This window comes from Oreochromis niloticus, linkage group LG23 (genome assembly GCF_001858045.2).
Source record: "Oreochromis niloticus isolate F11D_XX linkage group LG23, O_niloticus_UMD_NMBU, whole genome shotgun sequence".
NCBI lineage: Eukaryota > Metazoa > Chordata > Actinopteri > Cichliformes > Cichlidae > Oreochromis > Oreochromis niloticus.
Window position 1 is genome coordinate 19,375,919 of NC_031986.2, and position 288,358 is coordinate 19,664,276.

General features: G+C 40.4%; 9 protein-coding genes, 5 long non-coding RNA genes and 5 other non-coding genes across 29 annotated transcripts; 8 read left to right on the forward strand and 11 right to left on the reverse strand.

Annotated features, from left to right (window-relative positions):
- Positions 1-11,140: 11,140 nt before the first annotated feature.
- LOC102079276 (uncharacterized) lies at positions 11,141-12,225 on the reverse strand. Its single transcript, XR_266225.2, has 2 exons — positions 12,092-12,225; positions 11,141-11,633 (listed from the first exon to the last, which is right to left on the reverse strand). It is a non-coding gene; the product is annotated as an uncharacterized LOC102079276 (long non-coding RNA).
- A 125-nt stretch (positions 12,226-12,350) lies between these two features.
- LOC102079337 (uncharacterized) lies at positions 12,351-27,751 on the forward strand. Its single transcript, XR_266226.4, has 3 exons — positions 12,351-12,487; positions 14,568-14,662; positions 27,418-27,751. It is a non-coding gene; the product is annotated as an uncharacterized LOC102079337 (long non-coding RNA).
- kynu (kynureninase) lies at positions 18,790-36,534 on the reverse strand. The gene is made up of 14 exons (XM_019352118.2): positions 36,369-36,534; positions 34,435-34,629; positions 34,231-34,351; positions 34,073-34,155; positions 27,111-27,172; positions 26,924-26,995; positions 24,849-24,923; positions 24,394-24,540; positions 22,773-22,871; positions 21,524-21,597; positions 21,146-21,198; positions 20,809-20,894; positions 19,722-19,952; positions 18,790-19,218 (listed from the first exon to the last, which is right to left on the reverse strand). Exons 2-14 carry the CDS (start codon positions 34,601-34,603, stop codon positions 19,096-19,098), a joined length of 1,395 nt encoding a protein of 464 aa, XP_019207663.1. The 5' UTR covers positions 34,604-34,629; positions 36,369-36,534; the 3' UTR covers positions 18,790-19,095.
- Positions 28,502-33,581, forward strand: LOC109197057 (sterile alpha motif domain-containing protein 3). Of its 3 annotated transcripts, XM_025903157.1 has the most exons (9): positions 28,502-28,937; positions 29,869-30,064; positions 30,234-30,392; positions 30,549-30,636; positions 30,832-30,987; positions 31,449-31,655; positions 31,919-32,080; positions 32,198-32,277; positions 32,382-33,581. In XM_025903157.1, the coding sequence occupies exons 1-7, from the start codon at positions 28,658-28,660 to the stop codon at positions 31,997-31,999; spliced, it is 1,167 nt and encodes a 388-aa protein (XP_025758942.1). In that variant the 5' UTR covers positions 28,502-28,657; the 3' UTR covers positions 32,000-32,080; positions 32,198-32,277; positions 32,382-33,581. The 3 variants fall into 3 exon arrangements, with proteins under 3 accessions (XP_025758942.1, XP_019207666.2, XP_025758944.1); XM_019352121.2 differs by lacking the exon at positions 30,832-30,987 and having other exon boundaries at positions 28,506-28,937; XM_025903159.1 differs by lacking the exon at positions 28,502-28,937 and having other exon boundaries at positions 29,773-30,064.
- Positions 36,535-42,059: 5,525 nt separating the features above from the next.
- LOC109197056 (uncharacterized) lies at positions 42,060-48,009 on the reverse strand. The gene is made up of 3 exons (XR_002058363.2): positions 47,949-48,009; positions 43,370-43,490; positions 42,060-42,257 (listed from the first exon to the last, which is right to left on the reverse strand). It is a non-coding gene; the product is annotated as an uncharacterized LOC109197056 (long non-coding RNA).
- A 103-nt stretch (positions 48,010-48,112) lies between these two features.
- Positions 48,113-93,278, forward strand: si:ch211-246m6.5 (von Willebrand factor D and EGF domain-containing protein). Its single transcript, XM_013272192.3, has 33 exons — positions 48,113-48,576; positions 52,900-53,084; positions 53,302-53,530; positions 53,793-53,858; positions 53,986-54,218; positions 57,618-57,707; positions 57,797-57,938; positions 58,380-58,597; positions 59,610-59,683; positions 59,787-60,063; positions 60,231-60,433; positions 60,555-61,459; positions 61,610-61,746; positions 61,828-61,989; positions 62,097-62,201; positions 63,755-63,869; positions 65,491-65,762; positions 65,887-66,106; positions 66,293-66,430; positions 70,253-70,723; positions 72,163-72,333; positions 77,639-77,964; positions 78,052-78,553; positions 84,451-84,546; positions 84,622-84,717; positions 85,555-85,650; positions 85,991-86,086; positions 86,170-86,265; positions 86,702-86,797; positions 87,327-87,422; positions 88,338-88,433; positions 89,148-89,245; positions 91,302-93,278. Exons 1-33 carry the CDS (start codon positions 48,474-48,476, stop codon positions 91,320-91,322), a joined length of 6,231 nt encoding a protein of 2,076 aa, XP_013127646.1. The 5' UTR covers positions 48,113-48,473; the 3' UTR covers positions 91,323-93,278.
- Positions 93,279-93,453: 175 nt separating this feature from the next.
- si:ch211-246m6.4 (basic helix-loop-helix transcription factor scleraxis) lies at positions 93,454-98,988 on the forward strand. The gene is made up of 2 exons (XM_005452320.4): positions 93,454-95,171; positions 96,927-98,988. The coding sequence occupies exons 1-2, from the start codon at positions 94,662-94,664 to the stop codon at positions 96,960-96,962; spliced, it is 546 nt and encodes a 181-aa protein (XP_005452377.1). The 5' UTR covers positions 93,454-94,661; the 3' UTR covers positions 96,963-98,988.
- Positions 98,989-102,049: 3,061 nt separating this feature from the next.
- bzw1a (basic leucine zipper and W2 domains 1a) lies at positions 102,050-112,652 on the reverse strand. 2 transcript variants are annotated; one of them, XM_005452319.4, is made up of 12 exons: positions 112,506-112,652; positions 109,979-110,052; positions 109,704-109,880; positions 109,523-109,617; positions 109,363-109,428; positions 108,006-108,141; positions 107,612-107,721; positions 107,352-107,522; positions 107,013-107,159; positions 104,507-104,645; positions 104,015-104,137; positions 102,050-102,705 (listed from the first exon to the last, which is right to left on the reverse strand). In XM_005452319.4, exons 2-12 carry the CDS (start codon positions 110,040-110,042, stop codon positions 102,674-102,676), a joined length of 1,260 nt encoding a protein of 419 aa, XP_005452376.1. In that variant the 5' UTR covers positions 110,043-110,052; positions 112,506-112,652; the 3' UTR covers positions 102,050-102,673. The 2 variants fall into 2 exon arrangements, with proteins under 2 accessions (XP_005452376.1, XP_019207601.1); XM_019352056.1 differs by lacking the exons at positions 109,523-109,617; positions 109,979-110,052; positions 112,506-112,652 and having other exon boundaries at positions 109,704-109,781.
- Positions 112,653-116,257: 3,605 nt separating this feature from the next.
- On the reverse strand, positions 116,258-141,150 carry aox6 (aldehyde oxidase 6). 2 transcript variants are annotated; one of them, XM_003446581.5, is made up of 34 exons: positions 141,001-141,150; positions 137,397-137,454; positions 136,868-136,964; positions 135,168-135,276; positions 134,685-134,811; positions 130,207-130,268; positions 130,031-130,108; positions 129,191-129,271; positions 128,924-129,065; positions 128,650-128,742; positions 128,368-128,519; positions 126,253-126,346; positions 126,055-126,164; positions 125,720-125,904; positions 125,470-125,632; positions 125,313-125,390; positions 125,059-125,228; positions 123,101-123,227; positions 122,897-123,019; positions 122,608-122,704; positions 122,410-122,534; positions 122,147-122,280; positions 121,730-121,817; positions 121,071-121,157; positions 120,794-120,985; positions 120,482-120,709; positions 119,862-119,957; positions 118,727-118,930; positions 118,605-118,657; positions 118,405-118,519; positions 118,223-118,288; positions 116,999-117,187; positions 116,734-116,901; positions 116,258-116,471 (listed from the first exon to the last, which is right to left on the reverse strand). In XM_003446581.5, exons 1-34 carry the CDS (start codon positions 141,052-141,054, stop codon positions 116,421-116,423), a joined length of 3,996 nt encoding a protein of 1,331 aa, XP_003446629.1. In that variant the 5' UTR covers positions 141,055-141,150; the 3' UTR covers positions 116,258-116,420. The 2 variants fall into 2 exon arrangements, with proteins under 2 accessions (XP_003446629.1, NP_001269821.1); NM_001282892.1 differs by having other exon boundaries at positions 116,421-116,471; positions 120,482-120,703; positions 120,755-120,985; positions 141,001-141,054.
- On the forward strand, positions 139,218-143,823 carry LOC102079026 (uncharacterized). 3 transcript variants are annotated; one of them, XR_003216372.1, is made up of 4 exons: positions 139,218-139,615; positions 139,702-140,557; positions 141,927-142,051; positions 142,216-143,823. It is a non-coding gene; the product is annotated as an uncharacterized LOC102079026 (long non-coding RNA). The 3 variants fall into 3 exon arrangements; XR_002058340.2 differs by having other exon boundaries at positions 139,347-140,570; XR_266224.4 differs by having other exon boundaries at positions 139,352-140,557.
- Positions 143,824-158,255: 14,432 nt separating this feature from the next.
- arl4ca (ADP-ribosylation factor-like 4Ca) lies at positions 158,256-161,459 on the reverse strand. Its single transcript, XM_005452318.4, has one exon. It carries the CDS (start codon positions 160,762-160,764, stop codon positions 160,180-160,182), a length of 585 nt encoding a protein of 194 aa, XP_005452375.1. The 5' UTR covers positions 160,765-161,459; the 3' UTR covers positions 158,256-160,179.
- Positions 161,460-172,603: 11,144 nt separating this feature from the next.
- Positions 172,604-209,134, reverse strand: sh3bp4a (SH3-domain binding protein 4a). Of its 5 annotated transcripts, XM_005452316.3 has the most exons (5): positions 208,841-209,134; positions 199,214-199,383; positions 196,201-198,554; positions 176,429-176,617; positions 172,604-175,573 (listed from the first exon to the last, which is right to left on the reverse strand). In XM_005452316.3, the coding sequence occupies exons 2-5, from the start codon at positions 199,335-199,337 to the stop codon at positions 175,349-175,351; spliced, it is 2,892 nt and encodes a 963-aa protein (XP_005452373.1). In that variant the 5' UTR covers positions 199,338-199,383; positions 208,841-209,134; the 3' UTR covers positions 172,604-175,348. The 5 variants fall into 5 exon arrangements, with proteins under 5 accessions (XP_005452373.1, XP_019207737.1, XP_013127648.1 ...); XM_019352192.2 differs by lacking the exons at positions 172,604-175,573; positions 176,429-176,617 and adding an exon at positions 188,793-188,988; XM_013272194.3 differs by lacking the exons at positions 172,604-175,573; positions 176,429-176,617 and adding an exon at positions 192,035-192,059.
- Positions 209,135-224,642: 15,508 nt separating this feature from the next.
- Positions 224,643-224,715, reverse strand: trnar-ucu (transfer RNA arginine (anticodon UCU)). The gene has a single exon. It is a non-coding gene; the product is annotated as a tRNA-Arg (tRNA).
- A 3,256-nt stretch (positions 224,716-227,971) lies between these two features.
- On the reverse strand, positions 227,972-228,044 carry trnar-ucu (transfer RNA arginine (anticodon UCU)). Its single transcript has one exon. It is a non-coding gene; the product is annotated as a tRNA-Arg (tRNA).
- Positions 228,045-238,052: 10,008 nt separating this feature from the next.
- LOC112843727 (uncharacterized) lies at positions 238,053-241,340 on the forward strand. Its single transcript, XR_003216198.1, has 2 exons — positions 238,053-239,435; positions 239,550-241,340. It is a non-coding gene; the product is annotated as an uncharacterized LOC112843727 (long non-coding RNA).
- On the reverse strand, positions 238,563-238,635 carry trnar-ucg (transfer RNA arginine (anticodon UCG)). Its single transcript has one exon. It is a non-coding gene; the product is annotated as a tRNA-Arg (tRNA).
- An 11,441-nt stretch (positions 241,341-252,781) lies between the features above and the next one.
- On the reverse strand, positions 252,782-252,854 carry trnar-ucg (transfer RNA arginine (anticodon UCG)). Its single transcript has one exon. It is a non-coding gene; the product is annotated as a tRNA-Arg (tRNA).
- Positions 252,855-257,378: 4,524 nt separating this feature from the next.
- On the forward strand, positions 257,379-261,850 carry s100b (S100 calcium binding protein, beta (neural)). Its single transcript, XM_003446579.5, has 3 exons — positions 257,379-257,533; positions 258,381-258,537; positions 258,664-261,850. Exons 1-3 carry the CDS (start codon positions 257,409-257,411, stop codon positions 258,808-258,810), a joined length of 429 nt encoding a protein of 142 aa, XP_003446627.3. The 5' UTR covers positions 257,379-257,408; the 3' UTR covers positions 258,811-261,850.
- A 2,602-nt stretch (positions 261,851-264,452) lies between these two features.
- Positions 264,453-274,386, forward strand: LOC100696888 (uncharacterized). The gene is made up of 4 exons (XR_003216424.1): positions 264,453-264,600; positions 267,091-267,186; positions 270,185-270,223; positions 271,140-274,386. It is a non-coding gene; the product is annotated as an uncharacterized LOC100696888 (transcript).
- The last annotated feature ends 13,972 nt before the right edge of the window (positions 274,387-288,358 follow it).

The following is a 288,358-nucleotide window of genomic DNA, read 5'->3' on the forward strand; positions in this document are numbered from 1 at the left end:
GCCAAACCAAAAAAGACAAAAAAAAAAGAGTGAGACAGAGAAGAAGGGAGGGGGCGATATCTACAGCATGCCCGAGCGGTGGAGAATGCTATAAAGCTGTAATTATGCCAGAGAATGAGAAATGGAACAAAGTTGTTGAAGCCAGAAAAAGGCGACGCAGAAACTGAAACTAAGAGCTGGAAATTTAGAGCTCAGGGGGTGAAAAGAAAAGTAGTTTTATTACATATGCAAAGAGCCAAAGCAGCAGGATCGACACACAATTAAAACCCGGCACGAACAACAGCATTTGCATCCGTCAGACTTTTCGATGAAGAATGTAAAGTGTAGAAAGAGGTCAAAATATACAGAATCTCCCATAACTGCAAACAGTCCGTGTCCACTTTTTAGTGACGCAGAAGGAGTTTGAAAGCGCTCCCGAGACTGAAGCGTCGGATGATCAAAGCAAAAGAAGCAAAACACCATTTTGGTGACTTAAATACAGCAACTAGCAAAGTGTGTAGAACGGGATGAGTAAAACTGACGACTTTAACACACAAAAAAAGAGTCAAACTCAAAAATTGTGATTCTAATAATTAGAAATTTAAGAGAAAAGTTGAGTGAAGCAGTAAGTTTGACCTGATAAATAATAAATTGTGATAGAAAAGTGAATACAAAAATAAATAAAATAAATGTATCAATTGTATTTATTTTATTTTGCAGATATGAAAATGACATTTAACATTTGAATTCTCTGATTTTCTATAAGGAAAAAAATACAGTTTTAAGAAAGCAGTGTAAATACCATACATTTTTTTGTGCAGCTCTTTTCCGTATATATCCTCACAAACATAAATTGGTTTTCAGTTTTATTGGTGTGTATGGCTTTAAACATGATTTAAAGCAACACTGGAAAAAAAACAAGATAAATTAAATAAAGCTACTATTCAAACTCTCTTATCTCCATCAGAAGGTCTGTGTTTTTTCTTTTACCTATCACGCCACATCTCCTGTCATGAGCTATCATTTTATAGCATAAAATATTCATAAAAATAGCACAAGTGAGGTGCTTGTTCCCTCCTTTAGCCTGTAAAAATAAAAAATGCTAAAGGGTGTTATGGATTTTTGCTTCTTCACACTCTGGAGCAGCTACTGCGTTGTTGTATTTGTATTTCCAGTCTAAAAGTGTAAACTAGCTAGCTAGCTGTAAACTAGCTACACTAGCTAGCCTGTGTTGCTAATAGCCCTTAATTATGCTAATTGACTTTAATGTTTTCTAGAGTTAGCACACTCTCTTTAATCATAATTAAACTCTGGTTAAGAATCACCAAAATCATCAAACTTCTATATATGACATAAGTTAAGTTTTAAAATGTGAAGATATCCAACAGCGCTAACGTTACTGTTAAAAAGCTCTGCACCATCAAAGGAATGCAAAACACCTAGAAAACCACAAATATCTTATAACTGGTTTCTTTATTGAAAATCCGCAGGATTTGTCCCATAACATTTAACTTTGGAAATCCAAAACTTTCAACTTCTTATTTTCAGAACTACCAGCCTGCCATGCTAATACTAGTACAGATTAATGCTAAGTTGTTGTTTAGCACTAAGTGATGTTAACCATCTCTTTCTGAATTGAGTCTTTGAAGATGGGTTCTTGAGAAATCTCCAAAGGTTGATTCTGTTCATCTGGACGTAGCGTTTTCAGTGGGAGAAACGTTTCGTGACTCATCCAAGTGACTTCTTCGGTCTCAGCTGACTGCAGGTTTCCCCAGTCTTATAAACAGTACATTTGCATAATGACTGAAACCAGCCCACTGAAGGAACAATGGGCTGGGAGGTCAGTTTCTTCATCATGAATATGCAAATTTTCATTCATTGTCCAGATGAATAGAATCAACCTTTGGAGATTTACTTACCTGGATGATTGAGAATGCATCAAGACGTTCTGGAGAAATCTTTCACACATTAATTTTTTATACTTTTATACCTAACGTCATATTTTACAGCAGGCGTACTAATTTTGAATCACACTTTGTTGCTACTTCATAAGGTACACCTGTTCAGCCGAATGCGGCATTGTTTTTGCTGCCAGACAAGCTAATCGAAGTTATTGAGAAACTGCTGGTCTACTGAGAATTTCCAGTACAGCCATCTTTTGGTTTACAGACAATGGTCTGTAAAAGAGTAAAACTACAGTGAGTGTCAATTCTCTAGGGTAAAAAAATGCCTTATTCAGAGGTCAGAGAACAGTAGCCAGACTGCTTTAAACTTATATGAAAGCGTCAGTAACTCAAATAAGCACTTGTCGAAACCGAGGTGCAGAAGAACATCTCTGTAGCAACAGAAGACCACAGCAGGTGGCACTCCTGTCAACGAAGAACACGAAAGAGAGGCTACAGTTCATACAGGCTAACCAAAACTGGACAATAGAAGACAGAAAGAATATTCCCTGATTCTCAATTTTTGATGCAACATTAAGATGGTAGATGGGTCAGAATTTGGTGTAAACAATATGAAAGCATGGATCCATCCTGCCTTGTATCAGTGGTTCAGGTTGATGCTGAGGGTATAATAGTGTGGGGGTTATTGCTACACTTTGGGCCCTTTAGTACCAACTAAGCAAAGTTTAAACCACAGCAATGTTGCTGACCAAGTAACATGGTGTCACAAGGCTTTCCACATTTAACATAATGTCACATTTCAAACATGAAAATGAGTTCACTGTACTCAAATGGCCTCCACAGTCACCAGATGTCAATGGTGGAACGGGAGATTCACATTATCGATGTGCAGCCGACAAATCTGCAGCAACTGTGTGCTGTCGTGTCAACATGGGCCAAAATCTCCAAGGAGTTTTTCCACCACCTTGTTGAATCTATGCCAAAGAATTAAGACAGATATAACTCTTAATTCTGTCTTAATTAATGAAGAAGCAAGTCAGGTCTGCAGGCAAAAACGGGTTCAAACCGGTACTAGTCTCTTTCTTTTAAAATACAGAAGCATTACAAAATAAACACAGTCTCTATGAGAATAACACAGTCTTATTTTTGAGCTTTAAAATGTTCAGATTTGCAGGCAATTAGCATTAGTTTGGGCCTTTTAAAAGTCGTGTTGTGCAGCATGAAAGCTGAACTCTCCTTGCATTGTGTTTGCATGAGCGCATCTCCACACACAAACAGACACGCTTGCTGTTTGGTCGTCTTTTGGCACATGTTTGAGAAAGTGCCAGCCAGAGTTACGTCTGCACAAACACACACACACACACATCTACACACAGGGTTCGACCGAGGGCCTGGCATGGATCCCCCACTCACAGGAGGCAGCGGCGTCCCTCAGGGATCCATAACCAACCAAATAGCTCTCAGAGAGAGAGAAAGAGCAGGAGCAGCTCGCTCACCCAGCTGGGCCTCAGCACTTTCTCACTCTGTCTGGGTGAGAGAGGAGGAGGAGGAGGATGGTGGACCAGATGACGCAGGCGACTCTTAGAATACAGTGGATGAAATGAGGTCGATCAGCTGATCTGTGGACAGAACATGGAGTCTCTACTGTATGGCGTTTGCACTATATGACGACTGTAACATCCATCCTTTGTTCTATTTGGTATTTGTTAATTGTATTAATAACAATGCTTCCAGGTACAGTCTTAAAGCCTCTTTATTGTCCCACTTTATTTGTATTGCTAGTCTCCCTGTTCCATAAATTGAGACTAGTTAACAAGCTTTAGTTCCTTCTTAAACCACAAGCACTAAAGTATGTTAAAAGGTTATCAAAGAGTTTTTTTCCTCTTTCTTTTTGTGGTCCTTCAATAGAATTCAACATTGTCTAGCAACCCCTGTGCTGATACACCTGTGTTTTCAGTCTAAAGGTGGAATCTAGTTTGCCTACTTTGCTAATAACAGCTCTGATTTATATTTTAGCACTACCTACCATTAACCATCTTCTTCTAATTTGAGTGTAACTTTATCAGGATAGGTTCTTGTGCTTTAAAAATGTGTTTCAAGTATAAAATCTCATACACGTAATATCAGCGCACCCTTAAAATCTAAAAGCATTTATTCCTTCATAATTTTAAAAAGTTTCAGGAAACTGCTGCACCATTAGGTTTGAATCTTCAGTCTAGAAATGGAAACTGTCTCATAAATTTTGCTATTATTAGATATATTTATGCTACAAGGCTTTTAGAGCAACCTAGCGTTACCTATCACTTTCTAGTATTAGGTTTACTGTCAGGAAGAGTATTTATTTTGAAGCGTCACCTCCTTTATACAGTTAAAGAGGTGCTATTACTTTTAAAATTGCTGTCCAGTAGAGTAATCTAGCTAGCCTGCTTTGTTAATAGTAGTGCTGATTTATACTTTAGCGCGACCTTAAGTATTTTTAAAACTTGTTTCAAGTATAAAATCTTTTACACTTAAAATCATCCAACCTTTAAAATGATACATTTTACTACAGAACTAGCATGCACATCAAAAAATCTAAACAAAGCTACATAGCACAGTAAGAAAACTTGGTGTTTGATTAATACTTAAATATATTTATTTAAAAAGAGTGGCTGGTGGCTTGTTCCTTTGAAACATTCAAAGGTCTGTAGAAATCATTGCGTTGTTTTTAGTCTAAAAGTAGTCACTGGCTAGTATACCTTACTAATATTAGCACAAATTTATGCTAGAAGATATTTAGCGCTACCTAGCATTAACTCTCTCATTCTGATTTTAGTTTAACTCTGTCAAGTGAAGTTATTGTATTTTAAAAATGTATTTGAAGTATCAGGTCTTATACACTTAATCAAAGAGGTGCAATTAAGTTTAAATTTTCAGTCTAACAGTGGAAGGTTGCGCGCAAACCTTAGCGCACATCTATGCTAGGTGATGCTTAGCACTACCGTGATATAACCAAATTGTTCTAATTTTTGTTTGACCTTTTTAAGAGACTTTATTGTTGATATTCAGCATCACTTTAAATGGCAGCTAGACCTTAAAAACTTTGAATTTGAAGGATTTTTTATTTTATCCCTTGCAGAATATAAATAACATTTTAAAAGGGCTTGGGTTGAGTTATTTTCAGACTGTTTAATGTTTTTTTAGCTAACCTAATTTCTTAAATTTTGCCATTGTTAATAAGAACATGTTTTTTATGACTTGCCTGGTTAAAGGTCACATTGATTCATTGTACTGTCATTTGGTACAAAGTGCTATAACATGAAAGTATAACCAAGCTCTGCTTCAACTTTAATTGATACCTCTTCAACACACTAAACATGTTTTAGTAAATAAAGCCATAACAGTTTTTTTTAACACTAGATTTTCAGATTAAGGGCCTTTAAATAAATTAAACAGGTAAAATAACCGAATGTAGGAAGCAGTGTTTAAAGACTGTAAGCCAATAAAAAGAAATGAAGCTTTCAGTTTGCTTTGAAAAAAAGTAAAATCCTCCTGAGTGAAGATGCCGAACCTGACTAATTTGTGTGTGTTTTTGGAGTCTGGCATATCAAAATCTCAGAATACCTCTGAGCTTTAGTAACACTTTGTGCCCCAGATGCAAATCCAGCCCAGTGACAGTCAACCTCACAGACATAAACATGTTTGGTATGTGAACATACCAAAGTCCCTGATGTATTAGGGTTTGTGCAGTTGTCTACCTCCTTTATTTACCCAGTCACAGGATTTAATGTTCCTGGGGGTTTCAGCTAGTCATCACTATTCTCCAAACTAAATATCTTTGGAAGGGTGTCTGCAAACTTTTTTGTCATATAACGTAAGTAAGTTAATTAATAAATGCCTTTGGAAGGTTGCTGTATATAGATTGCTGAGTTGAGGTATGTTGAGATTAAGATAAACAGTGCATAAATAGCAGTATAAACATAAAAGAATAAAGAAAACTGGCACTCGTTTTTCAAATCAAAATGATTTTAATGGCAGATTTAATTTTAATGCCGAGCCACTTGCTTCTTTCTGTCTTTTTTTTTTTAAAATCAAACAAGGACACCAGGGTTTAAAAGAAAGGACTGACCTCCACAGTCAGGCTTTCATTTCCTTTTAAGAGAAAGTGACTTTTAACAGTTCAAACTGAGCTGTTTCTGCAGCTTTTTTAATGGAGGCTACAGAGATCTGGACTCATGTGAAGTGTCTTTGTGAATCAAAATGTGATATTTGATCATTGTAATGTTATCTCCAGGAGTCTGAGGCTTCTGATATTGTTTTTATTACAGCTTGGTGTTTTTAACGTGAGAAAAATCAGAAAGTTAAAAAATCAGCAGCTCAAAGTTCAAAGCTTAAAAAGAAAAAGTGTTTTGTTATTTTGTTTTTTTAGGAAGGATAGAGCATCTTTAATAACCGAGTAAAGGTAACGGTTCTGAGACCAACAAGTTCCCTGTCATAAGCTCCAGCTGATCAGGGTCAAAGGTCACAATGAGCTGCTGTGAGACTCCACTTTGAAAAAGGTGGCTGCTGCTGCTGGTTAGAGTTGTGTGTTTCCTGGTGCTGTCCTGCCCTCTACTGGCTGCTTGGTGGAAGTGTTGCACATGAACTTCATAAGAAACTGCTGATTTAAAGCTGCATGTTTTTGCTTTCCTTCAGCACTTTATCGCAGCATTTTGCGTGTTTTTAATTCCGTTTTGTGTATTTTTGAATCATTCTTTCCTTTTCATACTGCTTGCTGTCCTCTTCAGAAACGTTTAGAAAAAAACAGCCGTTAAGAGGGTTAAAAGGGTCACTGCAAAACATGTAAACCTCCTTCACGCCCAGGATATGTGTCAGGATGTAAAAACTGTGGGAAAAGTTTTCAATCCATTTAGTTGATTTAAAGTAGCATTAACATATTACGAAATACTCCACATCTTAAACTATGTAAAATATATATTTGTGTAAAACTATGGTGAGAACAGGTAAAAGTGCTCATTTCTTGCACATATGTATAATTTATATATGTTTATATGCAAAATAAGCACCGTGCAGCTTTAGGTAATCGTAAAATGTTTAGTGTAATTTCCCAGTCAGATGTTACAGCAGCTGTTCCCCATTTCTGTGAGTGTAGCGGAGTAATATTCAAGTAAAAGCATCAGCACTGAAACGTTACTTTGGATCTTGATATTTGTAACACTTCAAAGATTTTTAAAAATTAAGAGGAAGAAAAACTTGATCTTGGTGAAACAACACTGTATGTGCTTCAGGAAGCTGTGGTCTTACCTTACAGCCAGCTAGCTGTACAGACTCCAGCTGTTAGTCTCCTTAATGAAAAGGCTCTTGCTATATGCCTTAATAGTGTCTGGTTGGACTTTAGAGATATTGTTCAAAAAGTTACTTTCAGCTGCCTGTGTAAACCACTAGATGTGCTCATATACATGCATTTCTTTTTCACTTTAACCTCAACTTTATAAAATGTGCTACAGGTATAAAAGCAAAGGTTCTTTTAGCTGCTGGACCTGACATCTGGATTTTTTATAATAAGCTTGAACCAAATATTTTTTATCTATCTGGGTACTCCAGCTTCCTCCCACAGTCCAAAGACATGCATGTTACGTTCACTGATGACTGTTGTTGTCTAGGGTGTACCTTGTGGGCTCCAGCCACGCAAGGTACAGCCAAGCTTAGCTGTGTAGTACAAAGCAATTCAGGGTGATTTACAGAGGCACAGAAAAAAACTAAGCAGCTGAGCTTTTTCTTTACAGCAGTTTAAATGATGATGACTTTAATAAGGACACTAATGCGAATAATATACAGCACATAGTTAACTCAGTATGTTGGTGTCTGCGGCTCCAGTGTTACTCTTTGCTCAACCCAAGTGGATTTAAAGGATCTCAGCGTCTGCTCATCTGTGTTGATCGTCCAGCTCAACCTGTTGTTCATGTGGATACTTGTACTTGTACTCCTCCACGGTTCCTGTAGCGGTCTTCTTTCTCCTGAGGTCGATCACCGTTTCTCAGAAGCAGATGATTCCTCCCAGACCACTCCATAAAAAATCATCCATTAATGCTCCTGCTCATCACCAGCTAATACAGTCTATCTCATATGCTTGTGTTGGTGTTTTTTGGTGTCCAAAAACAAGGGGGCGGTTAGGGTTGAGGGTTAGGATGCTAGTAAAGGTTACAGACCGTGTTACCTAATCTGTTATCTTATCTTTTAAGAGTATATCCCAGTCTTCTTTATTGCTTTACCTCTATGATGTGGCTACTGTATATTGCTAACTTAGAGAACACGAACAAATAGCTTTTCATGAAAGTTTCACGTTTTGCTCTGAGACAAGTTTGACAATTCACTCAAATCCTTACGTGAAAGCACCGTGCTATCACTGTTTTTATATTAATTCAAACTGCATGATCTTTTCTTATAAAACAAAAAAATCTACTGGAGTAAACAGAGAAAATCTTACAACAAAATACAGGCTTCAGACAGTAATAAAAACAGTTGTGTTCACTGTCACAAAACACGTGACTTTTTTTCGTGACTTTTTTTCGTGACTTTTTTTCGTGACTTTTTCATGTGTTCAAGACTGGTTTAAGTTTTTACTCTCAAATAAACCCCTTAATTAAAAGTACTGTGGTATCACTACTTTAACCAAACAGACATTGCTGAGTCTTCCATATTGATTTAAAGCTGGACTTTAAGTAAGTTTAATAATGTAGCACATTTAAGCACAACCGACACTGGCCTAAGCGCTGCAGCGCAAGTAAAACAATCAATGATAATACAATAACAGATGAAGATAATACAACTTTTTATCATAAAAATGATGATAAAAGGTAAAATAACAGTAGTAAAAAGAGATGAACTGGGGAAATTGATACAACAAACTGAAACTAACTAATGTTAAGGGATAATCCCAAACAGAAGTCTGCCAAGGTAAACAGAAAGACAGTGAGACAAAGTACTTAATCACATGTACATGGGTGAACGTCTCAAGTGAGAGTCACACAGTGTACCTTTTTATTCGTGCATTTATAGTCACTGGTGCCCACACAACAGGGCGGCGTATTTTCGCTCTTCTCAGAAAAATGACTATACAACAGTATGTGGCTATCTTACTGGAACATTCCGTTCCTCTCTTTATCAAGACATGTTACACAGGCGTGCTCTCCCGCCCAGCAGGCCGTCCAAGGACGAGCTTCCGGCAAGCAATATGAATCACAAACAACAATGCATTTAATAAAAATCTTTTTACAGTATTTGACTTTGACCTTCACTTTTAGCACCCAAGGTCAAAGCTGGCCTCGAAAATACTTTTTAAAAAACACAGTAATAGATCATATGAAAGGGCACGGAGGCGTCATCACGGTATAATAAAAACATCATAAATAAATCAAAGTTTTAGTACAGCCCTTGCCCCGTGTGCTCACTTTTAGTTGGAAACTGTTGCTTGAAATCTGAACTGAACCTCTGCCCTGCCACTCACATCTCCTCCTCCTTCCACTGCTTCCTCCAAGAGTTCAAGGTCGCCGTGTGGCTATTTCCAGCTCGTCTTGGCTTTGATCCGTGTCGCAAAATGACAAGGTAACGCAACTCGGGGGGTCAGCTGCGTTACAGGAACGTGTCCACGGATCGAGAGAGAGGAAATCAATCCTGCCTGACAGTGTCTTCAGGATACACTGACCTGACTGAACCATGGCGCACACACTCATGCTCGGATAAACGCGCGAGCTCACGCAGATGTACACAAACAAACACTCGCAGTTTAAATATAGCGCTGGCGCTCTCTCCAGCTGTCTGTCAGCGTGACACAGACGACCTCTGTCAGCTCCGGTTTGTCTGTCGTCTTGTAAAGGTGCATCGGAGAGACAAGGTGTCTGCACAACAAGTTGATCTCAGACTAACCGTGTCTGAAAAGATGTTTTCAGGGATGAAGTGTGTGTGTGTGTGTGTGTGTGTGGGGGGGGGACAAAACAGAACGGCTGGGATTTAATATAATTTCAGGCTCAGATTTAGAGACACTAAGCTTATTTCTTATACCAGGTTGATGATACCAGATGAACTGGTAACAGGGGACTATATGGTATTATTGTTGTTTATTTTTACCGCCTGATGTGACAAAACAACCATAGATTTATTCTGTCTTTCTACGTTCTTTATCTGTCTGTTGTCTTTTCATTTATCCTGTCACCTTGTCTTTGTTTCTTTTTCTTGCTTCTATCTTTCTCTCCTTTGTGTTTCTCTTTCACTTTCTCTTTTACATTCCTACACTTTCTTTTCTCTTTAGTTTTTATTTTACTTTGTGTCTTTATCGCTTTCATTTTGTCTTTGTTGCACTCGTGCTTTCTTTTTCTACTTTTCCATTGTTCTTTCTTCCTTTCTCTTTCCCCATATCTCTTTTTATCTCTTTTATTCTTTTTATCTTTTTCTCTCGTCTTTTTTCTACTTATTTTGTACATTTTTCACCTTTTATTTCTATTTTTTCTCCATTACTCTTTGTTCTTTTCTGATTCTTTTAACCTCCTTTTTTTTTCCTTTTTCATCTTTTTCACTTACTGCTTGTCCCTGCTTTTCTCATTTCTGTCCTTTCTTCATCTTTCTTGTATTCTTACTTTTTTTACTCTTTATGTTTGTCACGGCGGGGCGAATTACACACAGTAATTCGGCGTGCCCGTGTGGCGTGCTGGCTAGACCCAAAGTTTCGGAGCTCCTGACATGAAGGGAACGATGTCTGAGCGGCGAACAGGTGAGTGGCATCTCTCTTTTAAGCCCGGCCCCGTAATCAGCTGATCAGCCGCTGACAGGGCTGACAATGTTCTTGAACTTTCTTCCTTTCTTGTTCTTTTCACCTCTTTTCTCTTCCATCTATCCTTTTCCTTCTTTGTTTCTCTCTCTTTCTTTATTGTTTTTTCCTCCTGGCTGTTCTTACCTTCTTCTTCAATCAGTCTGCAACATGAGACCCTCCAACTCTCACATGTTCAATACATGGTAGTAAAAAATCTGCAGTAAACAGTCAGAGAGCAGCCTCGGGTCACCTGGTTGACAAACATTAAAGCCACCGACAGGTGAGGCAGACAGCTTCTTCTTATAATCCAATGTTCTGCTGGGAAACCTTGTGAAGGTCTTACTTTGACAGCTATACAAACTCCCCAACAGAGCATAAGAATCCTCAACCAAAATCTCCACCCTCCTGGTGCTACCCACTGCTGGCGACCCCCAGAGGTCCCATGTGGGGGTCTACACAATAAAAGGCTATATTTTGTTTTAGTTCTTTTTAACAGTCACACTTTAAAACAAAACCACACACAAGCGATCTTTCGTGATTAAAACAAATGCAGTGACTCTAATCTAGAAAGGTCTGTACAGACGTTACAATCAAAACATTGCTGAAGTCTGACAAGGTTGCACAACCACATCACGGAAAAGTGGTGCGAAAAGCCTTTCATTGTACCTTTGTACTTGCATTCCCACTCTCTACCTTTCCATTTTATTGCACACACACACACCCCATCAGCAGAGCTTCTGTTGTGTCTGGAGCCAAAACAATACCCGTGAGCAGCGGCCGCCATTCGACTCCCCTCACAGGTCGCCGAGCACTCCCTGCTAGCTAATTACAACAGGGTGCGTTTGTCTGTCTGCACCCCTCCCTCCTGCCTGAAAACACAGGGCATCTGCAGAGGACGGCGGGAGGGTTGCGCCAGGGTTGCGAGGGGGACGCATTTCTGACAAATGTGCCATCTCCATAATTAGCTGGAAAGCAACATATGAAACATTAAACACGCCGGGCGCTGACGACAATCAAAACATTTCATTTGTTGTCAATTATTCATTACTTTGAAGGTTCTGAAGGGGTCGTTAATATGGAAATAAGCTTGCGATGCTAACAAGGTTGTAGTATCTGATTCCAAATCATCTGAGCACAGAGCACCCCTTCCCTTGCTTCCTTTCTTTTTTCCTTTTTTTCTTTTCGGCTAATATTTTGCCTTTTTTTTTTTCTTGTCTCTATTGTGATTTCGTCTCTTATTCATGAAGCCTGCTCTTCAAACAAAACCCTTGAATAACAAGCTGCTTTTATCCACTTTAAACTCCATTTGATGGAATTCTTTGATAGCTCCGAGTTCAGCTCTGCCTCAAATGAAGTTAAACCACCCAAAACTAATCCAGTCCCATTTTTAAAATGTTTTTATTTCACCATTTTCATTCTTTACCTGACTCTATTAGTGGGTGCTTCCCCTCGGCGGCTGTCACAGCAGACCTGCCAAGAGAGCGGTCAGTAAAGTTCCCGTCTGTAGCTTTTCACGGTTTAGTTGCTCTACAATTAATTAATGGGATGAAAAAGTCCCACACAGCACCTCACCGCCTCTGGAGCAGCAGCAGCTACCTTTGCCAGCTGTCAAATTGGAGAGACGTGGACTGGAAAAATAAGCCCGGGGCTGTGGCTATTTAAGGTAATTAGTTCTGATTCATGCAGCTCTCAATCCCTATTACCTGTTAACTGCTGCCACCATCGACCAGCGTTCAGCCTGGGGAGTTCAGCTTTGCGTGTGTGTTCACGTGAAGACTGAAGGCAGTGAAAGCAGAAGGATGCCAGAATCCAATCAAAGGTTTGGGTTTGGATTATTAAAATATGACCAGTGATGTTTTCTGGGTGAGGCAGAAGTACAGTCAACCTGAAATAAAGGTCGATTGTGTTTGAGTGAACATTTAGGAAGGTCTTTTTTTGAGTGCTCTTAATCAAATTGGATTCTGAAGCTTCCTGTTCCTAAAAACGTGACATTTATGGGATAAAACAGTCGACCATTAAGTTTATTTTCTGCTTAACCAACTGATCAGGAGACATTATAAAGTGCTATTTTTTCTTCATTTCATTCATGGCATGTAGTATTGTGCAAAACTCTTGAGCTAGCCCACATTTCTTTATATTTTGCTGTGGGAAGCCTTTTCTTCTCATTTATCTAGTTCTCCAAGCTTTTGTTGTCTTTAACAAATAGGCCAATCCAGAGAGAGTTGACAGGAAAGCAGGATATTAGTGAGGGTGGAATGACACACAGGACATGGGTGAACTTCAAACTGGGTCCTTGTAGTAGTTTTTGGCATACGGCTCACCTGCTCAATTGGGGAGCAATAGTGGCAACCTGTTTTCCAGACTTCTTCAAAGACATTCACAGCTCTTCTTTGGATGTTTCTGCCTTTTTTCTGTTCTCTGCTGCTTCAACAGTGGCCCATGTAAGCTGCTGGATTTTTTCCTGTGTCTTAAGGACTTGGCTTTCAGATGCTGTTCATCTGCTGTAGATACATTTTTAGATTTGACACCCAAATTTTTTTAAGAACGCACAGCACATCACGCTGAGATTTGCCAAGTTTTCAGCTAATAGCTCTTTGAGAATCACCTTGTTGGTGCAAAAATACTATTTTATGTCTGAAGAAATGGGAACAAATGATGTGTTTTTGTGACTGGCTACAACACGTAAATATATAATTACATATAGACACAACATTGGTTCTTTCTTTGAGTTAGGTTCCAGTTTAAGTTAAAAGAGATTAACAGCTACGTTCACACTGCAGGCGAAAGCGCATCAAATCCGATTTTTTTGACCCTATGCGGCCCATATCCGATCACGGTATGACAGTGTGAACGGCACAAATCCGATATTTTCAAATCCGATCTGGGTCACTTTCGTATGTGGTCCTGAATCCAATACATATCCGATGTTTTAGAAAGCGACTGCTGTGTGAATGGTCAAGTCGCATTAAATCCGTCTTTTACGTCACTGACACAAGACAGACGCCAATTATCAGCGCCGGAGAAGCGCCCGATAGGACATCGCGAACGATTTCTTGCCATCCGGTGAAACTGTTGGGAAGACCACGTTGGAGAAATGTGAACATTTTATTTTTACTGTATTTTCTGCAGATTCTGACAGAAATCTGCAACTATCCTTTGAAGCACCGCTCCTCTAAAACAGCAAAAAGGATCATTATTAGGTTATTTGCATTATTATGTAAATAACAAAGTAACTTAAAGCAAACTTTTGGAAACATAAAGTCCGAAGTCTTTATATTAAGGGCAATCAGTCAAACAATATTGTTTGCTCTGGGTCTAAACAGAGCGAGTTGTGTGTGACATCTTTTGCGCATGCGGGCCGCTTTGAGCGTTCACACTAGAGCGCGTTTGATGTCGCATTTTATGTGTAGTGTGAACAAGCAGACAAAAAAATCGGATTTGATCAAAAAATCGGAATTGAGCATTAAGACCTGCAGTGTGAACGTCTGCTTTGACTGGGATCCATAAAATATCTTTGTATGTGATAAACAATATTAGTTTGTGCTGCAATTTTAATCATTTGGCAAGGTTTTTTTATGCATCGCTACTTTGAATTTTCTTAGTATTGGAAGTACTATTCAAACTCACTATACTGTATCTTGATATAATCGAACAGAATTGTAAACTTTAATAAACACAAGTTAAAGAAAAAAAGTCTGGCTTCTGGGGAGCAAAAGGAAATTGGGAGATGGGGCTCAAGAAATTTGCATAGTACTGTATAATCAATGTGTTTGCAAAGATTTAGAAAATATGTATATTTACCCATTTACTCATACTGGGTGTGGGGTAGGACATCTCTTCCACTCTGGAAACTTTAAAACAGCCAATCCATCCTCTGTACTTTATCACACTTGGTACAGTCCTGGGCCCTGAATACATCTTCCACTTCCTTTTTGCCATCCTGGATTTTACCTGGATTTGTTTGGGGGAAGCACAAGGAAACAAAACAATTTGGGTAAGTATGAATGTGAATCTGAAGTCAGTTTCACTGAATGTGCAGCTCTTTCATTAACTTATGAAATTTATTAGAAACTTAAATGTTTAAAAGGTTTGCTAGAATAAATGCGACCCTACAAGTTCTGTTGTTCAACTGAAGATAGCAAATGAAGTATTTGTTTCACATCTGAACCTGAATTAAAGTAATGATTTAATTGTATGTAGCTTTAGGCAAAGAAAACTATGTTAAAAGAAGGTACACAGAAATTATTTTGTCACATCACAGTCGTGTTATACTCACACTCAGATCATTTAAACGTTTCATTTGTTTATAGAATCCAAATTATTAGCATTTATTGATAATAAAGTGTAGTTATATATACATTTTATCTTTTCTTCTCTTCTATTTCTAATCGTGTCCATACTGGTCACGCTCAGTAAATCTTAACATCTTCAGCTCTGTCACCTGTGTTTTTGTCAGTGCCACCGTCTCCACCCTTTACATCCCAGCAGGTCTCACTACCACCTGGTAAACCTTCCCTTCAACTCTAGCTGCCATCTTTCTGCCTCTAACACTCATCTACATCCGCTCCACCCTGCCTGCACTCTCTTCTTCGCCTCTCTTGCACTGCAATGTCTGTTGCTTTAAGTGGTTGACCCCAGGTATGTAAACTCATCCACCTTCACCCTTCCACCTGTCTGCCTCTCATTAACACACATCTATTCTATCTTGATTCTACCGACTTTCATTTCTCTTCTCTCCAGAGGATACCTCCACCTCTCTTTCTTCCACCTGCTCCCTACTCTCACTGCAGATCACAGTGTCATCATAGTCCATGGAGACTACTGTCAGACCTGATCTGTCAACCTGTCCATCACCGTTCATGGGCAATGTATTAATATGTCATCGGCTACATTACCATGGGATAATGTAATGGGTTTTTTTAAGTACTGCATTTGCAAACAATGGTAATAGTTAATCTATGGCATTAATACTTGGCAAAGTAATTTTATTAAAAGTCGTCCACAAGTAAAAGTAACAGTAATAGTTGTGTTTGCAGAAAACCATGTTACCTCACCTATCAGCTCAGAAGTTTGATCTGATTTCTGGGCAGCTTGCAGTCTTTCATTTGGACGTTAAACTCCAAAGGTCATTTTTGTCTCTAAAAGCCAAAACTATCTTTTTGTGCTCTGACCTACTTAGCCACATGCAAGCAGCTTTTTGAGCTTTTTTTTGGGGGGGGGGATATTGGACTTAAAAAGTTATGTTTTAACTGTCAGTTGATCCCACAACCTTGAACTCCTGCCAGACCACGCCATGCCCAAGCTTTTCTTGGAGCCGTGTAATTTTCTCAGAGTTGAGCAGTACACAGAATATACTGGCTCATGGTGACATATTCACTGAGAAACTGAGACTTCATAGTGCGAGTCTTTCTATCACAATATCTCTTTTTAGTGCTGGACATTACAGTGAGAAACCAATTTTTAACAACAAGTTTCAAACTGACTCGGGAGATATTTCTGTCTTGGTGCTACCCAAGCTGAGCTGTTTTTCCCCCCCTACAGCTTTCAGTCTTTTTCTGAAGCTCATCTAAGAAAACATGTTAAAAACAAAGAGTACTGAAGTATCTTGACTAAAACTGACCTGAATTGGAGTATTTACAGGTGTAAATATCTCACTGTAATGGCAAAAAAAGCTCTGTAACCATTGGAGCAGTTTCACAAATGTATTTTAGAACTTGCAACATTGCATCTCTTTATTTTTATATTTTATGTTCATTCTCCTGAAAATACTTCCTTATCCTAACTTAAATACTTAGATTTGAAACTTTCATGTGTAAGTCACTGTAAGTTAGATATTTATACGCTGCCCCTCCTCTAGAGCAATTTATCTTAGCAACAAATGATAATCTACTGCAATAATTTGACATTTGTGCTTTATTAAGATGGGACAGACTTTTTTTAATTTTAGGAAAGCTCAATAACATGTTGGAAATACTTTTTCTATTACACCCATGTTTACATGTTTAAAAATGTTTTAATCTACCCGTAAGTGCTTAGATTTGGGGTATATTTCTAATCCTCCACTACTGATCATGAAAAACCTTTCAAAAGTGCCACAGTTTGTTTTGCCTAACTAAACCTTACTTTGCCCTTTCTTTGATCAAAACTGTCCACTTCCCTCAGCAAAGACGGAGCTACTTTGTATTTTTTTTTCCCTGCATGTGTGTGTGAACCCAGCAAGCCGACGGTCATCATTAAGACAGTAAATCTGCATATTCCTTCTCTGGCTCTCTCTTTTTCTTTCTCCATTTTACAGTACAGTCACTGTAAGGTTAAGTAGCCCCAGGAAAGACAATACCAGCCACTCTTCAATTATTTATTCTCACATCATCCCAAAAAGATGACAAATGCTAATTTTGGTCCATTCCCCAGCTGGGCATCCAAGTGCTCATTAGTTTTAAAGAAGGTTAATCCATTTAGGTTTTGCATATTGATATGCCAATTATGTCTAATCGTGGAATAGGCATCCGTCAAGGTAATAGTGCATAAACACATGCAAGAACATTAGGGAGAAGTCAACGTTATAATAAAGTAGGTGTTAATTGGTAAGGGGGAGGACTGTCGGCTAACTCATGTGTGTAATGTACAGACGGGTGAGGAGGAGAGAGGGGGGAGAAAAAAAGGGTTTCATTAGATTCCTCCCTCACAGCCCAAATGAAAAAAAAAATGCCGTAATTTGCAAACCTCATGCTGTGAGCTCGCTGGGTGTCGTGCCCAAACGCTCCACCGAAGAGGAGGGTCACAAGGGTGAAGGGAGTGTGGGCTACAGCAGCATTTTGATACGGGCTGTTCAAAGAAAATGTTTTTGCAATCATAATGTGGGATATAACTTTTGTTCAACACAACTGCATCATCGGGTTTCCCCATGTGCTGTTGCTGTTGCGTAAAGCCAGGACAATTTGCCTTTTGACATAGAAATCACTCATCAATCATTAAATCATTAAATTATTAATAAATTATATATGTGTACAATAAATAACCATGGAACTGTTTCTTAATTTTTTCCTACTTATACAAATAGTTCATTATTTGAATAGCATCGAACTTTTGAGAATTGTCACTTTTTTAATGAGATGTTTATGATCATTTATATCGAAGAAATATACGGAAATATAATTGGTGTGACACCGGTGTTAACACCTTAACACTAATAGTCTGTTTAGATGTGATAAATACTATCTTTAATTATGATACAATAACTACAAGAAAAGATTTGTATAACCAGCAGATAAAAATAGCAATAATAATAATAATAACTAAGAAAAAGGCCTTTCAGAATGAGGATCAATGAAACAAAAATCATTAATGTACTTTTTCACATAGGGTCAGGCACTTGAATTATCCTTGTCTAATATTAAATTTTGTTTGATCAAATAGCAACAAGCTAATGAATCAAGAATGGTGCAAATACTTTTTCATACTTTTTCACAGCACCATACGTATGAGAAAATATATACGAATATCTATTAAAATCAAAGGATTTATATCCAATTCACTATTTTAAGTGCAAGATGATACATTTTAAATCACTGTGGTGTCATAAAATTGTGCAAATACAGTTTTCTTGCCATTACTTAAAGCCACAGCTTTTAAAATGAAGGTTAGTTGTCTCGTAGCATTTGGTCACATACTGATTTCATGGTGTAGTCTTTGGTTGACAACATGGTACCTGTGCCAACCTGCAAGTTGAAAAAGTATGTGAAGCACTGATGTACTACAACTCTCCTTATTCGAGTAGTAGTCACAGCTAGAGTATCTCCTGTCAGAATCAGCTTTATTGGCCACCCACTACTTAGTAGTGGGTGGTGCTTTGGTGAGTACATCCATCTTTTATTTTACTGCAGCTAGTCATGGATTCAGGCAGTTATTGTTCATGCAAAAGCCTTGTGTCATGTCATGTTACATTACTATACTTTATTAAATAATAAAAAATAATTTTTAAAAAAACAATAAGATTGCAAAAATTTGCAAAAAGGCTTTAAGTACTGCTGTGTTAGGTAGGTATGCAAAACACGCCATATTTTATGTGCAATTTCAAAGAGAGACAGAGAGAACGCAACAAAGACCAAGGGGACGTCAGGGTTGTCTCTCAATCTGAAGGATGTTTTTAGCTTTATTTTAAACTGTCAACTAAAACTCTTTTACTTCTGAGAATTTATGACAAATATCTCTGCAACAGATAAAAATAATTTTTTTTAAAAAGTTTAACAATACAGTGAAGATAATGAGGCTCAAGTGGTTCCAAAAGGTACAAAATGAGAGACCTGAGGCGTTTAAAGAAAGCATAATGCTTTACAACTATCCTAATAATCATGAAAAAAATAAATCTGAGTCAATTAGGTAACGGTCCCTTTTATACACAGGAGTTTGCAGCAGTCAGTTCCTCTCCTAATTTTGCTTGCTGGCGGCCAGAGCCTCTCCCAGCACTCTGATGAAGCGATGGACATCACTGAAGGAGTTGTACATTGGCACCGGAGCAACTCGCAGCACGCTGGGCTCCCTCATGTCACACTATGAAACAGGAAATGACAAAAGAGTTCAAAATGGTTCAGGTGGTCATTTTCTGAAGCTCAAGGAATTAAAATGCCAAAAACTGGAGTTCCTCCAAAAGCCACTGGAGGCAAGTTACAAAAGCGAGCATGTCCCTATAGTTGTCTTTATGAAGTTAATTGCTAAGATCATCCACCAGTCTGTGCTCTGGTTTTAGTGAGTTAAATGCTAATGTTTTATTTGTATGTACTTGGCACTAATTATCAGGTATTTTTATGTTTATAAAAAAGCTGAATTCACAAACTTTGGACACTTCTGGCTCCAAAAAAAGAAAACAAATACAAAATTGAACTGGCTAAGATGCCAAATATGTGACCAACCCCTTTTCTACATTTTCTATGATCACAACACAGAACTTAAAATAAAAAGACAAAATTTACAATTTGATGTTAAAATTAATTGCATTCTTGTATTTTTGCCCGATTAGCCTCGTACTAGAAACAGATATCGGGATTTATACTCACAGCGACGCCCCTCTTCTCCAGCTCCTCAAAGACTCGTTTGATGGGAACAGAGAAGGAGAGCGAAAGCTGACAGCCTCTCTGCTGAGGGTCCGACGGTGTGATGATGTGGATGTGAGGTTTGTGAGGCTGAGCCGGGTCCTTAGTGTAGTAGTGCTTAATCAGATACTCCAGGTAGCCCGTCAGTAGGAGGGACTTCTTGCGCAGCGCCTGCATGGTGGTCATGTTAAACACCTGGCAAGATTTAAATCGAGTATGAGGAAAGAAACTGAAAAATAGATGTTAATTCAGGCAGATGGGTTTTTTTCTTGTACAAGACTATGCTGATATATTAAGGAAGCCTAAAAACAGCAATTATACCCTTCCATAAACATGAAATTAAATTACTCTCTCAAATTTTAAAAAACGAATTTTCTCAATTTTTCAGTTATTTACATAAGTTTGAGCAATTAAGGTGAGATAATAACCCAAATGTTTAACTTATGTATGGCAAAAAAAGCTTTTTTTTCAGTGGCAGAAACAAGCTTCCATAATAAATAATAAACTGATGAAATAAGCAAACACTAAATAACCATTAAATAGACATGTACAATAATTAATCAATAAAAGAGATGAATAATAAACACATATACTTTTTTCAAGCTGTATATTCCACTTGTAATCAGCTACAGGCACTATTAGCATCACTGTTTGATAAACACTTACTTACAGATATGCATGACAACAATTCCAGTTACCCTAAAGTGCCAGTGCACTACATACATACATTACATACATGTAATGTCAAAAACATACACATAACACTTGTAATGTTAATAACGGACATGTAACTTCAATAACCTGCACATAACACACATGTAATGTCAATAGTTTGCATATAATGTCAACAACATACGTGTAATTTCAATGTCGCGCATATATCGTACACGTAATATAGCTGTTGTTTTGAGATCATTTACTACATAAACTACATATAATTTGTAAGGATTCACAATTCCCAAAAGCTAAATTGATGCTGATAATCCTGGAACCCTAGGAAGCTTATAAAACAAGTTTCATTCAGATCGATTAACATGTCTAGCAGGAGTACCTCCAGACTGGCCTGCAGTGGGCAGACCAGCAGGAATGGTTGGTTCGACAGCCTGAAGCCGCTCACTCCGGGCTGCAGCTCCATCACTAAAAACAGAAGGAAAAAGTCAAGAACCCTTTCAAAGCTTCAGGATCCATTCAAAATCAGTTCATTTAGAGCCTGAGAGGTGTGCTCTTTACACTCTAAGCATAAAGGTCTCCAAACAGACATAACTGCAGATGTAATGTTCACATGAGACTGCAAGATGGTAGCAAATAGCAACTCTAAAAGCACACAGCAGGCTTGAGAGAGGTACTGAGGACGCAGAGGTCAGTGAGGAATCTGTGGTGAGTTTTACCGTTAGTCATCTGAAACCGAGACTTCAGGTCATGTCCCCACCATCCCATCAGCCTGAGGACACAGGAACAGAGAGCTGTGTTACTTTATTTAATCTAATCTTTAATCCTGTGTCTATTAACATATTTTGACTAATTTATGAGAAAGATACTTGAGTTTAAAAGTTTGATATATTTTATCATTTGATATTAGTTTCACTATCCTAGATGGCAACGACTGTTTATCTCATATATGTCCCACATCTGGCCGTGACTGACTCAAGGTGTCACTTGCCAGTGCTGTGACTGAACCAAGAGTGTCAAAATTAGGCCAAGGATATCTGGGATACCCTACCAACAAAAATCCCCACCAGCTAAAATGTCTGAGGAGTGTTTCTTACGTTGGTTTGATGGTGTGTTTGTGTTTCTCATGGATAAATGCCCCAGCGAGACCACCAGCACCTGAGTTTATATACTGCAAACAAAAAAGCCACAGTCATCACAAAGCGTTCCTCATTTATACTTTTATCTGACAATTGTACTGAAATCACCTGCAGTTCATTAACAGGGCAGTTAGTGAGCAAGGTAGTCCTCAGTAAGGTGGAGTGAATGGTGATAAGGAGATAAGTATTTACCGCTACTTTTATGATACATGAATAAAAAAGTCTGTGAAATTTGTCTGAAATTAAGATCATCTTCTCGGACATTTTCACTCCCCTGTTCTGTCCATTTAGGCTGTTCGCTCTGCTCTTGCATCAATTTCTCTTTCAAACTGTCCTGGATTACATGTGAAGGATTATGGCAGTTAACAAGCAGTTTTCAGTTTAAATGATCCACAGTTTTCAGCGATGGAGCCAGGCTCTAAGGTAGATGTAACATCACTGCTGCAGAGAGATAAAACAGTAGCAGTACAGAAGTTATTGAATGGGAGATCAGCCAAGGCTATTGATCTTTAAAGGCCCCTTCCATTGGTTTTTGATAAAGACATCCCGCATGGTCATTCATACACCAAAGTAAATAAGTAATAAACTGTTAAATGACAGGTAGTTCCAGTTTTTTCAGTATCTGTTATAGAATTGCATGTTTTCTTACTCTTGAGTTCAGAAAAATCTAACCCTGATAGGTGATGGTGTGCTTAATTTCTCTCATGAGCTGCTTTGTGCATCCTGACAAAACAAAGAAATATTCTGTCAATTAATAACAAATTTTGATTGTATAATTACAGGACAGTGTGGACAATGAGATACCAGAACTTGTTCTGTAATTCATTTCTTAAAGCCCAAAGAGTCATGCTGACAGACTTCTTTCTTCACCACAGCACCATTTCTTTATCAAATAGAAAAACAGATCTATTGTTGAAGTTCTTTTTCTTATATTAAAATATCGCAGAGATTAAATGTGAGTTTTGCTGGTCACTTGAGATCAAAGTGAACTGTATGTGACCCACGATGTAAAATGAGTTTGACAGCCTGGTATAAGAGTCTAAAATCGGAACTGTGTGTATTGTCTCAACCCTTGCTAGAAAGAACATTAATATTCCTCAGAAAGGACGGATTTGTCCTACAGCTCTGCAGAGTCTCATTCACTCTGGACTGTGTCTCTATGAAACAGTGAGCAGGACTTGTCTTTAGAAGTCTCCTGTCGGCTGACCTTGTAGGAGCACCAGCAGGCGAAGTCGACACCCCAGTCGTGCAGTTTCAACTCGACGTTTCCTGCCGCGTGGGCACAGTCGAAGCCGACATAACACCCCTGACAGACAAACAGAGGACACCGTAACAACTTAATATACAGCACAGAGCAATAGTCTTGAGAAGGCCCTGATTAATTTTTCTTTTGCTTCCAAGGTAACAGACTTTCTTCAAATTTTTGTAAGTGGTCTTGAGCGATACCTTTCCAGGACTTCTAGAGGTCTTTCAAAGTTTTCTTTGGACGTTGACTCTTTCCGCAACTCAAGGAAATATTTGATCAAGCCGGAAAGTTTCACAACTGAAGAGTTGCATCAAAAATATGGGATTTATTGCAAAGAACACCAATATTTTATAAAATGATGGAGAGATGAGGTGAAAATTTGAGATGAAAATGGGGAAAAGATTTGGGTGCAAACACACAATTGGAAAAAAGGAATAGCATTGTCGTTAACGTTGGTCAATCAGAGTCACAGTGGGCAAAACTCAGTTAAAAATTGTGCATCAGTATTATTGTTGGCCCATCAAACTTCGCACAGTGGGTGTGATACCCACCAACTCTAGCTGGAAATGCAGATCTGGGATTGGTACTTTTCTCCATCTATTCTGGAACTGTTCTTTTGACCTTTTTTGGAAATAAATAATGAAAGCACTGGTCTGTAATCATATACATGCTTTTTTATGTAAGTGTCAACTCTCATTTAAGCAATACAAACAAATGGGGAAGGTTCTGGTGGCTGCAAGGCCTCATGGGAACATCATTAACCTCCTAGGACCTGCCGTCCACATATGTGGACATCACATTTTGGGTTATTTAGACCAAAATACTCAATTTTGCTCTACAAGGGCCTGATATCCACTTACGAGGACATTATACTGCTACTGTTCTATCGAAATTTTAAATGAATATCCTCATATGTGGCTCTCATTTTTCTTAGAAACAAAAATCAGGTAAAAAAAAAAATCTGGTAATTCTTTGTTTTTATATTCATCGGGTCCCAATCAGCCCAAACATCAAAGAGAAATTAAAAATGCATGCCGTGGAAGAGTTCGGGTCTTAGGAGGTTAAAGACTTTTATCTGAGTATTTTAGGTTACAGCAGTGGTTTCCAAACGTTTTTTGCTAGCCCCCCCTTTGTTTTACAAGAAAATCTGTAACTTTACTGTATAAAGAGCTAACATCTCCAAATTCCAGTAGTAGTTCATCATTATAAGAAGTGTTTGTGAACTAAAAATCAAGAATGTGGGATACTGTTTGTCCATGATTTGGACAGCCCAGCGCGTGTTCCCAATGCAGGGGAAACAAATTCTGTCGGGGAGACCTACCTTGGCATCACCGTTGTGCAGGTGAAGCCAAAGGCAAGATATGCTTCATCATATTTTCTAGTCTTTGGTTTGGAAGGAAGTTGGTTTGGAAACAAACTTGGCGATGCTTCATCTTCTGCTTTGTGTCTGTGTGGAAGCCCCGTCAAAAACCTGTCCATTATGCTAGCAGTGTCCAAGCATTTATTTTTGTATTCATACTGCGCCCCCCTGTAATGCGCCCCCCACTTTGGGAACCACTGGGTTACAGTATCCTCTCCTCACCTTCCTCTGGCCAGCCTCGGTGATGCGGGCCATGTCGAACAGCTGGCCGGTGTAATACTGAACCCCGCTAAACATCACCACTGCGATAGAGTCGCCCTGCTTCTCGATCACCTCCAGGATGTCCTCTGTTTTCAGGGTGTCTTCTCCCTGAACACACAGAAAGGAGCATCAGTGATCAGCTCTGTCGTTTAAACGGTGTTTAGTTTCTAACTGACACAGAGCTACAGACATGTTTTGCTCAAATAACTGCATGAAATGCACTCAATAGGTCAGCAACTGCTCTTCATCTTTGAAAGTTAAAATGCTGTGAAAGTTTTTTTATATCATCGCGTAGTGATATGCTAACACGTGATGTTAAAGTAGATGACCCGAGGGTTTGCTTTGGGAAGGAAAACTACCCAGTAATTATTCAGTCATGGAGAAATTAGTTTAGATAAAAGTGTACAGTGTGTTACCGGCTTGGGTGACAGCAGCAGCATGCTGTCCTTAGGATCGAGTCCTCGCAGACGGATCTGAGACTCCACAGCGTACTGAGGAAAGAGATTCAAGAAGGACACTGAAGATTTAACCCTCCTGTTATGTTGCAGGTCAAATTGAACCATTTTAAATTTTAAAAATCTAAAATAAATAGTTTAAAGTATTTTTTCAGTATGAAACTTCTTGTGCTTGGCTTCATAAGGGTAATCAACATATAAAATAAAAATTGTGCATTTTCACATATGTACAACCCATGTGTTACCCACATGTCCCAGGACAAGTGTGTAGGACAGGAACCTTTTCTGGAACCTTTTATGGGCAGCATGTGATGCAAACACCAGCTATACACTGAACATGCAGGTTTACACTGGGAAGCCGGCTGGAGGAGCCCCAGAGAAGAATCAGGTCACAAGGGTTGTTCTTGATATGGCATAAGGTCTCAGGGGGCACAACATAACCTGTGACTACAACTTGGTTCAGGAGCTTCTAAAGACAAAGCTCACGATGGTTAGAACAGTCCGAAAGAACAGAACTGAACTCCCTGCTGAGCTGCTGAAAACCAAGAACTGGGCCCCTCAGTCTTCCATATTTGCCTTCACAGACACTACAGCCCTGGTACCTTATTGCCACCAAAAGGGGAAAAAAGTTGTGCTCATGAGCACTTTGCACAAAAATGCTGAAATCAGCACACGAGAGGACCAGAAACCAACGATGACCCTAGACTACAATGCCACCAAAGGGTGGTGGGTTGACAACTTGGACAAAGTCACAGGGTCCTACAGCACCAAGTGAATAACTGCACACTGGCCACTGGTCATCTTTTACAACATGATCGATGTATCAGCCTACAACACATTTGTCATTTGGGCGGAGATTTTTCCTGAGTGATGAAATGTCCCTCATGTGCTGTGTAGACACGTGCACCTTGTTCATTTCCACCTATTAATGTTTGTGTATTTCTGGTTCTACACATTGGATAGTGTTTACTATCGCAACATGTGACGACATGTCACTTGTGTGCTGTGGAGACTCTCAGACACACACACTGTGTTCATATTGCTATCCCTTATTTTGTTGTTTTGTTATTTTGTTTCTTTCTAGAGTTTACTTTCAATACAAATCCTCTTGAGTCATTAGTCTTGATTTTAAGTCAGCGGGTCAGTTTGACCCAGAACAGAAGAGATGTCACACGTTACTTTCTCTAAATCACTACATAAAAAGAAAAAAAGGTAAATTATAAAACAAAATTTTAAAATAATCAATGTCATGTAAAACTATTGTGTTTTATATGCAGGTCTTTCTAATGTGCATTAAAAATGTTTTAAAATGCATTTTTTATGAAAAACAAGTGAATTATCCTCATTGAACCATGATCTGTGAGAGGTAAAGAACACCATTACACCAAATATTGTTTGAAATGGTTAGTAATGGAGTTAATAATCAGATATAAACATAGTAAACATGCCCCGGGTCAAGTTGGCCCACAAGCACAGTGTTCCTGAGAAACGAACATAACAGGATGGTTAATGCATCCATTAGATTATGAATGTTAGATAGAAAACACCTAGGTGTAGAAAACATGTGCTTGTATGGATGAGCGAATGAGGCATATTGCATAAAGCACTTTGAGTAGAAAGTTGAGTGGAAAAATGCTGTATGAGAACCAGTCCATATGTTCTACTATAAATAAAATATGGGTTTTTGAGATTTGCAAATCCCTGCATTCTGTTTTTATTTATATTTTACACAGCTTTTTCAGAATTGGTATTGTACTTAAGAAACTTAGGGTCAAGGGCATCTCTAATGTACACTCTGGACAGATCTCAAAAACCTTCCTCCTTCAATTAATGTCAGTTCTTTGGGCTAGAAATGTTTCTCAAGTGTTAAAACTGGTGAGAAACACAAGATCAAACCCCAACTAATCATCCAGTAAAGTTTAATTTTTCTTTTGAGTTGGACAAAACTGGTAAAGCTGAATTCATGGATCAGAGAAAAAAAATTTCCCAAAGGGAGGATTTGAGAGAAAAATGTGATCATGAGTGGATGTGCTCACGTGATCAGATGGAAAGGCCTTGTTCTCTAGAAGGATTTTATGTCGAGTTTCAGTGGGTTTGTAGAAGGAAAGCTGCAGAATAATTGAAGGACATTACTGTTCAGTTTGAAAGTTGTTGAACTATGTCTGTTATGTTTGTATATTTCATCATTTAAATGGGGTGAAACAGTAAGTGATTGTATCATACCAACAGAAGATGTAAATTTACTGTCAGACCGTTCATCAGTGCCACTTCCTCAGTTTTAGCTCCTGTCAAAAACAAAAGAAGAAAAAACAATATGAGTCATGTTCTTAGTTAATATGTGAATGCTTGAGAAATTTCCCCAAGGCTTTCATTTCATTTCAGTAACAGCAGAAATGAGGAAATCCGGGTTATTTAAAGCATAGTAGCCTTTGTTGAAACCTTCAGTTCACAAAATGGTCAAACTATAGTCATCTTTATCTGAAGGACTCAAGTGATCACATGTATTATTGTCATTGTCTTCCTCATCCAGAACTTGCGAATGAAATCACAGATGGACTTTGCACTCTTCAAAACAGGCCTGGATGAAAAGGTGCAGTCACTACCAGCTAAGGTAAATTATACAGACTGTTTTAAAACCACAGCTGTGTGTGGGCATCACAAGAACACACAAATGTGAAACTCTAGATCGAACCATCCAACAGTTAGCTCAAGTTGACATGGAAGCTTTAGAAACCATTTTTATTAGGACCACTATGAGCGTTTTCACTCGAAAGGAGACTTATTTCCAACTAAAATCGTTGGAAATAACAGTCTTTCCTTTGGCAGGTTCTGCTCTTGGACCTCTCAAGTTTCAAAGACGCAGAAATGACTGTTGCACAAAACAGAGCAAATTGGCAAAAATAGAAAGCATGGAAGAAGGAGCTGGCAGACGTGGGTTGTAAAACTACTTGCAGAAGAGCTCCAACAGTGGGCAGGCTAAAGCAGCTTAGGTCCACACGGGCCTAGAGACTTGTCAGTGACCATCTTTGAAACCCCTGGTTGCTAGGAAAAAATGTCATTCCTCAACTGTTTGCTGGCTGTCGCATTTGCTAAAGCTGCAATCACACAGGCCTATAGACCAGTTTGTGAACCCTGGTAACCACCAGTTGCTAGGGAAATATGTGTACCCCATGACCGTGGTAGTTTGCATGGATGATGGCAAGTTGTCTGCAAATTATGATCTTCCATAATTTCCTTAGGGATTAATAAAGTACTCTGATTCTAAATTTACTCAACGGTATCAAAACTGTGAGAAGTGCAGTGCTACACAGTCAGAAATAGGGGTACGGAAGGGGTACATTACTTGCCCCAAGGTACAAAAATGACATTAATACAGTCTAAGGACAAATATTGGACCTCGGGGTAACTATCTGTACCTTTTTTAGCGTCTGAAAGGTACATACATGTTCCTTAATTGTGAAAAGTACTTATTTGTACCCATTCTTTCAAAAGATAAAGTACAGGTTGATTAAGCTCTTTTTGATTAGAGGTTTTTTTTTTTAATTCTTTTTGACAGTAATTTATTTGCAACTGTATTGATTTAAGCATATATTTTAGTGTTTTTATTTTATTTTTTATTATTTTCATTGCTGTTGTTGTTTTTTTATTCCCTGAACCCCCCTTATTTTTAAGCTGCTTTAAGAACAATGAATTTATTTGAAAGAAAAAAAGTAAAAATGCATTTAAACATTTTTTTAAGAGAGTGTTTTTTTTAAAGTATAACTATTTGGATGAATTGCAAAAAAGCACCCTTATTGAACTCGGAGTGCGAGTTGAGCCCATCCTCACAACATCAAACAAAAAGTAGAAGAAGAAACTCAACAAATAGCTGGTGGATTCTAGAACTTTCTGTAAATGCAGCAGGTGCCATTTTGTTTTATCAATGGACGGAGATGGATTACGAACTTGCAAGTCCTGGTGTGCTCTGTTCACTTTCAATCGAGGAACTCTTAACAAAAATACAAGAGTGGGGCTTAGATGTCACCGAAGCTGAAGCTCAGCGTTTCAGAGGTAAGTTTTATTTAAAGAAAAATGTAGCGTAATTACTAATTATTGGTTTAGCCTAGCTTAACGTATATTAGCAATTTAGCTAGTTTCGGCACTCTCTTAGCTCAAATTATGTCTTTTTACAAACGTTTCATGTGTAAAGTTGAGGTCACAGTTCTGAAAAATGAAAAATGTGTACACATAGTATTTGTATAAGTTTGAACTTATATATGTGGTTCGGCCACAGTCTATGGGTTCGGTAACCCCTGCGCAGCGGAACGGCGCGAAATTTGATTCCCTGGTAGCTGAATGCAGTTTACCATTAGTGTATTAATGGTTTAATAAAATCACGTTTTTACATCCATTCCAAGGCCATCAACACACATGGGCGGCTGAATATAACGTTTAAAGGAAATATCTTGACGCCGCACTTGTTTAAAATATAACAAGGGTGTCGCAGCTGGGGTTTGATAGTCGCGTTTTAAGCAATGTGGGAACTTTTTCAGCATGTAATCTGAGCTTGTAATACGGTCTTGCGGGTGTTATCGCTATAAGTAATCGGTCTGAAAGAACAGACGGCAGAAACTGTCGGAAATCTGGAGAAAGGAGTCACCTTAGTAGTGAATATTAACAAATTACAGCATTCTAGTCTTTTTTTTCTTCCAAACTTGAAAGGGCACAAAAGCATGCTCAGTCTCTGCTCTCCTGTGTCCAGTAGTCCCAAACAAACATCTAAATTTAAAAATGAAAACTTTGCATATCGAGAGGATTCACTCTAAAAATTTGGTTTATTTTATTTAATTTACTGATTTTTTTTAATGAATATTTCTTTGAACTGAAAGAAGTTGTACGAAAGGTTTTAATGTGTGTGATATACGGTTTTTACCCATGTAAAAATGTGGTGATAAATATCCTTACATGGAATTTAGAGTTTGTACTACCATTTATCTTGCAGACAATGAGGTTGATGGTGACACAGTTGACTGCGGTCTTACTGAGACTATGGTTGCATACCTTTTCCAAGCATCCTTCAAAAAGCAGGTTAAATTCAACCAATTTGTGTCAAGGATGAAGGAATCTTCAGTGACGCTGACTCTACAGACTCTCTCTCCAGAAGACTGGCAACCATCTACTTCGTCAACTTCAATAAGGTATTTTCTTATTTATAATGAAGTTAGTATGTCTGAAGCATACATGTTGGCCGTTATGCACTTTTAGGATTTAGTTAATATGATCATTGTTTCTACCATATGTATTGTTACTGTAGTGTTTTATACTTCAATTCATGCAATAAAAACAAACACTTAACTGTTTTCACAGCAATGAAAATACTTTGAGACTGCCAGCCTCTTTTGAAATTCCAAGATTTCCCAAAAATCTGCAACTAAAACTGGACAACAAAGAACCGTGCCATAAAAATCCAAGGGACAGACACACAATAATCAGAGTTCTATATGAAGCTGTGGCACAGTATACTATGTAAGTTAATCAGGGTAATGTTAGCTTGTTGCTTTAGAAAAAGCTGAATCTGTCATATTGAAAATAAACGCTACATTACTAAGAAACAATAACTGACACTTGATAAAGTTTGTTTGTCAGCAGTTGCTCTAACACTTGTTTCTTCTGATATTACAGGTATCCCACAAATTCTGAATATGTGCAAGCTGTGAAGACGCTGGTAATGAAGTATCCTTTCCTCAAGGATCGTGAGGGAAATGGTTATGTAAGTTAAATTTAAAATTTGCATAAGGTTCCTTCAAGATTACAAAGTAAAAGTGAAGCTTTTTTCGATCTTGTTTTGTTAGTAAGACAATCTGTAGCCTCTCAGTAGGTTTGTATGAAGTATGTTTACTGATTCTTTGTTGGTTGTATTTTGTATAGATTGTTTTTACAGTAACTTATGTTTCTGTTCAACAAGCACACATGGCATATGTCTTTGAGACGTAAATTCAAATCAGAGCGGGCACCACTAGTCGACAGTAAGGCAGTGAGGCGTTGTAAGGAGAAGTTTGGTTCTACGAGGAGAGGGCAGCCTAATAAATGTCAACGAACAAGTCAGAGAAATGTTTGTCAGGTTGGTGTGAGGGACATCTTGAGCTATAAAATGTTCTTGCATCTGTTATTACATCTAAAACTAAGGATTAGGGATGCAACTGTACCCCTTTTTTCAAACCGAAACAATACCAATACTTGGATTAGAGCACTTGCTAATACAAAGTACCAGTGCTAATACTTCTACCTCACAAAAAATTATTAATTGGAAGGCGCTAAAAGAGGGTGAACTAGATTAAAAAAAACAAAAAAACATTTTAAATATGACTCCAAAACTAAAATTTCAAGTTAACAATTAAGATTTTATGTGAAATTATTTCAGAGTTTCCATATTTTAAATATTGGTTCATGGTATCGGTTAAATTTAACCGATACGAGTTCTTTGTGATGCACAGATCGCGTCAGCTCTAATTGTATATTTAGTCTTATGTTGGGTTTCTAATCTGTTTTGACTTTCTCTTCTCACTCTTGCTTTCTTTCAAGGGACCATGCTTCCAAGGAGAGGATTTATTATCCATAGACGCCCACTTAAAGGTCTTACAGTGCCAATATCAGAAGATGCAACTAGATACCATGGTGGTTCATAACCGTATGCAGCAAACGTTTGCTTGGCGGCAAAAAGAAATTGCAGATGGTATGCCTGTGGAGGATGTGTTGAAGAAGTACCCCTTCTTAGGGATGCCTACTGGTGTAAGTCAGAAAGCTGAATTGAACTTGGAAATAGCTGTCACATTTAACATGTTTATAGTAGTAAATTTTATTTGCCCTTGACCTTGCTTTCTTCATCTGTCCCTCTTTCCTTTTTTTGTATGTTCATGTAACTTCTTACAGTATTGTTGTTAAATTCTATAAAAAAATAATTATGCAGCACCATCCATAATTAATATCAACTTTAGATTATTTCATTTTCATACACTGTTATTTTGTACTGAAAATGAATTTTTTACTTGTAGCTGTGCAACGAACTCGGGTGGATCCAACCAACAACAGCCAGCGATTTCGTGAAGGGCTCTCATGTGTTGCAGCAAAGGTGATTGACCTTACACGAGGGAAAACCCCACTCTACCAGCTCTACCTTGATGCAAGAGAGGAGGCTCTCACTGATGACCTACCAGGTATTTGCTTTTTTTTTTTAACTTCAAGGCTTCCATTTTATATAATTTTTATAGGTAACTGGAAATGCCAGATAAAATGCATGGGTGATCTTGTGTTTTTTTTTTTTTTTTTGGCAGATCTTGACACAAGGGCTGCACTTTTATTCCTGCCATACGTCTTCAAGGAGAAACTGGATCTCTCTGTCATACTTGGAGAGGTGTGTGTATTAAAATATTTAGTCTATATAAAAGGAAAACAAATGTATCTTTTGTTAAGAGACTAAGATATTGCTTTCCGCTACCTTCTCTTTTGACTTCAAAGGTTCATCCTAAAACCCCCTATCCAACTGTTCAGCTACTTCATGAAGACTGGAAACCAGTGTTCTCCAGAAGCGCTCCAAACATTGTGAAGTTGGATGGCAGTGAAGAGTGCAGAACCTCGTGTATTTTTGAAGGAATCATCTCTTCTTTCTGCTTGTATTTTGTCTTCAACCTTGCTTACCCAAAACATCTGAAGAACACCCTGATTTTTCTCCAAAAGTACATTGTGAAAATAGATGAGGGTGAGGACCGGCCTCTGCCAATCACAGTCACCAGTACAGTTATCAGAGAGACTTCAGAGTGTTGGTATTGTTGGATCAGCATCTCAAAAGTGGTGCCTGTTCAGATTGCTGCCATTTCTGATGGCAGACCGTGTGCCACCTAATTGTAAATATTGGCATGTTTTTCTTCTATGTCGTGAAATAACAGAGATTGTAATGGCTAAAAAAGTGCGAAAAGAGAATATTTTATTGTTGAAGTTGCTTGTCCATGAGTTTCTCACAAAACTGAAAAGTGTATTTGGGGATGTAATTACACCAAAGTGTCATTATTTAATCCACTATGCAAGACTGATTGAAATGTTCGGCCCTCTACGTTTGTTATGGTGTATGAGATTTGAAAGTAAGCACCAGTATTTCAAAACATTGTCCCGCAATTGTAGAAATTTTATGAACATTGCTACAACTTTGAGCAACAGACATCAGTTCAGACAGTGCTGGGAGTTTTCTAACAAAAGTTTACTTGGTGAATTTGAAAATGTTTTTGGAAAAAGTGTGACTACACCATTTTTGTCATTACCACTGGAACTGCAACAAGCACTGACAGTCTATTGTGGCTTTTCTGAAGTTGATAGTGCTAAGAAAGCTTTCCAGCGTGTGTCAGAAGTAATTGTGAACAGTGTCAAATACTGTGTAAGAGATGTGTTTGTCATTGATGTACTGCATTCAGAGAAGATTCCTCTGTTCTGGCAAATTAAGTACATATTTAATATTGACACAATGTGGGTCTTTTGTGGAAAAATTCTCATTCCTCTGTTATATGACAACCATTTTCATTCATACAGTGTTAGAGTTGATAGTGAATGGACGTTGCTAAAACCTGGACAGGAAATTGATGTTGCAGCTTATGACACATACTCTGCTTAACTGTTACATACAAACTGTTATCAACAATGTATTTAAGAAGGTAATAAATGTGACAAGTATTTTTGACTTTGTATCTTCAATTTTTCAAATCTTGAGAGGAAAAATATAGGAAATCTGTGTGTAGATACTGAACCTTTAGAAAGACATTTTTGTACTCCTTTTAAGGGTTCTTTTTTGTACTTTATACTAAGGGTACAACTTTGCCCTTTAAAGTACAGGTTTGACATGTAAAAGGTACAAATTACAAGGGTACAAATCAGTACCCACAGTTTAGGGTACAGAACGGTACCTTAGAGGGTACCACCCCAGTGACAAGACATTGTACCCCTATAGGTACATTTCTGTACTTTAATTTCTGAGTGTGTAGAAAGTTCCCAAACCCCTTCAAGAACGCCAATTGCCTTTCGGGTTTCCTTAATCAGTCAACTGTTACAGCCATTGTCATACTAGTTCAGGTGAGCCAAAATTTGCAGCTTTGGAAAGCATCGTGTTCTCCAAAAATCCTGACCTACTTTAGTAGGACCAGCCAAGCATCAGTGTTTCTTACCTACAACTTTGGCCATCAGTTCCTCAATGTTGTTTTCAGCCCATGCCCAAGGTCTCGCACCCATTGTGTGTCCATGGATAGCACTGTAAAAGAATGCATCAATACATGCCGCTGTGCCTCATCCTTTGGTCAGTTATCAAATGTAAGCATTAACGTACATCTTGGCCCACTTCTCCAGTTCCTCTTCCAGGTACTTCTTGACATTTTTAGGCTGCAGCCCCAACGAGTTGCCCGAAAAGTAGATGCACTCCTTGGCACCACTGACCAGCGAGAGATCAGCTAAAGAAACATCAACAGAATTAAACAACTGTTAATAACAAATAGTCTTCTCCATCGACCTTAATGAGACATTTTTCACTCACAAGGCGGCAGCTCTGTAATTTTCGGCACCAGAAATTCCTCCCTGAGATGTCGCAGTTTGTCCTGTTTGTCGAAGTAAGCGGCAACTTCTGCAGAGGTCGGACTGCAGCCCAGAGAGTCAGACACTCGTTTCACAGTTTCGCTGGGAGTTAAGCCGTCAAACTCATCCATTGTGGAGGGATCGGTGGGCTGCTGACCTGCAGGAATAGCATCATTTAGGAAAGACATTTTCTCTTTATTAGGAATAGGGTTGCAGTCTCTGGGTGCGTAGACTTCCAGATCTGTTTTTTAGGTGTTTACTGACATTGTCTGACCTTCCTCCCGTTAAAGCTAAAAGTCTGCCTTCAGGGTTTAATTTAAAATCCACTGTGGTGGTGTACAGATACATGTAAAAGAAGTTAAAAAAAACAATAACAAAAAAAACAAAAACCCAAGTCTGGTGTTTCGGGTAGTTAAGCTCACATGCAGACAGACACTGTGTTCTTAGCACAGCAGTTTGTTTTATTTTCTTAGAGCTCATGCCAAAGGTCCAAGTGCAAATTTTAGGATTCCTCCAACTTTATAGGGGTTTATTTTTAGCTACTCTTTAGAGTGAAAACTGTAGCGCATTGTTTCAAGGGTCTTTTTTTTTTTTTTTTTTTTTTTTTTTTTTAGATCTGATCGCTGTAGAATTGTGTAAAGATACAAATTAGTTTGGGTTCTCCTATAATCACAACACTGTTACTCTGGAAAGATTCATTATCCACATGGGATCTTTTGTGTTGTAAAGGACGTTTTCAGTCTTTCTTTTAAATCTCTTTCTCTGCATCATTTTAATGTCTTAGGAACCCCAAACCTGTTCTGTTGATATGTGAATGTTATGTTTTAGTCATTGGTCTGATTGGTTATTTACCTTTGTACACCTCTATATTTAATGCACATGCCACAAGTGTCTGACGCTGACCAAGGCCGGGCTGCTGCCATGCTGGATTCAATTCTGAGCTGTTCCTGCAGCCATTAGAGTACCGTCTCTGATCTGACTGCTCTTGGTGGAAATCTGACTGGACAGAGGCACTGAGATGAGGTACTCCAACCTAAACTTGTGGCATTCTTGCAGCAGCACTCCACCCTGTGTCTGTACCTGCCCCCACATATCCTCTGGATTCTGGGCATATCCAGACATTTCCCTGAAATTTAGTCCCAATATGTCTCCTGTGGAACACATCTGGGTTATGCTGGGTTAATGTGTGACCACTGGCCAGTGATGGAGAGACATACGTCAACAGCAGATCAGGACAGAAGGTCCATGCAAAGACTGGCGACTACTTGCACATCCACGAAGCAACCATATTAAATGTTGTATGTTCATATTTTAAAGTGTTGGTCTGTCAAATCAATTTAAAATACAAACTCGTATTTCCTTCTGTTTTTCTCTTCCGTTTCTTCTGTCTATGCTCTACATCCATCAGCTTTATCACTCAGATCTTTTCAGAGGGCTTGTCTGCAATATCCTCCTAAGAAAACTAACGTAGACAGAGACTTTTTATCAAAGTTGACATCATTAGGCTCCAAGAGTCCTCAAAAGAACAAAGTAGACAATATATAGAAAAAAATGTAATTTTTGATCTTCCAGAATTGGTTTTCTCATTTTAAAACCACAAATTTTTAAAAACCTTTATCAGGATTTTCCTATAACATGACATTCTGAGAGATTAGTACACCCAAACACCTTTAAAATGTTTTGTTTCACGCTGTCTAAGCACAAGGCAGCTTCCTTTTAATATGCATGATAAATCTCTGTGTTCCTTATCAATAACACTGCAGTTCTTTTACAATTAAACACTGAGTTTAAAGGCTTTTCTGCTGACAGTTGTTCTTGTTAAAGCATTGCATGCCTCATTATTTATCCATTCTGCTGTAAAGTGGAAGTTTTCGAGCTCTGAAAGCTGTAACTCACAGTTGGATCAGTTGGTCTGCAGATGAGCTTCCTCTCCGCATTCAGCAGTCAGACTGAGTGAATCGTGTCCTCTGCAAATGCTCTTTGAGCTCTTTGTTTGCACTATCAGGTTAATCATTGTTTTCATGAACTATGACACGTACTCAAACATGCTCTTTGATATCCTGTCATAAGTTCGCCTGTGCGCACACACACAAGGCAGAGCAGGAAAGACTTCCTCATTTTGTGGTTTCTGTTTCATGTATGAAAATCCAAACTTACAGAGCGAAGTTCCACATGAAAACAAAGCTGGCCATGTGATCAGAAGACGTTATTCTGTAGCTGCATCAGTGTCCGCTCTTCTGCTTTGAGACTTTCCACCGGATGCTAAGCCAGCCTGTGTGGGGATTTACTCCCATTCAGCGCCGGGATCAAACTGTAAAAACATTCCTTTATTGATTTTGTGTCCATGCACAAAAAAGATCTTTTTTATTTCTTCCATCAGCATGCTCTCAAACTGCTGATTTACACAAGTATAAACACCACCAAGTTTGACTTGAGTTGCACGGCGCTGAGCTGGAGTCTGTCATTTCTTTTCTTTCAAGCTTCTGCCATTTGTCCACTAGATGGCAGCAAATCATTATTAACAACATGTCCCATGTCGGGTCCATTCCCTTCAAACTCTGACGCAGTAGTGAAAGTTTACTCACAGGTCTCTTAGTTTGGCTAAAGCAGGAACGGCCACTGTATTCAAATATGGTGGAGCAACGTGGCTGCTTCCACAAACTGCAAACTTGCTCCTGTGTATTATTCATACATTGATTTTAAGTTTATGAGAACTCAGTTGTTAGGAGACATCATTAAACATTAATCTGTGTGTATATCTGAGTACAGAATTACTGACTGTACCTTTAAGATGCCATAAACCATTTAAAAAAGTGTTTGTGCGTGTTTGTGTGTTCAAAACTTCTGCTTTTCTTTATGCTGCCTCAGGCCAATGTTGTGCAGTGCTGGGACTTTTTCCAAACATGCTTGCTATCACTGTTTCTGAAAGTTATTGCATGCATCTAAAAATTATAGACTTTTTAAAGTTTTACTGGTTTTAACACATTTTGATAGAATAAAATGGACACAAGATTGTTTTCTGGGAGAAAAGACCAGACAAATCCCCTCTGAAAGTGCAGTGAACAGAAGTGAAAAAAAACAGGGTTTTAATTACTGATTCTCTGGCTTTTGCTAACTAAATCTGTTGACTGATTTTCTGTAACAGACATTCTGCCAGCATGTTCAGAAGTCTTTCAAATGATAGATTCATTGAGCAGAAGGAGATTTTTTAAACATCTCTTATAGACACTACACTAGTCAAAGTCACCTTGCACTGGCCCGTGTGTCACAGGAAGGGTGCTGGCTGGACAACACTAAGTCATGTTTTAAAGGTGTTAAGTTGTACACCTCTGCTTCACTGCACGACACAACTTTATTCTTGAATCAAATCCAACATGTAAAGATGTTTGAAGTGGGTTTTTCCTTTGTACCTAACAATCAGTTGGTACTTTTAGAATAGTTTATGATTTTGTACACCTTGCTAGTACTGGCTTGAATTTTCCCTCAGAACTGTTTTAATTCTTGGGGGACCCTCAAAATTTACGCCCTTTCGTGTCCCTTGGTACCCAAAATGGTCCCCATCCAAAAGGTGATATAGCATTATCATATACAGTTGCTTGCAAAAGTATTCGGCCCCCTTGAACTTTTCCACATTTTGTCACATTACAGCCACAAACATGAATCAATTTTATTGGAATTCCAGGTGAAAGACCAATACAAAGTGGTGTACACGTGAGAAGTGGAACGAAAATCATACATGATTCCAAACATTTTTTACAAATAAATAACTGAAAAGTGGGGTGTGCGTAATTATTCAGCCCCCTTTGGTCTGAGTGCAGTCAGTTGCCCATAGACATTGCCTGATGAGTGCTAATGACTAAATAGAGTGCACCTGTGTGTAATCTAATATCAGTACAAATACAGCTGCTCTGTGACGGCCTCAGAGGTTGTCTCAGAGAATATTGGGAGCAACAACACCATGAAGTCCAAAGAACACACCAGACAGGTCAGGGATAAAGTTATTGAGAAATTTAAAGCAGGCTTAGGCTACAAAAAGATTTCCCAAGCCTTGAACATCCCACGGAGCACTGTTCAAGCGATCATTCAGAAATGGAAGGAGTATGGCACAACTGTAAACCTACCAAGACAAGGCCGTCCACCTAAACTCACAGGCCGAACAAGGAGAGCGCTGATCAGAAATGCAGCCAAGAGGCCCATGGTGACTCTGGACGAGCTGCAGAGATCTACAGCTCAGGTGGGGGAATCTGTCCATAGGACAACTATTAGTCGTGCACTGCACAAAGTTGGCCTTTATGGAAGAGTGGCAAGAAGAAAGCCATTGTTAACAGAAAACCATAAGAAGTCCCATTTGCAGTTTGCCACAAGCCATGTGGGGGACACAGCAAACATGTGGAAGAAGGTGCTCTGGTCAGATGAGCCCAAAATGGAACTTTTTGGCCAAAATGCAAAACGCTATGTGTGGCGGAAAACTACCACTGCACATCACTCTGAACACACCATCCCCACTGTCAAATATGGTGGTGGCAGCATCATGCTCTGGGGGTGCTTCTCTTCAGCAGGGACAGGGAAGCTGGTCAGAGTTGATGGGAAGATGGATGGAGCCAAATACAGGGCAACCTTGGAAGAAAACCTCTTGGAGTCTGCAAAAGACTTGAGACTGGGGCGGAGGTTCACCTTCCAGCAGGACAACGACCCTAAACATAAAGCCAGGGCAACAATGAGATGGTTTAAAACAAAACATATCCATGTGTTAGAATGGCCCACTCAAAGTCCAGATCTAAATCCAATCCAGAATCTGTGGCAAGATCTGAAAACTGCTGTTCACAAACGCTGTCCATCTAATCTGACTGAGCTGGAGCTGTTTTGCAAAGAAGAATGGGCAAGAATTTCAGTCTGTAGATGTGCAAAGCTGGTAGAGACATACCCTAAAAGACTGGCAGCTGTAATTGCAGCAAAAGGTGGTTCTACAAAGTATTGACTCAGGGGGCTGAATAATTACGCACACCCCACTTTGCAGTTATTTATTTGTAAAAGATGTTTGGGATCATATATGATTTTCGTTCCACTTCTCACGTGTACACCACTTTGTATTGGTCTTTCACGTGGAATTCCAATAAAATTGATTCATGTTTGTGGCTGTAATGTGACAAAATGTGGAAAAGTTCAAGGGGGCCGAATACTTTTGCAAGCCACTGTATGAATTCATTTTTCATTTTTTTCGCATCAGATCTTTTAAACAACTTCAGACCTAACCACAGATATAAAGGTTTTCAACATTTTTAAAATATTTTTTAGGTTTTTATGGCTTTATTGTCATAAAAACCCCTGTTTTTTGGGGGGGGAAACCCATAATATGCAATATTTTCAAAAAATTAGTTGCAAATGGAAATATTTGGCATGAGGTTATTAGAGCCTTGAATAGGTAAATAATTCATAACAACATTGATCTGGATGCATTATTATTTTTGGAGCAATAAGACTTTTTACAATTTACACCCTTTCGTGTCCCTCGGGACCCAAAAGGGTCCCCATCCAAAAGGTGATATAGCAATATCATATATGAATTAATTTTTCATTTTTTTTCATATCAGATCTTTTAAACAACTTCAGACCTAACCACAGATATAAAGTTTTTCATTATTTTTTAAATATTTTTTTAGGTTTTTATGGCTTTGTCATAAAGACCCCTGTTTTTTGGGAAGGAAAAATCCATAATATGCAATATTTTCAAAAAATTAGTTGCAAAATAGATTATTTGACATGAAGTTATTACAGCCTTGAATAGGTCAATAATTGATAAGAACATTAATTTGGATGCATTATTATTTTTGGAACAATAACACTTTATTGCAAAAAAACAAACTGAACTGATCTGAACAAACTCAACACCAAACTATACAAAGATGCAATTTACATGATCATACATAGCATGAACCACAAGATGGGTAGATTTTGCAGGCAGGACATATCTTATATGTATCTAAAATTTGCAGCAGTTACGATAATAATGTGCTGTTTGCATGATGAGCACTGCCTCCGCTTTTTGGAACGCTGCTCTTTCTCAGCAAAAGCCTGCCCTAAATTGACCGTGCGCTTTGTGTTGTGCGTGCCCGCGTCTGTGCAGAAATGACTAGTAAGACCAGGCTGCAAACTATTCTCACATACTTCAAATGTGCACCTAAATTTAAAAAAAGATCATCCTCTATCTTATTGGATAGACTAGAGGATGATCTTTTTCTGTCTCTCCCTCCTGTTCTGTCCCTGTGCCACTGGGAAACTGAACTGACCTGAACAAACTCAACAACAAACTGAACAAAGATGTAATTTACATTTTATAGCACGAACCTCTAGATGGATGGATGTTGCAGACAGGACATATCCTACCTTTTGCAGCAGTTACGATAATAATGCGCTGTTTGCACCATGAGCAAAGCTTCCAAGCTTCCCCTAAATTGACCATGCGCTTCGTGTTGTGCGTGCGCGCGTCAGTGCATTTCGTGGCGTCTGTGCAGAAATGACTGGTAAGACCAGGCTGCAAACTATTCTCACAGACTTCAAATGTGCACTTGAATCCAAAAAGATAGAAAACGATCTCTCTCTCTCTCTCTCCCCCCCCGGCTCTGTTGACGTGCCACTGGGAGAGTAACGACTGCCCCTCCCCCCTCTGCTCACAAACACGTGGCTGCTTTTGCACCCCTCCCCGCTCTGCTCAACAAACACGTGGCTGCTTTTGCACCCCTCCCCCCTCTGCTCAACAAACACATGGCTGTTTTTGCACCCCTCCCCCTCTGCCAACAAACACGTGACTGCTTTTGCACCCCTCCCCTCGCTTGCTGAGAGCAAATGCAAGGCTCATGTGCAAAATGATGCAGAATAACAGTGACAGAGGTTCAGAGAAGGGAAAAAAAAACGGAGCAGGCTGCCGTTGTTTACTTCATGGAGGCGGCTCTACGGGCCGTTTTGTTTGCGACCGACACACACACACACACACACAGTATAAATATATTCTCAATCACATTCACACCACTCTCTTATATCAGTTCCACTACATCAAGACTATTTTATGGTGGTTAGCTGTTTTATTGCCATGTATTTTGCATAGAAAGATAACCATGTCCTGCATTCAAAACCACTGAAAATGTCTATGGTGGTGCTGTGCCTAATATTGTGCTCATTTGATCCAAAACCTATTTTTCCTTTATTGTGAAGGCAGAGGCTTAGATCCATTAGGTATTCACGAGAAAAGCATTATCACATGTCAGGAATACAGTATATTGAAAATATGTGGTTATAATGGGAGTCAATGGGGCCCAAAATGGTACAAGGGTAACAGGAGGTAGTACATATGTGAATCTCCTTTACTATACACCACACCATAGAGGGGATCATTGAATTTTAAAAATAATCCTAAAACACACATCCTGGCCAAGTTTCATGCAACTAGTCTTTAAAATGACTGATATAGTGAGAATCAAAAATCCAAAAGTACCCAAGCGGGTCCCTTTTTTCACGAGGGACCCCCATTACAGATTAAATAAGGCGCTGGAAAACACTTTAGAGATTTTTGTCTCTAATTATGTGATGACATTACAAAGTTGCTGCATATTTGCCAGCTGCACATCAATAATGTGAATCTCCTTTTCCACCACATCCCAAATGTGCTGTATTGGATTGAGATCTGGTGACTGTGGAGTACAGGAAGCAGCCATCAGAAGATGGGTACACTGTAGTCACAAAGGCATGGACATGCCCCTTCCTGAGCCTGGCCCTGCTGGAGGTTTCCTCCTGTTAAAAGGGAAAAAAGGGTCTGAACTGTTGATACAAGGCAGGATGGATCTATGCTTTCATTTTGTTTACATCAGCGGTCCCCAACCATTTTTGCGCCACGGACCGGTTTAATGTCAGACAATATTTTCACGGACCGGCCTTTAAGGTGACGCAGATAAATACATCAAAATAAAATAATACGACCAAGACAAAACCTGTAGTATTTTGTAAATATAACAATAAACGCAAATTCACTGTTTAATTGTGTAACTTTATTGCAGCGTCCTCCTGAAATGAACCAACAACACTGAGAGTAACATCCTTGTTAAGGGAAAATCCCAAATGGCAAACTGCAAATATAAACAGAACACAATGAGACAGCGTAATAAATCACATGTACATGGGTGAGCGTCTCAGAAGAGAGTCACACAGTGTACCTTTTTATTCGTGCATTTATAGTCACTGGTGCCCACACAACAGGGCGGCGTATTTTCGCTCTTCTCAGAAAAATGACTATACAACAGTATGTGGCTATCTTACTGGAACATTCCGTTCCTCTTTTTATCAAGACATGTTACACAGGCGTGCTCTCCCGTCCAGCAGGCTGTCCAAGGACGAGCTTCCGGCAAGCAATATGAATCACAAACAGCAATGCATTTAATAAAAATCTTTTCACAATCCTCCTCTCTGCCCCTTAATGCTCTCTGGTCGCTATGGTAACGCGTAAATATTTCTTGCAAAATAAGACACACAACTACAACACGGGAAAAGACCCAGGGAAACCGAGTTAACGATAAAAACCCTGAAAACCATAAATTTCACACCCGAGCCTCAACTCTCGCAGCCCGGTACCAAACGACTCACGGACCGGTACTGGTCCATGCCCCGGGGGTTGGGGACCGCTGGTTTACACCAAATTCTGACCCTACCACCCAAATATTACACCAGAAATCAAGACTCATTAGATGAGGCAACACTTTTCAATCTTCTATTGTCCAGTTTTGGTCAGCCTGTGTGAATTATAGCCTCAATTTCCTGTTTTTAACTGACAGGAGTGCCACCCAGCTTGCTCTTCTGCTGTTACTGAGATGCTCTTCTGCGCTGGTTTTAACAAGTGTTATTTAAGTTACCTGTTATGTAAGCAGTCTAGCCATTCTCCTCCAACATATCTAAGGCAATTTCTCCCATGGAACTGCTGTTCACTGGGTAGTTTCTGTTTTTCAGATCATTCGCTGTAAACTCTGGAGATAGCTGTGTGGGAAAATTACAGCAGATCAGTAGTTTCTAAAATACTCAGACCAACAACCATGACACGGTCAAAGTCACCTAAATCACCGTCCTTCCCCATTCACATGCTCACTTTGAATGGGGAAGGAAAGTGTTGCTGTTTAACATTGTATCCTTGAAAATCTGTTACAATCTCTTGGCGGCTTAAAAATCACATCAGTTCAACTCAGACATCACCTATCTCAAGCTGATTGACCTCTGACCTGAGATGCTGAACAATAATTCTCTAGTTGTGATCGCTTCCCCCAGCGCTACGATGAAACGCTTTAGAAAACAAGCTCCTCATTTGTGTTCCCCACAAGGGCTGGAGGCAATAATTGCCAATTAGCTTGTCGTAACTCCTCTAACAGATGTAAACAAAGCAATCAGTGATCACGTTTTCCTCCCGCTGCGCTCTTAAAAATGATGTAAAGCTTTTGATTCTTTCCCCAACAGAAGAGATGTAATCTGGTGTGAAAAACACGCCATGTTTAGAAGTAACCAAGCTTGAGTTTATAAAAGTCAGACTAGCAGACGTGTCGAGAATGACTCACGTTTTTTTTTAAGAGTGCAAAAGCGGTATGGTTGCAAGATGTTTGGGGGCACTGTAGCTCCAGTATGTTCTTCCCTTGTTTTTCTCACAGTAAAAGAGGATTTGTGACATCTGGAAGTGCTCAGGAGGCAGGAGCTCGAATCCCCCCCTCTTGTCCTTTCTCAGGGCACAAACATCAAAGGAGGCGGCAGATAATGTTTTCTAACCCGCCAGGAGTTAGCCACCACCGGTCTGCAGTCTAATTTGGATGAAATGTCTCCAGGACAGGTGTGAAAAAGATGACTTAGCAAACAAACACTGTGTACCGTATGTTTGACAACATACGGTACACAGCGATATTATTGGTACTTTAAATGTACTTATGTCCTATCTTCTTTAAAAAATACATAAAGACCTGTAAAAAATACCTATAACAGAAGTTGAAGAAAGCACTGAGACGTCTTCATATCTAAAACATCTACGTGCTGCAAATTAGTGCCGGGCTGCACTCTTATGCAATACCAATTTCTGCCACAAGATGGTGCAGCGACTTACTGTTGTATTTATTTAATCAGGCAAGTCGCTGGAAGACTAAAGAAAACATCAACTGGTCATACTCTGGAAAATTTTTTTCGGACACTGGAAAAAAAAGTCATCCATAGCTCAGAATTTCGAATTAATAAGTCAAAATTTCAACTTATTGTCACCAATCAGATGAATAAATGTATATTATTTCCTTGTTACCTGAAAGCAGAAGGCGGAAGGCATCGGCTGTTCAACAGTTTAACATTCAATACATCTCGACAAACATGCTGGCAAAATGCTGCCCCCTGGTGGATGTTAATGTCTTTTGCCATAAGCATTAAAATATTGAAAACACCTGTTTGGGCACATCATGACTTTAAATGTATTTTTAGAGTTTCTTTTTTGTTTTCTTCTTTTAAATTGACGTCACACAAATGAGGCAGGATAAACAGAAAATAACAGGCAGTAAGACCTCAACAAATTTCCTCTTAAAGCAGGTTTTGTGTTGAAGGAACGTTGTTGGGTTGAATCTCAGCAATCATTTTTAAAAGGTTACTAAGTTAAATGTAATACTTCACTGCACCATATATCAAATAATACGTTCTTTCTCCATCTACACAGAGACACAAATTATACAGTTTTCACAATGTTTCTGCTACAAACATCTAAGCCTGAGTCTGAAAGCTAAAGATCTGGGATTCTCTCACGGAGCTGAAGTCTCAATGAAAGAGGGACTGCAGAACACCTGCTGCTCCTCTCAGCTCTTTGATTTAGTGGAAAGGTATGTCGTTCTGTCTCCGCGGCCGCCAGCACCTGATATTTACTCTAAACTCAGGAGGGCGACCTTCTCTGTTTCTGCTCTCTGGGTTCATGCGTCCCCCCCGCGGCGAAATCATCTCAGTCACAAACTGTTTTTAGTCACATGAAGAGATAATGAACAGAGGCTTTCCAGTGGCTGCTGTTCAGAAGGGCTTTCCTATCATGTGGCACACCAGAAGAAGTTGAAGGCTTTTTCCACATAATTCAATCCCTTTCTGTCTGATATGTGGTCATAGGAAAGAGAATTAAGAAAATACTAAGTAAAAAGAGCATCTGAGAGAGTCTAGGGGTTTCAGAATAACGTAATTCAATGCATGAGCTCCACATCCACAGATGCAAAGGTAAAACTCAAAACAAAACAAAGTAAGAAAAGAAAAAGAATCCAGGAAAGTCGCCAACTTCTCTAAGATTTTCCCTACAGTCAAATAAAGAGCCTTCCAGCAAAGGAAAATCACCAGCAATGATTATGATTTTTTTTCTTAGATTTTATTTAAAACAATTATTTACACAATTTATTCAGGCATAAAGTACAAATTTTTGTATTTTGATTTTTTAAAATCAGCTGGTTTAGTTAGTTACATTGTGACTAATTTGCTTGCCATAAGATTGTCCGCGGTAAATTTAATGAAACTACTTTCTAAGATGTAGAGGAACTGTGACGTGTCTGACGCCTATGAAGTAAAAGTTCCACCTTTTGAAAGTTGTTGACTTCACACTTTTTCAAGATGCATTAGTTCAAAATCCGAATAAAGAGCGTTTTCTCGGTCAGCAACAATAGACCGGGCTTTCCTTACAGACAGCATGGTGATACAGCTTATCCAATGAAGTTCATTGGTGACCAAAAATTTTTCTGGCACTTCTGACAATCCTGTTCAGAACTGCCTGTTTGTTCCTAATCGCCACAGTCAGGTTACCATAGGAGACTGAGATTTTAAATGCTTTCAGTCAAGCTGAGTTAAACTCTTTCCAAAATGTTGTGGCTAACTCCAGAGCCTCTAAACGTCCTAATAAGAAATAATCTCTGATTCGTTTTCTTGTTGATGGAATCAGTGTTATCTATAATCTGTGGCACCTACCAGCGAACTCCAACGCTTAGGAAATACAAATTTTTCCCTAGCAACCGAACGTTGCTAAGAGGTTGCCAAACTGTCTCTAGACCTGCATGACTGAGGTCTAAGTTAACATTGAGTTGTTAGCTGTAAACTCTATGCAGACTAGGATTGCTTTGGCATGTAAGTCAACCCCAAAGACCCACTCTGAGCCAAGAAACCCCTTATTTAAGGTGGACTGAGCTGATTGCTGTGAAGTGGGAAACTAATAAGACGAGAGGGATGATCTGACTTGTCATCAGGTCACACTTCAAAGCCACCATGCATGTTGGTACGTGGCTGTGTCATTAGCGTGCATGCCAAGGGTAACTTGCACATCTGCGAAGGCACCATTAAAGCCGAATGACATTTATCCAGGTTTGAAGCAACATGCGCCGTCATCCTGATGTTTTTTTTAAAACAAGTCTTTCTCAGTCCAGCATATTTCCTGCCAAACTGGCCTTCTTGCAGTCCAGACTCAGGGAACAATGTAAACATTGCAAAACAAGAAACATGACAAAACAGGTCCTAAAATCTGATACCAATTAAGAATGAGAAAACATTTTGGGGCTCTCATGTGCCCTGTGTGCCAACAGTTCTGAAGCATTTGCTTGGATATATGCTTCTAAATCAGTGCATTCTTTGTTTATCTGCAGTGTCCCAACCGATGCTAACAACCTATGAGTTATGAGTAACTCTGTTCATTTCTCGTGCATCATTTTATAATCCTGTTCCTCTAAAGTAAAGCCTGACTGGACGCTCACTTCCTCCGCAGTTGCACGTGTGCTCTCACTGCATGCGCTGCGTACATACAGCTGCACAGGACTGCACATACGCACTGCAGTTACACAGTGTGTGCGGTCTGCTGCAGAGATGTTGTCGGTTCGAGCGAAAATTTGTAATGTTTTTGCTCAAAAATGCGTGTTTATTTCATCCATGTGCAGAAAGCGGTAAAACACATAAAATGGGAATTAAAGACTTAAAAGTAATTCCGCTGTGGTTGAGGGGGGGGGACGTTACAAAACATGCACATGTTCTCCCTGGTGGGCTTCCGTGACGCTTTTTAAACTGTTGTTTTAGTTTCACTTTGCTCACACTGACGCACAGCTTTGTGTAACCGGTTTCTGCAACAGTTCGGCCCAAACAGACTCCTCGACTCTGCGTTGTGTTGTGTTTTTAAGAAGACAAGGAGTCTCTGATCGATCGCTGCCACTTTATTTCCTAAATGGAAACAACGGTGTTGTATCAGTGCAAAGGGCTCACCACACACCACTCCGCACAGCACACGGCAGAATATCCCATTAGCATTCTGCTTTAGCATACAGTTTTAGACAATAATAAACAAATGAAGAGTACATAAAACTGGTGTTGGACTGTGTCCACTAAGCACTTATTACACTCGGTGCCCATCAGTTGATCGAACATGTTTTATGTGTCTGTACTACTTAGCTATCATGTGTGCGGAACAATACAACTTACCTCTTGTATGGCTACGGCAGACTGGCAGTGATTACTGCAGCCAGCCTCACCTAACCAGCCTCACCTGGGGGGGAGGCGCTGTTTCCCCGTTACACTGACATTTGTTGCAAGTGGAATAATATCACATAAACACTGTTACATTTGCGTCCCCAGGCTCTCCAGCCGTAGGTCTAAACAGCCCGGCGGAGCACGGCGTGTTTATGCAGCTCTGATCAAGACGAGTGGGATGGATGATTAATTGATTTGTGGCCACGTGATGTTTCGGGGGATGACAGAGAAGAGGACCCACCTACCATCTCTGTGATTTACTGACCCCCCCCCCTCCTCTTCTTATTCTCTCTCAGTGATCTGAAAGCCAGTCTCTCGCGAGCGGAGCGCAAGCTTTCCTCTAATCACCAAAAACCGAATGCGCGGAGGAGAGATAAAGTGCACTTTGCGCCACTTTCGCCACATTTCTCCAAACTTTCAATGGGACCCGTGGACTGGCCCGAGCCTGCTGCATCTGTTTAAACTGGAGCCGCAGTCATGGTCTGTTGCGCATTTGGTTCAGTGCGCCTGTCGTTCTTTGGATTTTTACGCATCGCTCTGCTGCTGGGGGTCGTGCAATTAGCGGCAATAGCGCAACATGGTAAGTGCATGCCTTGTTTAAACGCAACGGGTCTTTTTAAAGACTAGTTTGAAGACTTTGCCATGATCTGAGCTGAAACAGAAGCAGATGCAAAAAGTGAGACTGAGAGCGGACTTTGAAATGTGTTCTTAAATAGAATGCAGAGATAAGAAAGTGTTGCGTGTAAAAAAAAAAAAAAAAAAACTGCGTGACTTGGACTGCGAGTCTGCATCCCCATCACTCAGCTCCAAAGGGTTAAATGGACCCTTCAAAGGCACCAGAAGACAGCCAAGCCAATCACAAAGACACAGAGAGAAACAATAATTAGATGTTTAAATCTGGAGAAAAGATTTTTTTCTCTCCTTCTGATCTAAAGATGTTTTTAAAGGATTCTTAATTGGTGCAGAAATTATTATCAGATCACAAGTTTCTTTTCCCTTTCATGCAATGGGGTTATTTTCCCGTCATTTAGAGATAAAGTCGTGCATGTGTGGGCTTTAATTCACCAACATGGAGCTGATTATCATTTGGAAAAAATGTGGCAAGATGAACCCAAATGGAAATAAAAGTGTCAAACTTGTGAAGAGAGTCAGAAGTTAAGTGGTCATAATTGAAACAAGATCAGAAAACAGAGTTATGACTCATTAAAGAGTATAATACACTGTTATCTAATATAATCCAGTAATTTTAAGGGATTGTTGCTCTCCCTGGTCTTCTTCCCTTGCTGGGATTTAGCAGAAATTTCAAAGAGGACTATAAAAAGGTGCACATAAAGGTCAGATTTGGTGAGCTGCTGTTTTCCCAGCTGTCAGAATTTAGGATGGGAGTGAATGCAATGACCAAACCAAAGAAAATCTTGGAGTTACAATTGTGCTGATTACGAGGCCTGACTGTAACAAAAATGCGCTCAGTTTACTCCAACCTGTCACCCTGTCTTCCATCTCACATCTTTGTCTGCAGGGCGTCCAGCAGCAGATCAAAGCACACCGTTGTAAACTTTAAGTCATAAAATGAAACACTGTGGGGTCCTCGCAGAGGTTTCCAGACATTACTTTCCCAAAGCAAAGTCTACCACAATTTGAGCACATTTTGTCCTGTTGACAGCAGCCTTCTATTGATTTGTAGGTGACCTTCAGTAGTAAAGAAAAGAAAAAGCTTATCAAGTAAAATAGCACATTTAACCTGCTAACCTTGCAGATGTACCATGAAGAAAAAGTGTTAAAACCAGCTGAACCTCCAACAACCGCGCCAGATTTAAAGTCACTTAAATCGCCTTTCTTCCCCATTCTCATGCTCATATTGAACTTTACCGGTTCATCTTGACTTGGCTACATACCTAAGTGCATTAAGTTGCAGCCATGTGATTAGTTAAAAAGATGTACCTAATAAAGTTATCATTAGGTATATATGTGAATTATAAGTCTCAAGGTTTTTAGCATGGGTGTGTGTGTGTGAGAGAGAGAGAGAGAGAGAGAGAGAGAGAGAGAGAGAGGTCCCCTTTATGAACACAGCAGCATCACTGTCCAGTGATAAAAAATGTAAAAAAAAATGTAAAAATTTTTACAGGTGTGCTGCTGAGAACAAAATGAAGGTTGGGTTCAAAGACAGGTGAAGGCCGACCTGTGAGTACAGAGGACTCATGTTTTTATGTAATAATGTCCTAATGACTACCTGTTCTTTACACGACCACTTATCCTCATCCTCTTCCTGAAACATCATGTTGAAATTCCTGTCTTTCAAAGTTCTTCCTCCCGAAGACTAACTAGAGATTAACAATCCAACACAATGAGAGACTTCTTCACTTTCCCTGAAGTCTGAGGTTTTATTAAAGAGTTTCGGGGTCTGTCAGTAGTATAAATGCTGCTTTCCAACCTCTTTAAGGAACTTGTGGCAAAATATGTATTTTCTGAATATCTATCATTACTGCTTCAAAAAGGGTTTTTAAATAAAGACAATGAAGCATCATAAGTGTTACCCTTCACAAAAAATGCTTTCATCAGTGAGAGTAACTCACCATCATCATATCATTTTAGCATTTTCACATTTCATTCAGGCTCTTTGTCCTTTCTCTGGTGGTCTGACTGTGTAGTTTCTGACTGCGGGCCCTCTGGGAAAAAGGCCAACAACTTCAGTTGTGTTATCACCAAGGTCTCCCTTGGTGATAACACGACACTTTTGCTGAGAAACTGGAGTAACTGGAGTATTCTCGGTTAAGTCCCTGCACATCTGGGCTCCTGAGGGTCTTCCCTCCCAGTGGGATAACTCTAAAACCCCCAGGGGGGCTGCTCATTTACCTCCCCCACTTCTTCGTAAACTCATTAAGACGCCAGTTGGAACAGTTTAGCCAGCAGCACCTCCTTCCTGAAGCCCTGGTTGTTTGGACAACCTGTGACCTCGAATCTTGTCAGCGGAGCTTCCAGACGAGGTGGACGCTCAGACAGGCGACAGTGTAAACAAAAGCATTTGGTTTCAAGAGGCTGTCAGCACGCAGACCAGCCGGTAAGCCCTTGTTTAGGCTTGGGATCACTGGCGGCAACTTTACCCTGCCCAATCATGACTTTGAAGGCTCCTAAAACATCCTAAATACCCTAAACATTTGTTTTCCCTAATGTGACTTTACTCATCTGCCTCTAAGGTTTGTTAACAAAGACCTCCGCTGACAAGTTTGACCTATTTCACTCCACAGATGTAGAGCTTTTGGGAGTGTGGTGGTGTGGAAAAGTACGTGTTTGGTGGAAATAATTTCCCCGGTCTTCTCAGCTTCCAGCTGCAGGCGGTGTTCAGAGGGCTGTCATGCGCCGTTGGTTTTAGCGTCCTTTCCTGGGGCGAGTTAAGAGAAGCGAGAGGCTTACTGGAATTTCTGTTATTCTAGGCAATTTAGATAACCTGTGGGGGTGAGATGTTCAACACCCTAACACAAAACAGCAAATTGTTTCTGTTTGTCACCTTTTCCTTCACACAGCTTTGAGTTTTGGTCACTTACTGGTTCGTCACATAATTCTTCTGTTATAAACACACTATTTTCTCACTCCTGGGTTTAGAGATCAAATCAGATGGTCATACTGAAGTTAAAACTAAAGGCTGCTCAGTTAAATCCTTCATCCTCAACTTTAAACCGAGGCTTATGTCCGTTTAGGGTATAACTGATTGTTTTTTCACCTTTGTGTGGCTTTGCAAGACTGAGAATTAGGCTTAATTAACTTTGATATTAAGTGTACTTTAGTGTGCAAAAGTCTTCAGCCAGCTAGTTCTCCAGGCTTCTTGAAGGACATTCAAAGCTCTTCTTTGGATGTTTCTGCCTTTTGTTCTGTTCAACATGATCCCACACTGCTTCAATAACGTTGAGGTCCGGGCTCTGGGGAGGCCAATCCATGACTGATAGAGTTCCACTGTGTGTTTTTCTATCCAGGTGTGTTTTTATTGCATTGGCAGTGTGTTTGGGATCATTGTCATGCTGAAAAATGAAGCTGTTACCAATCAGATGATTTCCAGATGGTTATTACATGGTGGATCAAAATCTGATGGTACCTTTTCTGTGTTCATAATCCATCAATTTTGACAATATCTCCAACACCACAGACTGAAATGCAGCATCAAACAATGACATAGACTCCACCGTGTTTAACAGTTGCCTGTAAACACTCACTGTTGAACATTTACATTTTTCATAGATTCAACTAAAAACAATGGGAACAAATGATGTGTTTTTCTGATCGGGTGCTAGTAACATAGTGCCTAAAGATACATTTTAAATCAGTTTCTTTGCTAAATTGGCTATTATGTGTAGATAGAACACTGGTTCATCACTTGAGGTGGGGCCTTTTTTATCCTTGAATGATTCATAGGTCAGTGTGAAGTGGCGTAGGAAACAAAAAAGAGTAAAAGTTAAAAGTTTTGATTGATTGATTGATTGATAATACTTTATTCAACCCGAGGGAAATTTTCACCTAAAGTCTGCCGCAAGAGAGAAATCTTGCTTCCAAGGCGTATCAGTGAGACATTCGTGTGCAATGTCTGTCTTTTAGACAACTAAACAGCAGGACTCTGACACAGATAAAGACCTGATCTAATCATGGCCAGTTTTCATTTCCTTTAGCTCAAAGCAGATGGATTGAGAGGAAGGGGTTTAAGGTTTGAAAACACTGCTTTTTTCCTGCAGAGGCAAGCTTCCAAGAGAACATCATCAACTTAAGGTTCTCATAACATACGCTCTCTGTACCTTTTTGTTTAAGGCATATGAACAAATTGAAAACGCCAAAGCACAGTCTTCTTTTCCACATTATTTTGGCGTCTTTACCCCTTCCCTTTCACGAATTCTCAGTTTGACATCTTTGTCGTTCTTAGCTCCAGAGTGTTACCCGGGAGGTCATCAGAGTCTGAACAATCCTTATCGAAGTGTCAACTTTGACTCCACTGAAATCCAGAACACCGCCATCCAGGATCTGATCTGTGACCACTCGCTGTCACCAGGCTGGTACAGATTCTGGATCAACAACAAGCCAGCAGAGATGCCGACCACCTGTGTTGAGGTAAAATGGTCAAAATGACAGGCAGGTTCTGTCACAGAGGTATCTGTACTCACATTCCCTCAAGTCTCTACACTGACTGCTTCCTTCACTGCCAAAAAGTACCATTAAATATCTATCATTCAAACAAGTGACATAATAGACACCTCCAGTACAGGTGCAGGGTATAATAACCACCTCTATAAAGGTAATGACTGTTTCTGTTTGCGGCCTCCTGCAGATGAACCGCTGTGGTACCCAGGCTCCGGTGTGGCTGTCACTGAAAGACACCTCACTGCCACGTCCTGGCGAGATCCGCCAGCTATCCGCCTGTGCCACCTGGCAGTTCTTCCACGGAAGTTCCAAAGACTGCTGCCTTTTCCGTATCCCTGTCAAGGTGCGAAACTGTGGAGAGTTCATGGTTTACTACCTGCAGCCAACGCAGGGGTGCATGGGATACTGTGCAAAAGGTGAGCATTCATCTGCCTTATTTTTGCTGTAGAAGTTCAAAGTTTAATGAAAGTGTTGCAGCTGATGTAGATGGAAATATCAGCATGATGTTAACAAAGGAAAAGGTTGGATGGTTTGGCCAAGCCACTCTAAGGGATTAATTTGGATGAGAAAAGGAAAATCTCACTGAATTAACTTTATTCTTAGATTACAGAGATGAATTTTGGTATATATTTTTCTAGCATAATAGTAGAAAGATATTTGATGAATCTCATCTTTCAGTTGCTTCAGATTTGGGGCCCAGGCTATGCCCAGCAGGGGAGGTGGAAGTCAACGGTCGATGCAAAGGTACAAGACTCTTAAAATATGTGTTCATCTCTGTATAAAGAAGGTCCCTGCATCCACAATTTACTTTAAAAAATTAAAAAGAAACCCAATTAATGTTACTTTAGCAACTGCCCAAATCTGCTTTCAGAGGCCGTCCCGTCCCTGCCCTCCCGACCGGTGATCACTGCGGAGCTCATCGGCCACAGCGTCCACCTGAGGTGCTCCTTCGTCTTGCCACCATGGAGCCAGACGCTGGGCTTCCAGGTGGTTTGGGCCAGACACATCAGCCATAGCATGAAGGCCGAGATCAGACAGGAAGCCACGCTGAAGCCCTTCTCTGTGGTGGAGATGGATGGCGTTCACTTCAGGCTCGGAGAAACGGTAATTCCTGCCAGACCGTGTTGAAAGTTTTGGGGAGCACATGTGTTGGGTTTGACCTCCTCGAGTGGCCCACGATCATGCCGAACTGATTTTTTTTTTTTTTTTTTCATGAGTTCAGGCTCACAGAGAAAAAGCAGAGAAGCAACATGTGTCATATGCAGTCGAGAGAATGCAAGAAAAGGGTGGGGAAGTTAAATCAGTTGCAGGTTGGAAAAGCCTTGCTCCATATGTGCCCCATTTAAGCCGATCTCCATTCACATCTTCACAGTGAATTCTAGGAAGTTATTTTTACATGAACAGACGCACGTATTTAAAATAAAGCTGTTTCTTATGTTGATATCTTGGCAACTCTGCATTCACGCAGTAGTGTAGCTGTTCTTAACACAACGATACAGGAAGTGCTTGGGTTATATTAAATAAAGACATTAAATCTGGATGTTTCTTGTGAGATACCATCTTGTCAGCTGTTTGGATGATGCCTTCTTACAGACGAAGGAAAGTTTTGCATGCTATCACTTGCGTGTATTTTCTGGTTCCAGAGTTGTCCATGTGGCTTTCCTTTTTCAAAATTCTCGGGTACTTGGGTTTTGGGACTGTCCAAGTTTTCCTTTGTTTGTTTTTTTATCCAGCTTCAGCAGAAAGATTGCATTATTAGGAGGCCCACAAAATGTGTTTATGCAGATGTTCCAAAAAGCAACACTTAATTATCTTGAGAAGGGAAAAATGGCTTTGAAAAATATCACACAGAGGCAGACCTTACACTATCATTGCACACCAACGCAGGGAACCCAGTGGCTTGTTTGGCAGACATTGATGCATCTTGTAATCAGGTCATTTCTTGGGGTTTGCGACATAGCCACCAGATAGGTGGGTCAAGATGTCCTCCTGGTCATTGTTTACAAATGTAGATTTTTTAGCAGGCAACAAAAAGCCAAATAAAAGCTTACGGTTTCAAGACTGAATTAAGCAAATGCAAACCCTGTTCGCAGGCAGTGTTTGCTATTTTGCTACCAACACCTTCTCAACTGTGACTCCTCAGCAAAACTCTACAAAAACAAAAAGTGTCCAGCACTAAGAACCATCTGCATTCAGGGCTTAGGAGAGAGCAGATTCACAGTACCACGAAAATAGCTGATAAATTTTATGGTTTGTTGTAGTTCTGGGTTATTTTCAGAATGCTCCAAATTATCATTAATAATCAAATCAGAATGCCAGCAGCTTTATTTCTTTACCAGGTTGCCTTTAGGGCGATGGAAATTGTTTATTCAGTAAACCTTAGCATGTGGATGTTCTTAGACGTTATCTTTGTGTCCTAGGAGGATCGAATTTAGCTTTGTTTTGAAAGCTCAGTATGCAAGACAGACAAATAATCAGAAGAACTGAAGATTTACCAGGAAGAATAATTGCTAATAGCACTAAAACCAGACAGCAGCAAAAGAAATCCAAAGATTGGTTAAAATGACAACTAAATATGAGTAGCTGTCGACAAGATTGCCTTCTTGCAGCTGAAGCTGACGTTGAGTAGCTGCACTGCCGTCCTGCACTGGAGTAAAAACTGTTATGATTGACCTTTGTCTTTCCAGGATGTCAACACGCTGCTGCACAGCCTTATTTCCATACAGCCAGACTGTGCAGGTTGCTGATAGCTTTCATTTCCTTGAGAAGTGATATGTTGCTAAGAAACACAAAGTTATTAGATTTTTCAGCGTGATACTATTTGACACTGAGGTGACGTCACTCCCAGTTTTTGTCATCTTGCAGCTGTGGACCACGTTGCTCCCATGTCTGGACACCAGGGTTGTGTTAGTTTGGTCTAGCAGATGTTACGGAGGGCTGGGTTTGCTCATGGGGATCGTCTTTAGCGTGTGCTGATATAGCAGCTGGGCAGGGTCAGAGGTCATCTTCATTTCTTTTAAACCATGAAAGAGAGTTAAATATTAGTGCTTTTGGAGCCCTGGTTTGCTGTGTTTTGAGCTACATCTGGAAACATTTTGATAAATCACAAATACAGTGACAGTTGCACACTGCTGGTCTTTGTCATAACACAGTGTGAAAAGGTAATGCACTCTTCCACTCTCGTTTATCAACATCAGTTGACAGTTACATAGCTCAAGTTTGTTTGAGCAATCAAAATATGAAAGATGGTTTCAAACTCCAGTATACCTTCATCTTTTATTTCTCTTAGATCAGTGATTCACAGAAAGGGCTACAAGTACCCCAGTGTGTACTTCTGTAGTAGGGGTAGATTAGCTCAACTGATCTGAAAAAAAAACAACAACAAGAAAAAAGTATATGAAGGACAAATGTCATGATGGGACTTGAACAGCAGAAACTGTAACTGAAAGAAAATAAATGCATACATGAGTTAAATGAAAACAATTCTAAAGTGAAAATATGTTGGACTTGGTCACTAAAAGAATGCTAACAGCTGATATTGCTAGCTAAAAATATGAAACTAATAAGTGTGTAAAAAAAAAAAAAAAACTACAAGCAGTGGAAATCAGAACGGTGCAGTAAGATTTTGAGCCAAACATGCACGATACACAACTGAAAGAACTAGCTAAAATGTATAAAATGTTAAACATTATTAGGTAAACTGATTGCTGTAGCTAACAGTAAAGAATTGGATAAATGATTTATTTAAACATCCAGATTTAGTGTTTCTCAGTTTTCAGTGACTTTGTGCGGAACACTGGGGGGGTCAAGATCTCTGTCTAAGTACATAAATAAATCTGGGTAAATTCCCAGATGATTAAACATGCAACTATTTTGCTGGTAATAACTGAAATGAGTAAAGAAAATCAACATCCTATTTATGCAAGATAATTCATAATTTTATTGGGGGGTTATATTGGTTGGGTCTGATTATTGGGGGGGTCATAACCCCCCCCAACCACCCTGGAAATTACGCCCCTGTTAACAAGCGATGTTTGCTGATGCTAACACAAAGCTAGCCAAGAACCCAGAGTGATGTTAAAGTATGAGTGAATGCCGACCTCTGCGTAGACTCACTGTAGCCATCGCTTTAAAGTCTCTTTGAACTAGTTTTCGTTTTTGCTTTTTGTTGTCCATTATCAGTATCTAGCATGTTTAGGCTTTAGTGACATAGTTCAACCACTTTTGTTCATTTTTTGGTTGTTTATCTGTTTGATGCATGCATTTATTTGTAGCTACAGTTTCTCCTGTTCACGTCCCATCATCATGCTTGTTCTTCAGTAGCCACTAAAGGTAGTGGATAAATGGTTTAAATAAGAAAGCAATAGTTATGGATAAAGAGTTGAGATGGTTTCCTAACCATAAAAGGGTTTTGGGGTCTGGCTTTGTTGTTAAGTCGGATGAAAAAATGATTTAAAACCAGCTGATTCAGACTTCATGCTTCAGCTGATATTTCCCCTGTAGTTCTCCTGCAGTGTGTCGACTTTCAGAGCCAACTCCAGCCACACAAGATCGACTTCAAAAGAAAGCGAGAGTTTCTACGCTGGACTGAAGGTAAAGCCTCCTCTGACTCTGTTTTAAAACCCCAGTTTAGTTTCATTTCTCAGTGAGAACCTCATAGACTCTTATTCCTTTCTCCTCAGTTCTCTCCAGATGTGCTCCACATAGCAGAGAACAGTAAGGAGCACGAGGTGACCGTCCACAGTACTGTCCCCATCCCCTGCTTCACCTCCAACATTGGCCACCAGTGTGGAGTCCCTCTGGCTCTGACTGTCAACGATCCAGGTCAGACCTGTGGGAAAACAGGAGATAGAGTCTGTGTCATCACCTTTATCTGCAAGGACATAATAAAGCTACAGCTTGAGTATATTTCAGGTTAACCTGCAATTTAGTTAAGTACTGCCTGCAGCAACCACTACAGTTGGACAAATATTACCCCCATTTAAGTATTAATGTGCCCGTTATTGGGTAATTATCTACAACAATAATCACCAAACACAAATTTGAGCAGCTGAATTAACTACTGAGGCCACAGTCGCGCATTAATAAAACAGTCGAAACAATTTAAAGCATTTCTCATTTCCTCTGGGATCTTATTATTGTTATTCCCAGACTCACCTTGTACATCAGCGCATTGAAGCCGGCTAAGAAAGACATCATTACAGTTGTGGAGGCAGCTGTGTGCTGTCTGTTAACATTCATTTACTGCTGTGTTGACATCCACAGACAGCCTTGGCCATGAGGTCTCCAACGTGGTACTGTCTGCCTGCCAGGTGGAGCTCCAGCCAAACACCTGCAGTGAAGGTAGCTGCGGTTGGGCAAAGTTTTTTGTCACTGCTGTGACTGATTTCACACGTGATGGGAACCGCGCGAGCCTGATCGGTGCTTCGCCTGGACCCTCTGCACCACGCCTTTGGAGAAGCTACGTCCCGACGTCCCTCAAAGTGAGTGAGGTCATTTAGAATGACAGATTGTTCGTGTGGATAAAAACAGAATAAAATATGATTATATGAAGTTTTCAAATCATTGCATTCTGTTTTTATTTACATTTTATATAGTGTTACAAAGTTTTGGAAATGGGTTTGTTTGTGTGGTGAATACAGAGTCTGCTGGGATCTGAAGAGCTAGAAATTGCAGCTACAGTTGTCCTACACAATGTCCTTGAGGCAGATTGAGAGATGCTTGATGATTTTTCCACTTTTGAAATAAATTTCAAACCATTCATGAGGATCTTGGAAGGAAACCCTGAGGACGTTTGGGCGACAACTGGAATCTGAGGCATGCAAGTTAAATGTGGCATGTGGAGCAACCTTAAGAGGACTTTCTTTTTTGGAAAAACTGCCACATAAAGGCTCTCCTCTGGCCCTTGAGGAGCTTTTAATAAGATCTATAGGGTCACTAGTAGGTAAAAGCTGGGTTTGTGGCACCATGGACGCTTTGTGCTAGGGTCCTACAATAAACACAGTCCTTAAATGGGTTCCTGGACTTATTCAGGATAAATAGAGGGTCTTCAAGTGGCATTTCAATAGATTCCATTATGCCTAACAGGAAGAGAGGACCAGCTTCTAAAGCTAAATGTCGAATGAAAGTATTACTTTAATTAAAGAGAAGTACTACAATGGCTCCAAATAGCAGGTTTTTCCATCATACTGTTTACACATACACACAATTATACAGTTCTTTGTAACACTGAAGGGGAGGTTGTGGTTCAGGACCAAACGTGCACTTGTTTGATGGTTTGACATAATACTTAAAGAGCGCCTCTCTAAGTGGTCATTAGTTGTGTCCATACAAGCGGTGACATTATGTAAGATGTGATGTCAGCCCTCCAGACACTCTGTCTCTGAGGAGCTTTTTCATCTGTGTTCAGTGAAAACATCAAAGCCTAAGACCACAGGGTCAGAGGGTATAGCCCCCTTAATCTTTCTTCTGGTGACCTCTACCTCCCACCCCCAGGTCACGGTCCAGGATATTCCCACTTCCACGTGCTACTCTTTGACTGACCCGCATATCATTACACTAGATGGCAGGTAACTTACCTCCAGCTTTTGTCAAATGAATCCATTTATAGTGCAGTTAGTGCAACAGTTAAAGTCTACAATTCTTATTAAAAAATCTGCATTTCCTTTTCAGGCGTTACGAGAATCACCAGACTGGCACATTTGTCCTTTACCAGAGCCTCTCCAGGGAATTCGAAGTCCATTCTCGCCAGTGGGACTGCAGCAGTCGACACTACTCCGTTGCATGTAATTGCGGAGTTGCAGTGCGAGAGGGGAACGAGCTTGCCATCTTTGACATGTGCAATGGGCAACCGCAGGAAACGAGGCCACAGCTTGATCTTAAGAACCTCGGTGACAGTGAGGGGAGTCGGGTCAGGGTGCTGGAGTCCCACCAAGGGAAGAAGGTCACCGTAGGTATCTGGACATTTGGAAACTGGTGTCTAGTTATTTGGCAAAATTCATGGTAAAATCATGCAAGAATGATCTTTTCTTCATTCAGATCTGTCATATAAGTTGAATTTTTAATGCATTAGGAGACTATGTTAACTAGCTGTTGGATGTGACTCTCCTCTTGTAGTTGATCTTTCCTTCCGGGGCCTTTGTTAGGGCTGATGTTGGTGATTGGGGGATGAGCCTGTCTGTCCGGGCACCCAGCGTGGACTATGGAAACACGCAAGGCCTCTGTGGCACCTTCGACCGGAACGGCAACAATGACTTCCAGGCCTCCGACGGTGGGTTTTATAGCCCTGATGACTTGTACAGCTTCATAGAAACCTGGAGGTCAGTCTGGGACGCAGTGTAGATTTCTAATTTTCAGAATTATAATCTTTCCTTATTGCCACCATAATTCAGCTGAAGTCTCCACAAAGTTATTTGTTTTCCCTTACTTTCTGTGTGTTAGGATAGCTCCTGGTGAGAGTTTATTTGACAAAACACCTCCTGGGATGACACAGGACCTCAGGAGGCCTTTCTGTCGGTGCCAAACAGGATCCAGCACTTCTAAAGAAGCTGGAAGGGGGATGAGAAACTTGTACGATCCCTCTGCTCACTTAGACTGCATAGCATATGATAATGTGGATTACACATCTGTGTTCCCCTCAATGGACACAACAGTCGAATACATCAAGAGCCTGGAAAAAGAGGAAAGCATTCTGGATATATCTGCCCTCAGCAGTCACCCTGTCGAAAGGCGGCACCTCTGGTTTCACGGCAAGAACAATCAAAACAGTGACAGGGATCCTGAACTGGATGGTGAGTTCAGAAAGGATCTTCTGCTTTCTGTTGACAGGCCAAAGAGACAGGTGTCATTCCAACCTGTCTTAATGGCACAGAGCCTAAGCCAGGCTGATCTGGAGAGCTACGCCTACTTTTTCCCAGAGGATCACCAGGCGGAAGCTCGACCAGAGGTGCAACCGCAGTGGCCCACGCCAAGTGGTCTCACCTCAGCCAAAGCCCTTGAAGTATGCCAACTGGCTTTGGTCAACTCCACTGTTGGAGCAGTGTGCAGGGAGCTGCTGGGACGCCGCCTTGATGAGGCGGTGGATCTCTGCATGCTAGACCTACAGCTTAAAGATGACCTGGGATGGGAAGAGGCACTGTTGCCATACCTGGAGAATGAATGTGAGAGAAAGCTGCTGGAAAATTTGACCCACAGAACCTTGGAGGTGGCCAGTACACCGGGAACGCATGGGGAAGTGATTACTGCGCTGCGATGCCCCAATTTCTGCAATGGAAATGGAGAGTGTACAGAGTGGGGCTGCCAGTGTTTTCCCAGCTACAGCTTCCATGACTGCAGCCTGGCTATCAGTGAGTATCAGGAACAGTTATACATACACCAAACGTACAACTACAGAGTAAAGTAGATTAAAAATCACACTGATACTTATCTCTTTAAACTTGAAATTAGTTATAGCAACTCAAAAAAAACTTGCCTTTGACCAGTCTCTCTTCTAATAGGCCAACCGGTTGAGATAACCGATTTGGAGAACAGTGGCCTCTGTGATATTCGAGTTTTCGACTGTCGCAGCATTCGTGTCTTTGGCCTCGGCTTCATTGACTCTCCTGACCTGAGCTGCTATGCCACCAGACTGAAGGTGAGAGGAGGCTAAGGCTAAAATCAATTAAGAGAGTTCAAGTGCTGTTTTGTTCACCTTTCCTTTGAATTCTTTCTGCAGTACATAAACAAAGCATGGGTTCCAGGGGAAAAACAGCGAACAAAAGCCACCTTCCTCAGCTCCAAGGCTTTAGACTGTGCTGTACCATCTCTGAGCACTGCTGCCATCAATGCAGAAGACTTCGTGATGGATGACAAACCATACGCACGCTGGGAGATTAAGGCAAGACTCATTCTCATTTTAACTTGGAATTAAAATCTCTTTTGTTAAGTGTTGACTGCTTTGTCTAAAGGTCTTTGCGTTATCACCTTCCTCTTTTTCTGTACTAGGTCAGCAATGACGGCTCTCAGTACAGCCAGGCAAAGACGCTGACAATCTACGATGGTATTTGTCAGGTCTGCGAGGCCTCACGCTCTGGACTCTGTAAGTTAAAGGTAACTGGCATGCAAGACGGAGCAATGTTTTTGTTCTTGGGAAGCTGCTTATCCATTTTAATGAAAAGTATTATTTTTATTATTATTCATTATTAAAATTGACATCATGTGTTTGCCAGCTTTATTTTTTGTTTGTAAATCACTCATAAAAGGGAAGTGGAAAAAATGCCAAAATATGGATGTTTGTCCATCTGGAGCCCTTAATTTGAGAAATCCCAATTGCTACTTTTCACAATTTCAAAATTCTTTATTTGCCTTGATGTCGATCATAGGAAACAGTTGCTTTATTGTAAAGTTTCAGTCACTATATACATTTCAGAAGTTTTAATCTTGGTTTATATGCTTTTCATTGTAATTGAGTTACATTTAGAATTTAAAAACTTCTTGTTATTATTATCTTGTTATTGCAAATGGCCAATTGGCTTATATGTTACCCATTGACCAAGTGGTCCTATGACAATTCTAGGTGGACAGCACTGTGCAGGTCAGTAGGTTACCCTTTGAAAGCACCATATACCTCTTGGCAACCAGTTTTATGCTAGCAACTGCCAGTAACCACTCGTTAACCGGTCGAGGAATTTGCACTTTTCCTTAGCAACCAGTGGTTGCCAAATCATTGCCAATTAGTCCTTAGGCCTGTGTGATGGAAGCTAGTTAAGATCATAAACTCGTCATAAAATGTTTACTGTGGTCATGGGTGGATGGATGGGTCAAGTGAGACGTATGGTCATTTTTGTTTATGAAGCTTTCACAATGGTTTAACTTCTTTTTAAAAACCAAAATCTATACTCTTGTTTCATTTACAGTTTATAAATAAGACTAACCATAGTGTGTAAGTATCAATCACAAAATCATAATTGCTAAAATAAACCTTGTTCCGAACCATCAGCTGAAGAACAGCAACACACTCTTGTACTAGAAGGGCACAGGGACAGTTGTTAGGCACTGGAGGAGACAGTAGGCCCATAAATTAGGCTGTGAGACAGCCTGCTCTGTTTTTGCTGGTCTGTTTTTATTCACATGGTCTCAACAGGTGACATGTTATGAAAACCTGGACACTCCAACGTTTGTTCATGCGAGTAGGGGATGCTGATTGAGGATGCAGATGCGATTCAGTGGGTGTTTAGTGGAAAAGTGTGATGAAGCATTTTACATGCTGTTGGGGGGGCGAGACGGTCTGCTGCTTGAACGACTAAAGCAGCAGCAGCGCAGCAGTTGGCTATTTAAAATCTCTACATTCAGTGTAAAAGAGGTACATGAGGGGTCCTGTTGTTCCTGGAACTGTGTTTTATGGGAGACAGACAAACAGCCCGGAGCAAAAACACACACAAACAGCTGTAGACAGACACTAAGAGAAGTGCATGTGGCTGCCAAGACTGAACTAAACTGAATTAACTTCAGTAGAGATGTGTGTTTAGAGCTGATTTCCTGTTCATCACGAAACAAAACGGCTGAAAAAATGTGTTTTAAGATGTGAAAACATGCTAATGTTGAAAAAAAAAAAGTGAGTACACAAGCAGATCTGTTTTTGTTTGCTTCTGTTTGTTTGTCAGGAGCGGACGTGCAACATCGATGGGATGTGTTTTGCAGCAGGAGACTCCAATCCCAGCAGTCCTTGCCTCTTCTGTGACCCCGACACCTCCAAATTCACCTGGTCTGTGAACCAAGGTACACACAACTTGAAGTGGATCTCACCGTCCGAAAGGAGAACAACCTTTTTAACCTAAACAAACTCAGAACCATCATTAAATTCTCCCTGTGTACTTGGTTTTCTATCCACCTTGCAGTCCACTCGTGATGAACAACATCAGGGAAAAAGGCATTTATCTCACCGTGTCAGTGCAGTGGTAGCCATCCAACTGTGGTCCTGTTTGTCTCCATTAGCAGATCAAAGGAGCAGAGGTTTAGGTTTCCCAGCATGCCCTGACCTGCCACTTAACCACTCTCAGAGCGGGAGTAAATCACATGGGTGGTTTCCATAGCAGCACAGACAGGCAAGATTCATGCAAAAAGCAAAGGGACGCTGGAATAAATGACCAGCGTAACACATCAGTTAGTCTTACTTTAAGGATTAAAACGTATAAATGGATTTTATTTTCTCAGTTTTCACTTCTCACAACTCAACTACAAAGTAGAAAACTGAGGAATAAATGCACAAGAATAAAAAACAATATACAGATGAACTTGAATGCATCAATAAAAAATTAAGCTGTATATTCAGCTTATATAATAAATATACAATAATGATTCAGACTGATGCTGCTGTCCGCCAATATATGTTTACACTTTAATACAAAATAAAGTGAAAATCCTCTTTTAGGAAAGTAGGAAATGCGTAAACATGCATGTAAATACAATATATGAGGCAAAAACAGAGTTTGTACAATTCTAACCAGCTTGAAAGTCAATATTTGGTGTGACCACCTTTATTCTTCAGCACAGTCTGAACTCTCTTAGGCAGCTTTCTTCTCATGTTTTTAAGTAGTCTTCAGGAATAGTTCTCCAGGCTTCTTGAAGGACATTCAAATGTCTTCTTTGGATGTTTCTGCCTTTTGTTCTGTTCTCTGTCAGCATGATCACTGCTTCAATAATGTTGAGGTCCGGGCTCTGGGGACGCCAATCCATGACTGATAGTGTTACACTGTATGTTTTTCTGTCCAGGTATTTATTCCATTGGCAGTGTGTTTGGGATCATTGCCATGATGAAAAATGAAGCTACTGTCTATCAGATGCTTTTCAGATAATATTGCATAGTGGCTCAAAATATGATGGTACTTTTCTGTGTTCATAATTTATCAATTTTGAGAATTTCTCCAACACCACTGACTGAAATGGAGCCCAAACCATGACAGAGCCTCCACCGTGTTTTACAGATGGCTGTAGACACTCACTGTTGTAGCTCTCTGCTGACCTCCTCTGTACATACTGACAATGATTTGAACCAAGTCAAATCTGGATCTGTCACACTATCAGACCTGTTGCCACTGATTTTCAGTCTAGTTCTTGTTTAATGTGACATAGCTCAGCCTCAGCCAAAACACTACTGGGAAATAAAGCTGAAAAGAAAAGAAAAGCTCAAGTCCAGAGGTGGACATGAGGGCTTACAATGATTCTTCCAGAACGAGCCTGGAGGCGTGTTTTTGCCAAACCAGGCTTCCATGTAAAGAGCTTATTTCAGCACAGGAAGCTCCTGTCATCAAACGCTTGTAGTTGGAAGACAGTAAATAGTACGGTGGGAATAAGAGGTGGGATGAAGTGCATCTCAGTCTGTTTTTGTCTGCATTTTCAGTCAACAAGCCTCCAACCTTCCACCGGCCTCAAAGCGACTTGCAGACATTCTCCAGTGAGAACTTCGTCTTCCAGTTTACCGCATCGGACCCCGAGGGCTCGGCACTCCTCTTCCAGCTGGAAGAGGGACCAGAAGGTGCTGTCCTCTCCCCTGCCGGCCTCCTTATCTGGAGGGTCCCATCAGTTCCAGAGAAGGAAGGGCTCCAGACGAGCAGCTCTGTCCGCTTTACGCTGTCTGACGAGTGTAACGCCCAGAGCACCTTCACTGTGGAGGTAGAGAGGGGATAAGCTGCTAAGCAGTGGTCTGCTGATGTAAATGTGATACACTGATGTTGTTAGATATTAATAAAATCCAGACATTCCTCAGCAGTGTCTGTGTTTCCCATCTGCAACACAGATTGTCGTGGTGCCGTGTGGCTGCCAGAATGGAGGCTCATGCGTGACGGATATTAACTTTCCCGCCGGCAGTGGGAAGTACCTGTGTGTGTGTCCCGAGGGTACTCAGGGTGAACTCTGCGCCGACGACATAGACGAATGTCTGTCGGCTCCGTGCTTGGGCAGCAAGTGCATTAACGTGGTTGGTGGGTACAGGTGCGATTGTCCTGCAGGGCTGCGAGGTAAGAATGATTAAAAACCTACAAATTTAATCAAAAATGAACGAAATAAAAGCCCTTGATGTTTAAGGCTGTTCTGTTTAGACACACTGGGCTGTTCTGATATCACATGTTTGCAGTCACGGAGGATTAATCCCAGTGATGGTTTTTGATTGCAGAATCAACATCCTCTGTGTGTGTTTTCGGCAGGTTTAACGTGTCTGGAGGATATCAATGAATGTGAAAGGAAGCCCTGTTTTCCGGGAGTGCAGTGCTTCAACAGCTTTGGCTCCTATGGGTGCGGCCCCTGCCCCAAAGGAATGGTGGGAAATGGGACTTCGTGCACTGGTAAGTATGGGCTTACTGCGTTACTACCCATAGGCAGTTTATAAAAGATGGAGCTCCACTAAGAGCCACTCATTCGTAAGCCTCTGCTCCTCCACATTTAAAGGAGCCATTGAGGTGGATGCCTCCTGCATGCCTGCTAATTGAGGTTTTCCCAGCATGTCCAAATGGGAGTGGACCCCTAGGCAGACCTGGTGAGATTATGTCTTTCAGCCGGTTTGGGAATATATCTGCTTCTGCCCCCATAAGAGAGAGGAGGTGGCCGTTGAGAGGGAGGTCTGGGCATGCCTGCTTAAACTGCTGCCCCTGTCACCAGGATAAGTGACAGAAAATGTAGCTTCTAGGTCTGGAAATATTAAGGCAGTGTGGAAGTTCTTTAAATCTGCATTATTTATAATACCCAGCAGGGGGTGACCCCTCTGGTTTCAAGAAGAAGCCAGATTGTATAGAAGTCTATGGCTAACTGACCCTAATGCAAACCAACTCTTCCATGATGAGTGGTCAGATAACCAGACTGAACCAGAAGCTTGGTTAAGGCTACCAAAAGCATCTGGTCGAGGTGCAACTTGCTAAATGACATAAGGGACCAGACAAAATATTAGTGGGAGTGTTTGTCTGTATTTTAGCCATGTACACTTTTGGCACCCAGCTCTTGTTTTTTTGAAGTCATTAACTGTACAGTGCTGTATAGCATTGTCCCATTGCATGCCGTGCAATCATTCCACCCCGGAAAAAGAACAGTTCAAAGAAATCATTAAAAGCCCAAAATTGCCGTGACATTCGTGCCCATGATGAGTGGATGTAAACTTCTGACCACAATAGTATATGTCTTGAGCAGAGACTGACAGGAAGCTAGGCGTGATTAAGTAACTTCAGGTTAAACACACGGCGCCCAAACGAGACCACTTATTTTCCTATAGTTAATCCTGCTTTCCAAAACAGCCCTGAGTTTATCAGATACTGCTGTTGTCTGAGAGGGTGTAGCCCCTCTGTATAGTTTACAGCCTCACCTAATAAAAAGAATAGTCCATTTATCTATTCATTTCCCAACAGCATTTATCATATGTTCATCTGTCTGTTGCTGTGATTTTGCTTCCAGCATTCCAGCAAACTTGTAGCTAATTTTGTTGTTGTTCCAACTACATTTAAATTAAAGCATCAGCTATCCAAAAAAAGGGTGAATTTGTTCACTGGAGCCGTGTGTCCCTGAGGAGCACTCAGCAGTGAATGGAAACCAGATGGCTGATATGTGCTGCCTTGTACTGTGACCGCTCACGTTGTTTTGGAAAGACTTTTGGCTTCCACCAAAACTCAGTAATTATATAAAAATACATGCATAATCTGGTCACTTCTGCTGTTGCAAACCTGCAGCTTGATTTGTTTCCTTTATATTGTTGCAATCTTTGCTAGTCGGTGGGAAATGCCTCGCTGTTGAAGCACACTTTGTTTTAGGTCAAAGAGGGTGTTCCTAAAATTTTCAAGGCTAATGGCTAATCAGTTATTATTTTTCAGGCATGCAGAGATTGTCTTTTTTCTCCAACATTCATACTTGTCAAGATACTTGTCACAATACAAATGCTGCCATAAACCTGCATTCTATTTAATGACCAGTAGGGGGCAATTCTTTCGGTTGCAATGAGACTTCTGGGTGGAAAGAAGCCTAATGTAAAATGGCCCTCTGCTTTGACCTCAGATCCTGATGATTTTATGGTGCCGACCTCTGGTTGTGACTTCATCTTTTATTTTGAAGTCATAAGGCGTTAGCCAATGAGTGTGAAGTTTCACAGTCAGTGTTAATTAACAGACCACTAAAATACTAGAATTTCCCTCAGCAAAGCTGAACCACGCAGACTGGTTTCTACTTCACAGACGGATATTTATTACATAATTCCATTAAAATGCAACAATAAACTCGGCAGACGAGTCTAATCTAGTGACATCAGTTAGTGCACAGGTGTCGAACTTCAGGCCTCAAGATGTGTCCATGATCCAACACAGCTGATTTAAATGGCTAAATTACCTCCTCAACATGTCTTGAAGTTCTCCAGACGCCTGGTAATAAACTAATCATTTGATTCAGGTGTGTTGACCCAGGGTAATATCTAAAACCTGCAAGACACCGGCCCTCGAGGCCTGGAGTTCAACATCCCTGAGTTAGTGGAATCGACTGCCTGTGGCAGGAAACCTATCGGGCAGAGCAGCCATGTTCCTGACTCCAGGATTTATGGGTGTCTACGGGAACTGTTTCACTTTTGGTCCCTGGATTTTAACTACAAAGATATTGTTAACTGAAGAAGAGAAGTTAACAGCATGCTACGGGCACAACACCGGTGTGCGTACCCATACTTGTCAAGATGAATATTAATGCAGGGTTAAATTAGTTGCTTTCACAATCTAAAGAGATAAAAAAGCCCCAAAGTTCTCACCTAAAAGACATCATGTTGATCCATATTCAATTCAATTCAGTTTTATTTACATAGTGCCAAATTAATCATATTGCCTCAAGGCGCTTTAGATTATTTGCTTAAGCACTGGGGCTGATGTTGCATTCCTGCAGTCATTATCCTTCCAGTAACAGAAGAACTCTGTGGTGTGTGTTTACAGGAGTTTCTGCCCCTAAAAGGAAAAAAAATCCGGGTCTACAGTAAAGCACAGAACATAAATTAAACTCAGCAGCATATTATTTGCCATTTTTATGGGACCTTGTGGCAGAAGATTCACAGGGACAGATAGTTGGATTTCCTAATCCCCTTTGTTATTTAATCCTCCACATGTCCACTGAGGGCCTTCAACTTGGCTTGGTTGACCTCTACGCTCAGTTCATTTTAAGATACATAACTTTGTGTGTCAGTGGAGTTGGACAAGGTCCTTAAATTTTAAATCACAAGCAGGTGGTGATGGATGCTCCTACGTGTTTTTTTAGATACAGTTGTGGTCACAAGTTTAGATCCACTCAACATCGGCATGAATGTCATAGTATATTTGGTTCTTCTAAGGATTTCTTTGAAATGTTCTATTTCCACGGTGGAATAATTGGACAGCATATTTCGTTAAAACAAGAATTGTGTGCAGAAGTTTGAATTTATTTTGGATTTTTTATAATCCAAAAAGGATCATAGGTATACATACAGGCTCAAATACATTCATAAACTCACTTCAGTCTTTTAGTATTTGATGCTGAAGGTTCCAGATCATCAGTTACACAACAATTGCACATTAAGTACAGGTTATTCAGAAAGAAAAGAAACTTAGCAATACACACCTAAAGCTAAAAAGCAGTTACCTTGAGAATAATGAAACAAACCCTTTAAACCCTTTAACCTCTCCGACTAATCAGTTGTGTTTTGACGAGTCAACCGGGCAGAAGGAAATTCAGTTCTAATGAAAAAGTTGAGAAAAGTCAAGTGTCAAAGGCAAAGGTTTTGGAGAGGCATTCAAAACTAGACTCCAAAGTCTTATTGAATCTGCCTTAATTCTAGTAAGAAGTCTTTGCTGTACTAAAGCAGGATGATTTGACCTGCTGCCATGTCTGAAGCCTGTTGAGGTTTTCTGCTACTACTGTGGCAAGAGATATCTTTACACAAACTTGACCCAAGGTCTCGTCTCTTGCTGGGAGTCACAGTTCATTAAACGTAACCTTTTGAGCCCTTCCAGGTTTTCTGATTTACAGCAACCTCCTCATCCTTCACTTTACCATCTCTCTTTTTTGGTCCTTTATTATTGATTTAATGCAATCTGTTCTGAAGTGGGTGATCTTGATGCTTAATTGGATGTAAAAATGGAGGATAGCAATCCAGAATATAATTAGTGGCTTTCTTATTACAGTATTTCTCAGTCCAGCTGCCGTCCCTTCAACATCTGTTCCTCATATGACTGGCTACGAGACACCAGATGTTCTGCTCCAACCACCCAAAATAAAGACAGGCGCTTTCCTGAAGACCTCAAGCAGTAGCTCCCCGCAGATGACGGCTGAGGCCAGGAAAACAGCTCCAAGAATTGACCCACAAATGAAGTCAACCACATGGAGAAGGACAGCAGGAATTAGCTCCAGCCTTGAGGTCACAATAGCAGAAACCAGCAGACGCAAAACACCAACCGTCCCCCAAACAAATATTGATTCTTCATGGGAAACTCCAGCAGCTAACCTAAACCTATCCAGGACTAACACAGACATGTTCAAGAACCTCTCAGAGATTGTGCCGCAGCAAGTCAAGCAGGAGCAATCTAAAGTCAGCAACACTAAAAGCAATCCTCCGACTGTAGCTTCACCATCAGATCATGATAGACCAGCTGCAGGTAAGCCCCAAATTTCCAATAAATTCCATTTAAGTTTTCCTTTATGTGCGAGGTATCACACTGTGCTGAGCCTCAAGCAAATATGAAGACAAGGAGACTTTAAAAGGGAACATTCAGTCACTCTGGCCGTAATGTTTTATCACAGTCATTAAAATAAGTACCAGGAAAAGAATTCACATACTGTAGTATACATATTTTTTTTAGTTTAGCAATAAAAGCTGCTCTGAGGTGATTCGGGATTTCAATTTTGAGAACACTTAAACAGGTCGTTTTCAGATGTTAGGAACAACCGACCAATGTGACCTTTTTTTGGAGATCTTACCACTGTGTGTGGTAATTCAGAAACAGGGAAATTCACATAAAACAAAAACAATTTTGACAAACAAAATATTATTTTTTTACTCTGTATTCAGGAAAACTGTAGTTCAATGATATGTTACCTTACAGAGCTAATGCTGCAGTCACACTAGGAAAATCAGTGGCGACCATGGCACACCCAAGATCATTGCCATCGTTTGTGAGCAACTTTCAATTTTGCTGCTTCTTGAAATGGTTGTTTCAAAGACGAGGACCAGGTCTGTGATCACTTCTTCAATGAGTCGTCAGTGCATCAAGATAGTTATAGAACAAGCAATAAGATCAAATCAGGCTTGTTTGCAATTGAATGGAGTCAAGTTGACAATTACATGTGTCAGTTGCATACTGTTTATGATAATACGGGGATTAACTGTGATAAACTGACCAAAAAAATGCAAATCTGTTTACTTCTACATACACAGAAATTCACATTAACTATTTACATTTAGCATCAAATGAGAACCTCATAGCTGTGAAACAGAAATTCAGAAAATCCTTCACAATTAGTGACTCTATTTACCTGTAAGATGACACAGGTAACGACTTAGCGACCTGTTGATATTAGTGCTCTATTGGAAAGAAAGTTGCAGATTAATTGCAGTCATCGGTGTAGACTGACTCATTGGCAGTCTGTCTGCATTTATAAATGAGTTGGCAACTATTTGTAAACCTTCACCAGTCTGTCGGAGAGAGGTCAGTCCGAGTCAGACGGCGACTGTATGGAGACACGTTGCCTCCCACCCGGAGGCCTGTGTGTTGTGATCGAAAGTGAACGCCCAGAGGTTGAAGGTGGAACACTGTCAGTGTAATCATTGATTTTTTCCTCATTGCCTATTACTACTCTAGTCTGATTTAACCATTACACACAAGGAGCACACAAGGATATTTGTAAGTATATTAATATTTGATACTTGTAAGACTATAACTAGTGAAAGAAAGCAAAAATGAACTTTGCAACAGTTTTATTTGTATGTTTCCAGAGATGTCAGATGTCAGAGATGCAGATTGTGTTTGCTTGGGAAAGCTACAATCTGAGCCTTGTTATAGGACAATGATTCATCTCATACAACTTTATCTCCCAGGATCAGTGAGGTCTTTGGCTGTCAGTTTATCAGCTACATGCGCCAGCAGGCCCTGCTTTCCTGGGGTTCAATGCATCAACCGCAGACCGCCACATGTGGGCTACGTCTGTGGCCGCTGCCCACCTGGACTTTATGGTAATGGTCGCATCTGCATGAAGAACTCCAAGGAAGGTGAGGGAGCTTTTCCATTCAATATTTTAATGTGTTGGAGGATAAGCTTCCATGATATTTGTCTTGTCAGGGACTTTGCAGGAACCAAAGTGATTACAGAGTTTTTCACAGGCCTTTAGGACATTTAAAAAAAATATCAGTTGAATGCAGTTGAAGTTTCCTTTAACCTTAAACTAACTAATGCTGTTGACTCAATTCAGCCATAGATCTACTTACACTGGCTGGATATCAGGTGTTTCATAACCCTTGGGTCACATCTAGCCCCACACAAGGTCAATGCTGTAATCGAGTCATAAAAGAAGCCCAAATTGGGGTGTCTGCTATCTGCTCTATATAGGATATTCTTCCTATTCTTTGTACAAAAACACATTGTTTTGTTTTTCAAAGGAAAAAATAAGCATTAATCTGATGAAAACATCTGTCAGTAATGTGCATCCTTCCATACACTGTGGTCTGCTTTTAAGAGCTTATTTTGCACTCGTTATATTCTGTTTTCCCTGATGTTGCTTTATGTGTTTTTCTTGATTGGAAAGAATGTCGTTTATTGCAGGAGATAAATCAGCGTAAGTGGTTGGAGACTGCCTGAATGAAATAACCACCTCTGGTGCATTGCTTTTTGAGTCGGTTCCTAGCCACAAAGTTTCTACAGCAGATTCCTTAATGTGACTTCACACAAGGGGAGATGGTGGGGGGGCTCACAACTCTAAAGAGACAGTCTGATTCCAACTTAAATCCCTTTATTGTGGACTGTGTTTGTCTGGAAAGTCACATCACCACAAACACGACATTAATCGCTTAAATTGCTTTGCTGTTCTTCTCTTTACTTTTATTTGTCCAAGGACAGAAATCAAACATGCGCTTTTCCTTCAGCATGTCATCGTTTGACCAGATGTTCTGCTTTTCAATTTTTGTTTTATTTTGCTGTATTTTATGATTTAATGGACTGTTTTGCAGATTCCTGTCAAACCTCATTGTATCTGTTAAGCCTGTCAAGCTGTGTTTAGTACACAGTGACACATACGCGATACACAGCAGAATGACATCAATGGCAGCTTTATAATGACATGAGCTGTAGCACCCAAAGCTGCTGCTTTAGCATATTTTAGTAATCTAATGCTTCTCAGTAAAGATTCCAAAGCTATGACTAGCATTTACGTTTTGGGGTACAAATATGAATTTCTTAGGGCTCAGTACCTCAGATCTAGTTGCTGGTTGACCTGGTAACCATTGGTCACTAGGGAAAGATTTATATTCCCTGACTGGTTGCAAGAGACCAATCAATAAACCCCTGCTAACCACCAATTAATAGACCGCTTGGCATGTCATTGCTGAAGGTTGCTTGCTGTTGCTAGGTGAAATTGGTCACACAGAACTTTATAATGTTGCACTGAAAACCTCCTTACAATTATTTTGGTCACTGGGACGCTGCCACTGTCACCAGTTGTTTGTATGGAAGATGCTGTCTACAAATACATCCAACATGAATAGGAAGTGGCAGTCATTTGCCTTCAAAGTAAAAGTTGCACCTTCTGAAATGTCTAGGTTGGAGCTTTTACTTTGAAGTTTTCTGTTTACATCTTGAGTCAAACTTTTTTCAAATTTCACTAATTATGTGAGCAATTGCATACTGTTTGCAGACAAGTCAGTGTCATAAGACTACATGTGACTGCAGCAATCTGCTAGTGGCAAGGTTTTTCATACTGCACTCTCTTTGTGACCAGTTTCACTTACAGACAGCTAGCCACCATTCACCATCAGTTGGGAAAATACACATTTTTCCCTAGTAACTGGTAGTTGCCAGGAGCTTTGTGACAGGCCTCTAGGGTGCATGACTGGCAATCTATTTCACAGCAACTGCCAATAACCACTCACACCAGTCTGAGGCCTGTGTAACTGAGGCCACTCTGCTGTTCTACTCAACTCTAATTATGGCCAAATCAGATTTCTTTCTATAACATATTTTTAAACAACTGGAGATGACCAAGGTGCTGTCCATACCACTGTGGAGAAAATAAATAGATCGAAAAAATAGAAAGAAAGACAGAATACAGGACCCAGTTGTATAAAATCAAAATATAAATAAAATTAACAAAGGTATTCTAAAAACAAGACAGAACAGGAAAGAAATGTAACACTAAAATATAAAAAACACTAAGAATATGTTAAGGCCATCAAAAACATGCATGTCTTTGGAAAAACTAGAAAAACTACAAGCAGTTGGTCTTACAAGTAATACCTTTTGGCTTGATCCAGATTCTATCAGCAAAGAAGTGGATGAACTATTAGATTTCTGAAAGAGCATATGCAAGGTAAATAAAATAGGCCCTAAACTGGAACCTTGAGGCACACCATAAATAATTGGGGCTGTACATGAAGAGAAGAACCCATTTTTCAGGACAGTGCCTTAGATGCTAGCCTAATCCTCAAGAGGGTTTGCAAGAAAGTAGATCTAAATCTTACTGGAAACAAAATGGCACAATTACTGGAGTTTAAAGGCAGCACGTCATCATTAAAAAGTTTGTGTAGATGGGTGGGTACAGTTTCCTCTGCAGTGGGGTCGGGTGGGCTGCCCCGGGTCCTGTGGGGCTGGGCAGTCCTGCTGCCGTAGGCCCCGATCTGGATGGGCCTGGGCTCCCTTGCCTTGGTGGGTGCCGAGGGACGGGGGTGCCTACTGGGGTCAGCGGGGGAGCTGGCCCCAGGGAGGGGCGTCTTGCTCCTCCCTTCTTTTCCTTCCCATCCCCGGCTGCCTCCCTCTTCCCGCTCCAACACACCCACCCACACAAGTAGGGCCTTGGGGTGTGGGTGTGTCACCAGGGTGCAGGGGAGGCATCCCCCCCCGTCCCCTTCTGGCCACCTGTTCCTCAATTTTATTCCACAACTTAGACATCCACATTACTCACACTCTCATAACACATACATATAGGGCCTTGAGGGTGGGCACGTTAACGGCGTCCAGTGGACGGTCTGTGTACTCAACCCTACCTCTGGTGCCGGTGCCCACCTCTCAATTTTAAATCCATGTAGACATTGAGGATTCTCGGGAGGGGCCGTGCTGACACCTGCTGCTCTCTGGCAGCAGCACCATGCTCTCCCGTGTTTTAAATGCACCTTAGAACAACACGCAGCAATACTACACATGAGCGAGAGGAGGGAGGTTTGGGGTCTTCACACACCCCTGTTCTCTGCTGGCCATCGGGGCGGGGGGGCTGGGAGGAGGTGTTGGCCGTCCGATCGGGATCTGGGATGCGGGGCCTCCCTGCTGCTGCGGAGCCTGGGGCGGTCTGCTTGCCTCCACCCCGGGGGAAAGGGTAACATCTCCTGGGTCTAGGTGCCGTTTCCCCCTCTGGGGGCGAGGGTACCTGGACCTGGGGTATAGAGTTTGTTTGGCGAGTGTGATTGTGTGTACAGTGTCCATGTATGTCTATCCCTACGTTGGGTGAGTGCTGAGTATTTGTATATGTGTGCATGAGGGTGGGAATGCATGTTTGTGTCTGTGTGTGCCTGTTTGTCCGTGTTTTTATGTCAGGTCGGGTCTTACACTCCACCTCTCTGGGAACTCCCAGGCCCTCAAAGGCCTATCTCCCCTCACCACACTCCCTGCCGGTAACTGATGCCCTCAGGGGTCAGTGCGTTGGTGGTTCTTGGTGTCCGGGGCTGGGCACTCAGGTATGTACCAGCTCACTCCCGGTGACTACTTGGCGGGGCCTGGTGCCTGTTGCTCGGTCAGGCCTCTTCCGGGGCAAAGGGGGCCCTCGGGCCTCCAGCCTCTGGGCCTACGGCTCGGTTCACTCTGGCACAGGTGGCTGCCGGCAGAGCCGGCGGGCACGCCACTGCAGCCCCCCCTGCCTTCTGCTCCGTGGCTACTGGGTGACCCCTCATCTGGGGCTCTCCTCAGCTCTTCCCAGGAGGGTGGCACGGATGCCCCTCCGGTGGTACTCCTTGGGCTCTCGCACTCTGGGTCCTCTGGATGTCTGGAGCCTGGGTCTCCTCCATGCCTGCTTCATGCCCTGGGAGACGGGGCTATGGGCCTCCACACCCTCTAGCAGACCGTTACATGAGGAAACCTTTTGAATACAAGCGCGCTGATCCACACAGGTGTGCACACGGGTGTTCACTGTTCGTAGACATAAACTACACCTTTATTGGCTGCTATTTCCAAGCACATTGTGCGCTGTCGGTCCTGCTTGCTACACAACAACATTCAATATTTAGTATTTACTGCTGTTTACACTTAGCTAGATTAACGTGATGGTGTTGTGTTTAGTATGTTGCTCTGTTTTGGGTTTTTTTTGCTTGTTTTCTCTTCTTTTTCTCTCAACAGGTGATCCAGGAGATTTTTTTTCTCTCTTCTTTCTCTTTTTAAGTGCCCTTTCTCACTGTCCCTCTTCTCTTCTGTTTTTCTTTTCCTTCATCTTTCTTTCTCCCTTTCCTATCCCTCAGTCATGTCTGTCCCGTCTGTAACAACTGAAAATAAAATAAAATAAATAATAACAACAAAGGTCAATCAAATGGACCAATCCATTTGGCAAAGTAAATCCATTTGGTATCCTTGTTGGTCTTCAGACAGCAATTCTGACGACTAAAGAACCAAATGGGACAGGCCAAAAAAAAAAGTTTGTGTAGAGCATATTTTGAGCTTTCATGAGTCCTGAGGTGTAGTTGGAAATTTTCAGCGTCTTATGCCGGGCTCACACTGTGCGATTTTTTCAGTCGCGCGATTCAGCTCCTGCTCAAACTGTACGATTGACTCGCAGGGGTTAGAAGTTCATAGGTCACGATGCAGGGTCTCACACTATACGGCCCGATGCTCTGATGCGACCTGAGTGCTCAAACTGTGCGACCAAGCGATTGATGATCGGGAGCTGGTCGTGAGGTGTTAATCGCTTCTCGTTACCCCACGTACACTACACGATGCACGACGCACGATGAAGGACAAACTCGGGCCGATCACCAAAACGGTCGCACGACTCAAAAATCGGCTCAAAATGGGCCAAAAATCGCACAGTGTGAGCCCGGCATTAGTCTAAAAAGGAAAGAGGCTGAGCATACGGCATTTTCTCCATGAATTCCATCATAGAAATAGAACTTCAGAAATAAAAATTACTTAACCGTTTTTCAGGCAAGGTTATTTAATAAGGACATGGACTGCTTTGTTAGCAAAATTTGTAATCAGGAAAATTGAAGGGTCTGGAGTGTCCAAAAACTGTGTAGGAACAATATCCCAAGGGCAGTTGTATAAATTATATGTATGATTGTATCATCAATGTGATATACAAGCTAATATGACCCTTATCCCTTTCCTCAGCATCCAATCACCTCCCTCAGCAGCAGGCGCTAGGCAAGTCCAGCCGATCCTCGTATGGAAGTAGCAGCAGCAAAGTCGTCCATGTCCACCTACCCAACTTGCCCAACAGGTATGGTGTCAAGCACCTGTCCTCATCCTTCATTAGGTCACACCAAGTTACAGGATCAGGTAGAGAAGGTGGCACAGGAAGAAGAGAGGCCATCACTTCTGCTTCGAGGGATGTCGCTGCAAATACTCACATCACACATGCCAACCCTAGATCAGACGCTGGGACATACGCCAGTGCCTCCAAGGAGATTATCATGCCCCATGTAACAGTCTCCAAGGTGAGTTGGTAACTGTTCAAAGCATTAAAAGAAAATTGTACAGATGGACATTAGAGTCCATTTACTCACTTTATGATCATTTTCCAGAAGTCTGAAGGAGCTCTTACTGGTGCCATGCCTGTTAAAGTAACTGCCACTGCACCGCGGCTCTCCATTCATCCTGGAGGAGTAACGGCAGCTAAACAAACAACCCAGCCCCAGCTCAACCACTTGACATCCACCCAGACCAAACCCTGGACTCCACCAAGACCTGCCCTCCCACTTACAGCAGCCCTCACTGCTCTGTCCTACTCACTTTCTGAGTCTGAGTTCTCTGCAGACGGGGATGAAACTGAGCCAGGATCAGAGATGCCGAAGATTGTGCCAGTGCTGACCCTCACAACACCCAACAAGGTCTATAGCTCCCTCGCACAAAGATCTACATCCAGCCAGTCATCAACTGGAAGTGGTACACTAGCTGACGAACATTTGATGGCTTGTGCCGAACGGCCATGTTTTCCTGGTGTCCAATGTGAACCAGCCAAGGATGGGGGCTTCCGCTGTGGAAGGTGTCCAGTAGGATACACTGGAAATGGGCATACCTGTAAAGGTAAACCTCTTCTCTCTTTGATATCCAAATATCTGAAATCTGCAGAACCAATTTCTAATGGTGTTATTATTCATATAAGATACAGCTATGAAAAAGAGTTTTCAAAAGGACTCTTGTGCAGCAATCTTGTGTTAAGTAAGTACACCCCATGAAATAGCTTAGCGGCAATAACATGAAGTAATCGTATATGACTTCATTTGTCACTGTCACGTCACTGCGGATCACTGTGTTTCTGTTCATTGAGGTTTGAAGGTTTGTTAATGCACGACTATTCTAGGGTCTGGCAAAAAAAATTGGCAGGTTCAGGTAGGGATGGGAATTGATAAGATTTTCACGATTCCGATTCCATTTTCGATTCTGTTTAAGATTCAATTCTTTATCGATTCTCTTATCGATTCTTTTTAAAAAAGGAGAACACTAAGGTTGATTAGCTTAGAACTTTGTTTTATATCTTCTCTTTGAACAAGATAGAAATTTAGGAGTAACATGGCCTTACAAACCCAACAGTGAGATCTTAAGAGATCCACAGCCTACGGCTCTTCAATGGGGTGTCACAGGGTCCCCAGGAAAAAAAAATTGTAAATGTAAAATAATAAAATAAATATTCTTCTGTAGCAATAACAAAGTATGACATAAATTATTCTGTAGCAATTACACAAGAATATCCAGTAATGTCCCTGCCTACAATTAAACACATTCACTTACCGAAAATCGGGGGCATCTGCTGTGGCAAATGGGTGCAAGCCTTTGACCACAAACTTAGTCGCTGCTCGGTGACGTTCGTCTATCCTGGCCTGAAAAGAGACGCTACCGGTAGACTGCAGCGAGAACTGCCAGCATCTGAGCCAGCCAGACTCTGTCTCTCTCATCATGGTCACCTAAATGCAGCGCACAGTAATGGCAGGTTTTGTAAGAAGGCAGATCGCGCTAACATAATATGCACTGTTAGTTGATTATTTACCTGCCGCATTAACGGGAAAGGACGTGCAAACGTTACTGCTGCTGCTGGGTTGAGATTCACGAGTCCGGAGCGGAATTAAAAACACGACATTCATTTAAGGTTATTGCGTGTTTTGTGAGCAAATGCTTTTGCATATTCGTAGTATTTCCTCCTTTAAATGAAATATCTACTTTGCAAGTATTGCAAGTTGCCCTGTTGTCATCCGTTCTCGTAAAGTATAACCAAACTTTTGAGCGTTTGAGCCACTTAGGCGCCCTGCCAGGTAAATGACGCTCCGCAACGTGGTGACGTCTTTCGGGGCGACTGGAATCGATAAGGGAATCGTTTGCAAAAATGGCAAACAATTCCAAGGAATTGAAACAGTGGGAACCGGTTCTCAACAAGAACCGGGTTTCGATACCCATCCCTAGGTTCAGGTTGGGGTCTGGACTTGTTTGATTCTATTTGTTTTTCAGCCATTCTGATGCTGCTGTGCTTGGGATCATTGTCCTGTTAAATGACCCAGTTTTAGCCAAGCATCAGGTTTGACTCCAGAATACTTTTGTGTACAGAGGAGTTCATGGTGAACTCACTGATTGCAAGGTACCCAGGTCCGGGGCCTGAGAACAAGCCCAAATCATCACCCCTCTTGACAGTTCAGATGCAAATTTGCAAACCTAAAATTTGCAGCATGTTCAGTTGTATTATTGTAGGGTCTTTACCTTACAATATAAAGTGCCTTGAAGCATCTGCCATTGTGATTTGGTGCTACATAAATAAAACTGAGTTGAATTGAACTGAATAGAGAGAAGAGGCTTTCCTTCGTCAAACCATCCAAACAGGACATACTTGTTCCGTCCATCCATCCATCCATCTTCATCCGCTTTATCCGAGGCCGGGTCGCGGGGGCAGCAGCCTAAGCAGAGAAGCCCAGACCTCCCTCTCCCCAGCCACCTCCTCCAGCTTATCCGGGGGAACACCAAGGCGTTCCCAGGCCAGCCGAGAGATATAATCTCTCCAGCATGTCCTGGGTCTGCCCCGGGGCCTCCTCCCGGTGGGACATGCCTGGAACACCTCACCCAGGAGGCGCCCAGGAGGCATCCTTGTCAGATGCCCGAACCACCTCAACTGGCTCCTTTCGATGTGGAGGAGCAGCGGCTCTACTCTGAGCCCCTCCCGGATGGCCGAACTTCTCACCCTATCTCTAAGGGAGAGGCCAGCCACCTATGGCTGGCCTCTCCCTTAGCCACCTATGGCCACAGCTCGTGGCCATAGGTGAGGGTAGGGACGTAGATCGACCGGTAAATTGAGAGCTTCGCTTTTACACTCAGCTCCCTCTTCACCACGACGGACCGGTGCAGCGTCCGCATCACTGCAGCCGCAGCACCAATCCGTCTGTCGATCTCCGGCTCCCTTCTCCCATCACTCGCGAACAAGACCCCGAGATACTTGAACTCCTCCACTTGGGGCAGGAACTCATCCCCGACCCGGAGTGGGCACTCCACCCTTTTCCGGCTGAGAACCATGGCCTCAGATTTGGAGGTGCTGATCCTCATTCCCGCTGCTTCACACTCGGCTGCGAACCGTTCCAGTGTGAGCTGGAGGCCTTCACCTGATGAAGCCAACAGAACCACATCATCCGCAAAAAGCAGAGATGAGATTCTGAGGCCACCGAAGCGAAAGCCCTCCGCCACTTGGCTGCGCCTAGAAATCCTGTCCATAAAAATTATGAACAGAACCGGTGACAAAGGGCAGCCCTGGCGGAGCCCATCACCCACCGGGAACGAGTCCGACTTATTGCCGGCAATGCGAACCAAACTCTTGCAATGGTTGTATAGGGATCGAATGGCCCGTAGCAATGGGCCAGACACCCCATACTCCCGCAACACCTCCCACAGGACACCCCGAGGGACACGGTCGAATGCCTTCTCCAAGTCCACAAAACACATGTAGACTGGTTGGGCAAACTCCCATGCACCCTCGAGTATCCTTGAGAGGATAAAGAGCTGGTCCAGTGTTCCGCGACCAGGACGAAAACCGCATTGTTCCTCCTGTATCCGAGGTTCGACTAGCGGACGAACTCTCCTTTCCAGCACCCTGGCATAGACTTTCCCAGGGAGGCTGAGGAGTGTGATCCCCCTGTAGTTGGAACACACCCTCCGGTCTCCCTTCTTAAAGATGGGGACCACCACCCCGGTCTGCCAGTCCAGGGGTACTGCCCCTGATCTCCACGCAACATTGTAGAGGCGTGTCAACCAGGACAGCCCTACAATGTCCAGAGCCTTCAGGAACTCGGGGCGGACCTCATCAACACCAGGGGCTCTGCCACCAAGGAGTTGTTTAACTGCCTCAGTGACCTCGCCCCCGGAAATTGGCGGGTCATTCCCCTCATCCCCAGACTCTGCTTCCTCCTCGGAAGACGTGTCAGTGGGATTAAGGAGGTCCTCGAAGTATTCCTTCCACCGCCTGACAATTTTCTCAGTCGACGTCAGCAGCGCTCCGCCAGCACTATACACAGTGCAGGTAGAGCACCGCTTTCCCCTCCTGAGACGCCTGACGGTTTGCCAGAATCTCTTCGAGGCAGTCCGAAAGTCTTTTTCCATGGCCTCTCCGAACTCCTCCCACACCCGAGTTTTTGCTTCAGCCACTGACCGAGCCGCATTCCGCTTGGCCTGTCGATACCTGTCGGCTGCTTCCGGAGTCCCACAGGCTAACCAAGCCCGATAGGACTCCTTCTTCAGCCTGGTGGCTCCCTTCACCTCTGGTGTCCACCATTTGGTTCGGGGGTTACCACCACGGCAGGCACCAACCACCTTGCGGCCGCAGCTCACTGCAGCAGCTTCGGCAATGGAGACGCTGAACATGGTCCATTCGGACTCAATGTCCCCAGTCTCCCTCGGAATGCTGTTGAAGCTCTGCCGGAGGTGTGCGTTGAAGATCTCGCGGACTGGGGCCTCTGCTAGACGTTCCCAGCACACCCTTACTACACGTTTAGGTGCACCGGGTCTGTCCAGCGTCCTCCCCCACCACCTGATCCAACTCACCACCAGGTGGTGATCAGTTGACAGCTCAGCCCCTCTCTTTACCCGAGTGTCCAGAACATATGGTCGCAGGTCTGGTGATACGGTTACAAAATAGATCATCGACCTGCGGCCTAGAGCATCCTGGTGCCACGTGCACTTATGGACACTCTTATGTTCGAACAAGGTGTTCGTTATGGCCAAACTGTGATTTGCACAGAAGTCTAATAACAAAACACCACTCGGATTCAGATCAGGGAGGCCGTTCCTCCCAATCACGCCCCTCCAGGTCTCGCTGTTGTTACCCACGTGAGCATTGAAGTCTCCCAGCAGGACAACAGAGTCTCCAGATGGGGCACCTTCCAGCACCCCCCCCAGGGACTCTAAGAAGGCTGGGTACTCTGAACTGCCACTCGGCGCATAAGCGCAGATGACAGTCAGGACCCGTTCCCCGACCCTAAGGCGCAGGGAACAAACCCTCTCATCCACCGGGAAAAACCCCAACGTACCGGCAGCAAGCCGAGGGGATATTAGAATACCCACCCCAGCCCACCGCCTCTCACCAGGGGCAACTCCAGACTGAGACAGAGTCCAGCCCCTCTCCAGGAGACTGGTTCCAGAGGCCAAGCCATGCGTAGAGGTGAGCCCGACTATATCTAGCTGGTACCTCTCAACCTCACGCACTAACTCAGGCTCCTTCCCCACCAGAGAGGTGACATTCCATGTCCCTATTGCCAGTCTTGGCAGCTGGGGATCAGTCCGCCAGGGCCTCCGCTCCTGGCCGCCGCCCAGCACACAATGCACCCGACCCCTATGGCGCCTCCTGCGGGTGGTGGGCCTGCGGGAGGATGGGCCCATGTCTCCTCTTCGGGCTGTGCCCGGCCGGGCCCCATGGACTAAGGCCCGGCCACCAGACGCTCGCCCTCGGGCACCCTCCCCGGGCCTGGCTCCAGGGCGGGGCCCCGGTAACCCTATCCCGGGCAGGGTAAACTGTTCCCTCGATATTCTCTTCATAAGGGTCTTCTGAATCGCTCTTTGTCTGGACCCTCACCCAGGACCAATTTGCCATGGGAGACCCTACCAGGGGGCAAAAGCCCCCAGACAACATAGCCCCTGGGATCCCTTGTTCCGTCTTTTTCTAATTTTACTGTCACGAACTTTAACATTTAATAAGCTAACAGTATGGCTTGTAGAGTCCGAGGTGTAGATTTGGGATCTTGTGCAGTTTCTCTGAGCACTGCACAGTCTGACCTTGGAGTGAATTTGCTGGTACATGCGGTCCTGGGAAGATTGGCAGCTGTCTTTAATCTTTCTCACTTTCTAATGTAAAACAATAGATTTCAACACTTGGATGCTACAGATAAACTGCCGAAACTTCTGCTTTTATAGAGGTGCTCACACTGAGAAGTTAATCAGGTGTATTTGATTAGCAGCATCTGGCTGTTACTTACCCTCTGAGCTCCTATAGAAGTAGTAAGAGTGTACTTTGGTTTCAAAGGACTCTATAGAGTTCTGTAATAAACTTTCTTCATTACATGACTGTAGATCCAGTCATGACTTCATACAATTATACAAAAGAAAAACCAAAATATGGCATAAATTGGCACTGCCATCTTGTGTCATCAACATTATTTACAATTAGAGGATGCGTAGTTGTGACTGAATTGGCCTGCCTAGCCAAAATGTGACAATATAGTAAAGTAAAGAAGTAAATGTAGCCCAGTGGCCACAGTCTTAACTTGCCTGTATAGTGCTGGTGAAAACTCCCAGCTTGCTGTTTAGCTAGCAAAACTACCAGATACATGCAAAGTATAACCCCAAACAAATCTAATGTTTTCTGTCTTGGTATGTAGTCCACAAAAAAGAGATAAACCAGTCTAATAGAAAAATATATGTAGGTTTAACAGCTTAATGTGCCTCCCCATCTGTGTTTCAAGCTGTTTGCAGGCATGCATGCGGTAGGAACATGGAGTGTGCTGCGCCCAACACATGCCGCTGCAAACCAGGCTACACTGGATCTAGCTGCCAAAAAGGTAAAGAGGAATAGCATTAGAATTTATTTTTTAATAATTTAAGTCTAAAATAATTGTTTTCCCATATTTTATTAGCCATCTGTAATCCGGAGTGCAAGAATGGTGGGGTTTGCATTGCACCAAATGTTTGCCAGTGTCTCAGAGGATACCATGGAGAGACTTGTCAGGAAGGTAACGTTTGCTTCTGTTTGCCAGTTAATCCAGTCGAGGATCTATTTAATGCGCATTTTTAGTATAACATACTGAGACAACTAATTAATTAAAGGCTTAAAGGAATTCTTCAGCTTCCTCTGGTAGCTGCTATGAAACTCAGTTAACCATTAAGTAATACTGTAAATAACACCACCTCATGTATATAAGTAACAACCTGAGGTGTTGAAAAATGAAGTGACAAACGCTGCACTTCCTCTAATGTCCACTTGAGGCTGCCTCCAAAAAGTATGTCAATCCTATTGAGCCCCATGTTTAAAAAATCTAAATTTACAGCAGAAATAAAAATATTTACAGCCTAAAACGAAAACCATTTCATTATAAGTAACCCAGTTAAACTGTATTAAGGCTTAAAATTACACAGGGTCTAGTAAATACAGGCGCTAGCCATCACTTTAGTTAATCAGAGTCTTTTAACTGGACCTCTGGACTTTGTTTACAGTGTTGGTGCCTTTTGGGGCATTTTTAGTAGGCAGATAATATGGTTTGCTGTGCAGTCCCACATGTTCTGTGAATTGTCATTATTTTATCCTTGTTACTTAATGCTAATTAGCGGGTATGTATTTTGATAGATGTAATTGCATACCATGCAAGCTAGCTAGGTAGATCAGATTAGTTCCAACTCCACCAATACAAAGTAAGTGTGGGTGTAAAGCTAATATTGAGGCTTCAAAATAGGTCTTCACAAACCAATGACTGATGTCACAGTGGTTATGTCCACTTTTATTTACAGTCTATAAGAGCATCCACTGAAAATATGTCAGTATTAATTCTCATTTCTAAACTCCATGTGTGCAGCCTTGTGCAGGTCACCATGCAAAAATGGAGGCACCTGCGTGGGACTGCAGACTTGCTCCTGTCCTTACGGGTTTGTTGGTCCTCGATGTGAAACAAGTGAGTTTACTTCTTTTATATCAATATCAGTGAAGATCTTTTAAAACAGCAGTACATTTGTATACATTGTTCTTGTGTTTTTGGTATTTCTTTCTAATTTTACTGTCTTAATTTACAATATTTTTTTAAAAACCTTTTCTTTAATAACTGTTATTGTGGTCTCTTCCTGTTAAAAGGGAGTTCTTCCTCCCCACTTTCACTGTGTGCTGTTCAAAGGGGGTTGTCTGATTATTGGAGTTTTGTCTCTAATGTTGTAGGGTCTTGACACGTCAAGGCCACAAAATCAACATAAAAATCCACTGAATTTAATTAAATAAATGGGTTTTTTTGTTGGTTGCAGTGGTGTGTAGCCGTCACTGTCAAAACGGAGGCCAGTGTGCATCTCCAGATGAGTGCATGTGTACACCAGGCTGGACTGGACCGTCCTGTGAGACCGGTGAGTTGTGTTACTCCTGCTGTAGGGGGCAAATATCTGATTTAAGTTTAGGGTAAAGTTTAACTGCAAATTTTGTTTTCCAGCTCTCTGCTCCCCTGTCTGTCTGAACGGAGGTTCATGTGCTCGACCGAATACCTGCGAGTGTCCTCATGGTTTCTACGGTGCACACTGTCAGAACGGTAAATCGACAGCAGGCTAGATTCAAAGCTAAAAGTATCTTTTAACAAAGCATCTAAATTTGGACCTATTCTGCTTTTACCTTTTTTAAAATCACAAAAATACTGTTTTAGTGGTTGATTCTCATATTAAACATGACCAGTTTTTCAAATAATCAGGTTAGTGTATGTCTTGTAATACTCTGAATAAATTAATAGAGACTGTTTATCCTAATACTGACATTACAGATGTCCGTTGGTGAGGACTAGCCAATCAGAAGAAAGCTAGCTTAAATGGGGAGGGGCTAAGAGGCCTTGTTTCAGACAGAAGATGAGCTGAGGGGCCCAGTAGAAGATAAATAGGGATTATTTTGAGCTGTGAATCATGCAAAGCTACTCTAGTGGAGTGCAATAATATAAGAAAAACAGGACTTTTTCTAATATGTTTTTTCTCCTCCAGCTGTCTGCAACCCTCCCTGTAAAAATGGCGGTCTGTGTATGAGGAACAACGTCTGCTCGTGTCTGCAGGGATACACGGGGAGACGGTGTGAGAGAAGTAAGCACTTCTTCTTCATCTCCTGGTCATCTTCCTTGTCTGCAGGTGCTCCAGTTACTTTAATTATCACTCAGTTGCTTTTGAAGATGACAAAGTAGACTAAATTTGGGAACTTGGGTCACTTTAATTTCCAGATTGTGTGCTTTTACTGTCATGTTTTGGACACATGTTTCGGGGCGACCGTGGCTCAGGTGGTTGGGAAGCGCATCTGTAACCGGAAGGTCGCCGGTTCGATCCCCGGCCTCTCTGTTCTGGTCGTTGTGTCCTTGGGCAAGACACTTTACTCTACCGCCTACTGGTGTTGGCCAGAGGGGCCGATGGCGCGATATGGCAACCTCGCTTCTGTCAGTCTGCCCCAGGGCAGCTGTGGCTACAACCGTAGCTTGCCTCCACCAGTGTGTGAATGTGAGAGTGAATGAATAGTGGCATTGTAAAGCGCTTTGGGTGCCTTGAAAAGCGCTATATGAAATCCAATCCATTACTAAAGAATTAATTGATTAAAATTGTCTCCCTCATTCCTCCTCTCCAGGTGTGTGTGAGCCCATGTGCATGAACGGCGGGCGGTGCGTTGGTCCAGATGTTTGCGATTGTCTGTCCGGTTGGCGAGGGAAGAGATGTGACAAACGTACGTGTAATGATCTGTAATGCTCAAGCAGACGTGAACACCTGAACACTTCTTCTTCTCTCTTCTTATGTTGACCTACAGTCAGAGTACAGCCTCTTTCACTTCTAAGGTTTTACATGTTTGGGGATAAAAAACATCCTTAGCAGAACTGGAAATGAGGTAAATACAACCTCAGATGAAAAACATCATTAAATAAGAACATATTTTTGCTCAGTTTAAGGTCCTTGCTTCACTCATGCTCCACGTCTCCAATAAGTTTCATGAAATTCTGCTCTGTAGTTTTTGCGAGGTGACAAACAACACTGCAAACGTTCCTCGGTTCTCGCCTTGCTTTCGTTCCGACCTCCTGAGCACACAGCGAGTTTCTCAGACTGACCTGGAGTCAGGAGAGCTGCGCTGACTCCAGGCTCTGCTGACGGACACCTCCGCAGAGGTGCTTCACATGTGGAAACCATCGGGTGTAGTGCCTGCAGAGTTTCACTTGACTGACCTTTGACCCTCGCAGAGTGGTAACAGTTACCTTAGAGACAGAAGTTCAAAAGAAGAAGAGATTAATCACAGACAAGTGTTACCTGCTGACCTGCTCGAGCTTTCTTAGGAAGACAGTTGTTACCCTGAAGTCCTACTCGGGTCGAAGTGATTTAAATATGTCATCAGAGTGAAGGCGGGGCTCTGTGTGGACTTCTGTGACCACAAAGACCACATGACACATCCTTCAGTTGGACTCCAGCTGTGAGAGCTGTGGCTGTGTGCTGTGATTGACATGTTGGGTGTGAGCACAGCCCTGCACCTCAGCTATTTAAAAATGTATATGTCAATTTGTTAATTTACATTATGTATTAAGTGAATGAAAAACAGAAGAAATATTTGATGATGATGATGTTCAGAGCTTTCTGTCATCGTGTATCCTCTCAGCCAGCTGTCTGCAGAAGTGTCTGAATGGAGGCGAGTGTGTCGGTCCAAACACCTGCCACTGCGCCCCAGGGTGGCATGGCACGCTGTGTCAGATCCGTGAGTATCAAAACCAAACACACACTCATAGGTACACTAGAGGGACAGCAATAAGACAACCTCCAAAACAGGAAAGGCTTTACAGGTGGAGGACACTCACAGCTTCCTCATCTGTTTTTTTTTACTACTTTTACATTTAGCTAGCCTCAGTGTCATCTCTGGTAGCAGTAGTAACACTGAGGCTGGACCTGGACCCTGAAGAGGTTGCACAGGTAGTCCAACTCCTTCAGGACAATACATGCCATTGTCAGAAGGTTTGCTGTGTCCGGGATCATGTAGGAGATCCCAGGACACAAACAGTTAATTTAGTTTAGCATGAACGGCTTGGTGGTGGGTCAGTGATGGTCTGGGGAGGAATATCGCACAGACCACTGCAGGCTACACAACCGTACCCTGACTGCCATTGGGTATCAGGATAAAATCCTTCATTGGGTATCGGGATAAAATCCTTGATTTTCCGGGTGTCTTTGAATTCAGCCATTGTAGGTTGGTCATTTTCATTTCTATCAAATGATGTGGCAGTCCATGTCAGTACAGATATGTGTCTCTCACAGCCCCAATAAATATAAGAGCTTTTTTTAATCTCATTTTGTTTCAGAAATGTTTTCTTTGTGCCTTGAATGATAAACTTCAGGTGGGAACTTACAGAGAAAGTTGTAGCAGGACTGATTTATTTGATCTTCTAACTGTGTATCTGTTGCTGTTGTGTCTCAGCTCTCTGTGAGCAGAAGTGTCTGTACGGCAGTCGCTGCATCCGGCCGAACGTCTGCGCCTGCCAGAATGGATTCTCGGGGTCGCTCTGCTCCAGGAGGGTAAGAACTGAACATGGAGCCTCAGTTTAAAGAGGAGAGGATCTACTTGTTAAGCGTTTTCTGTGTCTTGGCCTCTTATTTGTTCCTCCTTGTTTGGAGGAACGTCACTTTTTCCACACTGTCAGATTCACAGATGAGAGACAGAAGACTCACATGAGGAAAAACAGAAACACATGAGTCCGTCCTCATGAACTGGCCACTTACAGACGATGATGTATTGAAGCTCGGGGATCAAAGCCAAACGCCGCTCTATATGTTTGGATTTTACAAGCTGCAGTTCATTGCCACAGTCCAGCCTCACGTTACAATCACATGTCATGTATCATTGTTATTATTTTTTAAACTTGCCTGTAACTTAAGCTGTTTCATTTGTTTTGTACCAGCTGGAGGACAGACTAAGTGCAGGAATTTCAGCAGACAAAGCCATATAAAAGTTCCGCAAAGTTCAGCTGACTTATGATTTTTTTTTTTTTTTAAATCATGATATTTAAGCTAAGAGCATCCCAGGACACACAATGTGTTCCACACATTAAAGGATTAATGGCAGGCCATTCTAGAGGCCAAAGGTCGAAGGGGTCAGAGGCGCCTGAACCAAAGTTCTGTTTGAAGGAAAAGTTGACATTTGTACAAACAAGTCAGTGACGTGACAACAAAGAGTCTAAAAAGCAAAGTGGAAGACAAAGTAAATTAGTAACTAAATCCTAAGTGTCAACTCAAAATATCAAGAAAGTTGTTAAAAATAACTGAAATGAACATAAAACACACATAAAATGACCAAAAACATGTTAAACATGCGTTAAGACAAACCTGCACATATGAAAGGAAAAACAATAACAAAGACACAAAAATGGCCAAAAAAAGATAAATAAAACAAACATACACATGCAAAACAATGACAAACCAAAAAACAAAACAAATGTGAAAACAAAAAAAGATGAAAAACAGGGAAACAACACAAAAAAATGAGCAAAAAAGATTTTAATGTGATGTAAAAACGCGCAAAAAAGACCAGAAAGAAATGTTAAAGAATCAAAGAAATGCAAAATGGTAAACAGGAAAACTAAAAGGAACTAAACAAATTCAAAAAGTGACGATAATGATAATAATAATAATAATAATAATAATAATAATAATAATGATGATAATAATAGTAAAAGTAAAAAAAACATAGACACACAAAAAAGAATGGTAAAACATATATAGAGATGTACAAAATTACCAAAAAACACAAAAAAACCACATAAAATTACTAGTAAAACACAAAAGAACAACCCAAAACAGATGTTATACATACTTACATAAAATTAAGACAAAGATAATGTCCGAAAAAAAATAAAACACTTAAGACATATAAAATTACAAAAACAAGAAGACATGAAAAAAGATGGTAAACGTAACAGACAAAAAATACAAAAAAAGAAAAAGAGCAAAAAAAAGGAAACAGAAATAAAAGACATGAAAACACAAAAACCAAACAACAACAAACGGAATGACAAAAAAAACGGCTGAAATGCATAAAAGAAATAAAATCAAATACATATAAAGTTTAAAAAGAGATTATAAGGAAACAAAATGACAGAAACGAAATAAAGCACAAATAAACACACAAATATAAAATTACCAAAAATGGAAATCAGAATGATAATTATTCCCAGGGGGAATTGTTTTGGTACAGCTGAACTCTATATTTAAAAAACATGTAAAAAATAGTAAAAAAGTAAAACTAAGGTATTCAAAGTGCCACGATGAATTAAAATGAAAAGTTAAAAACAATATTATTTACAGTATAGAAAAGATATACAAGATATAAAAAAACAGGAATGCTAAAAGTCTCAACAGAGACGATGCAGATAAAATGGCAGAAAATAGACGTTAAGACAAAACAAAGACAAAAAAATTGCAAAAAGTGAAAATAATCAAGTGTAGGGAGATAAAACACCAACTAAAAGATACAAAATAAGGTTAAATTCCTGCTGTTTGTGCCTTTTTGCTTCTTGGTGATGATCTGTGTAGTTATCCAGCCTCATGTTTTTTTTATTTGTTTTGTTTTTTCCAGCTGCCTATCACACGAGGCTGACACCAAACAGCCGGCAGCGGTAAAACCCTCAGGTGATCTGGAAAGCACCGAGACATAATCAGACTCCAAAGGTCACCATCAGCTGAGCTTAGCATGGAAACTAGTGATGCCGACATACAAGACGGAGAAAAAGACAGCTTATCTCTTGTTTTTGTGCTAAGCTAATCTAACACCTGGACAACCTGTTTTATATTTGTTTGTTTTTGGGAACTGGTCACACCGATGAGAAATTGCTCTTAAGCTGCAGAGGAAAACTATTTTCCAGACTTGATTGACATCTAAAACCTACACAACCTACACTTCAGAAAGGAAAAATCCTCACCTGAGGTTCAACATTATTTGCAGTCCCAACACTATAAAAGATATTTTCTCACCCTAACACATTAACACGTCCTCAGAGTTTAACTGTGCTGAATCATCGGGTTCTTTCACTCATTTACAGCAGTTTACTGTAAATCTTCAGGGTTTGTCCTTTTCACCGTGAATCCAAACCTCAATAAGAGTATTTATTTATTTACTTGGTTGTTTTATATTGTCACATATTTGCTGTTGTATATTTCTTAATCAGTGTATAATCTGTTATTTCTTATCGAAGCATTGGCTACTGTTGTCTACAGTCTACAGTTGTATTTGCTATGGTGCATGGAAGAGAAAAAGGCTGTTTCCCAGAAAAAAATGACTTCCGAAAGGAATTTAGAGGGGGGCACCTGAGGCCCTCCCTTTAGCTACGTCCCTGATCTGGTGTATTTTTAACTTGATTATGCTTTTAATTTGTTAATTTCCTTACAGGTACCTTTTGAAATTAAGCTTTGTTAAATTCAAGATTTTGTTTTCTTTCTTTTATTTTTTTAACCACGGGGGCAGCATTTTACCTGCTGCTTAACTTCTGGCAGACTTTCATTGCAAATAAGAAGGTCTGAAAAGGGTGTCTGGCAAAATAAGGGTTTGCTGACTCACTGCACCATCTTCTGGTACAAGATGGTATTACATGAATGTACAGCCCAGCCCTAGTTCAGCTCTAGTCGTTATCTCTACAACACAACACATAGACACTTTGGAAATAAACTCTCCAGTTGTTCCTTCACATTTTGCTCATTGTTTAGTTAATTATGTAAACTTTTAAACTATTTTTAAAGATAAGGTTTTTTAAAATAAGTACTTTAGCTGAGAGCAGCAGCAGAGAGGCATTTGACTTTGCTGCAGGGGCCAGACAAGTTCACAGCCAGCAGGTCGGGGCAACAAAGGCTGCGAGGAAAGGAGGATTAAGAGATTAATGAGGTTGCATTAGCTCCACACCAATTAGGATTCCTCTCCCTCCCTCTCTCAGCTAAAGGCAAAAGAGCCAGCTGATGTTTTTGCTGCTTTGAGTCAATTGTTCCATATTAACTTTAAAAAAAAAAAAGTTATGGGGGACTTTTAAGTCCACTATGTTCATTTAAATCCTGTTTGGCCTCCCGTGGCAACAGGGCTACCTTTGACCTCCACAGATTACTACATATCTGTGGGGGTTATTTGCGCTCTCCAAAGAATGGAAATGATGATTGGGAGTAAACTGCCCTCTGGTGGCAACAATACAAATATATCAAGATTATTTTTTACAAAATCTGAGAAATTTAAATGTTTATGTTAAGATTAAATTTCATCAATAAGCCCAAACTCACTTCCCCTTTCAGGTCTGATCTGAATGAAAGTGATAGTCTGAAAGTGGCTGGGAGGTTTTTCAGCAACACACGCATGAGTGTGTTCACAGATATTTATATCCACCGCCAAAGATGGCACTGGGCAAGGTGGAGGAGGAGGTGTGTGTGTGTCCATCGTGGTGGGCACAGACAGCGGGAAGGGACGGGACGGACAGGGAGGAAAACACCTGGACTGTTCACTCAGTGAAGCTCGGAGCCGACAGCCAAGCCAGGAGAGCTGCCAGCGAATACACACACACACACACACACACACACACACACACACAGTAAAGTTCAAAGTCAGAGAGGTGCGGACTGAATCTCTGTGAAATGGTTTCCTTTCAGTAAATATTAACATTGATAATTCATCCATGAAAAAGAAAGAAGGAAGAGAAAACGCTCCATAGTGGATCAAATAAAATAAAAAAATCCATCTGTAAAAGAGGCAGAACCAAGTTGAATGGGTTTCTTTAGGCATCTTGTTACTAACAGCCTCACAAAAACACATCACTTGTTTTTATTTCTTTAGATAAATCTATGAAAAATGACAAAGATAACACAGTTTGACATAAAATAGTATTTTTGCACCAACAAAGTAATTCCCCAAGAGTTATCAGCTGAAAACCTGGCATATCTCATCATGGTGTGCAGTGTGTCCTTAAAAAAATTGAGGAAACTGGATAAAAGAAGAAGCAGCAAGCTTGAAAAACTATCACGCAAGAACTGGACTTAAAATCAGTGGCAACAGGTCTGATGGAGTGATGAATGCACATTTAAAGTTTTTGGTCCAAATCATCAGCAGCATGTACAGAAGAGGTCAGGAGAGCTACAACAGTGAGTGTCTACAGCCATCAGTAAAACACAGTCATGGTTTGAGCTGCATTTCAGTCAGTGGTGTTGGAGATCTTGTTAAAATTCATGAATTATGAACACAGAAAAGTCCCATCAGATTTTAAACCACCATGGAATACCATGTGATTGGCAACAGCTTCATTTTTCATCATGACAATGATCCCAAACACACTGCCAATGCAGTAAAATCATCCCTGGATAGAAAAACACACAGTGGAACTCTATCAGTCATGGATCGGCCTCCCCAGAGCCCGGACCTCAACATTATTGAAGCAGTGTGGGATCATGTTGACAGAGAACAGAACAAAAGGCAGAAACATCCAAAGAAGAGCTTTGAATGTTCTTCAAGAAGCCTGGAGAACTATTCCTGAAGACTACTTAAAGAAATGACGAGAAAGCTGCTGAAAGTGATTTGCAGAATTGTTGCTTTGTTTTTATTTCCCATTAAAGTGTAAACAGATATCGGTGGACAGCAGCTTCAGTCTGAATCAAATATGGAATATGGCCTATTGGCCTTGAGGGGAGCCCCACCTCGGTGGAGCCTAATTTAAACCCATATCCTCCAGACCACAACAGGTGCCCCCCTCCTCCACTCCCTTTACGCTCCACCTGTCTTCTCTTCTCCGTGGCGGGCTGGCGATCCAGCAAGGATCCGTCAGTCATTACAAATGGCGTGCCGGCCCCCTAAGTCACCGGATCGGCGGCAGCTGCTCGACCCCCAGAGCTATTTTCACCCTCAGGATAAAGTGGTGTTCAGCGAGCCGCCTGCACGGCCCAGCAGCTCCAGTCACGCCGCAGCAGAGCCAGGATGAAGTCCACCGGCGGCGAGCGCACCGTGCAGCCAGACTGCTTCACCTCAGACCTGGAGGACCTGGACAGCGCCAGCAACAGCTCCGACGGCGGCTGCACGCCGCGCAGGGAGCCGGGGCAGGTGGTCCAGGAGGAGGGAGCCCCGAAACGAAGAAGGAGACGGAGGAGGAGCAGCGGAGGAGACGCGTGTCTGCCCGGCGTGAGCAAACAGAGGCAGGCGGCCAACGCGCGGGAGCGGGACAGGACGCACAGCGTGAACACGGCCTTCACGGCGCTCCGCACGCTCATCCCCACCGAGCCCGCCGACAGGAAGCTCTCTAAGATCGAGACACTGCGCCTGGCCTCCAGCTACATCTCCCACCTGGCCAACGTGCTGCTGCTGGGGGAGGACTGCCTGGACGGACAGCCCTGCCTGCGCTACCAGAGCATCCTGCACGGCCCCGCCGCCCTCACCGCGCCCTCCCTGCGGCCCATCTGCACCTTCTGCCTCAGCAACCAGAGGAAGCTGGTGAGTGGCTTCTCACACCCATAGAGTCGATTAGCGGCAGGGACGTTTCTCGGATTTTGGGGGTGGGGTGGCACGTGGACATAAGGAGGGGGGCAAGAAACAATTAGGGGGTGGTCAGATTCTTTTGTAATAGAACCAAAGCAAACTGCCTGCAAATACTCAGAACTGTGATCATTTTAATTGTGGGCACATCCTGCCTCCATGAACATGAATTAGGGGACGTAACAATATGGTGGCAACACAGAAGCATGAGATTCACGAGGGAATTAAAGTAAAGAAAAAGAAAAAAAATTATGGACACAGTCTGGTTACAACCACTGTTAAGTTTGCCAAATAATAATTTGTCATACTTTTCACCTTTTGTTCTGACAAGATGATAACTAAATAAAAATTAAATTAAATTTTATTTATATAGCACCAAATCATAAAAACAGCCACCTCAAGGTGCTTTTTAATGTAAGGTAGAGGCCCTACAACAATACAGAGAAATCCCCAGAAATCAGAAGATTGAGCAAGCAGTTGGTGACAGTGGGAAAGAAAAACTTCCTTTCAACAGGAAGAAGGGGTGAGGAGAACTAATAAGTCATGCACGAGGACAAAAATTACAATGAAATGTATCGACACGTTTTTCAACAAAGAAAAATGAGATAAAAACATTCCGGAAAGGCGAGATCCAATCAGAACAGTTGTGTAGAAAGGCGGGATGAGGTTGGAGTGATCCAGTCACAATTAATTTCCTCGTGCAGTAAGGTTAGACGGCACATTTGATCTGCCAAAGAGAAACAATACAACTTTTCAGTATCCAAGGTTGTTGGTGTTGTTGTTGAACAACTTCAATGTTCTTTGTTTTTCATGAAAACAAAATTTGCATTTGATGTGACAAATTTTTACACTTTATAGTCAGTTTTAGATTTAGTCAATTATAATTGTATTAATTTAGTTGATTAAAATAAATCAAAATAAACACTGGCTACAAGCTGAAGTGCTCATAATGCACCACTTTAGGCTGGCTCAAAAACTCTCACATTGAGCCCACATGGCTATGTCCATCTTTTATATACAGTCAGTTATGACATGAAAAAAGGTTTTTGACATTTATAATTAGGATGTTTTTTATTGGATGTTTTTACATTTATTGGTGTATATAGTTATAGTCATGCTTTGAGGAGGTCAACACTGTTTCTTCCCAGGAATAAAAGAGGCTCCATTGTCGTTTGATGTTATTCGTACAATTGAAATCTCATTTTAAAGGACGGGGAGAATGTACCACAGATGCTTTTAGCCACATCCATAATTCCCCTGGTTCCTTGAGAAGCTGTCACTTGGTGTTTGGGTCTACTCAGGTCCTCAAACCACACAGATCTGCTCAATGCAGACCCAATGATGCACGGTCTTTACGTGACTAAAGTGGCACCTGTTTCCTTACTGACTGACACCACAAAATGAAATCAGGCTGCGGTGCCTTCAGGAGCCCTCAACCCAGCCGCAGACTTTAAATTAATGACCTGAGCATCAGAAATGTTTCTTTGTTCATGAAACATTTGTGAATCTATGTGGGTCACAAGTGTTTACAGCATGTGTTGGAGTCTGGCTCGGACCCTTTACGAAATGCAGAGCAGAATCTGGCACAGGATCAGGATTATTATGTCACTGTTACATTTAAAGGTAAAAATCTGTAACAACACACATTCTAACTAACCTGTTTAGAGGGTGAGGATCATGCAGTTGTTGATGTGTTTGTTTTTGCCTCCACAGCTCAGAGATGGAGCGAAACACTCGACTGCTGTGTGAAACTTCTTGGCACCAGACAGGCGGGGAGTCCACCATACCGTGGCGTTGTTTACATGTAGGACTTTGTACATATATATATATGAATATAAATGTCTTTATTTTTGGACGAGACGAGAAAACTAAGGACAGATTTAAACACTGAAAAGCACTTTCTGTTCACGCTCATGTGCTTCTGGAGCCTCTGTGTTTTGGTTGAACTGTAACCTGAGCCGATGTGTAAAGTAGCACCTGACGTGGGGCTATTTTGGTCCCACTAATAGTACAAACTACCCCTTGGACACCCCACCACCCCATGTCTGACCTCTTTAAAAAAAATAAAATAAAATAAAAAATATATATATATAAATATAAATATATCCTCATCACCTTCAGTCACATGAAGGAAATTGAAGAGCAGCTGCTGCAGTGGTTGCTGTCAGTTCAGTGTTACCTTGCGCTTTAAAGGGGCATTAACTGATGTGTTGCCTCTAGTAGTGAACAGTGGGAACTGCAACAATGCTCACGTACATGTGAAAACAAACTGCACGTCAATATCTCAGGACTTTAATCCCCCAGATGTACAACAGTCAGTGAAGATGTTGAAATTTACACACTGGATTGCACTGCTGTTTCCTTACTCCACTCTTCTTATGTCTACCTGGTTAATTTTTGACTATATTTTTTGTAAAGTGAAAATGTCCCAAGAAAACCTTATAACGAGTTGATCCCAGCATGCAAAGCACTCTGGAAAATCCTTTTGTTCCTTCCCAAATTCCTAAATGCCACCATTTTAACAGATCACATGGAGAAAGCCCTGTCTCCTAAAGGAAAAGTGGTCTGTTATTCATTTGTTATTTTACAATAATAGACCAGATTATCTGAGTAGTAATGATCTGAGTATGAGGATGTGTATCCCACCTCTCAGCCTATGGTAGCTGGTATAGATTCCAGCCGACCCACAACACTGAATGGGATGAGCACACAAGAATGGATGGATCAGTACTTAAAATTTGCAGATCCTGAAGAAAGGGTATATTTACTGTATCTGAAGTGTCATGGATTGGTGCATCCCCATAGAATAGGTCAGTAAAAAGATAGAGCTATCCTTTTCAAAGTTTTTGTGTTTCATCAACAAGCTGCCATCAGCGCTGGTGACCGACTGATGGTACTTTGTTTGCATTTGGCTTTTGAGAAGCAGTCCACATTCACAGAGGGAAAACCATCTGCAAGCTTCAGCTGCAAACGTTATTTGGTAGCTTCTCCCTTAGACATCAGTAATACTAGCTTTGGCCTAGCAGCTTTGTAATGCCAAGCTTTATTTTTTGGGGGGGGCACTGAAAAGAATTATGAATGTGGACTAAAGTCAGACTCTGCAGTTTGTTTTGCTGCCATCTTTCCAGGACAAAGTACTTCCTTTGTGGGATAAAATATCCCATTAAATACAAGAGTGTTGTTTAGTTCTATGCAAACTTAGTGAAGGATCAGTTGAGTTATTTTCAGCGTGCTTTGCATAATTTCACAAAGTTGGAAGGTTAATTCCAGTTAATCTGGATACACTTAGATACTGAACGACATTTAGCATTAAAACGGTTCCCTGAAATAAGCAGTGTGTTCCTAATTTGAAGGTCCAGTTGGAAACTTCCTGGTAACTGTATCTGCGTCAGAAGTTATGTTTTTGGCCTGATTTCAAGATAAAGTTCTCTGCGTAAATGTTTACTTTTGCATTGTTGCACAGTTTCCTCATCACTGTAAAAACACTGTGCGATAGGCTTCCTTTTGCTCTAAATTGGAGCATATGTAATCCTTTCTCAATAAGCTGGATCCCTCGATATTTATTGTTCCAGCGCTAAACTATGTTTGGGAGCTGTTGCACACTACCTCGTACCTGTGTTTTGAAATATAAAGGCCTACCTCTAAATCCAATAAGTAAGAAGTACTTGAATACCTGACAACTTGTGTTCTTTGCACATCGCACATACTGAGAAGCTGCTCGAAGAGAAAAATGTATTTTTGTACAATAAAAATAAAAACAATCATATCAAAACTTCAATTGTCTCTCATTTGTGGGGTTTAAACTGTATGTTGTGCTTGTAATTTGCAGACTCTGTAAAAGCACGTTTTGTGTAACTTCCCAAAATGACATTAATCAGTCAAAAGAAATTCAAAGAAAAAACTGATTTATGTCTAAAGTGTCTTTGTATTATGTTTAGAGATATCAACGGAAGTAAAATTAGGGCTGGGCTGGACTTTGATGTAATACCACTTTGGACCACAAGATGGTGTAGTGAGTCAATGTAACCTTTATTTAAACAGATGAGATACTAAGAGCACATTTCTTTACATTGACGCCAAAAAATAAAGGCAAATGTGGAGGAAATAGGGGCAACAGAAAAGGACTCTAACTTTGGAGAATTTGAAGGTATAAAGTTTTGGACTTTTAACTGTATTTTTATGTTTTACAGCTTTTCCTGCTAATAAACACCTCCCCCACAGCCATTCATTATACACCAAAGTAGATAAACAATTAAACAACAAAATTTCCCATCTATTATAAAAATTTCAGTAAAAAGAAAAAAATCCATCAACAAAAATATATTTTATAATTACAGGACACTCTGGGCAGTGAGCTAACTGGACCTTCTGTAATTTTACACAAACATGATGTAGAAACACTGACACGTGCTGCTGAAATTGCACTTCTTAGGAGGTTACTAGGGAACTATGAAGGCCCAAGGCTGATTTCCTTATTTCGGTAACAAAAGCAGAGGGTAACTAAAAATCAGTAAAATGAGATGACAGATATTGTCAATATAAAAATCTTATTAAATTAAGAAAAACTGAAAATTAATACATAGTTCGGTAAAAGTGATTGAATCTTTTAACAACTAATTTGTAAACTCAGTAGTTGTCATTGCTCAGGGATGTTTTTGTTATGGACAGTAATAATGAAAGATCTGAGACACTTGTAAATCCAGCAGATGATACTGTAATAATGAAACTGCTGCTACACTTACAAGCGTTACCATGTCTGAATCATCCTCGTTTTTATTTAAATGCATCTAAGACAGTGTGCATGTTTTTCACCAAATCAAGTAGAAAAACAAAAATCATGATGTTCTGAATCAAATGTTTAGATATCAACTCTAAATTAAACTTAAAGTTCCAAATAAAAACAAGATATGTAATAGAGTTAAATTTAATATTGACAACTTCAAATATATATGAAATATGTTCATACAGCTTAATGTACATGTATTTTTTTAGTATTAGTGTTCATTTGGGTTTCAATGGGTTAAAACCTTTACTCTTTATATATCTATTAAAAACCCATATCACGAGTTTAATGCATTTATCAAATACATGAATTTGCATCTTTAATTAAATCAACTATGAAACAATATAGCTCCTCATTGATTTAGTGTAGTGTGTACCACCAGGGTAAAAAGAGACCAAATTACAAGTTTGAATAGACAGTGCCGTATTATTCCTTTGAGGATGTCTGGTCTTAACCCTCTACTGCATAGCGTTGGCCTGATTCAACATGCCACATTTTCATGCCTCACACTGGTCCTTTAAAAAAAAAAAACTTTTTTTTCTTTTCAAATAATGCTACCAGACACATCTCTTTCCAATAAAATGAGTTGAAGGTGGTGTGACTTTCATTGGGGCGGGGGGGGGCTTTCTGCAAGCTGTACTACATGAGAGACATCTCCATTAGGAGGTAAGATAAAGATCACTATTTTACATGTTTATAGTGAAATAAATGTATATAACGTATATGAATATGTTAAGAAGCATATTTGATTGATTGTTCTACTTTTTTTTAAAATTTATTTATACAGTAAAACTGTTAATTTTTATTTGTTGCCTCATGGCAACACTGTGCAGTTAGCCTGATTTTTTCAGGCAATATAATGCATTAGCATATGTGTGTAGAGATGTGTTTGTGTGCAATTATATGATCATAGTCATGTTTTTTACTTTACAATCTACTGATAATTACAGGACACTGACGTAAAAACCTGATGGAAGGAAACCAAGGGAATGTGCACTTTGTCCTCAGAAAGTGAGGACAGTGAGCTTTGGGGGAGTGGATCCCTGAATCAGGTTTGAGGGACACTTAGGAGGTCAGGGGTCAGTTGGTAAAGTAATTATGTGTGCGTGTGTGTGTGGACGTGTACTACTTATTGTTGTGGGGACACAAATCTGTTTACACACTCACATTGTGAGGTCTCGCCTACTTTATGGGGACAAATTGCAAGGTAAATCATTCAATTTTAGGGTGAAGGCTTGAGTCAGGGTTAGGGTAAGGTTAGGTTTAGGTTCAGGAAGGGACTTGTGATGGGTAGGGTCAGGATAAGTCTACAGGAAATGAATGTAAGTTAATGTAATGTCCCCAAAAGTGATGGAAACAACATGCGTGTGGGTGTGTGCGCGCGCGCATGGGCTTAGGGTCAAATGTTGGATGCATTTTGGTGTTGTTCTGTGAAATGTTTACATTGTTTATTTGTTCAGCCTTGTTGTACCAATAGAACTTATTATAGAATAACTGTGTTTGACTACCCTTTTAGTCAAACACATTTTAAATGAAAACTGAAGACAGTTGAATGATAATCTGTTGTCATTACTGATCTAGTTTTCCTTTAGCTTGTGTTTTCCAGGTCCTTTTTCCTTACATAAAATTGATGCGTTTTGATTCTAGGTTTCTTTGAAGGCCTAAACCGGGACTACAGCTGGAAATTAGCTCATGGAAATTAGCTCATGGCCAACTCTGGTGCATTTTCAGCTAATTTTATTTACATTTCCCAGTTTTAAAATTAAATGTGTAAAGTTCTTTATACTGAAACAGGAATCTCACCTCTTTGGCCCACTTAGGATCAGTGTGCTTTCTTTGCACAGTTAAGCCTCAGACATGTCTACAGACTGGTCGGAACCCCTTTAAAGCGTGAAATGCTTTAAACTTGATTAAAAATTCTAGTTTGTGTTCGCTAGGTGGTCACAACTGTCCCTAGCGACCTGCCACAGTTCACCGTTTGGAGCTTCAGAGTCCTAGAGACCAAAGTTACAATTACTGAAGTAAAATGAAAATAGCAACAATGCACAGGAAGAACAGTTTCAATAATCTTTATTTCATAAAAAAGTCAAATCGGCTTATCAGATTAAAGAAAGTAGAAACCAATAATAATCGTTAGCTGGCGAGGCATTTTATAGGGGGGCGTGTCTTCTGACAAACTGACTGGAGCGACCTCGACAGGCAGTACAAGTTTACCCAAAAAGTCAAGAAGGCGAAGTTTAAGACCGAACAGGAGCCAAAACATGAGCCGAGTCAATTTTAAAAAGAGAAAAAAATAAAGAGGGGGAGAAAAGAGAAAACAAAGTTTGGCTGTAGTCACATGAAGATGAACCTCAGACTTAGGAGCAGCAGCCACTGAAAATCGAACACGTTTTCATAATCCAAATTACAGAAGGCATCAAAATGACCAAAGAAGGGAAAAGGGGAGAATTTGCCGTTTTCTGCTCCCACTGCGCTCCATATTGTGAGTTAAGGACCCGTTTTATTTGGACAAACTTTAAATGTTTGGTAGTGGTGGAGGTTTGTTTGCATCTGTGGATAAATAAACCGTAACAGAATGTAGAAGGAGGAAAAAGGGCAAAGACATTCTACTGCTCCTGCTCCTACTTTTTTAAAAGAAAAACAAAAGAAAAAAGAAACTCGTCTGGCGATTGAGGTTTTAGTCCGCCTCCTCTTCCTCCGATTCCGACTCTGCCGAGAGAAAACATAAGAGGACGAGTCAGTCAAGGTGCTGATCATTTTACAACATCTTGTGAATGAATAAAATGATTTGATTGTGACTGTCTTTAAAGTATTGAAGAAGTCCCTTTTCTCATGACTGTACAGTCATTTAAAGCCTGAGACCCCCCCCCCCCAAACTACCTGGTTGCTAAACGCTAAACGCTCATCTGGTTTCAGAGGATTTCAAACAAGCAAAATACTCACTCTCCCAGGATTAGAGACTGCTTGTAACCCCTGGCAACCATCAGTCACTAGAGAAACTCTTATTCTGACCAGTTTGTTGATGCTGGGTAAAATCAGTAACAAAGAGGACGCTGCATGGAAACCTCTTGATTGCTTTGGTTGGTGACAGATTGCAGGTTTTGTCTGTGCAATCCAGACAAACTAGGAGCAACTGAGACAAAATACTTGCAAACCACTCACCAAGTGGCTGTGAAACTTTTGACGTAAGCCAGAATTGGAGAAATTGAACTTGTACCTCAACTCTGCAAATGTATTGCAAAGAAAGGAGCAACCGATGACTTTAAAGGAAGTTTTTGGACTTATTTCAAGTTTCCCTGCCCCTCAGCAAATAGTTTGCATCTTCCAAGCAAAGTACTAGTAACCAGGTTTTTGGTTCAGCCCTCTTTGTGATCAATTTCGCCAAGCGGCAGCTTGTCTGGAAATGAACATTTCTCCCTGGTGATTGTCATTTGCAAGACTGCCACATAGAGGTATTTTGCATTATACTTTGGTGAGCAGTGCCATATAGCTAAAGCTGTAGCTTTAGCCAATCTCGAGTTTTATAACCAACATTTTCCTGATACACCAGCACAGATGACAGCCAGATTATGGTGCTCGACTTCCCATCACATGGCCACGCTACAGAGCATTTGTGGTGCTTCAGCCAGTCGTGGACCTCTCGAGCTCTGTTACCTGGCATGCCAGCATCAATTACCATGTGGGTAGCAGTCATGTGACTGTAAAACTTATATCAACCATTACTTATTTTACGTGTGATTGAATCATCTAACAAGCTAAAACAAAGCTTCATCAACTTCATATATAGTATTAACCCCTTCGTTGTCATAAATACACTCAGGTACATGTCTATACACGCCTTTATCATACAACGTGACATACAGCAGGTGACAGGTGCATGTCTAACTGGCCTGTTCAATGCAGAGCTCCTTTAACCTTCGAGTGGCCTTTCAGGTTTTGAGCATATGGCATCAGCTCTGAATTCAGCTCCTCAAAACACACAAAACCCAGGAAGTGCGGTTTATTTCTCCATCTTTACCTTCCTCTGCGTTCTTCAGCCACTCCACAAATTTTTTCATCTGCTCGAGGAAAACGCTCTTCCCCTTGGCAAGGTGGGCTTCAGTGTACCACTTCAGTATGGCCTCTTCACTCAATACATCCGCTGAAAGAGAAAAGAGGACTGTGAGGAGGGCGGACATGTTAACCTTCCACCAAGAGAGCCTGAAACATGCCTTTGTAAAAATTCAAAGAAACAATTTACTGATGCTTGGTGAGAGTTTCTCTATTAAAAACAATCTGGACTTTTGGAGGAAATCTAAGACCAATCAAAGCTGAAGCTGTGTGTAAAAAGGAAAATGCCACGCCAGACTTTCAAGTGTTTAGGTACCCCCCCCAAAAAAAGAAGAAAAAAAAGACACCAAGCATTAAAGAAACAGCTTTTTAAGGTCAGGAAATGTGAAAAATGAACTTTCATAAACCTAAACGAAGACGAGACAAACTGTCACGTCAAAGCTTTTTCTGTAGCACCAACCTTTATAGAGGAGCACCACGATCTTCTGAAAGGCCTTCATGAAGTGGATGTTGTCGTAGCAGTACTCCTGGATCTTCAGCAGCAGGCTGAGCTCAGACAGACCCTGGGAGGTGAAGGCTTTCAGCAGAGGGCTGTATTGCTGTGGAGAAAGAAGCCTCTAAATTAGAGCATGTAAAGATGCAGGGAGCAATAATGTGGTACACGTGGAGGCGCTTCCTGCAGCCACATAGATGTCTTAGTGGATTCTGATTGGTCATTGCATTTAAAAAAAAAAAAAAAGAAAGAAAAAAAGATAAAAGCTGCTTATCAGCTGCTATACCCACATGACTGAACTCAGGAACACCGTTTACACTTAGTGGAACCCACAATGAACAAGTCATGCACCTCAGATGATTTCTTGTTGCCTCCAGGTGGCGCCGTAACCGACCAACAGTCTGGGACAGATTGATTGATGTACACGAGAGCTTTAACAGTTTCTCATGCAGCTTTGTGATTTTCTTCCTTAAAGTCAAGTCAGGTCAAACAGACCAATCACACTGATCCAGCTAACTCTGAGGAGGTTCAATAGCAACCAAGATACTTGTAGACTTCCTGTTAGGGCTGGGCGATATATCGAGTTTTTTTTAAAAATATCGATATATTTTTATACGAGATATAAGATGTGACAATATCCTTTATATCGATATAGTCTATGTTACATTACAATTATAGTTGCGGAGCCGCAAGTTTGCCTCTCTTTCGTCTTTACGCAACGTTACTCGACCTCGCCTCTCCTTCACTGAACACAACTCCCCCTCCTCCCCCAAAGCTTCACGTGCAGGCAGCGACAAGATGGACACGACAAATCTCCGTTAACGAGTTACTGCGCATCCCCCCGTGCGTGGGGCTGGACGGCATCAACGTGTTAACGAGCTAACCATGCTAACGAGCTAGCCACGCCAACGCCATGCACGGCCTGAAAGCCTTTCATTTTCTCAAAAGTTGACTGCGCGCCTTTTGTATGAATTCTGGTTGCGCTTGATGACCGCGAACCGATTTTATGTGATACACAGCGATCAGCAATCTGTCAAAAAATGTTTTAGTTCGACTTTGCTAAGCTACGGAGCTGCACCGCTTGATGGATTGTCAGAGCTTTACGGCTACCGAGGAGCCTCGCGGAGTGATACGTACTGTGCTTCAACGTAATATTACCGTATTGTGTGTGTATAAGGACCATAAATGACACCTGTTCAGGGACATGGTTACGAAGCGGATTTCAAACTCCAGGCTGTCAGTCACGCAGTAGAAGTTGGGAACAGAGCAGCTGTGAAATCTGTCTATGTTATTATGCTCAGCGTCTTTTAGTTTACATTTTGACTGCACAATTGTGAGCTCTTTGTTATGCACAAAACAACATAGTTTTCTTTTATTTACGGAGCATCATTATTTAATAAATGCTTATAATTTATTTTTGAGTAGTTTTTTTTCATGTACATCTATGCTGTATGTTAATAAAAGTGCCTGTGTGACATCTGGGACACAGCTTTGACTAAGAACTCTCTTTTTGTTCTTACTTTATGGCTTTAAAAAAATATCGAGATATATATCTTATATCGCCATCCAGCTAAAAACAAAAAATATCGATATGAATTTTGGGTCATATCGCCCAGATCTACTTCCTGTTGGGTTTAGTAGAAGGCACAAAGACGCCTTTTCAACTTGGGATATTAAACGAGGCTACTGAATTTCATGCAAGCACATTAAAATCAAGTGCTGGGGCTCCTTTATTGAAATACTGTAGGTGGCGCCATAGAGCCAATAAATGCTACAAAACCTGCCTCTTAACTTTAAAATGCCAGCCTTCAAAAATGGGGTTTAGGGCATGTTTCCAAGGAAAATCATTTTGTCCATCTTGGGATGTTACACATGTGTATCAAATTTCACAGGTTACAGTTTTGTAGGTGATGCTATTGAGGTGTTTTGCACCCCCACATGTGTTAGCCCCATAATAAAGTCTTCATTAGTCTTGAAGTTCACGAGTTTGAGGATGTTTAGACCCTTGAAAAGAGAACATTTACTGGCAATAATGACTAGACGATGTAATTTGGGGATTTATTGCAGTGAGATTGTTGCTACTGCTGGACTGGAGAGGCACAATGAACTAAACAGGAGGCTTTAATTTTATTTTGCAAATCTTGCATTATAGCATTGTTGATTTATTTATTTTTTTAAACAAAACACTCAAATTTTTGAAGTGTGTAAAATCAACCACAGGCTTTTGTGATTGATTTACCCCATTAAAGCATCTTTGCAATTTCTAATAAGTAACTGGACACTTTGATTTTGAAAATCCTGTTCAATTCAACTATTCCAAGGCTTTTACTTTGAAGTAAGACATAGCTGTGGTTGAGGGATAAGCCTTCAGCCGCAGAGTCGTGTTTCCTGCACAGGTTCATTAATTGATAATGATGAATTAATCCCTTTAAGCACTTTAACCACAGCTGTGCTCCTCTGCCCTGCTGCGTACCTTCAAGTGTTTGATGGCTTGTTCGGTCACGAGCTCTTCCTTCTTGTTCCACTCCACGGAGCTCATCACACTGGTCCAGATAATGCTGATCATGGCCTGCTCAGAGAGGTTGGCCTTTTTCATCTCCTCCCTGGTGAAGGCGATAATCTGAAGGAGGGCAAGCAGTGAGGTTAATCACACACACATCAGTCACTAATGAAGCACACGTCTGTTTCTGTGCTTTTCATTCAGAGAAACCCGGTGGAGCAAAAACAGGAAGTGTTAAAAACCTGTTGTTCAGAGCTCAGTGTATATCTTTTATGATAGATGAGCCATTTAAAAGTCACCCTGTGGCCTCACCTCCTTCAGAGGGTCACCTCGGGACATCTGCTCCTGGAGCTCCTTCTGCAGCTCCTTGCGAGCGCCGATGGATTGCTGGTTGCGGGCGAAGTCGGACAGCTCCTTCAGCCCAGCGTCGGTGAAGTACTTTGAAAAATGCTCGCAGCTCCGTTTGTTGGCCGGAAAGAGTTCCTGAGGAGGAGAAGGATGTTCACACACCAGTGAGACATCAGCAGCAGGAATGGGTCGACACATGGCCCCTGATTTTTGTTTTTGCTTACCATCAGCCTGTTGTCCATGCCAACTTTGCGAAGACTGCCAGCAACAGAGTTGATGTCCTTCTCGTTGATCCATGACTTGAACAGTTTGACAGCGAAGGCTGCAGAAACGCCTGGACAGAGATGACAAGACAGGTCAGAGCCTCTGAACACAAAACCTCCAACACATGAACAAAAGTGACACCTGAGCCAGCAACTCCTTTTAAATTAATTTGACTGCCCTAATTAATATTAAGCTTCCCAGGGAGGCTGTTACACACAAGAACCACAGAAAGTGTCAGTGTAGCAGGACAAAACCACCAAACTGCTACTGTCACCGATACCTGACCAGCTTTCTGACCGTTTGAGCCATGCATCTCTGCTGCAAAACCAGACTAAACGAGAAGTTGGTCTTTACCTTCTTTGACAAGGTTCTCGTTGAAGAGACTGCTCAGGATGGAGGCTGATATGCTGCCGTTGGCCAGCAGGATGCCGGCCAGCATGGCAAGTTTGTTGCGCTCAGACTCAGTAAACCCCTTTAGAAACAGCAGCAACTACAAAGAGAAAGCAGACAAGTTTAATGCATGTTTAAGCTTTAAAAACAAAAACAACTGTGGGCATATTTACATCCCTAGAGATGTTAAAACTCACTTCCACTAGAAAAATTTCTTTCCAGACTTGTTGAGAATAACCTTGTAAGCAAATCAAATCCAGGGTTACCACACCTTAAACTAGCTAAAAGATACATTTCCAGCTGAAAGTAAGACCAGCTACAGTTGGGGTGAGAGAAAGTTTGCATTTTGAGCTTCTGTGGAGCATCAAGGGGTTTAAAAGGTTTGTATCAGCAATAAACTAGTGTAACATGTGAGAACTACTCAAGCCATCCCGCTTCACCCTTCAAAGTTTGTAACCTTTCAACTGCCAACCTGTCGCAGGTGAAGTTTTGCAACACTTAAAAAAAAAAAAAAAAAAAAAAAAAAATCACAGTTTTCTCTGTTTTATCGCCCTGCTCTACTTACAAGCATAAAATAAGCACAACGTAATGATCCAGCGACACAAAGTCCTTGATTACACTCTGACAACTGGAGACCCGACAGCCAAGCAGTCGCTCCCATTTCAGCTCTTTGAAGTGGTGCACTGCAACGCAAATTCAGGCTTGTTGACGTTACTCAGACACGAGCAGACAGAGTATAATCGAGACCCAATCCCCCAATTACTGGCAGTCGAAAACACCTCAAACAGCCCGACCACTTAAAGGTACGATCTGGTGCTGAAGTTGTACTTTCAAAGATCATGGCTGTCGAAACTGCTAGCATCCAAGATGGTGCAGCTGGGAGTTTGTCCAACCACACGAACAGAGGTTCATGAGAGCTGACCAACTACAAGGGCCGCAACAGCAATGACCAGACTAGGCTGCTCTAAAGTGGCAACACATTAAAGGAAGGGGTAGCAGAGGCTCAGCCTTCAAAATAAGAGCATGAAAAATATCAGTTAATCGATTTTGACTTTAGCCTTGTTGAGTCGGCGTGTGGGAAACTCAAAAGTCCCCGATTAAAACATTTTGACACCAACTAAATTTTATTTTTAGATTAATAAATTCAGAAACTTTTAAAACATCTACAGTACATTATGTACTTCACGTCTCCTGCATAGTGCCTTGCTTTGGGGAAAACAAACAAAGGGAACTGTAATCAACAGCTGGCAACCTCTGCCTCAAACCTTTCCAACCAGCTAAGCCCAGTTTGAACTTATCCCCTTATCTGGTTATTGCTCACCTTCTTGATCTCCTCTTCGAAACCCTTCTCCAGGTACTTGTAACGCCTGATCAGCTTGTTAAAAACCTGTTTATGAGTTAAGGAGAAGAAGCAGCCTGTGAGCATTACCTGCTTGTCGCGTGTGCTTCGTTTTTAAAACGTATTGGTAAGAGGCACCGACCTGAGCATATGCTTGCATTGTCTCCAGGTCTTCTTGTGCCGTGAAGAGGCAGTACTCTGTGCGAGTCATGTCATCAGAGAGAGTCCCTCCTGGGGCTGCAGACACACATAAAAAGGTAAATATATACAGGCATTACACACATTTCTGCACATAAGTGACAGCAAAACATGTTGCAACTCACCCAGCATCCCGCCAGCCACCAGGATGTCAAAGAGTGTCTCTGCATAGCGGCGGTAGTCAAGCTTGGCGCCAGAGGCATCGAGGAACTTTGCGACCGCTTCCAAATCAGTGCCAGTTTGATTCAAGCCTTGTACGATACTTTCTTGAAACTGAGTAGGGTCAAATCTCTCCTTTTCATCTGTGGGAAGACAACGACACACAAACGTTGATTCAGAAATGAAAGCAGAGTGTGGAACATATGGCTGGGGATCAGTGGATCCAGGAATCAACACTCACCTCTTTTCCTCGTTTTGAAACGCTGGCCTGTTAGCGTTGGCTTTTGCTGCTTTTGATTATTCATAAAAGACACCCTGAGAGAGACGAGAACACACAGAGTTCATGTTTAGCTGCGCAGGCGACTGGTCAACGGGCTCCGTAATTATGTTTTCTCCTGCCAGCATCTGGGCGTAAGCCGGGATAGCTGCACGTACTGTAACAATCGGCTGTGCAGAACAACTTTAGAGTTTGCTGGTGATACCGATCTGAGATTAAAAGTTTTTATTGTAAGAACTTAGTTTCAGTTTGTGTTTTCAATCAGTTTACTCTCTGGGAGTTTCCAGAGATGGCTTATTCTTTTCAGTTTAGTTTTAACATAAAACCTGTTCAGTTTCAGTCAGGCTTTTATTTCTCTCACTTTAAAGAGAGGATAAATTTCAAAAGTAATCATGAATATTTGAAGGACGCTGCGAGTCATACAACAAGGCTCATGGAGTAAAATTTTTATCAAACTAAAAAAAAAAAAAAAAAAATACATCAAAATGGTATTTTCTGTATGTGTTTTATTAGTTTCTATTTAACTAAAACACCTTTCCCCTTTCATTTTAGCAGGGTGTAAAAACCCTTAAAAAGGTACAAACAATGAAAAGGCCCAACTCTTTGCCTGCAATGAGCTTCATTGTTAAAGTAACCACAGCGTTATCACAGGACGAAATGTTCCCTTGCTACAGCAGTCAAAAAAACAACAACAAAAAAAAAAAAAAACTGCATGCCCAGCAAAAAACTAGTAGTGAAGCTACTAAGTTACTTAAATGTTTGCTGCTGAAAAACTCAGACTTTAAAACTACAAAGGTCACAAATCTTGTTTACCGCATCTTATTTCCAGACAACAATAAAAGTAACCACATTGTTCCTTTAATTCATGGATCTGTTTGGAAAAAGTAACACACTGATAACAGTAACTATGAATAACAGCCAGTTGTGGTCTTTTTTTTTTGAGCCACAGACACAAAGTAGGCTTTACACACTAATAACCCATTGGTTTAAAGAAAAAAAAATAAAATTCTGGGATATTTCAGCCAGCAGTGCCTGTTGTGGGTAAATCTCTTATCTGCTGTAGCACCTGTACATCCCTGAGAGAAACTGCAGCACTACACTGGCTGAAATGTTCCTTCACTGTGTGGGAATCAGTCAAACTGAGTTGACAGAGATAAGGGGAAAAAAAGAAAAAAAGTGCAAATTAGCCAAAATTATGATGGGGGAGGAAAAAAAAGACCAGCTTCAAAGACTTCAGCTCAACATTTAGTCCCATCAGCTGACAAAACAGGGCAGTAAATGCCATCTTATTTACAGAGAACAGCCAAGGGACCGATATTTATTGACGCTTTTCCCTTTCATTTCCAATTTCCCCCTTCCATTGCTACCAAAGAGTGTATACATGTTTGAGTATTTAAACCCATCACACCCTTTTTCTTTGCAGTGATGGCTTCATTTCCCTCCTAAAGCCTAAACTCTCTTCTATCCAGGCTCAGGGTCCACATCATTAATAGCTTGATTAATGTCAAGGAAACTCACTGTGTAACTTATTTTTGCTGTAACTGAGCCGTTTACCTGCCTCTTAAGATTAAACCAAGTAACGTATATCTGTAACCACTGCCTTCACAAACACAGTGAGGACGTTAGAAAGTATTTAACTCTAAGAGATGAACATCATCTGTGAGGTTTAAATGGCAGTGTAGTTAACCACTATCTGTTTCGGCTATGCGCGAGCATGCAAATGTTTAGTTTTATCTGTTTTGACTTCATTCATCTAACTCCAAAGAAAGCCTCCTTAACCCTATTAAAAACAGCCTGACATAATACAGATTTAGTTAAAAGTAAGTTAAATCCAGCACGGCTGTTTTTCCTCCCCCCGGGTTTTGACTAGCTACTCACACAAAGGTGAAGGAGTACTCGGCAGACAAAAGACAATCTACGCGGCTATAAAGGTGGATGCTGGAAGGTGGAAATAACCATATGCATCAGCTCGACACTTCTTAAGTCAATCACAGTACACAGGTGTGACCTCAACGCGAGCATTTTCCACGGATATTTCCCACGGATAGCTTTCCGCTCGCGAGCAATGAGGGATTTTCTGAGCAGCTAATTGTGGATTAGCACAAGCTAACTCGAGGCCTCGCCATGCGCCGAGCAGGATAGCCGGGCCCGCTAGGAGGCTAACCACGTTTGATTACCGTTCAGCCTCGGCTCACGCACGCAAGAAAATTGACCTCACCAGCACCTAATCGGCCATAAAACACAACCACCTGTCGAGCTGTCATGAAAAAAACCATAACAACAACGAAGCAGAGCCGCAATCTGCTCTGTAATGAAGCTAATGCTAAGTTAAAATTCGCCCTCCGGCGGCGCCCATGATGGCAACATTCCCAGGCCGAAAAAAAAAAAAAAGAAAACATAATTTTCCGTCTTCAAACAGGCCACAGCAGTACATGCAACGAGAGGACGGCGTGGGAACCGAGGCGAGGAGCCGGAAAATGAGAGTACTCACCGAAATTAATGCAGATAAAAAACGGTTGTGAAGCCGAGGAATGGAAGCAAAGTGTCGAGTGTCTGAGCGGCCCAAACAAAAAGACCTTCCCGTCAGGACTTCCGCAGGCTCCGCCCGCTGCGCATGCGCTATTTAAAGGGGACGTCCTTTCAACAAAACAAACGTTTAATTTACTGATACAGGAAGCTTTTTCTTTGTTTGTTTGTTTTCACAGCATATTTATGTAGCTAACCCTTGCGTGGTCTTCCTGTTTTTGTTACTCAGCCAGTGTTACGTTATTGTGTTATTAAATCAGTGCATCAATAACAGTGTATGTAAAAATGCATAACAGATGTTTACCACATATATGGTTCATATTTCAAATATGAAATACTGCTTATTTTTTGTGATAAAATGTAACTGAATAACAGATGTGAGTGGAAGAAAAGAACATGTTTATCTTGAACAAATATAAATGAAATTGATTAGGAGCAAATTTATGTCAGTCTATATGCATTTCTTGCACTTTATCCCTGTATACCAAAGATGTCAAACATAAGGCCTAAGGGCCAGAATCGGCCCATCAAAGACTCCAATTTGGGACCTAATTGACAGCACTGGAAAACACGAAGGAAGGTGTAAAGTTTTATGTTTCATAAGCTTTATGTTTACTGATAAGAACCTCCCACATGGCCATTCATGCTATGCCAAAGTAATTAGGTAATGGATGAAAAAAATGAACTGGTGGAAAGTTCCGATTTTTTCACTTACTACACACAGGGTAAAACGTGCCGGGATGTTGGGAGCACAAATGAACAGCAGGCCAAGCAGGGAGAGGACAGAGTGAAGCGACACAGCACCTCCATGCTTTTATGGCATGAACACCACATGCGTGATATAAATGCATAAGGCTTGAAGTCTCTGAAAATGTGTAACTGGATTTGTTCTTCATGGAAAATCACCCAAAGGGAAGTATCCTGAGGCTGAAATAAAAAAAAGAAACTATAATTTCCTTTTGGTAAACACTGAAAATAGCTCACACAGACCCAAACACACTACACATAGGTTCATTTATTACTTTATCATATACATATATACACACAGTAAACATGTGATTGATATTTCCAGATGAAATTACATTACCTTCCGTGTTCCCTACATATTCTAACATTTTCCCTTTATCAGTGTCCGGTCACACCAAAACCTTGATTTTTTTTAAATTTTTGCACTGGTGTGTTTCTGATCATTGTCCTGCTCCAGAACTCAAGTGCTCTTGAGCTTCAGGGCATGAACTGATGGTCAGACATCCTCATTCAAGATTTTGTAGTAGAGAGCAGAATTCATGGTTCCATCAATTACAGCAAGTTGTCCCGAAGCAGCAAAGCAGCCCCAGACCATCACACTGTTGCTGTGAAGTTGTTTTATGAAATGGTTAATTTTATGTCAGATGTAACAGGACTCAAACCTTCCAGAAAAGTTCAGCTTTTGCATCGTCAGTCCACAGAATATTTTCCCAAAGGTGTTGGGAATCATCAAGATGTGTTTTGGGTAAAGGGTGAAACGAGCCTTTGTGTTGCCAATTCAACCATATTTGAGCCTTTTTAAACATAATTATCAAAGAAATAATCCAACTTGCTCTGAGGCAAACACCATCACTCAGTGTTGGTGAATGAAATTCAATTATTGTACAAGTAATACTGTACAGCTTATGGATGCAACTTGCCAACTAGCTAGTTAACTGCTGAATAAAGTATCACCCAAATCTGGTCTCTTTTGGTGCAGAAAAACAAACAAAAAACAGGAGGCCGGAAACAAAAAGCATCAAAATGCAGTGTTCAGAAATCAACCGAGGATAGTGCAGGTGCTACTTCCATCTTTTATATACAGTGTATATACAAATAACAAAATTCTGCTGTTCCAATTAAGTTTTAGCCAAAGACTACAAAAAAGTTGTATGGTTACTATAAATCATAAATCTGTGTGTGTTACATAAAAGTTTTGCCTTCAAATAATCCAGTAATCCAGTAAGTGCTTCTGTAGTGAGTAATCCATTGCAAATGTTATTCTGTAAGCTCTTTAATCAAAATACTTCACTCTAAAAATTATTTTTTTTTAAATTTACTTTTACAAAAACTAATAAGATGCCAAATTACAGTCATTTACCTCCATTCCTAAAGAAAGTCATTTTCTTAGAGGTTGAATTTCGTGCTTGACTAATTTCCTCACACTGTGCCAGGTAAACTTTTGGTATAAAACATGACTTCAGCTCATTATTTGCCTAATATATAGAAATGTTTTAGTTAGAAGCAAATATAGAAGGGGGGGGATTGTGCACGTTTGTATTTATCACAGGTTTACGATGGTGGTGTGGCAGAGCAGCAGCTGCTCAAATACTCAGAACAACCACACCACAGTCAAAGCCAATTAAATCACATTTTTTCTCCATTCTGATGCTCGGTTTGGAGTCCAGCAGGTTGTCTTGACCACGTCTACGTCCCTAAACATGCGGAGTTGCTGCCATGTGAGTGGCTGATTAGGCATTTCTTTTAATGAGCAGCACAACAGTTGTAGCCAGCGAAGATCATCCTTGTGGTGTGATCATCCTCAATCCACACAAATCAGTGTTAGCTTGTTAAATATGTACCAGTCAGCATGGCTTTAGTCTCTAAAGTGACTGAGTTTATCCTTAGTTTCTAGTGAATGAACAGACACAGAAGGTGGATTTTTATTGATTTATTAAAACACAATTTATGTTTTCCCTTCTAAATCAAGCATTCAAGTGCAAAACGAATCAATGCCTTCAGACAAACCCAAAGATCAAGTGGACATTCGTCTCACATTTCCCATAACACAGAATAAATCTCTAATTCAATCACAATGTTGATTCTTTGCGTTTAAAAATAATAAAAATCAGTAACACGTCTGTAGGCTGAAACTCACTCGGGTTGCCACAATGCTGGTTACATTTGGTAACAAAAAAAAAAAAATAATTAAAGATTAATTGCTCCCTTTATTTTTTAAAGTGTACTGTGCATGTGTGGTGGACCACAACAATTTAAAAAAAGAAATGATCGGACTCGGTGACAGATTCTGTGCAACAAGTGAAACATGCAAACAGTCTTAAATCAAAGGAAACTCGACTGCACAACAGTGTTAACTGTGTGTATTTGACTCCGTGGGTAGGTGTGACATGTACAGCTCAGTGATTTGTGTTAATGTTTAGTTTCTGAAATCTTAAATTCATTGATACAATAAAATCTGTAAAGCTGTTCTACACTTATAAGTGGATTAGAAGCACCTTTGCACCACGGCTGGTATTTTTTGCTACTCTAAGGCTACGTTCACACTGCAGGTCTTAATGCTCAATTCCGATTTTTTGATCAAATCCGATTTTTTGTCTGCTTGTTCACACTACAAATAAAATGCGACAGCAAACGCGCTCTAGTGTGAACGCTCAAAGCGGCCCGCATGCGCAAAAGAAGATGTCACACACAACGCGCTCTGTTTAGACCCAGAGCAAACAATATTGTTTGACTTCGGACTTTACGTTTCCAAATTTTTGCTTTAAGTTATTTTGTTATTTACATAATAATGTAAATAACCTAATAATTATCCTTATTGCAGTTTTAGAGAGCAGCGGTGATGTAAGTGATGTAAGACTGATTTAATGCGACCTGACCGTTCAAACAGCAGTCGCTTTCTAAAACATCGGATATGTATCGGATTCAGGACCACATACGAAAGTGACCCAGATCGGATTTGAAAATATCGGATTTGTGCCGTTCACACTGTCATGCCATGATCGGATACGGGTCGCATAGGGTCAGAAAAGTCGGATTTGATGCACTTTCGCCTGCAGTGTGAACGTAGCCTATGTGAATTTCACGTGATATTAGTTAAAAATGATTAGTTTAAAATCTTTAGTTTGATTCACTCTCAGATGTCCAAGGCCCACGGCTTGAAAGATCCTGGTTTGCTGGCTGGAACCTGTAAACAAAAAGAATAGGAATTAATATGTCTAAAGTTTTGGTGTTCAAAACAATTTCTGCACACCATCTAAAAGCGTTCACACAGGCATGAGCTTCCTGCCATCACTCATGGTGGCCTCTTATTAATATGAGCTGAATGTGCTTAATATTTATGTGACAGCTGAACTCCTCTGCCTTTGCAGTCTGTAAGCATAAATTTACAGTTACAGGACTTAAAGTTTAGGTGAACTCCAGATTGTGTAGTAGACATGAATAGTTACCTTCTGAGTGAATGGGGAGGCAGAGGCCAAGCAGGCCCTCTCCGGTGTTGCAGGGGAGTTTAGAGAAAAGGGCCCCTTCAAACCGGAATCGGAGCGAGCCGCAGCCACGGCGTCTTTGATGGCGAAGAACACCGAACTGCCCAAGAAGAGGGCGGGTTCTCCAATACCCTGCACAAGAGACAAGCATCAGGAAAGCAACACACCAAGTACGACAGAACTGAAAGACTGAGGTGTTTGGAAGTAGTCTTCCTCTTTGTGTTCTGACCTTTGAAGAGTAGATGGCGTAGGGGTTCTCAGAGTCAGGCAGCAGATAGATGTTAAGCTGGAGCGGCATGTCGCAGACCGCCGGGATCTTGTACTGAGAAGGTCCTCGAGTGTACAGCAGCCCAAAGGGAGAAAACTTCAGCTCCTCCAGAGTGTAGAGACCCAAACCCTGTGTGAATGCTCCCTCAATCTGAGAGCAGGGAAGAAATCAAGACAGCAGAATTAACCTTGTTAATTACTACTTTTTGCTAGAATTTTTTTAAACTCACCTAAATTCAGTTATTCAGGCTTTAAAAACAGTTTTGTGAAATGGGTGCAGCTATGCTTTGGACTGTGCAAACGTTCTTGAGAATACATATAACGATTGGTGGCGGCGGTGGTGGGGGGATTCGGAGATTTGGCAAATATTGCAAGCGAACCAAGACTTTCCAATACCTCAGACACAAACAAGAACTTTGTACCATCGGGGACCTTGGCTTAACTTTTGGGTCTTCTCTTCTTTGTGGCAGATGTGTGGTTCCCAGTTTTAAAATGATTAATATTGCCAAAGTTTGGTTGCAGACGGCCCTCCATGACCTGGAGTTTTCTCCCTGTCAAAAGGGAGTTTTTCCCTTTCCACTTTCACCAAGTGCTTACCCATAGGGGGTTGTTTGATTGTTGAGGTTTTCAACGCATTATTGTAGGGTCCTTTACCCTACAATACAAAGCACCTTGAGGGGATTGCTGTTCTGATTTGGCGCCATATAATAATTTCAACTGAATTACTTATTTGTTATGACCAGCTGTATTCTCAACACAGCCTGAACTCTCTTAGGCAGCGTTCTTGTCATGTCTTTAAGTAGTCTTCAGGAATAGTTCTCCAGGCTTCTTGAAGAACATTCAAAGCTCTTCTTTGGATGTTTCTGCCTTTTGTTCTCTGTCAACATGATCCCATACTGCTTCAATAATGTTGAGGTCTGGACTCTGGGGAGGCCGATCCATGACTGATAGAAAAACACCATCTCTCTAGGTATGGTTTTACAGCACTGACTGTGTGTTTGGGATCGTTGCAGTGGCTTAATCTGTCAGCATGACGAGACCTTCAGAAAGCCCAGAGAACTATTGCTCAAGAACACAAAGTCTGGCTCCAGTCTTTCACACTGCACATGCCGTTTACATTGTCTTGGTTAATGACACTGAAACAACAGGCAGTCATGCAAAGATGTAAAATGGCCGTAGGTCTCACCTGGCCCACATCCACAGATGGATTCACACTTTTGCCGATGTCCATCACGATGTCAGTCCTCAACGTCTGCAAGAAGCACAAACATGAAAAGAAAACCAAAAAAAAAAAGTTCCTTTATTTTCTGGAAATATTCCTTCTGTTTACAGCAAGTGGCATTCAGAGTCGAGACTGTTCAGACAGACCCTGTAGTCTCCCGTGAGGCAGTCCAGCTCCACCTCGGAGCAGCTCACTCCGTAGGTGTAGTAAGCATAAGGTTGGCCCTCCATCTTGTCCCAGTCGAGGTAAAGGTCAGGACCTCTGAGGACAAACAGGAAGATACAGTCACTTACTGCTAATTAGTCCATTAATGATGGGAATGGATTGCAGGAGATTTCTGTCGTACTTGTAGAATCCAGTCGCTGACAAACTGATCTTCTCCATAAATGCTTCTTTGGCCTGTGTTCAAAAGTCACGTAAATTAAATGCTCCAAATCTAACAACATCATTCAAGAAGGATTTTCGTACCCAGCTCTCCCAGGTTCCTTTGGGGTTCTTCTTTCTGATTGGCTCCAGTCGCTGGTACAAAATCTGGCAGGCATCTTTGACCGCCATGCCGTTAGCATCGGTACCAAAAGATGCGGCAGACGGGCAGGTGTTGGGAACGGTGTTGGTGCTGGTTTCACTGATGTAGATCTTTGAGGGCGGGATGTGAAGCTCCCGGCTTGCAACCTAACAAACAGAAACAGTTAAACCTCGAATGTAACGGGCATAAATCTGGTGTTTTTCTGCATTTTTGCAATAACATTGAAGCAAAAATCCAATAAAACAAAACAGCAGTGACACAAACAAAAACTTTACAGTATTTCTAGTGTTCAGTTTCTTAATGCCAATCTCTGCAAATATCTCAAAACTACAACCAAACAAAAAACCCACAGCTAATAATTAACACCTCTTCGCTATTGGGGGGGGGGACAAAAAAAATCCCTGCACTTTGCTGCCACAGATGTCCTAGGGTGCGACCTGGCCGGTGAAATTTGCACCTCAAACAGTGCAGCTCTCTACAACTATTTTCAGCGGCGGATTAATTAAAATTGGTGCCCTTTTTACATTTGTGGCAAAACGATGGTGGAAGTGGGCATAATGCGAGGTAAACCTTCGTAAGCACATACAAATAAAAATCTTGTCTACTGCTGCACCAGTGTGCTGCCTTCACATGTTTTTAGTGCTGCAGTTATCTCACGCAGATGATCCAGATATAATGATGTTAAACACTAAACTGGATGGCTCTAATGCAATATGCAGCAATTCAGTTAAGCTGTTTATAAAAAAACCAAAAAATAAATCCATCCAACCATTATCTTCTGCTTATCTTTTAAATAGCATTAAAAAAAATGAATGCATTTATTATTTGATTCTTTAAAAGTCTTTGCTCATTTCTTGATTTTGATGCACAAAATGATTTTAGTATTATACTATTTTGAATATATTCCTAATTTATACATCCCGACGTGCTATTTCCCCCCCCCATGTACTCCATTTATACATTTCTAAATTTGATAATTGTATATTTACATTGTACATTTATAAGATTTTTACATGCATACATCAAGACCAATTCATTCAAGTTAACCTTTTGGACGATAGGTGCTTCACACAGTACCTGCTGCATTTTCGTGTGGACTCCCTGACCTATCTCCGTCCCACCGTGACTCACCAGAACTGAACCGTCTTTGTAGATGTGGACCAAAGCTGCAGCCTGCCACAAACATAAACACAAGACTGAACTAAACAGAACCAAGCAGCTACTGAGCTGACTGCATTTAACCTGCAGTCACGCAGCCACATCAGTGACAACTACAAAGAAAAAACAAAAAGACCCTGAAACAGGCTCTTGGTCTTAACCCACAGAACTGGAGCAGAATTGGCTCTTTGGCTTTTATAAGCTGTAAAAACCTTAGATATATTCATCCAGTGTGTCATTCTGCAAGATTTCATGGAGTCCTTGTGACATCACAGGGCGTCTTGCAGTGTTGTACACCTCTCTCCATGGCCTTTTACATGATCTATTATTAGATATGGTTTCTTTTTGTTCGGCGCCAACAATGAACGTCAAGGTTAAATACCAGCCTACTCATGAAGTTTGAGGACGATCCATTTAATAAAATAAATAAATACATACAAAGTTTTTGCTGATTTTCGCATCTGGTGTGAACATGAGCACAAAGCTCTGGAAACTGTTTACATACTCCAAGCCTGTGGGGGCAGAATGAGATCACAGACCTGATTAAGGAAGCCATCAGAAAAGGCGATGCCGTATTTGATGGGGATGATTGAAATCCCCCTCTTCTTCCAGCGGTTCTGCTGGTTAAACTGCTCGATGGCGGCGCGGCGGGCGCTGTAGTCAGACCGGCGCTTGCCCTCTTCCCAGCAGCGCAGCAAGTTCTCGGGGTTGAACTCAAACTTGTAGTGGGTGGTCGAAGGGCCCCTGTACATGTTCACCTCCTGAATCTGATGAAGGATTTTAAACGTTTAATTAAACGCCCTTTTATAAACCCGAGGTCGAGCTTGTGGGAGGAGAGGATGGAGCGGAACCTTGTCGGCGGGGCATCCCAACACCATGGCAACGTCGTTGATCATGTTCTCCACGATCAGCAGGCTCTGGGGCACCCCGAAGCCCCTGAAGGCTGTGTTTGATGGCAGGTTGGTCTTGCATGCGGCGCCGCGACCTCGCAGGTTGGGGATGTTGTACGCGTTGTCCATGTGGAGGACCATCTTCTCAGCAACCTGCAAACACCACAAAATCCACTCTTACGTTTTTTTGTCGTTTCACTGACATTTATCTCGAGCAGCATTTCCTTTTTCCACTTACCAATGGAGACTCATCCACAGTGTTGCCACTGTTGGCAAAGAACTGGATATCTGCAGCCACGATCTTCCCATCATTCATGAAACCCACCTGAAACAAACGGCAGTCAACTCTCAGGATGAAGACAAACACAAGTCAACAATGACTTTAAAACCAAACGTTGAAAGATCTTTTGGTCACAACCTTTCAAAACTGAAGATGAAATCCTTTAAAGTCCACATTTCTAAACCACCAAGAAAGTAAGAAATGTAAGACAACTCCTTACAAAAAATACTGGAGCTACCTCTCAACCTCCTAGTAGATACACCTATGGTATTGATTTAAAACTCCTACATCGCTTCGAGTTACTGGATTCACAAACTTAGGCGTCCACATTTCACGCCTGCTCGGTAGAGTGCCGACAATTCCACATCAGCCTTTACAGCTGAGAGACAAACCTCTCTGCAGACTCTGCTGCACATTGGTTCTGTCCTACATCACACTGCATCTCAATGTTTGAATAATTAAAGTGCTGGAAAGCTCCCCTCACACAAAATACTCAGAATCATAACCAATAAATAACAATGCCAAGTATGTTTGAATTTCAAAAGTAATTTTCTTAAAAAAACAAACAAACAAAACGAAATAAAAACGGTGGGCAGCACCCATGCGCTTGGTTGTACCTTATATTTTCCCAGGGTGGGATGTCGGCCTCCTGTAATGACCATGTCCTCGCCTCGCTCCAGGACACAGCGGACGGCACGATTGGTCCTTCAAACAGTTATAATAAAAGAAAACAAAATGTAAGAACTTTCCAGCTTCTTTTTCTTTATTAATGTCTCTTCAGGCCTCAGTAACACAGGCCCAGAGAATGAAGGTAAGCAACCCTTAGCAACAGCCAGCTGCTAGGGAAAAATGTAGTCCCCACTAGTTGGCCAGTGGCTACAGATGGGCTGCAGAGAGGGTGCTGAAACAAAAACCTACTTGCAATTGCTTTGGTAACGCAGACCTTTTACTTTGAAAGTGAACAGCCTCTGTCAGATATTTGTGGCCTGGACCGACCAGCCTGTGTGAAAGACTTGCTGATCCTTTGGACTCACTTCCAAGCAGCCACCGAGGTGATAGAAGCCAAAACGGAGGTTCTGGTGACCTTCCCTCCAAAGGCTCCGCCCACTCTTTTGACATGACAGGTGACTCTGTTGGATGAGATGTTCAACGTCTCGGCAACAGCATCCTGCACAGACAGATCCAGTCCACCTGCAGCTCTGACTTGTCTTTTATGTTCAAGATGTCAACGTGAACACTGGTGTGCCATTACTCACTGAGTGACTCTCAGGTTCACTGACACACATGCTCCGTTTACCTGAATCAAAGTCGGCCACTGAGTGGAGATGTAAACGTTGAACTCCATCTCCTCGCCGACGGGAACCACCAGCATGCTCTGCGTCTCCATGTAGAAATGCTCCTGGCCTCCAATTCGAATCTCCCCTGAGGAGAAAACATGCAGAGTTTAAAAAGAAAAAGCAGACGTTTCTTCTGGTTGTTCTCAAACAACTTTTACCTTCATAAACCTTGTCGACAGTTTTAAAGGCTTCAGTCACGTCTCCCCTCTGAAGCAACCGTCGTGGTTCGAAGTAAGACGACTTCTCGACGGCTTCCTGTCACAAAAGGTGTGACGTTGAAAAGTTTACCCATCTGCACTTTAAGCATTTTCTCCAGTGAATTATCAAAAAACAGAGCAAAACATCCCGAGTATCAATGCTTGTGATGTAAAGTAACAGAAACAGTTTTACTACTCAAACTATAGTATTCCCCGTGATGCAGATGCTCTAAGGGTAAAAAGGTCAAACCTCGATGGTGAAAATGGGGTCGGGCAGGTCTTCGTAGCTGATCTTTACAGCTGCTGCTCCTCGTTTGGCGTGCGCCTTCGTGTCGGCGACCACTGCACATATCATCTGACCGATGCACGACACCTGCAGATATGGTGAGTGTCGTAATTTCCCCATTAGTGTTTAAATGTGAGTGAAGAGCAGTGGGTGCGCAGAAGGCTCTACCTCGCTCTCGGCAAGCAGCTCCTCGTCATAGCCGCAAAATGTGCGGACTTTCTTCCCGGGAATGTCTTTGGTTGTGATGACGTCGACGACGCCGGGAAGCTGTAGGGCTTCGCTCACATCCAGCCCTCTGTCAGACAGCAGACATCAAAATATCAGCATGAAAACACCAGAAACAGCCTCTTTTCCCCTTAAATAACGAGGCTTCGTGCATTTACATTAAGGATAAGTGAATTCAAAAGCTCCAAAGTGCAGTTTGTCTATGTTGACTAGGGTTGGGTGATTGGATGAACATATAGTCCAATCGCTCAGGCAAGTTAGTCGTGTTTGAGTAGTTTATAAGGGGTTTTTACAAGGGTGATTTATTTATTTATTTGCCCATGAGTAAGTTTGCTAATAATGATGGAGCTAATAGAAGCAGTCGACAGGAGGACAAAAAAAAAAAAAAAAAAAAAAAAAAAAAGCAGCACAGTTTTAACAGCACCCTCCTTCAAGTGCGAGCAAATGCACCCTCCTCAGAGCGCGCCCAAATGCTTGTTGATGGAGCTGCAGAAGCTGGTGATAGCCAAGCATACTCACATACATGCTCATGCAAGTTAGTCGTGTTTGAGTACATTGCTCGCATTATACGTCTGCACAAGCGGCACACCGCTTTGCTTACATCCTCTTTCATCAGGTTTAAAGCCAAAGAAATACCAAATCGGCAACTTTATTTTTTGTTAGTGCTGTCAGTGTTAACGTGCGATTAACAATTAACCCATCTGGAGCGCAGACTGATTCAAAATCCCTGAAATGTCTCTGTCAACACATTTCGGCAGGTTGATGAAATTTTGTTCATTCTGCGCTCCAGATGGCTTGAGAGTGTTAAAAATTTTCATCGTGACGACTGCGTTTATGCCGCGTTAACGCCGACAGTGTTTGTTTGTTTTTTTTTTGGGGGGGGGGGGGATTAGTTCATCCATGTTTGGACTTCTGTGTTGTAAACGCGCAAATCAGACCGTGCATGATTACATTGCCCCGCCCTTCAAAAAGTCTGCGTCAGTCGCCATAGACTCCCATGTTAAGATGTCTGACTTTACAGCAGAATTAAACATCTTTACAGCCAGATACAAAATATAATTTTACTCCTTCATAACTGGACACGCATGATTTTCTTTAACATCCCTTGTCCAGTATATCCACCATCCCTCCTCTGCATTTGTGCAAACCATCATCTGGCCTTCTGATGCACTCACTTGTAATCTCAGTGACTCCAATGAACGTGTTAACGTCGCCAGATCTGCTAGAAGTCATCTTTCAGCTATCGCCATCTGGTGGTCTTTGGATAGAATGCAGGTTTATAGATTGCTTCCACGTCAGCAATGCGAAGCTATGTTTTAAGGCACAGGTGTCGAACTCCAGGCCTCGAGGGCCGTTGTCCTGCAGGTTTTAGATGTGTCCTTGATCCAACACAGCTGATTTAAATGGCTAAATTACCTCAACATGTCTTGAACTTCTCCAGATGCCTGCTAATGAACTAACCATTTGATTCAGGTGTGTTGACCCAGGGTGAGATCTAAAACCTGCAGGACACCGGCCCTCGAGGCCTGGAGTTCGACACCCCTGTTTTAAGGCTATCGTTTAAAGGTTAAGCAAATCTGTGTCCATCTGGCTGCGTTGCTCTGCCTTTCCTATGTCACTTCTTGCAGCTGATCATGGTCTTCATGTTTCCTGTATGCATCCCTTATTTTGCATTTCTATTGGTCGCGCAAATGTATGTCACTCCACAGCCCTGTGGAAGTCCTGCACGACACAGCAGGAAACTTATTATGCAGTGCGAGCAACAGAAGAATCTGCTTTTTAGTGCTGCCTGTGTGAAGGGACCTCTATTACTTGTGATGGTGGACAAGATACCTCCTGTGGCCATTAGAGGAACTGCAGTTTTTGGCACTTCCTTGTTGGCGTTGCCATTTGGTGCTTACGTGATCTTAGCGTGTGCTCGGGAGCTGGTGACCACCACGAGAAAGAGCTCGCCCTCTATCTTTGGGAGGTCATCGCAGTACACGGCCTCGCCTGTGGCCTGGCTGATGGCGGACCGATGCATCATGGGACGCCCCACGGCATCGTGGTTGCCCTGGTCCTTTGAGACCGGCTGATGAAGAAGAGGAAGAACTCGGGTTTATGAAGAAAGCACATCTGTTTGTGAGTTAAACCATTCTGAAAGACATTTTCTAACCTGGAACTCCTGCAGGCCAGGTTGGATCTCTCTGGGTAAAGGTTGTATCTTCTCAGGAACCTCATCTGTGATCACATTCTGTAAAAACACATTTAAGTCACTTGGATTTACCACACTACCCTGCACTATGTTTTCTTTAAAGTAGATCCCTTTTTACCATTGCTTTGAGCTTGTGCAGGACCTCCAGGTAGAATTTGAAGAGCAGACTGAGAGTCAGAGACCTACGAAATTCCACCTTCCCTCCAGGAGCTGAAGGAGGGAGGGCCAGCTCTTCCAGAAGGATGTCGTAGGCTTGGCCGAGGGTCTCGTCATCCCACGGCCTGAAGGGAAGAAAAGCAAACCAGCACAAGGTGAGAAAGTAATGAAGTAAAGTAGAGAACGGAAATTGAGGGGAAAAACAAAGAGACCTCCTGATGATGGCCTGGCAGGTTTTGGCTGCACTGACTGTGGTCGGGCCCATCCCTCCATAGTAAATACTGATATCCTGAACCACTCTGGAGCTCTCTGAGAACATCACCCTCATCCCGGCTGTCACAGTGGCGAAGGAGGCCTCCTTCCTCGGTGCGTGGCGTAAAGCCTGAACAAACTCCCCCTGCAGGTGAGACGAGGTGCAGCACTAGTAATTGTTTTCTCTTTAGCACACAATCTATGACAGACGCTCACAGCCACACAGTAAAATATGTGTCACCACTGTGGAGGAGACGCAGCATGTTCTTACAAATAAAGAATAAAGTTTGTGTACCTTTCTGGAAAAGGGGATGAAAACGGAGACGACAATCTCCTCCGGCTGCAGGATTACTTTCCCAAATCCCACGAAGAAGTCCTGATTCAGGGGAACCTCTCGTCTTCCTCCTGGTGAATTCATAGAGTTAAAGTTGCTTTTTGTTTATTCATCATTGATTATTTTTAGACACTTAACATAAAGGTTCTGGCGACTCACCGCTGGAAATCACGCTAACTTTGCAGTTGCCGACAGCCAAAATGGGGTTCAGGTCCGAGTTGGGGTACGCACTCACAATGTTTCCTCCCAGAGACTAAATGCAGACACAGGAAACATTAAACTTGTACTAAGAAACAAGAAAGGAGATTATAATCAGTTTAAGTTTTAATTCAAGGCTTTGAATTCTAGTTTCTTTGAAGCTAGCCCTCACTTTTTGTCTTACAGTGCCCCCTCAGGCCCACAGCGAAGATATTTCTTCTTTGTCTAGCTGAACGTTCACTATACTGCAGTATTATTTCTCATCATCTGCAGTAGACCTCCACTGGCTGAGCTAGCATGAGAGCAGTTGTGCCCTCAGCTTTGGCCACTCAGGCACCATTTAAACAATGTTAGACCGATGCATGAAACGTAACATCCTAGGAGCTTTTTACTTTCAGTTCTATGGGGAATTTAAATGTTGTGTTGGTTTTTTGATGTTGTGCATCAAAAAACTGTTTGACTGCTTATTGTTAACCGGTTCCTGACACACCAGTCACACCTGTGCACGGCAGCTGCAGATTGGCCCTGTAAAATGAGCAACGGGCTCAGAGTCCCTTCTGGAATATGTGCAGAACACTACAGCTCAGCAAAAAATGCTTATATGCAACAAAAGCAACACTTGCACCATCGCCTCACGGCAAGAAGGTCCTGCATTTGAATCTACAGTGGGGTCTTTCTGCAAAGAGTTTGCTTGTCCTTCCAAGTCTGTGTGGGTTTCACTCCGACTCCCTCCCAGAGCCCCAAAAACATGCACGGTGTTCGGTTAACTGGTGATTCTAAAGATGTCAATGTGAGCATGAATGGTCGTCTACGTGTTGGCCCTGTGACATGGAAAACAAATGGATGGGTACATAGAGGCTTAAAAAAAAAAAAATCATTTAATAATGGCTTTATTCTCATACTTTAGTCAAGCTCAACTGGATGAACTCCAACAGGCTTCTGCACACAAGCCTTTGTCAGGGAGTTTCATATTTCACAGAAACAATGACCCTTTTCTGCTCGCCCTCGGCTAAAATGCAACACGTGGTGAGAGGAACGCACCAGCACTGATGCACATAGCGTCCACAAAGCAGCAGTCCACGTTATTCAAACTTAAGTCTATGTTCCATAGGCATATTTATTTATTCATTCATTTTATTTATTTATTTTTTATTTATTTATTTATTTTTGCTAGAGTTGTCCAGAAAAAATAAATAAATAAAATGGGTCGTCAATCTAACCAAGATCCTTTGGCTTGTGCCACCTAGACTATTTTTGTATTTTTTATTTTAATTTTGGGAAAAAAAAAAAAAAAAAAAAAAAAAAAGCCGGTGCTCACCTTGTGCAGAGCACCAAAAATACACCTGGAAAACTGTAAAGCAATTAATCGTTCTAGAAATCATGTCTGACATCTCCAAAACTGGGGAATTCACACCAATTTCATCTGAGCAAAATTTATAACGAGCAAGGTGAGTGAGTGAAATGCTTAAGCACTCCTTCAGACACGAAAACACCATACAGCTCCAGGAACATCAGTGATGTAAGAGCCTAACTGATACTCGAGACCAATACTGATATCGGCCGATATTTTTGTTCTTTCACACCCACGATTTCCCTAATGGTTGCTAGTAATAACTCATAACTACACCTAAGATGAAGACGCAATGCAGGTTAAAAGTGATCTCATTTTCACATCAAGTCATTGTTTACTTGTGATGACAACAAGGAAGGTTGTCCACCAGAGGGAACTCTTCACCTCGACATAGATGAATGGCGTTTCATCTCCTCTTTACTTTTATTTTATTATTTTTATTCACCAGCTATCATAAATGTTCAAATATATATATATGAGTACATATCAGCTGATATATCAGCTGTGGATCCTGCATCAGGACGATGTTAAAACAAAATCCTATGAATACCTTCAATTCTTGCTCTTTGTAATTAAAATTAAATGGGACTCTTTCACAGCAGGTGGTTAGTGCTACAGCAAGGGTTAATTTAAGCGATGGAAAAAAAAATAAAAAAAAAAAAATCTAGAAATGAAGTAAAACACGAATAATAACAATCAATGGGCCATGCGTGATTTCTCCTTACAGCGACGTTTCGGATCTGCACACTTCCCAGGTTCCCTAGCTGCCGGTTCAGTGCTCTGAACACCTCCGTCTTCTCCTCCGGGAACTGAGGAACCAGCTTCTTCAAGACAGAGTGAAGCTCAGACAAACTGCAGCCGGCTCCCACCCAAACGCCTGCAGAGAGGAAGCACATTAACCAACTTTATCTTTCCTTTAAATACCTCTTCCACACCCTCAAACTCATTGCCTGTGCATGAACACCAACAAAGGGCTGGAGCCTCAGCTGAAGGTGTAGGTTACCCACCCTGTGGCGTCTGAGAGACCTCGAACAGCTCCTTCACTCTGGTTGGAGAGATGATCAGCGGATGTAGGATGCCTTTGAACTTCATGTCTGGACCTTCAGCACAAAGCAGATAGAGGGGGTTAAAACAATACACTTTATAAAAGCAGGAGTATAACCAATAATTGATCTAGTTTAGAAACCTGAATTTGATGAAACGATGACAAAGAAAAATCTTTTCTCCATTTCCACTCTTTAAATCATGTTAGAAACGCCTCAGAGTGTGTTTTCTGCTTACCTATGTTGGTGTTGCCCATGACAAGCGGAGCTTTGGGGTGTTTGGCCTTGAGCTGGATCAGCTCCTCCAGAGAAACCGGAGACACCCAGGAGACCCTCTCCCCATGAAAGGTGAGTGTTTGCGGGCTCGTATCTGCCATCAGCTGTAGTGAAAAGAGACATTACTGTAGCATCAATAGTTTAACTGGACCTTTAGATACTCCTGCACCAAACCAAGATGTGAGTGTGAATTTTAAAGACCTTCCTCTTGTTCCCTTTGATGACTTACAATCAGCTCTGGAGGGAAGATCAGCTCCTGTGTTGGATCCAATGGCAGAAGATCCAGTTTGTCAAAGAGCTGAGGCTTTTCCTGCAGACGAGAAAACAGAAAACAATACACCTGGATTAAGCCCTGCGTGCCCGCATGCACTCCTGACAACCTCAGCATGCTCCCGAGGAGACTGTGGTGGCTCAGGAACAATCTGTTCCAACTTCTGCAATCAGGCAGAAAGTTCCGCACCATCCAGGCAAGGACAGAGAGACTCAAGAGGAGCTTCTATCCCCAAGCCATGCGGGTCCGAAACCAGAACATGCCGCATTTTCACTTAATGTATATAATGTTCTCTCCCTTTTTGTACAGTCGAGGAGCACGTCATGATACATTTCACTGCATGTTGTACTCTTATAACTATGCATGTGACAAATAAAGAATCTTGAATCTCCTCTGAAACCTACGTAAGGTCATCACTGAACTCCTGAATTGTCTGTGGCGCCATGTGGCAGTGTTTGAGGCACTGACTCATTAAGTCTGAGGTTCTCACGTGGCTTTTGGCCTGAGGAACGTGAAGGCCAATAAATGCTTCGTCCAGGAGCTGCCTACACACTCTGGCCACACAAAGCCGGGCTTTGTCCTGTACTCTGATGAACCAGGGTCCCCTCAGCATAAAGACGGACACTGATGTCCTTGAAGTTTAACTGACTGTTACACTGTTGATCAGGTGTTCAAGAGCAGTGCATAAAAAGGACAGCAACACCAAATATAAGCTAATGGATTGATTGAGCAGTTAAAGGTCAGAAGAATGTGCTTCATTAAAAGCAGCATCAGTAAAATGAAAGGAAAAAAGCTCACCTGCTCAGGTTCATCGCCATTTTTCTCTCCATTGAGGCAGCAGTTTGCAGCACCATTGGCTTGGCAGCAGTTGGCTTCCTGATGACATCAACGTATCATTTGTTTATACTCATGTTCTCACAACATTTCTCTTTTTATATCAATGTGAAAAAAAATTGCCTAAAATTAGAGTGTACCTGACAGAAGGTCCTGCAGCCTTCCACAATGGGTCGATATCCGGTACACCGACACAGATTACCTGAAGAAACACCACAGTGAGTTCATTTTACTAAATAGATCCAGGGGTGATAAATGTCATCAAAACATATCAAAGTTTTCCCCAACAAGAAGCCGTGAATTATAAAAAGACGTGTGACTCCAGCCACTCTTCGCAACCTGGCTTTGTTCACTACCCGCAGATCACACATGAGGGTAGGAACATACATCAACCACAAGGCAGGCTCTTGTGCCATTTTCCACCCTCTCTCATATTACTGTATAGAACATTCTGGACATCACAGTTAGGGAAAATGTTCAATTCAATTCAATTCAATTCAATTCAATTTTATTTATTCATGTAATTAATTCTTCGATCTTAAATATGATCAACCTATCTCTAATAATCGGCTATGTACCACAGGCCTTCAAGCTGGCTGTAGTTAAACCTTTACTTAAAAAGCCATCTCTAGACCCAGCTGTCTTAGCTAATTATAGGCCAATCTCCAACCTTCCTTTCATATCAAAAATCCTTGAAAGAGTAGTTGTCAAACAGCTAACAGATCATCTGCAGAGAAATGGTTTATTTGAAGAGTTTCAGTCAGGTTTCAGAGCTCATCACAGCACAGAAACAGCTTTAGTGAAGGTTACAAATGATCTTCTTATGGCCTCTGACAGTGGACTCATCTCTGTGCTTGTCCTGCTAGACCTCAGTGCTGCGTTCGATACTGTTGACCATAATATCCTATTAGAGCGATTAGAACATGCTGTAGGTATTACAGGTACTGCACTGCAGTGGTTTGTATCATATCTATCTAATAGACTCCAGTTTGTACATGTAAATGGAGAGTCCTCTTCAGACACTAAGGTCAATTATGGTGTTCCACAGGGTTCAGTGCTAGGACCAATTCTATTTACATTATACATGCTTCCCCTAGGCAACATCATTAGAAGACATAGCATAAATTTTCACTGCTATGCAGATGACACGCAGCTCTATCTATCCATGAAGCCAGGTAACACACACCAATTAGTTAAACTGCAGGAATGTCTTAAAGACATAAAGACCTGGATGGCCGCTAACTTTCTGCTTCTTAATTCAGATAAAACTGAGGTTATTGTACTCGGCCCTGAAAATCTTAGAAATATGGTATCTAAGCAGATTCTTACTCTGGATGGCATTACCTTGGCCTCCAGTAACACTGTGAGAAACCTTGGAGTCATTTTTGACCAGGACATGTCCTTCAATGCACATATTAAACAAATATGTAAGACTGCTTTCTTCCATTTGCGCAACATCTCTAAAATTAGAAATATCCTGTCTCAGAGTGATGCTGAAAAACTAGTTCATGCATTTATTACTTCCAGGCTGGACTACTGTAATTCACTATTATCAGGAAGTCCTAAAAACTCGCTGAGAAGCCTTCAGCTAATCCAAAATGCTGCAGCAAGAGTACTGACAGGGACTAGAAAGAGAGAGCATATTTCTCCTGTTTTGGCTTCCCTTCATTGGCTTCCTGTTAAATCCAGAATTGAATTCAAAATCCTGCTCCTCACATACAAGGTCTTAAATAATCAGGCCCCATCTTATCTTAATGACCTTGTAGTACCATATCACCCTATTAGAGCACTTCGCTCTTGCACTGCAGGCCTACTTGTTGTTCCTAGAGTATTTAAAAGTAGAATGGGAGGGAGAGCCTTCAGTTTTCAGGCCCCTCTTCTGTGGAACCAACTTCCAGTTTGGATTCGGGAGACAGACACTATCTCTACTTTCAAGATTAGGCTTAAAACTTTCCTTTTTGCTAAAGCATATAGTTAGGGCTGGACCAGGTGACCCTGAATCCTCCCTTAGTTATGCTGCAATAGACGTAGGCTGCCGGGGATTCCCATGATGCATTGAGTTTTTCCCTTCCAGTCACCTTTCTCACTCACTATGTGCTAATAGACCTCTCTGCATCGAATCATATCTGTTATTAATCTCTGTCTCTCTTCCACAGCATGTCTTTCATCCTGTTTTCCTTCTTTCACCCCAACCGGTCGCAGCAGATGGCCGCCCCTCCCTGAGCCTGGTTCTGCCGGAGGTTTCTTCCTGTTAAAAGGGAGTTTTTCCTTCCCACTGTCGCCAAAGTGCTTGCTCATAGGGGGTCATATGATTGTTGGGTTTTTCTCTGTATTTATTATTGTGCTATCTACTGTACAATATAAAGCGCCTTGAGGCGACTTTTGTTGTGATTTGGCGCTATATAAATAAAATTGAATTGAATTGAATTGAATTGAATTGAACATTTTCCCTAACTGTGATGTCCAAGTGAGGTCTGACACAGATTTTCATCACAAGTTTTTAAAAGTAACTAGTTTGCCGTTCAGGCATGAAACTGAAATGCCACGTTCACAGAGAGGAAAGGGCCTCAAGAACACCTGCAGATGCCACTTGAGACTTAACCCTTTAAGGCCCACCATAGAGCTTATCTTTATATTTTTACATGCTGTAGTGCCATTTTTGGGAGCATTTCAAGTTGCTATACATCAATACAACTGTTATATCCCAAATTTCAAAAATATGTATGCATTAAGTCCATAGTAACTACATAAATTGCAAAACAGTGCAATAAACTACAAAAAAAATAAAAAATTGAGAATCATTTTTGTTTTGTTTGTTTTTATACATATTTCTAGTTAGACCAATGAAATTTCTCTATCCCTCAAAACTGTGAATGCAAAAAGTTGCACAAAATAGTTTCCAACCACAGGAACATTTGAGTGTCTTCATAGTTTCATTTTTGAAATACACCAATTTTTATATACTCCAGGAAAATAATTATTATAATGCAAATTTGCAAACAAAACAAAACAGCATGTGGATCAAAATAAACTATTTCCAACAGTGCAATTTGAGTTCTAAGCATCCCAGAAACTATACAGAAAGGCATAAAGTCAAACATGACTTTTATAAACAACAATAAATCTTATTAAAAACTACGTTTCCCATGAAAATGACGTCACTTCCGGTTCTGGCAGGTAATGGCGGACATGCGATAGCTCGCTCTGACATTTATTCCAGCATAGGAAGTGTTCTGAACAGCTGATCGGATTGGCAAAGCGCGTTTCTGGAATATTATGTTTTTGTTGCTGCAAGTGCTTTTTATGCAATTTCTTTTTTTTTTTTTTTGGTCTGTCCCATTTGGTTCTTTAGCCGTCAGAATTGTTGTCTGAAGACCAACAAGGATACCTTATGCAATTTCTTGCAAAGCCATATGTGGAAGGAAATCATGACCTAGGGCAAGCTGAATGCATAAGATGCAAGTCCTCAGGTTTCATGCAAAAAAAAAATTTATTCCCTAGTTTATGTGGTTGCAATTCTACCGGGATTGAAAATAGTTACGCAAAACGGAGCGTGCCCGCTCCGATCGGCCTTTAACCCTCTGGGGTCCAGGGTATAATTGGCCGTTTTTGACTACTTTTGATTTTACCTCTATATTTCACCTTTAAAATATGTTTATCCTGCCTTGTTTGGTATCAGTATTTTCAGCACAACCTCAAATATCTGAAATTTTAGTTATTTTGTCATACTATTAGCACAATTGATCTAAATTCTGACAATAAATTCAAAATCCGAGTAGAAAAAAAAAAGTTGTATTTTTTACTGTAAAAACCAAAAAAAAACCAAAACATCTTTAACGAATCATTTTCATAACTTGAAATGCAAATAGAAATTGTACATTTCTAAAAATTATGCACAAGTTTTGCAAACAACAAAGTTATATGGTACCATTTACCTAAAAATGCAGCCAAGGCCTCAGGCGATTTTTATATAAACATTTAAAACTATTTACAGAACAATCAGGTGTGCTGCATTAAATAAGAAGGCACACAAATGATTTGTGCCAGTCCAAAAAAACCAAACAAAAAAACCCCAAACAGTTTGTGTTCAGTATAAGACAGGAGAACAGCACAGGCCTAAACCCTGCAGGTCTGACAGCAGGAGGTGTATCAGTCCTGTTTTCCATGTGGAGACAGCGTTTACACTGGAATCTGCCTTTTATGGCTTTTTTGGACCTGACTCCTACAGTCCGGATATTTCTGTACTGCAAATCCTTTTTTTAAATTATTCATCTCAATAAATATTCCCATGATTGATACTGGATTTCTGATATTCATTAACTACAAGCCATAATCTTCAGAAGTCAAAGAGCCCTCAAGAAAAAAGTAGAATATCTGAATGCTTTTGAGCCAGAGTGGTTACTGTCCTGGTTTATCATTTACTTCTCACCAGATTATGCCCCCAAAAAAAAAAAAAAAAAAAAAAAAAAAGTACTGTGTGTTCAGCTGACTGGAGAGACAGTGTACCATTTTACTGACAGGAAGGACAAAATTTGGGCAACACAACTATTCACAGTTTCATGTGACACACCAACTACGACAGCAGAAAAACAAACAACTCCAATGAGAGTGAACACACCAGCCAGAGCCTCAGTGATGTCGTCCATGGTGGGCTGCGGTTTGTTCCTCAGCAGAGCGTACGTGGACATCACCATCCCCGGAGTGCAGAAGCCACACTGGGAACCGTGAGCCTTGGCTATTCGCTCCTGGAAGGACATAACCACACACCAAACAGTTTCTTGTGTTTGTAGTCCTTCCCCCCAACTCGGTTTGCATTTTAATGCAAACAAACTGTAATCACAGAATCAGCCAACCAACTTATCAGGAGGAATGATTTGGAATAAAAGGGGACATTTTTTTTTCCCCACTACCATGTTTTACTATTGGACTCGACTTGGTTAGCCTGATTGTACAATAAATAATGGCTTACTCATCTGAGGTTGCAGTTACCCATTTTTAAAATCTGTTAAGGAACCTGATTATTTTTAGTAAAACATTAAAAACAAAAGTTGATCACATAAACGTAGATGGCAAAAATAACAGGGGTGTCCCTGGCACTGACCTGCACCGGGTGGATCCTGGTCTTGGTGCTGCCGATGCCCTCCACTGTGGTGACCGCGGCTCCGTGGAGCTGACAGAGCGGCAGGAGGCAGGCGTTGGCCGAGTAATGGCTGACGGTACAAGTAAAGGTGACTTAAGGCAAGTATTAGCAGATTAAGCAGTAGTACCACTAAAACAACACTACATGCACCAGTACTGCTTTCTAAAGCTACTTCTCTCCAACCATCTCCACAAAGAAGACCTGCACAGAGCACCCGAACCCACTCAACACCTTCAGGACGAGCTAAACGTTACTGTCAACATCCCAACTGTGCATCCAAGAAAGAGCTTCATCTGTTATAGTGCACAAAGCTACTGTTAGACCTACTAGCAATAAGTACAACTACTGTATTAACATCACCTTTTATTTTAAAGTGATGCAACTTGGACCAGTACTACCAGTGTTTCCACTCTGCCTGCTACGGTCTCAGCACCATCTGCACTAATCACTATATTATAATTTGTGATATTAAGCATAAACATAGCTTAGCTGGAGCTTGGCTCAACTAACTTTTGGATCCAGAGTTTGTGGAAGGATTCTTTGACAGCTAGGACATAATGTTGTGAAACAAAATAAGCAACAATATAATCCTCACGTTCAAGAATATAACCCCAAACTAATCCAGAGATCCTATTGGATGCAGGGACGGCCCTCGTGTGTGCCATGAAGGGAATTTTCAGCCACAGTGAAGATAATGTGTGCATGCAAGTAATGTGAGTAAAATACCAAAATGATATTCACCATGTCTGTTTGTTTTTTAAGACCTGGAGTGGGGCAACTCTAGGCCTTGATCCAACAGAGCTGATTCAGATGGCTAAATTACCTCCTCAATATGTCTCGAAGTTTCCCAGAGGCTGGTAATGAACTAATCATTTGATTCAGGTGTGTTGACCCAGGGTGATACCTAAAACCTGTAGGACACCGACCCTTGAGGCCTGGAGCTCCTGACCCCTGCTTTAGACCGTGTAATAAGGCTGATTGTGGCCAAAAAAATCCCCCCCAAACAAAACAACTTTAAACCAGGCTGGCTCATTATCAGCCAACACTCACACTCTCTCCTGCTTTCTGCAAATCTAATTTCACTTAAAGAGACTGAGACCAACCAACAAATTGATTTTTCCGGTCCTAAGGCCGAAGTTGTGCCCAAGTGAAACATACACCGACAACAGTAGAAGTTTAACTGCACTGGCATCTTTGTAACTCTTCGAATAACAGTTTTTTTAGCTGCTCAGATATTAATCAAACACAGTGTGAAGTTGGTTGACAGCACAGAACTCAGACTTTATTTTTTTTTCTCTATTATATATTTATGGACTTTTCTACAGTGGCATGAGTCACAGTTCATTTATCTAATACTGGCTCATTAAGGAGTCCTTCAGTTCACCCCCTGAAACAAGCCATTTAACCCCCCGTTTCCGTGCGAACCTAAAAGGCCTAAAGCACTGAAAGCCAATGTGCAGACTAAAAAGTAGGAAAAAAAACTTTAGTATTTAGAGCAGTCTGAATCTTAAAGTTAATCTTAAACTTTGATATGTGCATTAAATACACACAGACAGCCACAAAATATGTGACCAAAATGGGGAAAAAACCCCCACCAAATAAGTCAAATCCTGCTGACAACACCCCAGCAGTACCAGGTGGTGTGACATCATAAAGGATACATGATGGTTTTCGTTGCAGGTTGGTAGCGCGACACCATAACTGTGCACGCTCCGCAGCCTCCTCCACCGCAGCCGTACTTGGTTCCAGTTAATTTCACTGAAGTCAACAGTCAAGGATAAAGACAAGTCCACCGAATGCTTACAACTAAGGTATTAACTAGGGCTGTCAGCGTTAACACATTAATGTGGCGTTAACGCAGCTTACACATGTTAATGCTGTCATCACGATTAACATTTTTGAACGCACTCGACCCATCTGGAGCGCAGAATGGACAACCTGCCCGAAATGTGTTGACAGAGACATTTCAGGGATTTTGAGTCAGTCTGCGCTGCAGATGGGTTAATTTTTAATCGCGTTAGTTGTGATGACAGCATTAATGCGTTTAAGCCGCATTAACGCGTTAATGCTGAGTAAACCTTAAACGGGCCAATCTGTGTTAACGCGGATTAGCCCGTTTTAACGCGGCTGACAGCACTAGTATTAACATTTAAACAGCGAAGATGAACTGAAAACTGGTCTGAAGGATACCCTTCTCCCTGAGGAAGGGCAACAGCATCGTCTCCGGGTCGGCATGGTTCTCTGTCACCTGTTTTAAGAGGACCAAAGAAAATTAGTTTTTCTAACATCTGCATTTATTTTGTTTATACAGTGCTGTGCAAAAGTCTTGAGCCAGCTCTCATTTCTTTAAACTTTGCCACCAAGCAGCCAGACTTTCTTGTAATACTTTAAAGCACTCTTGAGCAATATTTCTCCTGGCTCTCTAAAGGTCTTTCAAAGCTTTGGACACCGACCGCTTTTTCACTCATTTTTTGATCCACTCCCAGTATGTTTTTTTGCTCGTTAAGCCACTTAACACCAGCCTACGAGTCACTCAAGCATATTTAAAAAAAAACCAAAACAAAAAACACCCCACCACAACCAAGACAAAATGGCACCAGGAGAACACACTGAATCGTTTCTCCACTGGTAAAACTTTCAAACAACCGTTTGATTTGAATATTTTATTAACCATGTTCAAAGTCACATGTGCACTGCCTGCTAATCTAAGTGATAGTTAAGAGATAGAAAACTCAATTTTATAGTCCCATTTATGTCGGACGAGAGGAGACAAAGGGCAATTGTTAAAGTGAATCTGATCAGAAACAAGCAAACGTGTGATGGCACGTAATCTGCACATGCTCATTAGGTTTCTCTCTCTGCCTGTGGAAGACGTGACGAGGTGCCTCAAGCACTAAACAGACTGCGTGTTGAATGTACAGCATGTTTCTTCTGCTGCCTAGAGGTTAGATGATGGTCAGTTTAATCTTAGAATTTCATCTCTAGGAAGATCTGTTAAAACGTAAGATGAACAATAATATATAAGGCAGGTGTAAGATGGATGGATGTAATCAGGGGCAACAGTAACTCTGAACTGCACCGATGACACTTTACTGCGAAACTGAATATTCAACAAGTTCACATTTGACATTTAAAAATTAACATGCATTAAATAAATAAATAAATAAATAAATTTAATTAATTAAATTAATTAATTAATTAATAAGTTAATTAAATAAAATAAATCACCAAGCTCGACTCAGTTAAAAGTAGAATTAAAATCTAGTTATAGGCTAAACATTTTTTAAGCTAACTTAGATATTTCTACAATTATCACCCGTTATAGCTTTGGTTTTTGAGCTATAACGGGTTAGCATGATGTATTTTACTGTCACATGACTCATTAGTGAAAAATTATTCAAATTATTCACTTTACTGTCAGTATACAAGCACAAGGAAATCTGCACCACTAAATTGTGGGCAGCCCAACAGCAGCTCAGAGAAGATAGTTTTTTAATTTATTTTTTATTTATTTTATTTTTTTTTATTTCATTTTGAGGGTTTTTAAAAAAGAAAAAATATATAAATTTAGTTTCAGTTGTCCCCCCACCCCAGTTGAGTTTTTACTGTTTGAAAACAAAATATTTAGTTTTCGTCCATTTAATTATTGTATTGAGGGCAGGATTTAGGGGAAAAAAACAAACAATCTAAAACAGTACAGGTTTTAGAACAAAAAAAGTTTTGACGTTTTCGACTCTCAGTCTTGCAGACAGCCACAGACATGCAAATTGTGGTAAAATATACCAAACTAATAAATGCTAACACTGAGGATATATTTAGTTCTCCCCAAGTTCAACCTCATTTCACTTACTTTTAATTTCTCAAATTTTCTAGTTATTTAAATTTTTAGTTAACTAAAAATGTTCACACCTAATTTTAGTTTTAATTAACTATAATAACCTTGCAGAGGACATGGAAGAAAAAAAAAAAAAAAAAAAAAAAAAAAAAAAAAAAAAAACCTACAAAAACAATTAGGGAAGAGCCAAATACAATATCACACAATATAGATTAAACTAAACGTAGAAGTCATTAATCTGGTGTTGTTTTATGTTTCTAATTTTGCATAATTGTGTACAATACACTGTATGACTGGGGTAAAGTACTTAGTGGCACATGGTTGGGGAGATATTAGACAGGATACCATTTTCCAATTGTCAGGGAACTAAAGTCTACTGTGAGGGTGAGTGGGGTCAGAGGTTATGTTACGTAACACTGAATGAAGCGTCTCAGGCGATGGAAGGCAGCTGGGTGCCAACAGTGCAGTCATCTGCTTTTACTACCCGCTGCAGAGCCCTTTGTTCAGCCACAGTGCAGGTGCAATACCACACTGTTGTGCAAGGTGTTACAATGCAGCGGTAGAAGTTGGCGAGGTATTCGTGTGCCAGATGGACCTGTTACAACCTGCTCAGGAGGTGAATAGATTCAGGGACTTCTTCATCTTACACGCGGTATACAGAGACCTCGTCAGATCCTCAAGGATTTCCAAGCTTGTTACCTGCTTGACCTCAGCACCACTGATGAAGACGGCGTCCTGTCCACTTTTCTTGGACGTCCTGTGATCCACCATCAGAGTAAAGGTTGTTGGTAGAGCACCATGCCTTCTGATGTTGGATCTCCTCTCTGCAGACCACCTCATTATTTGCCAGTCGACCTACGACTGATGTTGGATGGGTGGATGTTGGGCACACGTGTCTAAATAAGAAGTGTGAATTGGACTTGACACGCAACCTTGAAGAGCACCTGTGCTTTGGTTGCACATCCTTCCAGGTTGAGGTGTGTTAGGATGTTTTCAAACCTGCAGCTTGTTTATTCTGGTCCTAATCAGTCGATGAGTTTGTAAACTTGCAGCCTTTAGTTTGTTTTCACACAGAGAAAAAATTAAAGTGAACTCCAAGCGAACCAACTTGTGTCACTACAAACCACGTGAGAACACGGAGTCCGCTCATTGGCCGGATGGTTTGGGGGCAGGAGCAACGAAAGTGAGAACTGGATGAAGGCTCTGTGTGACAAAACTGAGGATTAACGTCCCTTTCACAGCTGGTTGCTAGCCCGTATAGACCTTTGCACATCTAAAGCACCTCCATGCATAAAGAATACAACGCATACGGGACGTTTTTAGCTCACATGTGTAATGTACACCTAACGATTACTGTGTTCACACCTGCACTGCAAGGGGTGGGGAAACGACTTGACACCGCACGTGTGAAAGCACCCTGAATCATAAAGTCCTGCACCGAAATCTCAGGATATTCTTTTGAGGCCAAGATGGAGAGGTTTGAACGGTGTGGTACACAAAGAAACTGTCGCTCAGCGTGAGTCAGCCAGGTGTTTTCTCTTTGATTTGCAGAACATGGCCCGCTTTCGGTGTTTTAATGCCCATTTTGTTTCTCTTTTACAAAACCGTAAGAACATGCGCAGTCCTGTGTATGCTTGCACTTATTCTGCAAATGCACCTTACCTTTTCACAACCAATATAGATGACGGCTTTCTACGAATGTCTTCTTCCTGCATTTTTTTTGGTTCACTTCGCCACACGTGTGAAGGTCATTACAACTCAAACTTGAAAACGTTTTACTCAGCACTGCTGCTTTTACTTTAACTCACCTGTGCTTGTCTAAAAATGATATTATGAGTTTTGCTAACAGCAGCGTGAGGTAAAAAGTCACCCGAAGCTGGGAAATTGCTAGCTGCGCAGATTTTATCTGTCAGAAAACAAAACGGTCGCTCTGATAACATTAAAAAACTCTAAACCTACCCTTTTCCCGTTGATAAAGAAGCACAGAGCGTCTCCTTGCTTTCCCGCAGACATCTTTCAAGTGCGTAACTAAAGACCGTGACCCGGACTTATATAAGCACTGAGGCAGCTCAGTACCCCTCAGCGCTTCCGTGCCAACGCTTTCAAAATAAGACGCTTTAATCTGGTTTCTTTGTGTAGCAGTTCTCTCTTGGTACTCTTCAAAGTGACGTGAAACCCAATTAATTAAACTTAATACGAATGAACTGAACTCAAATTAATTTGCATGTAATTACTTATGTTTACAATAGGACATAATAATTTTTTAGAAATAAAATTTAATCGTTTTGAGCTTTCTCGGTGTTTGGTGAATTGCATAAGCAGTTGTAAAATTTTATGATTTTTTTTCCTTTCTGGAAAACAAACAAACAAAAAAACATTAAAAACTCAAAGCTTTAAAATGAAATAAGACTTGACTTCTATTCCCAAAAGGTGGTGTTTTTCTGACCCATCAAGTTTCTCCTTGCAGGACTGACTTGTAACTCCCGAAGTTTCTTTTCTTTTTTTCTTTTTTCTACTATGAGCACCTTTTAAACACTTTCTCTTGCACATCCAGAGATGAAACACATCTGATGGAAAGTAAACAAGGCTGTAAATCAAATATTTTCTTAGGGTTGCCTTGGACTCTGGTCATAAAAGGAGAAAGGAAAAAACAGTATCAGAATTGGGCATGAGTCCAACACCAAACTAATAAAACAATCTGACACACATATAGCAAATCTTTATACCCATACAGCAGTGACTGACAGTGGCAAATAAACATCAGGTGATTCGTGACCTATCCTTGGCCCTTACATTTATTTCCGTTTTAGTTAATCATTTATAGATTGGTGTTTGATCTCTTTTTGCACAGTCATTGCTGTTAATACACTGTCATCGTTTCTCAGGAGTAGATAAGAGAGGGAAAAACCTAGTGTTAGGTAAAGAGCCACAAGAGGGCGCTAGAGGTAAGGAAAACATTTAAAGAAAAGCTGCAGAGGAAAACCAAACGTGGACAAGCGGAAAGAAGAAGGTGAGTAATGATTGTACAGACATGTTTCTTTTCTGTGCCATACTGCTTCATTTATGTCTTAAAAGTGCCTCTGAAATGATGATTTGGGTTTCACGTGGGCTTGTGGGCTTCTTTCAAAACTCAGTTTCTGTTTTATTCCCCTCTCATTTCTTTTCATGAACCAGAAACAGCAAGACCCCAAGAAGCATTTACCCAGATCAGGAAAGTCTGGTGCACCAAGCTGCATTTGTTCAACCCAAATGTCAGTCTGTATACAAAAGTTTCCCTGGGTAAAGTCCAGACTTTCGTATAACAGTTTCAGCTCTGACTCTTCTCAGATAACTGGCTAGAAAGGTTTAATCAAAATCAACTTATGGCAGCAGACAGAGCAACGGTCCAGGAAGAAAGATCTCGAGTAGGAGGTGGGGATGGCTCGGGACACCCTGAGAAAGCCGACATCCAGCAACACAAAACAGTCCCTGACCTCGAGCCCTTGGGACACACATCAACAAAACAGGGATGGGATGGGCGATAAAGGCAACTCAGGACTGAGAGTGCTGAGGGGCAACTGCCAATAGCCTTCGTTCCAGGAGGGGCAAGAGGCCTAACAACGCGATGAGATGTTATACTAGCATTACCAGCACCCTGCAAAGGGCAAAGTACACTCTAAGAAAACTACAAAGGGTAACCCTTACTAGAAAGCCATAAAAACAGTTCCTGTATAAGTACTCATAGTGAGACAGAAACAAAGCCAGTGATACAACTATCATGCCTGTAATCACATATTTCTATCTGAAAATTAAATTAGTTCTTTTTATGTCCTAAAAATATTTTTTTGCATTTTGTAGATGTGATATTGTTCCGCATTTCCACTCCAAACATCTCCATTAATAGTGTTAAGCTAACTCTAAGGCACAGTGCAAAAAGAGGAAACCAGGCTGGAGGCATTTCTGTGCTGATAAAGGAGCGCCTCACCTCAGTCTGAGCGTGAGAAAGCTATCCCTGCCCCTGTTTGATCGCTCTTAGCTTATTTACTCAGCTTTCATCCAGGTTTAACATACACAGCTCTACCTTTTTCTCACTGACTCAAGTTTCCTGACTCATGACAACAGGTAGGCCTTCAGAAGACAAACCAAACATGTGTTACTTTACAGCCACTGAGCCCCTGATCGGTGTGAGCCGAGGCCGATTTCTGAGTTTTGTGACCTCCAGACCTGGCGGGTTAATGTGCATATTTTCCTCAGTCTTGCAAACTGTTGCCACAGTTGGACTTGAACACATTCCTCCTGAGTCTGTCGGTGGGATTTGGTTTATTTACACAAATCACAGCATGTGTAGTTGTAAGATTTACAGCTTCAGACGGAGCAGCCGAGCCAAAGGCGTTGGGGCACCACAACACAAACAGGCACGCCCTCACAGAGCTGAAATTCAGTTTCCATGCTCTTAACTGCAGTAGTGTACTCACTGTGGAAAGTCTTTTCTACAGATATTCAACCAATAAAAGACAATAAATCCAACAGAAAGAAGACAAATGGCTTAAAATGTTGAGTTAAAAAAATAAAATAAAAAATAGTGTTAAATGAATTAAATAGTTATAGAAATAAGACAAAATAATTAGCCAATAAAAGAGTTTTTAAAAAGCCTAAATACAGAGTTAAAGCAATGGTAATGAAGAACTTAAAGTGATGAATAAGTCGTTTTAACAGGCGTAGTAGATTAAAGCCAGTTGGTAGATAAATAATATTTGTATTACTAGATAATGGGGAAATGGTTACAGTCCTGTTGTCAATAAAGAATGACAAAAAATTAATCTCTGTTCAACAAAATCATTTAGTTTTCACTTGATACACCAACCAAGGAATGCAGAAGGGCATCTCTGAAGGGCTATAGGTGGGCTATAGCAGCAGAAGACCACACCGAGCGGCTCAGGAGATGGAGCAGGTCATCTGCTAACACCGACTCTAGTTCTCAGATACTGAATCCAGAGCTGCGTTAATCAGTTAAATTAAAGTTAAAAGTGCTTAAACACAGACAAAGATGTTTGTATTAATGTGTAAATGGGTGAATGAGACTTGTAGTAAGAAAATACTTTCAGTGCTCAACTAGAGTAGAAAAGCATAAGTACCAGTCCATTTAAACAGCAAACTGAGGCTGAAATTAACACAGAGTAACCAGAATGTTGGAAAAATATCGTTGGGTCTCATTTTTACTACAACATTCAGATGGAAGGGTAACAGATTGGTGTAGACAACATGAACGTGTGGCACACTTTGAGGCAAACTGAGCGTTGTTTAAACACCACAGCCTGCCTGAGTATTGTTGTTGACCATGTTCATCCCTTTATGACCACAGTGTAGCATCTTGCTTCCAGCAGTATAACACACCGTGTCACAAAACTCAAAATCATCTCAAACTAGTTTCTTGACCATGACAATTAGTTCACTGTACCCAAACGGCCTCCACAGTCACCAGATCTCAATCCATCAGAGCGTTTTTGGGACGTGGTGGAACCAGAGATTCACATCATCGATGTGCAGCTGACAAATTTGCAGCAACTGTGTAAAGCTGTGATGTTAACATGCACCAAAATCTCTGAGGAATGTTTCCAGGACCATGTTGAATCTGTGCCATTAGGAATTAAGACGGCTCTGAAGGCAAAAGGAGGTCCAGCCCAGTACTAGCAAGGTGTAACTAATGAAGTAGACGACATATAATATGGATACAAACTCTAAATAATTGATTTCTCAAACTAACTGGACAGGCCTGCATCTGCGTGAAAGTCAGGATTTGGAGCAGCATTATCTTCTTGATGTTGTTTTGTTGGCTGTCCAGTGAATGTACTCTTCTAGACCAAAGCTCTTTTTTAGCTTTTACGGCAATTTGAGGTCAAGTTGAACCAAAAAACATTAAATGGCTCAAAGATAACGTCTACAGTGCTCACATTTTAAAGCTCATGCAAGTTTTATTAAAAAGGTTCTTTCATTCAGGTATTTAAAAAGTTTTTAAGAAGATAAGTTTTGAAAGTTAATGGAAACAGCTCATACAAGTGGGCAGGGTTTTTTTTTGTTCTTCCTATTGTTCTACTCGTACAAAGGCAGCATTGCAAGAAAGTGCCTCTGGTGCAAGAAGTTGAACTGAAACAAAAAAAGACAGGCTAATTGGTCAGGCGTTTATGATCCAAATAATTAAAGGGAAGGAAATTAACATTTGGCTTCAGGAGCAGCACAACCGAACCACCGTGAAGCTGGTCAGTGATTTATTTTCGGTGTTTAGAAGACATTTGTCTCTGTTAGTGGCACTATGAAAATAGCAAAAACATTAAAACATTACTGAGACAACCTGCTCTGACTTTTTCTCTCTAATGAAATCTTCATTTTACACCCAAAATGCAATTATTAGGTTCACACCACAACTGAATCTTTTGTGGTTCCTTTAAAATAAAGACTTTTCTATCATAAACTGATCCATCAAAGGTCCACACCGGTACATAAAGATCACTATAATTTAGAAAATGAATTGTGTGAAGTTCAAACTTATGTGGGTGAGGACCTCCTGCTTAATGTGTACCTTCAATTCTCAAACAAACCCTACATCATTTTAAATAAAGTGTTTATCTGTGAGTAGTCTCTGATGTAAAAAACAAACCTAGACCTTCCATTCAGAACTTTTGGGGATTTTGTTTCCCATTCCCATCACATAAAGCTATTTAGGGTTACTGTCAGTTGACTATCTTCTCTCATCAGCTGAAAATAAACAAATCCCCAGTAGAAACATTTTCTCCCATCCTCGTTTACTTCCTATTGCAGATCTGATTCCACTTCCTCAGCTCTCTATCACTCGGTTCATCTCCAGCTGAGGAAATGTGGCTTTTAGCCTCGCTGACCTCACATCACATGTCTCAGGAAGCTACTGCTGCTGGGTCAAAACCTAAAGTATAAACTTGCAGTTACAGTTTAGCTGGTAAACTAAAATTTGGCTGTGCTCGTCGGCTCTGAGGTGTCATTATAGACTCTATGATATTTCAGTGGAAACGCTATCAAACAGGAAAGTGGTGAGTACAGTTAAAGAGTGCTGCCAATGTTTTAGCCACACTTGATGCCTGCTGTGAGATCATTTCCCTACATAAGTACAGCTTACATGTTCCAACTGAGGAAACTACCACTTTTATTTACTTACTTGGCAATTAAGAAGTCAGAGCTTGAGGGCATGTGAGGAAGAAAAATGCTTGGAGTAATTGGAAAAAGTTGATGATCTGACCTAGAGCTAACACTCACAGGAAATTATATAAAACCTGGAGAAGTACTGAAATAAAGTATTCTGTGATATTTATGTAATGTTCCAGGTATTATAATGGCATGTTAGCAGTGTTGTAAAGTCATATTTCTGGCAGTCTGTGAGGTTGAATAAACAGAGAGAAGGGGACTCTGCAGCTCTGCTCTGTTAGCACACTTTAGGAGTCTACTTTTATGCCTGAGGTACATATGCTCCTTTTTGTACCATGAAACATTAGAAAAAACACAAATAACTTTTGGTTACAGGGTCCATTTTGTCATTATTTACGACCAAAATCACTTCAATGTATGACCCATTTACTACAACTGAATCTGAAAGGAGTTCAGACTCACTGACTTGGATTAAAATGAAAGTTACATAAGAACATTCAAAGTTTCCAAACTCCTCTCAGCTCCGTCTGGAGTCAAAATATCATGAAAACAAAAGATGATGCACCGTTTAGCTTCATGACCTAAAAGTATGCTGCCAAACATGCAAAAACATACTCAAATCTAAAATTTGAGTATGTTTTGTACAGAAAGTCCATATTAAGCTTTTAATAACTAGTTTATAATGTGAAACAAGTGATTACTAAAGCATAATCTTCAGCTATGTTTTAGCTAATAGCGCTGCTCAGCCAATTAACTGCATGCACCATAAATGGTAAGTTAGCATTAAGCTAGCTGCATAATGGGTTTTCTTTGGGTTTATACGTATACTAGAAGAGTTGTAAAAACTACAATTTATAATGAACACAAAATATTCAGTTGTCAAGTTAACTGATGGTATTCAGCCAAAGCTAATGTTAGCATTTCAGTTACACCAGTTAGCCTCACATTTAAATGTTAAGGCCATCCACACAGATGGTTCGTCATTAGAGGACATGATGGGCCTCAGCACTGTATATTAGAGAATCTATGTAACCCTCTAATATAGAGTGCTGTGAAAAAGTTGTTGCCCCCTAAATCTAATAATGGTTTTGCCATCCTTGGTAGCAAAAACTGTAATCAAGCATTTGCAATATTTGGAAATTAGTCACCGTGGAGGAATTTTGTTCCGCTCTTCTTCGCAGAATTGCTTTAATTCAGCCACATTAGATGGGTGACCAGGATGCTATTTAAGGTAATACCAAAGCATCCCAATCTGAATTAAGGCAACTCCAAAACCTTGGCTTTTTTTCACAGGAGGACTTGGCAGAGTGTTTCAGATCATTGTCCCGCTGCAAACCCAAGTGCTATTGAGCATCAGGGCATGAACTGAATGTTGGACATTCTCCTTCGGGATCCTGGTAGAGAGCAGAATTCATGGTTCCATCACTTACAGTAAATTGTCCTAAAGCAGCAAAGCAACTCGAGATTTGGGTCAAGCTTTAGCTGTCAGACAATTAGCGTCACATTTGACTGGAATACTTTGGTGCCTCATTTTTCACAATACTGTATAGTTTTAATAAGGTCTGACACATTGGTTCTTTCAAAATAAAACACACCTCTGAATCTATTGAATTTGTCCTGAAAGCGTGAAATTTGCTCACAGTGTCTACGAACTGAAAATCTTTCCCCTCCTGGAATACATACATACATACATACAGACTGCTTTTACTCAAAATAACTACAAAACCAAGACAGACCAATTCTGCCTGGCATCCCGTGCATGTTTTTAGTGTCTTCCCTTCACATATTCTCCCAGTAACCTCTGGGAGATTCCCATTCTAGAGTGTCCCACCCTTTGGATTACAGAGGTAAGCTGTGTAATTCAACACGTTAATGACACGCTCCACCAAACAGCTGCCATTAAAGTTATAAATCTGACGCCATTTCACATTTTTCTCCCAGACCTTCACCCCTCCATTTTCGGTCTTAACCTTAGCTACAGTCAGCGTTTAAATTCAGTTTCAGGGTTGCTTTTTGTTTTTCTGTTGTAGCCTTGTATGCCCTAATTTTTTGACATAAAGTTATATTAATAGCAGCATGAGCATGAATAAAAGATTGAGATCGGGTGTAGGGTCTGACACAGAAAACAACCTGCTGCTTTTACACTGACCTGCAAATTTTTATTCACTGAATGAAAACTTATGATTTCTTTTTGAAACATGACCTGAAAGGACAATGGAAGCTGTCAGATTTGCATTTAAATAGCCTTATTGTGAATCCTCCAGCATGTGTGTGTGTGTGTGTTGGTGTGCTACATGCGAAATAATTTGCTTTGACAGCAGCAAAGAGAGAATCAGAGCTAGGATGCCACCTACACATATCTGAGCAGATTTCTGAGGTTTCTGAAGGAGATGCTGCTTCTGTTTCGCACCAGAAATCAGGCTGCACACGGTCGCTTTGCACGTGTTTGCATGATGACAGTTAGAAGTCCATGTACAGGAAAATATTGTTGGCGGGATCATCAATCTTAAATTATTTTTAATATGCATTTTCCATTTTTTGCTATAAGCAATTATTCAGATGTATATTATGCTCCTCTGCTTCTGTGGGTCTCACTTTGTTCCCTTCACTCTCCTTGTAGACAAGGAGTTGCACACAAGCAGTGTGTATTATGGTAGAAAAGCTATGTTGCAAAATATATATTTCCAGCTTGAGATGTCTGAAATTAGATCTAATTGCCCCACATATTCATTCGCCCATGTCACATAAGTCATCTTATGGCAATTTCTGTTGTGAATGTTGCATTTTATTTATAGTTCTTTGTGTGCTTTCCATATCTGTACAATCTCAGAGAACATATTAAGTCACCAAAGAACAGAATGACATTGTTCAGTTGGTACTAAAGAGCCCAATGTGTGCCAAGATGATACTTATTAAAAAACTTTCATGTTGTTTACACCAAATTCTGAAATCAAGTCCTCAGATACTGGAAAATCAAGACTCATCAGACCGGCAACTTTTTTCCAATCTTCTATTGTCTAGTTTTGTTTAACTGTAGCCTCAGTTTCTTATTCTTAGCTGACAAGAGTGGCACCTGGTGTGGTCTTCTGCTGTTGCTGAGATGCTCTTCTGCATACCTTAGTTGTAACGAGTGGTTATTTGAGTTACTGTTTCTCTCCTCAGGTTGGCCATTCTCTTCTGAGCTGCGTCTCACTGGATATTTTCTTTTTTTGGTACGTTCTCTGTCAACACTAGAGAGGGTTATGAGGGGAAAATCTCAGTAGATTAGTAGTTTCCCATTCTGATGCTCAGTTTGAACTTCAGCAGGTCATCTTTATCATGTCTACATGTTTAGAGGCACTGGGCTGCTGTCACATGATTTGCTGATTAGATATTTGCATTAACGAGCTGCTGAACACATATAGCTATGATTGTAGACTGTGTGTATATAAAAAATGGACGCAGCCTCAGAATTGCATCAAATCTGCATTCTTTCTATTGGCCAGCAAGGGGCGACTGTTTTTGATGGTATTAATATCAATGGGAACATTACTCTACTTCTCACTTGATTCTTTCACCAGTTTCAACTATTACTGATAACAACATTAGGTTTTTTTTATAAGTTATGATCCCATTTAGAGTAAAACAGAAAAAAAAGAATGAGGCTACTTCCATATTTTAACTGTCTTACTCTATGGTATATTGTCGTCTGCATTTCACTGCTTAATTTGATATTAAATGACTTGCTGATGGCTCTCTTACTCTCTCTCTTTCTCAGACTCCAAGCCTGTAATTAAAATGATAATGAGCCTTGTTGCAAATGAAGCCTCAGCCGTGACGTAAGCAGTGACTCTTGTTTCACCCAGCTTGGTGCTGTGCAGGTGGAAACGCTGCCGGATTAGCCTCCTCTTGAACCGGTTCATGGCTTCACAAAAACCCAAACACAGTGAATGAGGGATGATTGAGAACAGGCTGCAATAGCAGCACATAGGCGGAATTTGCATTTTAATAGCAAGAGCTCATCTCCAGTGTGCTATTGATCCATTTTGAACAGAGGGATAGAAATTATGATGTGCCGAGAGAGAACCAGATGTGATGAATGGTGGAAATTCCTCCTGCATTCTTCTGTAATTTGAGACAATGTCGAGCCGCAGAACATCATGATTGGGTTTCTTTAGGGTTTTTATGGAGCCCTAAGTTAGAGCCTAGATTTGTGGCACTTTGGTAATAATAATACTACTACTACTAATAATAATAATGATTTTTTTGTAGTCAGGGTCAAGATTTTATTTGTATTTACATACAATTCGCATAACTTTTATCCAGCTAATGCTAGCTAATAAATAATGCAATTATCTCCACTTCAGATGTAGAAACTGTGAAATGGTTTTTGATTCAACTTGAAGAAAAAATGACCATTCAAATGGATGTTTCAGGATGATGAGATTGTAAGTTACAGAAAAAAGTAGTTGTTCTTCATAGCTTAGCTTAGCTAGCATCTGTGCAAAAGTTAAAAGAAAATCACACCTGAAAATATTTTTAAGACCACATTTAAGCGAGCAAAGTGAAGCAAGCAGAACATGAGCTTTAATAAACTAAGCTTTGGATTTTTGCACAAACGTCCTAAGCTACCTCTCATCTCTTTATGTTTTGTTTCCAAGGAGCCACAGATTTTCGTATGTTTTTAAAGTGGTCTTGAGCAATATGTAATAAAGTCATACCCAGATAGAAAAACACACAGTGGAGCACTATCAGTCATGGATTGGCCTCCCCAGAGCCCGGACCTCAACATTACTGAAACACTGTGGGATCATGTTGACAGAGAACAGAACAAAAGGCAGAAACATCCAAAGAAGAGCTTTGAATGTCCTTCAAGAAGCCTTATGCACATTACTGTATGATGATTTTTGTATCAGACTGAGATACAGTGCACACTAAATGGACAAAAGTATTGTCCCACACTTCCTAATCCTTGAATTTAGGTGTCTTCAGTCCCATGGCTGCAGGTGTATTCAGATGGAAGATAAAACTAAAGGCTAAAAGACCAAATTAGGAACAGCACAAACGTATTGTATATAAAATTGGACAAAGCCACATTTAGAAGCCTCAGCTTTAGCAATTTGGATGCCGTTAAGTAGATTTTTGGAGCCAGAAATGACCTTATTTGAAACGGTGGGAAGAGCACTAATTGATGACCCAATGCAAGCTGCATCCATGAATCGTAACACTGCAATGCACTAACACAGATACTAGATTTGGGATATCATTACTAGCTTTCCTTTTGCCTTGGCAGTTGGATATCGAACTGGGAGCGACAGTTAAGTGCATTCCAGTGGTAGTTGCTGTAAATATTGCTCAATGCAACATTTTTTTCTGGTTAAAAAAAAGACAGCTGCAGTATGTTCATCGATAGAACCTGGTCATTGCTCTGGAACTCAGGACTTTTCCACTTCAAATGGCGCGCAGCATTAATGCTGAGTAACAAATGAATAAAGTGCTAGAATTTTATTCACCTAAGATAAAGTGGAAACTTCATCAAAGAGTGCTCCATATGTCCTCTGATACTTTGCCACAAAGCAGATAATGTTTCAGAGGTGGTCGGGAGGTCAGGCAAGTCAAAAAAGTCTTCAGCAGAGGTCCAAAAGTCCACAGATTCAGATAGCTATTTGGCACCAAACCAGGACTCATCAGGTTCTGACAGATCACAAGCAGCAGACTAACAATCCTCTGGTTCTGGTTCTTTCCTCCACTTTAAAAGTCTTACCGATGTGATATTGTTCAGTCTCGAGAAGGACTCTATCAGTCCTTCTGTCCTCTGATACATATATGTGCAGTTCATGTATTGTATACCATCTGTGGATATTTATGTTAAAAGGATAGATCTGATTTAAGGCTGAGATTTGATTAGAAAAATTGATGAAGACAGATTTGACATCTTTGGCTGAACAGGAAGATTTTACAACCAATGGACTCGAAAGACTGAAAAAGATCAAGGCCTGAACTTGCAGACCTGCAGCTCAGAGGAGAAAGAGGACTAAAAGGCCAGACTAAAGTCAGCTTTAGTGTTTCAACAGCTTTTTACTTGATCATCAGAACAAGTAAAACTGCTAAGCCTGTGTTGTCTCAACAGCAGCTAACCCTAACAACATTCAACAATAAATCACGCAACAACTGATTCTGTCTGTGGCAGATTGGAGACCAGTGAAGGAAGATTTAAAGACATATTGAGAAAACTTCCCCACACTGATAAATTAAAGATTTTTTTAACCCCATTTTAGAAGTTTTGAAATTGTTTGATGACCAGCAGTGTTTATGCAGAAAACACAAATTGGCTCTAAGCCCTTGGAGACAAACTATGGGTGTTTCATTTTACAGCAGGAGACATTTCAGCGGCAGTAAGAGGTTGTAATTGAAAATACCAGCTGTGGCTGATTCAGTGTGAAACCTACAGAGATGAAAAATAAAGCCAAAAAGCTGCAGTCACTCATGTGCCCACTAGAGTCTGGCTCCTAAATTGAGTCAGTCCCCAACTGTACAACAGAAATAAACATGTTTACAGCCTGCTTCAAGTCTCTACAGTTAACGACTTCATATTTCTCATAATACACGAAGAGGAGGTGAACTTCTTATAAAGTTATGCATTATTAAGGTGCTTTGATTGACAGAGCTGTCTCTGATAGGCTTCAGAATCTGAATCACTGAATGATTGACTGTAACTGGTGCCTTTTGGAAAATCTTTAGTTTGCTGTGTGATACCGTCCAAAAAGTTTGTGCTGCATATTTGCCTAGTATTTTATTTGTATATTATTTACTTATTAAGTTGCTGTGGCCTTAGGCACACAAACATACAGACCAATCAGTGAACCCCTGGTAAACACCATAAATGAGGTAGAAATATCCATTTGTAACATGAGCTGGTGAGGGTGGAGAAGCTAGCAATGTTAGCTATTAGCACTAGCAATTACCAGATTAGCTTAGAGCACAGGTGTCGAACTCCAGGCCTCGAGGGCTGGTGTCCTGCAGGTTTTGGATGTGACCTTGATCCAACACAGCTGATTCAAATGGCTAAATTACCTCCTCAACATGTCTTGTAGTTCTCCAGAGGCCTGGTAATGAACTACTCATTTGATTCAGGTGTGTTCACCCAGGGTGTTATCTAAAACCTGCAGGACACCGGCCCTCGAGGCCTGGACTTCGACACCCCTGGCTTAGAGAGACACATAGCACATTTATTTGGCAGAACTTAACCAAGACTTTACGGTACCAGGTCTTCATTGCACTATATTAACTTTTCACACATAAGGTGTAGATAACAGCCTGCACCAACTTTTTACAAAATAGAGCCAGAGAAGTACACACTTGCACCACATTGCAGTTTCATTCATTACTGCATCCATATTCATATCTATAGAGTCCAGCTGTTACATATTCCCTGACCACTTGTAAGTGGTAGTTGGAGGTTGGTGAAATTTGCTGGGTGCAATTGGTTGCAAAAAGTGCTAACTTTCTTGTGATTGTTTGTTTGCTAGCATGTTTCTGCAGTGGCCCATTGTTTATATCAATCTGTCTGCAAATGCTCACCGACTGGTCACCAAACTGCAGTGAAACTAAAATATTCAATACAAGCTTACAGGGAAGACCGTTCACCTTCAAAGTAAAGGCTGTACTTGTTTAAATATATTTGCTGCAGCAGTAAGGCTTAAGTTTAACTTTAAAAGTCAAAGTTTTCCATTTCTGGTTTGTGTTGCACTCTCTTGAATTTCATTGCCGCTCAGCAGTTAGTTGGCGAGTCTTTACAGACACGTGTCTTTCATGCGAAATGTGTTCAACTGTGGCAATCCCCTAGAGATCAAAGCAATTGCAAGTAGGTTTTTGGTAATGCACTTTTTTTGGGAACAGTCAGAAAACTCCAGCAGCCAATCGCCAACCGGTTGGTGAATACACATTTTTCCCCAACAACCAGTGACCAACCATGGCTATAATGCTCAAGTCAAGGATTTAATAGAGTTTACAAACCAATGCTTTCTATATAAACATTTAATATTGATATAAACAGGCAGATATATAAATTGTTTCTGCAAAGCTGCCTCAATTTTAAACTGAAAATTTTAAAAATGTATAATTTGTTTGGTTGGGAGTACTTGATATGGCCTTTACAGCCCTGTATTTGTATAGCTTTTCCCCATATAATTGTTTGTTGTTGTTGTTTTTTTTAAGAACTCTAATCCTTGGTGATTTGCAGTAACTCAACTACATGCTGTAATTCAACCGCATGTTTAGACAAACGGTTTGAACTGTCAACAAAAATCTGACAACACAACATTGGCAACGCTTTAAATACATAAAATAATCCCACTCGTGCACATTCAGCACCATTTTTAAGCATGTTAACGTTGGCGTTCAAAGCTTTCGCATGCAAAGCAAAAATGTGACGGCCATACATTTTGGACGGCGAGGGTGGAAGTGTGGAGGATTATCAGCATGCACAGATAAAACATGAAATCCCCTTGATGGCCCACCAACAGAAACATGCAGAAAAGGAAGCAGGAAAACAAGACAGATAAATACAAACCGGGCTGGAACCTCTTTGCTTGCTCATTAGAATTTTACAAACTCTGTTTTTCCTTGTATACTGCATGCTGTGTTTGCACTAGTAAAACATGATTAAATGAGGACTGGATCAAGCCTTTCGCGCAGCGCTGTATTTTATCATAAAGTTTTAAAGTTAGTTGCAAGGTCTTGTTATTAAGCCTTGAGCTGAATGGTTTTGCCTTGGCTCTCTTGGTATTTTGATGAGCATTGACCCGACTGAGAAACAGAGGGACTGCACAATAAAAAGCAATGTCCGACGCTGACCCACACATCAACCCCAACCTCCTCCCTGTGCTGATTTTGGAGCTCTTAACTGTCCTTTTGACCTTTTTTCCTGTTATAATTACTATGGACACTTGAGGACGATCATTTAAACATAAATATTAAGAACTACAGTTTTTTTTTAAAGTAAGTGCAGTTTTTAGCAAGGAGGACTAAATGTGCGAACTCGTTGTCCTGTTTGTGTAGTTCTTTTAGTAATAGAACTTCTGTTAACTTCTTCATTAAGAGAAGCTCCATGAGCTCCATGAGAATAAAATGCATCATCATCCATTGCTCACATGTGTTGTTATAGGCTTGTTTTTAAATCCTCAGGGATCCAATCAAAGCTTAAAATATCTGTTTGCGTATACGGGCACTGGATTCCCATGCCTGCCTGCGACTTGAAACAGTGACCTTTTGCCTCCCAGTTCTCCTCTTAGCTCAGATACAGCATGTCTGATACTCAGATAAACCACTGAATGCATTCTTCTTCCTCCAGACAGTTTAACCAAAGTCGAGAGATAACTGTCTCATTTCAGGAGCACAGTGTGTGTGGTGCAATTACACTGAGTTACATGAGTGACATAAACCATAATAATAAGACAGGAAGCCATTTGGCTGTAAACACGATGACTGGAGGAAGGTATATTTGGCACTAGACAGAAAGCGAGTCAACAGAAAGAAGGAAAACAAGCACTTTGATTGTGCTCTATCCTTGGACATGGCATTTCAGCCTGCTTTTAGAGCTTCCTTTTCATAATCCCTAAACATAAAATGCCACAAGTTAAATGGAGGAAGCAAAACCCAAACAGTACACAATATTTTGTTTTTTAAACATGGCAGCTTAAGGTAACAATTTATTTCTCAGTTTATTGGAGAGTTTATTGGCTTTAATTATAGAGTGGGGTAATCTAGCTGACTTGGCAAACCTTCAGCTATTAACAATATTAATATAGTGTAAATTAATTAGTGCAACAACCTCTAAACACATGGCCTCAATCTTTTCAATTAACAATAGCAGTTTAATCGATAGACTAATTCATTTTGGTTGAGGTGCATGCCATAGCAGCATGTACTACAATAAAACAGAGTATATATATTGTTGCTACTGTGTAGCAGAACAGCATATATTCACCAACTACTTCATTAGGTACATCTTGCCAATACTGAGCTGGACCCGCTTTTGTCCCCAGAAACTGTTTAATTCTTCATGGCATAGATTCCTCTAAGAGTTTGGTCCATAATGACATGACAGCATCACACAGTTGCTGCAGATTGTTGGCTGAACATCCCAGAGGTGCGGTATTGGACTGAGATCTGGTGACTGCAGAGGCCATTTGAGTACAGAACTCAGTGTCAAGCTCAAGAAACCAGGGTGAGATAATCTGAGCTTTGTGACATAGTGGGTTATCTTGCTGGACGCAGCCACAGAAGATGGTACACTGTGGTCATAGAGGGATGGTCGTGGTCAGCAACAATACTCAGGCTGTGGTGTTTAAAGCTGTTGAATTGTTGGTGTTGACTTCTGTTCTGCCTTTAATCCTGGATAAACTAGCACTGAAGCTCCTGGGACACCTGGGACTGTCCACATCACTGCACTCTTACGACTGTCCAATAACAGTAAATCATTTTTAAATATACTGATACTGAGGAGGCCAAAATATCCCAAGAAAATACCCCTCACTCCATTACACCATCACCACCAGACTAAACATTAATACATGTTTTCATGTTGTTTACACCAAATTCTGACCCTGCCATCAGAATGCTGCAGCAGAAATCGAGACTCATCAGACCAAACAACGTTTTTACAATCTTGTCCAGTTTTGGTGAATTGTAGACTCAGTTTTCTGTTCTTAGCTGACAGGAGTAGCAGTGTGCACTTTTACTGCTGTTCAGATGCTCTCCTGCAAACCTTGGTTGTAACAAGTGTTTATTTTAGTTACTGTTGCCTTCCTAACAGCTCAAAGCGCCATGGCCATTCTCGTCTGACCTCTGAAATCAACAGCACATTTACACCCAGAGAACTACTGTTCACTGGATGTTTTCTCTCTTTTGGACCATTCTGTGTAAAATCTTTAGGCGATTGTGTGGCGAAATCACAGTAGATCAGCAGTTGCTAAAAACATGCAAGTTTACCTACTGAAGTGGCCAATGAGTGTTGTTTTTGTTGACCCTATAGTTTATTATATTTTTAAATTTACACACAATTAGCATTATTAGTAGTAAAAGGTAAAAACCTTGAAACAATATCAGGCTGCTCAAAAAGAGAGCAACTACCTAAATCTGAGTTTAAAGCAGTAAGTACAACAGCAGTGAAACGTGCAAAGGCCGTGAAGTTTTACTGCAGATATACAGCCTTTAAATTATATTTTTTAGCTGGGAGCTGCTGGGATTTTCCCACCCTGATTAAACCTTTGGAAACCAAACACAAGTCAAACAACACACAAGTTGAATTACAAAGAGTTTAATCCCAAAAATACTTTTTCCTTTTTTCCTGTTTTGGCTTGTAATACATAGTTTGGTCTTGCTGTATCGTGGCTGTAACACTATAGTACTGTATCATTTACATTGTCTGAAGTAGTGGCTGTCATGCAATGTTGGACACAGCTCGACTTAGCAGAAAGATGCCACGTTCACATCAGAAATCCTGACTGTAAAAAAAAGAAAGAAAAACAGGTAACATTCATGTCTGCCCACTTGAGCTACAGGTATGACAACACAGTCACCTGTGACTAAGGTTCTACAGTTTGTTTACTTTGTAGACATCAAGCTGCAGCACAATAATGCTGTTTCATTTCTTCTTGTCTTTCATCGTGAACGTGGCATCAGAGAACAGTCCGTACAAGACATTCAACAGTCTTGTCATTTAAGACCAAATGCTAATGTCAGTGACTTTTTATGGCCTCCTCTGCAAGTTGGCTGTCAGGTATGTGAAACATTATGTTGATATTAACCTTTATGGTTATTTCTCACTCTGTAAAATATTTTATGCGCAGCTGAACAGGTTCCAGCCTGTTGGTTTGTTTCACTTCTTCACTGTGACAGGAAGACACTCGGCTTCTCGACTGTCCACCTATTGTCACCCCAGGGAATTTTGACAAAGCTGCTAGCATCACACAAAAGGTTGTCCTCTGCTGTTTGTGCTGGACGGCAAAAGTCAACAGTGCTGTTCAACACAGGTTTATCAAGCGTTAGTTTGGCTTTTTATCATTTCCTGTTTGTTTGGTTTTTTTTTACATTTTACATGGCATTTGGTGACTAAAAATAATATTGATTTGGGATAAAATATCACATCTCAATTAGGGCTGTTTGACTACGGGGGGAAACAATTCCAGATCAGCAGAGCTGAGTTGACATTTTGAGTTACCTCAAAATGTCAAGTTATTTTCTCAGTTTTGAGTTATTTTAAGTTTTAGTTTTGAGTTATAATATTTGAGTTAAAATTTTGACTTTGTATGGCTGTTATTAGTATCGCTGTTATTTAAAACAACAACATTGGGACTTTTAAAACATTCTGCGCTTGAGGAACAAAAATTGTATTTGCTGTTTTTTCCAAACAGCTGACTAAAAATATCCACTCCTGTGATAGTAATGCCAAATTGAGGCATCTCTAAAATACCAGCAGCTTTGACAAGATGTAGATTTTTGGCACCTTGGAGATGAAAACAGGCTCTGAACACGTGTCCTTTCACTGCCAGCAGGTTGAATCAGTCTGGGATGCACTCATAACACTTCTCAAGAACTCTGAGGGGCAGCTGGTTTGCTTTAGAGCAACTAAAGCAGCTAAAAATGACTCTATATGCTGATGACTATGTCATGTTTTGGTGTAAGATTTCTGATGGTAGTTTGATTAATTGGTTGTGTAATTTCCCTTCCATTCAGCATTATTATATAACTAAATTTAAGTTTGAGAATTTAAGAGAGAATTTTGTGTGAAAAGTAAGAGTAGATGGATACACAAATAATATAATCAGTGTTTGCTGTATTTATCAGCCAACCCTAACAACAGTTATATTAATGTACAATGTCCAGTTTTTATTAGGTACAATTAAGCTTGAACTATAGCAACAATTACATATAATGGCTTAAATGGACCCACAGTGTCCATGTGCAACTCTTGTACCATCAAGCCGTATTATTCTTGTGGCAATATTGCATTAAATACATAAAACAGTTGCATATATAGCTGAAAAAAGTTGAACTGCTAAAAATAGGGAAAAAAACAGATGCAGCTTTAGTAAAATTCTCCAAAACAGATCAAATCAGCTTGTCACAGAGCAGAAGGCCTTCAACTTGACTTCAAGAGGAGGGATAATCAAAGGTGGTTCCACTGAGGAAGACACAGAAAATGAGCAAGATGAGGGATGAGGAAGAACTGATTTCATATAGCTCAAATTCATTCTATACAACATAGTTTATTTAATTATTTTCCTCATAAGCCAGTCATTCCAGACATATATATATCTATATCTCAGTTTGGCAGGGAAGGCTGTAAAAAAACAACAACAACAACAAAAAACCCCACCAAAGCAGAGTTTCTGTGTCATCTCTTGGGAATCATCTTTGGTGTAACACCACCTCGCAGCTCTAAACACTGACCTGTGCATGAGTGCATCCCTAATCACATTTACAGCAGCCTTCTCACATCTGTGCACAGCACAGCAACAGGGAGCTCTGCCAGTGGATCAATACACTTTATAAAACATCTCCGCTACAATACACACATCCCTAATGAAACAGTCCTATTAATACTCCTCCATCAGGGAGAGTGCAGAGAGAGCCACAGTGTGCACAGACACAACTGCCTGTGAAGAACATTAAAACAGTCATCTACCAAGGTAAACAATCAATATTCTTCCCATAAATCTGACTTTAATATCACTATTTTTTAGAATTTATGCTATTCATGATTATACTATATAGATTTCTTCTGCAAATACGCATTCCTACAGGAAAGTATGGATGCTAATGAGTTATGTGATATGCATTTTCAGCTCATTTTGCATCCCTATGAGTATATTTTCCTCCTATATGGAGAATTGCAGTATTTCTGTGGTGTTTTTTCTTCTTTCTTTTTTTGTTTAATCCATCCTGTTTCTATAGATGGGATATGTCATAGTTTATTAGCCATCATCCAGCCAAAGCCTGGCATCACTGCTTCTTTTTCTTCTGCTTCAATGACTTCCTCCTCTTCACGATCATCTCGTACAGCTTGTCCATGCCCTCGTCCAGTCCCTCTCCGATGATGGCGCAGGCCGGCTGGACGTGGTACGGTGTGGAGGGGCTTAGCTCCGCCAGAGCGAGCTGCCTCTCGATCTCCCCGACGTCCAGAGCCCGGGGCAGGTCCTGCTTGTTGGCGATAACCAGGAGCGGTGTCCCCTGGTTCTCGGCGAACCGGGTGATCTTGTGCAGCTCGGTGCGAGCCTCCTCCAGCCTCTCGGTGTCCACAGAGTCTACCACGTACACGATGCCGTCCGTGCAGCGGCTGTAAGGCTTCCACAGGGGCCGCAGCTTCTCCTGGCCCCCGACGTCCCAGAAGTGACAGCTGATGCCCCTAGAGGCCCCCGCGCCGCCCAGCCGGATCCTCTCCGTGTTGAAGCCGATGGTGGGCACCGTGTTGACGAACTCGTTGAATTTGAGCCGGTAGAGGACGGTGGTTTTGCCCGCAGAGTCCAAGCCGAGCATGACTATGTGCAGGGACTGGAAGGCAGCCAGATTGGAGAAACTATTCCCCATGTCTGCAGGCTGGGGAGGAGAGACAGCGTGCACTCCCACAGCCCCACAGCAGCGAGCGAGATCACCTCAGGGGACGCTTAAAGGTCCCGGGAGTGATCCATCGTGGGTTATTAAAACGCGTAAAAATTAAAACGGCTTCTCCTCTCTCAGCAGAAGTTGGGGGCACAGCCCCTCGTTGCGCGGCGGCACTCCGGCAGCAAGAAACGCCGCAGCATCCCTGGACTCACTCCAACCGCATCTGCCGTCCACAATTGTCAAATCACAGCACGTACAGCGGCTGCATGCACTCTCGCGCACCACACTCTCTCCAAATTACGCGCGGCCGCCTGTCACATCGCGTCTCCGCATCTGGCCGCTTGTCTCCGAGCAGCTGCCTTCATGTAGCGGCACACAACACACGCACGAAGTGATGGAGCGTGACGCGTGGATCAGCCACTGAACGCTGCCATGGAGAGACGCGTCAAGTCAGACGGGAAAAACGCAATAAAATCTGGCTTCCGGTTACGCGAAAGGGCTTTAAAAAGTAAAAGCCTTTCACATTCGTGACAGAAAACCTGCCAGCGGGGTGGATAAAGGATCTTAATATGAAAGGTGTTCAGTCGCCTTTCCTCTGCACAGGGAGGCGTCCTCAGCTGTGAGACTCTGACACCTGGTGGTAAAAATACGCAACTACAAGCAGCTGTGACTTCATGAGTGCAAATATAAAGATACACTAATTGTAAGATAATATATATAAATATAAATATATATCAAAAATGGTTTCCTCCAGCCTGCAGTCAGCTTGTCATTTAAGTGACTGCCACTGTCGCCATAAAACAAAAGAAAGAAGAAGGCAAATAAAGCCTGGGATTAGATGGAATAGATGGACAGTGAGTCAATATTGACCAAATATTACCCAGCACAGCTTGACGTCATGAAACATGGCCCTTAAATTTGGAAACATCTAGAATGAAGCATCAGCAGGCCCCAACAGGCGGACTCACAGAGAAACAGCTAAAAGTTATTCCAAGCAGTCAGTAATTAGTTTCAACCAAAAGCAACACTCACATGGAGCAGGATTCATCTTCACTGTGTGTTTGAGCAGTGGTTCCCAACAGGCGTTCAATTCATTTCTTTATATGTTTCTAGGAAAACGGGAAATAGGTGCAGCGACTTATTGAAAAATGTGCAAATATACATGGAAATACAGCATACTAGGCAATTCTAACATGTTTGAAAGTCAATATTTGGTATGATCACCTTTAATCTCCTGCTAGATGTAGATGACCAACTTCTTTAGTACATTAGCAAGGAAAACTGCGTCGATGATGGAGAGGGGATGTCAGTGCTAACCATCTAATAAAACAGTCACGCTGACCAGATGCCGGCTCAGCAGCAATTTCAGATTAGCATCTGTGACAATGACTGAATGTAATATGTTCAGCCAACTGTTTTGCTTTTAAAAAAATCAAGATGCAGGCCTGTTTTCTTTAAAAATTCAGAGATACGTGGTCCTCACAGGACAGCCACTGCAAATGTAAGTAACAGAATATATTGTACTTAAAATGAGATCCACCTTTAACATATGCAACAGTTACAGTAAATCATTTAAATAAATAAATAATTTAACAGTGATGAGGAAGAGTGTTCTGCAGAATTATTATTATTATTGTTATCATTTTACTCTATGCACAAATTTTCCAATAAATAAATCAAAATTTTCGTTGATTAATTTTTGTTGAAATGCTGAGTGACATACAGATGTGTAGTGTTCAATATAGTTAAAGTCACCAAAAATGTTCTAAAACAGTTTCTCTCTTTTTGTTCATGTATATCAGCTGTTAACGAAAAAACAACTACAGCAAAATTAATGTAATTTCATCATTAAGATGTATTTGTCTTTATACACTTTACTACGTAATAATAAATAATATCATCAATAAAATAAAATCATCAATCATTGCAAAGAATATTGGGACGTTGATGAGGTTTTTTTCTCAGATTTAAATATTGGAGATCCAAACGTGAACACTGCACTGCATGTTCTGGCGGCTTAAAAAAATGAAGAGGATGAAAACTGCCAAAATAATAATAATAATGATAATAAACAAAGAAACAATGCTATTAAATGCATAAAATAAAATAATAATAAAATAAATGTAAACAAGAGTTATTATATATGTCTCTGTTTTCTTTCTTTATTTTATCTGCGTCTGTATTGATTATTTCATTTATTGATTCTGAGTGATTTATTTGTTTATTTCCTTGTTTATTTAATTGTTTACATTTTTTTATTTTGGCAGCTTTGGTATTCCATAAGAAAATACAAGACGCACCTCATCAAACAATATAAACATGCCTTGTCAGATTTGACTTTTATCGATGATATAGCCGATACTTTTGACTAATTAGCTACATTATTTGTTAATCTATTTATTTCTGCAGCATGTCCATCGCACATACTCACAAAATTTTAAATTATATCTCAACCTGTGTCTACATGTTTAAAAGACTTTGAATGGGTTTGATATGATTTAATTATAATAATTCTGAAAGTTTCCACTTTTTAAAAAAAATGTTTTTGTATACAAGAAAAATTGCTTAACATGATTCTGGATTTTGTGGTTTGCAGGTAAAATTATTTTTACATTGTTCATGTTGGAGGGAATGCAGACTCTGACTCAGAATCTGGTTTGGAGCAGGTCTGGGATCTGTAACAGAACTGACACCTGATTGGTTTACACTAATGATCTAACTCTATGCTGTCTTTAATTCATCTGTAAAACTAAATGAACATTAAAAGTCGTCTCAGGATAACAGAAAATAATAATGTGCCTTTTAAGCAACAATAATCCAGAATTACACAAGAAAATGAGACGTGCTCCTTTAATGTTCTCGTGTCTTCACTTCATTACATTTTGGCTTTTTTGTGCTATATAATAAACCCACTGTCCCCATAAACTTTGTTACATACATGTGTTGTTGGTGTTAAAAGTATAAGGCATGTGATCATTTAACATGTGTACCACTAGATGGCAGCACAGTTTCTCACTGGAGTACGAGCAGTTTTCTGTAGTCAGAGGAAAAGTTTGCAAACACACAAAAAAATCAAACTGCTGTTCTTTTTCTTCACGACAGACCAAATCTAAGCTGCTTTTTTTCAGGAAAAAATGTAAGTTTAGCAAAGTGAGTGTTTAAATTCACATAAAAAATCTTATCCTCCATTCAAAGCTTCTAACAAACACTCACTCAGACTGACATCGTGTTAGTGACACATTTTTTCAAAGCTCAAAAAGAGTCCCCAAACCTGTTGATCTTAATTTTCATAGTCTAAAGTTTTTACGTATCATGGTTATTATCAGCATTGCGACAGCCCTAGATGTGATGGACTCAACTCGACGAAATAAGAAGCATTAACAGTCCATTGTTACTTTAAGATGTAAAGGTGAGCTTCACAAAATCACCATCATCAATCCCCAACTAACAGCATCTAAGATTAGAGTCCACATCGAAGCCCAGAGTTCAAGCAGCAGATAGCTCTCAAGATCCATCCATCGGTCCATGTGCCCATTTTCCGCTGCTGTTAGGAGGAGACGGTGTGAATCAGGCCTTCATGGCGGCCAACTGCGGCCAAGAAACAACTACGGAGGGAGTCAAAGAAGCACAAGGAGTGGACATCAGAACAGTAGAACCATGGATTATGATGAGTCCAAACCTATATTCAGGATGAAGGACGACTGCATCAGGTGGCCTGGCCTCCACATCCACTAACAAGAGCACTTAGAGAGAGCAGAGAGCTTCCCCTGAAGGGCAAAGGCGATCTAGGATACACTGAAGAGATTACATCTCTCAGCTGCTTGGAAAAACCTCAGAGTCCCCCAAACACAAATATCTATCTATCTATCTATCTATCTATCTATCTATCTATCTATCTATCTATCTATCTATCTATCTATCTATCTATCTATCTATCTATCTATCTATCTATGGTCTTGTCGATGCCTTCTCCTTATTATACAAGAGCACAGCATAGCACAGCATCCCTCCAGATATAAATGACTATAAGTTTGCTTTGTCATGACTGACACTCATGCTTCAGTTTGACTGCAACAACAAGCGCTCACGTTGCATCTTTACAGCACCTGTCGTACCTGCTGCTGATCGGATATGATCTGATAACAACTCTCATTGTGAGCCTTCATTAAATTCCATCCCCCCCGGGCACAAAAAATTCATCTAATTAGCCAGAAGAAGTGAAAGCAAGTGTGTGTGTGTGCAGCAGCAGTGTTAGCAGAGGGGAAAGAAAGCCAGTCCCTAAACGACAACACAACCTGAGTCATCAAGACCCGACTAATTGTCCTCGCTGTCCTCCTCCTTTATTGATTCCCCTTTTATTAGTGCGTTCGAGATCAATAAAACGAATTATAAACAGGGTGTGGACACGCCCACGCGCGCACACACACACATACACGCAGCTTAACTTTATAAGACCACAACTCACTCTAATTGCGCTCCTCTCTCTCTTTCTCTCTCTAACAAGGCTGGATGTCTCTCGCCCACCGCCCACGCCGCCTTCTCATCCATAAAACAAGAGTCTCCCTCTCTGATTTACTTCTCATTTATTCCACCACCTCCTCGCTGTTCCACAGGTAACAGATGACGAGCTGCAGACAGATGCTGAGAGAGCCTCAAACAAGCTGTTTAACTATCAACTGCCAACTTTCTGAAGAAAAAGAGAAAAAACACATCTATAACTCAGATGATGTAAAATGAATCAGATACATGGGCTGAAGTGATCTACATCTCAGAGGATTTTGAGTCCTTGCAAAAAAGATTTCCTTAAAAAAGTATCACCAAATTAAAGTACTACCAAGGTAAAATATGTAAACATGATCAACCAAATAAAACTAGGATGCAGTGTGGACACATCAAACCTGATCTCTTTAGGCTGCACTGGGAGGCTTTTTGGTTACCCATGAGCCAGCAGTGTGAACGTGGCCCTGACCACACTGGAGGACTGCCAACTCAAATGATGTAAACCACTTACACTATACTGCCAAAAGTATTCAGTCACACACCCGAAGGATTGAATTCAGGTGTTGCAATCACTTCCATGGCCACAGGTGTATGAAATGAAGCACCTAAGGCATGCAGACCGCTTCTAGGAACATATGTGAAAGAATGGGTTACTTGAGTTCATCGAGGTTTGCGGGCATTCATTTATGCACAGCTCTCTTAAGGTCCTACCACAGCAATGACCCAGTCAGGTTCAGGTCTGGACTTTGACTGGGTGCGCTTGGGATCATTGTTCTGTTTCATGACCAGGCCAAGCTTTAGCAGTCAGACAGATGTCCTCACATTTGACTCTAGAATACTTTGGTACACAGAGGAGTTCATGGTTGACTCAGTGACGTCAAGGTGCCCAAATCATGACCTCTCCACCACCGTGCTGACAGCTGGTACGAGGTGTTTGTGCTGATATGTTGAGTTTGGTTTTGCATGATGACCAAACATCTCCACTTTGGTCTCGTCTGTCCAAAGGACATCGTTCCTGAAGTCTTGTGTTTTGTTCAGATGCAGCTTTACAAACCGAGCTGCCGTGTTCTTTTTAAATAGAAGCGGCTTTCTCCTGCAACCCTTCCGAACAAGCCAAACTTGTTCAGTCCACATTTAATTGTGATGTCATGAACTTTAACATGTAACATGCTAACTGAGTTTGAGGGTGTTTTTCTGAGGGTGAGTTTTCTGTGATGTCCACTCCTGGGAAGATTGTGATATTGTGTTAACAGACACCTAAATGCTCTAGAGCAGCACACTGCAAAAACGTCTGCTTTTACACATACTCTCTTATAGTTTTGTTTACATATTCGACAAATGAGCTGGTAGATAATATCCTCACCAGGAGTAGAGTCTGGTAATTTTAAAGGACAGAAGGGAGCTGTTATAGTCAGTAAAAAGACATCTTTCCCCTTTCCTACCAAGCCTTACTTTCCTCCACATAAAATAACATGGAGCTGTTGCTGCTGACCACTGCTGCTTTCATCTCCTCTTCACTCAGAGGAAAAAAGGTACCTTTTTTTTCTGTATGAAGTGGAAAAGGTGGTAGGTTACAGGCTTTAAGGCAGGTAGCTACGGCAAAACCACTCCCCCCAAAAAAGACCATGAAATGTAAAATTGACATTGTATATGGAGATGATTTTTCAGGCGTAATCTTTGTAGCCTTAGCAGATTTTTCTTATCTACAATAATTACACTTAACCTTTTAAACTATAAATTATAGTTCCTTATTATTCTGTCTCTCAGGTGTAGTGGGTCCACCTTACAAATATGTGTGCACATCCTTAAAAGTGAAGTCCTGTGGGTTTGTGTTCATAGAAAGGAGTCGAGCTGCTCTAGTTTTCAGCACCCAGGTGCCAAAATGTACATGCAATCAAGATTTTCACCTGCTGCTTTGATAAAGAGGAAGGCCCCTTTTTACTGTTTTCTTCAGCCTGAAAGAAAAGAAGGTGCACAGCTCTGTTTATCTTTAGCTTGATAAGTTCTTACAGCTTGCAGCACATCAGAGACACTGAAGCTCTGATAATCACCGCCGAGGCTTCTACATCTGGGGCTCCCCTGCATCCAGCGTGCAGCCGAAGGCCCGAGACGTGAGAAAGAGCAGATGAAGGGAGTTTTGCTTTGCGTTTCTCTTTATCTTTCAAGGGCCCTTTATGTTCGTCAGGCCCACGAGGTGAAACCGGCCTGGCCTGTTTCCACACATCCTCCAGAAACCTCCGGAAAGGAACGGCAGATGAAACAGAGCGGCGGCTCGTCCCTGAGCTTTTCATCTCGCCACCTGTTCTGCATTTTCAAAAGCTGCTCCAAGCAGGCCAATTTGTCTGGAATTAACAAAGGGAAGAGAAGATCTCTTGCTTACCGCGTACATCTCTGTTCCTCTGTTTTTCCAGACCAGGGCAATAACACCGGCTTCTAAACCTCACAGGATGATGGCAGATTATTGTTTAAGATATGTTTCAGGTGATAGAAACACTCTGATCTGCTTTCATTTCCCTGAAGAAGATTCAGTTTTTACATTTAAGTTTATCTCCCTTCAAACGTGTCTTTGTACAAAGGCGATGTAGAAACATTATCTCACAGATTCAGGTTGAATTTGCACTTTTTAATAAGCAGTTCAGACCGTACATGGTACGAGCACATGGATTCAGGGCATGAACAGTGTGCTGCATAAATAAGGTTAGTCACTAGAGCATTACTTATCTTGTACTGTGCCTTGTATGCAGCCTTCCAGTTCAACCATTATGTATCTTAGATTCTGTCTCTTTAAGGAGCCCCTCCCCAAAAGCCCACTTTCTTTTGATTAGACAAATTTCAGCAGCCTGCAGAGGGGCAACAATTTATGCTAAATGTAGCTAATTGTAAGAAATACAATATATATATACATATTTATATATGTGTGTGTGTGTGTGTGTGTGTGTGTGTGTGTATGTGTCTGTGTGTGCACACACACAACAAGATAAGAGTCTTAACTTTTCTAATACCGCTGTATCAATTATTCATGTACTCTAAATAGAATTATCAGCTAAATCTGCAGCTTCTCTGATCCTTACAGACATTTATATATAATTTCAATAAATTTCTTTGGTTGCCCAGCAACAGTTGTACTGCTTTATGTCATTTTTGTCCACAGCTGCCTGCAACTGAGAGGCAAAAACTTGCAAAATGCCACCACATACAACTTGCTCAGCAGCAAATTGACATTGTGAGGGACTAGCTAGTAAGTATAGGAAACCTAAAGAAGTTGATATTTCCTTTAGAAGTTTAGTGGAAACCAAAAACACAGGGAAAAGTAAGGAAAGTGTATTTACAAAGTAATTTGTAAGCACAAAAGTCACAAAATATATGTAAATATAAAATAAATTAAAAGGCAAAAAGACAACAATTAAAACAGTTTAAATGGAGTTTAAAGCTAACTAAAAGCTAACTTACACAGGTGGGTATTAAGCTTCTTCTTAAAAGTAGCAACAGACAACTTAGCAAAAAACAGTTTTTAAATTGTGTCTTTAGCCACTTTGTTATTAGCATCCTGTTGCAAAAATAAATAATTTGCTCCCATTTCTTTAGTTGAATCTGTGAAAAACACTAAATATAACACAGTTTGACAGACATAAAATAATATTTTTACACTAATAAGGGGATTTCCAAAGCGATATTAGCTAAAAACTCACCATATCTGTGCATGGTGTGTAGTTTGTCCTTAAAAAAAACTGAGGAAACAGGACAAGTGCAGGACATTATCTGAAAGTTATGTCTTAAAGAAACAGGAACACATTCAGCAAAGACCTGACACAGGACGCGCGAGATCCATGTGGACCTCTGCAATGGTTTGGCGCTGCATTTCAGCCAGTGGTGTTGGACTGGACATTGTTCAACACAGAAAAGTACCATCGGATTTTGATCCACCATGAAATACCATCTGGAAAGCATCTGATTGGCAACAGCTTCATCTTTCATCATGACAATGATCCCAAACACACTGCCAGTGCAGTAAAATCATACCTCTATAGAAAAACACAATGGAGCACTATCAGTCATGGATTGGCCTCCCCAATCCTCAATAGGACCTCAACATTATTGAAGCAGTGTGGGATCATGTTGACAGAGAACAGAACAAAAGGCAGAAACATCCAAGGAAGAGCTTTGAATGTCCTTCAAGAAGCCTTATGCACAGTACTGTATGATGATTTCCATATCAGATTGACATACAATGCACACTAAATGGACAAAGGTACTGGCCCACACCTCTTAATCGTTGAATTCAGGCGTCTTCAGTCTCATGGCTACAGGTGTATAAAATCAAGCCGCTACCCATGCATTCGGCCTTCACGAACACTTGTTAAAGGATCGGTTGCTTTAAAAACCTCACTGAAGTACACTGAAGGTTGTACTATAATGGGACGACACCATTACAACAAGTCAGTTTGTTAAATTTTTTGCCTGCTAGATAGTTCATTGTGAGTGGTTTTACTGCAAAGTGGAAGTCTTTACAAACCACAGCAACTCAGTCACATAAAGTTACAGAGCGGGGTCACTGCTGAGAGCTGAGGTTTATTAAAGTCACCAATGCTCTGCTGACTCAGTAACTGCACCGCTCCAAAACTCCTCTGGCATAACATCGGGCCCAAGAGTGTTGCCTATATAGTGTTTTTAACACCATCTATCTTCAGAAAAAAGTAAACATCAAGAGTTAGGCTCATTGGGTGGTTAATTAAACCAATGCAGATGAAGGAAAACTGCTGAGTGTGTAAAAAGCTCAAAAAATAAAAAATAGATCATTTTAATTAAAAAGATTTGGTTGGTTTCAAATAAAACAAATAACACAAAATATTTAAATCCCTTCCCTATAATGAGAAATGAATGCTGGGTTACTCTCTACTACTCCAGCACATATGAGCCAGATGTTTTAACAACTAGCAGACAACCTGTGAGCCAATCAGATGGCAGCAGTATCACAATAAAAGCTGAGCCCTTTCTGTGCGTTTTCCCTAAAACACACAGAAAGAGCCTTTTACAGTTTATAATTCTGCTCTCCTGCAGCATTAAAGAAAAAACTAATTAAACTTTTTCTTTTTTTCTTAGATAAAATAGGACAAAAAGCGCACACATGTACACACACACATATTCATGGCCTTGTTGTGAGTTTCGACTTGTATCCAGGAGACGGGTAGGAATGTGAAGGGTGAGTCAGTGAGAGGCAAAGGACGAGACTGTCAAGGTGGCCGGTCCTCTGAGGGAGAATAATTATCTGCTTTAATTAAGTACATTAAACTGTGTGTGTCTGTGTGTGTGTCAAAGGCGGATTATGCTTGGGTGGGTTAAAAGAGCGTGCACAGAAAGACTCGTATGCATTCACATGCAGTGCTTGCGCATGTGTGCATCCAGAGTGTGCATCCATGTGTGATATCTGAAAGTGTTTTTCTGTGTGTGTGTGTGTTTACACGCTGTAATCTGCTGCATTGTCTTTGTGGGCTTCATGATGACAGCGTCACGCAACAGTCAACACAATAAACTTTGCATTGCAATGAGAGCTCATGCGCAGAGAGAATCCCAATTGGGGCCGGTGCAGAAATTCATGAATTCTTTGGTGCATCGGTACAGAATCTCACATTAAAGGTATAGTCAAGTATTTTGGGAAAAAAGTCGGAAAAGAAAATAAATGTTGGGTCTTGCGTGTGTTTAATGTCATGGAAGGAGAGAAAAGCATGAGGTCTGACAGCCCTAAATCTGCCCATGTTTTGAAATCATGTATTCTCTGTATGTGTATGTATGTCTATGTATTTAAGAGATAAAAATAGAGTATTATGCTGTCTTTTTCTATTTTTCAGCCTTATGTGTCAATCAATGTGAGCCATAAGCTCACGCTTCAGACTGCCATGAATATTCAGTTTCCAAAGTTTCTTCTTCTCACCTTCACCTGCTACAGCCACAGAAATCCCACAATGTCGAGACAACTCACAAGCACTAGGTGCTGCCCCTCAGCTGGCTTCCAGAAGGTGATAAATCAGAGGAAAGTGGGGTGTTAGGTAGGGAAACCTTAAAGAGAAAGAAGCTAACAGAACTAGAGAAGTTAGAGGATAAATGTGACTACACGCCTACTGAAAGGTACAGCATAGAATAACACTCAACACTCATAAAGTAACAAAATAACAAATAAAGGCAATCACCTCTGATCAACACCGCTTCCTACCCTATCGACAACACAGTGATATCACTGGGCAGGTCCTTCACTGCTGTGTCTGAAGTAGAGATCTAGGTCCTTCATTCTTCTTCTGGTCAAAACTGCTCTCAGTAAATCAAACAATAACACACTGACATAACTGCACTTGTGAAATAATATGTACTATACTGTGAAATAACTACCACCTCATGTAAGCAATGTAAGCCATTATTAAACAGTCTGTCTATCTTTAATGTTTTTTAGGTTTTGCCTTGTTTTAAATATTTTTTTTCTGGTTATTATGATCTTTTTCTATTTAGGCATGTCTTTTTTATATTGCTAGGTTGCTACACATCTCTTTGCTGGCATAATATTCAAAATCTTCCAGTTATGCGACGAACAAATTATCTTAACTCTGGAATAAGATAGATACAAAAAATGCACTTGACGTGCAGTTTATAGAGCTTGTTGATGTGATTGAGATCCATAACAGTGACCACATCTATAAAAGCAGATATTTTGGAAGTTTCAGGTGTGTGTTAACACAAAGCCACAATCTTCCTGATTGAGAAGTATCTACTGAACACTGCATACACTCAATTAGCAAAAAAAAAAGTTGACAGTACAATTAGAAAAAGACTGATCACATGTGGCTTGTTTTGAACTTGTTTTGACTTCTGGAATAATGTTCTTATGACATATAAAAAACCAAAGTGGAGATGTTTGTCCATAATCCAAAGGACTACAGGATATCAGCATAAACATATTCATACCAACTGTCAGCACGGTGGTGGAGGGGTGATGATTTTGCAGTTATAGAGGAGTTCCTGGTTTTGCAGTCATTGAGTCCACCAGGAACTCCTCTGTAAACTAAAGTATTCTAGAGTCTAAGTCTGAGGTAATCTGTCTGACAGCTAAAGTTTGGCCCAAACTGGGTCATGCAATCCCAAGCACAGCAGCAAATCTGCAACAAAATGAATGAAAAACCACCAAGGTGCTGCAATAGCCCAGTAAAAGTCCAAACCTCAAGCCTAAAGAGCGAGCTTCAATTATGTCTAAATGCTGTTTTCAGTCTTGCAGAAATCACTTGTGCACACATGAATATAAGTGTAAGTAGAATAAGTGTAAGCGTATAAGACTTTCACATGTTTTTTCTTCCATTTTTGGTTTTATTGATACTGAACAGAAACACTGAACAGATCTGCAAATTCTCACATGTGATAAAGCATCACTTACAAATGTGTCAATACTCAGTCGGTGTTTGGTACAAATATATAAACTTGCAAATTTTCTGCTCAGAAAACGTTCATAATCTAAACATTGCAGCGGTCACAAAAACATAATGGAGATAAACAACAAAAGCACAAACCCCCCCAAAAAGCATCAAAGTGGATTGATTATTCGTGCTGAAAGTCACAGAATCAAGAACATTTGAAAAGACAAAAAAACCCCAACAAAAACTAAACAAAAGCTTAAAAAAAGATATTTCTGATAGTTTAGTTTGTCTAGATCTTTTAATTAAAACAAACACATTTGACATTTTGTGTAACTAATAAAGAGTATGGGGTTAGGAAGTGAGAATGCACTGAAACATTTTCAGCCATCTGAAAAAAAGCAAACATTTTTAAAATAAATATAAACATTCTGGATTTCAGTAAGGTTAACAAATAAAGGAAAATGCATTTCACTTTAATTTTCACAAGTCTCAGTTAATGAAACTATTTGTATTTGCAGCCATGTTACATGTTGAAAACTGAATTTGCTAATCTATGCTAGCTACCAAGCAAGCTAATGTTATCCGCTGACATGACTCGAGCTCCAAAACAAAATTCAGCTGTCATTCTCGGCCCCTAAGCCTTTTTCTTTTTCAATTAGTGTACTCGTAGTAGTGTTAGTAGTGTTTAAGTTAGAGAACAATGTAAGTTTCATCTTGCATCGTCCCTGTGTTAAATTAGCTTAACGTTGGCTCTGTAGGTAACATATCACATAATTCTGTCAACTAGCCAAACTTTACTAACCCTCCAAACATTTCTGGTATTTAGTTTTCTTTTATTGTTTAGGTCAATAGCCATAGCAGTTCAGTTTTTTTTTTTTAAGAAGTACTTCAGTCAGAACGTGATATAACATCTCCAGATAGCAACTAGCCGGCTAGCTAACTTTCCCTTATACCTTCTAGTTCCACTAAACTTTGTATAAAATCTTCTTCATTAATGCCTAGTAATGAAAACCTAACTACCACACATGGGAAAACAGTCCCACTGAGTACTGGAGCTGAAAGTAATTGGACGTCTTTAACTCTCAATGCTGCCTAAGCATTTGGACCAAAAAAATAGCTGGTGATGTCAGAGTAAACAAACAGATAATGTTGCCCAGTTGACTGGATTTTAACATTGAACTAACATTGCAATTTGGTTTTGGAATTTAAAATTAATAATGCATCCCTTTGTCAAAATGCAGCATGCTAACATTGTTAGCTAACTGAATTGGCGAATGATTGCTGAAGGTTGCCGGCAGTCATTAGGTGAAATTAGCTACAAAGATGTAAACAGTGCTTCACCAAAAAATTCTCCTGTCATTGCTTTGGTTACTAGAAAATTGTTGTGGGTTTGTCTAGTTTGGATGGAAGATATTGGATTGTCTTTACTCGCCAAGTGCCAGCAAAACTGTGAAAAGTATCATACAAACTAGAAATAGAGACCTTTGTAATATGTTGGCTTGCTCAGTAAATCTTTTACTTTGGGAAGTGTTTGCAGACAAGTAGATATCTTCCATGCAAACTACAGGTGACTGCTGTAGTGACCAAAGCAATTTCAAGGAGTTTTTTGTACAGTATGCTCTTTGGGACCAATTTCATCTAGGGATATTGAACAACTGAATCTTTAGTTTGTTATGTAAGTGGAGCCCACCAAGCATAAATCCAAACTAAGAAAAACAAATGTTTATGTAAGTATAAAAATTACTTGCATTAACAGATGTACTGCAGCTTTACTACACAGACAGTCTCTGTCAGCAAGCTAATAGTTTTTGGCAAGCTAATCACTGACAATTCTTGTACTGTTTTAATGTATGAAACTTTTTCTCATTTATTTTGATTAAAGAACTTTTTTTATAATTAAAAATGCTTGTGAGATACAGTCAAATGAAAAAAAATGGCCACGACAAATGGAGGAAAAATCTGTGTATGTATGAAAGTTGAGATAATAAGCACACTCGGTTCTGTAGGAAGGTCAGATCAACATAAGGAGGTGGAAATGTCACTGTACTGCAGCGATGAGGAGTGATGTTGTCCTGAGGGCGAAGCAAGGAAATATACAGTGACAGAAAAAATTAGGACAGAAGCCTTAAAATGCCATTTACCGAAGCATAAGGGGAAGCTGAGAGGAACAGAGAAAAAAGCAGCATGTAATTCTGAAAGCCATCAAAACGTAGTTGAAAGGACAAAGTGTGAGGTAGAAAAGAGATTAAGAAGAATATAGGAAAGAAAAGCAGAAACAACATAAGAGGTAGAGACCACAAGAAAGGGATAGAAAGGGACAACATGATGCTTAAAAAACACAAAGAGCCAGATTATCTATTTTCACAATGTATTTTGAGCCAGAAAGTGGCGTTGCTACTTCTGGTGTTTAACTAATCAACAACCAATCAGTGCTGCTATGATGTGGATGCGAGAGTCCAGACAAGAGAGCAGGATGTACACAGTAGACCTGATGGTCTAGACACTGCCCTAAAACTACACGTTTTTTTTTCTTTCAAAGAAAATATCCACTCCAAACATGTTGTGAGTACCATTCTTTCGACAACTTCTGTTCACGAGTCAACAAAACTCTGGACAGAAATCCCAGAATTGAGCTTTAGTTACTATACCAGCCATCAAATCTTCCGTCACACATTTCACACAGCAAAATCTCCATATCCTGTAGGACAGAAGGCCGCACTGCGAAGGGTATCGAGGCAGTTGACAAGTATAAGGGTGCCCGTTAGGTGCTTCCACCTCTTGGTGATGGGGTTCCTCATCTTGTCCAGGCCAAGGTGGAGCTCCTGGATCACATCTCGGTAGCTATCCCCAACATGGGCGGCCCACGTCAGCAGGAAGTCATAGGCTGGTTTCCACATAGACTAAAGGGTTCATGGGAAGTGAAAGAAAATGTCTTTTTAAGAACAAAAGGCAAGAGTTTGCCAAAGACTTACACAAAAGAGGTTCATGTAGGGACGGAAATCTCCAACCCATGTAGACTGAACTTTAGCAGGTCTTTGTACTAAAGAGCTGACAGGTTTAAGATGATCTATGTTACTCCTTTCCATAAACCACACCTAGTATAGTATTTCGAAGGCTGCCGTGAGCTACTTGTTAGCATTTTGACCTAATTCTCCTGAAATTCTGCAATGTTTTGAGTAGTATTGCATTTTCTTGAAGAGTTTCTACCCAAGCACAGTAACTCGGACAAATATACTGTTTGTGGCTCACAGGGCAGTTTGATATAAAGAAGTTTAATATAAAATAGTTTATATATATATTTAAGTGATGTGAGTGTAGAATAAATATAGTCTGGAGCAACAGGCCATGAGATGCATAGTGATAATTACCGTACCTTAAACCTTAAAACATCTTATATATAAGTCATATAACTTAAAATTTAAGTGTACAAACATGACATGCAAATTTTTAGACAGTTTAACTCATACAGCATGTAAATTGTGAATAAAAGCTAATAATTCATTTGATAAATCAAAGAAATAAGAAACAAATTTAAAAGTTTTCTTTGGTGTTAAAGTAATTCACGTATTGATGTTGGTACATCCTGGTATACGTCAAGCCAAAACTCCTAAATTCTAATTCAGCAAGCTTTTAATGCTTTGCCCAAAACACAAAAAAACTGGTTGTAGTACATGTGTTAACTTATTCACTTCATGATGTGTTCCACAACATTGACAGTGTCCAGTAAATAGTAACACTGACTAAAGGGCTCTCACCTCGTTATCCAATAGACCATTCTTGTCTCGATGTGGAGCCTCATAAGCCTCCATTTGCTGTTTGGAGACTCGGGCCAGTTTCTCAGCAAGCTCCCTCCACCGGGATGCTACCTCTACTGCTGTAGTCAACAAGACAAAATCCAGGACCAACCTGGCAACCAGACCCTGGCAGTCCATCTTCAGCAATGCCTGATGGGTTAAAGAAATGGTCAGTCAGCATGAGCAAGGAGCAAAGAAAGAAATATCTGCATGTTGACTTGGATGAGATTGGAAGGAAAGCATCAATTTAAAATCACTATATATGCAAAATTTATTTGGAGAAAGAATAGAAATGAGAATTCATATCCATATTTATTGACCGTGAAAGTGTTCTGGTAATGATAAATTCACAGCACTTAAGCACAAATCACTTAATCACTTCAGTATTGTTTCACTGATTGAAAGAGATTTGAGACTTGGCTCTGTCCTGTGAAACAGCAACATCTGTCAAATCAAGCAACATTTCATAGTGTTTTCCATATTCAAGGACCCTGTCGGCAGGGTTACCATTTTCAGGATCAATCATTACTGGAAAAACACAACCACGCTACATAGTTCCACTTATAGTTCAAGCATAAACATGGTTTAAAATTTCTACGCAAGGTTAGAGGACACATGTCAGGTTTATTGCACTGGTATTCTGGACACATCCAATCGGCAAGGGATATTCTGTAGAGATTATCTAATCTATCCTGAGATAACCTCAGGATCTCGAGGAGCAGATGGAGAACAAACTGGTAAAAGGACATCTGGACTATTTGTGTAGCGTGCTGCTATAAAGACCCAACTCCAGATAAGTGATAGAATAGGTCTAAAAATTTGGATATGACCTTTAAAACCCTGTAAAAAACACCATAGATTATGCATAAAAGCAAGACATAGGTACCATGTCGTGGCCCATTGATTAGGAAAGTTTTCAGTGGCACAATTTCTGAAACCAGAATGTCACAAGTTATGGCTGAAAAACTGAGAGAAATTCAATTGAATTCAGTTTTATTTATATAGTGCCAAATCACAGCAACAGTTACCTCAAGGAGATTAACATCGTACAATAAAACCCCAACAATCAGACGACCCCCTATGAGCAAGCACTTTGGTGACAGTGGGAAGGAAAAACTCTTTTAAGAGGAAGAAACCTCCGGCAGACCCAGTCTTGGGAAGGGGCAGCCATCTAGTGTGACCGGTTGGGGGCGAGGGGAGGGAGACATGCATGTATGCTTACGGCTTGTGAGCTGCATGTCCCTCTGGACAATGACTTTTCAAAACGAGTATTAAAAACACTGTATTAAATAAGACTTGAAACAAGCAATTAAGACCATAATCAGATCATCAGGACAGTGTTTTCTGCGGTGGACATCAAACTTTGAGGTTTAAGGCACTTCCACATTGGCTTCAGATCCATCTTTTTTACACAATCTATGTGGAAAACCTATCCGAAACCAATGTGTCTTCAGTTGACTTGTTTTAGAAACTGTCAACGTTTATAATGATCTTTATTATCATCATATTTTTGCAGACATCTTATCCATTTCCTTTTCCCTTTCCAACACAGAATCTCCGTTTTTCCCTTTGGAACAATACATATCTACACTCAGACTTGTTTTCCACAATGTTTTAGAGAGGTATTGATGTAACTCTGATCCTCTTGGAGGCTGCTGAAAGGTAATGCAATTTATAGAGAGGTGTTTCTGTAATACTAACTAAGATTTAACCTTCAGGAGGTGTGATGTATTGCAGGGCTGTTGCGTTAGACTGCATTCTTTGTTCTCCATTTTAAAAATATTTTTCAGTCTTCAAGAGCTCAAACAAATTAGATTGTGGAGGACTAAAGCGGTGAATCCATTGTGTCATGGGAAAAGAGGGAAAGATAACAGAAGTCATATGTAGAACAAATAGGTTTTTTTTTGTTTGTTTTTTAAGATTTGTGAGCTGAAGAGTAAAAACAAAAGCTGAAAATACTTACAGGGCTTTCTGTATAAATATAATCCGTTACCATCCTCTTAGTAATCCTGTCCCTGAGGGCTCCTGCTGCTGTAAATACGTTTTAACTCAGAAACCCAGTTAAATGACGGTTAAAAAGTATTGAGTTTTAATGAACGCAGCTGACTGGAAAATATGCTCCAGGGGAGATTTTTTTTTTTGTTTCCTGAAAAGAGACACAATAGCCAATAAGACTATTTCTGTTTTAATGACCCCCCCCCCCCCCCCCCCCAAAAAAACCCCAGCATGTGTGCATGTGTGTTTATTTCAAGACAAAGCTCTGGGCATCAAAGTGAGGCACTATCTCGTGGTGAAACCTTTCAGGTTCTTTGTAGGGAAGTTATTTTTTCTCCTTTGTTGCTAGCCCCAGAAAAAGAACAACCTAGTGGAAATGTGTGGAGGTATTTAAGGTTTTGTGTTTTCCGCTATGACCTAAATGAGTAACACCAGGAATGTAATGCACACATCTTTAGGATTTTCACATGAGGATATTTCCGTGCAAAAAGATAAATTTTAGTTCAAAGAGCATTTAATGTGAACTACTCCTTGAAAGCCGCCACACAAGCATTCATGGGAACGTGCAGTTATTATTTAAACGGAAGCACCACCGGTGGGTTGTCACAATGCTAGAATTTCAAACTCAGTGCAGAAAATACTCAAAATTATTTTCGACAACAAGGGGAAGAAAATCATTAAAGATGATTAAAATTTCAAAATATTTTTAAGACTGTAACAATATCATTCAGGGCAACATTATTATTAAGCTGTCTGACATAGTGCCAAAATAAACCTGTAAGGTGCATATATATGACAAACATTGTATATTATATCTTAGATAGCGCTAAAAAGCCAAAAAACAATATATTTTTAGGCTGCCTGAGGCAGTGCTGTGATTCTGGTGACTTGGCACCACATGTGATCGCTAATGAAATAAGAGTTGGTAAGGTAGGCAACCAATGTGTTTGGTAGACTAGTTTCTGGTATTTTCCCAGGTTCAATCTGGGACTTTAAGAGGAACACTTTATAGACACAAATAATTATTATCTTCTTAAAATAGGCCAGGAGTGATAATGGTTGCTGCCTAGCTCCACAAAATTAATGTTATAATTCGGTATCCACAGATGACATAAAACATGGACAAGTCATAAAAATGAAGGCCACCAGATGGCAACAGCTGTGGCTGCAAAAACACTTACAGTCCTCAAGAAGTCTATGGGAAAGCAGCTCACCATCCTGACAACTGTAAACACTTTCCTGTTGAGTTTATGGGCCCAGTCACTTATCCACCCTTCCTCATTACTTTGTTTTTTCAGCGAAGATGGTGATACCAAAAAATGCCCAACTCGAGGGTTCAAAACAAGACTTCAGAAACCAGCGTAGCTACAAACTTCTGCCATAGTGCCTATGCCACTACCTGAATGATAACATAAGATGGCTAATGTTGTAATTGCTAGTAGCTAAACAGCTAACGTCAAAATATGTGCCACCCAGGTTAACATCTATGATAACTTTTTAACTATTACCTAAGTAATAATCATTTATTTAACAGGAACTTCACTGGGAAATGTTTTTAGGAAATGAACTGTAAAATATGGGGCTCATTAATCAAATGGGATTAGCTAAAAGGAAATATTAAAGTTAAACAGAAGCACGCACTTTTAAAACTTTTTTCTGTTAACTTCTTGCTTTATGTTGTATTCTACAGTTGCATTACATTACAATGATATGCTATACTTTTATTTCCTGTGTTTAATCTGTAAAAAATGCCAAATAACCAAATAAATGTAAGTCAATACATTTTACTTACTTAAAACACTGCTACCGTGTTATTAATGTATATTTAATAATATCCATTTAATATATTATTACATGCTACGAAGAGTAAATACAAAAGTACCTTTAATAATAAAAGCATATAACCCAAATAAAACTTCATTATTCAAACAAATCTTTTTTTCTTTATACTGACTCTTTACTTCAAATGTAAACAATATCAGATTTTGAACATCATTTGTACATTTTAAAAAGATTCTTGAGGCACTATCTTGAATAAAACCATATTGATACCTTTTCTACGACATCTGTTATCATATCTGTGCCTCATATTGTGATTTCAAGTTTTGTGCTGTTATGCAAGCCGTTTCAAAGAAAAGAGCTTTGTAATTGAGAACTATCCAGCCAACAAAAATGTTTCAGTTCGTTAGGAGAAAACCTCGAACACAAGAGCATCACAAAATTTGATAAAGCTTTTTCTACTGCCTGCCTGTCAGTCAGCTGCAGCTTCAAAGCTTTACTCACACAAACACACAGACACACACACAGACGCACACACACACACACACACAGTCTCCAGCCACCAAAACACTCTAATCTGAATCAAAAAGATCAAATTTCTTTCTCTCATTCTCTCCCTGTCGCTCGCATTCAGATTCAAGATAAGCAACAGCCTGCTGCCACATTATCTGACTTGCACTCACTCTGCTGTAACACTAAAGCACTGACTTTATGTGATACACAATAAACTACCAAAACAACATGACAGGAGTGAGAGGTTGTGCAGTTTCCTTTCCCATTTACTGACGGTCACATTAAAAACAACACATTACAGGTGTTGCGTACCTGGTTTTCAAAGGTTTTTGTAAAAATCTGATCATTTGGAGAACTGTGTAAAGCTGTGGTTGGCCGTGTGGTTCTCACACCATCACATGTGTTTTGGTGCTGCAATATTGGCTGATGAGAGATAACAACATTTTATAAACATACAAAGTGTGTACTGAGAGGCAGGAGAGCTGGTGTAGTCACAGGATTGTCAGTCTGAAGCTTTTGCATCCCTTTGGACCTTTGGGTTTCGGTTTTCTTCTACTTGCTGATTTGTTTAGTTTTTCCTGTGCACTTTACTTTTGCTTTCACTCAAAAGGTTTGCTTTTAAATTAGTTTGCATTAAAACATGCTTCTCGACAAGAACAGTCCCATCTCACAGATGTCATCACAGCAACTTTTGATTTTGATGTGCTAGGAATGAGAAGGAACCAAGTGGAGGGACTGGAGCCTATCCCAGCGATCATAAGGTGAGTTGCAGGGCTAACACATAAAGATGGGCCAATGTAGAATCACCAAGTAACCACACTGCACGTCTTTTGGAAGAAGCTAGAGTTTCTAGAGAGATCCCATGGAAGCACAGAGTACGTATGCAAACTACAGTCACAGCAAACCAAGGGATTCGAACCCAGGACCTTCTTGCTATGAGGTGTCAGTGCTAACTACTGCACCACCAGGTCTAACAACTGGGGAGCAGTTCTATCGAAATAAAGGAAGGAAAGTTAAACTGGAGTTTTATGACAGCAAAGGGGGAGACAGAGGATGAATGTTACAGTCCAGGAAAGTAAGTTCACCACACAACACAATGAATCCAAATTTACATGCAAGCAAATAATGTAACAAATATCTGGAAATTTAATAGGACGTCTGGAAAATACTGTTCTACTAGTAATACTAATACTGTTCTCCTCAGGGACTGTATATAAAATATCCACGAGAAGGGTTGCAGTCTCTAGACAACTAGCCAAAAAAAAATCAAATGTGCTGATGTCTTATTGGTTTTTAATTCAATATATGAGCGTGCATATAGCATTTAATATGTGCATTTCTAACTGCGGATAAAAACTGTCAGTTCTGTTTCATAAATCGGGTATTTCAGAGGGTCAGAGAGTGAAAAACAGGGGAAATGATGAGATGAAGAACTGCAGGAGCTTCACTTCAGCTTGGATGAAACCAAACCTCCGACATGTAATCAGGGTAAAGTAAAACCTCTCACTGTTACTGGAAAGTGGTTTCCATTGAAAACCACTGAACTAATTCATTATTCATTTCTTACCAGTAATTGATTAATAATTGATATCAAAATGCTAGAAGACAGCCCAGAGGCTTCATTTTACAGCTCTTATAGCTTTCTGCAACTTCTGACATGTAATGCTACGGAGCTAACATGAAAGACGAGATGTTTACTATAGATATATAAATAGTTTTTATTTGTGCACTTCCTACTATTTCATGGTGCAACAAGAGTCAGCTCTACTGGTTGTGGCACACTCCATCTCACCCCGATGGTCATGAGCTCTGGGTAATGACCGAAAGAATGAGACTGGGAATACCAGCAGCCAAAATGAGTTTCTCCAGCCATGGTTCATTTTCCATTTGGACCTCTGTGTTTTGCACTTTGTTTAACCTTTTCACTCACTGTTTAGTTTAGCTTAATTTTCGCTTTTATGTTTGTTTTCACCCACTGTTTAAGATTAAGGACCAACAATGAATTGATTGGGTTTAGCCACTGAAAAGCCTCAGTTAGGTTTAGGTGGTAACAAGCTCTTGGTCAGGGTTGGGCTCTAAAAACACCCCAGTTAAGTTTAGGTACGATAAACTACTTGGGAGGTGTTTTTCCTGTTCACAGTTATAACTTATAGTTATCATCTCTTCCCTGTGTTCTCTGCATCTTATTGTCCAATTTCTGTTTATGGACCTGGGCTGTTTTGTTACTTCCGGTTTTATTTTAATAGTCATTTGTCACTTATGCTTTGTGTTTATTTTTACTTCCTGTACCTTGTTTCACTTGAGTTATGCCTGCTTGTTTACCCACCTATTCCCAATTTCCCTAATCAACTTGGCTGTATGTCTGGCCTCAGTTTTCCCCTGATGTCTTTAACTCTTCCTGTTTTCATCCACAGTGTAACTTCTATTTATGTTTGTGGGCTTTGTTTTATTCTGCTTTTTTGGATTTCCTCTATACCAATATAAAAGATTTTTTTTTGCTTTGTTAGTCTCAAGAGTCTCCATTTGGGTCCATTATCTACACTCTATGACAGGTTTAGGCAACAAAAAAAAATACTTGGTTGGTTTCAGGTACTAAAACGAATCGACTGCAGCAACAACTACTTGGTTAAATTTTGGAACTAAAAGGTGCTTCATTATGTTTAGAAAAAGATGGTTGTTTAGGTTAAAATATAACTGAATAACCATCCGTATTGATAAATGACAGTTTGGGGTTATGATCACTTCCAACAAACGACTCCTTGTGCATAAGATATATACCAACAGCTTATTACACATCTCAGCTTCCCAGTGAACACATCAATAAATTGTTGCTGAGAGAAAGATATCTGAGATATTACACTTAGATGTGGTTTAGCTCTGATGGCAATAAAGTTTCCATATAAATGCATTGCTCAAAAAAATAAATAAATAAAAGGAACACTTTATAGTAGTGACACTGAGCCTATAGCAGTGTAGGGTCAGTGTCACTACTTGTAACATGATGTCATACTTGGACTCTACAGAGGTTGCACAGATAGTCCAACGATGGCACATTAATATGTGTCTTTCATTTCCCAGCACAGTCTCAAGAGCACAGAGGAGATTCCAGGTTAGTCCAGGGGAGTTGGATAGGACTGTAGAAGGCCCAATAACCATCAGCAGGACTGGTATCTGCTCCTTTTGGCAGGGGGGAACAGGATGAGCACAGCTACAAAATGACCTGGTGTGTATATCTCTGACCAAACAATGAGAAACAAGACTTTATGAGGGTCGCCTGAGGGCACGACATCCTCTAGTGCGCATTCTGCTCACTGTCTGGCACTGTTGAGCCTGACTGGTACTTGCCATGGAATATCAGAATTGGCAGGTCCGCCATTTGCGCCCTGTGCTGACCTATGAGAGCAGGTTCCTTCTAAGTACATGCTACAAACATGAAAGGGTCTGGAGACGTTGTAGAGAACGTTATGCTGCCTGTAACATCGTTCAGCATGATAGGTTTGGTGGTGGATCAATGTCCGGCTTCATGTGGTGAAAGTATGCAGGCAGTTCCTGGAGGAAGAAGGAAGAGATACCACTGACTGGGAGCCACACTCCCCTGACCTAAATCCAGTAGACGACCTCTGGGACATTATGTTTTGGTCCATCTGACACTGCTAGGTTGTCTGTCAAAGACTGTCCAAGAGCTCAGCGATGCCCTGGTCCAGATCTGGGAGGAGATTATTCCAGGACACCATCCGTTGTCTCATTAGGAGCATGCCCAATGTTCTCAGGCATGCATACAAGCACGCAAGGGCTATAAGAACTACTAAGTACCATTCTGAGTTGCTGCAATGAAATTTCAGTAAAATGTGGCATCCTTTGGTTCCTAATACATTGCCCAGTACATGTCAGTATAGATATTATTTTTTCTCCCATTGAGAGCTGACCTCTCACCAGTGTTTTTAATAGATTTAAATAAAGGAAATTTTAATTAAAAATAACACTTATCTGGGTCAAGGTTCGGTTGACTAGGTTATTCTTATTGTTCTTGTTGGAAATTATTGTTGTAAACAGCTTCAAAAATGTCTGCATAAAGGTTAATAAAATTCATGATCTTTAGAAATAACTGCAGGTTTAATTCTCCCTGCTGGTTTAACCTTTAAGAAAGCAGTTAAACACAACAAATACCAAAGTCCTTGATTTAATTTGGTGAACCCAGAAAAAGCCTTGTTTTTGTTTACTATAATAATCCATCTGATTTATTTTACAGTTTGTGCAAAACCAAAATACTTAATCCTTCAACCTTATAATTCCAGAACCATGTAATTTCCAGTAATTACAATAACCTAGTTTAAACTTCTTTACCTCCTCCGTCTTTCCTAATGCAGATTACAGGCCTGCCATAAAATTAATTAACCTGAATCACCTACAATGTTCAGGTCAGTCTTTTCAAACCAAACTGAGATGTTAATTTATTTTCTCTCTAACACCTGCCTGATGAGTACTTTGGCCTTTCACTGTGACGTCCTCCATCTGCTGACTCAGGCTTCACGCAGGTCTCAGCCTAAATATAGTGCCGGTCAGGCCAGGCTATCCAAACATGTCAGGTGCTGTCTAGAAATGGCATGATGTGTTTGAATGCAAGGCTGGAGCTCCTACAAATGTAGGAGAGGTGTGTTATTTTAAGCCAGAAAGGATTAAAGCAGGAAGGACCTGGTGGTTCATGAGATCATAAGAAAACTGGGAAACCAGTGAGTGCAACAGGCAACTTAAAAGGAATTAGGCAGTCCTGGATTTTTTTGGTTTCTGGAAAAAGATAATAGTCATCCAACTCTCAGATATGTACCACATGCTCAGTGTGCACCAGATGGAGGTGAGGGGTCAGTGTCTTGCTCAAGGACACTGTCAGCTGTTGTTTCAGCTCCAGCTGGAGTCATTTACATTTCACTACCTTCTCTATTTTGTCTTTGGGGGCGTTTATTTGTTTTCTGGACTTAATTCTACTAAATAATGCTGATTTTTATTTTTATTTTGTCTCTAATAAAAATGCCTATAATAAAGAAAAACATCCGTTTTAATGTACTACTTTGACTGATACAGCTATGTCAGTTAATAAAAACAACTAAAATCATAAAAGCAGGAAGGAATTCATACAGTATTTAAGGAGCCTACCTTGTAAGACGTTTACAAACTAAAATATGCACAATACCAATATTAAGTTTAAACTTTTTGGTAAAATTACATCTGAGGAATTGTACCATTTCATGGTACTGATAACGTAAAAAGTAGAGGACCACAACTGGATCCTTGAGGAACTCCATTACTGATAGCAAGACAGCAGCAAAGTCTACAAAGCTACAAAATAACTGATGCATCATTCCTTCATCCAATTCCTGTGTCGAGCTTGGTTTTTCCAGCTTATTAACTAACAATGTGATTATGAACTAAAAATAGAAAACGCTCTGCTCCACGAGTGACTGAAGTGCTGAAACAGTAGGAGATAGTAGCGGGCTGCAAGAAGACCCCGGAGCAGACGGACAGACGGAGCTGACAGCTGACCGAGCGGCTGTCAGACAAATGAGCTCCACTTCCAAAAGCTTTGACAGGAGAGCGGCAGGGAAAGAGGGGGAGAGCACGAGCAGGGTGGATGATAATACTGACAGGTAGCAAAGAGAGCCAGACAGAGAAAATGAATACAAGGCAGGCAGATGAGAACAGAAATACAAACAGAAAAAGCTGAAGGACAACAGTATCTCAGACAGATGAGCAAACAGACAAATGTTGTTTTTTGCCCAATTTTCTCATTTTTATCATAAAATGAGATTAAATTTAATAAACATTCAGCCAAAACCATTAAATCTCCTCATATTAAAAGAGCCAAAGCAGCTTTTGCCAACACAAAGATTACTTTATGACCAATACTGAACTTTACCCCGAATAGAAGGTTAGATTTAATTTCTAAACGTGAACTGAGACATTCGTTTGTTTGTAATTTTGCATCCAGAAAACACAAAAATGACAAAAACTGAACTGATAAACTTGTTTCATGACATTTCTCAACTTTTCATCTATTTTCATTTATCACTTTGGTCATATAATCCCAGTATGTCAAAGTGGCCAGCCTAACTCTTATCAACATTACGGATCAGGCCCCCTGGGCATCATACTTTAAATCAATGAGTAATTTTTTATATACACGGCTGACGTGATTAAGAGGTTTCAAATTAACCCAAATCACAATCTTTTCTTAAAGTTAGGTGAACAGCTCTTGGTGCCAAACCTGAAAGTAAAACAAGAAGCTCCCAACCGAGACATGAACTGAGGTATCCTAACTAACAAAACTCACTTGGTCTACTACAGTACCAACCCTTCAACCTATGAATGTGGGCTTTGTTGCTATTTTTAAAAAAAGAGACCATTATATCTTAAGATCTAATACTGACATAGCCTTCAGGTCAGATGTAGCAAAGGACACCTTGTGTGTGAGAGAAAATGGAAAATCAAAACAAAGCAAATAACAGCAATTGCTATCTGGTGGGGCAATACTCTACCAACTTCAAGTTGCCAGGGGATGAATGACCAATCTCTGGGATTGTGCCACTGAGTCCTAAAGCTTGGCTATCTCCGCGTAGTTCTCAAGAAACCCTGTGGGTGTTAAGAGGTTGAAGAAGCAGCCTCTAGCTGATTCCCCAACAGGAATTAAAGTTACTTTATTAGACTCATCAGGAACTTGGATCTTTTCCCTTTGCAGGGTCCTTAGCACAAACTGGCCAGGATTTATTTGGAAAAAAACACTCTTTGTTTGTGTGGAGGTAAGGCTCTTAGCTGCAGAGGATCTAATGTTTCTCAAACACATTTCACTTTTGAGGTCCAACAAACCTGCTGCAGCCTGTTCTGGTTAATCAGTCTGTTCAAATATTCATTGCTTAATTAACATGCTGATTTTTACTGGCTGTCACAGGGGAAGGAAGAGACTGTGCATGTATGAAGAAGTCTAAATTTTCTGAGCTGTGGTGCTATTGCTGTTTAGGTTGATGGCCTTGGTTTCAGTTCGGGGGATTGATTACGTCCCCTTCTGGAGTGATTCTCCCCGCCTCCGTGCACGGATCTATTATTAAAAGACGCCCTCCTGGCCTTTGAGCTACTCTGCCCTGCTGACAAGAATAAGGGGCGGCTTTCTCATATCGTCCTTTGCCTTTGCAACTCGATACGGGGCATTAAAAAGATCTGCCGGGTTGGTGTCAGGTGCCCTCAAGCCCTCCAGCTCCATCCTGATCAATGCCTGTGCTCGCATTTCACATGGGAACACCTGTCGGCTAGTGCGGAGGAGAGGGCTGCTGTAAATCCTGAACCAAAAGTGCTTATTCTGCAGGAAAACCTTTTTAGGGAGCTGGGAAGCTAAAGCAGAAATCTCTCACTTTTTTAAAGACAAAAAATTCTAGTGTTTTTTTGCCATATTCCCCCCTTTTAGTTTGCAGCTTGTTGCTTCTCTAGTGTAATTTCTCTCCCCGTCTTCCATTAAACTGATTACCTGAACACATGTGCGGTCATGCTGGAGACTAAAGACGGCAAGATTAGCGGGGCTTTGTTTGCGGAGCTATTGTTCAACGAAAATAGTCTAAGATAATAAAAAGATTTGGATATATTTGAAACGATTACATAAGCAGATCAGCTTCAAGTATTGCAGAGCAGCAACTCAAGAGAAAGCTGCAGAGAGCGGGATATTTGCAGAGCAGTAGCAGGAGGCTCTTACTGCAGTTTGTGTACATCATCAAAAGATTTTTACCGTGATTGCGTCGTACAGGGAAAAAAAAATAAAAAATTCCAGCTGTGCCAGCACGCCTGAAACTGCTTATGTCTTGCCTTGGTGCAAATGTGCCCCTGTGACTGAGAAGTGCATTATGATGCGTTTATTTGGCAACATACCCTGGACACAGCAGTTGGAAAAAAAAGGGGGGAAAACATGCCACTTTGCCATTTTTTTATTCCCCTGAAGAGGAAACCTCGGCTTGAACTGCATCACTGAACCTCCTACGTTCACACAATGCCACAGAGAAATGAAAAGTTTTTCCAGTGCACATGGCTAAAATGATGAACTGCGCAGCGGTCTGAGCAATTTAACCCAAAGGGAGGTTGGGGGACAGTTCATAAACTACTACTTTGTTCTGTTCCTCCTTTTATTTTTTTGGCCCCCTCACTCTTTCTTTCTTGTTTCGACCTCCTGCTGCAGCTCAGGCCTCCTGTAATGACTGCTGCTGTGGAGAAAAAGCAAAACAGAAATAAGAACGAAAAGGGGGAAAAAAAATCCTGAGAAATCTTTTCAACTCTGCTGCTGTGTGGGCTCACAAAGAAAATAAAGAGAGTGAGGGAGCCAGGAAGAGAAAAAAGTAGTCATAGATCCAAACAAAAAAAATGGATTAAAAGCAAATGTTGGTGGAACAATTATGGCACCTTAATTAGGAGTGAGAGGAGAATTATGGGAGCTAAGCACACGCTCTTTCTTTGAACAATCTTATGACTTAATTTAAAAGATAATTCCAGCCAGTGTGACATTAAATATTGCTTAGCAAAGTCTCATCTTGAATTTGTGCATTTTGATTTTTAAAACCAGGCATGATGAGAGACAAGCTGAGGAAAAGCTACATGCCTAATAGTTAGCCACTTGTCAATCACTAGGTATTCACCTTAAAAGGGAATATAATTTACAAAATGAACACTGTGTTTAATGGCATTAATTCAAATTAGCAACAGTAAAAGCCTGGAGTCTGTGGTTTGGACTCCATGATTCAGTAGTTTTGTTTGGCACTTTGTTTTCAGACAAATACATTTTTTAGTTTGTCTTTCACTTCCTGGTTAGGTTTACATTTAGACTGAAGCCTACACAAACTCTCACAGGATGAGAGGTGCGGTATGTGCCGCAACAGCCTTTCAATCTGGTTGAGGTCTGGACTTTGCCTGGGCCACTGAGGCACCCTGATTATTTTCTTTTTCATTCATTTTGTTGTATATTTGCTGCTGTGCTTTGGATCATTATCCTGTTGCATGACCCAGTTTGGTCGGGCCATTCAGACACATGGCCTCACATATGACCCTAGAATACTTTGGTATACAGAGGAGTTCATGGTCTGACTCAGTGACTGCAAAAAAGCCCAAATCATGACCCCTCCACCACCGTGCTGACAGCTGGTATGAGGTGTTTGTGCTGATAAGCTGAGTTGGTTTTGTGTACTGTATCCCATCATCTCCACTTTGTTTTCTGTCTATACTTTGCAAACCTAAGCTGTGCTCCCATGTTCTTTTTACCAAGAACCTTTCTCCTTCCAAACAAGTCATACTCGTTCAGTCTTTTTCCTAATTGAGCTGTCGTGAACTTTAACATTTAACATGCTAACTGAGGTCTGTAGAGTCTAAGATGTAGCTCTTGTATTTTTGCACTTTCTCTGGGCACTGCACAGTCTGACGGTCTGCTGGGACGTCCACTCCTGGATGTTTCAGACCAGCAAACTGCCAAACCTTCTGCTTTCATAGAGGTGCTCACACTGACTCCGTTAATCAAGTGCATTTGATTAGCAGCACCTGGCTGCAGCTTATGTTTAATTTTATAAAAGGACTTGGAATACCTTTGTGCTATAATTTGCCAGGCTGGCTCTTTAAAGGTTAAGCTAAAAGCCTCACCACTTATCTACTGACAGACATGAGAGGCATCAATCAGTGAAGCAGAAAACAGTCCCACTTGTTTGTGCAAGGTGTTGCAGCCTATAGTTACATTTCAAAGTCAAGCAAGCTTTAGGGTATGTAAAATGTGCACAGTATTGTCACCTTTACACGAGTTAGAACTTTTAATAAACGTTTGATGTCGAGGAGAATCTTTTTTTACCCTGAAATATAACCCTAACCACAATGCTTTTGATGCCTAACCAACCACAGAGTAAAAAGATGAACTTTTTTCCAAACTGTCAGGTGTTTATTGAGCCTCCACTACCCCTCGTACCATCTACGTGGAGTGTTTTTTTGTTTTTTTCAGTTATAAAGAGGAATCATGCTAATGTGACATTTCAGAAGGGTTATTTCAAATGCTATTATCAAAAATCTGATCATTTGGAACTTTAAATTTACTCGTTCCACTTAAGGAACCTGTTCTTACCAACTCATGTCTAAAATTCTTCTTCACTTTATCAGCTCTCACACTGTTCCCTCAAAAGATAATTTCCATCCTCCTTATAACAGAAACCACAGGGCAGCACAATGAACCAATGACATCCCATCAAGATGTAGATACTTCCAGAGTTTGTACCCATCATCGATCATCAATCTTTAACCCGTCTTTGTTCATCCTGCTTTCCTCACACATCTTTCCAAGGAAGTCATTAACATACACAAGTGACCTTTAGTATGACCTGAATTTGATTCTCAGAAACCCACAACATATTTAGTCATATAATCCCTGCGTTGCTGGTTGCATCCTGATTCGGACACACCGATTACTGTGGATTTGGCATTCTTTCCTGCAGGTCTCGTCCAGCTAAAGTAAAAGCCAGAGAAAACAATGAATGCCTTGTTTGTTAATCGAGGATTTTGAAGCCGCTGGTTCTCATTCAGTGTTTTGTTGAGTAACAATTACATAAGACGAGCTATTTTTTCCTTTGAGGAGAAGATCTGGTAATTCAAGCCTCAGGTCTTTTGTTCCTGCAGCCTGATTAACACAATTCACCGCTCTCCGGGGAAAACCTTGCAGCAGGAATTTTTCACAACAGGAGACAATAAGGTCCAGATGAGTCTGGACATAAAGCCCAGGGATAGTTTTAAGGAGTCCATGAGCTGTGTTCAGGGTATGATGACAAATACACCCTAAAATCTCATCGAGTGAACAGACAAATTAGGCAAACAAATGGTAACAGAATCATAATACTCAGTCTCATTTGTCCAATAAAAAAAAACTATGCTATGAGGCAAAACCATAAAAGATGTAAATTTAGTGCCAAAGTCAAACGCCTTTGTTCTGGAAGATAAAAGATAATGACTAGCGGTATAATGCACATAAAAATTAAGCACCACTTCAGGCAACCTGTTAAATACTGAAATATCTACTCATTGAGCCATCTTGTTGTGCAGCCAAACCTTATTCAAACCCACAGAAGCTATGATTACCTGAATTTTACTTTATAACCTTAAGTCCAAAACAAGAAAAGACATTTTGGATATTGGACATCTGTCCATTCATTGATTAAAATAAATAAATAACCTGCCTGCCTGCCAAGAAAGATTCAAACTTCCAGGTTGTCTTCCATATTGTGTAGTCCACCTAATGTTTTCCTCACTGGAATCACTGATGGCAGTAGAAGCAGTAATCATCAGACACACCACAATACAATACTTTCGCAATATTTTACCCACAATACGATATTACTGTAGTTTTTAGCATTTTGTGATATGATGAGTACTGCAATAACATATATTTTGATTTCATCATCTGTAAAGTTTTAAACTTTCAAAGTTTTATTCACTCAGATAAAGTATCTCACTTTGGTTATTTATTTGATGAAAGATGAGGTTGTCAAGCATACCAACACTGGCACTAAGACGATCTGCAGTTTCTATGCTCGTACTGAGATCAGACTTGTGTTTTTCAACGCTACCATCATCCAAATGCAGAGTTAGTCAACATGTTTTTGGTTTAAGTGAGAGGAGAACAAAAAAACTCTTTGATACATAAAAACAAATTATTTGAAGCATGTAAACGAGGAATATTTACTATCGTTTTGGAATTGTGAGATGGGTTTTCTGTTTCTCTGCCACATAAACCTAATTTATCCTGATTTTCACAGTTCATCACCAGCTGCTGCAACTGCCGCCAGCTGTTTTCTGCAATACTTAACCTGTGAATTATCAAACTATAAAGAAGCCCATGCCTTAAATCCACTGTGGAGGGCAAAAAGAAGCAGCAAAAAAAAAAAAAAAAAAAAAAAAAAAAAAACATTTACAGAAGAGAAAATTGAAACTTAAAGACTTTAACCTCTTCTAGTAATGAATACAAGAAGTTACAGTCAAACTTTAAATATCAGACTGACCTAGAGTATGAATGAGTACTTAAAAGGTTTAAATGTTCTTTAAATTTCTTTGTGCCATCATGAGCTCTCTTAGGCAGCTTTCTTGTCATTTCTTTAAGTAGTCTTCAGGAATAGTTCTCCAGGCTTCTTGAAGGACATTCAAAGCTCTTCTTTGGATGTTTCTGCCTTTTGTTCCATTCTCTGTCAACATGATCCCACACTGCTTCAATAATGTTGAGGTCCGGGCTCTGGGGAGGCCACTCCATGACTGATAGTGTTCCACTGTGTGTTTTTCTATCCAGGTATCCTTTTACTGCATTGCCAGTGTGTTTGGGATCATTGTTTTTAGATCCTCACCTCCTCTGTACATATTGAAGATGATCTGTACCAAAAACGTCAAATGTATATTCATCACTCCATCAGACCCATTGCCACTGATTTTCAGTCCAGTTCAGTGTAATTTGGCATACCTCCGCTTTTCCCCCGTGCTTTTGTGACAGGCTGCTATTGACAAAGTGCCTAAAGATACAATTTTAAAAACGGTTCTTTGCCAAGTTAGATGGCAGTTAGATGCCTTTTGTGCTTGAATTGATAATATTTTTTTAATTGTTAAGTGGCTTAAACAAACAATGTGCAAGTACACGGACTGGACTGGAAATTAGTGAAAAAGTAACCAATGTCCCAAAAAAACCTTGAACCTTGAAAGACCTTCAGAAAGCCAGAAACTATTGCTCAAGACAACAGTTCAAGGCTGGCTCAATACTTTTGCACAGTAGTGTATTATTTAATCTTTAAATATGTTTTTAAAGTGAGCTTTTAGGCCTGAGACACATGCTAGTTTTATGAGATTTATCAGTTTTCAAAGAGACTTTAAGTGTAATTCAGTTCAAAGAGCTTAGCGATCAGACATTTATTTTGTTGTTGTTGGTCAAAACAGGTCAAAGGCTGTTTTTCTGCAGCAGCATTCAGCTAGATCACACATAAAAAAAAAAAAAACAACCCTTATAATACATCAGTCTAACTCTGTAAACCATGTGGACAAATCTTTCTATTGAGGTCAGCGGGACACGTTTCTAACTGTCCTTGGTGATGAAAGGAAATTGCTGGACTTCAGTGACAGACATGTGCGTGTATTTGTTTCATTTTTCTGCAAACATTAAAAAAAAAAAGTTCAGTGGAGTCAAGGATGAAGTCTGGCTCAGAGATAAGAAAGCCAAGACACACTTTGTCCACACAGCAAGCTGGAAAGCTTCAGCAGGAGCCAAAGGTATTCGCCAGAATAAAAGCCTTTTATGAAACATAAAAGAGCGCTCCTCCTCTGCAGATTATGGCTGATTATGGGGCTGATGATATGACTTACAGCCATACAGCGAGAGGTAGCTACAATCAAGTTACCCTGGAAAAAAAAAAACAGTGAAGCAGAATGCATCAGGAGAAAATGAGCAACAGCTAAACTTCTAAGTCCCATTTAGGAAGGTGTTTCACCTCAACCTGCTCCGGCGGCCGTAACCTGCAGTCGCCCCGAGTTGTAGCAACAGCGCGTGCACGCTTCATCAACTCTGCTCGGATAAGCAGCAGTCGCAGAAGTACTTTCTGAATAACGCCGTTTGGTGATGGAAACGTCTCAGGACTATTTTTGCTTCCCCCAGGGTGCCAGCAATGTTGGAGAAGAAAAACACATCAAGGCCGCCCTGCATGTGCCTCACAGAGCCGTTCCTACCCCACACTGCAGATGTTAGGGTTCATTTCAGTGCTTTCCCTTTACAGGATTTTCTTCCTTATTTTCTCCTTCATTTTTTTCCTTCATTTTTCATGTGATGGCCGTTCCACTGTGAGCCCACCTCAGGCTCTAAGATGAGTTGTTTACCATTCATGTGCGCGAGCACGCACTCTCAAATCCTTCCAGTTCACACCCAGACTGTGTCACACTGTGTGCTACTACAGTGCAAAGACATAATGTTAATGGCTGTTCCAGCAAAGAAGCAATAAATCAAATGGCGACTGCTTCTGATTGGCTGAGAGAAGTGATTCTTTTTGCCACCACAGAGCAAACCTAATGATGCAGCAAACAGCTGACAGCCCTCTCACACTTTGTAATATGCCACATTTCAGAATAAAAGCCCATACTTATTGATATGTTAATGAAGTGCATGAATTGCTGAGCATGAATATATTCTTCAATAGTCTATAACTGTTGGAGGATTACAGGGGAATGGGACTCATTTCACGCCTTTATGTCATAGCTCTGATAACGGAAAATTTATCGATTGTGAACTTGCATTATTCCAAAGGGATTATGCAGCAAAGTGTCCATTTATCCTCTGACTTAAATGTGAGAATTTGCTGCTTTTTTTCAAGATGTCACCTTGAGCTCTAAAACTTGTCATCAGCATTTTTACTATTTCTGAATACGTTTGTAGCTAAATGACTTTCCCATTGTGGACAAGACCTCATTCTCTAAAAGACAGTGACAGATATTTGTCTTTTAAGCTCACCTTTTGTAGAAAAAAAGGATGGAGTTTCACAACTGTTGAGTGCACAGTCCTGGAGAATGAGGCCATGGTACGTCGGTGAAAATGGGAGGCACTCAAGTTTAAGTGTCTTGCACTCAAGGGCACCTTAAAGTGCTAAAGTGCTAAGAGCATTTTCAAACACATTCCCTGCAAGTCTTTTTTTTTTGGCCAAACAGAAAGCGGCAGGTATTCAAGTGTCCAAAACTCCAAATCCATTAGCACTGTTGTTTCAGTTGGACATCCTTTTTTGCTCTGCAGCCTTAGTAAACTTGAAGTAGCTAACCATGAACCTGTCCTCCATCTGCTGGAGGTTCCTCAAGATCTCCAGACCAACAAGGACCAACGCTAGAAAGATAGTGAAACTGGATGACAGACTCACTGGAGAAGCAGCAGGATGAGGACTGCCACAAAAGTAGTAATTCATGAGACAGGAAGGGCTTTGGTTAGCTGGTTATCAGGTTAGCAGATTTTTAAAAAACTGGATACCCTTAATAGCACCCTGATAGCAACAATCCTTGTCTTCTTCTGGCATTAAATCGGGGATCTTTTGCTTATTCTGCAAATGTCTAATCTCTATATTATGGAGCCAATAAAAATAAGATATACTTATCTGAGGCAGGTCAACCAAGCTAGGTTTATGAGTGGGAAATGACTGGTCTGTGTTCTTGAAAAATGCAACACATAAAGGACTACAAAAACAACATGTGTTATGGAAATTTCAGGTTTCAATCAGTTTACAGAAAACAAAGAAATAAAGTTATATTCCACCAACTGGCACAAAATCCTTTACGCTATTTAGCTTCACCAACGTCGGTCTAAGCCAGCTATCAATAGACAAACAAGAATATCATCCATTATATTGTTATACTGTAACATTAATACCAAAACTTTCATGACTCTGTCTTACCATCATGAGTTCCCGTTGGAAGGACTTCCTCTCCTTATTCTCCATATTGGTGCATTCCTCTTTGAGTTTCTCCAAAACTGATGCCACCTTCTCTGGTTCATTGTCCAACTCAGTCCGACAAAAATAATTCAATGGCAAATTCCCATACCCAAGTGCGTCCGCGAATGCCCTCCAGCTACCAACGTTCTCCATTAAAACAGTCCTCACAGTCGCATAAATATAAGTAAGAAATTTGCAAGGCTTCAGGATCTGCTCCAGCAGCATTGTGGTCATTAAGTCCGGTCCACACCAATAAATGGGCTTGACCTTACCCAGAACCAAAACGTTTTTGGCGTGGACAAGCCCCATCTTCCCCTGATAGTATCCAATGTACCATTCTTTGGTCCGCAGCTGCCCTCGTAGTTTGATTTTCTCCTCACTGAGCAAGGCAATAACATCCCCCTTCTTGTACTCCAACAAATAGGTACTCTTGTGCTGTCTGATAACTGTTTTTATCAGTTTCCCAAATTTCAGGTTTGTAATGCACCGCTCCTGAAATTTGGGGTATTTTGAGGTGACAGCTAAAGGTGAGAGGACAATCTTATCCACCTCTTTCTTTTTCAAGAACCTCCTCTGGCCTGTAATCCTTGCACCTGTCTTTGGCGGTGGCTGTGGGGTTTGGACGCAGAACTGAGTCAGGATACAATCGAGGGCATCTTTGACTTGGACCCTGAGAGTAAAGTCTGAGATGCTGCTGGGGTTGTGCGATGTGATCATGTACAGGAGTCTGCTCACTTTCCCCAGTTTTACCTGAAATCCACGAATCACGCCAGCGCCCTCGCTTGCCTTTACCTGGTAGTTGGACATGTTGGAGTACAAACCAACCTTGAGGTCCTGAGGGTATCCCAAAACAAACTGGTGCTTCCCCCACAGCTGGAGGGCCACTGGCGGAGTTGAGCTAGACTGCCGGCCAACTTCATTTACCAGCAAGGTTTTAGGAGCACAGTCATGCCCAAACATGGCCACAACTGTCTTGAAGGATGGGTGAATGTGCTTGGGTCCATATACACCCAAGGTTACCTTCTTCTGCACGTGGTCCCAAACAGTTGTATTGTGGCTGAGGTACTGTGACTGAACCACAACAGCCACGTATATGCAGGGCTCGAGACTATCCAGCTGTACCTGCACTGTATCCTTGTATATGTAAGCATTAGGGATCGGTGTATAAGGCCCTTCTTTAAAATCACTACGAACACAAACCACTTCAGCAGTGTGACAGCTCTCTCTCTTCACAGTTACTGATACCTTCATCTCCAGCGTGATGAAAGACTTGGTCTCCATGTTGCTGAGCTTGAGTTCCACCACAGGGCTTATGGTAGAGCAGTGATCATTATTTAGTTCCAAAGGAGGGTCTAGTAAGGCTTTCAAGGAGATCTGCTGGTGGTCTCCATGGCTAACGTGTCCCTCTGGAATGTGCACGCTTATGTGGGTGTCTGGAAGCTGAACAACCCCTCCATTACAGTCCAACCTGCACACTATGTTGGTCTCCACCGGCTGTGTCTGCCCCCAACCTGGACTCTGACCCAGAGAGTCAAGGTCATGGCAAGACCTGGCTAGCTTTCTGTGGTTTAGCCACGCAGTCCTGAAGTCCTCCCTGCTCTGAAACTGCTCCGGTGAAGGAGCCTTAAGGCCCGTGAAGAATCCAGAAGAAGGTAAGGTTGCATTTGATTGCGCTTGTAGCACGGACAGTTCAGACAAACTGTGGGAACGCTTACTCCTGAAAAATGGATTATCCCTGTGGAGGTTAGGTGTAATCTCTTGGATGGGGCTGATGGGGTTGGTATTGTTAAAATTATAGCTGTGAAACCCATTGTTCATGATTGTACTAGTACTAAAGCTGGAGCATGTCGATGGTGATGCCAGAGCATCAAAGAGAATGAGATCTGCTGAGTGTCTCACACCTGCCTCTTTGCAGTTTTGATCTAAGGGACAGATAAAGGGGTTTGCAGAAAAGTGGCTGTTGTTGTAAATTGGAGAGGGCCTTAGGCTCACTGCTGTCCACTCTCCGAGACCTCCAGATTCCTTTAGTCCATCCTCATACCCCTCCCCAGCACTGTCAATCATCCCACTGTCGCTCAGCGAAGAGTTCCTGAAGCTGACCGGCTGGACATATGCAGCTGGGATGTATCCCATTTCTGTGTTGTTGTGGGCATACCACCATTCTCCCCCTGATGTGTCCAGCACATACAGACGATCACCTTTGGAGAATTTGAGAGTGGTAAAGCTGCTTGGGCAATAATCCTTTATGGCAACAACTTCCTGTGCGGCTCCATAGGAGGCTGAAGTGTCCAGCCTTAAGGCACTCGGAGAAGGCACTGAAAAGGAAAAAAGATTACACTGTAATTGTCCTGATTGCAAAGAGTTTTGTAACTGGTTTGGCCCTACTTTAGGTAAGTGCACTTAATCACTGTGCTGTAGTTAACAGTGCTTGTCTCATAATCAGAGACAGATATAATGAACCAGTTGAGCTAATTAGGTAGTCGTACTTTGGATCTCACTGAGAGACTTGTATCCAAATGGGTCAGTGGTTCAGTGAAAACAGATCATAAGATAGCCATAGTACCCACAGAACAACCAAAAGCTTGTCTCTAATAATCTGAATCCAACTATATTTCCTCAGGTATGTATGATCAGATGAAGCGCATAATTTACTGCATAATTTACTGCATAATTTACTGCATAATTTACTATTTTTAGGTCACCTCATTAGCGTATATGGAGCATGTAAACAAAGCTGTAATGAGATGAAACCAGTGAAGTGAAAGAACTCGGATATGAATAAACCTATTTTTAGCTGAATAATTTAACTCCAAAAAGATGAAAAGCATAAAAATTAAAACAAATTATTTAAATTCCAGATTTCAAGTGAAATTTAATGAAACAGTTTTTTAAACGAATCAGGGGTTTGGACCTCAAAGGGCAACAAACGCGTTGCAACTGGACAAAAGTGGCGTGGCTGCAGTTGAACACTGACCTTTGACATCGCTGAGACTGGCCCCAGACACCCCTTCACTGAGGTCGATGAGCGTCCCCTCAGACTTACATCGAGGCAGGATGTGGTTGTTGTTAGTCACTCTGATGATTCGATGGGCAGCCATGGCCGGTACTTAAAAAAAAAATGTTGGCTCATCGGCAGCTTTTCAACTGAATGGGAAACAAACACATAAAGGATTTAGTGACTGGATGGGAGCACCCACCCAATTATAAACATTCAAGAACACTCACTTAGGCATTCAAGCAAATCTGGTGCAACTTCCAGAAGCAATGCTAATTTTCTACATCAGTAGCATAGTCAAAGGTCAAAGCTGCAGGAGCAGAAAATAAGGCTGGCACAGAAATGAGCCCCTGCATGAACAGGGAGTGTTTTTCTGAATCAATGCAATGAGCAAGTGTGTTGAAGTCGGGGAGAAACAGAGATGTGATTCATGAGAACAATTGAAAAGCAATAAAGAAATAAATCCAAAAGAGATTTAAGTTCTGAGTCACAGTGGCAGTGAGGAAGGTCAGGAACATATTGTAAAGAACAAGGGAAGCTCACTTTTATTTCTTCGCAGGAATAACAGAGTGTAGAAAACTCTTTGTATGCTATACCACCTCTATCACTTCCAAATCCTCAAAACTTTGCAACAAGAAACAGTAGAAACTTCTAAAAGCGAGTTAAACTACAAAAAGAACACACAAATCCAAAGACAAAGAAAAAAAATATGTTGACAAATACAGTATAAGGCCACAGGTATTTAGATATCCTTTATGTGATAGCTGATTGCTTGATATCAAAACCATGGATGTAAAAACCTTTTCCAACCCAGATTTAAATCTAGACCCTTTACATGACACAAACAGATGGCTCAACATTTTGAATAAACACTGCAAACTTATTGTCCCCTTAGCAACCAACTCAACAGGCTCATTGACTTGCTTGGAGATATGTTTCCCCTGCCCATCTTTATTAAATGAAATGAGACAAGTAATCTAAAAAACTGAAATGGTGTAATGCACATTTATACAATTGAAATGACTATAGAGAATATTAATACCAAGTGTGCATGTGTATAATATGATCTGGAGTCCTTTAGACGTAGAATTTAAGGAGAAAGTAAATCAATCTGTTACTGTATATTAGGAGTCTTGCTGACCAGTCATACAGCCACAACCAAAAGAATGAGATCACCGATACTTCACAGATATAAGTGGCAATATTAGCTTCCTTCAAGCTTTCCCTCAGAGTTACGGTGAGGAGCTCAACCATTTGAGAGGGCTCAGAGTAGAGTCCCTACTCCAATACACTAAAAAAAGCCAGCTGAGTCGGTTTGAGTATCTGACTAAATTAATCCTGAGTGCTTCCTGAGTTGAGGTGAGCCCTTGGCCAGCTTGGGATTGCCTCAATTCCCCTTCAGAAGAACGAGAGGAGGCCAGGGAGAGGGAAGGCGGGGCCTCTTTGCTGATACAGCTACCCACGTGACCTGGACATTAATAAGTGGTAGAAAATGGACGGAAGAGTTTCACAGCTAGCTAGTACTTAGCATCCAAGAAACTGTAGTCATCACACTAGCCAGAAACTACAGCTTATGTTGTGGGCTAAAGGTAGTGGCTGGCCAGCCAAGACTGAGTTTTTCTACACCAAACTACTGCAGCTTCAGGTCCATATTCACATTGTAATATAACATTACAAAACCTCTGATTAAATCGATGCGACCCCCCGCGACCTTTAAATGCATAAGCGGCACAGAATGGATGGATGGATGATAATAAAACAACATTGTAAACTGAAGGGTCTGTTATGTACTGGTGGCATCATTTAGTATTGAGAATGTCTAAAATATACCTGCATTCAATCCTGTTCTGAGACAAAACCACAAAAATGCAGAAAAACTACAAAGACTGATTTAATTATCAAATATTTGGACAGTTCTGTTCACATACTTCAGGACATGTAGCATGTTTGAACATACAGAATTACATCTGGTAGAAATGTAAAAAATTGCGGGCCAATCTCAGAGGCTGTTTGCACTTACTCCACTGATTACAGTGCTTATTTTATATCTCAGATCATATCAAGCAAGTTACCAATTTCCTTGTCAGAAGTGAGCTGTGATTAAATTTGAAAAACACACACAGGCAACAGAGGACTATAATCTGATTAGAGAGGCGGCAAGAAATTGTTTTGCAGCAAAAACGTCCCACGAGACTTTGTTATTCCGGCAGGACGTGGCGAGCGGCGACAGTGGGGACATTTGCATTTGCACACTAATGATGCCATTTTAATCTGATTAAAGCAACACAGACTGCAGGAGGAGCCATGAAAATGCCTTTCAATGATTGTCATTATTAGAGCTGTAATGTGTGCAGGTGGATTTCCATGCAGCTCATTTTCATAAACTACTGCTTTGCAGCTTTCACTCACAACTAAGGACAACACAGCAAATTAGCTGCAGTATTATTAGTAGCTACTGACATGCATTAGTGAGAGTACACCAGCTTTTTGCTTCCTCTGAGCAGCTGCTCAGAACTTCCTCCAAAACAGTGCCAACCAAAAAGAGTGTTGGAAGAGGTTCCTGAGAGGGCTCAATACTAGTTTTGGAGGACAAAATTGTTGGTTTAAAACATAAAACTTCTTCTAAATCATAATTTCTTCTGAAAACTGTCTTCCCTCTCATCACGCAGCATCAAAGCTGGTAAACTGAAAGAAAACCAAAAGCAAAACATAAAAAACTGAGCTTCATCTGGGTTGGAGGTTAATCCTCAGTGTAAAATTGTGATATTCAGAACTTTAGTGTATCTGTGCACACTGAATACTTTGTCTAAGGTCCCTACTCCTTTTGAAATTATTGTATTTTCAACTATGTGAAAATCTCAGCTCTCTTTGAACATGTCTGGCATTGACGATTATTGTTACATGCCGTTATTGTATAACCTTCCACTGAGGCAGTATTCAGATGAAGCTGAGGTGGATTTGATGGACTCATCAGGGGCTTGCTCGACTAAATCAACCTGCAGCCATTGTTCAGCTGTCAGAAACATGGCTGTGTCTCAGTTTTTCGCTGAACACCCCTGACTAAGCAGTAATTTGATAGCAGGAAGCATCAGAATTAAGAGAATGAGTCGGAATTCAGAATATTATTCTAAGCAAAGAGGGGTGTTTTCAGCGTCAGATTATGACTAGTTTCTAAATCAGGGACTGTGAGGAGCTCTAAAGCACAAGGGGGGAACCAGCCATTACCAACTACACCCTATGATAAGGATCTCCCAAATGGTGTGCTTTGAGCCAAATACAGCTGTGCCAGAGTCTCCTGCCTCAACCAATTTTGATATACCACTGCAAAAAAAGGCAAGGAATTAACCAGTTTCTAGTATTTAAAAAATCCTTTCAAGGGGAAGTCCAGCTAAACCCAGACTGTTTGCAGTTACAGCATGGTGGGACTTATTAAAGTGTGACACATCAATGGCGCTGATTGACAGTGAGGAGGAATGAACACTTCTGTGGAGTAAACCACGACTAACCACCAGTGCACAAGTCCCACCACCTAAAGCAAGGAGAAAAACTGGTAGCAGATGGTGATGCAACCTCTGTCTCGTGACATCAGCAGCTCTCAGACCATGGAGGAAGTTGCCAAACAAGCTGAAAAGGCACTTGCAAAGTAAAAATTCCCGTGTGGAAAAATGTATTTTAAAGAGAGCTAGATCCCACCCCAGAGGCAGATATGCCATTTGTGAACAGTGTGAAAGTGTTGGATTAGGTGATGGAGGCAAGGTAAATTGTTTTAATTGTTGATTTAGTGACTGAATGTAGAGTGTATAATTCAAAAAACCTATGAAGCACTTTGGTCAACTGAGGCTGCCAAAATAAACATGCGGAGGTATCCGCTGTGGCGACCCCTTATGGCAAGGGAGCAGCCGACAGTAGCATACTACAGCTCATTGCGACTTGGTTTTGGGTTTTCCATTAGGTGATAGTACCTGGTACCAGGTCCTTTTTTATTGAGTTATGACAGACTCCTTCACAAAAATCAAACCCATCAATTTTGAAACCCGGTAACAAGGGAAATGGCTACACAAAAGCCAACATCGTGGTCTCTCAGTCTGATGAAAAACCAAACACCTAGTAGGAGGTATACCATCACCTCCATTTTTGTGTTGTGTTTGTGTTGCATATAAATGACGTCATTAGACTTTTGGTGTTGTTATAACAATCCTGTGCATATTTAGGTGGCACACAATTGTAATGGAAAACGACTGAAACTAAGTCGAGTTGAGCCGAACCGAATAGGTTCCAGTGAAAAAGAGGCTTTAGTATGCTCCCTGAAACCTGATCTGACCTGAGGCTATTTTGTGCAGATATGAATACAAGTAAGTCTTGAAATTGTGAAAATGGACCTTAGGCACCAAATTTTAAAAAACTCTGCACTAAGACAGAAAAACAAAACTATAACAAGAAGAAGACTGCCTAGTAATCTCAGAGGATAAAAAAAGCATCTCTAGCCTGATTCTCAGGAGAGAAAACAAAGCTAAACTCTTGGGGTGGGCTAAGACACGCCAGCATTTCACTGGGAATAAGGGACAAAAATCCAATTGAATACTAGAGTACAGTATAAACTGATGAAACCAAGTCAGTGATTAGTGCCAGTAAGAAGGATGAATGTAAGGAGAGGAACGAGCGAACAAAAGATATTGCAGTGTAGGGTTGGGTGATTTCAATAGTCTGATCGTCCTATTGTATTCTTTGAGGCTGCCAATACCCACCACGGTTTCTGAAGGTGGTGATGGGGGGGGTGCATTGTGTCTCCCATCTTCTATTTGGGTAGTAGCATAAAGAGCAGCAGGGCTTCTTGCATCCTCGCCACTGTCAAGGTCAAACTGTTCTCTGGTTATTCTTTTTGTGCTCAGCTCTACCACAGTGGCTCAAAGTACTCCACCTTAATGAACAATCATTTTATCTCCATTAAAGCTGAAAAAAAAACAACAACCAAAACTTCCTCTAGTCTTTTGGTTCATGCATGTGTTTATTATCCTTGAGTTTTTCAGCTGCTCCCTTGCAAACCTGCTGATATTTTCACATCTGCCTCTCTGGAGATTAAACAAAACTGCAGCGGAGGTGGACTCTCAGATGCGGGGTGTGCAGGGAAGAGAAAGTGGGGGAATTGCTTAATGGCTGCATATGTTCACCTGGGAGCTCCCGCTGAAAACCGGTCAAACTCCTTTGAGGTGACATTTCATTTTCCTGAGCGTGCGGCTCATCGATAAAACCCCTCCTTCCTGCTCAAAAATGAGCACTCAGCGAGCCGGCTCGGCTGCTATCAATAACAAGCCGGCAGACAAAAATACCGTGTCCTCTCTTTGATATAATGCCACGACGATCAGTGCTAAATGCAGCGGGAGGTGAGGATGGCTCTGACAGATACAGGTGAGGGAGGGGGAGTTCACTGCAGGAGGTTCAGCTCTGAGAAAAATGGAGTGCTAAAAGCTCAAACTTTTGTCAGGGAAGAAAAAACCCCATCTAGGATCTGGTGAGGAAAATGACAAGTCATTAAAAGGACAAGAGAGAAACAAGCTTGTTTGACCGCCTCTGAGAAATGAGGAGATACAGAAATAATAACTCCAACTACAGAGAGCAAAATGATATCTCCTACTTGTGTTCTACGTCATGTTTACAGATAAATTTCCATTTCAGAGGGAGTGAAAACGCCAAAACAGCATTTTTTAGAGGCTTTGCAGTGAGCTGCCGGAGCGCTTCTTGGCCGGCCTTTGCATTGCATTCACATGCGAGTCGTCAAAATGTTTACGAGTTATCAACACATTTCGGTCAGGCTGATGGAGCGCAGGAGCGGTGGGCACATCGGGGAGTCGAAAGTTTAATTAGCCGAGAGTGGGCCGGTCCTAATCCCTGGATGAATGTAACTGTAATGACTATTTCCAGCAGCCATATGCTCACGGAGACTTTATCATTTTTCCATCATGGCTGTTTCTAATGGGCAGCACACATCTGCTGGCAGGAAAACAAAGCCTTAAACTTAACCTACAATATCTATATTTAATCTATTAACTCTGTAAGCGTTCACATAGAAGCAATGTCAGATCAAAGCAGGAGTAAAAGTCTCCTAAATCAAGATCAAGCACCCCAAAGTAAGCTCCTCACTTCCTCTTGTGCTGTAATTCTCAGAGATCAGTTTAGTAAGATGAAATAAAAACACCTTTATAGGCTTGTTAGCTAAATCTTCAAAAAGTAAACATCAGATAAAACCTCCACATTCCATTAATGTGAAAAATAAACACCTCTTTCAGCAAAAGAGTGAAGCTGGAGCCTCCAAAAACCCAGTCTGACTCGACTTTAAGCTCCACTAAATGTCAGCTCTTTCATCTGTTCTGCAGGAAACTGAGAACAGGCTCTCGGGTTTAATTCAGTGCCAACCTCGGGACGCAAACACATTAGGTCGAGTCGAGTCAAGTGGCGACCAGGCCTGCCCGAGGCGATGCAGCTTTGCTCCCAGCATGCACCAGGGGACGTGTGTTTACACCTGCGATGTGGTCGAAGTGAAACAGCAGGAGAAATGAAGCAAGAACTCCGGGGCAAACATGTCCTTGGAAGTTTGCACGCTGCCAAATGAAATTAAAAATGAATGAGGATAACGGTCACCTCTAATTAGTGGTTTCACCTTCTCTTTCAGTTGGTTTGATTGGACAGGAGTTTAATGATTGGTCTCTGTGGGCCACCGTAGATGTTTCTAGGAGTCTGAAAGGACAGGGAATTAAAAACCCCCAAAAATGCTGATCGTAAAGACTGTATAAAGTGAAGCCAATGTGGAAGTGAATCACACTTGCAAGACATCCATTTATTTTCTGTTTTGCAAAAACTGATTCTGATTCTATTACTGGGAATAATTAAGATACTCTGGATGTTGAGTTGTTGATCCACCAGTATGGGTGGAAATGTCCCTGTCAGTCCATTTACAGTAATGCCTCGATCGTGTATATATATATGCAACTAATTGTATATTTAAACTGTTTACTTTTTATGGTGTGTGTGTGTGATTTTTCTACCTACCTACCCATGTATCAATCTGTCGATCTACCTACCAACCTATATGCAAACCTAGCTGTATGTTCATCTGTCTACCTAACTGCCTAGTTACCTGCTTATCACTCTTTCTGCATACCTACCTGCCTATCCATCTGACTATCTACCCACCTATCGGTCTATCAGCCTGTCTGCCCAACTGTCTTCTTACCTACCTGTCCATCTACCTGAGTCGCTTCTAACCACCTGTTTAAGAGTAGGATTATCTTGTAATTTAACCACATGTTAAATAATCAAATTTTTCCAAACCTGACAATGCTAAATCTACCCCTAACCCTAGATGGATCAGGGGGCATCCACACAGGAAAAGAAGTCAATGATCTTCAGCAACCTTAAGCCAAGTGGGCGGATCCTAATTTAAGCTTTTCTGAACTTCAAGGCGAGTGACTGAACTACCAATGAGACCAAAGGCTACTGTTGATTGATATATCACGGTGTGCTAAATACATCAAAGGGATCTTTTATTTATCTAAATTAATCTTCTCTTAGCTTAAAATGAGCCAGCACAACATCAATGATCAAATTAAAGGCTCAACTCTTTATTGAAAAATCTCCAAATAATATGATGACGAGGCAAATAAAGGAGTATCATGGGCAACCTTCCCTCTGGGACTTTTTCTATTTTGTAGAAAACATTTAAAACGTCTTTTCTGTTTAAGTCTGCACACAGAGAAGCACCACGTTCTGCCGACCTGCTCATTTCTGCCCCGCAGAAATAAAATAATAAATAAAAAAGCCTTCCGCTTGGCATGTGGTCAAGTACATTAGTCTGCAGCACCGCTCTGCCCTCGAATACCGCCGTTCATCACCAGAGAAATTCATCCGTAAAAATATTACAATCGCCACTCTCTCGCCCCCTCGGGATGAATTTCCAGGTAAACGAGGCCCGCTAAGTGCTCACTTTTAGTGTCACTTCCTCCTCCGCGCTGAAGGAGGTTCTTCAGCAAAAGGCTGTTTAAGAAGAAGTGGCACTTTGCACACGTCAACAGGTCAGCATCGGGGCGGCAAATCGCTTAAATTTGTGTTTTGATTGCCATAACTCACTTCCGATGTCTCGATTTCCAGCAGGAAAACAGCCAAGCGGTGCTTTACAAAGCATTAAGAGTTGAGTGATGGGGGAAAGTTATTATTCAGGGAAAATGCAAAAGGAGCTAATGGTGACATTAGCAGCATTTATAATTCCATGAAAGGAGTTTAGCCCATTTTAAAGTGATAATAGAGGATGTGCTAATGTGACAGAGCTCCATTTTTAAAAGGAAGGAGATAATGAGAATATAATTGGTTGCTTTTGGACTTTTTTCCTCACCAACCTGAAGAGCTTCAGGTGTAAAAACGTGATTATCTAACTTCAAGGCAGCAACCCGTTCCACCAGGTCATGATGACCAATTTGCAGACTATAAAAACTAAGTATGCCATGTTTTATGGTGTGGGAAGCATGAACGTGATGTCAGTTTGATCGTGATTGGTTCATGTGGCAAGGTGTGTTAACTGAGATTCAGTGGAGGAGGAAAATGAAAGGGAGGAAAAGACAGGAAATAATGAAGGAAAGGAAAGGGAAAGGACAGAGGAGGAGGATACAAAGAGGGAGTGAAGGTTTATAAGACAGAGGTGAATAAAAGGACAAAGGAGGATAGGGAGGAGAAGAGAAAGAGGACTTGAGGGAGTAAAGAGATGGATGAAGAGTGGGCAGTCAAAATCAAGTGGGAGAGGAGAGCAGGGAAATAGGATGCAGCAGGGCTGGGAAGGAACAGGAGGGGGAGAATACCAGAGGGAAAAGAAAGGGGGAAAAGGGAGAATGCAGCAAGAGAAGAGTCAGGAAAGAAGTGCAAAAGGAGGAAGATGGGTCAGGAGGATGCTGAGGCAAAAAGAGAGGAGGAGGACAAGTAGATGAACCTGAATAGGGGAAAACGGGACAAAAGGTCTCTTGCAGAAGTGTTTAACATGGAAAACACTCCTGTTAAACCTTGAAGCTGAGAGGGAGAGGATTTTGAGATTATCAGATGACCTTACTCGCAGGGCTAAAGAGGCGCTGGAGAGGGCCGTGCACGCGCATAACAGCGTGTGCACGCGTGACAATAAGCTCTAATTGCCAAATTGCCATTTCCAGTCACTTTTTACTGTGCTGCTGCTGAACTTCTCCTTTTGAACCACCACTTTAAAGACAGTATATCAAATAATAAGACAAAAAGGTCACGAAGGAAAACATGAAAATGTTGGGGGAAATAAAATAACAATAAGCACTATACACCATTAAAACAACTTATCAGACAAAATGCTATTAAATATTTGTAAAACACTATAGAAAGTCATTATGGGGGATAAATGTAAGTAAAAAGTCAGTGTGAAGCAGCGCAACTGCATTTTAAATCACCGAGAATAAATATATACAACGTGTATCATCATGCGAGTAAAGCCGAATTTGTCTCCATGCACAGTTCTGCTGAGGTAACCACTAAACTGAGCGGTTAAGTACTTTGAAACAGAGTCAGAGGCTGTGAATTCTAAAATTGATTGTAATGTGAACTGACCTCCCGGCTGGCTGGAATTCCCGTGCGCTCAGAGAACGGTCCGAGTGAAGGTGAAGAGTGGAGCTGATGGAGAGCCGCGCGACGCTTCTTCTTCTGCTTTTCACCGTTTTTTCCAGCGACATTTGCCTTAAGCAAACAATTTTTTTTTGTTTTTAAAAACGGGAAATTATTGAGAAGAAAAAGTAAGAGCTTGTTTCTAGTCCGAGAAGTTTTTAACGATGACATATAAGCTCAACTCTCTTGAACCGTCCGTCTCTGCTCCGCTCTGCCGGAGGACTGGAGACAGACGCTGGATAGGACTGGTGACGTCAGGACGAGGGGCGGGGCCATAACACATGCACATACATGCGCACATTGGATGGTTACACTAAAATAATCTATTACTTTACTAAAGCAGTCTTATGAAAATTGTTTTCGTCTGATTTGTCACATATTAAAACAGAAATGTAAAATTCACAACTAAAATGAAATTAAAAATGGAATAACAAATACAAGGTAAAAGTTTGAAACAAAAATTAAGAAATTTAATTAAAAAAATAGATTATAAAAATAACAACTGTCAAACAATAGTAGAAGAAATAGAATAAAGTAATCAAAGTATCAATAATAGTTAAAAATAAGAAAGTAAAATAATAAAATATAAAGTAAAAACTTAAATATAATGGAAAAATCTGAAATAAAAGCTAATATTTATAAATAAATATAAACTATAAACTATAAGCTACAAATAAATATTGCATTTAGAAATTAAAAATCTAAACATTATTAAATAAAAAGTTACATTTAAATTTAGAGTTAAAATGTGCAGAGTGTATACTAAACATAAAATAAAATTAATCAAATTTAGGCAAAAGTACAAAACTAAGAGGTAAAAAGGAACAAAACACATAAATTATTAGATAAAATGAAACAAAAGAAATAAGGGCAAATTTGTAATAATAAAACCCTCAAAAAGCTTAAATTGTAGTAAAATAAATTCTAAACTGTAAAATCAAAAGTCAAAATTATAAAACAAACTGTTAAAAATAGAAGATAAACAGAACTGATAAAGAGAAATGATAAAGTACAAAGAAAATAAAACGTTTTAAAAAATAATAAATAAAAAGTTTAGCTTATTGAACAAAAATTCCAAAGAAAAGGCAAAAAAAAATTAGTAATAAAATGAATAAAATTAAAAAATTGTGGAATTTTAAAAAAGTATAATATATATAATCATGAAATGAATCAGAATTATTAAATATAAATATATAAATAAATGTGGCATGCCACTTGACTAACCGTTACTATGTCCATGATACATGTGACATTAAAGGAAGCCAAGTTTCGTCTCTTTAGTTCCAACACATGTTTCAATTTTCGGTAAACAAAATGAACCTGTTGTTATTTCCATAAATAGGGAATAAAATGTCAGTTAACACAATAAAACTGTCCCAGGAGTCAGTAATGATCAGCACTGACTGGGCCTGTCTATAAATAAAGCTGAAGGGTTAATGACTCGTAGAGCAGGATGGTCCTCTGCTAATGAGCCGCAATTCATAGATGGTTTGGTGAGTGAATATTGTCAGCGAGATAAAATCCCTCTGTGGCTGCTGGGGTCTGGGTGACATTGCTAACAACATTCAGAAAAGTCAGAAAAAAATTAACTGTGCTTTAGTTCAAAAGTACAACAGAAAGAAAAACCTCAAAACCAGAGCTTGTCTAAAGACTAAATATAACAGATTAAAAGCAGAATAAAAGTGCTTTGTGAGAGTTGGTGACGTCCACTCTCTGAAAAAGCAGTATGACATCTTTAATACAGCTCCACAATTAACCTTCCCAACAATCAAATGATTTGACCTCATTGCTAAACGTGTGGTCAGCACATAGAGATGTTATACTCGAGTTGACGATGACTCAAAAAACAGAGGACAATATCTTGAAATAAGAAACCCATAGAGTAGAGAGAACATAAACATAGAGAACAACTATAAATGCAAATTAGGATTAATGTGCAATTATGAAATAAAAAATAAAATCATTATTTCTTTTAATTTAAAACTTGGTATTAAAAATGTCAAAATTATAAACTTATTAGAAGATGTTAAAATAATGAAATAAGTAAAGTAAGTAAGTAATTAAGTAAGAAATAATGAGATTATGAGAAATAGACAAATAATAATTACAAAATAGTCAAATATTTGAGGAAAAAGTCCAACTTGTAACATAAAAAGTCAAGATTCTAAATAATGACATAAATATTCAATATTATTTTTTAAAAAGAATCACAAACTTGTTACAAAAACTCATAACCATGAGTTAAAAATGTAAAGAGTCAGAGAGAAAAACATTAAAATGATAAAGAGAAAACACATTTCAAAGTCTGAATAACTGGATAAATAGTGAAGATAGCAAGGAAAAAGTCAGAATACTGACTTGAAACTGATGAGATAACACTGAGAATATGAAGAGAGATCAAATAGTGACATAACAACAGAATTATGGAAAAAATACTGATATTTTTAATAGAACTCACAAAAAAGACACAAAATCAACATTATGAAGAAAAAGTCTCATTTCTGATATATAGACAGTGAAGATAAGGGGGGATGTACACAAGAACAAAACTGGGTGAAATAATAGTCATGATTATGAAAGAAAGTAATGACATTCTCTAAATTAATACTATAGTTACAGGAAAAAGTTGTTGTTTTTTTTTTTTTTTAAATAAAAGAAAGAATCACAAAAGCAAGACTACTAAAAAGGCTAAAAGGTTGAGATTATGAAATAATGCCACAAAGAAACCAGCAGCTCCCTGTTTAATTGGAAGCAAACACTGAATGGACAATAGCAATACACCCAGAGGGGCAGCTCAGCCATGGAAACCCATGCCACGAAGCTCCTGGTGCACAGATTTAGTGCTGATGTGAATGCTGGGGGGCAATGAGTGGTTTCTAAATTCTTTCACTTTGCAATAAAACCAACTACAGCTAATTGTGGAATATCTAGGACGGAAGAAATTGATTTTATACACCTCTGGTACTCTAAACTCTTGAATTCAAAAAGTTATGGCCAATGACTTTTATCCACACAGAGCATTTTCACTATTTTCAAACTTTTTAAATCTGAATGTTGCATAGTTTGGTATGGAAACTGTTGCCCTAGACATTAGCTTGCTAATTGGGAGACAGAATAAATGCTATATAGTGATATAGCATTTGTTCTGTCTCCCAAACCTCAGTAATGTGAATCTAGTGGGGTTGAGATACTGTCAGCTATAGTCAGTCAGCAGGCAAATTAACCAGTCATAAATTAAACTATTTCAAAGCCCACTGACTGACTACTTTTAAGACTAAATCCACCATCACACACAACAGATCAAATCAAGCACCTTTACCAGTCTGAATATAAAGTGGACTGAGGAAAAAAACACAAAAAGGTCTGACTTTGATCAGAAAGCTGAGCAAACTGGACTCTCAAAGCTCGTTATGAACAGAGGAGATGAGTGGAAGTGATAAACGCCCACATGCTGCAGTGAGGTATCCTGTTGCCTCTCTGCTCCCCCTGCAGTCATGCCTGAGGGAGCTTTTAAAGGCAGCACCCAAAGTCTCCAACAAGCCCGCTAATTAGATCAACAGCTGGAGAAGGAGAAAGGGAGGAAATTAAAATGCAATGCCCCAATTAATCTCATAAAAAAAACCCATCAGATTTCTATCCACTGCCTTCACTTTATCACTCAAAGCTCAAAGCATCATATCTCTACCTTTGCACGCCATGCTAATTGCGTGAATCCATTTCACATGTGAACACGAAGGTAGAATGAATCATTGCGTTTTATTCATGAGCTCTTATCTTATTCAGTTCTCACATTCACGTCTTATTTCACAGTTTGGTCACATCCCCCCAAAAAGAAAAAGAAACAACCTGCAGGACTTTAGAAAGCATCGCTCTGTGCGTGATGAATGCTGCAGCAGCTTCAGAAACATGAAAGCGGTGTGATTTATCTGACCAAACATCGCATGCTTTCTCATTCTGCTCTGTCAGGGGCCGACGGGGGTGCGATGGATATCTGTAAGGCGAGCTATGAAGTGACTGGAGATCAATGCAAGGCTGTGATATCCATTCAGCGGGCTGAAGTCACCTTGGACCCTCACATTTCAAAAAGCATTTCTAAAAAACATTTTCAGTGTCTCAGACTGTGAATAACTGCAGTTAAATCATACAGGCTGAAATTTTCATTTTTTTCCACATGACAAAACACATGATGCACTACAGGAGACTGAATCTGAACTGTTTTTTGAACGATGAATTATTCACGTTTATCTTTGTTTTTGTGTGTGTTTTTTCTTTTTTATTTAAATGTGCGCCCCAAAAGATTTAGAAAGTGAGAAATTTGCATTGGAAGATGACCTTGAATTGAAAGTTGTGTTTCTGTTTATGTACTACTTTTGACACTGACCAGGCAAACTTTCTCCATCTAAGAGTGCATCACCTTGGGAAACACTTTAAATGGCGGCACAGATCTATCTGTTTCAAAGCAAACACACTTCAGCTATTTACATGGAATAAATCAGATCAACTCTGATCTTATTTTGGTTGCTTGTTTCTTTTGGGTCCTAAAATACATAGAAGTTGAACTACACAGAGTTTTTGTACAATAAGAGATGTTGGATTGGATTCCTAAAATTTTCGCTGTGACTTGGACAAACTCCTTGGCCAATCATAGCTTTTGGTGTTTCATTGAATTGCACAATGTCATCAAGGAAGCACCAAGGACCATCCATCCACCCGTCAAGTTTCTTAACCCCCTATCCAAGCTCCACGGCCATGTGGTGGTAATGGAGCTTGCTCCAGCAAGAGGGGAGGGGGTACACCCTGGAGACAGTCTATGTTACAGGGCTAAGACAAAGAGAGAGAGAGACAGCAACCATTCAGACCTATGGCCGTTTTACCAACATGTATGTGCTGTAACTCATCGCTATAAAAATCACATTGTGTTGGTTGTATATTCTTTGTAAGTTCTTTTAACAGCAATTTATTCTGGGAGCCCACATCAGCTTATCTGATAATTAGATCAAATGTACTATACTGTAAATGTCAAATTTACCAATGCATTGTGGGATTTCAGCTAACTAGAACTTTAAAAGTGTTTCGTGCAATTGGCAGTCATCTCTTAGAAATGAAGTATTTTTCTTCACAAAAGAAACTATACAAATTACTGGATATATAGAGACAAATTGCAGTATTACTGTAAAAATACTGTAAAAAAAACAGCATCATGAGATTTTTACAGTATTTTTACAGAAAAAATAACAGTAGAAAAACTTAAAAATTAAAAAAATAAATTATAGTAATTTGCTTTACTTAAGTAGAAGTCTCTACCAATAAAACGCTGTAATCTGGGTTTGAATACAGACTGGGACCTTTCTGTGTGGCATTCTGTGTTCTCCCTGCATCTATGTGGGTTCTCTCTGGGTACTCTGGCTTCCTGCTATCGTCCAAACCATTCATGTTAGGTCAAATGGTGATTTTAAATTGGTTTTAGATTCTAAACTGGTTGTAGATCTTAATGATTTTCTGTCTCTCTGTTTGAGCCCTGTGATAGACTTTTGACCTGTCCAAGGTACATGTCGCCTCTCACCCTCTGAAAACTGGGAGATGCTCTGGGGAACTCCAGGCCTCAAGGGCCGGTGTCCTGCAGGTTTTAGATATCACCCTGGGTCAACACACCTGAATCAAATGATTAGTTCATTTCCAGGCCTCTGGTGAACCTTGAGACATGTTGAGGAGGTCATTTAGCTGTTTAAATCAGCTGTGTTGGATCAAGGACACATCTAAAGCCTGCAGGACACCGGCTCTTGAGGCCTGGAGTTCCCCACCCCTGCACTAGAGGATCCGTGACCCTGAACTGGATAAGAATGGATGGATGGATGGATGGATGGATGGATGGATGGATGGATGGATGGATAATCTACCTTTGCAATCATTGTAGTCATCACTAGAAGCAAATTTTTCCAGCAGGGATGTTAAATATAGATAAAGGTAAAACTACATCCTCAGCAAAAATAAAAAGCAAAACAAAAAACAACAGGCAATCATGAGGTCTGCTGATGTCTATCCTTTAATTTGTATAAATATATTGCAGCAGGGTAAATACTTCTCTTGAAGAGTATTTTCTGTCTTGGGAGGCAGTAAAAGCACCTCATGTTTTTTGCAGAGGTTGCTGATTGCAGTCCATGATATTATTTAATGGAATTTTACAAGCACAGTTTGTTTTGCACATTTCAAGAACATTAAAGGCAAAAATTAAACACTGAGGGGATTTTTCCCACACAGGAGACGACCCCTGAGAAATCTGGCACTAAACGCTGGGAGTTCGATGAAGAGGTAAATGTTTTCTGGATACGACACACTCAGAGCAGCCGTTGCTGCCCTGTAGTTCAGAACTTATTAGAGACCGAGGCTGGATTGGACGCGTCTATTCATGTGGGTTGAATGGGAACTGTGGGACGTGAAAAGGAGGCTTCTATTCATGGCTTTATCGAGGAGCTTCACTATCAGCATGGCTCACTTTGCATCAGAATAACTGAGCGTTTGCTTGTCAGCCAGGTTGGTTATGGGAAGGAACACCAGGAATTTGGTTTATTTCACATGCCACATGCAAACACAGGAATGCCTGGAAAAAAATGTAGTAAGCAGGAGCTTAAAGTAGAAAAAGAAAAGGCAGCAGAGCTTCTCTTAAGATTTGTTGTGTTCCCAGACAGTCAGAGCTGTGGTAATTCTGTTTGTATAAATATACTAAAAATAGATTTTTTTAAATTACGGAAAATGTAAAATGCACTGGTTCTTTCCTACTCTGAGCACTCAAAGCACTTTATACATTCACACCAGCACTTTTTTTCTACATGCTTCCTATATAACATTCAAATGCATTCATACACCAATGGATGCATCAGAGAGCAACATGGGGTTAGTACCTTGCCCAAGGATATTTGGCAAGAAGACTGAAGCAGACTGGGATTGAACCACCAAATTTATGGTTAGTAGGTAACCTGCTCTACTACCTGAAGTTTGCCACCCGAAGTTTGAAAAAATACTACAAAATTAGAATCATAGGGAAATATACCTAGCTAATTTTATGAATGAATGAGCATATATAAAGTCATGAAAATGAATGGATTGTAGAAAACCCCTGGACACAGGTTTACTTTTACCACAGCATGACAAATAAGAATCACTGAATTAAATCAAGCTGCAGAAGCTCGTGGAAAAGAGTACATGCAAGATGTTGTTCCACGACTTTAGCTCTCTTTATTGGACATACAGCTAAAATATGTTTTTGCATTTCCTTTACGCAATTACATAATTGCTAACATCTATGAACTGCATTGGACTTGGTGGTCGGGTCAATGGAGGGCTCACAGAACCAAGCTCCTGCTTGTGTTTTAAGCAGCAAACACTGCTTTGGTTATTGTAACGGAGTCTTGTGGCTTAGTTAAATGTAAATGGAGTGTCTGGACTCACTTTGTGTTGGTTCACTAATATGACTCAACAGTTCCTGGTGCGTGAATAAACTACATAATAAACATAAAACCACAAAACAGTCTGCGGTGGATGTTTATTTGTTATTTAGGTAGTTAATAAGCAGATTTTATCAGTTGTTATAAAAATATTTTCATCTTTGTGTTTTTGCACTGCAGGTCATTTTGGTACAAAACTAATGAATTTGTGATTTTCCATCATGAACACTGAAATATCCAGTCTTATTCCTTCTTCTTTCCCTCTTTACGTCCCCCTTTCTCTTTCACTGTTCTCAGGAGGTCATGTGTTTGAGCCTTTTTTATGACCTCTTCTCATCAGTTTCTTGTGTCTGTGAGGACCAGTCCATTTGCTGGCCTATCATCAGCTGGTAAATCATCAGCCTCGAGTTCAATAAGGATCTCTTGGAAGAATCTGAACATGATTTAATGAGATAGAGAAATTAATGTATTTGGTGATTAGACTCTGATGACCCTTTTTGGCTAAATGGAACCAGGATTTAGGACAGGACCCCCCCAAGAATCTAGACACTGGTGGTGGTAAAGAGGTGTCTGTGAGGTGGAGATGGGGAGGAGGTGGGTTGCACAAAGGAGAGTCTGAAAGGGAGAGACCACAGATTTAAACGATGCAAAGTGGAGGCTGATTTGTCCAAAGAAGGCGGGCAAAGAGATAGTTGGACTAGAGTAACGATGACAGTATTGAGATTGACAGCGTGAGGAAAAGGTAGTGAGGAAGAGAACAGAAAAACAGGCAGATGACTGATTACTGGTTTTCTTTTTTGAACTTGCACATTAGCTACATTTTAGCTCTTGGCCGGAGTCACGTCTTTGTCTTCCTCACTTCCTCTCTAAGCTCTCCACTGTGTGTTGGCTGGATTTCCTCAGATTGTGCAGATCTCTGTGCTCCCTACAATTATACTCAGATCTCTGAATGGAAAAGACTCAACATCTCTTGGAGGAGATCTTGGTTGATAGATTGGTCTGCAAAATTCACAGTTTTTCTTCATGATAAAATTAACTATTACCATTTGAATAAATAAGGTCTGGAGGTCAGTTAAGCTTTCTTGTTTAGTTTGTAGAAGTTGTTTAATTATTCCTGAGAGGAGGCGATAGAAGACACAGATACAATAAAAACAAAGTAAACTCTATTATCTATGCAAACAGATGCCTTGTAAATGCACTGGAATTCTTTACAGCTGTATAAAACTTGAGGTTTTTGCAGAGACATCAAGATAATTCATCTTCAGGCTGTCTTCGTTCTATTATGTTCCCTTCCTTTCTTCTTCTTCACAACCCATTTCTGTGTCTCTTGCTTCCAGCTGTCCGTTTATGATGACTCCACACTTGAGGCTGCACAACCTGTTCACGGGAAATTACTTATTCATCATTTCCTCCGTCGAAGCTGTGGAAAGGCCGTGGATTAAAGGCCTGTATCTTCAGGCAAAAACACAAATACACACCTGAAATGTCGATGCAGCTTCTTCTGTCCTTAGGCAGCATTTTTCAGGATTTACTAATAATTCCTCGGTAGTAAATTTGCATTTAAGCAAACCATAAAGCATTTCAACAATCCTTTTGAGGTTTGGACACTACCCAGATTTTGAAACCCCCCCACAAATATCTGTTGTTTTTCAGTTTTTTTAAGCGCTCCTGCTTTTGATCCAATTGCAAACTGAAAGCTCCATCTGCAATTTTAAATACAGACAAAACCCACTCTGTCAACATGATGAAATGATGCCACTTTGAAAGGGAAGCCTTTGAATCTTTAAATCCACAAATCCCTGGTTAGTAAATGATTACCATTTCTCTGCCTAGATCCTCTGCATCAACCACGTTTCACATTTTGTGTTGCTGTTATGCAGAGGAACTCACAAAGAGAGCAAGCAGGAAGGGATTTGGATTTTCGCTCAAGGACACTCAGTCAAGATGCAACATGAGCAACAGAGGGTAATGATGTTTTTCCCACATAAATGGATGCATACTCCTTTGGCAGCAGCTTCAAGAGATGCAGATTCATCTCGGAAAATGAAAATGAGGGATGGCTGTTATTGAATGTGTCAGATCATTTGCAGCTTGCTCAGTTCAAGCTAAAGCTCACTATTCATTTTGAAGCATCCCCTGTAAATAGATAGAATAACCTTGTAAATGCCCATTTATAAAAGAGAGCTATGTTTAAGTATTTGTTTGACAGATTTATCAATGTTCCTGCAGTCGAGTGAAGATTCAGATTAATTCCTGTTTGTCTCATTTAAAGGTTAAGAGGCTGTAAGAAATGCTTACTAAAGTTATTTGGGCTCAAGAAACACCTTTCTTCGTATCAGGTGACCAACAAAATAACACCAGCAGATTTCTGTAAAATGAAACCGAAGAAAAGGTGTCAATTCTGATATTTTAAAATTTGAAGTGTGTGTGAGTGTCCTGAGTGATGAGGCTTACTCAGACTGTGGCTCAGACTGGTGAGGTGCTATTTATGCTTTAAAAACAAACTTTTCAATGTTTCAAGGATAAAAACTGTTCCTGTCTTTCATTTTAATCAATTCATTAGGTGCTGCTGATTGTTTGGACGCTAAATCAACCTTTACATGTCCTATCACTTTAGCTCAGAAAGGCCATGAATTTATAAGTACATGCACTTACATAAGACTAGCGTATTTCCTACTTTCTTTTTCCTTTGCCAGTGCTACATGTTCCCAACAAGTTCCAATAAATGTATTTATTTTTTGTAATCCAATCTTAAAGACACATGGGACTAAATCTCATCACAGAGAGTAAGGACTGCATGGATATAACTGATTCCATGAATAGAAAAATACTTTTATATTGACTACTTGTGATATATGCTAACTCTATAGTTACATGAAATATAACTATATTATAAGTATATAAGTATATTAAAAAAACATATACTTATCTACCTCTTGAGTCTGACATCATTAGCTGTTTCCGGGTCCAAACTGTTCCTCAGTTTCCGATCTCAAACAAACAGTGCGGCATCACTGAGAGTTAAAAACTCTCTAACTTCTTTCATCTTTAATAAACTGATCAGTGTGGCTGCACTACCAGGTGTAACAGTAAAGTTTAACATTCGGGCATTAATGAAAAACAGGATTTATGAAGTTTAACAGAGTTAGAAGTTAGCTCGAGGGAGTTAGCTTGCTAGTTTCCATCTAAAGATGAAACACCATGTTGTGACTGAGGAATTCTTAAAAATTAAAACATACAGCTCTGCTATCACTTCAGACATAAATGAAGAAGAAAACTAAACAGCAGCAACATTTGTAGGGTTACTGAAGTTGGGCTAGCTAGCATAAAATGATGTGCTACCTAGTGGTTAGCTACAGAGCTATGGTTAGGATAATAGAAACACATTAGCATAGTAAAGCTGGAGGATGAATGCTAACTTTTCCCACCTGCAATAAAAGTTAACATGAGGGTTCCCGATGGTCAGGGACACATCGCGTGGCAGGAACAAGATGCTGAAAACAAACATAACTTCAGTGAGGAGAACACCTGGTTAGTCATTAATATACTGTATATATAGTGTATATGTAGTAAAATATACTATTTTTAGGGGCTTGTTCAAAACAAAGCATTAAACATGTTAAAAAGGCAACAACCTTAATGAACACAGTGTAATTTGGACCCGGATGCATGGTTTATATGTCATCACTTAACAAGTGGATAGTCCATGAACCTCGTTATATAACTGCTAACATTTTATATTTATTTGTATGAATTAAACTTGGCTGATTCAGCCTGATTCATTCCAAGTGTTGAATATGCATTTCATAGTTTTTCAGTGGAACTCTCACATGTTGGTGCAAAATGAGGGAAAGTCCGGAGAAGAAACCTGAAGTTAATGATCACAGAATTATCTCCATGATTAAGAACTTCACATCTAACTAAGCCACCCTGGACGAGAAAGGAGTATCATTGCCAAGGTCTACAAGAGATGGCTTCATGAATAGAAATATAGAGGGTTAATAGCAACTGAAGGCAGCTGTGGTAAAGGAATGGATGAGGATCTAAAGAGAGGAAGCAGCATGTGGTGATATTCATGGGTTCAGGCAATCAAGGACTTAATCCAAGTATTAAAAACAGCCCTTATATTTAAAATGACACTAGTTTTTCCAAATGCTTCTGATCCTCTGCAATACTAAAATCCCTCAAATTAAGGCTGCTGATCTGCACTTTAACCACATCTTAATTGTTGATGTAAAACCCAATGTGGTGGTGTACAGAGGAAAACATATGCATCATTTTCATGACTGTATAAGAGGATATTTTTATTCTCATTTATTCCTGAACAGAAAATGTATGTATTTCCCAAAATATGCACATTTTGCTGCTTTGAGAAAAAACAAAACAAAACAAAAAAAATAGCTTATGTGGCTAAAGACCAATGAGTAACAAACTGGCTAGATTAGAAAAAAAATCCTCTGAAATCAGAAACAATAACTGAGACATTTGATATTATAACATTTGAACAAATAAAGAAAAACATACCAGTTACCCATCTATTCAGATCAAAATAAAAACCCAGTAAAAATTTCTGCCTGTAGCTTTCAAAGATGAAATACATGTTTAACTTAATACAGACATAAAACTCTCTTTACCAGCAGCTGCCAAATGAAGTTTCAAATTGATTTGTGATTCTTTATGTGAAGATTCTGGGCTGAAAATTGTCAAAGGGAAAATGACTGCAGCTTTAAAGATTGCATTTCTTTTTAAAAGGTAATATTTGTCTTTGACTGTGTGCTCCTCTATGGTCTGAGGCGCTTACCTCAGTGCAAAAGCAGACACTTTACAGCTGGGGGCTAAATCTCATGTGGGGCTTCACTCTGCGATCAATCAATAAAGAGCTCGGCCAGAGAGTCCACCTCGGTAATGTAAATCAGCACTATAGAGCTGGACCCGCTCCCATCTCCTCTCTGTGGGGCCTCCTTTGTAAACTCATTATCTTCGAAACCTCAGCGGTGTCCACTTGAGTTCAACACCAATTACCCACAACCCCCTCTGTCCCAGGCTTCCCATGGCAACCAAAGCTTTCCAACTGGATCACTTGAGAGTTTAAGAGGCCGGGAAGAAGTAAAGATAAAAGAGTTAATGCGGGAGTGATGAGCTCCTAATTGTAATCCATAAATTATGTTCATTACCACACAGTTCTTTAACTCCATTAGTGTAAGGTGGGCATTAAACTGAGTCAGCCAAGCTTATGAGCTCTGTATCAGTTAATTTTAGATCAGTTCAGCTGTTCAAACTGCACAGAAAGTAAATGTGATTTGAATGCTTTAATACTTGATCGTTTACAGCTGGAACGTACGTCAGTGATCTCTGTTGGTTTCAGCACCTGCGACATTTTAATTCTGTTGATATTGTGCAGGTATAAATCACAGCTGGCATTAAAATCCTGTTTGCACGCGTCCGCAGCAGATGTTTGAACTCGTTTCTGTAAATATCACTGACTACATTAAAATGCCAGGGATGCATTAAGGACAACTGGCCCCATGGATGTTGATTTACATGTTGGCACCTGATTCAGTCGCATGAACGCTGCTCAACATAAGCCGAGAAAGTTTTCCAAACTTGCGCCATGAGCTACCCTGACAAAGTCCCAGAAGTTGATAAAGGTCATGAAATTTAATGTTCACATGAAATAGTGCTCCCACCTTGGAAGAGTGACAAAAGTTTTCAAGCCACTCGGGATCAAATCGTATGCTAGAGCAGGTTTGGATGGTTCACAGTTCAAAATGACCCTTTTTAAAAACCTTATACTGGGCCTTTACCCTCAGTCATCAGTCATCTACTGTCTATTTAAAGCCATTGTAGCTCCTCCCCCTACAAACCCACACTTCCCTGAAGTCAACTTTCTTCTGATTGGTTGCATCTCTAAAGGTTGGAACACTAAGTGGGTGGGGCTTCTGTGCTCAGAGCCAGAGCTTCTTTGTCTGAGATCATCATATAATCAACATCTGCTCTCACTGACATCATACAGAGCCAAAAGTAGAAACAACAAACTGAAATTGGCACTTAGAGTTGAACATCCACCACTGGAACAGTAAATACCTAACAGAGAATAAGGAAAAGCAGGCCCTCTTTCATTTTTCCCATTTCTTCCCATTCCTTTGTATTTACTTACACAACAAGTTTCATTTTCATTAATAAGGTTTCAGTACGAGAATGACTGGTTAGGTATAAAAAGAACAAATCATAATTTTGAGTTAAAATAAGACTCTCTGCTTCCCTCACTTTAGTAAAGTTTGACCCATAGAGTACAGGCATTACTATCCTCCTCTGCCAAGCCAGAAGAAAATATGGGCAACCAACATTCTGAGCAGCCAAGTCGGTTTTTCTGCAGTTTTTGAGCAGAATTGATGAAAAGAGACATTTCACACATTTCGCACACTTTAGCCACAGTTCCACGACACTTTAAAGCTTCTTCTTTTTAAAATATTGCAATGATCAATCTGGAAGTTGTTGTATATATGGTGTATGGCATACAATGTTAGTTCAGTCCAGCTGTGAAGTCCAGCTCAAGACAGTCATGGCAGATCATCTTATCTGAAAGCTCCACTGACACCCTTCTACACATCCAATGTGCAGGTCTCATTTGGGACTGGTTATTTAGGCTGCTTTGGTTTTTAGGTTTTTTTAGGTTTTTGGTTTTTGGTTTAGGTTTTTGGTTTTTAGTCTCCCCATGGTTGCTGCTGCCTCTGCAAGCCACTTTGCAACGTATTAATAGAAATTAATGTTGACTGTAGTGGTCCAGACTAAAATTAATTCGCTTGTAGTTGAGGAAATTTTGCTACATGTTCCTCAAGAACAATATCACGGAACAATCAAAACAGTATTTAAAATCATTTAAAGTAAAAAGAACAAAAACAAAACACTGAAATATGGTACAATTGTTTTTCTCAATGATATGAAGGAGCGTCTACAAACGTCTCCCTGTTACCCCAGAAGCGCTAAATTGCCTGTCAAACCATCCCTTTTCAGATTTATGAACTTAAACAGTGGAAAGAAATGCTGTTATGAAATAGGCAGAGAGTCAAAACAGAGAGAAGAAGATTCATGGATTACCCGGCTTAGTACGAACATGGTCTAAATCCCAGTGACAGTCCGACTTGAAAGCTGTCAGTTGGTGACTCAGCAGTGGGAGTTTGATGCAGTAGAAGAGCTGACTTTAACAACCTGACTGCAGAAAGGGCACAAACTAATCACAAAAGAAGCCAAGAAGGAGCTAATAAACACTCAAACGTTCCTGAACCACATTAAAACTGTGAGTTAAATGAACTCTTACGACTTCAGCAAACTTTATTAATTAACTGGATTAATTTGAAGAAATTGTTTAGATGGTTTAGTGGTACTGGCACTTTTGATTTAATCAGTATTTTGCTAAGTTACACCTGAATGGATGAATTTATGGTAACTACATGTAGCCAAAAAATATACAAAAAGCCTCTTCAAGTTCTATTGTAATTCATGCCATCAGAATAACATCTCATTTAGTCTGGGTAACCAAAGTATTCTGAAGGTTTGAGTTTTCATTGAACAACATGATGGTGGTGCCAAAGCCAACTTCAGTGTTTTGACGTGACACGAAAAAAAACATTGTCCAATCTGCTCCAACCTCTATTTGATAACAGTCCTGGTCTGAAGACATCTAAATGCCAATATTAAATTATAGGATCACAGAGTGACAAATGGCAATGTTTGACTGAAACTGATGTCATTCTACACTTAAAAGTAAAAGTTTTGCCTTACCAATGAAACCAACACATTTTAAAAGCTGCAGCTTTTAAACTGAAGGCGAATGGTTTCCATTTTTGGTTTTGTTTGCCTCCATCATAGCTTCACAATTGCTTAGCAAGTGATCGGTAAGTGTTTGCAAAAACTTGGTGCTTTCTGTAGAAACTACAGGCAACTGTGACCCACTCTGCTAGTGACGGAATCACTTGCAAGGATGTTTTTGGTGCTGCACTGTATATTTCTTTGTAACCAGTTTCAAATATCCACAGGAAGCAACTTTCTACAACTACTTTTACAACCAGCACCTGAAAACACATTTGTCACCAACCACATTCTAGACCTGTGCGAACTCCTCACGTACTGGAGCAGCTGGAATTACTCTAAGTGCAGGATCTTCTCAACATATTTCCATTAGTTGGTAATTTTCAATTAAGATTGTGCTTTAAAGCTAGCTGACAAGCTGAAATTTGAATTCTTAACCTGCAATTACAACTGGCTATCTAAAAGTTCTAACAGATATTCTTTACAATGCTTTGCGCCACCCCAGGTGGGACTCAAACCCACAATCCCTGGCTTAGAAGGCCAGTGCCTTATCCATTAGGCCACTGGGGCTGCATTTGCACACCACAGGTAACAAGTTCTGTAGGCAAAATGATCTGTTTTCAGCGGCCAAGTCCATCCCTTTATGACCACAGTGTACCAATATCTGATGGCATTATCTGATGGCTGCTTGCAGCAGGATACCTCACCATGTCATCTCAAACTGGTTTCTTCAACATGGCAAAGAGTTCACTGTACTCAAATGGCCTCCACAGTCACCAGATCTCAATCCAATAGAGCACCTCTAGGATTTGGTGGAAGATGGAACAGATGGATGTGCAGCCGACAAATCTGCAACATTTGTGCGATGCTGTCACATCAGCATGGACCAAAATCTCTGAGGAATGTTTCCAGCACCTCGTTGAATCTGTGTCATGAAGAATTAAAGCAGATCTGAAGGAAAGAGGGGGTCCAACCTGGTACTACCAAGGTGTACCTAATTAAGCGTCTGTGAGTGTTGATATTAAGTTATGTTACAGTTACCTTTTTATGAGTCTGGATCCTAATGGATGATGCTGCAATATTTAAAAGTTATTCACTGTTTTTATTTCTCTGAAGAAAACTAAAAGATCTACAGAAACAAATAATCATGATGTCATGTTTTTATCTAATTAACCAATATTATCAAATTAATCCTTTTACAACTCCCAGTAATGATCGCACAGGTTGCCACAAATTTGGACATTAAATAATTTCATTTAATAACTTCTTGTTAACATCTCCTGTTTGAATCTCTTCTTTTTGCAATCACAAGCAACTAAAACATAATTAGAAAAAGAGACATTTGCTCTAAGGGATCCTTATTTATTTTTTAATAGTAGAAAGTCTTAAAGCTGTGTATGTTCCTGAGCAACATTATTCTTTTTTATGTTTATTACTCTGAAAATAACCAACAGGTTTCCCTTTGAATCCAGCCCAGAAAAAGATGGAAAGCAGGGGCAGCAGAGGCCGACAGGCTGCTTGTTTGTTTACAGTACTTACACCGACATCTCTGCATTAATGTGCCAATGATTTACTGGTGTTAAAATGCCGCGCGGTGCACCTTCACCCTCGCTCAGTCACTTTTATCACCATTAATCTCACTCCTCCCGGCTGCACTTGGCTAAATGTTTTCTGGCCTTCATTTGCCCGAGCTCCTCCCCCATCAATCACAATTATCAGCCATGATTGATGAAGCCGTCAAGGAGGCGAGACGTAGCGCTTTACGAGGTCGATGACTTTGAGCATAACTGCCAGAACTTGGCTTTAATTTCATCAGAAGTTTGTGTTTGTGTGTTAAAGCATGAGTTTGGACTGGTGTAAATCTCATTTAATTGACTAAGCTGGTGAAGCACAGAAAACGACGGGAAGGCCAAGTGAGAATTAAAGCTCAATATAAAGGTTAAATGGCTGTTTCACCTCCAGGCCAAACGCCGCATACTCTGGCAGAGCGAGCAGCACGACATGATTTATGAGTCTGAATGCAGGAATTATAGCTAATGAACTGATGGCACTCACACTGTCAAGGTTGCTGGTTTGAATCCCATTGCGTAGAACAAAGTGGGATAGCAGTGTCTTTGAAGAAGAAGGGTCTCCTCACAGAGAGAACGTTTCTCAACTGTGTTTATCTGATGTTTTATCCAAAGGCCCGTCAAAGAGATTAAAAATCACGTTCATCAACATTGCTGTGGTTCAAATGTGATTATCTGCACTCATTTTAAAATTAGATGCTTACTATTTACTCTCAACTCTTACATTGAACTGTTTAATTCAACTACTAGTCTTCCTCTACTTCTTCTTTTGGATGGTCCCTTTATGAGTCTGACTCCATCTCACCCTATCCCACATCCGGTATCGAAATTCTTAGCAATTTAGCAATTCAATCTTGGCAAAGACACAACCCTTCCCTTTTATCTTGGCTTGGCACCAACAGTAGGAGTACATTGGTTTGAGCCCCTCCCACCTATGGCTGTGTTGCCATTTCAACTACTAAGGATATTACACACCTAGCACGGATTCAAACTTGCCGTGTACTGAAGGTGCACATTTAACATGTTGTGTTTTTGTTGAAAATTCCCTCTCAAAGACGCACCATGAACAAAATGAAGTCAAAATCAAGCGATGATGAGCTTATCCTGATGTTTCTAAACAAAAAAAAGAAGAAACTGAGATTCTGGTTCATCCAATTCTCAGTAGAAACCAGCAGCAGGGAATATTTGATGGGTTGATCCCGGTGTTGAAGCTTTATCATGATCGATTTTCAGGATGTCAGTGGGGCAGTTTGACGTGTTGTTGGCAGAGTTGGGATCACATCTGAGGAGGCAGAGAAATCATTTCAGAGAAGCGTCTAGCTGTGTGTCTGAGGTAACGTAGTATTATTTTGCTATTTCATTGTATATTTAATGCTGGTGCGCATTTTGAGGTACAAATGCTTTGATCTGATTGGTCAGATCTGTTTATTTGGATCTGAAAAAGAAATCAAGCTTGGCAATCACATGGGAATTTCCTTTGAAAAAATAAGCAAAAAAGAAAAATATTAAATAAAATCCTGTAAATACGGGCTTCAGTTATCCAGCTTATTATGCTATGAGGACCAAACGGCACCAAACAAATCGCGTTTCTCCTCACATCTGGTGTGCGTGGCAGGCGATGACTGGACACAAGCACTTGTCTGATAAAACTGCGGTCAAATCAGATTTGGTATTTGTAAGAGTGCCATCTGTTGGTCAGAAAGTGGCATTGCAGGTAACATTCAATATGAGGGACATTTAAGGTAGAATAAGGGACGAACCAATTTTACACTGCAGCGCTCTGCCTGTCACTCACGATCTTCATGTGCACTATTTGCACATGCTCTCTGTCTAGTATGTGTGACAGCTCAGGCCGGTGCTGGTAGTGCAGTGGTGTAGAAGGTGTTTTCTTTGCATGCTTTTGGGCCGTTAACACCAGCTGAGCATGATTTGAACACCATAGTCTACCTGAGTGTTTTTGCTGACCATGTTCATCCCTTTATGACCACAGTGTACCATCTTCTGGTAACACACCATATCACAAAGCTGAGAGTTCACTGTACTCAAACGGCCTCGGCAGTCACCAGATCTCAATCCAATAGGATTTGGTGAAATTAAGGGAGATTTGAAGGCTAAAATGCACCCAAGCAAGTGTGTATATGAACAATTTCCATTCCAACCACAACAGAAAGCTGGCTATCTGAAAGTCCTAGGCGAGAGTGGCTCCATTGGCCACTGGATTATGGTCCTAGCCTGCTTCCACTGCACCAGGCTGAAAGCACCCCAGGTGGGACTCGAACCCACAACCCCTGGCACAGAAGGCCAGTGCCTTATCCATTGGGCCACTGGGGCCGCCCTTAAACACCACAGGTAACAGTCAACAAGTCTGATTATGATTGGTTTCTTGAACGTGACAATGACTTCACTGTACTCAAATGGCCTCCTCAGTCACTAGAACTCAATACAACACAGCACATTTGGGATTTGGTGGAACAGGAGATTCACATCATAGATGTTCAGCAGACAAATCTGCAACAAGTGTGTGATGCTGTCATGTCAGCATGGACAATACCTGTTGATTCTGTGCCAAGAAGGGTTAAAGGAGTCCTGAAGGGAAAGGAGGTCCAAATGGACTCTAGCAAAGTGACTGGGTGAGGTACATGTCCATATACCCCGTTTTCTGCAGTCGTAGCCCTCAGGTTACTTGAACCACTGGGTCTAAGCCTCAGTAAAAAGCACAAAGAAATCAATACAGGAGCTAATTTCCTTATTTCTAATTTCCTTGTTCCATTGGAGCAAAGTTTAATGTTCCACTTTGAGTCAAAACACCTAAATTAATTGTGCCATATTGCTAACAACTTTTCCAGCCTTATTAAAAAAGGCCCTTCTTGAATGTCTGAGCTTCACTGAGCTGAGAGAAGCACGTTTATAGGGTCGATTCCTTCTGTGCACTCACACCATCTGCGGGTTTCAGCAAGTTGGATTAATTAGTTTTTATGCTAGTGTGGGTAATTGAGGACTCGTTTCACATCGAAACAGATAAAAATGTACGATATAGAGGATAATTTGAGTTAAATTATGTCTTTAATGGTTATTTGCGACCATTCATGTGAATTCACATTGGCACACATCGGCTTTCTGCACCTCATTTAAACAGAAATCTCGAACACTTGGGTAAAACACTCAAACTGCAGCACCTGATTGACAAATGATGTTTGTCATTGTTGTGACAGGTTTAAGTCATGTTATATTTTCTCACCCATACACTGTTACCTGCAGATCTCCTCAATGTAACAAACCTGAAGACTTTAAATACAAACTCACTGCAAACAGCCGGAAATGCTGTCAGATTCACTGATTTGAAGCTGAAATTAAAATTTAATTAGCAGCCTGCAGCAGCAACTGTTTTTCCCAGATTGACCCTTGACCTTTCAGCGACAGGAAGTGCTCTCCATCCCTCGCTTCGCCGATGTGAACGCTCGAACAGCTGCCGTGGCGAGGACTTGAGACAAACACGAGAGAGCTCATTATGATAATAGGAAAAGGCCGGGGAGATTTTCGGCGAGATTAAAAACAACTTGATTAACCCGCCTGTCAGTCACACGGCGTCTGCTGTAAGCTACTCTGAGCGAAACTCGAGTCACAGTGTCTACAGATAAAAACATGATGAACAAATCTCCTCCTGGATATGATGAGAGGTGTTTAACATTAACAGCTTTAAAACGCTGGCTGTTCTTCTACATACTGACTTAACAGACACTAAAAATCACTCTATAATCTATCACAAATACATCTTTTTTAGATCACTTAAGACTCTTTATTGTACTTCTACTATTATATGTCTGTTGGTATGACTTACTACCACAAAACAGCAACCTCAGTAATGTGAAGAAGTGTGAAAAGAAGCACTTCTTCTGCATCCTCAAACAGCAGCTTGCAAAGTACAAAAATCTCCTAACAAGTTTGTGCTTAATTGCAATGGACACTTTTCTGTATCCCTTATATGAAGACTGTCAGTAAACATGCATGTTAAACTGGTGTAGTTGGTAATACTTCATGTTTGTAATATTTCAACATTTGTGGGCCCTTAAGCCTGCTATGACTGCTATTCATTGTCAGGCCCAGTGGCACTGGCGTCTGCAACACATGCGCTGGAACCTGAACATGTGGAGGAACTTCTGCCTACAGCAGTTAGATCGTAGGGTCAAAGTGCAGTGAAGATGCGGAAATGCTGAGCTTTTGGTGGAGGCAGTATGATGGTGTTTGCCACATCTCCCTCACTGGAAAACCAATGTTTGCCATCACTGGAGACAATCTCAGTGCAGAGAGATACAGAATAGAATAGAATAGCTCTTTATTGTCATTGTACATATACAAGTAAGTGGTGTGTGCTCCACCCAACTACTGTCCAAGAAATATAAATAACCACACGGATTAAAGGCACACAGTAAAACATGGCTGCACTTGAGTTTTGGGCAAAAGACTTCATCGAATATCGAGATGAGATTCTGCAACCAGTAGCAATCCCATATTTCCATAGTGTGGGATCGAGCTCTCTGACACATGACCTGAGAGAAGCATTTGGACCTTCAGTTTGCTGTTCGCTGAAGTCTCATCTGAAATGGTCTCAGTGGGAAGGATGGGAAGTGGAAGTGGGAAGGTCAAGAAGCCATTATTATCAAACATTCTTTGTAAAGAAGTTTCTTTTCCTTATTTTTCTTGTTCTTTTAGCACAAATGTTTTTCTGTACCTATGAATATATTATTTAGCTGTATATAGCTATATTTACACTGGCAACACAGTTTTTACTAAAGGGGATCAGGACGATGTCATTTCTGTCTGTTGTTGCATGGACATGAAAATAAAGCTGGGGGAGGTCCCTGTGGTCACTCAGCCAGCATTCACTGTTTCCAGCTTCTCCAGAGGGTGAAATTGTTGCTTTGTCTCTATTCAGTCAAAATGTGCTCAGCTGCTGGAAGCATGAAGAGATTCGTTGAACTTCAAACTTATTCCAGACAAAGTTTTGGCTTTGACCTCAAACTGCTTAAACTGTCTTTCCTTTAAAGGTTGCAATATACAGTTTCTTAAGCCTCCTATTTTTCAAACCAGCCACGTAAGGGCACCCGCAAACCTTCCAAAAACAGGATTACTTCTTTGCATTGTGTCAGTCATTGTATTGACTTAGAAGTCTCAGCTCGATGAAGTGCAGCTCCTCGGTAATCCCCTCTGACGGCCGCGGAGAACCCGGGGCAGCGACGTATGCGCCGCTCTCAGAGTTTCAAGCTCTGCTGTTGTGACCCGACGGCAGCTTAGCGCTCACCATATGTTGCTGTGGTTGTCAGGAGCTGTTTTTGGGAAGATTAGCTGCGTGTGGTCGTTGTCACTCCGCAGATATCTGCACTGAGAGGGCAACGAAAAGGAAACAGACAATGCAGGTTTATATTCATTAGAATGACAGCGGAGATTCCACCTCAGACTGATTAAACTCCAATCTCATTAAGCTGTTTCTGTTTTATGTCTTTTAAGGAAGTTCCCTGTGGCTTCTTATTTGCTTTATCTACCAACACAGTTCAAATTACCCCTCAGCTCTCAACTTTTCAGGTTTTTGAAGACTTTTCACTCATCTGGTTACAAAACCTGACAGGGAGCCCTGGGTTAGAGGTTAAATACATGAGACTTCCCATCAGCTTCTCATCACCCAGAATTGAAAGGTCATGCTTTCAAACCAGTTTACAACATCCTGCTAATGATATACTCTGATAAAAAAAATAGAAATTGTTAAACAGAAAAATTTTCGACCTCCAAATTTGAAAAGGGAAACCCAATGTGTTTATAATGCAGGATTTATGGACCGGGATTGATATCTATGGCCTGACCAGCAAAGGGAACAACAGCAAACATCCCCGTGAAAATTAAGTAAAAGTAAAGTAAAGTAAAGTAAGCAAAAAGAGGGTAAAAAAACAAACAAAAAACTTTAAAGATCCTACAAAGCAGGGCAATAAGCAGAGTTTTGGACAGCAGTGGACAATTTTCAGTACAAATAAGTTCTTTCTCTACTGTGACTCCTGTCTTCTCTTCACAGGTAGAGCCCGCATGGTTGTTTCACATATATTGATACTGTCCCCTGGTGACAGTAAATGGATTGTTACTCAAGTACTCATAGTGCTTTTTTCACTTTGACATGCACTCATCCTCCACTCACACATTCATACTTACTATCCTGCACACACCCACGCTGCAATAGATGCATCTTTGGCAATTATGAGTTCAGTATCTTGCCCAAGAACTCTTCAACCCACCTTACTGCAAGGTTAGTAGATGACGAACTCTACCTCCGGATCCACAGCTTATGCTTATGCCCTAGATTTCACTTCCAACATCGTGGATACATCCTTTTGAATAAAGTTAACTCTAGGTACATCAAAGCTGCAAAACCATCTGAAACCCTGTACCGTAACCTGATGTGAACCCCCTGAGAAATGTAACTACCCATCACACTGAGGCAGCCCCATTGCCACTACTCCTTTTGCCACCATTTATTTCACTGAGTGGGTGAAAGTGGATCAACTGAAGAGTGAAACCCCACCAAATGTGTGTTATTGTGGAGAAATTGCAGATTATCTCATGGACACCATGCACAAGTATAATTGCTGGCAGCAGCATTGGAATCTTGCATAGGGTACATCGTAGGCTCTACATAGATTCAAGGCAAAAGAGTGAATTAAGCTCTAAGCCCCGAACAACTTGAGCATCTAAACCAAATGTGGAGCAGAGAAAGGGAACCAATCAGTACACACCTATAGCATGTAAACATGGCACCTACAGTCTGAGGCAGTATCCAATATACAGTGTTGGGGAGTAACGGAGTATATTTACCGGCGTTACGTATTTAAAATACAAAATATGAGTAACTGTATTCCGTTACAGTTACCATTTTAAAAGGTGGTATTCAGAACACAGTTACTTTGTTGAAATAAATGGATCACACGGCGGTCTTTTCCCGTTTCATATGTTACGGCGTGGGTTTCCACGCTGGTGGACACCCTACTGTTACTCATTTTATATTAAGATTTAAACATCTAGTTGGTATTGGTATGGCGAGTAACCTTCAGTAATAGTAATAAATCACACAGCAATAGTACATTCATGCAGTTGTAAAAAGCATGATAATATATTAAGCAATCCAAAGTATTCAGAATACGTTACTGTCATTGAGTAACGTAACGGAATACGTTACAAAATCCATTTTGGAGCATGTATTCTGTGATCTGTAGTGGAATCCATTTGAAAAGTAACCTTCCCAACACTGAATATACATTAGACACTGCCTCCAACTTCAGCTGATCTGTGGGTTACTCTTGTTCATGCTGTTGTTGGTTCATCAGTCAGCGAAGCCAGAGAAGAGCTGAAGTGAAAAGTGTTATATTTTTTCACCATTCTGCCATTCCCTGTTCCAGCCCACGAGTCAACCAATAATAATAATAAATACCTACGTAAATGGATATAACCCCATTATAATAAAAAAAGCTTAAGTGCCATAAACATGTGTTTCTTCTAATGCCCTCTTTGGATTACTAAAGGTCCTTGAGAAAATTACCCCTCTTGCTTGATTTATGAACTCAGTAAACACTTTTCTGCAGAGGTTGTGATATCTGCAGCTGCGATAGTCTTTCTAATTACAATATACCAAATTAATTTAGCAAATTGTGACACCGTCAGAGTGAAACAGAAAATAAGGCAGGCTATGCTTTAGGGCACAGGTGTCGAACTCCAGGCCTCGAGGGTCGGTGTCCTGCAGGTTTTAGATGTGTCCTTGATCCAACACAGCTGATTCAAATGGCTAAATTACCTCCTCAACGTGTCTTGCAGTTATCCAGAAGCCTGGTAATGAACTAATCATTTGATTCAGGTGTGTTGACCCAGGGTGTTATCTAAAACCTGCAGGACACCGGCCCTCGAGGCCTGGAGTTCGACACCCCTGATTTAGGGAAAGCCCACCTTGTGACTGACATGTCACTTGTCTTTGTCTTTGTCGGTCAAATTTAGTTTAAGGTTTCAAGATGAAATTTTACCAAACACTGCATGCAGTCTTGGTGGATATGTACAGCGTTTACATTCTGGAAAGAGTTTCTCCTTTATGACACAACCTTGGGCTCTGTGGATCATTGAAAATTGGTTACAGCAGATGTATCCCCCAGTACCAGTAAATCTGAAAACCCCCAGCAGAAAAGAGATTTTACCTCCATCTAATCAAAACTGTAAAGTGAATGGTACAATGAGTCTGTGAGAACAATGTTTTTGAATCTATTCTATAAACTCATAACTTCAAATATATCAAATTTCATGCAAAAGAAGCAAAGCACAACAATGCTGCATCCATTTTAGTCACAGCAGTGTAATGTGCCACGCTCTGAAGCTTCCCAAAAGCAGAACTATATCAGATACAGCCTTGTCTCAGTACAGGGATCTGTTTCATTATATTGATGTTTTCAGGAAAGTTTGAATAAAAACCTAAGAATTTAGAGAAAAGCTAAAGGTCGAGAAGGTAGAAAACACTAATTAGAGAAATAACCACGTGAGCTTCATGAGGTTGTTCTTTTTGTCACAGTTGTCTGAGGTCAGAAACCTTGTCTGGGATTGAGATGGGAAAACCAGGCCGGGGAAGGCGAAGCTTTTCTCCAGACTGCGGCAGGACTTCCACCAGCTGAGTGATCTGATTCTTTTAATTAACTAACGAGCTAAAAACGGCTCTGATGACGCCGCCAGGATTCGACAGAAATTCTTTTCTTTTACATCAGTTAAACCCATTTCCTTCATCGGTTTGTTTATTTAAATGATATCCTTTTATTTGTCTTTGCGAAAAGGAAAGGTTTTGCAACATTTTGCCCCCAGTCCTCAAAGTATGTTAATCCAGCCATGTATCATTTTCTAAACAACAAATGACCAGTGATGAAAGAAAAAAATATCAACAGGACAGATTTAAATAAACAACCTTTGGCATCATTTTGTGTCTTTTTTTTGAAGGGTTGTGGGATTACTCGACTTCTTGCAGTTCTCTGAGCCATAAAATAAGTTACTAAAGATTGACTGGAGCCTACTAAGCAAAATGAAACAACACTTCATAAAGTGCAGCTTAATTAACAAAAGTATTTAAGAAAAAAAGCCAGTGTTTAAAAGCCTGACATCAGCATTTGTTCATCTATAGCCTTGAGCTCTGGCAAACCATTCTAGTTGAAGCAAACCAATTATATCAGTCCTCCCCCTAAATAACTCTGGTATACTATGATGTATAGAGGTTTACCTGGCACTATAAGCATTATAATTAAGGGGAGATTTAGCTTTAAATTAATGTCTATTTACCATGATGTCACCAACTGGTTTATTATTACCCGTTTGGAGGTTCATTGTTAGCATTTTGGCCACTGCTGTGTAAAGAAGAAGAAGTTACGTTATACGAATCAAGTGGAGTGCAAATTATCACTTAATGCAAGCAAGCCTGGTTAGCAAACTTAGTTTGTAAACTCTACAGGTACAATGCACAGACATAGATAGAGGTGATCTGGTACAAAGTAATGGACTAATAAATAATCTGACGCCTGTTTGATTGCCCAGGGACTGCAGATAGAAATTAGCTAGTACCTAAATCTGGTACAGTGGATCTCCTCTCTTAGGAGATTAATGTTCTTGTACAGGTGATAAATAAATATGATAAAGTACAATAATGCAAAAGTCTGTAAGAAACTCCAAAATACCTCCTTATATGTGATTTAGTGTCAGATATTTAGTACAAAAAATTGAACAGCACTCATTCAAAATATATTAGACGCTCCCGCTTGCAATGCAAGGCATCTGTAGTGTTTCTACACCTATTTTATCTCATTAAAAATTCAAATTGCAATAAAAAGTAACCACAATTTCTCTGAAATGTTCTACATTTTTAAACCAGAACACTTTACGTTACACTATCAGGCTTTTTTTTTAAAGCTTTTTTGGACTTAGTAATGAAGAAATGATCTTGGGGATGATGACAGTGCTTCCTTTCGTCAGATTTTCTGAGAAAAATACGATTTAACGGATCAGTGTGAGACTAAACAGCTTACAATGGATGTGCTGCTGCTCCCAACTGCACTTCTATTCAGTCCACAGTCTGCCATGTTCGGCTTGGAAGCCTGTTTATTGTTGTCAACTGTTCAATTATCCCAAACGGGAAGGAAGTAAATATGTAGGCCATCAGGTAGGTGTGTGTGTGTGTGTGTGTGTGTGTGTGTGTGTGTGTGTGTGTGTGTGTGTTGGATACACCACTCTGATCCAGGAGCCTCTAATCCGATCGGGGTTTGGGGGGGGGGGGGGGGGGGGGAGAGTGGAGGTAGGAGAGGATTATGGGATTAGAGAGGAGAAGATGCGACATGAGATGGCCACTCTGCAGCTGCACCCCAGCAGGCTGGCACGTTTGAAGTCACCATGGTGGCAAAAAGGGTTCAAGTCCTGCATATTGTCTCACAGCAAAGAAAAAACATGACCTTCAGTCAGCTGAGGTGATTCTAATGAACTACAAATGTGTGTTTTTCACTTATGTATAATATAATGTCGTCTGTAAAGCTTGCGTGAGACTATGAAATGGATGTAAATCCATTTCATAGTCTCACACAAGCAAATACATGTAATTAAAAAAAAAACCTGTACATCTGTACTTTATTAGAAAAAAAAAAGAAGGACAATGAGAAAAATTCACCCAGTTTGCTTTTAACAGTTTGGGATCTGAAAGATGAAGCTACTGCCAGTCAAATTCTTTCCAGATTATATAGCATGGTGGAAACCTGTCCAGTTTCCTCAAAGCTAGCTGTACACCATTATAATATCTGAAAAGTTCTTTCCGCATCACCTTGTTGGTGCAAAAATACAATTTTTTATCTCTAAAATGGTGTTTTCTTTGGTATTTTTCATAGATTCAACTAAAGATATGGGAACAAATAAAGTGTTTTGTGGCAGGCTGCAAAGTACAATTTAAATTTGGTTCTTTGCTAAGTTGTCTGTTATGTGTTGTCGTCTGGCTCATTCTTTGAGGAGCCTTTTTATGCTTGAATGATTCATATGTCAGTGACTACAAACGAGAAACATTCCTCTGAAAATGGTCAGATGCAAGGACTGGGCTGAAAATGAGTGAAGAAGCATCCAGTGTCTAAAGAAACACTTTGAAAGATCTCCAGAAAGCCTGGAGAACTACTGCTCTAGAGCACTTTAAAAATTAAAAGAAACTCTAGTTTACTAGAGTACTCATACTGCATTTCTCTTTAGTTGTCCACTCAAAGTACAGCAAGTTTTTTCCCTAGAAATATAAAACAAAGAACCACCCCTTCTTGTCTGTATATAACATAAACTTTGTCCCAGTTTGGTTTTTCTGGCTTCAAGAGCAAACACTGGTCTCAGACACCAGAAAACAAACAACAAATGACCCCAAAGACAGAAAATTACAAAGAAAATTACAAAGTCACACAAACAGATGGATGAGCTCATCATTACTGCATCGAAGCTCGTGTACAAATGATAATGAAATCTAATATCCTATCAAACTCTGGTTCCAGAGTCCTTCTTCACATCTGATTCAAATGATTAACTGAAATTTAAAGCAGCTCAGCATTAAGTGATTATAATTGCGCACATGAGCAAAATATTATTAAATCTCCATAATAAAAATGGTTTGATAGGCATGACTTGCACAGCTTCTGTATTAGTTAAATGACAGGTGTTTTTTTATGAGTGGAAGTTTACATCATATAGGACTGCACTAAAAGCATAGATGGATTACTAAATAAGTCGTCCAGGGACGGCCACAGGAAGAATTAGGCAGAATTAGGGAGCCTCTGGAGAAAGTGAAGTAAATCCTTGTGTTTCTAAGGGAGAGCTCAGTTGAAATAGACATCATAACAGTGCTTTTACGAACTTTGGTCCTAAAGACAAATATTTGTCTGGCATTACGAGCCATGTGAAAAATTAAGTTTTCATAGGAATCTTTGCTTTGGATTGCAGGCGTGATCGCCTCACTTTAGAGGACCTTGATCTTACTGTTATAATGTCTGGAGCCTGAAAAGGTCGGCCTTTATATGTTACTAAATGTTTTTAAATGAATTCTGAATTTCACCAGAAGCCAGTGAAGGGAATTATGAATAGGCATGAGCACTGGCACTAGGAGCCTAGCTTCTGCATTCTGCCAAGCAAATTTGCAAACTGCCACTGAAAGCTCCGAACTATTAAACAACAATAAAGGTTTAATCTCTGCAGAGAAACAAGATTTGAGATGCTGCTTTGAGATGAGAGATTCGAACTTCAAATGCTGGTCAGTTATAATTTCATTTTGCTGTAGAGGGTGCTGATGTAACGACTGACCTAAGTAGAGAGGTTTTCAGGGTGGAACACCAGAATTTCACTTTTGCCAGCGCCGAGAGGAAGAAAACTGGAAGACAACCAATCAATTATTGTTGGTAGTGAATCATTCACTCAGGTAGAGAGGCGGATGTTTTTAGTAGATGAACCAAGAGTGGCATGTATAATGAAAACTGAAGAGGACCAAAGATTGAGGCCTGAGGAACTCCACATACGAGGGGCATGTAAATTATATACAACGAATATATATAATTAGTTGAACTGAATTCTTCTGGAAATCAGATTAAACAAAGACAAACAGAAGTGGATGAGAGACTTGGTCAGGTTGAAAGACCTGATAAAATTGCCTGCAAAGGGTGTGTGGACAGAAAGAAGAGGAGCCATGGGACAAGCTTACTGGCAGATTTAGTTTGCTAACCACCACCAGTTGAACCCAGCTTTCATATCCTCCCCTAGAGACTAGTGGGTCTCAACAATAACTCTCGGCAACAACCACGAAGGGACTCGAACCCTCAATCTTCTGATCCGAAGTCAGACGCCTTATCCGTTAGGCCACGTGGTCTCACGCCTAAAGTTCTTTCACTGCAGCTGACTGAATATCCAAAATCAACCCACCATTATTCACTCAGCATGGAGAGTTCACCCTTCACAACAACTAATCAGAGGTAAATTAGTCTTTACCTCATCCACCTGGGTACTGGTGGCTTTCTCTAACAGGTGTCCCCACTTAGCCCCACTTCCACTAATATGAGTCATAAAACTGAACCTCTCCGCTGTGTATTTGTGCTGTTGGTGCCTTTTGGAGCCAATTTAATGACTAAAATTACAGCTTGCTGTATGGTACAGAGGATCCAAGTTGTTTGTGCTGCACTTTCACTGAGTGAAATTCTATTAACCTTGTTTTGTAGCTAATTAGACAATATGCATGAGGTTTTGGTTTCAGCTAAAAATTCAGGTGTTTAGTTTGTGTTTTTCATGTGAGTTAACTTGAAGGGGCAAGGAGATGCAGAAGTTGACTTTGAATATGAAAACTGACAGTTTACATAAAGATATCTAATTAGCACAATGTTAATTCATCTGCTGTTTTCCAGCCAGTAGAAGCAATCCTATAGCTGCTACATATGGACTAGAATTTTTTTTAATAACAGTTTATTCAAGTAGTTTATTCAAATGTTACAGCTGTATCTCTAACTCTGACTTTGACGTAAAACATTTGCCATATTTGAATTGTAAGTGCCTGAAAGAAAACTGGATCAGGCCAAAATGTGTCTGCTATCTTGAAATTGGTGCAATAGACCTCAAGGTGATGTATAGTTTGCACACAGAGTCAGAAAAATTACTACAAAGAGAAAAATGGCTACGGTAAGACTTGAAGTGTCTTTAATATGGATGGTGCTTGTTATAACAACATTTTTCAGATCAGATGTAGAAACTGAATGTAAAGCTGACTTGTTTTTGTGAAATGTCATTTTGTAGCTACAGAGTGTTGCAGAGACATGAAGGAAAAATCATTTCCTCTGCGCTCCAGGCGACCTTCACAAATCACCTGAGTGGCTTGATTGCAGCCATAACTCAGCGTAATGCCCAGCACTCGCAGCAGCCCTGACCCTCACAAAACATTTTCCTCCCAGCCTTATCTGTGTTTATGACACTTTGCCCGCCGCTGTGTGAACAACAAAATGAGCCAGATGGGACTGACTGAGGATCTGTCCAGATTACCACGCCACCTCAACACAGCAGCAGCCAGAAAACAGGATCAGCATGGACAGGATAGCTTTCCATGAAGAGCTGGACAAACCTCAGCGTGCAACAAGCTGTCTCTATAGCTTATTATAGATACACGATGATACACGTTTGATACACAATGTGTTTGTTTGATGCACAGTGTGTCTATTCCACCAGTTTTTGTAGTTTATTTAAATCATCTCTCGGTGTTTTTACTACTACAAATCCATCAGTGCATGTCATGTTAAACCTATCAGCGATTTATCAACAAAATGTTCACAAGAAAGACATTTTCATGAGGACGAATGATGAATGACTGTCTTCTAGCACCACCTTGAGGCCACAACTTTTACCTGTTCTACTGTCACAAATTTCTTCACTTCCAATTTCATAGCCAGAGATTCATAAAACAACCACAGAACAAAAACAGACAAATGCACACCAAGAAGGCGAACAACAGCCAGGGAAAATTATACGTGACAGATGGTGCACAATAACCTCCACAAGAATCCAAAAACTCCACAAAAAAGATTAGTAACAAACCTCAAATGTGTGTAATGATCCTTCAACAACGCAAAATGACTCCACAAAGGGCCAAACTAATGACAGCTTGCTACAAAATGATCCCTAAATGATGCAAAACAACCACAAAAACATAGCAATCATGCTTAACATTTACAAAAAAAAAACACATAATGACCACAAAGAGATGCAAAACAATTACAGAGGAATAAAACAGCCATGAAAAGACCAGAAAACACAGAGTGGCACAAGCAAATCCCCAAAGGACATAAAATGACTCAAAAAGATACAACAAAGGGATAAACAACAACAACAACAACAAACGCTACACTAAAGAACGAAAACAGACTGAAAATGATCCGGAAGAATTACAAAAAGAAAGATGACAACCACAAAGAGAAGATTATGCCAAAATTATCAAAAATTATGCAAACACACCACAAAGAGAAAAAACAAATCCATCACAAAAGCCACAAAAAGCTCAAAAAAAAAAAAAAAAAATTTCAAGAAAAACCCAAAAATGATGGCAAAGATTTACATTGTGAAAGAACAGATACAAAATCACTTCAAAGGATCAGACTGATGCTAAAGTGATAAAAAAAGAAACCAGAATTACATCAAAAGGATGGAAAAGGATCACAATCTCCAAAGATATCAAAAGGTAACATAAAAAGATACCATAAAAAGCAAATGTAAAAAAAAATGTTACGCCACCATTACAAAAAACCACACAAAAAGACAAAAAAAAAAGACTCAGACAAAAATAAAACTAGCCACAAAAAGCTGCAAAACAACCCAGAAAAAAAGACCGATGCAAAACAACTGCTGAAAGACCCTAAAATGGTAGAAAATGACTACAGCAAGTTATCAAATATCACAAAGAATGAAACAGTCAACCCAGAGAAATAGAAAACAACTGCCAAAAGGAGACACAATCAATCCCAAAGACACAAAATGACCACAAAAAGTGCAAAACGACAGCCATATATTCCAAAATAAAACTTTTAATGACCATAAAAAGATGTAAAACAGTCACAAGGAGATGGAGAAATGGGGCACAAAAAACAAACCCAAGAAAGTAAGTAAAAGTAACATTTATTTAAATAGCACGTTTTAAGACAGGAATCTGTTACAAAGTGCTTTACAGGAATAATATAAAAACATAAAGACACAAAACAATCTGAAATGAATTTAAAATGGAAAAAAGAGATGCAACCACAAAGAGAAATACAACAGCAAAAAAAGCAAGATAAAAAGACAAAGGGACACAAATGAGCTGCAAAATCACAGAAAGACAGAAGAACACAGAAGAAAATAAAAAGTAAAACTGCTTTTAAAAAACTGTAAAGTTTCAGAAAACATCTCTGAACTGATGCAAAAAAGCCACATAGTGACTTTTAAATGACGCAGAGTTTACTGAAACCAAGTGAGAAACATTAGGGTTTTTTTTAACTTCCTTACTTGTTTACTGGAAACTACATACAGCTGACAGACTGAGAGCTGACTGCCTGCTGCTTGGATTGCTCATCAAAGAAACTGATGTTTGTGGCTCACACTGCCCTCCAGAGGTGACCACTGGGAATTACAGCCTTTACTTTAAGTTTGTACTATAGCAAAAGGTGTCATTTACTGAGCATTATAATCAGATGCATTTCACTTTAAAAGATGAGCTAATGCCTTAAAACCACTTGAAGTGAGATCATTTTAATGAGCTGGTGGATTTATGGTGACTCTAGAGTTCAATATGAAGCCTTTTAGTCTGATTTGAGTGTAATTATCAGTGACCAGCATTCTTTAAGGCTTTATTCTTTTAGGCTCGAGCGTATCTCAGCTTGTTCTTTGCAGGTGTTTGAGCTCAGATGTCAGAGGCTGTCTGCTGTAAACATATCAGACCCCAGAAAGTAAAAACTAATTTAAAAACTACAAATAACTGATATCCTTCAGGGAAAAAGTTAAACCTTTAGCTTAATTGTGTGTTAATCCCGCGTTCTGGTTGGCTGCCAGGCTGTGACTCAGCAGCCTGATGAAGCCCGGCGGGAGGTGCTGACCATAGACTCCTCAGCTTTTTACACAACGCTGTCTCCTGGGAGGAAAAATGCTGCTAAAGAGACACAACACCGGAGAGAGACAGAGAGAAAGAGGCTGGTCTGCTGAGGGTTTGTTCTTATTCTATAGATCAGGCACTGGGATAAAAACAGTGTCAGCAGCCGAAGAATGCATTACAGTATCTGACATGCTTTCAACTGGTCGTCTACATGTGTAAATCATCACAGGGAGGACGTTTAACGCCTTCATTCCTGGATTTAATGTCTTAGATCGTAAATAAATGTAAAATAAAACATATAAAACTACCAAATGACGGATTATCTGGGCACGCATATGACTGAATAAAGGCTAACTCTTTGCTTGGGCGAGGACCCGTATATGAAAACCTAAATGGACATCTAAATTGGCCTCCCCATGCCTCACTGTGATGTTGTAGATTTAAGGTCATAAAACTGATTAGTAGTTTTTATAATACTTAAATTGCACATACTGCATATATACAATTGCAAAATGATTTAGCAGAGGCAGGGACGAGTAGACAAGAGACAAACTATTTGCAAGGAGGTAAAAGGATGTTAAAGATGGAGCTGCCAGGCAGAAGGAAAAGAGGAAGATTCATGAATGTAATGAAGGAGGACATGGAGAAGACAAGAGGAAGAAAACAAAAAAATTTTCCAAAGTTTAATAATAAAATTTTATATTTCAGTGTTGAATTATATATTTTTGCTTTCCAATTTACAAAACCTTTGTCTGGCCCTCATTTAACTCCATACAAGTTAAGGTAAGTATTAACAACATTCATCCCAGACTGCTTTTACAGACTGTTGTTAATAGAAGAGGGGATGCTACACAGTGGGGAACATGATCTCGACATGTTGCTGCCATTACATTTAATATGAGCTAATATTAGTTTTAAAACAGTACATTTTCTCAGTTTAAAAATGATAGTTTTCATATTTTCTTGTGAATAAAATATGAATTTTTGAGATTTAAATATTGTTCCATTCAGTTTTTATTGAAATTTTACACAAGGGTTGTAAATAAAAGCAGTGAGATCAGCACTGTGGCTTGAAAAACTATGATTCTGTTAGTAGCCTATTACTAATAGAGAGGATTATTGATTATTTTTTTTCTCCCCTTGTGAAAGTGGATGATCCTACAGTTTCTAGCCAATGCTCTAACCAGCTGAGCTAACTGGCCTACAAAAGCAAGCAAACAGCAACACTTTCAACAAATAACTGACCCGTCGTGGATGGGTGTAGGGTAAGGTGTTGTTTAGCTCGTAGCTAAATTGGGAAGCCTTGGGTTGACTTATCGAGTTCCACCTTCTTGTGGATTATTAATTATTAATGAATTTTATATTACCCCTGTGTATTAGTGGCATTGACCTGTGAGTATATTTGATACTTTGCTAAGGCCTTATAATACTCGTGTTACTTCTCTGTCTCTTATGTTAAGCACTTTGGTATACCGCTGGTTTTTAAATGTGCTCTATAAATAAAGATTGTTGATTGTTGTAATGATATTGTATGTAAAGCTAGAAGAGTGAACAATAGCTGATCTTGCTTAGTAGCTGTTCCCAAGACATGACTGGAAAGGTACTCATTGTTCAGGAAGTGAACCACATTCATGTTCAGCTGCTTCTCCTCAAACACAAAGACACACTTAGCATCTGAATGATGCACAGCCACCAAGGGACAACCCCAAAGTCAGACACCTTATATATTAGTTTACTTACTAGCACCTTCGGACTAACCAACAAAACCAGACAAGGTTTCAGAAGTTGGCTGTTGTTGGTGCACGACTACTCGCTACACCCTATACCTGGGACGCTCCATGAAGAAGCCTCTTGGATGAGATGTGAAATGTCATCAGCAAATTTAAAGAAGTCCAGTCGCTTTCTTTCCAGGCTAATGAACCATGACTTCGAGTACTGTGAATCTGCATAGACATAACCTTCTACTCCCTGAAATAACTGAGCCCAAGTATTTCAGAAAAATATCCAGTGAGTGGGATGAAAACAGGCTTGCATTTTGATTTTCTTGATCTAAAGTATGAGTCAAAACCACAGATTGCTCAACATTATGACTTGGTAGGTCTCAGGAGGACATCTCACTCTGACAGCAAAAGGCAGACAGATTTAAAAAAATGAAGACAGAGAGAGACATGATTGATGGTGCTCCCTCGCCAGACCCTGTGAGTCTGGTTTCCAGCATGTTTGGCCGATTCTCGGCTAGCTTCTTTGCACAGAGTTTCAGTGTTTGAAGCGAACAATGAAACAGTCTGTAGACGTCCGCGTGAGGAGTGTATTTATCATCAAACAAAGACACGGTTTATCATGTAATAAACGGCTCTGTTCTCCGACACTGGAAACACAAAGAGTGAAGGGAGGTCAGAGGTCAGATCGGGCGCTGGAGGAAGTCATCTGGGGAATTCAGCACATTGTAGAGATGACTGCCTCATAATATCATCTGCACAAATCACACCTGTTTTTTCATGGTGATTACAAATGCCTGTGTGAAGGTTTGTTTTACAGCTAAAAGGAGAAAAATGTGACTCAGCCTACTCCATCCAGTGACCTTGAATATTACGCTGTAATCTCACAGGACTATTCAAACAATCCATTAAAAGTGTGAACTGAAGGATGTTGCATATTTTATTTTGTTGTTTTTCTTTACAATTTCTGAATCTTGTTTTCTTTAAATTAAAGAAAAATTCGTGTAGAAGCATTTTTTTGGTTTGAATTCAAGGACCACCCTTTAATAGATAATCCTGACTCTAAAGCAAGAGCTCCAGATGTGATTGACCATGTGCTCTAATGTAGAAGGATTATAACTTTGGTTGAACAGACAAAAGCCCCCATTACACATGGCTGCAGACACAGAAATGGACAGCTGGAGACCCTCCACCTGTGGTGCATGTGTAGTTGTTGCTTTGTAATCTAAGTCTGCATGGTGATAAAAAAAAAGATACATCAGCTACATGGAAGTCCGCACTTGTGAAAGCAGAAGTGCTTAACTAGTCAAAGGAGTTTGCAAAGAAAAGCGTCTGGACTTCTTTAAGTTGCTTGAAGACGTTTCACCTCTCATCCGAGAAGCTTCTTCAGTTCTAAGGTCAAATGGCCGAGAGTCCCAGATTTAAACCCAGTGGGAGTATCCCCCCAAGGAGGGACAAAGGACCCCCTGGTGATCCTCTAATCACATGAGCCAAGGTGTGAAAGCGGGTGTGGTACCTAATCAGCCAGGGTTTCGGGTGAGCTCATTGTGAAACCTGGCCCCACCTTGTCATGTGAATTCCTGAGGTCAGATGGCCCAGGATAACTGTTTGCCTTTCCTGGACTGCGCCGTGCACATTGAAGAGAATGGCAACCTCAGCATTGAAGTTTACCGGAAGCCCACACACACAGACCAGTACCTCCTCTTTGACTCCCATCACCCTCTGGAACACAAACTTGGAGTAATTAGGACCCTACACCACCGGGCAGAACATGTTCCCTCTAAGCCTGAGGGAAAAAAGAAGGAACACACACATGTAAAGGAAGCACTGAAAACATGCAGTTATCCTAACTGGGCGTTCATAAAGTCAGCAAAGATGCACAGAAAAGAAGATCAGACACCAGCGAGGGAGGATAAGAAAGACAGACGCAACAACGTTGTCATCCCCTATGTAGCCGGTGTATCAGAGAAACTCAGGAGAGTTTTCTCCAAGCACGACATCCCAGTGTACTTCAGACCCAGCAACACACTCAGACAGAAACTGGTTCACCCGAAAGACAAAACTCCAAGACACAGACTGAACAACGTGGTGTATGCTGTACAGTGCAGCGAGGAATGCCCAGACCTCTACATTGGAGAGACCAAACAGCCACTTCACAAGCGCATGGCACAACATAGAAGAGCCATCTCCACGGGACAAGACTCAGCAGTCCATCTGCATCTTAAGGATAAAGGTCACTCTTTCGAGGATGCCAATGTTCACATTTTGGACAGAGAGGACAGATGGTTTGAAAGAGGAGTGAAAGAGGCCATCTATGTCCACTGTGAGCGACCATCTTTGAACAGAGGCGGTGGTTTACGACACCAACTGTCTGCCATCTATAATCCAGTTTTGAGTTCCCTCCCCAGACGCCTTAACGCCCACTCACATCCTGGGCCATCTGACCTCAGGAATTCACACGACAAGGTGGGGCCAGGTTTCACAATGAGCTCACCCGAAACCCTGGCTGATTAGGTACCACACCCGCTTTCACACCTTGGCTCATGTGATTAGAGGATCACCAGGGGGTCCTTTGTCCCTCCTTGGGGGGATACTCCCACTGGGTTTAAATCTGGGACTCTCAGCCATTTGACCTTAGAACTGAAGAAGCTTCTCGGATGAGAGGTGAAACGTCTTCAAGCAACTTAAAGAAGTCCAGACGCTTTTCTTTGCAAACTCCTTTGACTACGATGACCTGGATGACTGAGAACCTTCACAGACGAAGTGCTTAACTGATTTACAGGGCTCACAAAACAATATTTGTACTTAGGCAGTGTAGCCCACATGAGCAGAAACTACAAGATCTTAGTTAGTTAAATGCTAGCAGTTATTGTTTAATTATCTATGCAATCATTTTGTGGATAGTTTACCAGTCTGCTTATTTTTATACTAGAGCCATCGGAGCTAACTGGCCTCATGGGTCCAGGTAAAAATGTAACTTTTTCCAGCATTGACCACCAAAATCACTGTACAAGCTTTGATTTAATGCAGGTAAACTACCTGTTTAGGGATCAAAAACAGGACTGAAATGCTGGAATACATCTTTGAAGAACTGCTGCTGGCTTTGAACCCAAAGTGAGATATTAAAAAGGTTATTTCACACTTTAATCCACATAACCAAAAACAAGAGATTACAACTTATTTCAAATGTAATCCTGGCTAAAAGAAAATACCAATAATCAAAACTATCCTTTTGTCAAGCAACTGTCAAAAACATACATTTCTGTAGTAGATAGTAATTTAAGTTTTTATCGATTACGTTTGGCCATTGGTGAGGTCTTCGGGAGAAAAGCTTCAAAACTTATGAAAATATAACTAAATGAGAGTTAATCTAGAACATTACCTGACCTGAGGCAGGTTAGCTCTATAGCACAAGTTACCATAGCAATATACTCCAGTAAGAAGGAAAACATCTTGATAGTACCGAAAACCTTGGTTGACCTTGAATTGACCTGGACAGGATAAGATGAAACCCTGCTTTGCTTTACAGGTATTAGAGGTTTTCATAGTTTGGTGCTGTAATCTGTCTGGTTTGTCTGAGCTTTGGTTCCTTGTAGCACTAACAATCTGTTGTTGCTGGGAGATCATTGTAGGAATGTAACCTTAGAAATGGTTACCCATTGTCTGGAACTGTTGGCCTAACTGGCAGAACACAAAACTACCATCAGTTACACATCTAATGTTCTGGACTGTTTTGCACTTCTGACATATCTTCATATAAAGATGTGTATGCATGGTGCAAGTTTTGTTGGCACTATCAGCTTTCTGTTTTAAACTTGCTATCCAAGTGCTATCCAACTAGTCATGCTTGGTTGGATGCAGGTAAGCAATTTTTGCAGAGATCATTGCTGGAATGCAATGAAATTATGACCTTGATATGAAGATATGAAAGCCTGGGACAAGCCTGTTGGTACCATAAGCTTTGTGGTTTTCACTTGAGTCTGAGTGCTATGGACCAATCACAGTTGGTTGCATGCAAGAAATCACGTAATGTTCAAGAACAAAATTCTTAACAGAAGATTTATATATTGCTGAGCAAAAGAGATGTTTTTAGCAAACAGCTTCTCTCAAGAGGCAATCCCACAGTTTAACCTGGAGACCAAGACTAGTTGCACATGATGGGACTTAAACCCTCAACCACCAGATCCAAACGCAGACGCCTAGACAACTTGGAGCCATTTAGAGGTTTTAGATTTCTAGTCTAGATGATTGAACTGATCTTTTAACTAATTACTATAAAAAGATGTAGCAGCAGGAATATGCACCACAAGGCAAGGTTTTCAGTACTAAAAGGTTGGTTACCTTCATCCAGCAATATAATCGCCGTAGTAATGTGTGCTGCAGACCTAACCTACTCAAGACTATGGTTTGCTGTTGAACCTTCTGCTCTCATAGTGTACTATGTGTAACCTCTTTGTGTATTTCTAATATTATAGTTTTATGCTGCAAACACACGTATTCATATTTGTAACTGCTCAGACACCATCAGCACCACCCCTTTCATCTGAACACAGTCATGGCTAGATTGGGAGACCACAGGTAACTTGCAGTCACAAGTGCAATGGTGGGAAAATTAATCTACTTTAATGCATATGCTTCTGTGGGCCAGTTAGCTCACATGGTTAGAGCATAGTACTGATGAAGCGGTCAACCCCCATACTGGCAACAACTTAACTACCTCAGCCGTAAGGCAGTTAAGTTAGCATTAAATTAATAACAAGTAGTTTCTTATCAGCTTAGAATAAAAATGATAGTGTTTATATTTCTAACACTGCAACTCTGTGGACAGTTTTCCCTGCACTGCAAACATTTACTGTATGTTACTGAAGCAATCATTATTTTAATAAGAATTAGCTTTAGACACAGAACACTGACCAATGATCGATTATTGACTATGCTGTAAATCTGAAAAATGTCTGTTCCAGCTGGATCTTGGAGAAAATGTGAATATTTGAATGCATATGAGGCTGAAATAACTTTAAGAATCTAAAACTTAACTAAAAATATTTTTAAGCGAGTTTTTATATGCAGCTTCAGATTCCCTTACCCTGACATTGGCAATCAGGACAGGTGGTCACACGAAGGTGGTTATCAAATTAATAAGTTAACCCAGGGTTTCCCAATCTACCTTTGAGCACAATCACAGCAGCTGATTTTGCAAAGTAAGATAACAGTATAATATTAGACAATATAAAATGGTTATGTACAGGGTATATAGCCAGAACAGCGGTGTGAGTGGAAAGGAAAAGCACTGTATTGATGTATGACAGCCTTAAAAGTGTTGAGAAGGAAGATACCAACGAGATCTGTTGTGGAAACGAGATCTGGATGAACTGGATGAGACACCATGGGATGGTATTAAAATATATCATGTTTTCCAGCATTACACTAAGCACTTCACACTGACTAGCCTTGAATACAAACGCTTCTCACTTAGTGGTAAAAGAAATGATCTTGATATGAAGACATGTAGGAATAGGATAAGGGAACACACAATGTTGTGTTAGCCTGATAAGTGACTCACAGCTTTGGCAGAACAAGTTGCCTCATTTTCGCCTTACAGTGAGCTGTGGATGTGTAGGCGTTCATGAAGCAGGATTTAACCAAAGTGCTGGAGTTTTAATGAGTGAAATTCTAGCTAATTAGACAACATGCATGACATACACTTTTTGGAAACAGTTTGCTAACGAAGCAACATAGAATAATAAGGAGGAGAGTTCAGCCCTTATGATCTCGACCGGAACTTACTTCTCCTTATAGCCAGGATGGGGTTTGAACCCATGACATTGATGTGATTAGCACCAAGCCTTAACCATCTCAGCCAACTGGCTTACGACAAAACCGCTTAAAATATGAATTTTTGTAGCCATTCTAAAACACGCGTGAGAAAAGGCACTAAAACATCAAAATGCAATTGATTGTTGAAACTGAGAAATCATGTTTGTCCTTGTAGAAATTTATATGGGAATCAATTTAAAATCCAGTAATTGCTTCAGCCTGATGCTCGGCTCGACGTCCTTCCAGCTGTACACCTTGTTCTTGACTGCCTCCCTATTTTCCTTAATCGAGCACACCACACCCAGGGACATCACTATTTAGCACTTAGGCACCATTCACACAGGCCTAGAGACGGGTTGTTTAGGTGAAAACCTCCTTGTGATTGCTTGCTTTGCTGGCAGATTGCCAAGGTCTCAAATTAGCTGATTGGTAAAGATGCTTGCAAAGACGCATCCAGTGCTGATCCGAAAACCTGCTTTGGTTATTAGAATCGTGACCTGATACAATTAATGAAATTTGTCACAGCTATCAGAAGCATTTCATGTTGGCAGGGCAATGAAAGCAGACTGAGCAAGACTAGTAAAGCAGTCAACTTAATAAGATTGAGCTATCTTAATATTAAAGCAATTACCACCAACAGCTGTAATTATAAGTGGCTAGTATGGGGGTTGAACCTATGACCTTAATGCTATTAGCACCAAGCATTTGAGCTAACCAGCCAGTATGCCTAGTGGGGATGCTTTTTTCCCCCACATTACACTCAACAACTATGTAGGCCTCAAGAATCAACAAAGTTTTTGTTATTTTATTTGTAAACCAATTAAATAACCAAAAGGTCTTCATGCATTCTCAGTGATCCTGGTAAGGAGAAGAGAGGAATGAATGTGAATACAAGCAAGAAAGAATACATCTTTGTGAATGAGAGAGAGGTGGAAAGGTGAAAGTAGATCAATTTAAATACCTTGCATCAACTATCTAAAACAACTTATAGAAGAGACAAGAGGAAGAGCTGAAGGTGATGGAGTTGAAGAGATGGACAAGATTGGAAATTCTTCACAGTGTTTGGGAGACATGGCAGGGAAAAGCAGAGTGAGCACAACAGGTACAGCTAACTTAAGCCATCATCAATATGGTTAATTTCATGCTAACTTAACTACTTTATCACTAAGGCAGTTAAGTTATTGCCAGTATTTGAGGTGAACCCATGAACTTAGTCTTTTGGACACCATTCGCTAACCATCTGAGCTAACTGGCCTGAAAACCTGCAGGGCGGGCAGTCAATTAATAAAAGGCAGCACTTTTACGTCGAGGAAAGAGTCAAAACTTATCATGTAGAGAAATAAAATGCTTTAGGTCGTTACAGTTAAGCAAGTGGGTTGTAGACATTGTCATAAGTTAATTTTAACTTAAGGCAATTAAGTTGGTGTCAACTTAACTACCTTATTGCCAGTATGGGGGTTGATCCCATGACCTTGGTCTTTTAGCACCATGCTCTAACCACCTGAGCTAACTGGCCCAGTGACACACAGCAAAAATTCAGATTTAGATAAGCTTGATTGTGTCTTTGCAATGTTTTCGTGAGTGTATGCGTGAGGTCAAAGATTGGCTCTCAGGTAACTCTCTTATCTTAAATGACAGGAAAACTGAAATCCTCGTGTTTGACAGTAATATCCCTCGTGGCCAACACCGTGACGCCTTTGGTTCCTTTGCCAGTTTCTTACCGACACTGTTAGTGACCTGGGTGTGTTACTGGATAGCTCTTTTAAATTCGACAAACAAGTGTCTACTGTTGTCAAATCTTGCTTTCATCAGTTGCGTCTTATTTGCAAGGCCAGACATTATGTCCCGCACAGGGACCTGGAAAAGCTTATCCACACCTTCGTGACATCTAGGTTGGATTATTGCAACTCCGTTTACTTTGGTCTTAACTCTACTCTTCTCCATAGACTGCAAATTGTTCAGAACGCGGCGGCTCGTCTCCTTACTGGTACCGGGCGGTGTGCCTCTATTACCCCTGTCCTTGCCGACCTGCATTGGCTTCCTGTTAAGTATCGTATTCAATTCAAAGTCCTGCTGCTCACCTTTAGAATTATTATTATTATTATTTAGCGCCAAGTTACCTCATTGAACTACTTAGATTATACACCCCTGCTACAGCACTAAGATCATCTTCCCAGTCACTTTTGGTACAGCCGAGATCCCGGCTGAAGACTAGAGGTGACCGCTTGTTTGCCTTAGCTGCACCTGATCTGTGGAATAACCTCCCTATTGCCATCCGTGAGTCCGATTCCATTCAATCCTTCAAATCGTGGTTAAAAACCTATTTATTTAACCTCGCCTTCTCTACTAGTTAATGCTTGTTTGTTAGTTAGTTTAATGCTTGTTGCTACCTTCGTTCTATTCTTAACCTCTTTTAATTATTTTTAAATTTTTCTTCACACTTTGATGGGTGCTGAAGTTGGCATGGTTTGGACATGGGCAGAGGAATAGTGGATACGGAGCTGTCAGTCAGCTGAAAAAAGCAGAAGAACCCTACAGGGGTGGTAAAGTACCATCAGGAGAACAAAGAAGCAGCAGACCCACCAATAACAAGACAAACGCATGAGCATAACAGCAGGCAAGACAGCAGCTCCTCAGGGAGGAATTGTCGCAAATGTAGTGGGCACCGGTGGAGTGTAACAACAATGGTGACCCCAATGGACACACCACCATGACAGCAAAGCCCAAAGGGAAAAGGGATGGTGTTTTCAATTGCAGGTGATCAAATATGTGCCCTCACTACGAAGTAATCACTGTAAATGCCAATTAAAACCATGAGCCCTAAGCCTACTGTGGCTTCTAACCAACCTGAACATCTTTATGTAAGAGGAAAGCAATTGATGCAACCACGGAGGGACTCGAACCCTCAGTCTTCTGATCCGAAGTCAGACGCCTTGTCCATTAGGCCACGTGGTCATGCACAGTGTTAGCCACAATTATCCCATTAAACTGAACCTGTCCACTGTATCCTTATGCTATTGGTGCCTTTCAAGCCAATTAAAAGTCTTCATGCATTCTCAGTCATCGTGGTGAGGAAATCCGAGAAAGCTGATGCAGTTCATGTAAACACAATGTTTCGTCACTGATGCAAATGACTTCTTCAGTCTTAGCTGACTGCAGGTTTCCCCAACCTTATAAACAGTACATTGGCATAATGGCCAAAACTAGTACCACTGACAGACAATGGGCTGTGAGTTCAGTTTCATTGCCCTTAATATGCAAAATGGCACTACCACTGGTCAATGGTTATAAGTAGCATTCACAAAGAGTGGGGAATGGCTGCAATCACAGCATTATAATATGGTGAAAGATGTACCCTTTGTCCTTTACATGTACATTCCCTCGTTGAATCCCCGCTCAAACCAGCGTTCCGCCCTGTCCAGGATGTGCACATCCTCATCACTGAAAGAGTAAGATTGACTAGTTTTCTACAACTGCAATGAAAAAATATGCAAGAGTCAAGATTCAAATGCTAACTTTATTGTCATATGTAGGCTCTGGACAAAGTTGCTGCTACTGTAAGCTTTCTGGTTTCTGCTTAGGACTCAAAAGCCAAAGTGCTAGTGATTGCTGATACTGACCGGTCATGTTTGGTTGCATGCAAATGAAGAATCTGCAGAGAGATCCAAGTCAATCTCGAAACCAATGGGCATTACTCGAGAACTATTTAGATTTGTGTTGTTTTATTTGTAAACTTTAATTGAATGGTTGAGGTCAAGTTATGCTCTGGAGAGAAGAAGATGTTGGGGCTGAAAACTGAGCAGGAGTGGTAAGGTAGTCAACCTAGTAAGACTTAATACGATAACTATGTTATCATTACCCATATGGAAAAGAAATAGTAAAAACTTATAAAAGACTTGCATAAGATGTGGCCTACTTCATATAGTGAATCATATAAGGCTTATATGATTTACTCATGAAAGTAGCCACTTTCTCATTACTTTCATATATTGTAAGTATCCAAAACATACAAGTTTCATTTATATAATTTTTCAAGGGATCTTATATCTGTTTTCACTCTTCTATGCTTTTCATACAAGTTTAACACAAGACAGATACAAACTTTATAAGATTTATATATATCTTTTCCATATGGGTAAGGCAATTATGTTATCTCTAACAGCCTTAATCATAAGTGGCCAGTATGTGGCTTGAGCCCATGCCCATTACGTTGGCATTAGTAGCACCAGGCTCTAACCATCTGAATTATCCAGCCCAAACATGCAGTGAGAAAAACAGATTTTTTTCTAACTTGACCAAATATGGAAGATGCCAGAATCACCAGGTCATTTTGAAGTACCACAAAGGGCGTCAAAAGTTGACTTTAAAGTCCCCTGGCCAGACACCTTCTCCATTAAGCCATATGCTCACACAGTTCAGCTGCACCTTATTTATAATGGGGCATAGTCCTACCTGACAACATCCAAAATCAATCTGCCATTCCTTGCTCAGCAGACAGTTTCTCCTTCAAAAAAAACTGTATCGGAGGTTTTTGTTTTTTTGGTTTTTGTTTTATGTTTTAGCTGAACCACCTGGAAAGTGGTGGGTTTGTCTAGCATTTGTCCCCACTTGAACTGAAGTCATCATTAAAAAACAAATTAGTTTTTGGTTATTTTATTTGTAAAGAAAACAGAAATCTCAGCCTTGAATATAGCTAACAGCTTCCCAACCCCAGCACCCTCTGCCTAGAGACAAACTGATCTGTATGCCTGTGTGAACAGAATCATTTTGCATCAACCACAAAGGGACATAAACCATCAGACTTTTGAACTGAAGTCAAATGCCCTGTCCATTAGGTGACATGGAGATACTCTAAGCTGTGGTATTAAACCTTATTTATTACCAGGCAATAATAAATAAGTCCCACCTGGCTGAACATCCAAAATCAATGCACTGAAAGTGTAGATGCTGACTAATTATTTGTTTTCTGTACACCCCTGAAATGTTTGTTTATAGCATTTAGGGGTAAAATGTTGGCACCGAGACTTCAGCATCAACTTCAGCTTATTTGGCTGGAGCAGATGTGCTGTTTGTGAGCCCTCATTGGGCTGCAGAGGGCACACGTCTGGCCAACTTAAGCAGTGAAAAGAGCGTCTTCATTAACATGCACAGCCAGCCGCTTCCTGTGAAACAGGCCTTTGTCACCCAGCAGATGCCCAAACACAGCGAAAAGAGGCAGAAAGGAGAACATAGATGGATGCTATACGAGCCATTATGAACAGAGAGAGGGCCACAGAGGGAGAGGTTTGGCACTTTGTCTGTTTATCTCAGTTAATCTTAATTAGTCCTGAGGTGTTTGGTAAATAAATTTCAGTTTTACGCTCCTCGGTTTAACCAACATGTCATATTAATAACTCAAATAATTAAAGGTTTTTGTGTGTTTAACCATTTAAACACATATAAACACCAGGACTGGACCAGGTCACAGAGATGTCACCTGTTGGTTTCTGGCATTTTGAGGCTTTAACAGTTTTCTAGCCACTGCCATGCTGTTTTGTTTGGAGCCAGAGTTGCCATGTTTAGAAGATAGAGTGCTACATTATCAGCAAACTCTAGCAAGCTTAGCTAGCAAAGTAATTAACAAATTAGTGCTAAGCGATGGGCTACTTTCACTCACCAAAACTGAAGCACAAACTTCTTGGATATACACTTAACCGCACAATACCACATGTTCTTCCTTCTCACTTGCCAGTATGAGGTTTGGACCTTGGAGTTAACCAGCTGAGCTAACCGGCTGCCATGTACCAAGCTTGAAGCAGTTTTATTCTCCACCAAACAGTATTCAGTGACTGAGTTTCATGACAAGTTAATGAGAGGTGAATTAAATTTTATTACTTGTTCATTTGAATTCTGTCAAGGCTTAAAGTTGACTGTTGAGCCATAACACTGGGTGTAGCTCCTAGCTGTCAGCCAGTCTTCATCTCAGCTAATTAGAGTCAGAAACTCTCCACCACATCTGTGCTGGTGGTGAAATCATTATCTGACATTTTCAGTGGGAGAAATGTTCCTTTGCCACTTATCCGAGTGACTTCTTTAGTTGACTAAATAAATTTGTCACTTGTTGGTTTCTGGCATTTTGAGGCTTCTTTAGTTGACTAAAGAAGTCACTTGGATGAAAAGGCTGCGTCCAGATGAACGGAATCAACTATTTGGGATTTAGTTACCTGGATGATTGAGAATGCATCAAGATATCTGACAATGAATATGCAAAACCTAAGTATAATGCCTGTTGCGCTAAATGGTAAGTATTTGTATAGCGCTTTACTAGTCCCTAAGGACCCCAAAGCGCTTTACACAACCAGTCATCCATCCATTCACACACTGGTGATGACAAGCTACGTTGTAGCCACAGCCATCCTGGGGCGCACTGACAGAGGCGAGGCAGCCGGACACTGGCGCCACCAGGCCCTCTGACCACCACCAGTAGGCAACGGGTGAAGTGTCTTGCCCAAGGACACAATGACAGAGACTGTCCAAGCCGGGGCTCGAACCGGCAACCTTCCAATTACAAGGCAAACTCCCAACTCTTGAGCCACGATCCCCCCGTAAGTATGATACAGGCTTTGCAATTATCCATTTTATGGCCAGTATAGGAATTGAACCCATGACCTTGGCGTTATTAACACCACACTATATTCCTGAGATAACGCCAAGGTCACAGGGAAAAGGCAAGACATTTTGCATCTTCAATCAGGTGGTAATGCTGTATAAATGGCATATGCATTGAAGTTTACAGATGACACTGCGATCTGTAGTCAAAGGGTCGAAGCAGGTTGAAGTGATCTTGGAGAGGTGGAGGTATGCTCTGAAGAGAAGATCGATGAAAAGTTTAATCATGTAAAGGGAAAGCCGAAAGGAGCAGAGGTAGTGCACATGGATGACTTTAAATACCTCAACCATCCAAAACAACAGACAGTGCAGAAGAGAGCGCGTGCAGGTTGGAGTGGGTGGCGACGAGTGTCAGCGATGATTTGAGGCAGAAGGTTTGCAGCGACAGTGAAAGGCAAAGTGTACAAGATAGTGAGAACAGCTATGATTCATGGCTTTGAGATAGTGGCACTGGAAAAAAACAGGAAATGTTAATATTTAAGTGGGAGTGACCAGGATGGACAGGATTAGAAACGAGTACATCAGAGGGACAGCTCAGGTTGAGCAGTTTGGACACAAAGTTAGAGAGGCAAGGCTGCGATGGTTTGGACATGTTAGAGGAGGGATAGTGGATCTACTGGACAAAGGAAGTTGAAGACTGAGTTGTCAGGTACAGTATGAAAAAAAGAGGAAGACCTCAGACAAGGAGGACATACAGAAGGGCAGTGTGGAGATTACTGAGTGACGACATAAGAAGTCATGAAAATAGGCCACGAAATTAATCTGCTCTCTTATTTTAAAGTTTGCAGAGTCAGTGCTGGTTACTGCAGGGCTGCAGTGGAGTGAGGAGAGGTGGACACTTGGGATTGGTCAGCACTTTGAATGACAGGCTGGCTGACCTCAGACCTGCACCTCTTCACACCCCCACCCACATACTGGTCCAGTATAAAAACTGCAGCCCATCCTCAGCCTCTACTCTCTGGACTTCTGCCTGCACTCGCACAACAGTAAGTCTTTGTTTTTTTGTATTTTATGTCGTAGCAAAGAGACAAAAGCTATTTCTACTAAGTTTCATGACTTTTTTCAAGGACTTGTTAAACACAAAAAGAAAATCTGCATTTAAGGCAGCAAAATCAAGAAGGACTCATTACTGTATCAATACTACCTGGCATTTAAGACTAAAGCGGGGCATTTTTTGCTCTGTAATGCTGGTAAAACTAATTAATTTAAGTCTGTCAGTTAATTATGGAATCGGATTATTTTATAACTGCAGAGGAAAATCATCAGCATGGGAGTAAAAAAAGTGGTTTTGTTAACTATGGTTGAGTTAAGGGCTTAAAATGAAGGCAAGTTGACTTCTTTTTGATTCACACAACCCAAAAATGAAGTTCATCTGCCTTGATTTCAAGCGCTTAAGGCTACCATGAACCTGGGCAACTGAGGACCTACACAGGCTTTAACTGTGGTCCATTTACTCAAGCATAATGGCCGCCTTTCTTTGCTAAATGGCCAGAAAAAAAGATGTCAAATAAAGTCATACAGAGCCAATCCTTGTACTTTCCACATGTCAATAAATGTGGTCCACTCCCAAATTCTAGAAATGCTAAAAAGAACAACCCTGGGTATTATGTGAATTAGTGTTATTTAAGTACTTTTACTCATGTTTTTTTCAGGAATCATAAATCAATACTTTTAAGTTCATCAGAATATATTAGAAAATAATTCAGCGACTTCATATTTTGATTGAATTTCAAAAATATAATTTCAAAAAAGATAAATAAAAGTGATTTAACTTTCTTTGAATCTCCCAAAATGATCTTAAGATTAACGCTTTTATTTACTTTACTTTTCAAGGTTAAACAGACAGGTGACAATGACTGACCTGGAGACCTCGATGGCCACCATCCTCGCTGTGTTTCAGAAGTATTCGGAGAGAGAAGGAGACAAACATAAACTGAAGAAGAGCGAGCTGAAGGACCTGCTTCATGACGAGCTCCCAGATCTGATGGCGGTGAGATGGGAAATTTGTAAAATATACATATATATATTGTGAGATTTAAAAGAATATGATATAAACTGTTAAGCACCAGTTTGGAGTTTTGTTGTCCCGAGCTGAACCCGTCCTCCCTCCCTGCAGCATGTGAACGACCAGGCTGCGCTGGACAGCCTGATGGACAGCCTGGACACCGACGGCGACGCCGAGTGCAACTTTCAGGAGTTCATGACATTCATCTCCGTAGTTACCGTCTGTTGCCACGAGTTCTTCAAGGACGAGCATGACTAAGGAGGTGGCAGCGGGCGGGAAGACAAAGCGGAGCCACAGTACATTATAAAGAAGCAGAAGCCTAGCAACGCACAAACTGTCGATGCCCTCACAGCAGCGCAGGGTGGAGGAAACACAACCCAGCCACCAGCCACCATTACATGGCTGGTGGCTGGTAAAAAGCTCCAGTCTAGTGTCTGAAATCAGCCTCGTTTGTGTTTTAATTTCTAGATGGCATGTAAAGTCTTCAAAATGGCGGCAAAGATTGGTACAAAAGCAGGAACTAAAGTAGCTCAAGCAGATCAAATCTTAAAAGTGTTTCACTATATGTTTGGCCACCAAAGCCAACCATTTACCAATCAATACATGTTACACTTTTATTCCTGTACTCTTTATCATTTCCCATCACTTTGTATAAGTAAAGGCTTTGTATATGTTACAGGTTTTGGAGAATGGCTGCTACATTCGGCTGCCGTTCTAGCAGTGAAATTATAAAAGTTGTTTATTTCCTACATCGTGGACTATTAAATCAATCTTACAGCCACAACCGTCAGTTTGGGACTTTGCATGTAAAACCCTGAATGACCATATCAAGTTAACCGCTTTAGGAGTCAAATAACTAACTAAAGCGCCCCCTTTAGGCAGTTATTTGACTATCAAATATTGAAAGCAACTTTAAGGTTTGATGTCATATAATAAATTAACTAACTTGCTAGTAAAAGTTTCAAAATGACTTGTGGGTCCTTTGTTAAACCGAAATTGATCATTAGGGGCATTAAATAAATAGCAGTATTTGGTTACTTTAGTAGTAGTATAAATAGTATGTCAGACAAATGATGACAAACACAAAGTTCTTCAATATGGCTTTTAAAAGAACTTTTTCAAACTACAAACTGTCTGAAGGGCTTCATTTTGATAGTGGCTTGCAGCTCAGTACTTCACAGTATCATATTTTGGAAATATATATTGTAAGCTGAGCTTTATATTAAAAGCACCTGAATAGCTAGTGATTAGCTTTGTTCGGACAGCGATGAATCTTAAAAATCTTTAGAGAATACTAAACTAAGAAAGTAACTAATAAGTCAGTTCAGTCTAGCAGCCACAAGAATGCATCCATGGTTTAAAAAATCTATCTGAATATCACATTTTGAAAATGTTTGCAGTTTGCATTGTGGGCTAGTCAGTTACTAAGACACTAACAGTCGTTTAAGATTTTGCATGTGAGATTCTGGATAGTCACTAAATTGAGAAAGTTGACTTACAGTTAGCTAACTCAGCTATTTTAGGAGTCAAATAATCGTGTAAAGGGGAAAAATATTGCAGATATTGAAACTTTAAAAGTGGGAAGTGAGGCATGAGGGGGGGAAAAGTTAGCTAGTAAAAGTTTTTAAAATGGCTTATGAGTATGAGCTATTCTAACACCTCGTTTGTTAACTTTAACCGTATAGCAGTTGGGGAAAAAGTACCTGGTAAGTTGGGCTTCATATTAAAAGCACCTAAACAGCAGATAGGTTTGGGATTTGTTTGCCGAGCTCAATCCATTCCTGAAAATTGAATAAGGCGCTGAAACTGAAAAAGTTTCGTAGCAATAGGAATCAATCAACAATCTGAAGGACACTATTGGTTTGTTTTAATCTTACATACTATCATATTTTGTAATTGGTTTGTGGGCTTGTTAAAATTCGCAACATAGTGATTTGGAGATAAATATAAAATATCAAATACTGAATGCGACAATTTAAGCACACAAAAAAAAAATTACATTGGCTTGTAAAAGCTTCAGTTTGGCTAAAGAATTTAAAATCTTCTAGCTCCTCCGATGTTAAACTCAAATTAATTAGAGACTTCACAGGTGTTGAAAAGCACCTAAAAAGGATTTTATAGTCTTGTTCTTTTAACATTTGTCTTCTGAATCATCCCTTACATTTTTAAAATTTGAAAAAGCCTCTAAACTGATAAAGTGGCTGGCAAGTTAAAAGGAATTAAAAAATGACTATCAAATTTTAAAAGTAAATTTTAGGTTTGTCTAAAGTTGCTATAGTCATCTTTTGGAGACACTTTAATGAGTTTATTCGGTCAAAAGTCATCAGTTGCCACTAAATCCTGAGAAAGTTGCTGAAATGCTAATCAACATTAAGCATATTCTTAAAACGATTTCATTTATGAAACTGTGTATACCATCAAACATGCTCACAAAGACAGTAGGAGCCTTAAATCTTATTTGATTGGCAATGCAAAGATTTTTTTTTGGTGCTTTGTGCTACTGTAGCTGCTACTTTGCTAAACCCCTGATATTGTCGATTTGTTTTTTCTTGTTAGAAAAAAAATGCTGGTAGTTTTCCGTCAAATTCTTATTTTATTCATTTGCTCTCAAAATCTCTAAATCTGAAAAATGGCTATTAAGTTAATCAAATTCAAACAATCTATCCTTCTTAAAGGTCTAAACGGCTATCAAATGTTAAAACTCAACTTTTAATTGGCTCATAAAGACATTAAAAAGGGCTTGTGAGTTTCAATTTAGACGTCACATTGCCTCTTTCAATAGTTTGAGTGTTTAATAAAACTGTAGATTTTCCATGTTTTACATTTTATTTACATTTACGTTTATTTGATGTTTTGGTAAAAATTACATCGAGGTCAAAATGGTTAAAATGACTAATACGTATTGCTGGCAGGCAAGTAATTAAAATTACTTTTAACTGACTTTAAATGTTAGCTTGTAGTTGCTGTAGCTCTCTGTAGGTTTACATGTATTCAGTATAAGAAGCAAATCTAAATCATTATAGATGTAGAAATGATCAGTTAAACAGTGCAACAGAAGAGTTTGTCTGATATGCATCATGAAATGTTGAATGTTGGGTTGTTTGGACGTCGGTGATATGAATTTAATTAAATGGTCAGTTTGTGACTGAGTCAGTCAATATTTCTGTAGCGAGGGGACAAAGAAGGCTGTTTATTCTTATCTTGGGTGGCTGTCAGAAGAATTCAGAGACGCACTGCAATAATATTTACATAGCAGTTCTGCAGAGTTGCTCAACCATTAAAGGTCTCATATGTTGTTTTTCTCTGTGGTTTTACTCCTAGAATATCTGTGTTACGCCAAAGTGAGCACGGTGACAATAACAAAAAAGTATTCAGAGAGCCCTGACAACAAAATAGCTGTAGCCGTTTAGTTTAACAGTGCTCTTTTAGTGTTTCAAACGTCCCTGGCCTGCAGGTCTTTCCTGTTTAGCAAAGAGGCAATTCAGGACCAACTGAAGTTCAGTTTGTCCTTTTAGCACATTTTTTTAGAAGACGTTTTTTTTTTTAAGGAAATGTAAGAAGCTTTTTTAAGACTTATTAAGACCAATACTGAACTAAAACATAGTGAAATTTAAATAAATACACTAAACGGTCCAGTGGTTCGTCTTTTCTGAGGCACAGAAATGTTTAGTATTTTATTCCTGTAACTTCACATTTGCAGCACAAATATGACTCAGTGTGAGTCATAAAAATTAAGTGGCATCAATGGATAGTTCTCTTTAGAGTGCACCTTAATCAGCATGTTTCATCTTTATGACAGTTTTTTAAAGCATCCATTCATTTTCTTAATGGCTCATCTATTTACGGTCAGATGAGGTACATGACAGGTCATCAGAACATGGATGGATCACTAAACAACTCCAACATTTCTTAAAGTTTAATGGAAATACTTCAAATAATAAAATAAGATACAAATATGAAGGAGAGTCAGGTGCAGTCCACAACCTCTTTTGATTAGCGGTTCACAGTTATAACAGTTCAAGAAATTCTGGTGATCTGCACGTGCTCCTTCAAGAACAGCCATCAAAACTCATTTGTCACAAGTGTGAGCTTAAAAGAAAAATACATCAAAGTAATCATTCCCTTTATTATCCTCTAGACATCGACTGATGCCGTTTTGTCTTACTAGAGTAAAAATCGAATAGCAACATCCTTGGTACCAAGAAAAACACGGTGGAATAGGGGATTTGGTTGCCAACTGGTTGTATTCTGGGTATATTCGAATAAAAAAAAAATTAGAATTGTGAAGGCCTATGTCATGTTGCAGTTAAATAACTGTCCTGCAGAAACTATGCAAGAATTTCTGTTTCGGATTTTTGAGGTTGTGGCTGGACTGTAAATGTAAGTAGTTAATTTCTGTATATGCAGACAGCGACAGAGTTCAGATTTAACCAGTTTATCACAGTTAATCGCTGCATTACCACAAACCGATTGGCAACTTGACCCCATTCAATCACAAACTGACAGCGGACTGACTTCATTTTATACAGTGTTGGCACACCAAAGTCTCTTTGAAGATGGCAACTAACTGTTAGTAGTTGTCTTCAAAGCAACCACTTCAAAGGCAACAAGTTCCCAAATTCATTGTGATCAGTGATAATATTGGTCATGCTATCCCAGCAACTGATTTTGCAAGTGTGACTGTAGCATAACAGCCACTATTGGGGCTCATTTTTGATTTTGGGTTGTGGCATTAGCAAGATGGCAAGATTGTCCAAGATTTCTGGTCTAATGGTGTATTGTAATACCAAACAGACATAACCAAGTACTTTTTAGTATCTGAACCTAACCAACAAGTGAACATAAATGAAGGTCAGAGGTACTAATGGCTGAAATGCCTTTTAACTCCACCACTTCTTCAACTTCCTAACAAAGATTTTTTGATGGTCAATATTGACAGGGGTAGTTATACACCTTGAATAGCATTGGTGGCATTATGTGACACAGCAGGATGAAAGTGTGCTGTGCAAGTCTATTACAGTGCAGATGGAGACAACCATCAATTCCTGCTCTGAATCCATAATTAATTCAATATGCATGTATTTGGACTATGGGAGGAAGTCCATGCAGGCACAGGGAAAACATGCAAACTCCACAAAAGAAAAATGAAATGAAACATACAACAAAAAAGTGCTAGATATATAGCTTAGTATAAGAACTGAAGGCAACCAAGAAAGACAAACTCCAAAAGTACAAAACAAGACCACAAGTAAAGGACACAGGAAGGCAACAAAACAACCTGACATACACAAAGGAGGGAAAAGAACAAAAGCAGGAAGTCAAACCAAAGCAAGACTAACTTTCAAAGTAAAACAGGAAGGCAAAAAACTAACATGAGAGATGAAGACAAACCATGAAAATTTGAAATATGAGAAGCTAAGAAACAGTGTCACCAGGACCTAGTAAGTAAAATCAATACCTCATTTATTCTTTTATCTGGCTGAATACAAATATTCACCCTTGTATTACAGATTTAGAACATACAGGTACCTTTTTCACATTTGAAAAGGTAAATGTACCTTCAGGTCCATCAATTAGCTATAAGGAGGACATTCCACGTAGATTGTACATGGACTTTTACTCTAGCCCTGTTTCTGAGGCTGTGCACCCTTTTCTTGTTAAGAAACCATCTTTATTTGTCTAAAAGAAGACGGCTCACATTAATACCAGGCTGAAGGTAAGGATTATTCAGCACAGGACATGCACAAGGGCCAAACAACACAAACACAGATACACACACACACTTAAGTGCTCCTCTGTGTGTTAACAGATGATGCAAGAGGCGTTGTCAGCTGCATGCACTCAGACATCTGCAGGCTGTTTAGGATCAGAGAGGTGGAGCCAGCTCCGCTATTGGCCAGAGGGGGAACAGATCTCGGCCCTGGGGACTGACACCACACCCATCCGTGTGTGTGTTTGTGTGTTTTTCAGTGTGTTTTGAATTGTGTGTGTTGTCCAGCGTACACTCTGTCGGCGTAAGAAGAGCTGCCTGCTGACTCTCAGAAACTGGTGAGCTTCTTTTTCTCTTTATATCAAAATCCTTGTTGTGGTTTTGTGTTGCTTTGAGCAGAACGAGCTGCTCTGCAAACAAACTGTTGGGCACTTTGATTTCAGGTTATAGTCAGTGGTCAACAATCTGTTCTCACTTATTTTAAAAGTTGCATGTGTGAAACTAAAGTTCGGCTTTAGTGGAAACAAATAAAAACCTTAGTCACCTCAGTTAGGGATGTTTAAAGAGCATTAAACTCAAATAACCTGGTGATTAAAGTGTCATATTTGTGCATTACACTTTAATGCTCTGCAGCTGTTTACCCGAAGCGTGACTCTTGTTACGGAGGCAAACGTCGATGCTTTGGATGCATTTTAGTGCGACACCTCGAGTTCATGAGTCAGAAAAAACTGGATTTCCCTTGAAAGGCTCTATTGTGTGGTGAAATGTGCTAAAATGGAGCATTTTGCAAATGAAATGTTCACGGGGTCAGAAAAACCCTGACACAATTGGAGATGCTGACTGGATTTCTCGCTTGCAGACACAAAGCATCTGGCAGAGAATTCAAATCTGGCTCTGAGAAAAAAGTTCCTGAGGGGGATCAAGATACAATAAGTTAACACTAATCACTTTAAAAGGAAGGGTAATACAACTGTTGGTTTGGGTTTCCAGCTAATTTCCTGGATATGCTCTTCATAATAATTTCTTTAAAAATTTGCTGATCGTAAGCCTCAAGGATTCACATGAGGTCATGGGATAAAATGAAAACTGAACATTATTTCAGGCACCTTTGTGTATTGAGTTTCCAATATGTTAGGATCCAAGTTAGGGTGTTGTTTGTGGTGGGACAAGCTTAATGTGTGCACTGATAAGACTGTAAAGATGTCAGGCTAGTAAATGAAAGTCTGACCTGGTACCAATGTTGCTTTTTTGGTGTCAGGGAAACAAACAAGCACAAGGTAAATTGAACAAAAACAGATGAACACTGGTCATTGGCTTTGCAGTCAACAAAATCAATACCCACGTTCAGAGGATGCTGAGGCATCTCTAAACCTGAACTCTTGATTCAACAACCTGAGTCACTTTTTTTAATAGACAGAAATTTGTTGATCATCATCATTATACTAAACTCATCAACGTTGAGGAGGCAGCCATGGCTCAGGAGGTAGAGTGGGCCATCCATCCATCCATCCATCCATCCATCCATCCATCCATCCATCCATCCATCCATCCATCCATCAGGTAGTCAGTGATTGGATACCAAGCTCCTACAGCATGTGTGTCAAAGTGTCCTTAAGCAAGACACCGAACCCCCAGTTCCTCCCAATGCGTCTATCAGAGTGTTTGAGTACCCATGATAGTTAGAAAAGCACAGAATAAAGTACTGAATGAAGGTGTTTGGATGGTGAATGGGGTTGGTAGTAAAACACTCCTTTCCATAAGTATCAGTCCATTAAGCAGCTGCTACGTCCATCGTCATCACAAAGTTCTGGCCAATGATTACTCAACTTACAAAAGTTCCCAGACTGCACTGCATCTTCAAACTTGATCTTGATTACAAGTGCACATCTGTAAAGTGTCATTAGAGGCAGACTCAGTGGGTGGAAGCAAAACAAAGTATTATGTAAGGCCTGTAGCCATTTCTCTCATGCTCGTCTCAACAATGTCTAGTTTATATTTGCTGGAAACACATATCTATGTCAATGTTCAGAGCATTTAAATCCCTGACAAGACATTAAAATGCACAAATATAGGAAGCGGTAAATGCATTAGCGTCTATTATCACTAATATGACTGGTTGATACAATACTCATTAAAACCAGCTTACCATCATTAAACTTGGGATTTTACCAGCTGTGGCTGCATAAACTTAAGTCCCTGATCACAGCAAGGATTGACCAGGGATTAGCCACAGGCCTGCCACAGTCCAGGGGGCCATATAAACTGTATCCATGATGTTTACCCATGTTTATGTCCTTTTTTTCTTGACAGTCAGCAAAACTTTAAAACTACTCCTTACCTCCTGAACAAGTAGTTTTTAACACCTAAGCCTAACAGAATAGTTTCTGTGGCCTTTGTTGCTTAAAGCTAAATAAATAGATTTTAATGAGAATTAATAACACAATAAAAGTGTAAAAACATATCACCAATCATCACGAGCTGTGGGTTGTGACCTAAAGAATGAGATCCCACATACAAGCAGCTGAAATGAGATTCCTCCAAAGTGTAGCTGGGATCAACTTTAGAGAGACAGTGAGGAGCTCGGTCTTTAATAAAGGGCTCAGAGTAGAGTGGGAACGTCCTACGTGAGGAGGCCCCAGGCCGGAGCCATGCTGGAGAGATTACATCAGCAGATGGTCCAGCGTAAAATAACTAAAATATTTACAGCGAAAATGCAGCTAATTAAGAGGAAACTTTGTAGGAAATTAGCTGCACTAGCTCTAAATTAAATTATCTTAAGTTTAACTGCAAGAAGAATTTTATTCATAAATCATGCTGTTTCTTCACAGGTGACTTCAGCATGAACACTCACGCAACGGTGCCCCCTTTGTCAGGAACAAGCCCCTCTCCTTTTTCAGACCTTGTGACCAAGATAGGACCCAAGGGTATGTGCCTGGAAAATGTGTGAATTGTCTTTTATTTTATTTCACCATAACATTTGTTCATTAAACAAGAATATAGCACAAGTAGACCACAGGGAAACATCACTCATCTATCTGCTGTCTGTTGTTGCTGCTTAAATATTTTTGTAGACTTTTATTGAAATTCTTTTAATTTGTTTGATAAGTTTGTATATGTGTTTATTCAAAATCTTAACAGCGTTCATAAAGAGATTAGTTGATTTATATTTTATATTAATCTAATTCTGCTACACAGGATTACAGTTATAATAAAATATTCGCATTTGTATAGTTATTTTCTTATGAATAAATCAAAAACCAATAAAAAAGAGTTGATCTGTGCTACACATCAGTCTTGAGGATTTGTTGACATCTTGAAAGAGCAGTTTGCCGGTTTAGCTACAGCTGTTATTTCTCCTGTGCACTGGTGGGCGTACTGATTTATCACGGTTAACAAAGATGACCTACAGGAGGATCCAGAGTGTTATGACAAAGTGCTGATTTTTTTATTTTCAGTTTAATGTCAGGTACTGTATAGATTATCGTGTATTTGTAAATGTGATGATTCAAGACTATTCTGTATATGAGCACTGTACATGTCTGTGTCCAATGTCTGATTATCGAAGAAGACCACTAAAATCACAGTGACTAATGCCTATCAAAGATTTTTTTCATTAGGATCTGTATTGGTCATGATCTCAGCACAGACTACCATCTGGAGCTGGAGTCCATGTGCAGAACTCAATGGGACACTGGAAAAGCAACTGATTGCCCCAGTAGTTATTAGTCACAAAATAATTGCCTTATAAATTGTGTAACTGCACCATTATTTTTGCTTGAATGACAAATTTAAACCAGCACCAAAAATCTTATCACATGCATAAGCATTTTTTTAATAGATTTAGATGATAGGATACTAAAATTCAACACCCAGTTTGTGGGACAAACACCCTGCAAACACAGTGAACCAGCCGAGGTGTTAGTGTGCGTTAGCAGGGAGTGTCTTATCAGCCCGATGTCAGAGTGGAGCATGGGAAGGAGCGAGCGTGACGCCTCGGGGGGTCTGTCGCTGTGGAGATAAGGGCCTAAAACGCTCATACCAGTCCTCGTTTCCACAGCAGGGCCTGGCGAGACCAACGCAGCCTAGAAATAACTTTTATATTGAACTGCAACAGACAAGTGTTGTTAAACTTTTCTCTGCTTCTTTTTAGATGATGCAAGAATACTTTATTAGTATTAGACACATCAGATATACAGATTTAACACATATGAACAACAAATTGGTGTATTCTGCTGTTAATAAGTCTATGTCATCATGTACACAGGTATCTTTCAAAAAACTTTGATCTTTCAATTTCAGTTTGAAAGGTCTATCGACGTGAAATGCAAAAAATGATGTTAAGCACTGTCAAGATGCCAAAGCAACAGGTGGCGATACAGAAACACTGGCCAATCAGAAGCCTACAAATAGAAACAAACTGTAACATGTCATTGCAAAATAACCTGCAGTGCAAAAGTCTTGAGAAACATTTCTTTATATTTTTGCTTCCAAGGAGCCAGAATTTCCAGTAATGTTATAAAGTCCTCTTGAGCAATAGATCTTTAGGCCTTCTGAAGTTTTTTCTGTGGATATTGGCTGCTTTTTCACTCATTTTCAGCCCAGTCCTTGTACCATTTTCAGAGGAATGATTGCTTGTTTGAGCCACTTAACGCTGACCTATGAACCATTCAAGCACAAAAAAGGCACTTAACTCAAGGGATGATCCAGTGTTGTGTCTACAAATATCAGACAACTTAGCAAATAATGAATTTCAAATAGCATCTTTAGGCACTTTGTTACTAGCAGCCTGTCACAAAAATACATCATTTGTTCAAATTTCTTTAATTTAATTTATTAAATACCAAAGTTAACACAGTTACAGACATAAAATAATATTTTTGCACCAACAAGGTGATTCCCAAAGAGCTTTAGTTGAAAACTTGGCATATCTCAGCATGGTGTGCAGTGTGTCCTTAAAAAATTTGAAGAACTAAACAAGTGGAGGACAAAAGAAAAGACATATCAGCTCTTAAAACTATCTATAGCAGATCAACAGTATCTGAAAGTTATGTTCTTAAGATATTGGCTTGTGTTTCTGAACAGTAATTTTACTTTTTATTAGGTTCCTCAAAAGCATTATTGTTAATCGATTAAAGGTTAGTTTTTGAAGCGGATACTGTTACCTATTGAAATATGTTACAAATTTATGCATAGTGACAAGAAAAAAAGTGGCTATTTGTGTACATGAACAGCAAAAAATAGTTATTTCTGAACAAACCCACCTATACACAACAGTTGTATTGCTGTTAATGAGTTAAAATGCTTTTCTAGGAACTTACAGCAAGCTTTTTTTCTTGGTAAATCTTTGGAAAGTTAAAAGTGAAAGAATAGAATTTTTATTATCACCAAACTTAAAACAACAACTTCTCATTAAAATTTCATCATGATTATCCTTTAAATTTGGCTTTGGTTTTCTTAAAATATGAAACTTTTAGGTACCATAAACCTCATAAACAGTGATATAAATTTCTTGATTTTGCTCACTTGTTTCCTAAAATATGGTGTGTAACGTTTCTTTTTGGCCTTGCAGTCATGTTGCTTCTACACACACTGAGGCTCTAAAATAGACGGCCGTTGTTTGAATGCCACACATGGCTGGACTCTGAGCTGAGGGAAAATGTAAACACAAACAGCTGTTTGTGTCATCCAGATAACTTAATATTGTGAGCTGCTGCTTGTGACAGTACATGAGCGAGGAGGCTGTAGATTGAGAGAATGACTCAAAATTTCACTTTGCCTTTGTCACTGACTTTTATCAGGACCCCTGGAGCTTTTCTCCAAGATGAATCTGACACAGAAGTTTGTTTTTAACCTCTACTGTATATCATTTGATTTAGATATCAAACTTCACCCAAGTTTGACTTAATTTTCATGTCTTTACAGAAACCTATGACACTGGAGATTTTGCCGCTTTGATTGGTGGTGAGAAGTGACTTCTTTTCTTATGATGTTCAACAATGAGTGTGAATCTGCTGAATTTTATTTCAGTTAACATGAATGAAAAAGATGTTCTGTTTACTTACTTGTTCTGTATGGATTAAAGATTTTCAAATCTTATTTCCAACGACCAAATCATATGTAGTCTGGAATGTGATAAAATAATCATCAACCAATATAATAATAATAATAATAATAATAATAATGATAATAATGGATTGGATTTCATATACCGCTTTTCAAGGCACCCAAAGCGCTTTACAATTCCACTATTCATTCACTCTCACATTCACACACTGGTGGAGGCAAGCTACTGTAATAAGCTTCAAATATAAAATGAAAATTTTAAAGACTAAACTGTAGATGTAGATTATTTAAATTAAATTCTTAAATCTAAGGGATAAATAAGGAAATAGAAGAACATATGTGAAAATGTAATTACCTCTTTAATCTATAATTTTAGTAATTGATTAAATTTGGTGCTAATTTGTTAAAAGAAACGTTTTTACAGGTCACGTATTCTCCAGAAATTTTTGTTTCAGTTAATGAAGTTTTTACTAATAGTGGGATATAAAATTGAAGTATTCTTTAATGTGTTAAAGTTTCTACATTTGGATTTTTAAAAGAAGTTTTTATCTTATTAGTTTTTCTTTCTTGTTATAATTATTATGTTCAGTAAACGTGAATGTCAGCTAATAATATATATCAGGTTTTTATGTCAGTTCATTAGAGATATCAGTTCATGAAATCCATGAACTTTGCTTTATAAGTGAAAAGTAAAAATAGAGACACAGCAGACTCTATAGGCAGGATATTGAATTCTATGTTGAACTGCAATGAAAGTGATGCTTTAAATGCATCTTTGGGGGCTCTGCTATGATATTTCTCTCTGCCTTCACAGGAATCGTAAGTGTAGTGCTGTTGTTAATGATCTGCGTCATCGGCGTGCTTTTGTGGTGCTTGTCCAGACATAAGGGCGAATACGTGACCAACGAGCAGGAGGACAAAGACGAGGACGCCGACAGCGGCGACGGCGACTCCGTTGGCTCTGATGAAGCGCTTCAATCTGAGGAACCTCTGAAAGCCAAAGAGGAGGAATAAAGGGGGGGAAATGGAAAATAGCGACAAAAGTGTCACTCAAGTTGCAGACTTGAGAGCTTTGTAGCTTTGTTGCACGCATAAAACAACAAAGATGTGAGAAGGGAAGTTTAACATTTTTAGAAGTAGCCGATTTTAAAAATTGCACTGAGCAACTTTGCACTTTGGCACCACTAAATGTGAGCAAAGCACAACTGTCTGAAATGTGAGCCCTTCTCAGGAATGTGAACAACCAAAAGAAACTAAGATGTGGTTTGTGTTCGGTAGACCTGTGTTTACATTGTTCCCTCGTTAAAAGCTCCACTTTAATGCAGCGACGTTGCATAAATTACAAGCAGGCATTTTCATGCTATGACTGACTGTGGTATCCTGAATTTATGGTGGCCCCAAGGTGCCAAACAGAAAAATAAAGCAGAAAACACAAAACATAAAGTAATGAAAGAAAAAACAAGATGAGCTCAACTACAATAAAAAAGGAGAGCAAAGATGAAACAGAAAGAACAGAAAAAACTGCAAAAAGAACAAAAACAGTTTTAAAAGCAGCCGAAAACATAAACTAAAAAAACTGAAAAGTTATTCAAAAGCAATAAATTTTTTCTAAAATATTGTTTTTCCATTTTTTTATGTTGTTTTCCAGAATATCATTTGTTTTTTCAAGGTTTCATATGAGTATATGTTTTGTTGACGATGTTTTATATATTACCTATAATATATCTTTTAAGGCCCTAACAAAAAGAGTCACACACTCTGATGTTTTGTTGCTCTACCTTTAGCTTTGATGCAGGCATGCAATCGCTGTGGCATCATTTTTGATAAGCTTGTGCATTGCTACACTTATTTCCCTCCAGATTTGCCTTCATTTCTCTCCATGACCGTGTATTGATCGTGAGTGCGCTCACATGGCTGCATAAAGGGTTCAACACATCTCAAAGATGGGGTTAAGGTCTGGACTCTGTTGTGACCAATACATGTGTGAAAATGATGTCTCATGCTCTTTGAACCACTCTTTCACTATTTGAACCCAATGAATGTTGCCATTGTCATCTGGGAAGATGCCTGCGCCATCAGGGCAGGCAGAACCTGGTCATTCAGCACATTCAGGCAGTCAGCTGGCCTCACCGTTTGAGCATAAATCATTGATAAACGTAGACCTGACCGACTGAACCAACCTCACATCATAAGACTCCCCTCACAGGTCTCTACTGTTGGCACTAGGCATGCTACTTAATCCCACTGATGATTAATATAACCTCAAAATGTAATTTTTAAAGGACATTTGTGACAATGATATTTGTGTCTGAATAACATTTGATCTCAGACAGCAGCATTTATGAGTGCAAGCAAAACAAAGGGCATTTTCCTTCTTTTCCATTGAGCTACTGTTACTGATGGTTGATTAGCTAATGTGCCAGCACCAAGCTGCAGTTGCATTATAGTCCAATAGTAGCCTTATATGCTGTGCCACAACCTTAGTCAGACCTAGGTACAAAAGTAGCCCAGGCAGGGAAATAGCTTGGAAATAGCTTAAATAATTAGCTTAACAGTGCTAACATAACTGAAGCTTGGAAATCTTCAGGAGCTCTTCCAATCTTATAGAGTGGAGCTAGCGCCAGCCATGCTAGGTTGACTTTGTTTCCTTTTGATTGCTAGCATCTGCTCCTCACGTGCCTTCAACCATGTATTTTTTGCCTCAACTTTCCTCCATATTTTGCAATGTACTGTATTTTGTTGGTGGTTGTTGAAGTAGCTTTCTTTTTTACTCAGAGGCCTCTCTCACTGTGAGACGTGCCTGTGTTGTGCCTCTAGTGTAAATATGGCACAGCCCTAGCACCCATCCCTCTGGAGCAGGCTAAATATGCGCTCGCCAGATAACATGACCTTTTTCCATTGCTCCTGAGCCCAGTCTGCTTGCTCCCTGTCCTTTTCTTTTCTCAGTTAGCTTCACTGATCGGTGGTTTCCTTAAGGCTGTACAGCCTTTTAATGGCAATCCCCTGATTTTCTCTTCACACTGCCTGTGGAAGCACGCTTAACTTTGTTATTAAACTTTGCCATGAGCTCTACTATCATCTTTTTTAATGATTTGATTTCACTAAATATTTACGTGATCATTAAAGATTTTTCTCTGGTTACATTTCATGATTTTTATCACTGTCCAGTTTTTGCAGTTTCAGAAATGGCCTTCGATGTTAAAAAAAAGTGTAACATCTTCTCCGCATCCCCTTGATACATCCTCCAACATGGTTGTTTAACAAAAGAAAGAAGTTCTCACAGCATCTGTTAGCGTTAAATAAGCTTTTGCCAGCAGAAATATATTAATGACTGCAGTAGTAATCCAGTGGAAAGCTCTTAAATCCAGGCAGACTTTTCTTTCTTGGCAGAGCAGTGTACATCTTGTGTTTTCCATTTTCTCGCTGTGTTGTGCACCTTGGGGCCAGCATAAAGATTCTCTTGCAGAAACAACTCGCTGAGTCCATGTTATTAACAATTCTCGTGAGTGACGCACAAAATAAATGGCAACACATTTAAATAACCTTTATTTTAGCGTTGGTAACATTTTGTTCCTGAGTACTGAGTCGTTTTTCTCAGTGTTTCAAGAATTTGGCCTCAGATCTCACATTCTTCACGAGCTTCTTATTTCTAAAACTTTTACAGCTGTTTTGAGTCTCTATGTTGTCAGGCAGTTTTTGCATCATCCTGCCAAAGAAGCTGAGAGGTCAAATGAGCCTAGCAGACGAAGATAAACATCTACATGAGTGCTTACTGCTGGTGATTTTCCATTGTGGTTGTTGTCATATTTTAAGCTCAAAGTAATAAACAACTAACTACAGGTTGGAGTCTGACTAACACGTGACAGTTATGAATCAGCAGGGAGGAAAAAATCTGAGTAAATTTCCAGCCCAGAGTTGTGCATTTCTGTCTGTTTTCCCATCATCAAAGCTCCAGTTTTCTGCTCCAGCAAACTTTATTGATTTTATCCTGTTTTAGTAAAATCTCTTTTATTTGCTGATGTTTTCTAAAAGTACATTAATAAACTTGATACTTTGTGACACTGTTGCTTTCTGGTGCGTCAATGTGCTGAAGATAAACTCCCTCTGGTGGCTGAAATGTGAAACTGCACTCCTTACCTTCAGCCCATTTTCTTTCTTTCTTTTTAAAGATAAAGAAATTACAAATCAAGTCCGAGTACACTCACACAAAGTACTGTACTGGAGTACTGTGTTGGGGCTTATGCGTGACTGCAACCTGTCAACAGTTTCTACTAAAAATGTGCTTTTTTCCAAACAAAACATAGGAAACATTTTCCATACATTAAGTAAACTGTGTTTATGTTTAACCCAAACCTTAAGGTTGCAGTCTTTTCACTGAAGAAATCTACACACGTTATTGATAATAAATAAAAGCCTACGTATGGTTATATTTAAAAGATATAATTTAGAGAAAACAGCGTTTGAGGGCCTGTTTTTTTGGATGAACCTCAGATTAATTTAAAACACAAAATTAAAGATTTTTCATCCCATTTGCAACATAAATATCAGTTTAATGATCACCACATGAAACTAGAGGCTTGTCCGAATGGCATGACAGTAGCATGGCAAAGATATCCTGCAAGAAGAAACCAGCTCCTGGCGGCCGTGAGGCCCTAAAAGCGGCTTGAGCCCAACAGCCACCGAAGCCTTGATGTGGCAAAGCTGCTGTTTTGTGTCTGACCAGCAGCAGCAGGATGCGTCAGAGTGGAAGAACTTCAGTATGTTTGTTTTTACTTCGATCTGTCGTCCCCGATGACTCATGCTTTCGGGTAACAGCCATCAGCTCCATCCAAAGCTTGACTTGGACTCGCTGCAGGAAGGAGCTGAGGGTGTGTGTGTGTGTGTGTGTGGTCCGGCCGCTTTCACTTTCAGCTCCGACCCACAATGCCAGATTATTGTTGTTATTCCTCTAAGCTGCTGATGGTTTGAATACAAATGTCTGGCCTTCGTTTTTAGATTTGAGTCACCACGGACTTCTGGTAACTTCTGGTAACTTCTGGTAACCGGGCGGACGTTTTGGTGAGTTGAAACATGAGGAAAATAAAATAAACAAAAAACCCAAATCCAAACAAGTTCTTACCACATGTACGGAGACCTGGTTTCTTTAGGTTTGCAGCATCCTACTTGTAAGCAACAGCAATAAAGGTTCATAAATGATCAAAACTACAACAACTCAGAATAAATATCTATATTTTTAATTATATGATCTGTGATAGACTGGCACCAGGTCTAGGGTGACTCTGCCTCCTGCCTCTCAGCTGGGATAATCATATCACTTCACTTAATTTCTTCGGTTTTCTCCCCCAGTAACTTTTTTTTCTCAGCATCACTTGCTCCTGAATCAAACAGCTATTAAATATGAAATGTCTAAAACATAATATTTGAATTTAAATGACTTTAATTCTCAGTTTTAAAAGCCTGACAGCAAGAAAACTGCCAGAAAATGAACCCTTTGGAAGTGTAATGCCAACACTGGCCTGCAGTGTGTGCTGTTGCACTGAAACAGACTCTCGGAGTGCGCGATCACATTCAAGTCAGTTTAGTTTTCATCAATAACACTGAATTTAAAGAAGAGGGGGGAATGGAGAGGGAGAGGGCGGAAGAAAAAGCAAAAGATGAGAGATAAAGAAAGAGATGCGAGCAGTCAAATGAGGGAATTTCAATACGGGAAAAGTAATTTAATCTTATTATCTTTATAGAAACAGGAGTGTGCTCATGTTACACTGTTAAATATCTAAACACACACACAGAGCCTGAGTGTCAGAGTAAATTTATCACATCTGTGTGTTTATCAGCCAATAAAAGCTGCAAATTGAAACCATGTGACCCTTGTTAACTGAAATGAACTGCCTTCAGACAAAACACATACACAAGCACACCTAAGCCACCTTGTAACAGACAGACTGAATGCGTCTTATTAAATCATCAAATTACTGCTAATTTGATTAATACTTTGTTCTGAATTTCCATCCATCCATCGGGTCACGGGAACAATCTAAGCACAGAACCTCGGACCCTCCTCTAGTTCTCAAGTCAAACCAAGAGATGTTATTCCTCCTGTTTCTCCTGGGTATGCTCCATCGCTTCCTCCCAGATTGACATGCTTAGAACACCTGGAGTGGAAGGCATCCCGGAGGCATCCTGACCAGATGCTTAGACCACCTCCACTCTGAGCTCGTCTTGAATGACCGCTCCCTTTCTCCAATTTAGAAACAAGACCCTCTTCAGAGGATGCTCATTTACACTGCTTGTATCCCCAATCCCAGTGTTTCAGTCAGTACCCAGAGTATCTGACCAGAGGTGAGGGTAGGGTAGAAAGCTTTGCTTTCACGCTCAGGACCCTCTTCACTACTGGATCATCCATATTACTGCTATCTCCTAATCACCTGCTCACATCTTCCCTCACATATAAATAATAACCAGAGATAACCAAACTCCTTCTCCTGGAAACGGAGCTCATCTCTGACCCAGAGTGGGCACTCCGCCCTTTTCCCGCTGAAAACCAGGGCCTCAAACTTGGAGGTGCGACTTCTCGTTCCCAAGTGTGAGCTAAAGGTCACCAACTGATAAAACCAGAATAACCACACTGTCCACAAAAAGCAGAGAGGTGATGCTGAGGTCACCAAAAAGGTGTGCCGAGAAATTCTGAAAGTTATGAACAGAACTGGTGATAAAGGGCAGTCCTGGCAGAGTCACCCACGGGGAACAGGTCTGACTACTGCCGGCAATGCAAACCAAACTCTGACTGCAGCTGTTCAGCGACCGAATGGTCATTTTTACTGACGGCTGCTTTGAAACTGACGAGGCCTGAAGCCAAACTCTCATCTGAAAATCATCTTAAAAGCATTTTTCAGAATCACAACATGAAAATCACAGACAGGCAGAGTCAGGGTTTATTCAGAAGAGGACACAAATGTATACAGAGAAACAAAAAGAAAAGCCCTCAAAAATGCTACCAAATAAGCCTCTGTTGATAATGAAATGTTAAATCAATGGACAGATGCAAGTAAATAAAAAATAATAATTACAAAATATTAAATGCCAATAAAAACAACAAAAGTCAACCTTAAATAGGACAGTAGTCCATGCATAAAAACTAATAAAAGCAGCAAAAGTATAATGAAAAGATAATTAATTCTTAGAGTAGTCCAGTAAAATTAATCAAACCTACAAATATCCACTGAAAACTCAGAAGTAAGGTAAAAAGGATCCTAAAGATCAGGAATTCAACTGCTGAAAGGCTAAACAGGAATCTTTTCAGTTGGCTTTAAACTCTGATCGAGACAGTATGTTCTTTGGAGCATAAAAGGTGGAGGTGGTGATGGAGTCGAAGATAAGCTAGTTCATTGTTTACTAGTATGTCCCCAGTATGTAACATTAAAATCAGTTCTAGTGTAACAACCTCAGCACAGTCAGATTCTTTATCCATGTGGCATTTTTAGGACAGTTTAGAGTTTTTCCAGACTTTCAGTTTTAGCTCCAGCGATCAGGAGTTCCATCTTATCAGGATGTAACTGCAGAAAGGCATTAGCCATCCAGTTATCACGTCATCGGCATACTTATCATAACAGTCATTCTGCTTCTGATAACAGCTGACCTTGTGGTAACTTGTAGAAGTCAATCAGTAAACAGTAATGGTTCTAGAATGGATCCCTGTGGAACACCGCGTAAGATAAACTATATCTTGAAGCTAATATTCTCAAGGGTAACATTCATTCAAGATTAACCAGGAAGCACAATAACACAGGGTGATCGATAGAGGAGGCAAAACAGACGTTTTGACAAAGACAAAGAGAAAGAAATGGCTAGATATACAGCACACAGAGGGCTGCATGGGAAATGTGACACAAGTGGGAACAACAAAGGAATGGCAGTTAATGCAGAAAGGAGGGAAAGGGCACAATAAGACATGAAAGAAGACACGATAAGACATAAGACATGAAATAAGACATGAAAAAACTTACGTCAAAGGTAACTAAATGACAACTGAAAGAGTCAGAAAAACACAGAAGACAGGAGGAAACAGGAACATGAAGAAGTACAACAAAACAAACAAACATGACAGATTATACTGCCATCTTCTTGGCTTCTTGGCTTTTTGATACCCAGCAAAACCTATTACATAGTTCTTTGCATGCTGCTAATTGAGTGATCTGTAGTGAGAGTAGGGAGCAGGTGAAGAAGAGCCTGGAGAGGTAGAAGTATCCTCTGGAGAGAAGAGGAATGAAAGTCAGTAGAGACAAAACAGAATACATTTGTGTGAATGAGAGAGAGAGAGAGGTGTAACAGTGAAGGTGGATGAGTTTAAATACCTGGGGTCAACCATCCAAAGCCACGGACAGTGCACAAGAGAGGTGAAGAAGAGAGCGCAGGCAGGGTGGAGTGGGCAAAGACGAGTGTCAGGGGTGATTTGTGACAGCAGAAAGGATAAAGGGAAGATTTACAAGACATTAGCAAGACCTGCTATGTTGCAAGGTTTGGAGACGGCAGCACTGACAAAAAGATAGGGGACTGAGTTGAAGATGCTCAGATTTTCACTGGGAGAATAGGCAAAATTAGAAATGAGTACATCAGAGAGACAGCTCAGCCTGGGGTGGTGTGGACATGCGTGGAAGAGGGATAGTGGATGCACTGGAAAAAAGGCTGATGAACACAAAAATGCCGGGCAGGGGGAAAAGAGGAAGACCACTGAGGAGATTCATGGATGTAGTAATAGAGGACATGCAAACGGTTGGTGTGACACATGAGGATGCTGGGATCGGGTGAAATGGAGGCAGATGGCAGCTGTGGCGACCCCCTAAAGGAAGCAGCTGAAAAAAAAGAGGAAGAAGATGCTCATAATAAAAGCTTCATGCAGGACAGCTTCCTGGTGGTTTACTTCCTGGTTCAGGCTGAAGAAATCAATCATTATTGTTGTTTTCAGTGCACAGGGCTGATCAGAAAATCAAATGTTTATTCTTCAAGACTTAACCTGGAAATTTTACATGATTAGTTTATAGTGTGTAAGGATCTAGATATTTTATGTACTGATACAGGTAGTTGTCCATCTCCTTGTACTGGTTTTAAAATTGCACACAATATTCAAATGGTTAGATTCTGTGTGAGGTTCTTTGAATGAATAGTTGAACTGGAGGACGTGTTGTTTATTTCGTTCCCGCCTGCTCAAATATCCCATTTGAATAACTGAAAACAAACCTGAGCAGGTGTTTGCATAGTTTTCATACACTGATCCAAATGTATATTTTTAACAGTTTTTTAGATAAAAAAATGTCTCAGGCATGTCTAACCCCTTTGCTCTCTTATTCCCCTGAAGGAAGCTTCCACCTGCAACATACAAATGTGACACTAAGCAGCTGCCGATGCTTGTTTTAGCTAAAACTAACAGACCTGACTCACACCAAAAGAGGAGGAGAGAGTTCACAGGGTGGCTTTGAACTGCACAATGTGATGGTTGATTAACTCTTAGCTTTATGAGCCTGTGATGAGACAGCATCTGCATAATTCTCCTGTACACGCTAAGAATCAAGCAGGTGAGGACGTAAAAAAAAAAGGTCTGGACTTTGTCAGGCTTTTCCCTTTACAAAAAAACACCATTAAGGCCCAAACTGTTGAGTGACTGGAGCTCCGCCAAAGTGGGAAATTTTATGTATGATTCACTAGCTCATTGTTCATCAGATGATTTTGAGCTAACAGAGCTCTCGGTAACAACAGCGGTGCGGCAGCCAAGGAAAGAATGAGCTGGAACTGCTTTTTTTGTTTTTTTTTAACAGGGAAAGGAATAAAAAAGATAAAAGACAGTATGAATTTCCCCGGAGAGATGGCTAATTTCTCGGCACTCACGCTGCCTTTTTCAGAGAAGTAGAGAGGAGGTTTGGCAGAGTCCCACCCACCAGTCCCACAAAGATCATTACAGGAATGTGAAACATATATCATATTTAACAAGACAGATTTTTTTGACCTGGTGCAGAGTGTCAAAGTATGTCTCCGGTGTGGTCAGAGCTTGTAGAAATGCTGAGCCGCTTTCTCTTTAGGACTGAATCCTTTATCCCCTGAAAGCTGACTAGGAGTAACCCTTGAAATCGTCTCTAAGCTGAGAGGTTTCTTTCATATTTCAGGCCAGCTTATAGAACAAAATGACTGGGTTTGCATCAGAAGCTAGTGAGGGTGGGCTACCATTGGAAAACCCCAGAATCTACTCTTATCATCATCAAACCACAACTTTATTGACACGTACCAAGGTGTCAAAACTTGTGGTTATTGAGGGAACAGGGGAGGTCATTAAGGGCAAAAGACAGAAACAATTTGATCTATTTAAAAGCTCTTTTGTTTCATTCGTTGCATTTGTTTCTACTAGAATTGTTGAAATGTGTTGTTTGGTTAATATCCAGCAGGATATCTTGCAAGAAACAATGTTGTGCACAACAATTCGGATGCATTCGTCACTTTAACTGGTTGAAATGACATTGTTAGTATCTGTAGTTCTTCTATGGCTTGCCAGAGGTTTCAGATTACTAATTACTCTTAAATTGCGGTTTAACAAGCCACACCTGGAAAGTCCTGAAAAAGTTTTCCCCTCCAAAAAAGCAAGAAAACAAGAGACAGAGTCCCAAAACCAGCTTTTATTTTGAAGGGGTGATCGAGTTCATGGGATGCCGCTGTCACATGACTCTGTGTTTGGTGTGTGTGTGCACATATGTGTGTGTTATGTGTGTATATCCCAACCCAATTTACTCAGTAACAGACCACAACTCATGTTTCTGTGAGTGTGTGTGTGTGTGGGGGGGAAGTGGTAACGTTAATCAATGCCAGATGAGTAAAGAGGCTAGACGAGCCGAGTCACTGTGTGTGTGTGTGTGTGTGTGTGTGTGTGTGTGTGTGTCTGTGTGTGTGTGTGTGTGTGTGTGTGCATGTGTGTGTGTGTGTGTGTGTGTGTTTGTGTGTGTGTGTGTGTGTGTCTGTGTGTAGTAACAGTCTGGACCGTCGGCCCCCCAAAACTCGAGGGGCGGCCGCACACACGCCCACACGCTCGCTCTGAATTCACCACCTGAGAATGTCGGGACGAGGGGGCTGGAGCGGCACCTTCGCGTGCGAAAGAAGCTCTCTGAGGGTTTTTCAGATGGGGAGGGTTTGTTTGAGTGCGTCCTTCACTGACAGGCCCCGGTTACCAAACTCTTCTCCATTCACTTCGGCTGTGAGTCAGGCTGCATTAAGGGTCAAAGCGGGACAGTGTTGTTTTGAATCTGTAGCCAGGGTTTGTGGACTCTTTTCCAACACAAGAAAGCCAGCATATTTACGCATTCTTTGCATATTTATGACATGATAATATAACAACTTATAGAGCTGTAACGTCAGCGGAGTTTGTTTTGTTTTTTTAATTGCAAAACAATAGGGCTTTATCCCAGAAGGTTTTCCTAAAAACATGCATGTGCGCAAGGGGGAGGGTGACTGACTGGAAGTTTGACCTGATCCCAGGCCTCTGAGGCTAAACCTGTGTGCTATTTCCAATTATTTGGAAATGAAAACAACAAAAACCAGTTATGTTTTGGCCATTTTGCAGGGTAACCCAAAGTAATGTAACAAGCAGTACAACAACTTAAACACTGGACCCAAATGAAAAAGTTTATTTATGCTGCATTCCCGAATAAGTTGGAAGTCAGAATTTCCAAGTTCCCAGCTGGAGTTTGAATCTGGAACGCCCACTCAACTCGAATTTGCCACTGGCAAAGTGGTTAACACTCCAAGATGGCGGTACTGAACATAAACAGTAGTGAAACTGTAAAACTAATCTGTACTGCCGCTGTTGCATATTTGTGACTCACTAAATAAACCACACACAGAGCACTGATCAGGCTCTATCCATGAATGTGCTGCAGTGGTGGTTTTAAGCTCTAAAAGCAAGTATTGTGCTGTACTGCTAGGGATACCTGAACTGCTTTACCTTGCTAAGAACAAAACAAATCCTGTTTTTCCTTGCTTTTTCCAGAACGCCCTAACTCGTTTCCACATCTGAGCTCCGAGGTATCTGGAATGCGGCATTACAAAAGGGCTCAAGTGGGAAAACGAGGAATTCAGAGGTCCAAATTTCTTCAGAAGACAGATCAGCTAATCTGCTTTTTACAAAAGAGGGTAATCCAGAGAAAGGGAGGAGATTTGGATGTAAGGATAGAAAGCAGGGAATTCCTATAAAGAGAGCCATTGAAACAAAGGGACTAGAAAGAAAGAGCATATTTCTCCTATAGTGGCTTCCCTTCATTGGCTCCCTGTTAAATCCAGAATTTAATTCAAATCCTGCTCCTCACATACAAGGTCTTGAATAATCAAACCCCATCTTATCTTAATGACATTATATTACCATATCACCCCATTAGAGCACTTCTTCTCACACTGCAGGCTTACTTGTTGTTCCTAGAGTATTTAAAAGTAGAATGGGAGGGAAAGCCTTCAGTTTTCAGGCCCCTCTTCTGTGCAACTAGCTTCCAGTTTGGAATTGGGAGACAGACACTATCTCTCCTTTTAAGTTTAGGCTAAAAACTTTTCTTTTTGCTAAAGCATATAGTTAGGGCTGGACCAGGTGGATCAGGTTCCTTAGTTATGCTGCAATAGACGTAGGCTGCCGGGGGATTCCCATGATGCATTGAGTATTTCTTCGTATTGTGGGCGATCGTGGCTCAAGAGTTGGGAGTTCGCCTTGTAATCGGAAGGTTGCCGGTTCGAGCCCCGGCTTAGACGGTCTCGGTCATTGTGTCCTTGGGCAAGACACTTCACCCGTTGCCTACTGGTGGTGGTCAGAGGGCCCGGTGGCGCTAGTGTCCGGCTGCCTCGCCTCTGTCAGTGCGCCCCAGGATGGCTGTGGCTACAACGTAGCTTGCCATCACCAGTGTGTGAATGTGTGTGTGAATGGGTGGATGACTGGTTGTGTAAAGCGCTTTGGGGTCCTTAGGGACTAGTAAAAGTGCTATATAAATACAGGCCATTTACCATTCTTCACTCACTGTTCTCAATCATGTGTTAATAGACCTCTCTGCACTGAATCATACTTGTTATTAATCTCTTTCTCTCTTCCACAGCATGCCTTTCATCCTGTTTTCCTTCTCTCACCACAACCGGTCGCAGCAGATGGCCCCGCCCCTCCCTGAGCCTGGTTCTCCCGGAGGTTTCTTCCTGTTAAAAGGGAGTTTTTCCTTCCCACTGTCGCTGGCACTTGATTTTGGGGTTTTTCTCTGTATGTATTATTGTAAGGTCTACCTTACAATGTAAAGTGCCTTAAGGCAACTGTTGTTGTGATTTGGCACTGTATAAATAAAACTGAATTGAATTGAATTAAAGGCAACTAGAAAAAAACCCCACTAGCATATGTAAGGGAATCTACCAGTTTGCTGGTGAGTAACTGCCAATGAATGGTGAATAGACTGGTTTACTGCTTTTCTACTCTGAGGTCTTAAAAGACTTTATTTGACTTGCCTCATTCACAAAAACACTTTTTTTGTGTAAGTGCTTTCGATGTAACATTCAATGGATGCATTGGAGAGCAACTTAGGGTTAGTATCTAAGGATATTTGGCATGCAGCTGAGAGCAGTCAGGGATTGATGCACCAATCTGATTAGTAAGTGACCTGCTCTACTTCCCAAGCTACAGCAACAATGAGCCACAAATCGGCCAGCAGGGGAAAGACCCGGTAGAGGTGGGTAGAAACAGCACATCAGCACTGGAGGCCAAGGGAACCTTCACACAAATTACTCTGTAATTTACAGGGAGCACTACTTGTTTTTCAAAAGTATTGTGTAATAGGGTACTTTAAACAAAAGTAACAACCCTGACAGGTTTATGCAAAAATATGGAAAGGTTGCAAGAAACCCATTCCTGTATATGGAGTATCTTGGTGTTTGGCCTGATTTAGGGCAGCTGTGGCTCAGAAGGTGGAGCAAATCTATTAACTGGAAGGTTAGTAGTTTGAATGGTGGCTCCTCCAGTCAACGGGTTCTTGAGTAAGGTATTGAAACCTGATTTGTAATGATGCATCCACTGGAGATGTGAATGTAAGATTAAAAGCACTTCTATGAATGACTGAATGAGTAATAAAGTTTGAGCACTTTGAGTGCTCAAATAGAGTACAGAAGCTTTATATACAGTAAGCACAGTAGTGCCAGTCCATTAAGTACATCAGATCAGTTCCCAGTTCTGTTCATGATTTTTATGGACAATATTTTAAGGTGCAGCCAGGTGGCTGAGGGTGTCGAGTTCGGTGGTCTCAGGATCACATTTTTAGCAGATGATGCTGTACTCTTAAATTCAGTTGCTAAATTGCCCCAGGCAGTTTGCAGCCTATTGGTGCCTAAAAGTCTGAAAGGTGGAGTGGAGGAATTTAAGTATTTCAGGGTCATGAGACACGGAGACTGAAAGGCACTTCTGCAGTCGTCTGTTGTGTTGAAGAAATGTTTGAAGGTGGCTCAACCACTTGATCAACCCTCACCTGGGGGCTAAAGACACCCATACTCACCTGTGACCATAGGTGAGCAGGACCACGGGTTCTCCAAGGGTGAAGAGTTTGGTCACTCTGGAGGAACTCAGAGTTGAGGTGCTAACCCTCCCGGAGGTGGTTGAGGCAACTAATTAGGATGGCTACAGGTGAAGTGTTTCAAGCATGTCCTTCTGGGAGAAGACCCCCATGCAGAACCAGGAGACAATTTCCATCTCTCGGCGGGCCTGGGAAAGTCTCACTGTGTCCGGGAAGAGTTAGTAGAGATGGTTGGTAAGAGGGAGGCATCTGGGCATCTTTTCTTAGACTGCTAGCCTCATGACCCAGACCCGGATAAACAGCAGAAAATGGATGGGTGGATGAATGGATGGATATACAAATACTTTTGGTATTACTACCATAATTCCAAACAAGGTTTTTCTTGCAACTGCATTCAGAAACTAAAACAAATGCGGGAGGTTGTGTAACCACACAAGTGTCCCAGTGTTTTGGAAAGTGTCACATTAAAAGTCTTATTTGTATGAACTTTCTCACAGGAAACAAGAAAAATAATGATGCACTGGTGGCTGCAACGTGAGCTTTGTTTACAGCCTGTATTTCTCTACACTTTGGAAAATACTGGATGGACTGACAACTTTCGGCAAAATGCTTTGATAGTGAAGACGTATGATTACAGGCAAACTGCTGCTCTACTAGTCTGTTTTACTTTGGATGCGATGCTCTTCTGTAACATATATAATTTATTTTAAAAGCATCAGATGTCACATTCAGATCGCCCTGACAGTAAATCTAACCGCTGCAGAAACAATAGCTTCTTTGTGACCAAGACGTCTTAACGAATAGAGCGATCATTAATCTCAATTTGAAATCAGGGGAAATTTACCCCTGTTTTTCCTGGATACACTAACAAAACTTTGTTTAAATCCTGCAAGTGATTTCAACAATGACGTTAGTGAGTCATTTATCAAAACCAACAGGAATGATAACCAAAACTACCAAAACAGTGTAGGTTTCCATGTTGGATGCGTCATTTCCCACCATCACAAATAAATAGTTATAGCTTTCATATCCGTTAGTCACTGCTGTAAAATCTGTGACGTTTTCACTGTGCGCTGACAGGAGGCAAAAAAAAAAGTTGAACCTGACGAGGTTTAGGCCTGCAGCACTGAAAGTGACGTTGGTTTTACTGTTCCCAGTCTAATAAAATCCAAGTCTGACAGACACAAAGGAGCAGAGTTCAGTGGAAATGGAATTTTTGGAGCTGAGCAGCACCTTGGTGTGTTTTCATTCTGCCCTCTGAAATCATAAAAAGACACTCATTTCATCGCTTACCAAAAAACTCTGGGTTCATTTTCCAGACGGTTTTATGTTGGCCGGGAATGAGTCATCAAAACTTCAAGGTTTGGAAAGCAGTTGGAAAGTAGACCTGCTGACGAAAACATTTCCCAGCATGCTCAGTTAGTCACACAAGAGGATGATGGACTGAAGCTCATCTGAATAAATACATGAAAACAAATCTTCCACTTCCCTGGTCAGCGATGAGGTTTTTATCCAACCCGTTATTTATCCAGGGTACATTCACTCTCTCTCTCTCAACAATGCCGTGATTAAGTACCATAAAGCTGCGCACAATATCATCTGGGAGCTACCCAACGCAACCACAGACTCCCACTGTCAGCTACTGGGAGCTGCCTGGTTTACAACCACAGCCTGCTGCAGCCTCAGAGCTAATTGGAAGTTAAGTACCTCATTCAAGGGCGCAACTGTGGCATCAGAGGCTGGGTCTAATTCTGACCTGCTTCTTCCTGTATACTTTGTGTGATAAATGTAGTGTAACGATTCTTTTTGGAATAATCTAAGGATGACAAAGTGCTTTGAATCTGATTTCCAAAAACTATTTTTCATGTCGAGGCCCAATTTTGTCCTGAACAGTCCTGAAAACCTTGTAAATTGATTGACAATGAGCTGGATAATTTATATATTCCATGGGAGATTATTTTTAATAGCACTATTAGTTTATCCAACCAATAACAATATTAGACTTTATTGAAGAGCCCCAACTGCTTCCCAATCCACAAAGCACCTTACCTCCTTTCCTTCGTTTTTAAACTCAGCCCACTCTCTAGGTGAGGGAAGAGAAACTACTCCACATCAAAATGAGCCAGTTCAGTTAGCTTGGACATCTTGAGCCTTGTGGATGTCTCTTAGGTGAGGTGTTTAAAGCAAGCTGTATGGAGAGGAGACCCCAAAGTAGACCCAGGATACTAGATATTAGGGCTCTTGGATGGCTGGGAACACCACAGAGGTGTAAGATCTGAAAATCTATCATAAAAAAATACATAGAAATGGTGTAAAAAGACTAAACAGCAGTCATTTGTCTCTTTCCTGACAGATAAAGGAAGTTATTCACATCATAAAATTACTTACACAGTAATTAGTTACTTAATGTAAATGCACTTAGTTACTAATTAAAATTACTTGCTGTGTAATTTCTTGAATTTTTCTTTAGTTCAATTATACCTCTTGTTGTATTGCCAGACTTTAGGATTATCAGCAATTGAGTTTTTATTTTGGGTCAGCTGGGACACTAATTGATGGGTGGAGGGAATTCCTAAAATCCTAAACAGGCAATGGGAATGTAACTACAAAGGATCACTGTCCAGCAGAAAATATAAGACAATAAGGTTTCATTTCACAGGTAATATGTTCCTGTATCTTTAAAATGTGAATCTTTGTAATGAAGAGACTTCTTTTACTGGTGCTTCTTGTTTAAATGCCTTATATGAGCGAAGATGTACATCTGCTGTAAGACAAAGCAGTCTAGCGTAAGTGAAACTCTCTGAGGACCATGCTGTCTTTTCCTAAGTCCTTACTCATTGTCCTTCACACCTTTCCTTCACTTCATTATGTTTTCCAGTGAGGTCAAGGAAAAGTGGTTAGGAAAATTAGACAGGTGGTAATTGTTTGGACTGTTTGACCACACCCACGTCTATTTATACACCGAGGGCTGACTGGAAACAAGACACAGAAGAAAGTAATCAAGACAATCAGAGAGCGAAGAATTTAAAACACGAACAAGACACTAGAGAAAACATTTGATCAAAGTAAAAGAGGAAACAACCCCAAGAGACAAACACAAAACATGAAGACAGAGGACAATGTCATAAGCAATGTTCCCTCAAATATTTCATGTGTCTGAGCGAACGCACAAACTCCCTGAGCAGTCCCTTGGACCACTGTGAGCGACATCAGACGTGTGCACTGTGGTCATGCCAGCATCTAATCCATCCAAGTTACATGGTTTATTAAAATAATCAAATTACAGCATTTACATTTATGTTAGACTACTTTTAATTAACTTCTTTAGCCCACTTACAATGAAAATTTAAAAAATCCTGTTCATGACCTGTGTAGTAGCTATGTTAACACTATTGGAAGTAAAAATAACTTGAACTCCAATTTTGAAAACACAACTTTCTTTCTTTCTTTTTTTTTCATAAAGCTCTGACTTGTATTA

What these genes read in the sequence shown, in the direction of transcription:
- LOC109197057 (XM_025903157.1), top strand. Translation starts at nt 28,658, where the DNA reads ATGAATTGCAAAAAAGCACCCTTATTGAACTCGGAGTGCGAGTTGAGC. An exon ending in ATCGTGAGGGAAATGGTTAT is followed by an intron (nt 30,637 to 30,831) that starts GTAAGTTAAATT and finishes CTGTTCAACAAG; the next exon opens with CACACATGGCATATGTCTTT. An exon ending in GTCAGAGAAATGTTTGTCAG is followed by an intron (nt 30,988 to 31,448) that starts GTTGGTGTGAGG and finishes CTTTCTTTCAAG; the next exon opens with GGACCATGCTTCCAAGGAGA.
- si:ch211-246m6.4 (XM_005452320.4), top strand. Translation starts at nt 94,662, where the DNA reads ATGAAGTCCACCGGCGGCGAGCGCACCGTGCAGCCAGACTGCTTCACC. An exon ending in TCAGCAACCAGAGGAAGCTG is followed by an intron (nt 95,172 to 96,926) that starts GTGAGTGGCTTC and finishes TTGCCTCCACAG; the next exon opens with CTCAGAGATGGAGCGAAACA.
- si:ch211-246m6.5 (XM_013272192.3), top strand. Translation starts at nt 48,474, where the DNA reads ATGGTCTGTTGCGCATTTGGTTCAGTGCGCCTGTCGTTCTTTGGATTT. An exon ending in TGACTGCAGCCTGGCTATCA is followed by an intron (nt 61,460 to 61,609) that starts GTGAGTATCAGG and finishes CTCTTCTAATAG; the next exon opens with GCCAACCGGTTGAGATAACC. An exon ending in TGGACCGTCCTGTGAGACCG is followed by an intron (nt 86,087 to 86,169) that starts GTGAGTTGTGTT and finishes TTTGTTTTCCAG; the next exon opens with CTCTCTGCTCCCCTGTCTGT.
- sh3bp4a (XM_005452316.3), bottom strand. Translation starts at nt 199,337, where the DNA reads ATGGCTGCCCATCGAATCATCAGAGTGACTAACAACAACCACATCCTG. An exon ending in TCCAACGGGAACTCATGATG is followed by an intron (nt 176,618 to 196,200) that starts GTAAGACAGAGT and finishes TTAACCCATCAG; the next exon opens with GCATTGCTGAAGATGGACTG. An exon ending in ATGGTCTATTGGATAACGAG is followed by an intron (nt 175,574 to 176,428) that starts GTGAGAGCCCTT and finishes TGAACCCTTTAG; the next exon opens with TCTATGTGGAAACCAGCCTA.
- arl4ca (XM_005452318.4), bottom strand. Translation starts at nt 160,764, where the DNA reads ATGGGGAATAGTTTCTCCAATCTGGCTGCCTTCCAGTCCCTGCACATA.
- aox6 (NM_001282892.1), bottom strand. Translation starts at nt 141,054, where the DNA reads ATGTCTGCGGGAAAGCAAGGAGACGCTCTGTGCTTCTTTATCAACGGG. An exon ending in ATGGCGATGAACCTGAGCAG is followed by an intron (nt 129,272 to 130,030) that starts GTGAGCTTTTTT and finishes TCTCGTCTGCAG; the next exon opens with GAAAAGCCTCAGCTCTTTGA. An exon ending in CCTCCCCATTCACTCAGAAG is followed by an intron (nt 116,472 to 116,733) that starts GTAACTATTCAT and finishes TTTTGTTTACAG; the next exon opens with GTTCCAGCCAGCAAACCAGG.
- kynu (XM_019352118.2), bottom strand. Translation starts at nt 34,603, where the DNA reads ATGGATGAGTTTGACGGCTTAACTCCCAGCGAAACTGTGAAACGAGTG. An exon ending in CCTGCTGGTGCTCCTACAAG is followed by an intron (nt 21,598 to 22,772) that starts GTCAGCCGACAG and finishes TTTTGTTTGCAG; the next exon opens with TATATAAACTCAGGTGCTGG. An exon ending in TGGAGAAGAGGGGCGTCGCT is followed by an intron (nt 19,219 to 19,721) that starts GTGAGTATAAAT and finishes CCTGTTTCATAG; the next exon opens with TGTGACATGAGGGAGCCCAG.
- bzw1a (XM_005452319.4), bottom strand. Translation starts at nt 110,042, where the DNA reads ATGAATAATCAAAAGCAGCAAAAGCCAACGCTAACAGGCCAGCGTTTC. An exon ending in TTTCAAAACGAGGAAAAGAG is followed by an intron (nt 109,881 to 109,978) that starts GTGAGTGTTGAT and finishes GTCTTCCCACAG; the next exon opens with ATGAAAAGGAGAGATTTGAC. An exon ending in GAGGTGACCCTCTGAAGGAG is followed by an intron (nt 107,160 to 107,351) that starts GTGAGGCCACAG and finishes GCCCTCCTTCAG; the next exon opens with ATTATCGCCTTCACCAGGGA.
- s100b (XM_003446579.5), top strand. Translation starts at nt 257,409, where the DNA reads ATGACAGGCTGGCTGACCTCAGACCTGCACCTCTTCACACCCCCACCC. An exon ending in CTGCCTGCACTCGCACAACA is followed by an intron (nt 257,534 to 258,380) that starts GTAAGTCTTTGT and finishes TTACTTTTCAAG; the next exon opens with GTTAAACAGACAGGTGACAA. An exon ending in AGCTCCCAGATCTGATGGCG is followed by an intron (nt 258,538 to 258,663) that starts GTGAGATGGGAA and finishes CCCTCCCTGCAG; the next exon opens with CATGTGAACGACCAGGCTGC.